Below are 280,339 nucleotides of genomic sequence, written 5' to 3' on the forward strand. Positions count from 1 at the left end.
ATATTTGATCAATAAAATTAAATACAATTATATAAGTACGGCATCTGTGCGCTATATAATTAACTTGTGGTAATAAAATTAACATGATCATGATGGCTTAAACTCTTGTTTAATTCAAAATTTAAAAAAAAAAATTGAGAATTTGTGTTTTATTAATCCAAACGTACGTACTAATACTACGAGGAGTAGTATTACATACCCTAGCTAGCAAGCTGTCTTTATAAATTAGCCTTAACAATGCATAAATCACTACAACAAATAAGGGTTTTGCGGCGACATTTAATCGCCGCAAAGTCCACTTTTCGCCACAAAAAACCATTTTCGGCGGAAAAATTGTCCTAGACAATCTTTCATCATTTGCGGTGACTAGTGTCGCGGCAAAAAGTCTATTATTTCGAATCAAATGGCTCTGTCACAATTTTTATTTTTTTTCTCCTCTCAATTATATTGATTTTTATCCACTCAAATCAAATAAACTTCTTTTCCTTCTTCTATGCAAATAAAATATTTCTTTTTCTCACAAATACTCTAAAATTAATTGAAATGTTATAAATTTCATTTCAAATAAGTAAAATTATTTTGGGCCAACAATAAATTTCTCAACAAAATAAAGTTTTAAAATTACTCATCTAAAATCTTTATGCACTTCATTTCTTTAAATCTATAAACCATTAGCACTATTGTTAAGGTTTATTAATGTCATTAAAAAAAGCAAATGGCTTAAAAGAACCCACAAAACTACAAATTTATTTAACGATAAGTACTATTGTTAAACTACAAATCTACTATCCCTGAGTCTGTCTCTCTGACTCATATCTCTTTATAAACTTGTCGTACTTGGCTTGTAGTAACATGACATTCTCTCGTAAGTCATTAAGTTGTCCCTTATAATCTGCAGCTTATTTCTCATATCTTTCTGCACGTTCAGTTAATTCTGCTATTTGGACATCAGTTGCTTGTCTAGATGATTCGAGAATAACCATCTCACTGAGCCCCCTTACATATCCTGATCTTTGACTCAAAACTTCTTTGAAAATTGTCATTGCAGCCTTCTTAGTCCGCTTCTTAGGCTCCAATTTTGACATATTTGCAACCATCTTATCCTATCAACCATGAGAAAATCACACATGTTAGTGCTTATAATATGTGCTTATAGAATGAAAAATTATTTGACGATTTTTTTTTAAATCACTGGATTTTATTTAATACTCACATATTGCTTTTCCATCATGGAAGTTACAAATTTGTCTTTCTTTTTTGACCACCTCACCTCTTTAAAGAAATCAACTACAGTTTCTGTGACGCCCTCAAATTCCGTTTGGGATTGGACAGACATTTGAAGTGTCGAGACATGCAACACAAGGTTACATGCCCCCGTTCATGACATATAAGATGCAATGTTCCTAACATGCATCTAACATTATGCAATATTTGCAGCGGATAATTTTTTTCTTTAGCAATACTATGCACCAAATTGAAAATATCCCAAATGCTTAAAACATACTTCATACATAAAGACCCATTGAGTAGATCACAACACTAGTCCAAAATGGTTATGATCCAAAAAATACTAAAGATGCAACTCCATTGTACAAGTAGTAATTTACGTTAACTACTATATTAACATTGACGTCGTACCGTTGCTTAGTCAACTGTGTCTAGTTGATCAGCTCCTGATTCTCCTTCAAGTCCTGTAACAAGATCTACCATTCGGGTGAAATGGTAATTGAGACTACCAAAGTGAGATTTGATTACAAATCTCAGTAAGTTAACAAAAAACTTCCACACAAGCTAATGATGCATGCATGACAGTAAAAGCATAAATGCATAATCAAATTCATAAGTAATTAAAGCATAACTTGACGTACAATATAGCATAATTGACATAACTTAAATTGAAACATGAACTGAACTTGACTTGACATGAACTTGATCTGAAACTTGACTTAACATGAAAAATACATACTCCACAGTTGTTGTAGCCCCATGTATTCTACACAAACTTGACTTAACATGAAAAATACATACTCCACAGTTGTTGTGGCCCCATGTATTCTACGTGTAAATACATACTCCACAGTTGTTGTGGCCCTATGTATTCTACACAAACTTGACTCAACATGAAGAATACATACTCCACAGTTGTTGTGGCCCCATGTATTCTACGTATAAATACATACTCCACAGTTGTTGTGGCCCCATGTATTCTACACTAACTTGACTTAACATGAAAAATACATACTCCACAGTTGTTGTGGCATCATGTATTCTACGTGTAAATACATACTCCACAGTTGTTGTGGCCCCATGTATTCTACACAAACTTGACTTAACATGAAGAATACATACTCCACAGTTGTTGTGACCTCATGTATTCTACGTGTAAATACATAATCCACAGTTGTTGTGGCCCCATGTATTCTACGGAAACTTATTATTTAACTGCTTAAATACATACTCCACAGTTGTTATGGCCCCATGTATTCTACACAAACTGAATGTACTCAAGATGAGACGTGACTGGAAAACGAAAGGACTGGAGCCCTGACATAACATAACGTGATTTGAACATAACTTGAAATACATGACCAACTTGAGATAGAAACATTTCATAACATGGCATAACATATAATAGACAACATATTTAACATGACATACTTGTAATGTACAGTAATACATGACAGAATATATTATGTAACAGATAAAAATTGATGACAGAATAAATTCTGTATAATAGATAATTACGTGATAACTTGGCATGGCATGAAATATATGATAACATACATACATACACTGTAGTTCCTTTACTTAGCACACATACACAGTAGACTGCTAGTAAGTTAAAAGCTAACTTACCTCGATCTCCGCGTTTCTTATAAAACTTCAAGTGCGACCACGAGAAACTGTAATTAGTGATTCTAAAAGTTAGAACTAAATCACTAAATATTTGAAATATGGAAAATACTAACTTAAAGAGTAAAATTTTCATTTTACTCTCTACATGTGGGAAAATGACCGTTTTACCCATAACTCAAGAATTTTGCATACTAACTCCAAAAGTTTCTAAAATTTACATTCTTTATGTAAATTTTGTCCTAAACTTAAATATCAACTCAGAAAAATTTAAAACAAAACACAACTATGAAGAACACACTATGGTCGAAACATCCATAGGCCATTTCCCTTGATTTTTGTTGCAATTCATTCCAACTTCAAAACTCATGCTTAAACCAAAATTTTGCAACAAACATCTTCTAATCCTAAATTCAAAACTATACTTAAAACATCCATTTAGAAAAAGCTAATAATCAACACCAAACCTTTTTGTAAAAAGATCCAAGCACTTGAATCACAAGTTTTGACCTTAAATCAAAACATCTCCAAGAATTTCAAAAATCAAATCTTACTTCTAACATATTCATAATATCATCCTAACATCAACCATGCTTTAAATAATCAAACTAAAGTCACCAAAATCACAAAATAACATTTGGAGTTTTTGGTTTTACACTTAGTCCAAAAACAGAAACTTTTTCCTCAACTAGTTTTGATAAATCTCTTGATCTATGACTTATAAATATATGATCTTCAAACCAAACCATTACATGGTTTAAAAAGATGTCCTAAAATATATATAAGCTTCTAATTCAAGATCACATGGTTAGAAATTAACCAAAACATAAATTTAGCCAAGAATATCCACACTTTGGCTTATCTGAATATCTTTTTTCATAAAATTTCATATCTTTGAAACTAACATCAAATATCTTCAAAATAATAATATAACATGTATATAAGATGTTTAGGATCCTCCAATAAAATTATCAAAGTCATTAGAATAGGTTTAGACCACCAAAGAGTTAAACTTTCTCAAAACAGAAACTGTTTTTCCTCTTCCAGTTTCTAAGTTTCTAAATCTAAGAAAATCTTTCATCAAAACCTTTAATCATGCAAAAATCCTCAACCAATAGTCATATATACATGTTAACAATACTCCATAAAAATTTCAAACCAATATCTATCCATTAGCTTGGTCAAAAACTCCAAACTATAACATATTCTCCAGTTTACCTCCCAGAATGACCTTTCTATAGTTTATACAATATTTGACTAACCAAATGATCTTCAAATGGGGCAAATAAGATATCAATGTAAACTAGACTAAAAAAGGAACAACTTATATGAAGAAGACTTTATGATAAAATACTTACAACAGCTTCGAAATTGGCGTACAAAATACCTCCTAAAAGCTGTCTGAGAGAGAGTGTTTGATAATCTTTCAATGGAAAGTGTAAATGAAGATAATTTCATGGGGAGAGGTGGCTGGAGATACTTATGGATGAGATATGGAAGAGATGAGGCTGGAGTTGAGAGTTGAGTGTAGTTTTCTTTTATCCAAAATATCTATAAAAGATTATCTCATAATATTCTATCCAATAGTATCTACAAAAAATCAACTTAAGATATTTTTATTTAATAATATCTATAAAATCAACTCAAAATATTTTTACCCAATAATATTCATGAAAATTACCTCAAGATATTTCTTTTTATCCAATAATATCTACAGTTTTGAACAGACGTTTTGTCCGAAAATATGAAAAAATGTTATTGCGCCATAAGACTTTAAATAACCCTCTGAGTCTAATGGCACAAACCATAATACATTTTGACACTTCTAACTATCTCCAATAATCAAAAACAACTTCTGATACTATAGTAAATAATAATACTAACTATGTAGTTAGACAAAAACCTATACGATTAATGGATTCGTGAAAACTTATGGGGTTTTCACGAGGTTCCTAACTTAATAGAAATTTCACAATTGAATTTCTAGCAGGCTGTTACAGTTTCATCATTCCCCGACTTCAAATACAAGCAAATTATATTCAATTTAGACTGAATATATATCTAGAGGAAATCTTAAGGTATATTTCAACCAAAATGGAGACTTACCCTTATCTCCATTAGCCGCACAAATGACCTTCGTCCAGCTGTATGATTGTTTTGTTGCTTCTCCCTATTAAATTTATTTCGTTCATACCTTTGCTGCACTCACACGAGACATGATATAAATGAAAAAAATAGAAGTGTCACTATTTTAATTAAAAAAATGCCACATACTGTTAATTAAGTATTGATCGATAAATTACGTTGAAGTTCTCGCTTGAATATCGAGCGCATAACTTCACCCAAGTGGCTGGTGTTACCCATGATGGCACATTCGCAAGTGCTTCTTCATTACTATCATATAGCTTATAGGTTCTATGTAAATCATAGCAAATATGATTAAACCGCTTGCGTAGTGTCTTTGTAACTGCATCACGATGATTCTTCTTGGTCCAATCAAGAATGAAGTCATTCTAGAGACAAACATCAAACAAATTAATTCAATACTCTATTTGAATATGTATGAAATTCAATACTTTTACCTAAATTCTTGAAATTAATTCTTCCTTTTCATTAGCTAGTATGTCGTGCCAGCTTGCATGACTCAAATCCATATAATGCTTAACCAACTATGTAATTCTTGTAGTAAAAATGAGTGCATTTTCACAACAAGGTACAGTTTCACAGTCCTTTATTCTCAAGAGTATCTTTCCATGTTTTCGCACATTCTCAAATTCTGTGCATTTTGTTTCTCTTCGCCCACGCTTCCGACAAGGTGGTACTAAGTTTCAAAAATCAAAATAACCAACATGTTAAGCATATAATGTTAAACAATTTGTAACACTAATACCAGTAAAAATTAGATTAATACCAGACGGGTTTGTACTTAGTGGCACATCGACTGCTAGCATGTCATTCGGGACGACATTGGGTTGCTCCGCTGAGTCATCTGAGCTTGAGAATGCATCATCTCTAAGAGCAACAATAGGTACTCTATTTCGAACTTCATTTCTTTGAGATCTTCCTCCATTATAGTTCACGCCACATGCTTGGCCTCTACCTCTACCTTTGCCTCTTTCAGTTGTCAACATATTCTTGTAATCACACAGTTAATATACCAATAAACTTTGTTAAATTTTTTTTTTAAAAATAACAAACTTAATAAGCAACTTACACAAAATGATACTAAATTGAAAAAAATACTTATATTCAAGAGAAATAAATGGTTAGTTCATCTCATCCTCCGTCGAGAGACTATCTTCTTCTATGCTACCCTCCAATTCAGCTCTGTCATTAGAACTGTCTTCACTAGTATCATTCTTGATAAAACCTTGCTCAAAGTGATCCCAATTTGACCTTTGCATTACCAACATTTCAATATCAATCTGCTCTAGCTCTACATTAGGCCTGTGCATGTCTATTTGCAGTGGAATGTCATTAGCATGGACACTCACATAAGCATCGCTAGAATTATCCTCTTGGTATGCATCATCACTAGAATCAGATGCGTCATTTTCAATAAGGGGTTCTCGTGGAAGGTTATAAACATTTCTATTTATGACCTTTTGCACTACATATCAATCACCACGGATGCTACGATTTTTTAAATAAAACACTTGTGAAGCTTGGCACGCAAAACAAAAGGGTCGTCTTTATAAGCCATACGAGACATATTCACACTAGTAAGATGTTGTTCCACACGTATCCCTCGTTTGGAATCAGAGATGTCGAACCATTCACACTTGAATAAGTAAACACGACGCCAACCCATGTAGCAGACTAGTAGCTACTGTTTTTTGTGACATAAATAATCTCTGCAACCTGGATTTCAACGGGAAATGTCGTAGAACCTTTTGAGGAATTCGTCTCTTCTTACTTCCGCTGAATTTCCACCTAGAGAGTTTACATTTAGGACATTCATCTTTATCGGCATTTTCTCTCCAATAAAGTATGCAGTCATTTAGACAAACATGTATCTTGTTGTAAGTAAAGCCCAAGCCTTTTTCCAAGTTACGTGACTCTTGATATGAGTTTGGCAAAAGAGCATTAGGAAAAGCTGACTTTAGCAAGTGCAAAAGCATGATAGTTTAGAATACTTTGTACAACCTTCATAAAGAGGACGTCGAGAATCAACCAACAATTGATTAAAAGTGCGAGATGAATTAATATCAACTGATGACGAATCCTCAGCATGGAATGACTCAGTTATGGGAATATCAGGAAATTTCCTAGCCCGAATATCTCATAACATAACATCAACGTCATCAATGAAGTCATCCTCTTGTTCGGGATCATGTAGATCATCATCATCATCACTTATGATTAAATCTTCTTCCTCACCATTAAAAATCCACACCGGATAATTCTTGTCAATACCTTTAATGAACAAGTGTCTCTCTACCTGACTTATTGATCGAAAGTGATTATTTGAACATCGGACAGATGGACAACGGATTGCCTTACTTGTAGCATGAGACCGGGAGAAGGTAAGAAACTCTTTAACTCCTTTAACATATTCTCTAAATCCAAATCTATCAGTGATTTGCATCTAACTCTTATCCATCTAGAAACAAGTATGGATAGGTCATTAGAAAAAATTACTCCAAACAAGCATGATTAGATACTCCCATGTAGGAGGACGTAAGCCTAGCTTAATTTTCATAGATGTTGCTACAGTACCCTTTTTAACAAGAAACATCATTAAATAAATAAATAAATTCTGTAATAGGATTCCACACATGGACTCACCTATGTCCTAACCAATCAATATTTAAAAGAAATAATGGAAAGCATAAACCCTGACATGGGCCACTAGTGGGCCTAATGTTCAAGGATGTAATTGTGACAATAATAAAACAACACAACACAAGATAATATTATTTAATATAACTCGTATCCAGATTTTTGTATCCTTTTTATTATTATTTTCTCATGTGTTATTAAATGTTCTGAGATTATTATTACATATTACTTGTGGATCTGTATACCAAATTTAAAAGTTTCTATCTCTTTCTTAGAGACTTGCTCACGTGGCTTTGCTCCCATGCGATAAAAATGTTGACAAAACTTGATGCTATTTGAAAGGGTACAATGAATATGAGATTTCAAGTTTTTTTAATAGTACCGTAAGAGATTTCAAGTTTTTAACTACTATACATATCATGATCGATTTGAGACTTGCAGTTTGCTACTTTTCTAAAAATAAACCCCCAATTAATTGAGTTCACAAACCAAAAAGTAATGAAAACCTAAAATAAGTGAAGGAGAAAACGCATAAAAAGAGCTAGCTAGTCACGTACATTGACTTGTGACTGTAGAATCCACCCACCCAAATATTTAATAGATTAGAGCAATATTTAATAGACAGATATAAATATCTAAGCAATCCCATATATCAAAATCAGAATCTAGAAAAAAAGAATAAAAATAAAAATCTGATCGCTTCATTTTGCTAACATCGTAGAAACTCATTTGAAAAGCTTTTCAAAATCTAAACCCACTCCACCAAATATTTTTCTTAATTAATTACATGCAGTTAGTATATTTTTTCGACAATTCCGTAATGAATCAGGAAATTATGATAGCATCATATATATATATATATATATATATATATATATATTGGAGCTGGCCCCAATCAGATAAACATCCTAGCTTTGTCCCTGTATGTGGTGCTCAATGCATGCCACCCTATCTGTGCGACTGTGAGTGCCACAACATGCCCATACACATGGTACCAATAGGTTTGTTGGCCTCAAATCTTCAAAGTTTACTACCTCATCCCATAGGCACGTACATGTCTCTTGGATGCTGCCAATGATTAGGGTTTTTTTTTGTTATAATTATCTTTTTTTATTTGATTTTTTCTGAATGAAAATTACCAACAAACTTGCATATACATAATATATTTCAGTTGTTTGGTTGGTCATTATTACAACATAATAACATAACTTCCCACAAAGCACATACAAAATATAAAGATGGAGTTTGATAGTAGCACTCCATGGACATCATAACAAACCAACCCAAATAACAAGAAGGCAAAAAAATTGACAACAAAACTAAAATTAGTAACACACCATTTGGAGAATAGATACTGTGGATAGGAACAAGAGAAATCTACTTCGTCTTCCCAATTATTTTATTAGTCTCATCATACGAACCAAGGCTGTACAAAAACACAGAAACCTAAAATATCAGTTACAATATCAGTCCCAATTAAATTCACATGACAGAGAGTGACAGGGTACTCCATAAAAATAATTCTAGTACTTGCACACAGAATACAAATGTGCTGTGACCTAGAAACACAAGACAGGGAGAAGTATTAATGATAGTATAGGCATGATATAGCTAAAGCATGTTGTTTAGATAAATTTTATCTTTACCTTTAACTAAACTATTGCCATTACTTGTTTAGATACATCCTCTTCCTTTTTCTTACATTAAACTTGAAATCCAAGTACTCACACATGCAAAAGCATGTTGGTTAATCAACTTCATCCAACATTTGACATTAATAGTGATCATATTTATATTTTTTTAGAATTTCATGAAACATCAGCCTCATTTGAATAAACAATCACTAATATGCTTTTCTGGGCAATGTAACATCAGCCTCATGACACTGTTTTTTCCATCACAGCTTGAGCTAAAAAAAATCCAAAATAAGTAATAAATCATTTTCCAGATGGATACAGACCCTACAACACTAATATGCTTTTCTGGGCGATTTAGAATCAGCAAGGCATTTTGTCAGCCTGAAAGGCCTACTGCAAGAACAACTTAAAGAAACTACAAGCAAATCTATAACCAAACATTCAAGACTTGTTCTGACAGAAGCTCAATAAACTTAATCTAAACTAACAGATGGAAAAGCAACTCATATTTCCTATCGAGATTCAAAACTCACCCGTTTGTTGCAGTCATGTCTCAGTGGCCATGGACAGGTCTCCGTAAGTTTGATACAATAGTTAAAAAAATACAACTGATATGAAAATGACCCCAAACATCAACAAACAACTCTCTTAAAATTCATTTGAGAGAATACAAACTAATATTGTTGTATATCTATAGGTTCACCCTTAAAATCCCTTGATTACAAACCTTAAAATCGAAAATTCCTTGATTAAAATAACAATAAAACAAATCTATCACAAATCTGGAGTGGCTTGCTTTCGTGCGAAGGAAATGTAGCTAACGGAAAGAAAATCAAAGAGAAAAGGAGAGAAATGGTGGACCCCATGACAGACAGTGAGAGAGAAATGTAGCTACCGAATCCGAGAGAGAGAGAGAGAGAGAGAGAGAGAGAGAGAGAGAGAGAGAGAGAGAGAGAGAAGCTCACCGGCGTCGAAGAGAAAATGGCGGTGAGAAGACGGTAGCTGCAACGGTCCAAAATGTGTGAGAACTGAGAATGCTAAATCGTATTGGTAGAGAGAAACAGAGAGATACAGAGGGGGAAAGTGAGGAAGTCAGGGGAGGGGGGATTTAAATTGGCTTATTACCGCGACTTATAGTCATGGTAATAAGTCAAATGAAGAGGAGAAAGAAATTGTGGCGAATTCATGTCGCTGTAATAAGTTATTAATACGACATTACTATTTCCGGCGACCAAAACTCGCGAAAAAAGGTCTTTAATTCCGGCTGCTTTATTATTTAGCCACAAAATTTCAACTAAAATAAAAATATGATTATTTCCGGCAATTTTAGTGTAGAAATAAAAATAGCCTAATCTACCCTTTTTTTTTGTAGTGAATATATATATATAATAAGATGCATGGCTCCTCTCTCTCTCTCTCTCTCTCTCTCTCATGTATATAATAGCGAAGTTCGTAGCTAGCTAGAAGTTCTTGCAATGTGAAAAGTGAAAAGGAATAGGACATAATTATTGGATTTCAGATCGTCAAAGGGTGGAAAGGATCAGAACATCCTGAGAGAAAATTGAAAATATATATTGATGGATCGATCAAGATCGATCACATTATAATTAAGTAGATAGTTAATAATAATTAATACAATGCGCGCATCAGGTATCGTTTATGATCAGTACGCCTGAATACATCAGCATTGATGATCATTCTCACTCAAACATGCCATATTCCTAGTCTACTTTTGGATCTTACCGCCCGAGGACGCGCGGAGATCTGTTATCTTGGGGTTCAAACGGTGCGCCCAAAATTAAGGAACGTCGACGCTAAATTGCTTTTCTAACCAAAATATCCAAAAACATTTCTTGCTCATCATGAGTACCCCAGCCCGGCCACTTAATTATTAATCCCAGCTTGAGCCTGCATCTACACCAATCAAACATGCATAGAGGTCCTCAAGTACTGGGAAAACCTCGGCCTCCTCCTTGCCTTTCGAATTCTCTGCCGAACAATTCACACCCTGCTGCAAACTTGAGCTTCTTGCAGCCTCCTCAAACGAAACAGAATTAGAACAAACCTGATCAGTGCCTCCTGTTTGCTTCAGAGCAATAACCATTTCTTGTGCTTTCTCCAACTCTCCTCTAAGCCGCTCCACGTCTTTCTCGAGCAGACTCTTTTCAAATAATGCGTTTTCTAGCTTTTGTTGAAGCATGTTGAAGTCAAGCTCAAGGCTTTGGGTCTTCCACCTGGCTCGCTTGTTCTGGTACCAGATAGCAACCTGTCTCGGGGGGACACCGAGTTGGTTTGCAAGCTGAAGCTTGCGCTCAGGCTCCAGCTTGTTACTGGAGGTGAAGCTTCTCTCTAGGAGCTTCACTTGGTCGGGGTTTAGCCTCTTTTTCATGCTGTGTTTGGGTGGGTGTTTCTGGTTTTGGTTGCGAAAGAAGTCCATCACCTGTTGGGATATTTCTATGGCGAGTACTTGTGGGAGATTTTGCAGAGGATTATGATTGTGAATTAGGTGGCGCTTTTCGGTTAGGAAATTAGTGGGGTTTCATCCTTTTCAAGGCTGTGTGTATATGTATCTATATATAGATGGGTGTAAAGGCTCGGAGACCCTACCAAGAAAATGGAGGCCAAAAATCACTGCAGATTATGAGAGAGAGAGAGAGAGAGAGAGAGAGAGAGAGAGAGAGAGAGAGAGAGAGAGTCTATCGGGTCTAATTGATAGCAAAGTGGTTTTTCTTCTTATGCATGCATGCACATGGGGTTCATGTGGGGCGGCCCTACTCATCAAAGTATAAAACATTATCGGAGTTTGAGATCATGAGTTATTTTCTTTTATAAGTATTTTTAATTTATTTTATAATATATATTTGTGATCGTCATGATTTACGTCAAAAATATTTTAAAAGCACTTGTTCATAATTGTAAGCTGGAATTACGTACACCAATGCTGATCATCTTGTGTCAACTCGCGAACCGTTTATGAAGAAAATAGGAGGAGATCTAGAGGTGCTTCGTGTCTACGTGTCCAATCACATTAATCGAGGCTATAAAACATATGTAAAAGTAAATATCTATAAAAATTTTATATATAAAAAAATCAGATCAATAAGACGGATGAATTTAATTAATACGTACATGAGATCGATATGGATGTATACTGGCATCTTAAGGTCTCATCGGCAGGCAAGTTAGAATTTGACCTACCAAGCTAGCAGCTTGCCTATATAATATATACACACACATATTTATACATATGACTTGTATTTGTGATCATGAGTGACGCAATTTAACCTGTGACCATTGACAAGTGTTTAAGAGTACGTTGAAGATCAAACGGGAATGAAATATTTGAATTCAGTGTCAAAGATGCACCATTCGGAGATGGCAACTAAATAAAATAATAAGATCCAACTTTCAACATGATCGTTATTTCTTGTTTTGCTTTTACTTTTGAGAGCCATGCTATTCAGATCCCAAGACAACCGCCTTGGGATATAATATATATGGTACCTTATCATCGATCCACTTGCATTCATGGAAATTAAGCGCAGTATACGCAGTAGTACTAGCTATAGTCTTTCATGTTGAAATATTTGCATTGGCTTTAGAAGCACCCAAAACCCATATTGCATACGTTACATCGATGATATTGTGTCGTTGGGAGGGGCACACTCTTCCCCACGCTGACGTTATAATTTTGGTGGTTGGAAACTTGAACCTCTCTGTTCATGCACCACTTTTGGATTGTGATATATTGTTGGCCCCAGTCTTTTTGGAGATCAATCAAACACTAGCTAGGGCTAGGATGTATCGTTGGATTTGTGCGAAGATTTCAATGCCTTCACAGTGATAGCTCTTTCAAAGTTTTAGATCGTGACAAGCTCCTCCCTGTCTAAATACATGATGATGACGACCTTATATATATAAAGAGAAATACTTTTTGCAGTTAGGAGATATAATCGATGTGTAATCGGTTATAAAAAAAAATTAATACGGGACCTACATGAAAAAAAAAATTATTTTTATAATTTTTTATAATTCATGTAGGTTTCCTTAAATATAAAAAAAAATTTATAATTTTTTTTTATTCATTTCGTCCTGCCGACTGTATGTCAACTACATGAAACAACTGTACGTAACAAAGCTGATATATAAATTAAGCCAGTCAACGTGCTGCCCGGCCGGCCGGCCCTCTCAACTTGGCAATATGTTGACAAGATAGCAGGTAATTATGATGTGGGCTTTCCAAATACAGGTGCCCAGCTCATTGGGTGATTTGCATTAATTAATCGGCAGTTAATTAATGATCATTGAGTTCATCATGTACCGCATGAATTAATAATTTTATTTTTAAAATTATTTTACACGTAATATGATAATTTAATTTAACTCTTATAAATCAAATTATAGTAATAAATGAATATGTATAGTTTATAAATCCTAAAATAGCATTATTTTATGAAATGATTTAATGGTTGATGGACAACATTAAATTAAAACAGTATTAATACCAAATTAATAAGATAATCACCAGATTAGTACTATATATAGTAATAGTATGCATTTTTTTTTTTTAGATATATTCAGAAGAGCGGGCTTTCAAACTCAAGATTTCCATTTTAAAAACTTGAAAATTATATCAGAACACATACCTTAAACAATAGTATGAATCTTTTAGTTCTCCTTTATTTAGGAAAAATATTGCTGTTATTGGTTATTAATTAGTACCATGCATGCATGGAATAACTCAAATTCTCAATAAATCTGCATTCGCTTGCCATGCACCATGTGATCATGCGCGCACTTTAGTTTTTCTGATCAAGCAATATAAAGATGGATGCAGTTACTGATCATCATAAAAAAAAGGTTTGGATGCTCTTCTCATCTAGAAAAAAAACTTCTTATCAGCAACTATTTCGCATCATCCGTTGCACAGCTTACTGAAAAGTAGTTTTTTTTTTTTTTTTTTTTTTTTGAGTTTTGAACCGGATACTGCCTTACAACCCCACCCCTCTCTCTCAGTTGAGTTATGTCCCCCCTCCCAAAACCCAGCCCCACAGTTCATCTAAGCCGTGTACGGTGGAGACTGGAGATTGAGGTGAGGAGAGACAGAGTTTGATGACATTGAAGAGAGTTTAGGAGAGAGAGTGAAATGATGAGAGAGATAGGGGGTCGGCTGAGAAGAAAAGAAAAAATTGAAAAGAATTTGAAGAGAGAAAAATGGGACCGCTGAGATGAGAGAGAGAAGAGGGCCTGATGAGATTGAGAGAGCTTGATGAGATTGAAGGGAGTTGAGGAGAGAGGGGGTCGGATGAGATAAAAACGAAGACATTGAAAAGAATTTGAAGAGAAAGGCGGACCTATGAGTTAAGGGAGGGTTTGAGGAGGGAGAGAGAGAGAGCTTGATAAGATCGGAGTCTGAGGTGAGCAGAGAGAGAGTCTGATGAAAGAGGGGGTCTGATGAGATTGAAGAGAGTCGAGGAGAGAGTGATATGATGGATTATTTTGTATGAAGTGCAGTGTGGCTGTCTACATGGCTGATCTGTAGAATTGGTCATGATCGATCAACACAAATCCGAGACACAGCCTCAAGATGGCCGGCCGGATGGATCGAACAGCGGTGGTTGCCTGGCATATATGATATATGCATGCACATTGCCAAATGATTGGGGCGCCCGTCTAAATCCAACAGGACCTGTGCACAGTCGGAGACGGAACATATCGTCCCCAGTACTTTGGGATTAGACGTTCGAATGTTTGATAAAGAATTAATTGATATTTTTCTGGTTGCACCTACCGAAATAAACACAAAATTATTTAATTAATGAAGGAACTAGAACATCATCATGAGTACTGCATACGATGGTACTCTCGCATGCAATTCGATCCATCAGAGAGTTAAAAAAACACGAACGACTGGGATCAAGTACCACTACGTACTCAATGTCCAAAACTCCGATCGAATGCAGGCTAATTCCATTTCATATTTCAGCCAAGAATTTGTCTTGTAATATTGGCAGTTCTTATTTATTTAATTTGTTTTTCCTTTCCCATGATCTCTTTGATGATCTCCAAATGCAAGGTTTAACGCGATTGCATGCATGCATGTGGACCATCTTAGGTTTGATTGGGACGTTCCTTTCGGTGCTAATAAATTAAAAAAACTCAATTTTTTTTTTTTAATTAATTTCTTGAATACGTGCAGTACTCCCTTGACCCTTCACGATCATACATGCATGCAAGACTCAAGTGATCAGATTAATTCAATCTAGCTTGATTTAATGTGCCTGATCAACTGATCATGATCTAGTAAGAAACTCACCTAAATTAAGTACTCAATTAATGAGGTTTTGCATGCATGCACTTCCTTTTTTAAATCCTTTTGCATGCAGCATCCAGGACAACAACTGAAAATCAAGATCCAAAAATTCAACAAATAATAATGAATTAATCACAACATTCGTACAAAATCAATATTCATTATATATAAATAATTATCATCAGCAAGGAATCAAATCAATAAACCACTGAATTATTTTTATTGGGAGCTTCACGAGGCTCACCGCCAAATTTGCGATTCCGGCACAACATATACAACAGGGACACAAACAAGTCAACACCGACCTGCACATGATACGCCGCCGGCACTGTATATTAATTGCAGAAGTAGCGATGATCATGATCGACGAGCATGTATGCTTGCATATAACAATATTGTCATCATCGTTATTTCGTTAAGACTTCATAAAAGTGAAAAATATGTACGAAAGTAAAAGGTACGTGATCATGGACACAAAAACATCAAACAAATTTAAAATGATTCTCCAAATTAAATTACGAAAATGAAGAAGATAATTTATTTCGTAATGACAGATTAATATTAATTTTTCAACATATGTACGTAGAGAAGAAACATCATATCAGGAAAAATGCAAGAGAAAAAAAACTCACCCAATTGTCCAAACAACAGCTCCGACAAGAGATAAGATCAAAGAAACAAAAGCAAAGGGTAACCCTATCAAAAAACCCAAGGGCCTGCAATCTCCCATAATTCTTGCCTTCTGATCTTTTTCTAATTTTCTGCAACTTCCTAATATATATTTCTATATGAAACCCAGATCAGCCGGGCCTTTCACGAACTTGACGGAAGCCCCTTTTTTAGGGTAGTAGAGACCTAAATAGAGGTTGTAATCGTTCACTACTTTTGCGGTAAGTTTATACAGTCTGCATGCAAATTTCATCTCAATGATAAATGTATCTCATCTCAAAATATATCATATTTTATATAATATAGTATGGTAAGTAGAATTTTATATACATTTTTTCCTACTATTGCAAAAAATAATTGCAGATAGGATGTTTCCTGAAAAAGCGAATATCCTTCGAAATGAGGACGTGGCGTGCAATAGCCCCGGATGGGATAAGCAGGCCATGTGCAAAATTATAATTCCAGTGAAAGCAAGATATATATTACTCATGATCTATAAACTATTATATATAGCAGTTACGTTATATATATAGTACATAATCAAATCTATTCGAAAATAAAAGCAAAAATAATTAAAAAAAATATTCAAGGACTGGTGGCCGACCAGTACTACCCCAACTGCGGGGTGGCAAAATCCATCCAGCCCGGAGTACTGGCCGGCCAACCCTCAAATGTTACTGTACAAGGAAAGGAAGATGCAATGCAGGAAGGCTAGCTAGCTTCTCCTGATATGTTCTAGCATTTTCCCATTTAAAAAAATAAATCAAAACAAGCAGTTGAGATCGAGTAATTGAAAATAAACGATAAAATAGATGTGAAAGGTTGATTTGATCTCTTAAATGCAGACTACATTTTAATAAAATATTTATATGAAATAATTAAAGTTATTAAATGGATGGATATGTTTTATTTCATTTTATCTTATTATTATAAATTTTAAAATAATAAAATATTAAAAATAATAATTTTTTTTAACTTTTAATTAAATAATAATAAATATAACTTTTCAACTAATACTTTAGAGAAAGATTTTTAATAAAATCAATTTTTAAATTAAAGAATCATTCCAAAACAGCTAGCTGGACTAATGTCACAGCTGAATTGATTAGAAAACTGCATCGATCTGCGCGCAGTGCATGCATATATATAAAAGTAGTAAACATGTACTTTACGTAAGTCGTCAAGTATAAGAAAAGACCTAGAAATAAATAAATATTTATGGCAATATTTAAGACTGGATGGACATGGTAACGAAGAAGAAGACAGATATACAACCTCGTACGCAATTCCATTTTTGTGGATATTTATAAATCTTTTATGAAATGGCTTTCTTCTGTAAAGTACAGCAAAATCTAGACTGCATGGTGCATACCAAAAACACACAAAATCATGTAAATCTTTAAGACTTTGGATATGTAGATGTTATCAATGCACTGCAACCTGGCTTACACAAATTAAAATGACCTGTACATTTCATTTCACGAATCAATATCTGTTGCAACATATGGCAGCTTTCCCTAGTACTACTGTTTTTCTTAGGGTTCTTTGCATCTTCATCATGTTAATTGCCTTACCAACCCTTTCCTCTTGCAAAAGCCGACGGAAATTTGATCAGAAACTTATGCAGAAAAACAGAAGAACCAGCCTTAATGGTAAGGTTGCCATGACTGCCCATGCACTAGCACTCTTAACTACATATACGTTGCACGGAATATGATGCAACGCAGCTGCATGAAGGGGTGTTCGATCATTCTATACTACGAGAACGCTTCCCACGTCGGGACTCCATTATTGAAGAAGGTCCTTGACGGTTGTTCAGTGCAAACCCTGGTGGCCGGGCAGGGGACGATTTTACTGGGGGGCTTCGTAACGCCGAAGCAATGGCCAGGCTATACTATTGCTAATGCTATTAATGTTGGTGACCAATTCCAGCCTTCGGTGAATTGGTGCTTAGAACATGAGTTTGAGAAACATCCTGAGCTTCCGGTGTCGCCAGTCGTCTTGGCTGGGACGGAAGCTGTGAAGCATGACTGCAAGATTGTCAGTGGAATTTGGAGGAAGGACGGCGCACGCCAAGTGATCACGAACGTAATTAAAGGTAGGTTTCTGGAAACAGAATATATATATGCATTGAATTAGTTACTTAATTATCACTATGAAGTTTTTCTATTTTGTTTTGTTTGGCTCCCATGGCTCTAAAATTGTGAACAAATCACATTGAAGCAACACACGAGCATTGTCAAAGAATGTGAATTCTTGTTTAATTAAGCTAGACCGTTATATTTCATCTCAAGTACTCAAAAAGTGTAGAATGGCATTGAACCTCCGTACGATTTCTTGTCCTAGATATAACAACATCTAGTTTATGCTTCCCAATCAGGTCCAGTAGTCTCCAACACTAAGAAAAAACAAAGTTAACCAAATTCCCCAATAGGATTTCAAAAGAACACAGTTTGGATTTTACCATCCATGGTCATGTTAATTGTATAATAATGCTCCACAAAAAGGATCCTCAGAAATGTGTAGAGTCATGTCAACACATGCATGCAAAATGATTGAAGCCTAAACAAAAGCGTTAAAAGCCTGACCAAAAGCGTTGAAGTTGTTCATATTTCTAGATTAGGCAAGGACTGAGCTGTCCCTGCCAATACCTAACAAAGCCTTGTCATGGTAGTCATATTTTAGAAAACAAGAACACCAGTTCCAACCACATTTACCAGAAATTAGAACAGATAATCACAACCTTGAAAACTCTGCCCCTACTCTTATCTCAATATATTATCTGCCAAAAGATCCCAGTCATTCCTCCACAACATTCACCAGCTCATATTCAATTAGAGATAGATTGTTATCCTCCTTGACAGTGAAATTTGCAGGCTCGGTGACCTCAACCCGACCCCATTTGTCTACTGCTAGCCTCATAGATCCCTTAAACATGTCAATCTTTGCATTACGGATAATAATTGTTGCGCCAGGCTGCATCAGATCCACTGGGGAAACAATACAGCCACCAAAAAATAAGCCTCGTAGAGTATGCTAAAAATAAAAAAACTAATGATTTTAATATTATTAAAATAATAATAATAATAACAACAATAATGACAAGAATAATAAGAAGAAGTCATTTTATGTCACTTCCACCCTGTGCTTGCAAGGAAAGAGATTTCATTGACCTAGACCTCATTGACCATCACAGATGATTCCCCAAAGTAGTTCATAACATGAGGAAATTCCTGAGTGAGGACTGAAAATACACTGCAATAATATGAAGTTTTAATAATCAGGAAGATTTTTTCTTATAAGAATCATCAGGTGGATTTAATATGTGATTGCAGAAACACCAATGGTAGTTGGGATCAGCTTTCTTTGTGATACATGGCCCAAGAAAATTAATGCAGTGACTGTAAAGGTGGTTATGTCATAGTAATAAAATATTGGAGATACATTGTGTAGGTTTGGGGGATGCAGGATTAACGAATAAAGAAGAGATACCCACATTTTGTAGCTCACATTATATTTGGGGGGAAACTAGAAATCCTTAACAGAAATCTTCAAAACCAAAAAGGAAAAGCATTGAAATTAGACCGCAACTTGAGAGTGTGAAACCATTCAACCAAAAAGTAATATAATTTGACTGGACAGCACAAAATCCCACTGCAGAACAAGCAATCCTAACTCTGCCAATTGATTTTCCCATATATGTCTAGCTAGAATGCTTCAGTACCATTTTACAAATATATGGAGTATCTAGTACATAGACTAATTATAGTCATAGGTGTTTTTAGACAACTTTGAGTTACATGGTCTCTTCACATCTATCGATTGAGATCTAGGCAAGCAATCATGTTAAACTGTGGAACTGACAAAGCTAATTGATAGCATTGTTGCACTCCTTATCATGCTTGCTGCAAGCTGAGACACTGTTAATTGCGGATGCAAACTTATCTTTTGTCTAACGAATGAGTTTATTGATGAATTAATTCGATTAAATATAGATAGGTTTGGGGAAAAACAAAATACTTGTTAGTATTGAATCTATGCAATTGGGCCTCCAAAGATCAATTAAAAGATATAATTTCTGTTGTACCACTATAAAAGTTTAGGGTATAGAAAGTTTTTTTCCACCATTACTGGTAGTGTAAACCAAAATATAGGACGAATTTCAAAAAAATCAGATGTATTGCAAACAATCAATTACAGACATTGCTATACCTCCATCATTACATGCATTGAAGACAGAGTCTCACAAGAACTTTCATCTCAATTGGCTGACAACCCAAGAAGCGAAAAACATAAGCCCAGTACTCCCTTTTTATATCTCAATGATCCAAATAATTGATCATAAATCCTATAATACCTTCATCAATGCACAACTAAAACTCTACCCCATTACTTTTGTCATAGTAAAAACTGAAAAAATAAATGCACTTCTAAAGAAAGCATATAAGACAAAAAACAAAAGACAAAACCAGTATATTTTCCTCCCTCTTCCACAATTTTCTAGCAAGCAAAAAGACACAAGAAAAAAAAAACAAACGCATAGTGATAGCAAAGACGGCTAAACAATGCAAAAACTAAAATAGACAACTAGTGAGGTCCGAACTTACCCAAAATGACGTAAATAATAGGTAAGCAATACATTCATCAATGCCCACTTAGAACTCTTTCGGGTTTCTGCCCATAATAATTCCATTTTCGCAAAAACCAAACAACAGAAGCATATACTCGATACACACGCATGCGTGTGCAAATCTAAAATCCAAAGAAGAAAACACATAATGCACAATACCTTCCTCTGTGTACCCTCACATTTCTTGTCAACCAAACAGAAACTTGAAAAAAAAAAGGAACGAAAAATGAAACATAGAAACTACAAAATGAGATACCTTGCTCGTTGCGGGCGGTGAAGATGATCGCGCCCGTCTCGTCTCCAACGAGGCACTCGGCGATACGGGTCTGGCGAAGATGCTGAGAGACGGACCGGCCCTTCGCCAAGACGGTGTTGGAGGCGAGGACCTTGACGGTGAGAGTGTGTCCGCCAGTACCGGGCTTCAACTGATCGACCTTCTTGAATTCGGGCTTCCTCAACGCTGGCTTGGGATCGCTTTGCTCCGATAGCGTCTCTGGCGGTGGATTTGGTATCGGTGTAGCCATGGGTGCGAATTCGTAAAAGCTAACCCTAGTTCAAAAAAAGGAACAAATTTTGAAAGGAAGCTGTGCTGTGTTTGCGTGGCTGTCCCGCTGCCTCTTGCGTTTGGGTCTCTTTAAAACGTTGTTGTGAGACGCTTCGTGTGCTAATCGTACGTAATATGTGGGGAATGTCCCCGGCTTGCGCCTTCTGCTCTCTCCCTCTCGAATTTCCTTCTTTCTTTTCTTTTGGTGGGGGGTGACCGTGAGAGTCCCTTTTGAATGCTTTCTTGAGGTACGTGACTAGTGGGGAAATTTTACGTACTAATTTGTATTGGGAATAATGAAACTTCTCTTTCTTTTATTTTTGAAATATTTTTGTGGATCCTATATATTCAACGCATTGCCTCTTAAACAATATTTGGGGGAATCCAATCCCAAACAACAAGGTACAACAATCAAAATAGGATTTTAAAATTGGGACATTCACCCTAGTCTGAACAATAACTATGCTAAAACTATCACATGAGAGGTAACAGTGTGGGTCTTATACCGGTGGGTATGGCAAATTGGGCAATGGGGTATGGTATGTGCAGATTGGCATGTGTACAATCGAGAAGAACCAAAACATGTAGAGACGTGCTCCCAAAACCCAAAAAGAAAAAGAGGAAAGGGCAAAAGTGAGGAAGCTACTGCTAGTCACAAAAAGCAATAGCTAACCAATTAGCCACCGATTAACAAGGAAATGGTTGTAAGATCATGGGGCGCATGAGGCACTTCAATCACGTAATGTGATGATGCATATAGCTCCTCTGCTCTGGTAGCCCTCACCTTAGCGGATGTATGTGATAGCAGGCATAGGGAAACTCAGATAGCGATGGATGATGAAAAGGATGTTATAGCATAGATTGGCGTGGTGGGCAGAGTAGAGCCAAAGTCGCAGATCAAGGATATAAAACCAGAAGAAGAGAAAAAAATATGATTAAAAAGAAAAGCATAGCTGAGAAAGGAGAGAACGAAGGGGAATAATAGGAAATAGACACCTTAAGCACTTTAACTTATCAGGAATTGGCTTTGTAATATTGGCAGTTAGTTTCTTTGTGCACACTATCTTACTTGGTATCGCTGGAAAGTCTTTAAGAGTTGGATTTGTCTTTACAAGCCAGGTAACTGAAGCAGCTGTTTAGGAAACGTCATAGGAGTGGTCAGGGAGCCAAGAAGGCTCGGAAGAGAACCTATGTCCTGCTTGTCATTCATTCCATTGAAGCATTAGCAGCCGAAGGCATTGTCAAGTAATCTACAGAGAATAATGAGGCCTTGGGGATGAGATCACGAGAGTAGCTTACCCTATTCAAACTGTTTCTTGTACCATTGACTTGTGGGCGTGTATCCCTTTGACTTGGTATGGGCTCATGTTTGGGCTTGATCCATTGGCCCATATCATGGGGCTGTTCAATTTGGGCCAGCTGGGTAGACATCTGATATATTAGAAGTAACAATTTTGTGCTTGAGTAATTTCAATTGTAATCGTGGGCTTGAAGCAGGAGGACCAGTGCAAGAAACAAAATTAAAAGGAGCAGCAGTGAAGGCTATAGATAGAACGGGAAGGGTGTGTTTGTGTTTTAACCTTTCTTTTCTTTTAAGCCGAAGAGGTCCGGACTGTTGGTAACCTATTTTTTCAGTTCTCTGTTCTTTCCTCTCGAGCGAACATGGACTTGTGCATACATACTAATCGAGAATGGTTGTTCAGAAACTCGTAGTTGGGAATGGGCTTTTGGATCATCTGTGAGCCGAAAGTAGTAAAATATGCTTGTTAGCCATAGATTCTATGGCCGAACGCTTCCTGCTACAGTATATGATCCATAAAAATAAACGAGAAACATGCAGGCTGCAGCATATTCTCTATTCATGTTTTGCACAAAAGTCGCACAAGTTGGCCACACATGTCATTACTCTCATTTACTCCACACAGAAAAAGACACCATGATGCCGACTAAACACGTTCTAAGTGGCCACAACGAGGGGTTGAAAACTACTGACAGATTCTTTTTGAACGGTCTGAAAGAAAGTGCATTTATTTAAATAAATCAAGTCTCACTCCAATCTCAAGAAACTCCTCCCACCTCCTGCAGGATTCCCTTCCCATGATATATCAATTCCTCATTTGAGAACTTTTTCAACTCTTGAAGATTTCTCCTTCCGATCTCTTCTGCCCGGATCCATTGAATGGCAGTATCGCTAGCGCCAGTTTGGTGGAGAAATGGAAGTGATGGATGCTGGAAAATCACTGAAAGTATGGCGTATAACATCGGCAGCTCAATCCCAAACTTTTGGACTTTTGGAATTGATGGTCTTTGGAATGGATGGTTTTGGGAAAAGTTTTTGTTATTTAGTTGGATGCAGAACAGAGCTGGGAGTTGTTCTGCAACGACAAAATCCCTGGAGGTCACTATTAATTCTTCTATTCTTATCCATCTTTCTCCACTTGTTTGCTGAGTGACATTAAATCTAATACTTCTTACACTTCTCACAAACTAATTATAAGTTTTCCTGCTCACCAAGTTTGTTACAAAATTCACTCCCTTACTTTCCCCTAATATATGATTGTTTGAGCACACTATCAGATCTTGTGGTGGTGCCACTAGTAGAAACCAGATTCGACAACCTGTCAAGGTGCCGCAGTGAATGGAGATTTAATAAATTCCTGTATCCGTTTGGATACAGACCTTTATTTTGTAGATATTTGGGTGTTTATAACACCTGAATCTCTGATATGGATACAGTATTTGGAGATCAGTTAGAACACTGTTCATCTGCTGGTTAACAATAGGATGCATAAGTAAATATTAATATATCCAGTTTTCATTAATTTCTAAGTACTTCTTCTTGGTAAGAATTTTTTAAATGCGTATCATATACTTCTTCTTGCCATCTCAATGACTGACATTCATGGAAGAGTTGGCTACCAGCTGATTCTTTGATCTTATTGATGTAATGAGAAATAGTTCAGGGTGTGTGCAGTTTTGTTTAAGTGAGTGAGGTGTTCAAGTCAGATTCTTTTGAATGTTTGTATTATGTATCATATCCTATTATCAATCATGGTTTATCAATGTCTATGACGATCATGTCAGGGTTTTTCTTTCTTTAATTGTTGGCTCCTTAGATTGGTTGTAAATCGATCAATGAAAACAAGAGAACTTGCTCTTGGAAAATTATTCAGCTACGACAAAGAATAAAGTTTAATTCCTCCCCCCAATAACATCATCGCATTATTATGGTTCACAGGTTGATGGCCGTGAGGACATGACAATAGAGGAATCCTACTCCTACAGGGAACAAGTTTTGAAGAGTGAAGGTTTTGACATTAATGTACTCACAGCTTGCAATCGACGAATACAACCATCGCTTCAATGATGCAAATGTAGAGTTGAGTTTATGAAGGTTTTATACCCTTGAGGCTAGAGATCTTGCTGATGGTGGCAAGACTAAGACCTACCAAGCTGTGGTATTATTAGAAGTACGCTATAAGATTACATTGTCATCCTTTAAGATAAAACCTACCGAAGATGAGAAAGGTTACAGTCACAAAAAAGAATGGTTTTGGGAAGATACTAGGAAATGTCATATACTTAAGAGTTTGATCAGAAGATTTTTTAGAGGTTCAAGCTTATGGAGTTTAAGAAGTTGTTTGAAATATGACTTACACAAGCTAAATGAAATGGAAAGTGTTACCTTAAGTGTTTATTTAGTCTTGGAATGCTAACATACTATTGCAGTCATGGGAAAGAAAGGTTTTGGGAAGATTATCTTTGCAATGGTCATATACTTGGAGTTTGATCAGAAGATTTGGTGTCAAGCTTATTGAGTTTAAGAAGGTTGTTTGAAATATGACTTGTAAAAGTTAAATGGAAAGTAGTACCTTTGGTGGTTATTTAGTCTTGGAATGTTGGTATACAGTTGCTTGCTTAATTGTGTTTGAAAAACTGCTGTATTCTATGCGGGCAGCTGCAATGTATGGTAACTCTCTTCCATGAGATTATGGAACGTGCTTTTGTCAAAAAAATAAAAAATCATGACTTATCAAAGTTTGAGTGCTTGTTCTTAATTAGATTTGAGGTGTCAGTTTGTAATATTAGTTAAGTTTTATTATTTTATGAGTAATGCTAAATACAATCATGAATTGTGCAACTACCGCACACTCCTTTTAAAAAAAGTGAGTAATTTTATTGTATCCCAGTGCTTGTTATACAAGTACAACTCCTTGTCTATAATTTTCAAAGCAGTTTTGATCCAGGCAGGGAACAGAAATTCTTCTAGTTACCCTTCATGATTTCATGAGAAAAAAGGGTTGAAGTGAGAATAAATCCCTAGAGTTGAGAAACTGATGAAGTTCAACACAGATTAGAGTAAGATAATATCTTAGATGTGAAAAGTCATGTCTCTATATATTGAAAATTTCGAAGTGTGATCTTTAGTAGTTTCTCTTTTATTGAACAATCTATGCTCTGTATCTTGTATTCTATTCATCCACAAAATAAGCTCATGGCTATACATCTTTCTTTGTGTGGTTTTTTCTTCCCCTCATTTAAGTGCCTAGACTGACTAAATTTATTAGAAGAGAAAAAGATGCACGAACATAATTCAGTAAACATAAGCTGTTTTCATCAAATGCTTTTCACATATACGAATAAAGGGTCTGCCAGGAACTTAGCGTTTCAAATACAGCAAAGCAAGCAGTTCAGTTTCTCCTTCTTTTGGCTACCAGGATATACTTTTTTTTTTATTTTACAAGTGGCTGCCAGGTTATGCATCTGCTATATAAATAAATTCCCTGTGACCAAACCGTGGATGTTTTATTAAAAACTTTTTCACCAACTCAAGGTAAAAAAGAAGACAATGACAGAGAAGGCCTTTGCTTAAACAAGCAACAAGAAGAATAACAGGAATGAGGCACCTAAAAGCAAGATGAAACCACTCTGTCAACTTTATACTCGGTTTGACTACACATGGGGAACAGGTAACCTCTGCGTCTCAGGGCCTGCTAACATATCATCCCAAAGCAGATCCGAGAGTGCCATTGTCAATTCTCCTACCTTCCCTGTTAGGAAAAATCAAATATATAAAATTATTTAGACAAAATGGCATTCAACAGTAACAGTGTTGAATATTAAATTTAAAGGGAAGAGGTATGGGGATGTATTCCTTGAGTCACTGATAGCCAGCATCGGAATGACATCTGTTCTCTAAGGTAGAGAGGGGACAATTCTTACCATCTCCAATGGGTTGTTCATCCCAAGTGATGATGGGCAATATAGGCAGCGTGCTTCCTACAAACATCATTTCAGCTGCACCTTTGGCTTCCTCCACTGTTATATTTGTAGTTCTCACAGCTTTTAGATGACCCTGCTCAACCAACTTGGGGGCTAGTGCAAGAAGCCTCTTCACAGTGCACCCACTAAGGATCTTATCAAACGAAGGTATGAGAAGCTCCTTATCATGGTTTATAAAAGCAACATTCACATTTGGACCTTCAGCAATATAACCTTCATCATCAACCCAAATAGAAGCAAATGATCCCTTCTCCTCAGCTTCCATCTGTGAAAGGACATTTGGAAGGTAGTTCACATTCTTCATTGTTGCAAATTGGGGCGACTTCATGGGTACAGTGGATGTTATCACTTTAACTCCGTCTTTGTGCTGAGAGATGTCATCATCTATGACTACAGCATAGAATGCCGACGTTGTGCATCCTGCAGGAGAAAGCAAGAAATCCCCAGGCCCCGCACTTAACCAATATCTTAGAGTTCCTTTCTTACATTGAGATGCTGCACTCAGTTGCACAAGAATGCTTCGAAGGACCGATCGAGGAAATGGAGAGGAGATCTTTGCTTCTGAAGCTGATCTGAGGAAACGTTCCAAGTGAACATCCAGCTCATAGAGGTATCTGCAGAATTAAAACAGATCAACAATTATAGCTCAAAAAACAAACGAGCTTTAGCTCCAAAATAACTAAATGCAAGTAAGAGCAAAGGGAAGTTTAAGAGAAGCTTAGGATTGCATTAGAAGTCAAGTTTTGCTTAACAGAGATGCATTAATATAAATTTCAAGGATGTCTATGTCAAACTTACCCATCTAATATAATAGCTGTGTCAAACACACCATGCCCCCGATGAACCATGTGATCATCTATTGGAAGTACCATCATGGCCGGATCAAGAATAATTCCACCAAATACACTGGAATACATTGCTGGATATGGTTGCTTTTTCACTGAACTCCACTTCTTGTGCAGGTTTTCAAGCAACTGATATAAATGACAAATGAATATTTAGGCGATATTGCAAAACAAGATGGATTAGGAAAGTGAAAATTTGGCAATTAAAAAGTTAGATATAATTGACCATAAATTGCTGAGAAGGAAGCCTCATCTGTTGCTAGTGCCCTAAATACTTTGTATGAAGAAAAAAAAGCCCTCCCAGCTCAAAATGATATTGACAATTTCTAGAGTGAATCAGACTAGTTGGATACAGGGAACTTCCTTAAAATGCACTCACCCTTTGCCCAAGGATCATTATCTAACAACAGCTTGGCTTTAGTTTGTATTCTAACTTGGATTGAGTTAGATTTATAATTCCAGACCATGACCATGTGAAATTCTAGCCTCTCATTCTTTATAAATTAGAATGTTCCCCCCAGTATTTCATAAGCATTTTTAACAGCAGATAAATTTCTTTTAGCCACAAATCCCAAAAGCCTAAACCTGTTTAGTCAGTTGATCATTACCCCAGGATCATGGAAAATTTTTTTTTTTCCCTGGAAGTAAAAAGATTGATAGGTAAACAAACAAATAGAACACTAAAAAATACTCATAACGCAAGCATTAAGCGGATTGTGAGCTCTCACCTCAGACGATGATGAAAAAATATGAACTTTAAAGTCACTGCCATTTCCAACCTCCAACGTATCTTCAAAACAGAATGGGATAAAAGCAACACAGAGCAGCCCATCAACTTTAATGATCATCACAATCACACAAATCAGAAATCACCCACAAAAAGAGAAACAAGAAGAAAATTAAAAAAAAATAAAAAATACCTAATTTCTGATCACAAGAAGAACTGCTCTTTTCCATGGCTTCCAAGGGGTCAATGATTCGGTGAGGAACAAAGAGGGTGGAGATAAAAGAGGAAGGATGAATGAGAACAGCGCTTAATGATCATTTGGGTAATAAAATAACAGCTGCAAGCCTGCAAGTTTGTCTTGAAGTGCTTGGGACAGGGCGGTGTGAAACAAAACAATAAACCAAAGCAAACGACTAATGTATTTGGGGCCGACTTTTGTTCTGTCTGCTTTTCTTTCCTTCTTTATTGTAGCTAAGCCCAGTGGATTTTAGCTTCCTCACCGAAAGTTCCCCCACTCCAACTTTTATTTCTGGGGATGGTGATCACGGATGATCAGCAACGCTTGGTAGTTCTGCTTAGAACGTTTTAGATCATTTGTCAAAGAAACTATATTTTTAGTTTGTTTGATAACTCTGAAGCATCGGGGTGTGCGGTAAAATTGCTTACTAATCTGCATATTAATATATTTCTTTATATTTAAAATTTAAATTAATATTATTTTTAATAAAATCTATTTTTTAATTAATTACATTAAATCGATACACATTAATGCATAATTATATTTACAATTAAATTTTTCCTTCTTCTTTGGACTTCTTACTTCTTACGTCTCCCGACTAAGTATGGCCAGAAGCTGAGACAAGCTGATTGGCATTATCAAAAGAAGACAATTTGTTCCCACTCATCCTTTAGTATGCTTATTAGAATCGTTTTGGTACTTTCCTTGTTTTGTCTGTTCTCCATGTTTGGAATGCATAATCTTTGAAGAGACTGGAGCTGGGAAATCTGTCTTGGCCTAGTTATAAATTTGTATCCACCACAGAGAGGAAATCATGGGTTTAATTCGAAAGAAATAAAGACAAAAACATAACTACGCCCATGGTTTACACAGCGGGTCATTTGCATCATTACAGTTTGGAGTGGAAGTCGTGTGTTAAAAATGATAAGAGAAGAAGTGAAAAACGAAAGTAATGACACAAATACAAGATTTACGTGATTCGAAAACATGCCTATATTTACGAAACTGCAGATGATTTTATTATCTTATAAGTCGAATATACTGGGCGGCAAAATACATATGCGATCTACGAAAATACAATATATATATATATATATATATAGATGGAGAAACCGTAATTAGGGGTTCTAGTTCATCAAGCATTTGAAAAAAAAAAAAAATCGTTTTTGATTTTGGCTTGAAGAACATATTAATCAAATAAGAAGTAAGCAAGAGTTAGAACATGATCAGATATCAGAATCAATAAGTTTGCATACAGCTGATGTATAATTTGAGGGAGACAGTTTGTATAATTCTCCACAATATGTGTATACATTACCCCTTTCTTCCATAGATTTTGCACTGTAAGAAAGTTTCTTCCAAGTCTCCCTTGCATGAATGCAAATCAATACAAGGATGACTTGGAAGTTTGTATGACAATTGACAAAAGCCATAACCTTTGGTAGTTTGTATTTTCATAACTGTTTTGCATGTCTTTGACAAAAAGATTGCGTCCTCCTTAAACCTTCTTCAAGAAATGAAGGATCAACAGCAAAAGTAATACGGAGCCAATTCTTTAGCCCCACAGCAGTTCCTGCAAACAAAAGATGTCATGCTAAAGTTAGTAATTACAGAGCTGCTAGTTACCATTCACCAACTCAGAACCACTATTCTGAAAAATGTAATGATTTCCCCTGCCCCCAAAGAGAAAAAAAAAAAAATTAAATGCTAGACCTTGACTTTCAAGGTATTTTGACCAGTATATTTCAAGTTCTTAATGATGTTTTCCTCCAGGATAAACAAAAAATAGAAATCAATGGTATGCAATCTTCCCAGACTTGAATGCCCTGTTTCTCTGAAGACTGTCCCCTGACCAGCTATAAGTTGCTCAAAAGATGATCAACTTACATTTAGTGGAAACAAAATAAATTAACCGACAGGACAGGGTAAAACCACTCCATCCGTGTGTGTGGGTGTATGATACAACCTTCCCAAGCAAACAAGTTTTTTCCCAAGAAACTAAGTTATTTGGAAAGGATTGTTTGTTGTATCAACTTTATAAAGAACATAATGAGTTATAAAAGGCGTGATAATAATAATAATTTGAATACGGGATCTAACACCACAGTCATGCATGCATACAGCCAATTTAATTAATTGAGAGGTGTCTTTCGTTTTTGTAGGATACAGAAAGTTTTAGCCATTTTCATATGTTTTGAACATTATCATAAAGGTGATCAAAGATTTTAATAGCATTTCTATCCTATCCTATGCCTTCAGAATCTATGAAGTATGAAGTATAGCTGGTTCTAACCTTCAGCATTAGGACCATCTTGCGAGTGAAATATTGTGGCATTTTAAGCCTTTTTCAATCAGAATATAGAAGAAAAGATTATATATCCTTGACTTTCAGAGTATGTGTGTGTATGTCCTTACTAGGATAGAAGACAACAAAATTGGAAATGCTGAAGAGTTTAGAGATTTACAAAATCTCATAGTCGCAAGTTCATTACCCTTTGGATCACAAGTAATGGAATTTGATTTTAATTGAAAGGGGGGATATTGAGGATCTCCTAGACAACAACAGTAGCAATCATAAATACTAAAGAATGCAGCAAACACATGGAAATTTGTTTAATGGTTCAATTCTTGCCTGGAAGAATGATAACAGATTCCTCCTTGGTCAGCTTGAAACAGAAATCAATATCATCACAGATGTCTTCCAGCAGTGAAAGATTCAGCTTCACCTGAAAGATGTGAAAAACAAAATAAGCAACACTAGCTCTAAAAAAATCCATTAATCTAAATGAAAAGAGGAATGCAAAGTCTCTTCTCACCATTACAGCCATAGATCCCTCTGGCTTGTGTGGACAGGTAATGCAAGGGATCTTCTTTATCTTATAATAACAAGTATCTGATGCCTGCTTCAGTAATTTAATAGTTTTCTTGAAGAAGAACTCTTCAGTTTGCTCAAGGATGCGAGGAACTGCTGCCTAACACGCCAAACATACAATTAAGAAAGATAAATTAGAACAAGCGGATGGACTACAGACATGACAATACTTGATTCCAAAATTTGCACTTTCAATTCAAATTAGTTTAGATATTTCAAAGCAGAAGAAACAGTATTCCGAATTGTCCCATCACTGCACACTGTGTTCAAGCTTTGTCTAGCTCAAGCTCATAAATTGTTGACATATTTCAAAAACCCAGTTTCCACCCATGTATGAATTAGCAAGGTCGGTGGCAGAAATTATGAGTTGCATTATCTGAACGCAAGCAATTTTACAAAGAGGAAAAAACTATGTTGTATTCTAGCATTTGAAAACAAGCATATAAAATACAAACCTGAATGAAGGTTGCAGGGCCCCCTAGAATATCAAAATACTTCTTAATACGCTCGATAATCTGAGGAAACAAAAAATAGTAGTATGGATTACCAACAGTTTCAAAGTGAATGGAGGGGGGGAAATATGTGATGGGTATCACTGACAGCATTTAGATCCACAAGATTCGAAAATCTACTAAATCTTGGCTGTGGGCAGTGAGAATTATAAAAACTTCAAGACTATATGTCGTTTATAGTTCGGAAACGAAACATTTAACACGTAACAATGATGAAGTTCAGTCAAATGTTGTGGAAGGAAGGTCATTCCTACCGAACATAGATTCTTTTAATGCAATGTATGACTGTTCCACCTCGTCTCCATACCACTTGTAGACGATGGAATTATTGTCAAATAGTTGAAAATTATGAAGTTCACATGTATGAAGCCCTACCAAAGGTGTACTATAACAACTTCATGCAAATCAGAGAGAAAGAGAGACCTTGGGTTCCCGAAACATGCCAGCGGGATCAGTTGTCACAAACCAGCCAAGTCTCCAACCAGGCACTATCCATCTCTTAGACAGAGACCCAAGAGTGAGAACAGGAACTTCTGACCCGAAAACTCCCATTGGCACAAACGGATTTTTCCCAAAAGCAAGGTGTCCATATACTTCATCAGCAATTACAAGAATTCTGAGCCTATTTGCAGTTTCTGCAATCTAGGTACAGTATACAAACAATTAGCCAGTAACACCAATCTTTATCATACAATGCCTACAATTTACAGTGAATGAAAGCATGTTTCTGGCACTTGAAGCCATACCCTGAACTACTAACCTCCTTTAGATGTTGGTAACTATAAACATTCCCACAAGGATTCCCCGGGTTGATAACTACCAAGGCAACTGTGTTCTGATCTGCAAGAGCCTCAATGGCATTAAGATCAACCTCCCAGCCTTTCTCAGGTAGAAGATCAAAATACCGAACTTCAAGGTTTCTAAAACCAGCACAAAGTTCATAAATTGGGAAGCCTGGCCTTGGAAGCAAGATATTTGCACCAGGGCAGGCAAGCATAGCCAGCGCAACATCAATCGCTTGTGTGCAACCAGATGTGATAAAAACATCATCAGCAGATAACTTGTATGGAAGATCACGAGACAAATACTCAGCGATTGCTCTGTTGAATTAAAAAAAGAGCCAAATTTTTTTTTTTTTACAAGTAAGAAGAAGTTTTATTAGAAAAGAACTTCGCCTATACACACTAAAAATAAATAAATAAATAAAACCTAAGAAAAGAGAGCCATATTACTGAATATATAAGCTAGCAAATTATTTAGAGGAAAAGGGAGAATAAAAAGTTGGAAAAACTAATTAAGCTGTGCTGAGCGAATAATTTTCTTTATAGTTCACCGATTCTAAACCACATATTTATATTTTTTATTTTATTTTATTCTTGCTAAACTAATTGAGTTGTTATATTCATCATCCATACACTTCATGCTTGTTATTAAAAAAAAAAAATTAAAAAAAGGTGTGACGTGTGATGTATAAGATGCTGAGTATAATTTTTCTTTATAGAAAGGGTGATTCACATAATACTTTGGTTTCTATTCATAAAAATACATTTTTAAAATGTTTCTCATTTTGGCTTTCTAGAAAAAAAAAATTTAAAAACGTGTATTGTTAACCATATGAAAATTTTTGCTTTTCATCTCCTACACCACATACTAACATATAATTTATTATTTTTACACTTCTATTTAAATATAGACATATTGATATGTAATATATGTGTATTTAAATAGAATGATAAAAATAATAAATCACATATTGGTGTGTGGTGTGAAGAAGATGAATAGCATTTCTCTAAAAATATAGCTCTTGTACAAATAATACTACTTTCATTTCATGACTTTAATCAGAATTTTATTTAACCTTCCAAAGTATCATTCGTTTCAAATAAGACAAAGCTAATTTAAAATATTCAAACAAAATATTATATTTTGAAAGGTCCTGTGCCGACAAAATAACTCAACTATTCAACTCCATTACATCCCAAATTAAAACCAAATCCCTACGAAGCTGCCGCACAAAGAATCCAACAAGCCGAAGCCAGCATTCCGAGATAACTAGGACTCGTGCTCGATAAAATCAAGAAATTCAAAAACCGCTGACAAAACCCTCGAAAACACAGAACATAATCAACAAAATTGCATCAGTAATATCCCCAGAGACTAAAATCTTACATTCTTGTTTGAGGAAGACCAACAGTCGGTGCATAACCATTGAACTTCTCAGATTGAATAGCATCAACGACAGCTTCTTCGGCAACATGGGTGGTGTGAAAGCATGAATAAGCAGAAGGGTCACCCATGCCCAAGGAAATCACCCTCTTGTTGCCGTTCTCATCGATGCTCTGCATTAAAAGGCTAAGGATACCTTTGATTGTGATGGTTGAAGCCGTGTCCACTCCATGATTGAGAATTCCATTTTCCATGGGTTTTCCCCGTATTTTCTGGTGTTTTTGGCCTGTGACTCTTGATTTGGGGGGGCTGCGGCTTCGGATTTCTGGGTTGAAGTGCGAGACAGACCGAGAGAGACAGAGTCAGAATTATTTGTAGAATGGTGAACATATGTACAAACAGCACGAAATCCACACGTTGAAGTGGGACGGCTTTGCATGGAAACAAAACAAGGACTCTGAGGAGTTACGTGGACGAGTGGGTTTCAGTCCTTTACCACAAACACCAACGAAATTTTTTTTATGAACGCAAACTCAGATTCTAAGGTGTTTCTAACCAAAATAATAGTACGGGGGCACTAATTGTATTTACCCAAACTTGAAGGCTCGAAAATAAAAAATTGTCAGAGTAGATGACAATTTCCTCTTTTTGTTTTCTTTTATCGTAGATTCAAATTGCGTGCAATCTCTTTCTTTCTATTTTATATTAAATAAATATAAAAAATATCTTTTTAATAAAATCTATTTTATTACAAAAGATTTATGTATAATGTATCTATTTGAAGAGTAATATAAAGTCAAGTTATTTTTACATATTTTTTATATATTCTATTAATATATTTGACTGTATTAATTATGTTTAATACATAATCAATCATATAAAAAATACATAAAAATAATTATAGATCAAATTTTTACTATTTAAAACTTAAATTTTTTGTTACTTTTTATTTTTAACCTGAGATAAACTATCCAGTAGGCCCAAGCCCATTCCATTGCATCCGGGCTCAGTGAAAGTAGAATTCGTGGTAAAATCCTAGACATATCAGATGAAAAAAAATTTAAATTAATAATTTAAGGATAATTATTCTTTGGATGGATCCAGATCCCACTATAAACAGGAGCCCCGTTTACCGAACATGTTAATTGAATTAATACAATTTGTAATAGCTTAGTATGTATACATGGTTGATGGGCACTTTTTAACTATAATTATTATTAAAATTAATATTTCTAGATGGGCCCAAAACCTTAATTTAGATTAATCATGCCCGATTAAATATCATAGACCCAAGACGTTCATCAATTTGTCTTTTCTCATCCATCCATCCATCATGGGTTGGTAACGTACATATAGGCCACGTGTTCAGCCAACATATTCACGTAAACTAAAGTGCCGCCAGAGCGACAGATTTTAAGGATGAAGTAATTAGGGTACAAGAAGTAATTGTATACAATACATTATTATTTTATTTATATTTTATTATATATAAAATAATATATTTATCAATATTTGATAATAAATAAGTATGTAATAAATAATCATTCAATAATCATAAATGTATTGCATCTTATTTAGTAGAATGCAAGTATGATAATAGTACAATATATAGAATTTTTCATAGAGTAATACTATACACTACACTATTATCTTACTTACATCCCACTATATATGATCATTTAATAATGATAAATGTGCCACATCATATATTAGTAGGATGCAAGTAGAATAGTAATATGATATATAGAATTTTCATTTTTCATATGATATTTACAGGAAAAACTATTTTTAACAATAGATTTAATTTTTTTAAAAATAAATACGTGAAACTTGCATATCCTCTAAGACTGTGTATAACATTACTCATATTATATATTTATAATTAACGTTATACACTATATTACCATCTTATTTTCATCTAGATAATTCTTGAATATGCCACATTTTATATAGTATGATGAAAATAAAATGATAATATAGTGTATCTAATTTTTCTTTAGAAAAAATTTTATTATCGAATTTAAACGTAATAATTCTATTTCTAATAAAAAGTTATAGTCGACGAAATGCTCTTTATAATTATAATAATTAATTATTCTAGATATGCACCGACAACTTTCATCCAACTTTTTATAACATATTAAAAACAGTCGATGGGATATCGATATTTTGAGTTGATTGGGAAGTTCATTATGCATGTCACCATGTGTATGTCAGAATTAATTAAGGTGGTGATGGAAGTGGGGTGAGGGTTGGATATTAATTTAAAGATAGTGGTCATGGCATCTTTCTATTGTTTTTCTTTTTCCTCCATCGTTTTCACTATCTAAGAAGGCCAGGATTTTAGTTAGGAATTCATTGTCATATTAAAGTCAGGTCATTGGACAGAACCTAAGCTAGATTATAATTAGACTTGTAGGATTGATGGTTGTCCTAAGTAATAACTAATGAAAAAAGCTTCTCATGGCCACTGTTTCACATTATCCGTAGCACACTAAAAAGTAATTTTTCTATTTTATTTTAAGTTTTGAACCGGTTCGTACCTTATAATCCTCCTTCCGAAACTCAGGCTTCAAGAATTTAAAGAGAGAAAGAAGGGATCCGATGAGATGAGAGAGAGTTTGATGAAAGAGAGATAAGAGAGAGATTGAAGAGAGTTGAAATAGAGAGTGAAACGATGAGAGAGAAAGGGGTCGATGAGGGAGAAAGAGGAATTTGAAGAAAGAAAGAGATCCAATGAGTTGAGAGAAAGTTTGAACAGAGAGAACTTGAAGAGAGAGACGGGGGTGTTTTACGAGAGAGGGGGAAATTAAAGAAAGTTGGATAGGGAAAATGAAATGATGGATTATTTTGTAAGAAATGTGGAGTATGAACTGTCTACAATAACTGATACGTAGAATTACTGGTAACTGATAACTAATTGATGAGGTAGTACTGATGATCGTGGAGATTAAGAAAACGCCGAAACCCAAGTACTACCTAGTAGCTATCTATAGGCCTGTATGTCGATCCAATTTGTGCCATCACTGCCATGAAGTATGGGTCGCCATTAGATCAGCCATCTCTATCTCAATTATTTCATGGCCGTTAATTTTATATCTTCGCAACCATAAAGTTTGATAATTCTTCTATCGTCTATACATCAACGTGCACTACAAGAATAAGGTCTTGTTCCAGCAATTTTATGTTTGATGGAACAAAAATTGTTGCAAAAAATCTTTATTTGCAACAATTTTTATATGGTTGCAAAATTTTTTACATCAAAATTCGAAATTGGTCTTTTGCAGCACTTTTTGGCTTTTTACGTCGACTATAAATTGCTGCAATATTCAAATTAATTTTTATGGCGATTTTTGAACTTGTTGCAACAAAAAAGTCGCTGCAACATCTAAAAAAAAAAAAAAAACTTTTGCAACGATTTGGATATTAGTCAACAAAACCGTGCGCCTTAATTATTTATACCCACTGTTTTTCACTTCCCCCCCTACAGATCTTCACTTGGCCGATCGATCTTCACATCTTCCCCCTGTTCTCCGGCCCCCTGTTCTGAAGCTCTTCCGCCGTCGACCCACCGCGCTGGCAACCCAACCAAGCTCCGGCCCTCTCTCGCCGTCTACAGATCTTCCGCCGTCGACCCCCCCAAGCCCGGCCCTCTCTCGCATGGGTTCCCAGCCGCCGTCGAAGTCCAACAAGTTGGCATGGGTTCCCAGCCGCCGCCTCCTCAGCCGACGCACCACCTCCTGCAAATGAGGTCCGTCGACCCCCCCAAGCTCTCCGTCTCTCGGCCGTGTCTCTTCTGCTCTCCCCCACACGGATCGGCCCCCTGTTCTCAACTCCGGCCCTGCGCTGCCTTCCTCCACGGCGCAGCACCACCGCTCAGTCAGCCCTCTACACGGCCGCTCCCATGCTCCACAGCCCCTCCACAAGCTCACCGTCTCTCTCACCGTCGATCTGCTCTCCCCCACACGGATCGGGCTCCACCTCATCTCCTTCAATGCCGTAAACGAACCCGGCCAGAACAGAGTAAAAATTTGAATTTGTAATGGACGCGGTTTGCGAAATATTGAAAATGTAGATCGTTGAGGATGCAATCGATAATTGCAGCGGGAATTTTCTGGGACTGCGACGTTGTAAATCGACCCAAACAATTAAGTGCAGCGATTACAATCGGTCCTCCAAAGCAGTTGCAACGGCTTTCCTCTGTTTTTTCCATCAGTAAAAAACGATGGAAAACATCTGTAAAGCCAACGATTATAGACATTAGCTGAGTTCCAGCATAAGCAACGATTATATGGCGTCCAACATGCGACGAAGCAACGATTGTTGGTACAGTCCATCAGCTGCGAAATATAGGGTGATTTCCGAAGGATTCAAGAGCTGCAACAGGGCGTATCCTTTGTAGTGGTGGTGTATAGACGATTGAAGAATTTATTTAATTTATATAAAATTATTTTTATATATTTTTTATATAATTTATTAATATGATTGATTAAATTAATTATTTTATATTAAAAAAATAATATAATTAATCATATTAATATAATACATAAAATTAATTATATATAAAAATTTTATATTTTTATTATACGTACGAAAATACAAAGAAGAAGAAAACAAGCTGAGTACTGCAGCTCAAAACTGACAGATACATTTTTCAATTGCATGCATTCATACGCAGACAGCGACCCATAACACGACATTACACAACCAATTGAGCAACATCCTTTCAACCTCTACCCACCTAGTTAGCTACGACTTTTCAATAAATATTTTATCTCATTTAATTATTATAATTTTTTAAATTTTATATAAAATAAAATACATAATTTAATTTTTTTAAATTATAAAATAAAAATAATATTAAAAATATATATTTTAATAATATTTTATTCAACTTTTAACTTTTATCTCAAATTATATATGAAAACAAACAATACCTTAATTTACTTCAAACGTCAGCCTCAAGCAATCTAATTAACATCCTAAATTAAACAACATCAATCATGGTACCCGGCCCCCAACAAAGTAATTAAGACATCCTAAATTAAACACATTAATCATGATACCCGAACGAAGATCACCAACTCATGATCATCATCGACTGAAGAACATGTTTAGAACCATGCAGGACTAGTACTGTTGTGTAAAATCAATTGCAAATTGAGCCATGAATATTAATCATGCAAGTTTAGCTAGCTGCTATATTAACTAAGTGGTTAAAGCTGCTTAAAAGACATGCTTGCTACTCGAGATAACGTTTGAGGGAAATCATCAATAAATTAACGTATATATAAACCAGTAACTTATAACCTGCGAGTCCAAGTATGAGGTAGTACTCAAGCTTCCTGCCCAGACAAAACGGCGAAATGCTAGCTAGCTAGGCCTCCATCGATCGATACAGCCCTGAACAACGACTGATCAATTATAGAGAATAGCTACGTTTTAGGTTAGAAGTAACGTCGTACGTACGTACGTTTAAAGTTCCCCCCACAGCTGCGGATACGCATGCCATTTGGATAAGTTGGGATGATTCATCAGAAAGATAAGTTTTTATACATATAATTATATTTAAACAAAGAGGACTATTTTTAAACGTCTATCCAACTTGACTTGCTTAATAATTTACACGAGAAGCAATCAGATGAAGTGGAGCTCAGGGGAAGTTAAGTGGAGATCTCCCTGTTATAAATTGATATGGCTTCAAAGTGAGAAGACAATAATAAATATAGCATGTGCAAAAATGAGTACTACCCGTTCCAACTTCCAACGTCATCTGCAAACGAGTATGGTGAGAAGCATGCGATCCCACCCTCGTCCTTATCAGTGCACGTGGCAAATACCATACGCTGTCTCTGATATGTGAGGTTTGATAGGGTCATTATTTATGTTATATTGCACACCACATACTTATAAGTTTTAATAAAATATAGAGATATTTTTTATAAGATATATAAATATTTTTTATAAGATATGTAATATATAATAATAAATAGCGACTGTTTATAATATTTTCTCCTAATCTGTCTGAGTCGTCTCTCTTTTTTAAATCCATATTTTTAGGTTAAGATTTCATGTAGTACGAGATTGTGACATACGGTGTTGATTTTTCTTGCTCCAACAGATCGACCAAAATCCCAAATGACATCATCGATGGTAATGTTGTATTTAAATTTATTTTTTTATCCAGCAATCCCAATCACATTGTTTTTTTTCATTATTATTATTGTCTTAGTTTTGACTTTTAATATCTGTTGTTGAAAAATCTACAAACAAATCCAATCAATCGATAGTAATGTTGAATTTAAATTTATTTTTTAATCCAACAATCCCAATCACATTATTTGTTTTCATTATTATTATTTTACTTTTGGCTTTCAATATCTTTTGTTGAAAAATCTACAAACAAACACCAATCAATCAGTAGTAATATGCATGCATGCTCAGTGTGTTAACATTCGTAGTATGTCATACGTGTAAACTCTGAAGGAATTAATTATGGAAAGTCTATATCGATGAAGAAAAATATAATTGTAAGCATAATTATATATTAGTCTGTACATCAATATGATGTGATTGATTAAAAAATAAATTTGATTAAAAATAATATTAATTTAAATTTTAAATATAGATAAATCAGTATTGATATACATATTAATGCGCGATCGTACTTATACGTAACAAAACTCTATCGATAATACCCTTTTCAATCACTCTATCGGAGCTAAGATTGATTTGCTAGGAGACCTGGGGCGTCACACCATTGGAATCCTAGTAGTATAATTGCTGGTACTTTATTAAAAGTATCTGTTTGGAAGCACGGAAATGATAAGAATCTCCCACAGCCACGAGGTCAGTGCAATAAGATGATGCTCCATTCCAGGTTATCATCCAGTCAGACTCAGTAGTTGTATTTTCCCGGTACTCGTCGTGGCCGTTAAAAAAAAATAAAAAAAAAAAGAACTCAGGTTTGTGAGGATTGTTTGGAAAACAGAGCTCATGTCATTTCATACTATTTAAAAAATTCTTAAATTAATTTTGACGACATGTTTTGCATATCTATTACCGATCTTCCACACTTGCAACACAAGAAAAGTTGAGACTTAGGAGTGATGAAATACTTGTGATGCCTAATTCAGTTTTTAGATCTTAAAAGAGAATTTAAGTGTATAAGAGATTGTAAGTCTATAATTCTAACTGAATGTTCAGCTTTTATATTGGCTATCAAGGTGATCCTCCATATCCTATGTTAGAAGTGCTTGTCTTCTATATGTGGTACAATGTTATTATCTTTAATATGGTCATTGGTGTGGTCTCCTCGAACCACGTCCTCATGGCAAGTTAACAAGTATAATCACTTTCTATGCGCTCCTTCAGAGACAAAATTCTGAGATCCCTATCTGTCTTCTGTAGATTAAGAATGACATGACTCTTTTAATACGTGCATACAGGGTGATGTAAAAAATGTTGACGTCTCATCGTTCCATGCCTACTTTCTTTCCGCATGGCCATGGGTTTCTCCTTTCATTGGTTTGTGCACCAATCACAACTTAATTAGTTCCTCGAGATAAGTCAGGTCCAACCCGATAAGGAGGTAAGCATCCCTTTTAATTTTTTTCTCAAATACAAATATTTTTTAATTTTAAATTTTTAAAATTTTAAACTAATCATTACTTAATATTTCTATTTTTCTAAACTTTCAAATAAAACATAAAAAATAATTCAATATTTTTAAATCTGAAAACAAAAATAATATTAAAAAAATAATATTTTAATAATATTTTAACTTTATAATATTTTTATTTAATTTATTTTACTCATTTTCCTAAACTTCATAAATTATCATAACTTAAATAATTTTATTACTATTTTTAATATTTTTTTAATCTCATATCATTCATCGTAATGCCATACTCTTAACAACATTTTCTGTTTTTTATGCACGGTGATTCATGCATGCAAGTCAGACAGCTGGTAACCTGTTTCACTTGCAAAGTTTAATAATTAAGAAAAGGGAGTTTCGGCCCTTGGATCCTAAAAATATGGGCCTTCTCAACAGATATAGAAAAAGCCCATAAACCGAACAAGTTGCGGCTCTCCAAAAGAAGAGAATGAGAGTATGACGTGTCAAGATCAAGGACGAACTGGACGGTGGCAGATCATAACTTATTGGTGTGGACCGCAAGATTGTTGCGAACAGCGGCTGCCATAGGTGGGCGTACTGCTCATCAAGCTTTAAGCAATGGGCCAGCCGTGGTGGCCATAAGTCAGTGACCCGCACTACAACGCGCCGTATGTGGAGGCGGCGGGGGATGACATACGACTGTCGTCACGCGTGATCCGCAAGGCCGAAGAGATCTCTCTCGATCCACGTGAAAATAGTATTATAAAGATAACAATATTATAAATTAAATAAAAAAACTGATTTTTTGGGAAAATAAAAAGCTATAAAATGAGAAAAAACTGAAAAAGGGAAGTCTTTTACGTGAAAAAGTCAACTCAGTCGAGGTTGTGTGCTCTACTGCAAGTCTGAAACCAGAGAGAGCACTTTACTTAGTTGGATTCGTAATGAACCGGCCGGGTTAAACGAGGGTCTGTGCGGTTCAATTGATTTTCCAAGCGAGTTATGTCCCATAAGTACATGAAGTACGACGGATTGTGGTTTTTTATTTTTTATTTTTTAAAGATTTTGTTAGGTAAATACTGGTGCAAATATTGCAGGGAAATGCATGAAAATGGGTGGCGACAAAGAAATACACAAGGGGGGATTGGAGGGATGATTTGATGTAAAGCCTGAAAGTGGAGCTGTGCAATCAAAATCAGAGCATGATGTGTCAAAATCCCATTGCATCAATCCCTCCCAACCCCATTGATTGTGATGGGTGGATGGGATTGCTCAATGCAAACATATGCATGCTTAATTTAATCATTTCCTCTGTTGAAATCCTGATACTGATTATTTAAAAAAAAAACAGAGAAATCATTTATAATGATTTGAACTCACGTAGCTTCAGAATTCGTGTAAAATTGAATAATAAATTGTCTACATTTATAATACAGAATATATTGTATTTGTTATTAGACAGACTTTATTATCATCTCTATATATTATATATAATATTTATTTTTATTAAATATATAATATATACATAATCAACAGAATAATTCAATTAATTTAAAAATAATGAAACAAACAAGAATTAAAAAATAAAAAATAAAATAAATATAATATATAGTGTGTGAAGATGAGAATAGTAAAACCTAGATAGTTTAACTTTTAAAGTTAGCTGAGATGGGAATTTCAAATTATTTTTCTACTTTTTATTAATTTTTTTTATCATTATTTAGTTAAAACTATTTAAAATCACTTTAATATCTAAACATAATTTAATAGATCAATGGAATGAGCGAGATTGGTAATGTAAATATCTCACTCGCTTTTCTACACAATATTTATTATAGTTATAAGTTGATTTGAATTTAGAGATGAGGTGAGATAGTTTTAGATGAAAAAATAAAAATTAAATAAAATATTGTTAGAATATTATTTTTTAATATTATTATTATTTAAAAATTTTAAAAAAATTAAATTGAGATTTAAAAAAATTAAATTATTTATTATATTTTATATAAAAATTTAAAAAATTATAATAAAAGAAAAAAATGAAATAAGTTAAAACACTGTACGAATCCAAACCCAGCCTTATTGTGATAAGGAACATCAACATGCAGCACAATTACAGCCACAGTCCCACCCTGTGTATCTTTTGCTACAAGAACGATCACAAAGGAAGTAGAAGATTAAAAAGTACATACAAATTAGATAGATAACAACATCCTCAAAAGTTCACGTACATAATCTTGCATCAAGGCATGCAGAGAACGTAAAAGAAAGAAAATAATGCGTGTAAAATTATGTGTGGGTATCCCAGCCACCAGGCAGTGAGAGTAAACTTTCATTTTCCCCCCTTGTTTTAGCTACCTCCTGGGGAAACTTTCATTTGTCTTGTGTTGCTGTACCTGCTGCATCATAAAAATGTCCTTTGTATAACTTGATAGAAAAATTAAGTATTGGAGCAGTGATTAAAAATAAAAATGGAAGGGAAATCATATCATCTGATTGGTTGCAGCAACTATATATGCTCTTCGAACTTCGTCTCCTGGACACCAATATCCAAACAAACGGACAAATGCCCGAAAACAGAGACGATAATCAGTGTATCTCAGAGAGAAACAGTATCGAGGAGAGAGAGAGAAGTACGTACAAAAAGCAAGATTGTGGAGAAGAAATAAGATGGCGTGTGATAAGAATGGTTTGGCTGTGTCTCTTTGATTATTTAATACATGTACTGTGCTGACAGAGGAGATGTGAAACAGCTTTATTGATATATATACATGGTGAAAGTCTATTTCTTTCGTTTTTATCTTCCCTCTCTTTCTCTCCCATTAAACTACTTTTTGTTCCCTTTCCTCTATTTTCTTCACTGACACAGGAATACCTGCACATTTTCTCACGCACGCACGCATACTCAAAGCAGAACCCCAGAGCCCACTCCGTCGGACACATACATCACTCCGTTTCTCTCTCTTCCCCTCTCCAGCTATGTGGATATGATAAGGGCCTTGTCAGTAGCGCAGAGAGAGAGAGTGGTAAAGAGGAACAGAAGAGGACAGGGCAGAGAAATCAGAGAAATTTTTTGCAGCCATACCATACCTATTATTTCGCATTTTCCGCTCTGCCACCCGATTCATCAAATATCTGTGAAAAGCCGATATAATAATCTGTGCCTCAGCCAAACCAAACCTAACCCAACAACTAGCCAGGGCAAACCCATCTCCTCTCCCCAATTCCTGAGTTCTCCTTTTGAGTTCGTAAACCCCTGTCGTCCTCTCATTTGATTTTCACCGATTCGTGAAGATTCGGAAGCAATATTCTCGTCTGGGTTCTTTATAACTCTCGCAAAGCTCATCAAACTTTTAGGGTTTTTTTTTTTGTTGCTCTCTAAGCTTCTTTCGTTTGCTATTTTTAACTTTCTTTCCATGGAGTCCTATTGCTATATTGATAACGGTGACGCCCACTTGCCCCCTGGATTTCGTTTTCACCCAACTGATGAAGAACTGATCACATACTACCTTCTCAAGAAAGTCTTAGACAGTAATTTCACCGGCAGAGCCATTACTGAAGTTGACCTTAACAAGTGCGAACCATGGGAGCTACCTGGTAATTTTTTCTTCTCATAACCAGCTCAATTCAACTCACAAACAAGACTCCCGTGTTTAAAAAGTTTGTAAAAATCTCAAATCTTTTGTTTTTGTCAGAGAAAGCGAAGATGGGAGAGAAAGAGTGGTACTTCTTCAGCCTACGCGACCGCAAGTACCCAACTGGACTCAGAACAAACAGGGCTACTGAGGCTGGGTACTGGAAGGCTACTGGGAAAGATAGGGAGATTTACAGCTCCAAGACTGGTTCTCTTGTGGGAATGAAGAAGACGTTGGTGTTCTACAGAGGAAGAGCACCAAAGGGAGAGAAGAGTAACTGGGTCATGCACGAGTACCGGCTTGAAGGCAAATTTGCTTACCATTACCTCTCCAGGAGCTCTAAGGTTCTCTCTCTCTCTGTCTCTCTCTCGGTGTTAAGATTGATTTGCACTTTCTAGAGTAAAGGTGTCACCAGTCCTAGCGGTAACGTACTGAGTTGAAGTAGTTGATCATAGGCTTTAGTTAATGCGCACTGTATCTATGACTAGCGTTCTTGCTGTAATGTGAGGTTGGCTCTTTAACTTGGTTGTGCTATTGATCGATGTTGATCCTGTTGTGTAGTCAGTAGCGGTTGGTAAAACTGTTCCATCGGCTTAATTTAGAAGCTGAATGGTAGCACTCGGGCACTTTAGGTCTTAAGTTAATGGAGTAATATTGCTGGTGCTATCACGGATATATGTCACCGAGAACTGTCTCGTTCTCTATTGTCGGCATATTGGAAAGCGAGATTTATTGCATCGTTTCCCATTGCAGATAATGTTAAAAGCATTGCTGCATACATTGATGTTCGAATCATAACGCTTCGCATTCTGAAAACTAGTACATTCTTCGGCCTCTTCAGACATTTTTAATGCATATGCAAGTTTTGTACGCAGCGTTCTGTTTGGTTGTACCTCATTAGTAGAGCATTCATTTATGATCACCTACTTACAGGAAGCCCTTCAGCTTTCTCTCAGATAGTCAGATCTCTCTCTCTCTCTCTCTCTCTCTCTCTCTCTCCATCAATCGGTGGATGACTAGTGGATGGCATCGCATCCTAAACTCGTTTGGGTCACTCATGTTTGGAAAGAATTGGTTTGCCATCCTCGGTCGTATGTGATTGTATTTAAGGTCAGACCTTCGAAATGATGGTCCATGCAATTTTATCCGGTTACGCTGTAACACTTGTAATAACGGGTGCATCGGGACTAGCAGAATTTGAAATAGATATTGGCTTTAACGTTGACGTACACTCTACTTGCAATTTAATTGTATAAATCTTATTCCCAACTCATGCTTTTTGTTTCGTGCCCTTAAAATTAATTTTCGTGTTTATTTTTCGCTGCATGCAATATACTGAAGTAATTTTGTTCATATAGGACGAGTGGGTCATATCCCGGGTGTTCCAGAAGAGCGGACCCGGCGTCGGCGCAGCCACCACCAGCGGCGGCGGTTGTATTAGATCGAGGAAGACCCCCCGCTTCAACTCTGCTATAAATCTGTTTCAAGAACCTAGCTCACCTTCTTCGGTCTCACTCCCCCCGCTCCTTGATTCCTCTCCCTACCCATCCTCCACCGCCGCTTCCACTGGCACCCTTAACGACCGTGAAGGCTGCTCGTACGACAGCTCAATTTCCAGGGAGCACGTGTCCTGTTTCTCCACCATCGCCGCGGCAGCTGCCTCCGCTGCTGCCTCTAACTTCAATCCCAGCTCGGACCTCGTTCTACCGCGGCCTTCGATTGCCTCAGTCGACCATTTCGCCCTGTTCCCAAGAAATGTCGGGGTATCAGCGTTCCCGAGCCTGAGGTCGTTGCAGGAGAATCTTCAAGTTCCTTTCTTCTTGTCTCCGGGCTCGACGTTGCCGCTCCATAGTGGCTCAGCCGAGCTTGGTCTCTGCAGCTCAGCTGGTGCATGGCCAATGCAGGAGGACCGGAAGGTCGACAGTAGCGATCGTGGGCCTGATGGCGGTAGAATGGGAATGGGTACCACCGAGCTTGACTGCATGTGGAACTACTAAAAAGCTTCAGGTTACGTTTCTTCGGCCTGAACAATTCGATAAGGACGCTTATTAGGATTTAGTAGTACTATTATTAGGGTTTTAAATTTAGGTAAGCATTTTCCTTTAACTCCGAGTGGTTGTGCCGATTCGCCTCTCGTTCTAATGGTGAAACGTCTGTATCGAGTCTCTGCCAAATCCAGCTTATAAAAAAAGAGGGTAGAAGAAGAAAGACTCGGGGAATATCCACTGCGAATATGGTGGATCATGATTCACTGCCCAGAAAGGTGACTGGTTCAATATTGTTTGTGCACGTTAAGTTATGAACCACAACCTATGTATGTAGTGGTTAACTAATTTGAGGTTCCTATCTCTGGTGAAGTATTTGCAGTCTTTTGTAGTTCTATGACTACTTGGCAAAGCTTTTATTTGGTGTAATAGTAGCGAATTATAACTGATCCCTTCGCTCAGTGGTCGGATGCTTCTTGTTTTCCATTATTGTGGTTGAATGGATGTAAAAGAGCTTTCAAATGTTGTGGTGGCGTTGATTAGGGCTTCTAGGGATGCTGCATGCTTCCTTGTTTTGGTAGCGTATCGCGTTGAACTGTTGGGTAGCTTTTGAACCAAATGATACGTGCACGAATTAAAGGTTCAATTGGACTGCTCGAGCTCAACTATATGGGAAGAATGTGCAAGTTTACGTGAAATAAATAAGGTACATGATATATAATATTGTAAATTATATAATTTAAAGATCTTATTACCCGTTCGCGAAAATCTAGATTGATTCGAGATCATGAACGGTCCAAGGCCTGATTCGTGCATGGAATTCCTTTTCAATTGGTGTAGTATAATGGAATGGAAAATGGTAAGGCCAGCAACCGCTTCCAATTTTTTTTTTTTTAATTCATTTATTTTTAACTTTGTAATTAAGAATGTATTTTTTTATTGATATTGTGATTTTTTTTAAAAAATATTTAGAAGTATTAAAAAAATACATTTAAAAAAAAGTAAGAAACAAAAATGTAAATTTGTCCTTGGTTGCTCCCCCCCAGCGGTAGCTGGGAGCGGTGGCTCACAGCCACCCTAATGGAATTACTTGGAACGATTGATTATGTACGGCCTCTTTTGCACGGTGTTAACCAATGTGGGAAGAAGCCTTAATGAGCACTTTGATCGAGTCATCAACAGCAGACACACTCCCCATGCTAACGGCTAGTCTCCCAGTGAATATAGTTGGAGAATCGGAGCAATCCAATTATTGGATTGTTCCAAAGGTCTATATAATGGTAACATGAAGAATTTTAAAGGTAATAAGGAAAATAAAAAATAAGGGTCCTGATCGGCCATTTATTGTGAATCGTAGTGTATTTTTCTTCTTCCGTATGCTATATTAGTGAAGAGAGTATATATTGGAATGTTAGGGTCATGATCGTGCTGATGTGCTCTTGTGGATTTTCAATATCCCTCAACCCAGCTACCATACATTTTTTCAACGGCATTTAATAGGTTGTTGAAGTTAGATTCACAGAGGGTCCTCAGCAGGGTTCACTGCCCACATGGATTTTGCAGGTGCAAAGAGACCAGCCTCTGAGAGGACTGTAACCTACGTGGCTCTTGGAATGGGACAGGTTTATTGTTCTTCACTGAGACCATATATATTTTCTTTGGTGTGAGGGTAACACAACATAAAAGAAAGTAGGCGATTGACCAGTCTATATGCATAATGCAAGAACATGGCCTACCAGTACCAGCTTGCTCCAAGAAATTATCATGGTCACAATGTTGTACCGTCTCGTGCCCCTACAGACGGTGGAAAAGAAAAGAAAAACTAGAAAAAGCACGCACTCGGATATTTGTGCTCAATAAAGCATGTTCACCAGTCGTACGTGTTGTTTGTAATACTCAATAATCTAGAAAGCCTTACATATCTCTGATAATTTTCTGAATTTTTGGTGGATTGTGAATGAAAATGCCTTGCCAGCTAGTGACTCTGATTGGTATATGTCGAATATAACAGTTGACAAATGATCTGATCAATCCCATAATTATTATGACTTTTCTTAAACTGATGGACAAGAAAAACCCAAAACATGGACCATTTATAGTTAAATGGTCCATGCTGCAACATTATGTGTACATCACAAACGAGACCTGCAAAGAGTAGCGAAGAAATTAATTAGGAGGCGCTGGCATGCATGCTGATGCTGTGGCGCCTGTGTTCATGGCCACAGGCTTGGCTGAACTGTCGAGTACCTCCTGTACTTGAGCGTTCTTCAGAGTGCAGAGAATGGGAGTGTACGTTTGTATATAATCATAATTGGATTGCTGCCACCCATCTACTTCTATATAGTCCGCATTAATACAGACTCGTAGCTCAAGAATATCATAAATATACAATCACTGACCGTTGTCAGTGATTCTATTCTAAGGACACGCACATATCCAAACATTCGAAAGACAAACAGATCATGATCAGGATACATGTATTCATATTTCGATTTCGCAAACTAGGAATGAAGCATATGCTGGTAGAGGTCGCCAATGATTGCGGGGAGGAGATAGTCAAATGACATGATCTTGGTACATCAAGGTTTAGAGAATAAAGTGGGCATATCATGATGATTAACATGCCCCGTCGTTTTACCCCATGACCAGCTATTCCCATCATTCTGTCGCCATTTTCGGGTTTGAGGTATGCATCTATGTACATAGAGACCAATAGGGAAGGGTCCAGTTAGTGCATGGATTTGGCACAGCACGCGGGTGTGCCTTATCGGTGCAAGTTTTTGGACTTAACCTAAAGGTGAAAATGGTCCTAATGACTCCATGCTGAACAGAGATAGTGTCTGATCTTCATCTGCACTTGCAGGCATATAATTATGACTCTCAAACTCTCAAGTAAGGTTGAGATCAGGAAAACATGATCCAAACACTCCAAAAGCTGACCGGGGCTTGGAGTTTGAAACATTTGGGCTGTGTTTCTAAGTATCATTTTTCTAAAGACTCTGGCTTGCTGTTGCAAGCTCACCGAGCTTCATATGCTATTGTACACTGCCAAACTCCGATTAGAATTCATTTACCATGCGTGCTTGCATACTCCTCCAACAAAGAAAGTGGGAATGAAAAACTTTAACGACTGTTTCAATCCAATCTCATTCAGTGCATCCTTCCTGGCCTTCTATGACTCACACCACTCTCTCCCTCTCTCTCTCTGATCGTTACCAAAACCACCTTCATGGCTGCCATTTTCCTGGCCATAGACAGTGAGATAGAACAAGCTTATTTGCTCTATTCTTTATTTTTCCATTTTTTTTAAACTGCTGTAAAAAATTTTTTGCGAGTATTTTTTGGGATTTTTGATGGTCTCTAATTTTGAATTATGACCTTGTTATTTGACAAAGTATTATCTAGATGGAAAGCCGAAAGAGCACGTGATGATCTTTGTTTTGAATTTTGAAATTCTCATCAATCCACGTTTAATATATAGAAATGAATAATTTCAAGCCTCTCTTATATAATTAGATTTATCAAACTCAAGTCATTCAATTTAGTAAAACAGTTGAAAATTCTTCAAAAAACAAAACTCTCCAATTTTCCGAGTTTGAAATTAATATAGATTTTTATCCAAAAATATAATAATATAGCCAAAACTCTTTTACAATTATTTCATTATATATCTTATGATTAATTAATATAATCGTGTTATTTCATTAATAATAATATTTTAATAAATAATGTTACTCATCATCATCTTATGATGTGTTATTAAATAATTATAAATTATTTATTATATTTTATATATAAATCTATTATTTAATGACGTATTATCAAATAATGAGATAACGATGATAAAGATTAAAGGGCAAAAAAGTAAAAAAAGTACGAATTGATTTGGATCCGAATCCGATTCGCCTCACCCAAAATGTGTTGGTGTCATTGGGCTTAATCGACACGTTTACCAAATGCATTGCCACGACCCACGCTATCTTTATTCTCTCTCTTCCTGCCCAAGTCCTCGTTTCCTGTCTCTACTCTCTTTCTTCCAGTCCAAGTTCCCATTTTCAAGCAGCTATGGCGGAAGAGTTCTCGCTTGACGATCCAACTCAGCTACTCGAAGCAGCTTCAGATTTTGTACTTTACCCCGGTACCTCCTAGTCTTCTTTATCCATCGTTTTTTTTTCTTCTTTCTTTTTGTTTTGTTTTGTTTTGTTTTTTTTTCCTGTTCTATTTTTCTTCCAATTAACAGTCCATTACATTTCTGCTAATATCAGGCCCTCAGACCGAAGCTTCAGCGAAGGAATTCCTGGACCGCTTCCCTCTTCCAGTATTAATAAAGTAAGAGCCTCCTTAAAATATTTTCATTTATATGTACATGTGCTCCTGAAAAAGAATGTGCTGTTCATTGTATTCGACCACTTCCTCTTAGGATATAGCTTTCAAATATATCCAATGTACAGATGAATTTTTGTTTAGTAATTGTTCAATTTAGAATGCCTCTTGTTCATAGTCACGAAGTCACGTTTCCCTGCTCCATCGGTTTGTTGGCTTTTGCAAAACATAGTAACCTATAATCCGACTCCAATGATGTATGATAGCACCTGAGTTGCGCCTATTAGGTTTTTCTTTGTTTCAAAAGAGCTGTTAAGTGTAGTTCTCTACTCTGTCAGAAAGCGCATTTTTTTTCTTTCTCTAATTTTGGTTCCGACCTCGTGTGTTTTCATCTGCAGTGCATTGCAAACCAAAGGAGATGTGCCTGGTTTGGAGAATGCTTTGGTTGCTTGTCTGGAAAGGATATTCAAAACAAAATATGGCGCCTCTCTCATCCCACATTATATGGTACGTTTGTTTCTTTGAGTAGACTGATTGCATTCTTGTCACGCGTAATGAAACTTGCTTCTTCTTTAATAGTAATAATATAGGGTGATTGGTTTATGTTCGACTAGCATTTAACCAATCTTTTTTCTCTTTATTCAGCCTTTTGTACAGGTTGGTCTAAAGGCTGATTCCCAACTAGTGAGGTCTTTAGCATGTAAGACGGTATGTACGCCCATTTCATATGCATCTTTGACTGGATTTATTTGATGATGCGTGAAAAAAGTTAATGCTTGCAATGTTGTAAATTTATGTCTTTAAATTTGCCATTTATGTTTGCAGGAGCAAATTATTTTCTTGTTTTGTCAGATGCACATTTTAATGACTCAATTCATGAGTGTTTTAAATCACATATCTACCTTATAGTTTATTCTATGTAGAGCAATCTCTTTATCCCTCCTTTGTGGCTGTTATTGTATCAGCTTGCACTTTTAGCCTTTTAAATCAAGGCTGTGATGTTGCTTGAAACTTTGAAAGTTGAGTTGCAATACTGAAGTGAAAGTGCCACATGGACTTCTGGCCCAGATGGATAAGAGACCATCGGTTGGCGATGGAAGCATGAGCGGGTACCTCTTGTCTACAAAGACAGGGGTAGATGTGCTTACCCTTTCCATATTGTTTTTTTCTTGCCCACTTAATCTTTGTACCCACCTTGCTAGTTCTTGTCGATGCTTATTTTGTGTTATTGCATTTATGAGGCCGTTGACAGTATATGGTTTCTATGAAATATAGTAGTACATGAGGTGGATGGAGCTCCAAAGGGGTTGGGGAGAGTTAACTCGGTGCACCAGATATAAGGTGGGAGATGGATTAAGATAAAGATTTGGTTTGATGTATGGTGCGGAGATTACTTCCTTAAAGGAGTTGTTTTAGAACCATTCAACATTACGAGGCTTAAAGAGGCATTGGTGGCAGACAATCTACAAATTTATATGGGAAGTGGATTTTATTCTAGCAGCACAAGACTGGGAGGTGGACACCTTTACCTCATTTTATGCTTGATTGTATTTTCTTAGATTGATATATGGTGTTAAAGACAAGATGCATTGAGCAATATTTAAGTGAGGGGTGTTTAAGTTTAAACCATTTTATGAGGTGTTAGTCCCCCACGACGATATTATTTTCCCATGGAAGACTGTTTTGGAGAAGTAAGGCACTTTTGAGAGTGATTTTCTTTGTTTGGATGGCTGCACTAAGGACACTAAGGATGATCCTTCGAATAAATTAAGGAATATACATGCTATGGTGATGGCATGTTTTTGGATGTGCAAGAGGAATGAGGAATCAGTGGATTATCTTTTATTTCACTATGGGTAGCTAGCACTTTATGGCAAGATTTTCTCTAATTTTTTGGGCCAGTCTGGGAGATGCCTATATACTGGTAGATCTGTTAGCATGCTGTAAAGGGCACTTTGTTGGTCGTCATAGTCAGACCCCATAGAAAATAACCACAATCGGTTTGATGTGGTGGATATGGAGAGTAATAAATGACCGAAGTTTTGAAGCAATATAATAAATGTTGATGCAGGGGGATCCAATATGGGGCAGCCTTCTTATTTCCTATTTTCACTTTACCATTGAATGAGACCCACCTATGTTTCTCTAGCTTTAGCTTCCACGAATTTCTACATCTCTTTACTTCTACTGTCATTTAATTTTAAATTGTAATCAATCTGCAGGTTAGTTGCTTTTTGGAGCATTCCGATGAAATTATTCCTTCTCCTGCACGAATAATTATTGACTACAATTTATATCCTCTTTTACTGGATTGCCTTCTTTATGGGTAAGAAATACTGCTTTTTGTGAGTGAGGTGCACACTAAATGTTGAATATTTTATCCTGTCTGTCTTTGTTATCTTTGGTGCTGGTCCTTGCCAAGGTAATTTTTATCATGTTATTACATTTTCACTTGTTGCTGACCCAGAACTCTTTCATTCTTTTCTTTTTTAATTTGTGTTTTGTGTAGCTTAGATATCACAAGGATAGGATTGCTAATGTACAGGGACCAAATCAAGGGAGATAGTTCCTAAGGGAAAGAAAAGACTAGTAGAAACAAAGCAACAAAAACCCCTAGAATACAGAAATGAAAGAATACTAAAATTCTTGGCTGTCTTCATATATAATTCCTCTGTAAATAGGGACTTCTCAGAGCTACTTTTGTGCCGTATAAAGTAAACTAGCTGTTCAAAAGTCTCCTTCAGTTTCTCTGTCTTATTATTGGCTGTCTGCATGTAACTAAAACATGCTTAAGTTAGAATTTTTGTTTTTCTTTTAGAATTTGTTGTTGGATATAGATAAAGTTGACATGAATTACTTGTGTTATGTAGTAACGAACAAGTCGCAACAGCTTCAATGGATGCAATTAAGAAATTAGCTGGCTTGTCTGGAGGCATGGTAGGAACAAAGCTATTATTGGTTGCTTTACGAGGTCAAATTTCTTCACATGCTGCATTACTATTGTAATCTTCCATACTCTTGATTGCCATTTGTTATCCAAATTCCATGTAGGATATCATCTTCCCATCTAATAACAATGAAGCTATGCATCTTGGAAATTTAGGAGGCCGATCTTCATCACTGGTATGCTCGTTATAATTTGTGATTTAGATGTTATTATAGGGTTTTAGGCGGCATAAAGTTTCCTCATGTTGAGCGAATCTTTTGATAAATTCCCTTTATTTCTGGATATAAGTTTAGAAATGTTGTGAGCTTCCCCCCCTCCCCTTGGGTTTTGATAATATCTTGCTGAGACTATTTTGTTATTGACTGCAGTATAAGCAGATTTACATTCTCTTAATTTGAGGCTACGATTTGTGAACCAATGAGAGATGATGGTTTAGTGGGAACATTTTGATTTGAGTCTGCTATCATATATTATATTAGATTAGATGTGTGGCAAGAAATGCCACGGAAGTGTGTTAAGTTCTGGTATTTAACTGCGCACTTCTCACATCAGCTACTTAAATTTAGTTTACATCAGGTGCCATTTCCTGAATATGTAAATGTCAATTATGCTGTCCACGGTAATGGGTACTGTCTCTGAATCATGATTATTTGCTTAATGCTTTTTATTTTTGACTCTCACTCTATAACTACTTTCCAGGGACGGGTTCGAGTTTTGGCTTTAATAGTGAAGTTATTCTCTGTCTCCGATTCTGTGGCTTCGGTTATTTACAGTTCAAATCTACTTAGTTTATTTGAGGTGGAAATCAACAATAAAAATGACGCCCTCGTCACATTGAGTGTTTTGGAGCTGTTGTACGAGGTTGGCTGTTGGTTGTCATTTCATATAATCTCTCTCTCTCTCTCTCTCTCTCTGTGCACTTGTTGAATTTTTCAGGGATATTTTCTTGTAGACTATTGAATGGAAATATCATGTCCTTAGTTTTAGGAATATTGATACTGAATTGCAATGACTATGATTCTATGCAATTTCTCATCCAAAGCTGCGATAAATATGAACTCAAAATGTTTTAAGTTTGACAAAGATTATCAAATTTGGCTCCATCGTCCTATATGCATTATATAGGAAATCAGGTTGAAAATATTAGTAATTTAACGTGCATGCATGTCGCTGATTGTGTCATACAACACGTGAAAGAAATTTCTGCTGCCAAATAGCTCAAAAAATTTGTATTTCCCTTGGTCAAAATTTCATTACGTTTATATTGGAGTTGTTCTTCTTGAAGAGTCTCATTCTGGTATTTTAATGATCAGTTATTCTTTGGTTTCAAGTGCCAGTACAACTGAATTTTATGTTATGTTTATTATGTATTACATAAGATGTCACTTATTAAAAGAAAATTACATAATTAAACACAAAGGTGGTCATTCCTTGTAAATATTAATCTCTAACTGATTTTCTCTCTAATCTTGAATTAATGGTTATCTCTGGTCCTTGATTTGTTACCTTACGCATTTTGACGTGTTCTTTTTATACGTGCCCAATGGATGAAGTTGGCAGACATTCAGCATGGAACAGAGTTCCTGTCAAAGACTGCCCTTCTTCACTCACTCAGTTCTATCATCAGGTACACGATTAAGAGATTGGTAATTTATTGCAATAATTTTTACACCATTACATGCTTACACTTGAAAAAAAATTTCATGGTAGCAATGCATCAACGGAATCAATTTTAAGATCCAGAGCAATGATGATAAGTGGAAGGCTTCTCTCCAAGGAGAATATCTATATGTCCGTTGATGAATCCAGTAAGACTTCTTGGCAATATTGAAATATGTCTGTGTGTGTGTGTATTTTCCCTGAAAGATCCAACCTTTCTGTATGCGTGAATAGCTGTGGAAAAACTATTATTTCTTTCTTGTCTCCTAATATTAAATATAATGCAGCATGGTTGCTCTAGATTGTCACTGTTTCCTATGATATATGCATTCTCTGTGTGCTGCAGCTTCTAAAACAGTAAAACAGTGAAAAAAAAGTTGATAGGCATTCTATCTTCAGTAACTAGGAGCACTTCTTTAAGCATTCTGGGCCTGCCTCTAAGTCTCCCTACCATGTTTTAGCGTGGTGCCATAACTCGCCATTGTAGTTTCTAATTCAACATAAGTCTGCCCCTTGAATAGAACATAATAACTTGCCATATGGGAGAGTATCAAACCTACTTGAGCACTGGCCTTACACAGCCTACCATTTTCTTTTGCCTTTGATACTCAACCAATCTATGCCTATGTTTCACATGTATGAATGCTTCACCCACATTCCAACTGCAATGCCAATCACAGTGAGGGCGTTTGCTTTTAACTCAAACAACATTGATGATTTTGCATGATGTAGATTTTGCCATCTAGTTTATATGCATGTTGGTTGCTTATAATGACATTATTCAGGCAGTGTGATTTATTTAATCCAGGTGCATGGGCTCTGGGCCCTGGCAACTGTGAAACTGTTTCTTGGTTCAACTTCTATGATTCAGCGTTATATGGACTTTTTGGTGCCTTCTGGGCTTATATGTGGATAAGGCATCATACACATAATGTTCATTTCACTGCTAAACATAAAATTGTGAAGGATTTTGCAACTTTGATCTGTAACTTACTTCCAGTTGCGATTCTGGTGAATTTAAATATTAGAACAGTCAAATCACATAAGGCTCCTTTAGACTTGAAATATTAGAACCTCCAGACTGGTGCAGCGTATTGTTTTTCCTTTGGTCTGGACACTGGTATAATGTTTATTGTTTGATCATTTTTCCCCTCCCTTGGGTCCAATGATTGCTATACTTAGTTTTGAGATAGCATATACTGATACCAGCAACTTTCATATTGTTAATGTGACCACAATACAAGAGTGGTATGATGGTGTGGATTTATTAACATTACTACACTAGTTTTTAAAGTATGGATTGAACTATAGCAAGCATTCCTATTTAGGGAATTTCACTGCATGCAAATACTTCTCTTTGTTGACCTGGCGTGGGCTTATTGACTAGAAGATTGGTTTTATATTTGTTACATTGAAAACTTAACAAAAAAAAATATTTGTTACATTGAAATACTTCACTATCTAGAAACTGATTCCGAAGTGGCTTGCTATTGTGCTGAGTCTTCTTCTGAATTCAGGTGTTAAAACTGTGATATCAACCATTGATAAAATACTTGAGCCATCAGAAAGTCGAGATACAGATGAAACTGAATCTGCACTTGAAGCATTGGGTCACATAGGTTCATGTAAGTATGCCACTAAAACTGCTGTAGGCTAAGGTTTCTGTGTCATTCATGTACGATCTTATTTAATCTTTTTCTTTTCACTGAACATCCCCCTTTTTAGTAAAAAATGTTTTGCAGAAGTGTACAATGATTTATATCTCTGATGGTATAATTCTGTGTATATTAGGTACCGTATCCATTTCTCAAATGCCACAAACTCCATGTAGCAGATGTTATGTCATTTTCTTTTCTATCCTTTTTTTTATTTTCAAATAATAATAATAATTATTATTATTATTATTTTTATTGAATTCATCATTTATTATTGACCATATCGGTTGTTCCTGCTGATGGTCTTTGGACCAAATTTCTCATTACTTAAGATACTATCATTATCGCTTCCACAATAGATGTCCAACCTGTAATCTTGGCCCAATTATAAGAGCGGAGCTAAATTACAGGTGGAGCATCACCTGTAGAAAAAAATAACGCATGGAGCATCAAGTCACGAGTTCAATCTCATATCACTACATGTATATATCTATAAAAGAAGACCATATTTTTTTTTCTCTCATGGACACATCTAACAAAAAACATGATTTTCACTGTTCAATGTTAACTAACATAAATGTATAATTATTCGAAGAAGAATTGTAGCGTCAGAATGTGGTTAGGGTGCAATACTTGCATCCATGCATATAGATCATGGAACTATAAATTTATTAATCCTATCCAGTTGACACCACCATCTTGGTAGAAGATGGTGCGGCTGAGACTGCATCTTTCCCATCCATTTGATTGCTGAAATCTTTAATCCTTTCTCAGACTGGTTGGGTTTCTCCAAATCAAGCATGGTAAAAACATGTGCGTTGAATAATTTATAGATGGCTCCTATTTGCTAATAAAGGCTGCAGTTCTGACCTTTTCTAGTTGAAAGAAAGGAGGTTTGTATGTTATGTATGCTGTATGATGTGCATTGTTGATCTATTTCCTGAAAATCTAAACTTTTGGACAGATGCTTGCTAAGGTGTGGTATCATATTTTTGTGCCTAAAGGTTGAGAATCATGGGAACCCTAATTTGTTTCAGTTTTATTTTCTTACGTCTTCCATTTTGACTAGCATTTTTAGGCCTGCTTGTCGGGTGATGTGTTGGTTAAATACCTGAAGTTTTATTTTCAATGTTGGGAAGGAAGGACATCTCGTCCTTCTTGCTTCTTATGATATGCGAGAATTTTTAGCAACTTCTGTTGGTTCCTGTTCATGTGTATTTTTCCTAACACTTCATTCTTCCACTTTTTTTAATATTCTAACTAATAGCTACTTCTTTGTAACCCTTTAGTGATCCAAGGAGCTGCATTAATACTCTCAAGTTCACCACCTGCTGCAAGACATGTTATTGATGCTGCTTTTGATCGGCAAGGACATGGAAAACAGCTGGTGAGCATGTAGATCCTTTCATGTTATCTTTGTGTTTGTTGGTTAGTTTTTTCCACCCTTTTTTATGTTACTTATGTTGCATTGATTTCGGGGTTCTGGCAATTGAAAATCCTAAGATAAATGGGCTATGGAAAATTACAAAGATTCATGTAAATCTGTAGAAGTAGGAGTTGAGAGGAGTTACCGAAAAAAGATTGGCTCCTGTATCTTGGCGAGACAAGAGCAAGGCCAATAAAACATAAAAGGGAAATGGGTGAATTTAAAAAAAGTTTGTTTTGGTTGCAAGATAATGGCAAGACATGAAGGTTATATGATTTTCAATCGTTGAATCTAAATTTAGGTTGTGAGGCTCTTAGGCAGATATGATATGTATCTAGCTCAACTAATCTTGTGGTATTTGGAATTTTGGTGGACCTTCCCAACTCAACACTGAATAATATTTAACATTGACCACTTTGTCAGTACGTTAGTCATAGCTGCCATGTTTTACTTGGTACATAAAAGATTTTTTTGCCCCTTCCCCATGAACATTGTCTCTCCTTAAAATCCATGAGGTTGCTCTCTTTTTGAAACTTCTTTTTTGCACACCAATGTAAAATTGTGAGTTATATGGTCTGATCTTGAGGTTTACCTCCTCCTGACAAGTAGTAAAGAGCTGAAAAAAAGACAATGGATGTAGAATGTCATTTTTTTTTTCTGTCTGTGTCAACTCAGAAACATATGCCAACTTTATGAGTCCCCTAGACGTGGTAATAACCAAATCTGATGGGGTTTAAGGAAACCCAAATTCTCAAAAATGATTTTCTTCAACATGTGTGTTAAATGGTTAGGCAATCCACTTCTGGGAATAACCATATTTATATATTCTTACTTACCAGAAAAGAAGGATATATTAGAGAAAAAAAGGTGAAGAAAAAGAAAGTTTTGACACTGTAGTTAATACGTAGCTATCGAATTATCTAGTTGAAGTTTGGTCATGGAGCATAAAATGGGATATAACATCTATCCCCTGCATCGTGATTTCAAATGCTCTCAATTTGTGTTGTAAGAAATCCTATCTTTAAAATTTTTGGGAAAGAATCCTGTACTTGCCGTATCCTGGGCATCTTGTATATGTCTGAAATATTATTAATTGGCAAACACAGTCTGCACTGCATGCTCTTGGAAACATAGTAGGAGAATCAAGACCAGATAATGAAATTATACTGAATGGGGATGCAGAAGAAAGTTTGAGACGTTTAATCTATGAAACAGCATCCAAAAGTTCCAAGTTGGCACCATCTGTAAGTAATTGCTTCTTCTTTTTTTCATCTTTTAATTTTTTGGTCTGCTCATATCAATGATATGTTTTTTTGTTATGTTTTATTGGAAGAGCACTGGTTGGTTTTTAGCCTTGAAATATTATAGGAAAAAAAAAAAAAAAAAAAACTCTTAAAATAAGTATACCAAGTCAAAGCATTTGGCAATCAAACTCATTATGGCAAGGGTGCTAATGACGTGCCTGCAGTTTGGGTGTTTCAAGATCTTTTCCAAGAATTTAACAAAATATTATCCTTTTATGTCTGAGTACAGATTCTTATGTTTTTTTGTTGGGGACCACCTTCATTTGAGTTCCTTTTCATTTCACTTGTCTGCTCTTTAAAACGTCCAGAAGTCTTACCAAGTTGGCTGTGCAATTTCCAGGGCCTTTTGTTGTCAGTTCTTCAACAGGATTCAGAAATTCGTTTGGCGGTGAGAATTTCATAGTCATGAGCATTGTAATGTTTTCTTTTTTTTCTTTTGGTAGCCATAGATTTGAACTTTTACAGAGTTGATGTATAATGAGGTTTTCTTTTCACCTAGTTTGTTCTGGTGACATTCAAGTATCAGGGCAAAGCAACTTATCAGACCTTTCCTTTCTTAAATCATTCTGATTTATGTGTCATTCGGTCTATTTGAATGAACGAGGGTTTATACCTATTTAATTATAACAGTCAGTCTCCTCGTGTTGTTATATCTGTGGTGCTTACATTCCTCATGCTCTCTTTTGTATTGTGGATGAGGATGGAAGGTAATGACATTAGGCGAACTAAATACAGAACAATTCCATGAATTATGATTGATGCACCATTTGCTGCCAAAAAGACAGAAAGTAACCCAGAAGAGAATTGATGTTAAACTTTATTCCAATTGACTGACCCTTACATTTGAACTCCTGTATTTGTTGTTTGCAGTTGCTTGTGACCCTTAAAAAGAAATATGATATAAGCTTTTATATATGAATATTTTCAGGGATATAGAGTGATAACTGGAATGGTGTCTCGGCCATGGTTCCTGATGGAAGTTTGCTCAAAGCAAGAGATAATAAATATAGTGACTGACGCAAATACTGTAGCCACAAAAATAGGTTGGGTTCCTGGTCTCTATGTTTATTATCTTTGTTAAATGATCACATTTCCATGTTTATAAGGATTACATTGATCACATATCTCTTAATTACATTTGATTATCAAAAAAAAAAAAAACATATCTCTAAATTACATTGAGAAACATAAATTAGATAGAATGCATTTTACATTTAAAATAATTATTGATCTAGATATAATTACTAAGGTATTAATAAGCACAGAACTAGTTTTTGAAAATGAGATGAGAATGATTGATTTATGTCAAGATGTATGACTTTTGGGTGAGACCATGAGAACACTTTTTTGTAAGAAAACTCATTTCAAGATTTTTTTTTGGCACTGGGTGCGACCATGAGAACACTTTTTTGTAAGAAAACTCATTTCAAGATTTTTTTTTTGGCACCGGGTGCCTAGAACACATCCCGACTAATCCCGGAGGTGCACAGGCCCTCAGCAAGGAGTTTCCTGAAAGTGCAAGGAGTTTCCTGAAAGTGCACCTCGTGTAATTCAAGGGGGAAATCCCAAAATCCCCCAGTCCAATGGGCCCCTAGATTGTTTGCACCCAAGAGAATTCGAATCTTAGACCTTGGAGGAAGCATACTACCAAGACCAAGGCCTTTACCACTTGAGCCAACCCTTATGAGTTTTCATATCAAGATCTTGTGACCAACATGATAAGTTTTTCCATGAAATTATGATTCTGGATGTTACCACCAACAGCCTAATTGTATGCAAAAAATGAGAGCAACAATCCGAGTTTCATGTTAGTTATTCCTATTTTCTGGAAGAGTTGTCTTAGGATTAGTTGTGGATTTAAGGTTTTGTGTGAAGACGGGAAACACAAGGGGTTGGGGTTGGGGTTGGGGTTTGGCTTGGGTATTAGTTCTACGGGAAACAAGGGGTTGAGGATCAGTGTACTTTTATGGGTATTTTGGGTTGTTTTGGGATTAGTGTATTTTGGTTGTTTTTCACTAGCTTTTTCGGGCCATCTAGGGCTCTCTAATATGGGCTAGGTGTTTTCTTGTATACGTTCAGCATATTTGGTTACTCCTTTTGATATATATAATATTTTTACTTATAAAAAAAAAAGGTTTTGTTTAAATTGTTTTGTTGGATTTTAAAGGCTTTTCTGTTTGGACTACCTCAACTGGGTGTGTTTTTCTGGATTTATATTTTTTTATATCTTTTCCTTCATGCGATTTTGTTTTCTAACTCTCACGTGAGAGTAAAAAAGAAAGAAAAGAAGACAAGAAAAGGCATAACTAAAATCTGTTCTGTAATAGTTTGTTCAGGTATGGAATTGTGATATGTAACTAACACTAGTAATCTCAGTTGTTCCATTACTCAGATCCATCCAGAGAATGAGATCAAGTATTTATTTGAATCTTGCCTGCATAAATACATAAATCAGTTCTCCTACTTATAAATTAGGGAAAAATACACTTTGTGAAAAAAATTGTGCATCATTCGCTAGTTAATCATCAAGATTATGTTAGTTCGTGACGGCATTTGGTAGTTTGAGAGTGCAATGTGTCAGCTTCAGCCTTAGTAGTTTGGGATGCGTAAGTGTAGACATTTAATTATTGAAGGCTATAAAGTCCCCTTTCATTGTTTGAAGTTCATCTATATTTTCCAATATCTTCAAGTGTAATTATACTCGGTTGATTTCTGGTTTCTTTTCAACTTATGCGGAAAAAATCATCATTCATTTTAGAATCTTTGTTCCAGCTACGTTTTTTCCAGTTTTTATAAATCTAATTAATGGCACTTTCTCAGATATGGAAGTTAGATATAAATGCTGCCAGTCAATCCACAAGGCCTTTATGTCCTCTAGTAAACTTATCAACGATCCTGCTCTTGCTGGAATTGTGGCCAAGGTAAGAGCTATTCTTTTTAAATTGTGGGCCAATATTAAATTCATAAATCGTGCATGTTTTGGTTGGATTCCCTAACCCTCTGGGATTAGTAGTAACATAGTTACTCACACCAACAAGCAACAAGCTAACATTAAAAAAGCAAGTGAAGGAGGGCAACAACATCTCTATCTTTAAGGAAATTGGGCTTTGCCTCCTTGTTGACATGTAGATTTTCCCCTTTTTTTTTTTCAGTTGCAGGAAACGGTTAGAAGTGGTCCATATCTGAGTAGAAAGCATCATGAAGCTCAACCTCTGGTTAGGACTGCTGATAGATTTTAGATTTGTATCAAATACTATGGAACTTATCCTTTTTTTCCCCGAACAGCTAATGTGAAACTGATCAAACAGTTAATTGGCTTGGACAATTATTATTATTATAGGAACTTGTAAATATACCTGAGACCCGAGACTTTTGTGGCTCTTGGTTGTCAATCATGGGGCTATAGTTTGTTTCATACTTGACCAAATAAAGGGAGCTGTGTAGCTTCATAGATCTATCTGCTTTAGATGAAGGTAAACTTCTGGAATTAAAAGGAAATGAGTAATCATGTCTTATATGATGCCTCACAAGGCATCAAATACCGGGGGAGTGAGACAGGTGGATCATCTTAATCCCAGGGGTGCTAATTGTTCACACCTTTTGCCATGTAATCATATCTTTAACGTTGCGTTTGACACAAAATAATCCTGAAAAAAGTTCATCGCTGCATTGCTAATATGAAAAATAATTAAAAAAATATATATCAAACCAATTGCCATGTGTATTATAAAAGCATGCCCACTCTGTCCATACTCCGAATCCATTATACGAGTTTGTAGAGCAAGTCCAATCTCTCTCGGGCATTTTATCAAGCATCTTTGCCGTCTCATTTTGTGGAGCCGGGCTAGATTTAGATACAAAGGTGATTTTAACTTATCTCAACTAATCATTATAGATTTTTTAAATTTCTATACAAAATATAATAAATAATTTAAATTTTTTAATTTTTAAAATAATAATAATATTAAAAAATAATATTCTAATAATATTTTATTTAAATTCATTTTATCTCAACTCATTATTCAAATCTAATCTCAATCTTCATAAGCTCTCTGGGTAATAAATTGTGGATTTTTCCTTTTTTATTTTCACAGAAAATTTGGAATGGGTTGGGCTATAGGCGAAGTGATATAGTCTGAGATTGAAATCCCAGTTTCGGCCCAAGAAGAGAAAGGGCAACATGGAAAACACATGACTGGGCCTATCTAAAATACAGAGAGCCCACATCGTCCACTTTCACCCGTCTACTTCCTGCTTCCTCCTGTGGATAAAGGGCGAGCAAAATAGAGAGAGAGCTGAGGTTTCTGAAGAGACACTGAGACAGAGAGATGGCAACTCTATCATTGGCTTGTTTGGCCCTCCCCTTAAAAATGAAAAATTCTCTTTCAATTAGTGGCCCATCTTCTTCTTCTTCTTCTTCTTCGTCAAATCAGTCGAGTTTGACTGGTACATTCAGGTCACTCAGTTTCTCCACAAACCTCTCGCACAATGTCTTCTCTAAAGGTATTTGCAGGGTCAATTTTCTGTTTGTTTACTGAGAGAAATAATAAGAAATTAGCAAGGACAGAAAAAAGGCTGGGATTTTTAAGTTTCATGTCGTTACTTTCAAAAATTGAAGAAGAAAAAAAGAACCCCAGCTGAACCGAGCATATTGAAGCAATTTTTTCTGTTTATATTCCTGACTTTTGTCTCTCTGGAGTTGGAACCCATTGTAATTCCTTGTTCATGCCTTTTCTCAAAGCACCAACTTGTTGGAATTGAAATTTTAGGGGATCTTGAATTCTGGGTTCTGTGAACTTCAGGGTATCTGTCTATGAGCATGACACAAATGCCAACACGTCTTTTTGTTGTGTGCGAGGCGGCTCCGATGAAAAAACCGGATTCGGCTGCTAAGAGGGCTCGCCAAGCGGAGAAAAGGCGCATCTACAACAAATCTCGGAAATCTGAAATCAAGACCCGGATGAAGAAGGTATAAATTATTAAAATTTGTTTATAAATTGGTAGGATTGTGGCTGGACTCTTCTGGAAGTCTATTTTTTCATTGTTTTTGTGTTGAATGCTATCCAGATGTTTTAGGGTGTGAAACTTTGTGAGGAAGATCAAATCTGGTTCCCTTTTTGTTCTAAGATTTTCCAGTTTTCTGGTTTTAGGATTGATTGTTGTTGTCTTTCAGTAAAGTTTGTGGTCATCATGTGTGATAAAAATGATATATTTTATTTATTCTAAACCCAACTTTACCTTCGAGACTACGAAGCTCTCAATGAAAGTTAGTAGAATTGGAACTTTTCTGTCGTGTATAATCATTACAAGGTACCGTTAGAAAAAGACTGATTTTTCATAAAAGTCGGTGAATCTTATCTGGATACTAGCGTGCTGCTGTAATGTGGAGGAACATTTCTTTCAATCAACATTGGCATGTTGGAACATTACCACAATTTTGGAGTCTGAAACTCTCTTATCTTCAAATCGTTTATGTTTTTCTTCTTCTTGCCTACTTAATTCACAACAAATTTAGGTATCTACATATGTGTCATTCTGGTGTTTGATGGAATGTGCTCAATGTTTCCCTTCCCCCTTTTTCAGTTTGGTATTGACCATGAAGGGATATCTCATCCTCCTTGCCCTCTTAGTTCAATCTTTGTTTGTTAAGTATCCGTATCATTTAATCACTGGTCCTTTGAATAAAATAAAAAAACTGCTAAGAAAAGGAAGACAACTTTTGTTTTCCATATCTTAAGGTTATAATTATTTTGTTATAGAAAAAAACAGAAGCTGAGTGATTTCCTGATAAAGATCTATCAAAAACCTGTGATAAAGGCAGTGAATTGTTTCTTAGAAGTTCCTGATGGTTATTGTGAAATTTATTTCAATTTTTCCAGGTTTTGGAAGCTCTGGATGTGCTCAAGAAGAAACCTGAGGCACAAGCTGAAGAAGTCCTTCCGATTGAGAACCTAATTGCGGAGGCATATTCAGTTATAGACAAGGCAGTGAAAGTGGGAACGCTGCACAGGAACACTGGAGCGCGCAGGAAGTCTCGGCTTGCCCGGAGGAAGAAGGCTGTGGAGATCCACCATGGCTGGTATACCCCATCCCCTGCCATAAATGCATCATAGAACCTCTTGTGCCCATGCAAAAATTTATGTAATCCTATGTTAAGCTCCTTGTTAAGAGTGATGTGAATTCATAAATTGAGGACTCTTGAGTACTTGATGTAGATTAGTTACAGTTCGTTTTGATGCGTTTTTTTTTTGTTCAAAATGGATGTTGTGATCCAGAACCTCATTGCGTAATCCGTATGGTAATGCTTCTGATCCTGAATTTTATTGTGAGCAGAACAAAGGAAGGTTCAAAGAGCCCAAAGAAATTAAGGTTAAATATTAAAATAATCCATGTGGCTTACCTCTTGCTTTGCTTTATGGAACCAAGGAGAATCCACTTGAGTTTGTCTGTTTGACTCAAACAAGTAGAACTCGGATCAATGATCTTATCATTTTTTTTTTCACCCCCTTTCAATATTTGTTTAAATTATTGGGATTTGGTCCATGAAACCCACTCTGTACTGATTGAAACTAACTATAAAATTTAGGCATTCGAGGTTGAAGTGTAATTTATGTGAGAAGAGTATGAAGTATTAGTGTTCAAGCGAGAAAAATGTATTCCCATGGTGAATTTTAATTTCTGAACAAAAGCTTATATGTACTCTGAAAATATCGTTCAATTCATACATAGTGTTGGTATTTGTTTCCTCAAGCGTACATAATGACATCTAGAACATATGAAATAGGGACGTCCCAAATTGTGAAGATATATATATATATAGGACCGCGCAAATCAAACACTATGCACACTGTGCTTTAACGATAAGGAGCGTGTAATGGGAGAAATCTGGAATTTTTTTGTACTCCCTTTTTCAATAGTTTCCTGCTATTGTTCTGAAGGGCGGGAATGTTCATTAGTTTTATTTTCTTTACAGCTTACTAGAATGTAACTAGGTGTCTCACTTTATATACTTCTTGTGTATTTGAGCATTGCCTAGTTTCTTCCTATTCAATAAAGATTATATTTATAAAAAAAAAAAACACTATGCGCACGAGTTTGACATCTAATCCAAGTTATTGACTGGGAAAAACCAAGAATATTTTTAGTTGCTCTAAATTTTATGGGAACTTCTCATTATATAATTGTCTTTTCTTAGTTTTGAGAGTCCATTTTTCTATACAAACTTTTAGTTCTGAAAATCATGTACATGCTGTGTGCGCTGAAGCCTTGTGCTGTAATCATGTACTGAATTAAATTTCGCAAAATCAGCAATAGCCGTAATACTTGAAAGTTTTAAACGTTTTGTAATTAGCATATCGAAAGACTACTACTTTCTCTAAACCAGACCCACCCACGCTTCCTTGCATTTAATGCTTTCTTTTTGGCTGCTGGCATATTTTAAAAGAAATAGGATTAGAGGTTGAGAACATCAATTTAAAAGTTGACAATCTTTTTTGGTCCTGAGTATTTGAAATTTGGACTGTAGTAGTACTTTCCTAATGGGAAGTCAGACACAGTTTAGCTTAGAATCTTGTAACACTCGTTCAATTTAGGCTAAGAACAATCCAATTTTACACACAAGACTAGATATCAACTAATGAAATAAACATTGACTTGCGTATTGTCGAGTTTCTAAGAGAACAAAACTCAAGCCTTACATCGGGCTGCATCATATAGTGTGATTCAGAGAAAAGGAGAGGGGATAGATAACTCATCCCTGTAGTCTTGGCTATTTTAAGTTTACATTTCATCACAGTTGCAGTCACCACACCTACGGCCCGTTTTGACTCACCAATGATGTTGGTGAGGTAGAAGTTTTAGGAGCTACCTCATAATAAGTCCACAAGCATTAAAAAGCGGAAAAAGGAGAACTAAGCACAAAATTTTCCAATCACCAACATGTTATGAATATAGGTAGCTCTCCCTCCACACGGGAAACTTGAGAAGGATTTGTCAGCTCCATGAGTGGGAATCCCTCTGAACCTTTATATTTGCAAAGAACATGAGATGCATCGGGATGATTGTCCAAATTAACATAGTCCATCCATCTTTACATAGCAACATCCGGGTCCAATCGTCTCTGAATAGCAGCTGCAGCCTATAATAATAAAGCTTATAAATTGAGTCGAAAGATTATCAGAAATTACACGAGTACAGATTAAGTTCATTGTACCGACCTCAAAGTTTCCAATCTTGTACTGGTAAGCCATCTCCTCCCTGAGCTGAGCTTGCTCTTTCATTGCTTGTGCCTAGGAATTGAAAAAGATTTGGCAATGAGAAGGAATAATTTATCATAGATTCTTGGATTAGGAGAATGAAATAATTTTTGATTGATTAATAGCAAACTAACCATTCCACTCTGCATAGACCGCTTTAAAGCTTCCACCTCTTCCGCCTTTTGTTTTTCACGTTCTCGCATGAGCTCTTGCCTGAAATGTAAAAATCATTTTTTTTTTGAGAAAACCTAACATTATGATACTCCATATTTTTTGGGTCAACCAAACTAATCTTCACATGATATTTAAGAACCAGTTCAAACTTCAAACACCAGACGCCTGGCATATATATTCAGACAATTTGTTTGGGGGGGGGGGGGGGGGGGGGGGGGAACAGATACATGGCCATATCCCATCAATTGCATTATGCCAGTGGCAAAAATGAAAATGGTTGCAAACAGACATTGGACAAAGTTTATAACTTATCATTTAGAGTACATCCAATGAGAACACTCTGAAAAGCTTTAACATAGTGGCTCCTTTCACAAAGGTCCATCGAAAACCATTTTAAACTTAACAACATCAGGGATCTAAAAAATATTGCCTTAATACCAGAAGAAGAACCATAAAAAGAAAACCAAACACATAAGACATAGGCCACTAAATGCAAGGAAAATGATTTAATACCTCTTAAATGATGAACCAACTTCTAATACTTGTAACCATTCCTTCACACCACTTTATTCTTTTTTCTAACCACCTCTCTCCCTCCACTGAAACCCCCTCCGCCCTCCTCCCCAAGAAAGAAAAGCTACGAATTGTGATAATTATTTGGGATCAAAAGAGGAAAACTCATTTGTTCCCCATCAATACTACTGATTCATTACAACTTCAGGATTTTTTTCATAGGAATTTCACGATAAATTCAATTAATGTACCAAGCTCTGAAACCTACCGTCGCTGTTCTTCATCATTGAATACCGTACGTTCTGATTGGAGGAACTTTTTGACACCTTTTTTCTGTTCTTTTTCCATTTTGTTTCTGTAATATGCGTCAAGGTTATAATACCTGCAACCACATACACTGAAGTCATTTCTTGCTACCTGTCACATTGGAGATCCATGCACGGTAAGATGATGCTATCAAGATAAGAGTTGTAGAGAGTTGTAGAGGTAAATGAGAAGGCAGAGATATTCTCTAATAAGATTAAATGTTTACTCTTTATTTCATCAACTGTGAGTGCAATGTATGCCACTAGATCAAGAAATAATTTCATCAAACTAGGCCTTGTTTGTTTTCACAAACCATCTCATCTCATCTTATCTATAAAACTTTCCCAAACTCCCACATAAAATACAATAAACAATACAAAAGTTTCAAATCCCAAAACAACAACAATATTAAAAAATTATATTCTAACAATATTTTATTCAACTTTCATCTCATCTCATATGTGCAACCAAACAAGGCCTAATTTTGTATTGGACCAATACTATATACCTCCAAAGATGAGAAATCTTATATATACATAAATACATACATATATATATTAGTCAATTGACTCCCCATGTTATAGATTATGATTTATCCTTAAATATCTAGAGCACCCAAACTATCCTGCAAAATAAGGGAAAACAAGAAACCTAAATACGAATAGAAAAAAACTTACTTCTTGGAAGGAAAGGTAGCTGTATTATGGTCTTCCATGAACCTGTAAACAGAAGTATTGCATATTTAGATAGCATTTAAAAATTCTTGACTCGGTGCCTAAGATTTAAAAGGGAAAATAAAATTTTGCATTGCACCGAGAAAAGGGTTCTCTCAGAACTCAACTAAATCCAATCAACAATTTCTTGTACTTACGCTTTAAACATCTGCTTCTCTTCCCAATTAGGTAAGCTTTCCAGATTCACCTGCAAAGAAATCTCCAAACATTTTTATCACATTGCAATATTCTCCATATCCTAAGTGCTATTTGAAAACCAATCGAAGTAAGGATAGTTTTGCCTCACAGTTACATTTATGAGGAAAGGATAGTTTTGCCTCACAGTTACATTTATGAGGAAATACTAAATATAAAGTACACTGACTAATACAAATTTAATCTGTTAAGTAGCGATCAACTTTATTTTTATATTTATCAAAAAAAAAAGTAGCGATCAACTTTAAAAATTTCAGTATTATCGGCGTTGAATTTTAACATGCACAGGTTGATGATGCAAATGGAATTTAACTTCTACATCCAACGGGCAATTGATACCCTAAACTACCAAAATTTGATTAAGTAGTGGGAAATGGAAAACCTGTTTTACTTCTGCCAACCATGCAGTAAACTCTGGCCGTTTAGTCCTACAAAGCAAAAATATTCCTTACTGATAATAATGATAATAAAACAACAACAATAACATTCGCACTGAAGTAACCAGTCAACAACCGATCAAAAATAATACTTCTCAACTCCTCTCCTCTCATCTAATCTAATCATTACAACTTTTTCAAATTCTCATACAAAATAAAATAAACAATTCAAATTTTCAAATCTCAAAATAAAAATAATACTAATTTGTAAGTAGGATAACAATATATATATCTATCAATAATTTATTTAATTTTCAACTTTCACCTCAATTCATCTCATCTCATCAGTGAAAACAAACAAGGGTTTCTAATTTGTAAGTAGTTGTTATCTTCTGTGTACTTCCTGTGTACACGGCTTTGCCTAGTCACATAATTAAATAAACCTTAATCTTACAAAAATCAATCGCATTTCCAAAACCATGACAACTCAGTTTCCAAGAGAAAAATAAAACGAAACAGAAATTTTAATTATGCATTGCTTTCATCCTATGATAAAAATGCAAACAGGTCTGTGTTCTCCTCATCCACGTAGCCAGAAGCTACAAGGAGTACGCACAATCTTTTAAAGGTAAAAGGAGAAGATATACAAAAAATCATTTTTTCACATTTTCATATCAACCAAACAGAGCACTTGCTCTTCCTAGATTTTCTCAGCAACCAAACGCAAACGCCAACCATAAACAGAAAAGGAAAAGCCACTAACCACATATCGGTTTCTCTAATAATTCCATACTTTCCCCACAAGTTCGTCACCGGTCCTTTCTTCCCTCTCTCCCTCTTCTCCTTCTGCTTCTTCTTTCGTTTCTCTTTCCTCTTTTTCTCTTCTTCCTTCTCTTTCCTTCTCCTCTTCTCTTTTTCTTTTCTCCTCCTTTTCCGCTCCCTCTCCTCCTCTCTCTTTTTCCTCTCCCTCCTCTTCCTCCTCCTCCTCTCTCCCTCGTTCTCACTCTTAGAATCCGAATCCAAGCCACTCTCCTCCGATTCCGAACCAGAATCGTCCGACTCGGAATCAGAATCCGAGTCCTCTTCGCTACTGTAACGGCTTCGAGACTTCCTCTTTCTACTCTCTAGTTTAGCGTGATTTTTGCCATCTCTCTTACCCTCCGATTCGGAACTTTCACGAGCTTTCCTTCGAGACCTGCTCCGGTCTTCCCTGGAATCAGAATCAGATTCCGAATAGGAATCCTCTCGTCGTCTCCTGGATTTTCTTTTCGAAGGAGCTTCGGCCTTTTCTTCTCCTCGTCCTCCTCCTCCAGGGAGTTCTCGCTTTTCTAGTAGCGCAGAGTTTCCATCTCTGCCCATTTTCGCTACGGTTTCGAAGATTTTATTGAGAAATGGGAGAGAGAAACAGAGCAGAGGTGGATTTATTTATATCGGTATCTGATAATGGGCTTAAGCAGAAGACTAGCCCAAATTGATATAAATTGATCCTTTTCAGGGATCGGCCCACTCCAAGCCGCTCCACTGGTAAATTTGTGGTGGGCTTTTTCGTTGTACAATATAGGCCAACAGGTGAACCAATGGGCTTCTCGTTGTCCTCCTGAACCATTCATTTTTAGCTCTGAGTTTTGTTGTTTGCAAGCAAATGATAGATATCTCAACAGTCAACACGCTGCTTATCGTGAGATTCATTATATTTATTAAAATAAATAAAATATTAATATTTTTTATTATTGTAAAATCCACTTTAATAATAGGATATGTCAAAAAATAAGCTTTCAAATAGATTTTGTCTTTTCGTTTTAGGTTCAATATATGGTTGAATTTCATAGATAGGTCGCATTCAATATACAAAATTTACACCCCCAAAAATATTAAATAATTCAATGATTTTCACATTTTCCAAAAGGCATTAAACGGAAATGAAACCAAAGAACCTGAGTGCACAATGTTAGGAATTAGGATGCCGTTAAGTGCAAACGAAATCCAAACAAAATTGGTAAGATTTCGGATCAATTACTTCAAGGTTCATTTTGTAAGCATCCCTGCCGATGTGTAGAAATATTGTTACATAATGTCAGCATGGCACTTCAAAAGCTTAATTTTCAAGTGAGACCTTCAGATCTAGTAGCTTCACTTGCCCACTGAAATTTTAGGAGTTTGGCAATGAATTGCAGATTAATGAGCCATAATCAAGCAAGAGCATCCATCAATAGCCGTCAGCCATTTTAGATTTTTTCTGTCTTGAGCTTAGAATCGTTTCTGTTTCCTCATTTTCTTCTATCTCATCAGCTTTCATTTTCTCTAAAATCCCATCCACATCTTTCCCACCTCTGATATAAGCCCTGATCAAGGCATGGTACATTTCCCTATCCATTGGAATAACGGTCTTTAAGGAGTTCAGAAAAGCTTCTACTTCTTCAATGTCTCCTCTATCGCTAAGCCAACTCAATACGCTTGAAATCACTCTAGCTTTAGGTCTCCATCCTTTATTTTCCTCCCTTACAGCCAGAGCTTCCTTGATGCATTCAAACGCCTTCTCCATATTTTGGTTATCTACATAACCCGCTGCAAGAATAGCCCAACTATTTGGAATTGGAGTCTTCCCTTTCTTCACCATGTCCTGAAGCACGGCTTTGGCTTTTTCCATCAATCCCTTCTGACAATATCCAATCAGGAGGACATTGGGCACACGGAAATCATAACAGTAGCAAGATGACTCCCACTCCTTGAGCAATTTTTCTGTTTCTTCAAACTCCCCAAGCTTCACTAGAGAACCCAGCATGGTAATATAATCCCTGTTGACTTGCTTCTTGCACTTGGATTTTTCAAGGCTCCACAATCTCATCATCTCATCTTTATTTCCAATATGCGCATAAAGTGAAATCAAATGATTATATCCAAGTGCATTTTTATTTACCTTCTCTTCACATTTCTTCATGTAGATCAGTGCTTTCTCCCGGATGTCAGCTTTTATGTAGTAATTGGCAACCATTGCATAAGTATTCCAGCCCACAGAGATGTGGGGTAGGCTCTCCATTTCCTTTAGAACTTCCTCCATGCCCTTAAGATCAGATCTTTTTCCATAGGAATCTATGATAATTCCATAGCTAAAATTGTCAGGGGAGATGCCATCCTTCTTCATTTCTGACAACACAATAGGGACTTTCTCAGGCTGGCCGTTGTTTGTATATAGGCACATGATGTTATTGTAGGCGAGGGGAATACAAGCAAATCCCATCTCTTTCATCTTCCGCATGTGGGAGAGGGACTTATCAACAAGGCCTTCTCTGACATAACAATTTAGAAGAGCCCCATAGATTTTGTCAATTTTGTCTTCATCACTCAAGTTTTTAACATAGCTCTCTGCAGAGTCCAGCCCACGAACTCTACCAATAAGATCTAACTGCACAGCCTGATCACCTGGTGAGAATGAGCAAAGTTTTGTGCGACTGACCCACTCAGAAACCTGCAGCAGAAGATTAAGTAATATGGTAAATTGAAACTACAGTAACTAATAACGAATTTCAGAGCTCCTAGAACCTGAACATGTCAAAGTTTGGTGATGAATCAGAAAAAGAAAATAAAAAGGAGCTCGGACACAAGCATTAAGCCAACTAGGCATATGGGTAAGAGTCCAGGTACCAAACAATAATTTAGGATAAAGTATTCCATTAAGTGGAATACAGTTTTCTCTCCTGATCTACAGGAGTTTTGCACTTTGCACCTGGAAATGCCTAAACTGACACATTGCATTCTCCAAATATAAAAAACTGATAATAGTATCTTCATCCAGGTTGGCATTTAAGATGGATGAAAAATAGAGGAAACAGTCTTTTACCCTTCCATCAATTAATCATATATACATATATTCTTCAAGAACAGTTTACATATGCTTGATGACTAATCTTTTCTTTTTAAGTCAACGAATAATTCTAATTTTGTCACAAATCAGAAAGAACCATCCCTCAAACTGACAAGGCATGGACCTTAAAAATGTATCTTGCACCACTGAAATCTAAGTGCATCTTTTTTTTGTGTATATAAGTAAATCTAAGTGCATCCATCAGCTGGAAACAAGTCAGTCAGACATGTGCACATTTTTTATCAGCAAACAAATTTTTCTTCTTCAGTCAGAAATATACACATTAATCCACTTCCTTATTTCACCTACACTTCTTCACTCCCTTTACTTTTAATTTATTTACCAAAATCAAGTAGTTCTAAAATGTTGGGTTGGATATCCCTATTAGTTGTTGTCAGTAAATGATGCTCAAGCATGTACTTGTTTTGAGTTCCTGTAAGTTTTTATGAATTGATCACAGGCAGTTAGAGCACTTTTGTGTCTTGAGCTTATACTAAATGCGGTTAATCTAAATCTCATAACATGAACAGGTTATCAACCCGTAAAGCTCCACAGAGCTGTCGTATGCGGGTATTACTGGAATTTAAAAAACATCTATTTTGTTGGTTTTTTCCCTACTTCTCTAATTTCATCACAAAAATTTTACAATATTATCAACTACAGTTCTTTTTACAATGAGTGTTTAAACTATATTATTTTAATTTTAATTTATAAATTCTGACAAACCAATATCAAGCTTAAATAAAGATGTCTATATAGTAAATCATACCGTTGTGTGTGAATTTCCTAATCAGACATGAATGGGGATTAAAAAAGAGAAATGAGCTTTCCCTAGTAGACCTTAGAAAGGGCGAAATTTATTTCTTGCCTTAATTTCACTTCAGAAGGAACCATATTCCGATATGCCAATCACAAGAACGACTTTTCAATGATGTTCAAGCCAACACCATACAATTTATTTATGACTTGCCTATTAACAAGTTCATGAACACTTGCTTGCTTCTCTAAATCCCAAACACGAATTATCAAGTTAAAAACCCAACTACAACTCATGAACCCATCATCCAAAAAGCAGTCCGGTGGCTTAAAGAAATATCATAGAAAACAATATTTGTCAATTAGTCTGACCTAGACCCACTAATTAGCTCAATAGGGGAGTTCCCCAGTTGCCCCAAAAGGCCAAAACCCAACCCACATAATATATCAAACCCATTTGTTCCTTTTCTATTCCTCTCTTTTCCCACCTTTTCTCAACAACCAAATAGAGAGCCTTCTCAACCGTGAGTAATGCAAGTCTTTGCCTTAAGTAAAATAGCATTTCATCATTTAATGAAATCAAACCAGCATATCACAGAACACCCAGATTCTCTTTCCTTTTGCAAAAATTTCTCATCGGCCAGGGAAAATCCGAAGAATTTTCCATCGGGAAATGGCACAGACCCAGAATATGTTTCTTACATTTTCTCTCAACCAAACAGAGCATTGTATAAAAAATAATAATAATAATAATAAAAAATAAAAAATCCCTCACCTCGAGAGCTTGCTTGTACCGCCTGCGAGCTCGGAGATCACGGACGATGCGCTGGAACTCGAGCTCCTTGACTTTGTTGCCTTCTTCCACCCACTGATCAAGAACTGGCGCTACGCTGAGTGAAGGGTCGCCCAGAGGACTGATTCTTGAGAAGAGGTTTCTTCTGCTACTATCATGCCTTGTCGTGCTGTAAGACCTTATTATCAAGATTGTGTTTTTTGTAAGGTTCATGGACCTGTTCAAGCTTGTGAGGAAAATCCTTAATGCCATGAAAGAGGTGCTTGAGAAGTGCTCTGAGAATTTGTGGGGTTTAACCGTTTCAGATTGCATGTCTGCTTGGCAAATACGAAGGGTTTAGCCAAGCAATTTTGAGGGAGGTTATATGCGTCTTTTTATCTAGTTGTGGGTGCGGTAATGAAACTAGTTTACCGATTTCTTTTTTTTTTTTTTTAAATATCAATCATGCATATGTTTTATCAAAATAATAATTTATTTTATAATATATAAATATTTTATAATATAATCATCACGTCAAATCATAAAAATTTATAAAATATTTTTTCTAGAATAATCTACCTTTGTCCCTTAATTCTAAAAAATTCTATATTTCATTTGATTATATCTCCAATTTCTTATTATAAAAATGCATTTTTATTTTTATGGGAAAATCCTTGGTGGATGAAAAACAATGCATGCAAGAATTGTGTAATTTTTTAAAAAAAATAAATAAATATGAGATTCATGTTGAAAGAAAATTAATTTTTTAATAGTAAATTTTACTCTTTTTTAAATGAGTACGCAATGATTGGGCTATTACATAATTGTCCATAGCATTTCTCAATAGTTAATTATGATATCTTCATCAAATATAAATCTTATTTTTCAATTATTTATTACAGTAAATAAAATATTACAAACAACTTGATATATTGTCCACAAATGTCATACTGTCTGAAAGTTTCGCTAGAAGGGCAGAAAAAAGGTCCGTCAAGAATCAAAAAACTCTATTCTCGGACATGAACGTCACTGCACGTCTTGATCGTTGTGGAATTAAGAGAACTGATTTGGGGAAGAAAATGTCTGCCCAAACCTCCAAGTCGAAGGAACGACATTTAAGAATTCTAATGTTTTCCCATCAACCAAAGTGAGCTTAAAAGACAATCTTTGGCCTCGAACGTCAAACCCACTTTGCCAGTTTGCACCCCAATTCCGATGCATGGGAATCCATGTTCTTGTCCTGGAGCCTCTTATCCATGCAGCCTTCGCATCACCACTACCACCAACGTTAGATATCATCACCATATTGAAATTTGATTGTCCCTTCAAGGTGAAACGCACTCCTCCACTCCGTTTGCACGACACCCTTCAACCCATAAACATCAGTACATGAGTGAATAAAACAATTGTGAATGATCAGCAATGTTAACCATCTTTAATTAAGATCATCATGATTTTTATCATTTTTAATTAGTTGCAACGCACGATTGATATGGCCGCATGTTTTATTGTTTTTACCTTCTATATAGGACAGGGACAATGCCTTCATTGCCTTGTCGTGCAATGCGTAAGAAAGCAGGCATAGACATGTCAAAGTGTTGGTAAGGGGGATCACACCATCCTCCATTATTGTTGGGAGGGCAGAAATTGGTGGCGGTAATGGTCATAACGCGGTGGGGAAGGCACCACTTTGGGTCGAGCCTGTAGTTGCAGCTCAGTTGGTAGCAAGCGCCGCATGCTTCACCACCTCTGAAAAGTGTACTGCTAATGGCAGCCGTGTTCACTCCAAACCCAGCGTGGACTGTGTTATCATAGCCACAAGCTCCACCTGATGATCATAAAACCAATGGCATTAAGGATATTAAAGTGACATATATGCATGAATGCATGGTATCCAAATGACTAGCTAGCAAGATTAATGATCGACTCACGTACCAAGAGTTGTGGGGTTTTGATTGGATCCATAGAAAGTTGCATGGCCATTAAGCCAACCGTTACCTTCACTGTTGATGCCATCAAAACCTACACAAACAAGGAAGAAAACATACAAAAGAGAAACAGAAGGAATTTTGACAGAACCCATTTTGTTCTTCAAACAGATCGATCAGTATACATTCGAATTCTTGAAGAAAGTGCCTCCATTTATAGATTAGGAACGCGCTTGTCGGTGATTAATTATAATGAAGTCCTAGTATATACGTACGTACACTTTAAGATCATGATAAGAGCTTATTTTTCTGAAGAACGCGTTTCGTCACGTCCTAAAAGCAGGTGCATGTGATGGTTTGAGACAGATGCAGGCAACGGGAGATCAGCAAGTCAATGTGATGGCCTGTTATGTTTCCCGTCGGTGACTTCTAAGGTAAATGCTCGATTCCATGTTGGAAATAAAAATGCTACATATTATTATAAATTAACTTGACAAAAAAGGATAAAGTTCCCTCCCATGTTTTCTTTTTCTTCAGATCATGTTGTGTAGGAGACAGTTCACTGGATGCTTCCTTAATTAATTAATAGGCTTTGTTACATACAGTCGTCAGATGCAGTTAACGTGCAGTCAGCTGTACAAAATGAATAAAAAAAATTATAAATTTTTTTTTTATATTCAGGGAGACCTACATAAATTATAAAAAATTATAAAAATAATTTTTTTTTTATATAAGTCTTGTATTAATTTTTTTTTACAATCAACTACACACTAGCTATATCTGTCGACTGTAAAAAATATTTCTCTTAATTAATTGCGTGCGAATGTATAATATTGTCGGAACGAATTAATAAGAGGAGAATGCGTGGATATCACCGACTGGCGATTTAGATTGTACTATGTTTTCCGTACGTACTTCACAGTACATTAGCAAGCGCGTAATATTTAATTTTTAGAAAAATGAAAGTTACAGTGTACGAGCTGTAATTATTTTAAATAAAATGAAGATATTTAAAATTTATATAAAAAATTAATTTTTTAATAATAATAATTTTTTTTTAAGTAACTATATAATATTTATGTACTTTATGATTGTATATATCGTTATTCTTAATTTTATTTAATAGTTTTGTCAATTCTCATTGATTTCTTGTTTAAAAAATGTACGAGTGTAATCCGTTCAGTTTTAGACAAAATTTAGAACCAAACCGATACGTATCAGTTTTTTTATTTTTTAAAACAGATTACACACCAATTACCATCCTAAATCGATATTTTGGTTTTATTGGTTTTTGATCCGGTTAGATTCGATTTTTCGGTTTAAACATACTCTATTATATATTATATAATATAATATATTATAGTATATAATACTATAATGATAATATATTGTAGCATATTATAATATATAGTGATATAGTATTCGTATAACTATTAATATGCACTATATAATATTAATATAACAATTAATACAATAAACAAAATAATATAAGATTTTAAAATTTAATATTATATTAATTAATAATTTATCATATAATACAAAACTATTTTATATAAATATATTATATATAAAAATTATATAGAATAGAAAAAATTAAAATATATATAAACTAGTCCAGTCCAGTTTTAGAAAAAGAAAAATCGAAATCAGACCGATTTTGACCCGTTTTAATAAAAATAAAACTGGTACCGGACCAAACTTAACTCGGGATTGGACCAATCCCATCGGTTTGGTTTGATCCGGTCCAATTTACAAGTTCACTGGTTTTTTTTTCACACCCCTAGAAAAATAAATTTTCTAACAGAGTTGCACTTGTTAAATTTATCATTCATAAAATAAAAGGCTATACATTTTTAAAAATACCATACTTTTTTTAACTCAAATTATATATTATATTGAAAAAAAAAAGTGTTTGCATGGAAATAAACGTTTTAATTTTGGCATTATATAATTTTTTTTTTAAATAATCACTGCTTTCATTGCTTACATATTGTAAAGTTTAGTGTGTGTATATATATAGGACTTGTTTGAAATATTGAATAGGGATTTTAGTAAGGCTCGTACGGGATTTAGTAAAGGATTTTAATTTCATTGCTTAACTCTAAGGTGTGTTTGTAATATAGTATTCCTCTGCAATATGTGAGGGTTATTAATAACATTTAGATATCCTTCTTTTTTAAAAACAAAAATAAAAAAATATATTAACATTGAAAATAATGTTAAAAATTATTCTAATAATTATTTTTAATGCAAGCAGTATTTTAGAACATCATGATAGGCCCAATGTCGTGGGTTTGGGCCAACTTCTCCTCCCTACTTGGACTCCTCAATCCTACCATAACCGCATGTGGATCATTGCCTCAATTGAGGAAAAATAAGGTTAAAAACTAAATTATAACAAAGTATTTTTATAAGAAATAGAAAGAACAAAATAGAAATACGGGGAAAAAAAAAAAAAAAAATCTTCCTTTAAAACTCTAACAAAGAGGGGAATTCTATTGCAGACATCTTGGCAAAATCTGGAGCTACTGGGCTTTCAGAAGCTTATTTTTTGCCAATACAGATGCCAAATGTTGTCTGGGGAGCATGTAAATAAATCCAGCTGGTCTACCAAAATTTAAGCATAAGGTTTAGGGCATGCTTAGGTAATGAGATAAGTTGGGAACTATGTGAATAATAATAAATAATTTGTGAATGGTTTGTAAATAGAAGTAAGATAATCTGAGAATAGTTGTGTTCCCAAACAAACCATGTGTCCAAACATGGCCTTAATCTTTATGTAGAGAATGTTAAATATGTATACATAGATACTTTTTCTTGTATTGGTTTTAAAATTCACGATTTTTCAAATCTTTGTTTTTCGATTTTGTAATTCCAAAGATTTGTTGTATAATATGATATTCCTCTAAAGGGAGAGTTATCAATATATTTTGGTTACTTTCTCTCTTTAAAAAAAATTATTATAAAAGAAAAAAAAAACCCATTTTGATCATTCTATTATAAAGCAAATGTTGAAATCGAAACATAGAACATTGGGACTTGCATTGTAGTTTCCAAATAGGGATTGTACATAGCATTGTTCGATTTAGAAAAGAGTAATGATAGACTTATTATTCTCTTACCACTCATTTGTTATTATTTCTATTTTGAGTATTTGAGATCACCTACTTTATTTTATCAATACTTTTTACTATTTTATACTACTATTTAATATTTTATCATTATTTTTTATTATTATTCACATAGTATGTGAGATCACTTTAATACTCAAACGAAACCTAAAACCATGTTAACTAGGAGCACGTTGGGAAGTCAAAACAACATACGGGTAAAACGAAAATGACTCAAATTTAAGGGATGCCGTTGAAATTGGAAAGGTGGAACTGGTCGTGAACGGTTTGGTCATATGCAAACATAGAACAAGAGGAAAAAAAGAAACAGGAACCGATCATAGTATGCGGTCAAGTTTGAAAAATAAGACATCAGATATAACAATGATGACAACCTGTGTTACATAACAAACAGCATTACCATGTTCCATTATCCATGGTTCTATTTTCTCCATTGGCGCATGCATCCACACATCCTTTACAAGATTCTAGTGGTCAGGATTAACGGAAAACAGCCTCATGCTCAGGAAAAGAAAATTGAGGAAGGCCAATTCTAGTGAAGCAGAGACTATTTGATTTCAGTATATAGGAAATACCGTATTGAGCTTTGATGAACATCTTGCAACTAAATTTTCAGTTCCAGACTTCGAGTGTTTTTGCTTTCTGGAAGCAAAAGAGTGAGAAGTAGGTCAATGCCTCAATGGTATCATAGTATTGAGAATTGCACAAGGATAACATCAATATCAGATCAAGAACTTATTATAAATCCAACCAAAAAATAGCAGATTATGTACACACCCAAAAAACAAATTATGACAAGTGGTATTGTTGCAAAATCGATACCAGGATCATGTATATCTTCTTCTACTCTACGTACTAAAATTTCATAATTCCTCCCAGAACTATACAAAAGCGAACCCCAGAAAGGAACATGATCAGAAAAGGAGAAGACACAAGATTATGCAACAGAAGAGAAAAATGGAGACTCTGTTAAGAGACTTGTCAAACTTCATTTCCTGCCTTCTCATCCTGGGACTGCTAATCTCTGTGAGAGGGCAGGCGTACAAGCTTGTATTTGAGCTCCCAAACATCCTCGCATAGATCCTCTCCCCTATTCCAAGCATCCCAATTGTCGGATTAACTAAACTAGCCATTGCTGTACCACCAATATAAGCTGATCCATTTGCAGAGTGACCTCCATATGGATGAGGGGGATAGTGCTGGTGATGAAATGACCCCGACTGCGTCTGAAAATAATTTGGACGATGTTGCGTCGAAGAAATGAGGTTGTGCAACCCACAAGGACGTGGCCGGCGGGGAATGACAGGACCCAAATTGGATTTCTTGACATCGGAATCAGAAGAGGATGTGCCACGACCATAGAGGGGGACCAACGAATTCTGTGATATGTTAGCTTTACAAACAGGGCATTTCGGTTGTTGATGCTCTGGTTCGTCCGAGGAGATTTTTACATTAATCCACTTGTAAATGCATGGCCAGCAGTATAAGTGACCGCAGAGGGTGACCACAGGTTCATGCGCAGGCTCTAAGCAAATGTTACAGCCAAAGCAGCCATCTTCATCGACTGTGTCTGTTGTTGGGGCTGACATAGATTTCCATTTCTGGTGAAAAGAAACATCTCCAGTAGCTTCGAAATGTAGCTCAGGCTCAAAGGAGTTATGTTCCATAGATAACGCACTGCGTTGCCAAAAAAATAAGATCTTAATTAGGGCAGATAAATGGATTTTCTCTCAGGAAAACCTTTTTAGCACAGGATAAATATCCATGAATCAAGCCTCACATTCACTGATCCAAGCAAATTCACGAAGGAAGTGCCCAGAATTTCGGCAGGAACAATGAAAGTTTCAAAAATCATATAAAACAAAACCAAAAGCCGGAATCAAATAAGACACCCAAGGATTATATTTCCTCGAATACCAAAAAAACCCAAGACAGAAACACGAAGCTTACCTCGTACGGAAAAGGATATCAGAATCAAAACTGATCAACAGGGAACTCTTGAGAAAGGAGGAGAGAGATGTGGAAAGCGGTAGATTGAATCGCTGTCTTGCTTTTCGGACTTTCGGGACGAGATTGCAGAAACGGAATGGATGAGATGGAAGTGCGGTGACGCGGGGGTATATAAAGGGTAGCTAGCGCGTTCGCCATTGGCCGTATTTATTAACGTCGAAGGAGGGATGCTGCAGCTGAAATCCTGCCCTCTAGAACCTCTGAACTGACCTGCTGACACGTGCGACACGCGTTAAGAATTTAGAATTTCGTGTTTGTCTCGAACTGTTTTCTTCTTAGAATTCTACGGATGGTTCGAGGGATTCATTTTCGTTTACCCAATATTTAAGGATGTTTTGAAAATTTTGTTGAGCTCGTTTATTTTTAGAGGTAAAATGAGATAAATTGAAATTAAAAATAAAAATTAATATTATTTTATATTAAAATTTTAAAAAAATTATAATAATTAAATAAAAAGTTTTGTGAAAATTATAAAATTGTTTATTTTATGAGATGTTACGAATGTTGTTGGCTAAGTTCAAACGTGAGTGTTAAGAGTTTTGAATCTTTGATTTTAATAAATGCAAAACTCTGAATTTTGAAATATTTATCTAATATTAATAATATTTAATCCTGAAATTGGCATGAAAATTGTAAGAATCTAATTAATTAGATTTTAGTGACGTGGATCTCACCTGGCCATCGTATTTAATTAGATTTTAGTTAAATGTCGAAATCTTTTGTTTTTGTGGTACATGTATATAGTTATTTGTTTATGTCTTGCTTCATCGTCACGTGGCTCCTAGTCACAGAGTTGAGAATTGGACGGTGGTAGCGGTACGTTGCTCCATTTGCAACGCCAGGTCAAAATTTCTTACTTTTCCAAGAATTTCTTCAAATTTTCAAATTCAGTGTTGAATTGAAATGTGTACAAAAAAATTGAAGCCTATGTAAAAATAATAAATATATTTAAGAAAAATTTATAAAAAAATTACTTATTCACATGTCAGTTATTATTTCGTTAAAAATTATAAAATTTAATTTTATAATTTTTTAAAAAAATTAATAAAATAAATCTTCTAGATAAAAAATATAAATAAAATTATAAATACATACACGTAGAACTACTCTTTAATATTATATTATACCCTTTAGTTGTCATAAGAAATAAATTTCTTTGTAATTATGTAGACGTAAATACATTATCAAACTGTGTAAATTTTGTATTTTTATTTTTATTATTATTCTTAGAAAGAAACTTATTGATATCAACACATTACATAATGTTATATTATTACGTAAGACTTGAAATCAAATGTAAGGTATTTGGAGTTAAAATTGAAAAAATAGTAATAATTAAAAGACGTTTGGAGACCAAACCTACGAAAGATTATTGATTAAAATTAAACCACGAGCTGGACCATCCAGAAGAGAGTGACGGATTTCTTATCTTCCAAGTTTCTGACCAGTAAAAGCTAGACCGTTAGATCCTTCTAATTCTGATACTGCTGAATAGGCCGCTATCTTCTAATCCAATGTGTGCACTGTACTGTGCCGTTGTTTAAAGGTTGAGTCCAAGACATTCAAGGACTGCCACGTACTATTGAGCCCGCGTTATTTCAATTTCTGTGGAATCACACGTGGCATCTATCTAGCCCCTTGTTTGACTGTCGTGGGCCGTGGCCCGTGGGTTGGAGTTGGACTATTCACGTTTGTTCATCGTATGGTCAAAATTAAACCAATTTTTTAAAATAAAATTAAATAATTTTTTATTTAGGCCTAAAATTTTCAAATATTATTATATTTTCTTTAGTAATGTTAATCATAATTTAAATTTTTATCATTTAGATAATTAGAAATTATTTATTATATTTTATTTATAAATTTATCATATAATGTCAAATTATAAGATGATAAAAAAATAATAAAAAAATAAATAATGAATAGATTTTTTTTTTTATATCTTCAGATCACGTCAAGTATATAAATAGCTATAAAAATATTAAGTAATTAAAAAATTATTTATTTTTCAACAATTTAATATCATATTATAAGATTATAAAGAGATGATAAAAATAACATTTTTGGCGCATTTATATTTATTTTTTTTATCCTTACTCTTAATAAATAACTTCCCATAATGTTATAATGTAACCTCTCTATCTCTTGCGTAATAGAGATAAAAATATTTTTTATTCTTTGATATTTTCAAAGCTGTGCAAAATAGAGTTTCATAAACTATAAATTTGAAGGGATTTTGAATCCAAGATAACATCAATGCATTATTATTCAACTTTTTGTTTAATTTTTCATTTTGGCACAATACGTCCCGTTACACGTCTCATTTTTGGGACATGTTGTCCATTGAGTATCAAATAAAAAATTGAATAATTTAATGCATTCGTATTAAATTAGATTCAAAAAATCCCTCCAAGTTTACTGTTTATGAAACTCTATTTTGCATTTTATTCTACATCAATGCATTTTAGCTAAGGTTTTTTTATTTTTGTGGGGTTGGAGTTAATAAAAGAATAGGGTGGAGTACTACTCAATGTGTTTGGAGAGATATTTGGGGCTGGCTGTCACCTCGGCCAACTTGGTATGCATTTCATACTTATCCGTAGCAGTGATACGTCGCTTGTCGTAAATATTCAGGCATCCATTTCTGGTATGCATTTACCCATTCAAAGCCGTTCCTCCCATAAAGTAGAAGAATTAAATACATATACAGCACAACAACATGCGATCATGTAATATATATAATATTATATATATATATTATATATAATTAACATTTATTTTTCTAAAATATCTTTTGATTTACCTCCTTTCTTTAATTAATATTTAAAAATATACAAGTTTTTTTTTTTTTTTAAAATCATAACCTTAATCTTTAAAAATGAAATTTTGTTAAGTACAAAGGAATTCGTTTAAATTAACGTTTGTGAGGTGCAATGTTGAAGCAGGCACGTACCATTAAATATTAGATTAATGTTGATCTTGCTGATCAATATGCTGACTCGACCATGTTGGTGTCTCTCTTATCAGTTATCATGTGCGCACCCGATCGTATATTCATTCATATCAGGTGGTTTGACATTTAGCGTCTCGTCAGTTGGATAGCCCTACAAGGATAATTCTTTATCCAGATTCCACAAATAGAGTGGCCACGGCCCACCGATGCAATTTTTTTATTATTTAGTCGAAATATTTTTAAATGATATTATGATTTTTTTTTTAAATATTGAAAAATATATATTAGAAAACAAAAAGGATTTTACCTGTTCGGTGGGTGGCCTTTATCTGTGGACGTAATAGGTCCCCAGCCTACAAAATGGTTTACGCCTCCAGAAGTTTATCGGGAGTTAATTGGATAGGGAAGTGCTATGCCCACACCGAGAATGCTCACCGAACAGCATCATTTTTTGTTTTTTATTTTTTTAAAAATATTTTTAAAAACTATTTAAATATCTTTTAAAAATAAAATAAAACTCACAAATTCATTTAAAAACAGTTTCTTAATCATGAAGTAAAAATAAAATATTAAAAATAAAATAAAATGCAATTCGATGAGAAATTTCGGTAATAAATTTCCGTGGGAATCAATTGGATAGTCTCGCAGCTGCCGGCTACTGTGATAATGCACACAGTTGGAGTTGTCGACTCGGGCGTCATCTTGTATACATTCCAGCGATATATAATAAGCAAGTCTAATATATTCATTTCATAATAAAATAAGTGTCACAGAATTAATTTTAAAAAATATAATACGTATTATAACAAATTATGTCAATTTATAAATTTTATTTATAGATCAAACACTTCTTTTAATAAAATGATAAGATTCTTAAATTTTAATTAGTTAATTTCATGTTTGGATCATATATAATTTATATAGTTCCGATCAAATTATCAATTCTTAAGAGATTTAAATAGTAAGATGAGGTAAATTAAGATAAAAATGAAATAAAATATTTTTAAAAGATAATATTTTAATATATTTTATATATAAATTAAAAAAATTATAATAATTAAACGATAAGATCATCCTTGCCTCAATCAAGCATGATTATGAATCCTATCAAGTAATGACATGACAGCACGACAGAAATTCGCCCATATCCGAAGCAGTGACATGATGTTGGGTTAGAGCATGAATGTCAAAGACGGCTAATCAAGTTTACGTAACCCTCGCATTTGTCCACATTCACACAGCAAATGAAAAAGTTCCACAGATTCAAGGTTGCCAACTTGAGCCATTACAACAATTAAAAGGATAGGGGAATGGACTCCCCAAGTTTGTGCACATATCATCCCAACTACAATGACAGCAACGATGAAAATATAGTAGACATTTCAGCATTAACCAAATGGCACAAAAATCTACTCAGTTCTTGAAGCAGCGGCCAGCATAAACAGATTCCTCTTACCACTGGTTCCTCCATTTTGTGTTTTCATGAAATAAGTTTGTTCTTTTTCACTTTCGTTTCATCGCTTTCACTCATCCTCTAACCTCCGTTTGGCAACTATACTCTACTTCATCTCTCCATTTACAACTCTGGTGGTCCTTATTTTTGTTCCTTCCCGTTTTCCAATCTGCATAAACAGTGCAATTTCACAAACAAAAAGCCAACAATGTGCTTAAGTACCGGTAAATGTAGAAATGACCTCATCCCTGAAGTAGAATGGTTTCTCCTCCCCTGAAAAGTGTGGTCTATTTCTAAGTATTATACCACATCAAACACAACAGTGCAGTTTTCTAGGCCCAGCATCTTCAGCGTTCTCAAGAATCAACCTCCGAGGATTATGGTGATGCATGCAAATATAATTCCTCGAACAAATAATCTCTCTCCTTATCTTTCTTCAGGGCCTCCCTGGACCTAATTCTCCAATTAACTGTCAAAGTAATTCTACACCCACAGACCCGCAGAGCTACTGACAATGATCTCCCACATTACAAGAAGCAAACATAAGTCAGCGGTGACTTGTACACAAGGAACTCTAAAATAACCATTTCATACAAGTATATTTGTAAGTACATTCTATTAAGGTAACCGAAAATACAGCTGCATCTGATTGATATACAGGAGAGTCAATATGAGTTTATTGTGGAAGCAAAGCATTCAATCTTGAGAGATCAGAAACTAAGAAGCAAAGAAATAAATACTACAAGGCGCTCCACTCCAATTAAGGCATCTTTACTTACCAACTCTACAAGAATTTCTCTAGGCTGGTAGTCAATGTGGATTTGGGAACAGCACCAATAACTGCATCTTTTTTCTCACCATTCTTGAAGATTATGACTGTTGGGATGCTTCTAATGCCATAACGTGTTGCCACTGCAGGGCTCTCATCGGTATTAACTTTGTAGCATTTGAGCTTCCCAGCATATTGCTTTGCCAGTTCATCAATGATGGGATGGATCATACGGCATGGCCCACACCAAGGGGCCCAAAATTCAACCAGAACAGGGGACTCGGAGTTGAGCACAAGTGATTGCCAATCTGCATCCGTAACACCAGACACTGCAATTTCCCAAAGCATGCGCTGTTTAATTTTCCCAAAAGTTTTCTCAAAAGGTCAAAAGAGACATTAACCAGCCATTGATCCAAACTGCAAAAGCACTTTAACAGAATTTTTTTAAAATACATATTCAAAGCAGCCTTCACCAGTAGAGGAAGAGCAAAGCTTTGACTGTTGACAAAAATAGGGTTCCAGAGTTCTTCATGCCACAATTGTGTGAAAACCCAAAACTTATTTATTAAAGAGAAATTCTATTTGCAGTCCCCAAGTAGGGACTGCATGTGCAACACAAAAAAGAAAAAAGAAAAAAAAACAGAATTTAGACTACAAATTTGGACCAAAATGAGGTATAGACTAGTCATTTTGGAGTGCAAGTCCAAATGTGTTTTCCATGGGTCATTACAGGTGGACTCGTTAAGGTGACGATTGAATTCCTATGGAATCATCTTAAATTGCAAGAGTTTCTCTGTCACAAGCAACATTGGACCATTCACCATGTTCTTATACTAAATCCAGGTTATTACATGTGAACTATCTTTCTATAGGGTAAAATCAAAGAACATAGGCAGTACATTATATGCACTGGAATAAACAGGGGTTCTAAAGATTGTGGGACTTCGAGACAGCCATAGCTCCAGTAAACAGCCAGTCAGAAGCAAAATAACAGTTGCTATGTTGGAATAATTGTTTGGAATCGTTCATAAACCTGAAAAAATTTACCAACACAGACCAAAACCAAAATTCAAGGTAACTACAAAACAAGCATAAATCAGTGAGGGAAGAGTCTCGCCAGAATAAAGAATCACGTCAAACCATTTTCTTTAAAGATCAATCCTGTGCCCTCGCAGTGCTAGCTAGACTCATTCAAAATGGCACTTAACCTTCCACCATCCAATTAACCTGTTTCTCCTTTAAGTACAGACTCCCAAGTGCCAAAAATTCAAGCAAATGCCTTCTTCATCACCCAATCCGAATAACACAAATTTTCCACTGAACAAAATACTTTTCCGCCAGAAGTAGCAGGAAAAAAGAGGAAAAGAGGAAGGATAGTATATGCTGGAAGTGTCCTAGGCAAGGATTTATGAAGTGTCCGGTTATATTTCAAAGAAAGCCAATCGAACTTCTAACAGGCTAACATGCTAAGTAATGAAAATTTAAAAGCAACATTCCATATACAGTGGGATTAAACAAATGGTTTGATCAAGCTTGTTTCAGCTGGAAAATTAAGGAAGAAACCAATTTTGGGGACGATAAAGAAGGGTGTGTAAGACACATCTAATAAAAAGCAATGTTTTTATATCTGTTCCATACACTATACCACTCCATTCCGTTTTGCTCCAAATTCTAGTCCGTTTCGGCCATTTGGGTCAAATTCTGGCAAGATTTGGATTTTCAATCACCATTCTGTTTTGGACTGCTTTTGTAATTTTCTTGTACGTAGATGACATTTTTGTAAATTTTAAATCTAGATGATATTTAATTAATTCTAGAATATAAAATGTATTATATAATTTTAATTTTTTTGTAACTTTAAATGTGTTCCCTCATTCTCTCTCTATTTTTTTTAATATCATTATTTTTAATAATTTATCTCTTCTTTTATTTGTGTCTCAACTTAAGTTTGTGATTTTTTCAACATATATTCATTTTATAAATCTTCAATTCCTCCAGATATATACACATATACATGATACACACACATATATATGTATTTATTCTATTAATTGTTAGTTTATATATACATATAAATATTTATATATAATATATAATTAATCTTGAAATTGTACCGGTACCGAAGTATTTCATTCCAATGCGTTAACCGAAATGGTCACTAGAACGGCATTAAAAACTTTGATAAAAACACCTCTTTTGAATCCACACATTATACTACAACATTAATCTGACACTTCCTATATCGTCCCAAAGACTAGGGATCAGAAAGAGTAATTATGGCAAATACAAAGCTCCTTTAGTATGCTCTTGTATAATCATGGCTGAGTTGATTAGTTTCTAATACATAGGCCACGTCCAAACAATTGGGCTTCTACATAGAGCTCACTTCCCCCACCCTTCTTTGCCTAGAAAGCTAGCATTCCCATTAGATTAAATCCTGCAAGAGTGTCTGGCAAGGAATACACCAGAGAACCTAGATCCTTTTGTACTCAACAATGTGTCCATGTGGTAGAATATGATATGATAACGACTAAATTTTGGAAGTTAGCATGCAACCAAATTTATTTGCATCAACCCACCGATTCCAAACCTTATGCCGACCACTTGGATATGTTTCTATCCACATTTTGGTAAAATTCTTCATTGTTACAATATTTTGCACCATTCCAAAAACTATCTTCCAACAGGCCACAGCATAAGCTCTGTCCCTGTTACCCGACAAACTGATACCTCCTGTCCAAGTCCTATGACACCACGAGGTCGAGCACTCGAGTGAACAGGCACACCGCTGCGTGATGTTCATCAGCTACATGCAATAAAATAAAGAAAAGAGCATCCAGTCCTTACTTAAAAACAGTTCCTGTTTACTAACTCAGCCGATAATCCGGGTAGCAATTAAACCTTTCAGGCCACCAAAGACGTAGAGTTCCCGTCTAGGAGAAATCATATCAAAGTATCACTATTTCTTCCTCTAGAACAATCTCTACAAAAGTCGAAGGAAGAAGAAGAAGAAAGAAAAGAAGTTCGATAAAACAGAAGCTTAAACGCAGATGATAAATGTTATCTTTTACTCTTTCCTTCTAATTTTCTCAAGCAGACCAAATGATAAAGAAAAGAAGGAAAATAATGGAGCGAAGTCGACTAGTGTGGAGTAAGGACTGACCTTCAACGGAAGTATCCTGAGCTTCGCACACGACTAGGCCACCGCGACCATCTAGCCTCGGACGCGAACTAGGGATTCGAGTCACCGACCCAAAAGAGCGAGTCACGAAACTAGGTATAAACTTGAGGCCTCTGAAGCGGGGCAATCTACGGGCGGAGAGCGAAGAAAAAGAAGAGGCGGCGATCGGAGAGAGAGTAGGGGAAGGCATAGTGGAGGCTCGAGGCACGGTGAGGGATTCCAGCACGTTGGCCATCGAAGCAGATTATCGAAGCTATGGAGAGAGAGCCAGAGAGAGAGAGTGTTCTGTTTGGTGTTTGATACTTAGATTTGCGTATGGGAGGAATTGGATTACCATCCGGTTAATCCTGCTGCAGCGTGGTCTGATAACGAATAGTATAATGCCATTTGGACGCAGGAGGATTAAGGACTTGTCTGGCAAATGATAAGAGAGATCAAGCCTAAAATTAATGTTATCTCAACTTTCAAAAATATATTTTTACTAGATTCTGAGTTCTCTAATTTATAAAGTGTTTTGTTACGTATAGATGTATTAATTTATATATTAATATTAATTTTTTTATATTAAAAATTTAAATTAATATTATTTTTAATAAAATCTATTTTTTAACTAATCACGTTAAATTAATGTATATATTAATACACATAATACAGTTATACTAATTATTAGATTTTTTCTATACTTTACGTACGTCTGGACATTGATATGAATTGAGTAGAATTAAATTATAAATAATAATATTTTAAAAATTCTTATTAGAACAAATCTATCTAATAATACTTTATAATGATATATCGTATTATTAAAAATTACTTATATTAATATTAAATTCTAACTATATATCATTTTAAGCGAATAAGTTCATTGATTCTAAAATTAAAAAGAATGCCCAAATGAAAAAGATGGCTTTGAAAAACCATACCTGGCCTTGCTTATGAATCACCGACATCGAGTTTGCACACACTTTCAACGAGTGTTTTGAGACAAACATTTCAGATGTGATATTTATAATTATAGCTGTGCAACTTACACAGATTTATTTTAAAAATAAATAAATATCAGATTTACCGAAAAAAATATTTTTTAATGATAAACTAAAACAATTGAGTTTATCATTAAAAAAATAATTTTTATGTAAATCTTTTCTTAAAAATAAAATAAAAATATTGTTCTTAACGCTTTAAGTAAAATGTGTAACTCGATTACTGCATCCTCCTCCAACTATTGATCTATTTCAGGATGACAACTAATTCTTGTTTTCATAGCCTCAAAGCTACCAATTTTATTGCTTGAAATACTTGACCACCAATAACACCTTGTTATTTTCCCAAGAAACAAACAACGTACAATAACTACATTCCAGCGTTAGGTGCAAGATTACAGCTTTGTCATACCCGTTTCCATGCTTTCCTCGTGTCAGAAAACGTACCCAAAACTCAGCTGATCCATAAAGGCTTGATACTACCCCACTCCCCCGATTCACGTAAAAAGTACTCTCCCCTGTATAATCTCAGTTGGCCCATATCATAATTATGATCAGATCCTCATTGGAACAGCAAAACATGCCCCATATCAAAAAGCGTGACTTGGAAATTTATTCTTCGTTTGGACGTCTTACCTCCTGCATGCTACTAGAAGTCTCACATTCTCCTCTTAAATGGTCGGTCAAAGTTCAAACCTCAACAACCCTCTTTCTCTCTACCGTGCGCGCTAGAGTTTAGTCCAAGGAGCTCTGATTAGTCTTCTTCTGAAGCTGAGTCCCCATATCAAAAAGCGTGACTTGGAAATTTATTCTTTGTTTGGACGTCTTACCTCCTGCATGCTACTAGAATTCTCACATTCTCCTCTTAAATGGTCGGTCAAAGTTCAAACCTCAACAACCCTCTTTCTCTCTACTGCGCGCACTAGAGTTTAGTCCAGGGAGCTCTGATTAGTTCTTCTGAGGCTGAGTCTATTCTCTTTGATCTCTCGCTCTCTCTCTCTCTCTCTCTCTCTCTCTCTCTCTCATGGAGAGCCCAGTACTACATAAATTCAAAGGGAAGCAGGTCATGCAGAAGCAGCTTTCTCGGCCAAGTCTAGGGCCAACCCATGAAAGATCTCCGGCGGAGGAAGTGGAATTAGCTGCCACTGCAATAAGCCTCGACGTGCGGTTGAGACCCTCAGATATGCCCGCCCACATGCAAGACCGAGCCCTGCGCTGCGCCAGATTACTAATTGACTCCTCCGCCCCCGTTTCCCGTCCTAATCCCACCCACCTAGCTCGGGCTCTCAAAAAGGTAAACATTACTATAAGTTTTCTCTCGGTTTTTTGCTTGTTTTCTGTTGTTCTTTCTCTGTAACAAGGCTGTAAGTTGGTTTTATTTTTTTTGCTATAGGAGTTTGACTCGCTGTACGGACCGGCCTGGCACTGTGTGGTGGGGACGAGTTTTGGGTCGTTCGTGACCCACTCACCGGGTGGCTTCGTTTACTTCTCCATTGACTCACTTTCGGTTCTGCTTTTCAAGACGGAGGTTCAGTTGGTTGCCGAACCAGGTGCCTAAAAATTAGAAAATTCCCACTTCGCACACGAGAAAATTAGAGCTGCCCAATTGATGTATTCTCTGCTAAATTATCTATCAAATTCGATAATTTTTTTCTTGGTTGTCTTGAAAGAAAGTGTTATCCTGAATTGAATTACTGCTTGGAAATGCCATTACCCCTGTATCAGCGTGGTTCAAGGAAAGAACTAAGGTGGAAGAGAAAAATCACGGTTTACATCGATATAATGATATCCACAGAATTATCACTGAATTCAAGAATATAATCATTCTAACTCTCATTCTCACCTTCTCTCTCTCTCTTTTTCCTTCCACCTCCTACCCTCTGAAAAGCCTGGTCTCTCTGTCTTATCTATTTGGTACGACAAAATCACAAAACGTGTTCTGATATACCGCTAAACCGGAATTATTATAATTTGTATGTTCCATAAGTACACGCAATGAAACATGAACCTCGAGAATTCAGAGTACCAATAATGGCCTTAGGCCTATAGAGGCTTTTTGTCTTTTGCGTTACATTTTCCTGAAATTTTATTTATGGTTTCATTTGGTGTTTGCATTTGGTGCTTGACTGCTCATTCTGCTCTTTGCAACTGTCCCAACCCTTTTGTATCACGCCATCTTTCTGGGAGTTGGGATTTTGAGTCACGGACCTCGGATGCGGCTCTCATCGAATTTAACGAACAAAATGCTATTGTCAAGCAAGATAACTTCTCATATTCAAAAATAACCATATATATATATATATAATATAATGTTGCTCATTTTTTAATCTTCACGATCCTCTTATGACATTCACGTATGTATCATTAGACAGACATCTAATACTTATTAAGACGCGAGATTTTGCATGTCAATTCATTACAAACATTTTAAAGAAAATAGTAAAATACTCCTCTCCTGTCACCAATTCACCCAACCCGATCACAGGGAAGAAGAAAAGGGCAGATATCCAGTTGACATAAAACCTCCAATGAATGATTTGAAAACCATATAACTGTACAATAATGATTCCCTCCCTTCTAACCAAGCAGCTTGTTCAGTGCAGCATGAATCAGATGTAGAAACGAATCCATTTGTATCAGGAGATGTTGTTGCTCCGAACTAAGACAAGTTCCTCTCACGCATGTAAGATTCTATCTTTTCAACATCTTCAGGAGTATCAACGCCATGAGCTTCATGGTCTACTTTTATCACCTGCAAAAACAGCAAATTTTTTTAGACAACGATATTTCAGCAGGAAAATAGCATGAATCTGTTCACCCTCTTGTTATGCAGTAATTGAAAAGACCCTTCTCCCAAGCAGATAATTTAGAAAATGAAAAATAGGGCCATACAGAAAAGCTAGTTCATTTTTCTAAAGAAAAGCTAGTTCATCATTGGCTGTTTGGAGTGTTCCATTAAATTAAAATTAGTTTATTGTAATAAAGATGCTGAGCTAAAGCTAGCCTAATTATTGTTATCACAGATACGGCAATAGTTTGCACCTAAAGGTTGGCTGTCTTCCACAAAAGAGTGCACCCCCGGGCCACAAAAGGGATGTAAATGGTACTACACAATGGAAGCTTCCTTTCAAAATCTCCACACCAATTTAAAGGATTCTCAAATTTAAATGAAATAAGCGTAAGTATCCCCAACTTTTTTAAATGAAGGAACGAAAACCAGGTTAAAAACCTGACTTTAATTTCTTTTAAACATACATACATTATTTTCCAAATAATTGCAATTAAAAAGAGAATGAAATGATATCATCTCCAGAATAATCCCCAACATCGAAATAACTATCAAAATGTTTCAATACCTTCATCTTATACCCATTTTCCAGGACCTTCAGCTGTTCCAGATCCTCTTCTAGTTGCAGTGGGGTTGGTTGAAGCTCTGGATATATCTTTAAAAACTTCGAATCATAGCTCTGGCCAGAAATAGAGAACAAATGAATAACAACTCATGAAAAATAGTGTAGGTAGCAAGCACCCTACAATTATAAAAGCTTGCTACTACTGGTAACTCTATTGTAAAATAAAAATGTCAGTTTGATACCTGAATTCCAAGATGAAGCATGTATGGAAAGTGCGGATTGACCTTTCCTGACCTGTACCAATTAGGCATGCACATTCATCAAGTACCACCACACACTCAATAGCATGTAAAATTGTAAACGCACATTTAACAGTTTTCAGAAAGCTTAAAATTTAATAAATATGAATATGTAAAAATTAATAAAATTTAATAAATATGAATATGTAAAAATTAAATTACACTTATGGACCTAGAAATTTGGTCAATGTTCACTTTTGCCCCTCAAAAATAAAAGTTTCAACTTCCATCTCCAAATATCCTTCCCTCCATCATGATGCATGCCATGGTAAATTATAACCTTGCCATATGATTTCATTAGCCATTCACAATTTTGATTCACAGTTGATGAACAAAAAAAAAAGAAAAAAAGAATTAAGGATGGAATTGAAGGGTTTCAAATTTCAAGGACAAAAATCAAACGGCAATACTTCAAGGACGAAAAGCATGTTTCAGCCATATGTAAACGAATACTAGAGAGAGAGGAATGCAAAAGGGCAAATATACATAAAGTAAACTCACTTGTTATGTGGAATCAGTCCCCTTGAGAAATAAATGGCATAACCTTGATTATCCACCACACATTTCACACGATTTGGATCAAATGCATCTTCAGCTTTTAAAGATGTAACTGCAGTGCTAAACACTGCATCTGGGGCTGCCTGCAGCACACAGTCAAGTCCAGCCAGAGATCAAACAAATAAACTAAATAACAAAATAAATCATAATTACACAGAAAAAGTTTTATTTCACCATGACATGACAGTTATTCAAAGTGTAATCAGCCATCATTTAGTTTGGATGCAATGTTCAAATGAAAATTTTAGAAAAAATTTGAAGTTGCGAAAGGCTGACATGAATTTTTTGCTTGTGAGAAGAGGAACTAATAAGCCATAAGCTGAAAGGGAAACAAATTTGCCTGCAGAGCTTTAACAATGCCATCTATTATCTCGGGTTCAATAAGAGGCTCGTCCCCCTGAATATTGACAACAATATCATACTTCTTTTCAAGCTTTTGAAGAGCTTCATTGCAACGCTCAGTACCTATAAGTTTGACAGAAAATATAGACTATTAAAAATCAATTAATGATATGAATTTTGCAAGAAAGTAAAAACCAAGGTGCCTACCATTTCGACATGATTCTGATGTCATTATGACATCGGCACCAAATCCTCGACAGCATTCTGCAATCTTGTCATCATCCGTTGCCACGACTAGATCAATAATCCACGAATGAGACTTTAGAAAATTGAGCAAGAGAATGTGAGGAGGGGGGTGTCAAAATAAGAAAAAAAAATTTACGTAAACCTTTCAGTGAAGTAAATGTTCAATGCATTTTTCAAATGAAAAGATTTTGACATACTGGTTTACCACATCTAATACCACGTTGTTGTGATTCCAAACAGAAGTTGTTACAGACCATAGTGATTTCCTATGGTTTCCAAACATTCAAAAAAATTTCTCAATGATGCTACGGAAAGAATCTCTGTTAAGAGGCCATAGGCCAGAAAGAAAGGTAACAGAACTTGTTTGATCAAAGTAACACTGCTCTATTTACACAAACGAAATCCAATGGGTAAATTTGAACACATCAACAAGAGACAGGAAAGGGTACAAATCAGTTTATCCCATATTGATCCAGTTCAATCACAATGGAACAATATGGAACTGATATCATCTGCAGGTAGGCAAAATACAATAACAATGCTATGTCACGAGATATGCAAGATCGAATAGATTTAATGATTAAAGGAAGATTAACTTTGTAGCAAACATCACCATGTTCTAGAGCCAATAAGCCAACACATCTTGCTTGTCACATCTTAACACATCTTGCTTGTCACATCTTCACATTAAGATGTGACAAGCAAGATGTGTTGATTAAGATGTGACAAGCAAGATAAATATAGTGCAGATAAGAGTAAAGTGCCATTTTAGTTTTGGCCTACAGAATGCGGTTCAGACTTCATGAAGTCTGGAATCTTAGCAATAACGTCATATCAAATTACAGGGAACTCTAGTGATTAGACATACCAATATGGTCCAGCAATGTTGCCAGTTTTGCTCTTTCCCATGTTCTCTGTAGAAGGGGAACACACAGAAAGGGTTAAAATATTAGTGCGTGATCGCCTCTGTACAGTAGAAAATCTAAAGATGTCATTTTCACTCGGTAATGGAGAAACGGCAACTATGCTCGGATTTTTCTGGTCATAACACGGGGATGAAGCAAATATAGTGAAATATGTTTTAGTGGTCATAAATAAAACTTTTTTTTTTTTTTGGTCCGAGTCAGGTCGTGGACACGTCGACTAATCCCACGGGCATGAAGTTAACAGTTTGGTAAATCTTCAGTAGTCCAAAGAGATTCAAACTGGTGACTATTAGAAAGCAAACCTAAGGCCTGACCATCCGAGCTACCCTCAGTTATAAAACATCTTTATCTCTCTATGCAGCATTGGCGTGGTTTTTCGCTTCTACAGAACCAGGATTATTTCGATAAGTTGTCACCTCCAAATTCTAATACGGCAGTCCATCCGGAAGTTTAAGTTGAAAACTTAAGAAACCCAAAGAAGATATACTTCGATGTCACCCCTTTGTTTACTTTATAAACACATTTTGTAGCCGCTGCATTTCCTCCAGCGTACCTTACCACTTTACCAACTTGCAATGCTGCAAGTTCATCTTAGTTTATTGAACACACTTCGTTTCCAAACAAATCTCGAAATTTTGTCATACTTGCTAATTTTGAAAGAAAGTTTTCTCAGGAAATTTTATCTACAAACTCAATTCGGATAACACCAAAAAAAAGAAGATTACCATGTTAAAACTATAGAAGTGGAAACCAGAGATATTCATCCGCATAGCAGAAGATAAATCATTAAGAAATCAAACCCAAGAATTGACGTTTAGACTTTAGAATTAGAGAAATGAAGCAATTGGGTACCTGAATCATGGGCTTTCCGAGGATGTGAACGAGAGGCTTGCCCTGGAACCTTGAGGAGGCGAAACGGGCGGGTATGATTCCGACGACCCGGCTGCGGAATTTCCCGGATCTACCCAGATAGGCTCGAGCTGCTAGAGCCACCGCGATTGAGACTCCAGCGACGATACCATGTACGATCCACGCCTTGGCGTTGTTAGAAGAAGAAGAAGATGAGGAGGAGGAGGAGGAGGATGAACAAACTGACATAGGATTCATGTCGTTGATCTTTCCCTGGATCTCGTAGTTTCTTCAAGTGACACTAAAATATGAGCCAACAGAATTCAGATGTGGATTAAACGTGAAACAGAAAATCTATTCTTCAGGCTGCCATTTTTCTGTGTCTTAAGTTCAATATTACCGTACACGCTGGCGAGTGTGTTAAAAATGTGGCGTGCTCCGTTGCACTACTTTTTTTTTATTTTATTTTTTATCTGTCCTAGTCCAACTTACACGCACTTCAATTAACCTTATAGAATTTTAAAATTAACGATTAGATAAACCTCCGGTAACAATGTCAATAGATCTTTGAACAAAAATTCTACTCAACCTCCAGTTTTTTAAACGCACTCCGCACTCCTTACGTGGCGAACTCGGTCTAGAGCCACATCACGGTTTTTTCACCCAATTTCAAATCAGTCAGTGGAACCAGCGTCATTCTCCTCAGACCATCTTCGAACGCTCTCCCTTAGTCCTCCTCCCTCTCACGATGCCGTTCGGCTCTCCCTCAGACCATCTCCGATCTCTTGCTCAACTCCTCCCTCTCAGATGCGTCGGCTTCTTCTTCTTCTATCTCACCCCTTCTGTCTCACCCGAACCCTAGAAAATTTCTTCTCCAGCTAGAACCACGAACACACGGCGAGAAAATTTCTTCAGCACGCCGAGAAAATTTATTCACCACTCGCAGAGAAAATTTCCTCTTCTTCTCCCTCTCTCTCTCTCTCACCCATTCTCTTCTCTCTCACCGATCTCTCACCCCTTCTCTTCTCTCTCACCGATCTGTCAGCCCTGCGCTCCCATTCACCCCTTCTTTCCGAAAGCCCCAAGCCGGTAGACCGATTCGTCCAAGGTATGTTTTTTAGTTGTTTTTTCAATTCGCATTGCCAAATCGCTGTCTCCACCGTACATGCCTACATTGGATCCCAATCTTAAGTAAAAATATGTCTAGGAAGCTGGATTGAAATGGCTAGGTCTGCTCATTTGTTTGGTTTTGTATAAAATGGGTTGACTTGATGTGCTGAGAGAATGTTAGCAAATTTTTGTTAATTTCTTCACATTGTATTTTTTTTTCGGGAATTTCTTCTCATGTAATTTTTCTGTTTCGATGTAGACTTTGTCTCATGTAATTTTTCTGTTATGCTACGTGTTGTGTTGCTTTATGTGGATATAATATTGCATTTCTGGAAGTAAGGTTGGCAACATCTTAGGAGTATTTTGTGGCCTTGCCAATATACATGTGTTGTGAATTTGGGAGTTGGTGTGGGTTTGGAGTAGAAATTTTGACGTATGCCATTTCCTCTGAAGTTCCTATATTTGCTAGTGTTTTGGTATAGTAATGTTAGAAGTCCTGGAATTAATGCTTTGTGTTGATATTTGGAATTGATCCTGGAATTTGACCCGAGTAGAAAATTTTTAACTAGTTTTCAGGTTAAGTTCTTATACTTGATAGTGTGGATTTGAGGTATATGTTTGTGGACAACCCTGTTATAATAGGGAAGTCAACAAACGTATTACTACCCTACTGCCCCATTCTTTATTTGGGGATGAATGTTTCTATTGCTAAAGCAGGAAACATCGTTCTTATTCACATCGTTTATTTTTCAAGATATTGTTGGTATTCAGTTCTATATAACTTGATTATTTTTTTTTTTGGGTATGCGAAAGCAGGAATGGAGTAAGGTTGGCAATGGCATGTGCTTTGATTCCCAGAATGCAATACAATTACCTTGTTGGTAGCATTTTAAATCTGTTTTTGCTTGTTAGCATTTTATAGTTTTATCTACTACACCCATCGGTATTTATACATGTTCTCTTTAAAAAATTATGTAACACTTATGTGAACAAAGTGTTGCACCCAGATTTATACTTGCCTCGTGGTTTATATGATGCTCGAGTTGTTTAAATCATTATTTATATTCTGTTTTATATAATGCTTCTATCTTGCAATAATTATGAAAATGAATCCTAACCATTAATAATTCTGTTTTGCACTTAAAAAGTAGTCAATGCTACCTTATTGCTTAATATTTTTGTCAAGTAAATTACTATGATCATCATGTAGATCAACTATGGCATCAAGTCAATCATCATCCACTGTAGTTAATGATGTTGAAATTGAATCACCGAATTGTTGGTGTGGGTTGAAATCGCCATTAAAGATCTCCCACACCCACAAAAATCCTGGAAGGAAATTTTATGCTTGTCCGAATTATTACACGGTAATGAACCTCCCCTTTTTTGGATTGGTTTTGAAAGTAAATACAAAAATTTCCTTGTATGGAGTTTGAAATTCTTGAATTGTCCACAGGGAGAACCAAGATGTCAATTCTTCATTTGGGAAGATATATTTCAATCAGTAGTACGTGAGAATGTAAACAAGACAAGAGAGAATGAACTTCGGAAGAGAGAGGATGCTTTACTGTTGCGTGAATATGAAGCTCAAAAAGAAAAGGATAGACTACTGGACAGAGAGCACATGGTTAACAAGCAAGAGGGCGAACTGGGAAGAAGGATATTAGAGAATAGGATTGGCCGTATTCTGTTGTGTATATTTTGGATTTTATCTCTTGTAAAATCTTGGTTCTAAATGTTCATGTATCGAATTAGTTTTAGATGTAAATGACATTATCTTATCCTAAGCCAGATGTACAATTATGACAACTTGGTGTGGATATTAATTTTGCATGACACTCCGTAAGGTTGGCAAGATTTTTGGACTATTGTATTGCCTTGCCAAGATTTTGTACTTGTCAGTATCATCTTGCTTTGTAATATCCACTGATTTTGAGTTGTTTTATGCATTTACATGCCTACATTTACACTTTGTATGCATGTCATGTGCTTTGCCAATTGAATATTATGTTATAGTGAATTATATAGAATCTGCCCCTAAAAGCATGTTCTCTTTGTATAGGATTGGCCGGATTTGGGAATTCTTGGAAATGGAAATTGTCTTTCCGCATGGTCAACTCATCTCAATGATTAGGCAAAATTAATAATTATATTGGAGTTATTTGCAACTCATGACCGATTTCTACACTACCTGCTGCATTCAATTGCTCCACTTCATATTACAATTTTTATATTCAAATTTTCCAGCCACTTCATATTACAATTTTTAAACCATACGAATGTACTTCATATACAACCATACGAATGTACTTCAAATTTTCCAACCCGCTTAATATACAACCAACATTTACAAATACACAATTCACATTTTCATTTACAAATTCCTGCACAAAATACTTTCTCCTTTCAACTTCCTCTACAAAAGTTAGTTAAATTTCAACTCCTATGCCATAGCCTCCAAAATATTGGCAAAATACATACACATTCCACAGAGTTGAGTGGGATCAAAAACATCCTCCTATCATCTGCAAATAGTACCTGCAAGATATTAAATGAAAATACGAAAAATTACTAGTGTATCCGCCACATATATAATAAACTTGAGAAAATAGAAATTGTTCATAACATATAAATTAGAAAGCACAGTGGTTTCAGAAGTGAAGCTTCTAAATCCCATAAATAAAATATATAACATATCATTGGTATGTTATGTTTCACTCCGTATGGGTCGGATGCCGAGATAATATTCGCTACACTCCCCACATTTCAATGGTAGTAGACCAAGATGATGATGATCATCATTCTCTCCCCCCATAAAAAACTGCATGTGCACAACCACAGATATGTTAAAGAGTGAAATTTATGTTTAAGTACATCAAGGGTGTTGTCAGATGTGCTAGTTATAAGTTGTATATATATAGATACACGCTATTGAGGAAATTAAAATAAAGCAAACCTAGTAAAACATAAATGCGATAAAAATTGGATGCTATGTGATATATCTTTATATTGCATAAAATTAAAAAACATCTACTAGATTTCATACGTGCTTACCATAGTTGCTCAAATCAAATGTCGAAGCTGTATCTTCCACCTCAGATGACACAAAATACTGAGATATCCAAGATACACATACAGTATCCAATTCTAAGTATCATGGGGCAAGCTTGGCATAGCCTAATCACATGCAAAATAAACATATTACTATAATAGAGAAATTAAAAATGAAAAACTGCATTCGTGTAATAAATGAAAATCAGCACACCCATGGAAATAACCTCACACCTCGTCATTTGCTAGTGGCGTTGCTTGTGTTAAATTACTACACTGGGTTGGGATAACAACGTCGTCAACATAAGGATAGACTTCTGACACCAGATTGTTGTGATTTTGTGGTTCGTCGTCAAATATTTTCCTCTTGATCTAATTTGGAAAATAGAAAAAAACACAAATTACGAACCCATATGTATGCAATTCGTTTTCATGGAAATACAAGCGACGAACCAAAACCTAATACATGTTTCTTCCTTCTCTTCCCAGCAGCCTTCTCAACCATCGGGACCTTTCTTCGCGTTGGCGGCCTCCCTGTCCCCCGAACAACGTGTGGACTTAATATTTTCTTACCCCTATTAGCGTCCACATTCTCTTGATCCTTTGTTGAACAAGTGACAGGCTCTACTCCTACCAACTTCAGCTCAAAGTCATCCAAAAACTGAAAGAATGCATTTACATGCTCTTCATTTCGAGATACACGTGTGGCAAATCGTATACATCTTTTAACAACTTCCTCATACCGACGTGCATCCGGATTGAGGCGACAATCATCGTAGCTACTCTTAACCAGTGTGTATCTTCTCTTTGTATCTTTCCGCCATCGGTCCAACAAATATTTATCTGGCAAAGCATGAATGTACTTCATCTGACATACTTTAAATGAATGCCTACAAATAATCCCCTTCATCTCAAAGAGGGCGCAAGTGCATTTAACTTCCGATTCCTCTTTATTCAAATAAACTACGTACTTCATAATTTTGGATTGGCCAGCAGGGGTGGAAATTTCTTCAAAAACATTGAAGGTAGAAATGCTACCTTGTGTGCTGACAAGTGAAGGGTTACATAAAAGCATCCCTATAACCTCTGCTTGGACCTCTTTAAATTTAGCATTCGTGTAACATGACTGAAACTGCCTCTCAATTTTGAATGAAAAAACACATGGGATTGTTTGGTTACAGGAATGGAAATCAGCTGTCGTCTCCGTCTCCACCTTCTTCCTCAAAGCATTGTCAAATTGATCGACAAATTCTTTTAATGTCGTACCGGAATGCACGAATCCATCGAAGAAGGCGTTCATACTTTCAGACCGTTGGGTAGTACTCATACCAGCCCAAAATACACCTTTCAAATAAACTGGTACCCAATATGATCTCTCGGTGTACAACCCCTGCAACCATGCATTATCAGTAAGAGCATAGTTATTCATTAGCTGCCCCCACTTCTCATCAAATTCTTTACAACTCTGTGTATCGTAGACTGCATTCTGAATGGCAGTCTTCAACTCATGGTATGCTGAGTGGGATCCCAATTTTTCAGGAAGTTTCCGCATTATATGCCAGAGACAATATCGATGCCTTGTGTTCGGGAATACAATGGCAATGGCATTCTTCATTGCCCTGTCTTGGTCTGTTATGATGGCGTGGGGTGCCCGTCCATTCATGCATTCTAACCATGCTTCAAATAACCATACGAATGTACTTGTATCCTCGCTTGAAATTAAGCCTGCCCCTAAAAGTATGGACTGTCCGTGATGGTTGACACCAACGAAGGGAGCAAATGGCATTCCGTACCTGTTTGTGAGGTATATTGTATCGAACGTGATCACATCACCAAAATACTCATACGCAGCTCGACTTCTTGCATCAGCCCAAAAGACATTCCTAACTTTAAACTCATCATCCACATCCATGACGGACACAAAGCCATCATTCATCTTCCTCATTCTCTTAAAATACTCGTTCAGTGCTTCCCCACCTCCTTTACCCATTCTCAAATGTCGAGCTCTGTCAATAAAATTTTTACAATCTTTCTCTTGGAAATCTAAGTTCTCATACCCCCCGGCATCAGTCACAAGTGCGTTGAAATTTTTATGTATCCGAATACCTGCTCTATCATTCAAGTCAAGAATCCTCTGACTGTATTCATCTAAATTTTTGTGAGATCTAAAAAATCTTGCTTTTTTAGGGCTAATAGTACTATGATTGTGAACAAGCTCGACACTGGTCACCACCCATTCCCCCTTCACTAGGCGAGCATTAACCTTCGCCTTACAATCTGTTTTTGTTGTTGGTCGTGACTTTGATAAGTTACTATGGCATGGATAGTACCTGCCGCCACGTGCACATGCAATCGTCACATACCTTGCATGGCCATCTATATCTCTCTTCGTCCTTCTTATAATAACCCCAAAACCCTCTTGTTTGGCATATCGTTTGTAATATGATAAAACCTCTTTATTAGACCCAAATTTCATACCAGCTTTCGGAGGCTCAACTTTATTATCTTCATCTGATACTTCAAACTGATCCTCCACATTTGGGGATAAACTTTTGTCAGGTGAAGTTTCTATTGAGGAAATGCAAGAAGATTAGGAAGCAAGATTTTTATTATATACAATAGATGTTAATATGATATACATAAAAATGTACCTCCAACATTCTTCTCACTTTCGACACTAAATGGCATAGTTGGTACGTCATGTGGCATGGATGAATGCTGTATTTTGAATATTGTGTTATTCATTAAGGAAAATACGAAGGTACAAGAAAAACTATAAAATAAATGACCTTAAATAACAACCTGCGTTGTATCTTCACCTAGTCTCAGCTCCTCCGGATTAGTCGATAGAGGGTATGGCACGGTTGGCCCAAAGGGTGGCATTGCCAAATGCTGCAATTACCCACTCCATTACAATGAGTCAAACCCACGAAGGCAAAAAAACAATACCGACAACAATATAAAATAAAAGGAAACATTGAATATACAAAATAATATGACCTGGCTACCCCAAGTATACGGATATGGATTTGGATATGTAGGCATCATATATGGCAGGTGATATCCCTACAATATACATACATAACTTGCATTAAATTAAAGCTATAGTCCGCACCAGCATTCGAGTTGACAAATTTCCAATTCTTGTATCATACCTGGGTCGATGTAGAAGGCATGGATGGCCTACTAGTTTCCTCTTCGCCCATCACCGGATTTGAGGAGCTCTTTCAGCTCTGGCACAGTATCTACTAGAATCAAATGTTAGTGGACAAAGCTTATCTAGTGGGCTGAAACCTCACAAGGCTGCATGGCTATAGATGAAGATGTAGTTCAAGAGAACTGTAGTTCAAGAGATCTATCTAGAATAGAAAATTGTTGTCATTCAATTTATATTTTGTCATCTTCAGTCATTTTCTTTCTTACGATGAATTTTAACCGACTTTCTGTTTAAGTAATTGAAATAGAAAACCATTGAATATGTTATAGATCAATAACTATAACTGACCATGTCATGTATTTTAGAAAAATACACATAACATGTTCTTCTACCGTTGAGCGTTGATTTTAAAATTTGCCCTCAAATGATATTGCATAAACAGGCTGGATATGCAGAGAAAATGGCAAACGTGTGGGAGAAGCTTGCTGAAGAAACAAGTGGGTATGCAAAAGATGGAAGCTAAAAATATTCGTCTATTGTTTTTCAGACTTTCCTCTCTACTTTCTTCTGTAGTTCATGTATGTTGACAAGTTGGAATATTCAACCAAGTCTAATCTCTACAAGTTGTGTTTCTTTTTTTGGGTTGGCTGTATCCTTCCTTCTCATTTCCTAATGTTTGAAATTTCTTTATGATCTTTTTTTTTTTTTTCCGAAAATTAACTGGCTGATAAAGTCCAAAAAAGCCTTTAGAGCCAAAAGTCCAAAAAAGCCATCAACCTTGGGCTTAATTACTTGGGTGTCCTAAATCAAAGACCCCACTATAATTTCAAGATGGCGGCAGCGGCGCATCACGTGATGAACTACCAAAATGCAAAATGTTGAGTACACATCTATTAGCTATTAGCATAATTATATATCTAGATCGAGTCCTTCCTCGTCTAGTTCGAAGTAGTACTTTCAGTTTAGTGCTGGAAAGATGATTTACATCAAGAAAAGTACTAGTGTGTGTGTGTGTGAGAGAGAGAGAGAGAGAGAGAGTGAGTGAGACCCCTGATGCCATTCATGATCTATATATATCTGCATCTGCATGCAGATCATGTAAATAATATTTCACCTAGATCTCTAAAAGAACACGAAAAAATAAATGTTAAAGATCGTGTACGGGAGACTAATTCTCGTCTACTTCTTCAATCGCATTTTTCTTCCAAGCATATATATATATAGATCGATAACTCATCTTTAAAACTACAAATTAAAGCATTTATGCACCCCTTGAAATTAAAATATATATATATAGGGTGTTCATGCGGTGTAAAATGGACAGGTTTTAAAAAGAAAGTGGGCACCTCAACTTGCGCGTGAACTGTCCGAGAAACACTCTTATCAATTTCAAGTTTTGCACTCAAGAGCCAAAAAAACCAACTCTCAACGCTCATGGAAAGATTGTGTTGAGTGTTCCTATATACTATATATCACGTTTTAAAATGTGAGGGGCCTTTCTTTTTCAGTTTCATCAGCTAATAGATCAAGCATAACCGCTCTTTTCACTTCTGAGTTCTCTTTTATTACTCACTAATAAAGGGATAAAAACCACCTTTCTGCGTGATCTGAAAGCCAAAGGAACTCTCCCTTTCTGCTGGGGACGAGCTGATTTAAAAGGTGCTGGACATAATACACTAGAGTCAATTTGCCAAGGCTTCTTCAACTACAATTATGTTTTGATGGGGTAACTCGAAATAGACTCTCTCGAATTGGCAAGACAAAAGAGACCCTACCCTCCATCCAATAAATAGAAAAAAAAATAAAAGGTATATTTACAGACGCTAATGCAATAAACTAAAAAAAAAAGTAATGTTCAAGAATGAAAGAATCGTGGACTAACTACCAGTCTTATTATGCGCTACCACTCTAATCACTTGTTGAAGGGACTCCAGCTCCATCATCACTAGAAAGTGGGAAACAAATGGGACACCATGACCAGAAATTGGAGAGAATCGGAGCGAAGAGGGAGAGAAACAGGAAGGCTTGGGAATACGATTTCAACGTGGAGTTCAAATGATATCAACAACCAAAAAATCAGTGGCAAAAAATCAGTTCCATACATACAACATCAACAACCCAAAAAAACCCAACAAAACACAGGTCCAACTAACATCGGTCCGCAGATCCATATCGGGAATAAACACAAAATCAGAGTAATGCTAACAATGGAGTGATGAAACCAAAATATTCAAATAAAAACCCTTTCCTTTAATTTCTTACCCTTGTAAGACGACAAACGGTGGCTGTGGCTCTCTCCAGCTACAATAACACTGGAAGACTTGAACCCGTGCAGGAATGGAAGCTAGATGTGCCGTACGGAAATGGACAGAGTAGAGATGATCTTTTTCTTACACGGTGCCGAAATCATGACCCACGTTGCCAGCGTCTTCGAGCTACTCGATTCCGGAGTGAAGGAGCCGCACGGGCCGGCCAGAGGGTGACATCGGCGAAAGAACAACAGCAGGGCGAGTTTGGAGAGAATGCCGGGGAAGCTTTCTGAAGAAGCAACTGAAGAAGAACGCGCGGGGAGGATGTTGGGGGAGGAAATTGAATCATAACCCATGACCAAAACGCTACCGTTTTGAATTTAAAAAATAAAAAAAAAAATAAAAAGCCACGTAGGCTGGATTGGGGGGATACGTAACTATAAAATATCTTTAATTATAAAATAATATTAGGTATAATTATAAAATACGTAACTGTAGGACAATATCTTTAAAAAATAGCAAGATCATTATTAAATTTTTTTTTTCATGTAATATCGTATTTACTTATTTTTTAAAATAAATTATATAATTTTTACACGTTTTTATAATTATAAATATTATTTCTCTTTATAATTTATCTATCTGTACCCGCGTAATAATTTGCTGAGGGCACCACTGGTCGGATGAGATGTTGGCTATAGCATCTTCTGTTGGGTAACTGGGTTTGGCCCAAATTGCACAGTAGAAACCTAGATCTTGTAAAAAAGTTTTGCAAACTAACTGGCTTACTAGTTGCTATGGTATATATTAAACTTATCCACAGCTTGAATAACTGTGCAACATGGAATATGGATGGCGCATACTGAAATTGATTGTTCATAATACTAATTCCTTGGAATGCTTTCAAACTGCTGCGTTTGGCACGTAAAGCTACCAAAAAGGATTTGGGACATGATACACCCTGATAAATAAAACTATTACAATTCACTCACTAGTGATGAATAACAAAACAAATAAAACATAAAAAGAAAATTGAAGCAGAAAGAGGCCATAACTGAGCAGATTATACATTAAAATGTTATCGTTACACTTCGGCGACTGCTCATTTCGAATTACATTCGCTGGCATTGACCATGGTTGGTTTAGGAAACGGGGGAGGCTCAAAATTGTATAACAGACATGGGATCATCACTCTAATCCTCCGATCGAGGGCTTAAATTCACCATTTTGAGTTCTGCCCAAGTAACGGCAGTAGAGAATCCACTTGCAGTGGACCAACCGGATGACCTTTCAAGGATAAAAGCATGAAAGGGCACTATCTACTCCGTGAAGATCCACCAGTATGACGGCCAAAACCATTGACATCACGGTTATGCCTCCAACGATTCTTTGTCCTACGCGTCTCTCCCCTTGAGCCATTTTCGTCCTGCATACGCTTCCCTACCTCTGCATTCTGTTTAACCTTCTTATTAAACTTCTTTTTCCAAGAAGCTTTCCTCTTCTTTCCTGAGGAATGAGCACTTTCTCCGGCCATATCATTTCCACGAGGAAGCAGATCTTCATCTTCTAACTGCCAATTGCATAAAATCTCCTGCTGATGTCCATGCTGATGCTGTAATGGCTCGCCAGCTCCAGGAAGCAGGCTGTTAAATGTCACCTCTCCGTTGGACCCTCCTTTGCGCTCCAACAAGACAGGATCGGGTCTAATTATGGTACCGAGAATGCTTCTGTTGGGGCCTAGGCCCATGATTACCTTAGGATTTGTCAATGTTGAAAAAGCCATTGCAAAAGCTGATCTAATCTGCAAGAGAGAAGTTCTCAATCAGAATCTGTATACCCCATGTGTATTTTCCTACAGGGAGCCCAGGGTTCCTAGAAGAAATAAAAATAGGAAATATAAACTGTCGGTTACAAGATGGGGGTAGACAGGTTCTCGTTATATAGTGGACTACACTCAGCGAGTTTAGCTTTGCTAAAAGAGGTCTACAAAAAAAAAAAAAAACACCAGTTGCCTGCCCTTCCCTTGCTCATTTACAGCTTCTGAGTGACGTACTAAATGCGTCACCAATTTGTAAGTGTGAAGCTTAGATTTGCAAAGGTCTACTAATGATGCCATCCCGCCATATGATTCCAATTTTCAGCCACCAGATTGACGTCAATAAAAAAGAAATACAAGACAGCCTCCAAGAGAAGATAGTCACCCTAGAAGATGCGTTTAAAAACTCTGGCCCTAATGCTTTTAAGGTGGTGTTAACCAACAGGTCTATTCTGACCTTTCAGGGTTTATTGCTATTTGCAATAGCAATATGCAAATATTCATGGTCGATAAACACGAACATATTATCACTTCTTCAAAAATATTACAAATTCTGCTTATCATTAATCCTTCTAAATAAGCTGGCATAAAAACTGCCATCATGCAAAAAAGGTGATGCAATTAATCACCAAGCTGCAATTTTTGGAGATTTTGACAGTCCATGCGCCACAATGAGACTGATTACAGGCTAGCGTTAATTAAGTAATATAAAATCCAGCCAGACCTCGTTCTTTGTTGTATTTCTATCTCCTTCATCATCTACTCTTAAGATTGCCTAGACTATTTGTGGAAGGAGTACTAGAGTCCTACACTGAAAATATATGTCATACAATTCAAAGCAAACATACAGACCAACAATTCATTTTTTTAAAGATTAAACAACAAATTTTTAATTTCATCCACTCGTCTTTGGAAGCAGAGGGAGCAAGAAAACATGGATAGCTCATTGATTCAGCCAATAAAAACGTGATCAATCCATTGAACAAACCTGGATATAGTTGAAGGAATTCTTCCCAATGTCATTCTCAGGTGCCTACAGAAGCAGGAAATCTGGTCAATTAAACTACAAATGAGAGATGTGGACTATAAGACAAGGGCCACCTCCAATTTTTCATTAATATTTGTTCTGATCCTGAACACAGCATTCTTCAGGTGTGCAGTAATGCGAGACCATCATTTTAGAGAAGAAGCAAAATGACAGTCTCAAATTATTATTTGCTAGTCAAACAAACTCCTTTACCAGACAAAAAAAATACAAATTAGGAGGTGAACCAGGTCTTTCCTGGGGCCTGTTCAGGAGTTTTACAAAAGCATTAAGGCATCCACCAAGTCAGCCAAAAGGAGTGGAAGGTGAAAGCATAAGTTCTGCTCTGGCTTAAGCCTCCATTTGTTGGCTATGCCCTTTGATTTCCCAAACAACCCCCCTACATTATTGACATAGAAAAAAATCTGCAAGATAACCTGTGGGTCCTCAATTGCGATGAGAAATGGCCGTCCATTAGTTGTAAACCTAAGAAAAGGGATAAAAAAAGATGTACAACTTAATCAATTTACACTACAAGGTGAGAACAAATAGAAAGATCCTGTCACCATGAAGAACTTTTTTTTACCCTTTCAATCTCTTTGAGAAAAAGGTGCCAGCCTCTTTGCACGATACACCAACATCTGTAGTGTTCAATTGGCATCCATAGAAATAAAAAAAGCGTACCTATTTTCCAAAGAAAAACATTAATGAGGGGGAAAAAAAGAAATGCACGAGGTTTTTCCCTTCTCCACCCTGCTTTTTTCTGATGTCCATAAATGGCTAAAATGAACGTCCAATGTCTAGAATAAAAGCAAGTATGATGTATAAAATGCAATCCATAATTAGCGGACTTAAGCTACATACTTCTTATACCAATATGAGTTTGAACAAAGGGTATGCTGAGTTTACTCGAGTATACAACAAAAGAACAGGACCTCAAAAAATTAAAGCATACATACATCAAAGGTTCTCCAGAAATACATACCAGCAGAACTCCCAAGTTATGTTCTGGAGATGCTTGGAACTCACGGAGACTCTATGGCATGAAATGTGGATAAGTCAATACAACATAATTAGTTAGGAAAATAAAAACAAACAAAAAAAACACAAAAAAGTGTTTAAGATTTGCAAATACTGAGATAAATAGGAATTACAACGTTTCCTTTGTGGCATAAACTTCATTATATAGTCCACACCAACATTATAATTAATAAAAGAAAAGATAAAAAGACAAGACACAAAAAATCCATTTAAAGAAATTGTTAGATGAATAGCATTACAAAGCAATATCTACAAAACAGTGCCTGTATTTATTTAATTTTTACACCATGGCAGGAAAAGAGAGGAGCAAAGAGGGTTGGTGGGCACACATGGCCAATAAGGGAATGACTAATTATCCAGAACTTAGCATCAACCAAGATCACATTCGATGTGCATAAATGTCTGCACTACTCATATTTTCAGCAGAAAACTGGTCGCAATTATGATACAAAACGCCACATCAAGCCATAAGTCAAGCGACTGAAGCGGTTGGTAAGTTAATCTCAACAGTTGATTCACTACTAAATGGTCTACAATAGCATCTTCAACACATTGCTCCAAAGAAACAAGAGAAAATGATTGGGTTCTAATATCAAAATCTATCAGGAAAAATGAAAATTTTATTTTGCTCCATTTAAACGTGATCTTAGAAAATTGCTGAATGATCATGGAACGAGAAAAGATAGCCTTTTGTAAGATAAAACACCATATACGTAATGAAGTATCCATCGTAGTACATTTTTTTTGTTAGGTAAGTATCTAATGTAATACATTAGAAGTACTTGTCTCAAAAGCCCATCCTTATATTGGTATAGCATGGGTTCTCAATAAAAACTCTATATGATCATTTATTGCCCTAGCATCCTACAAATAAATCCAAAAGCTGTACAGGGTCATCCAGGTGCAAGCATAACTCACCTGCAACATTGCCATGACCATGGTAAGGAGTGCATAAGAACTTATTCCACCAGAATATACCTACATATTTGAGAACAACCAATTAGGTAGACAGGAATGAAAAATTACATGAAAGTAATAGAAACCCATACCTCATTCAGGTCCCTCTGTTGTAAAAATACTTTCAAGATCAAACACAATGGCCTTAATGGAGGCCACTTTGAGACTGCATCCTGAAAAATAAAAACCACATATAGAACCATAAATTAGATGTAAACAGCCTTGAGCACGCAAAACATTGCTTGCTAAGCTGCAGCATACTCAGTGTGTTCTCCAATCAAGGAATTAACAATGTCATCATTATACATGTAGCATCAGTAGTTGCAATTAAAAATAGATGTCAAAACCAAAAGATATGGCATATTACACAACCCACCTTAATAAACTCAGCTGCTTTGGGTCCATTCGACACATCAAAACTATAAGCCAAGAGAGAAAAGTAAAATTAGTCCAGTAAAATTAAAATCATCATTGTTGTAAATGATTAGATTAATCAAGTAAAATTAGTCAACTTAGTGTGAATACAATGTGAAACATAGCCCGTGTTCCCAATGTAAATATTAAAATATCGACATAACCCAATCTCTATGTCTCTCTCTCATGAAATTTTTATTCTTATTTTTTTAATAAGTATTTTTATTCTTGCTTTTTTATAAAAAAAGATTCAATACATGTTTCACCATTGGTCTACAAAATGAAAAAGTGCTTAAGATTCAAACGTTGGATAAATCCAATCCATTGCCAACTACCTAGAAGCAAACCTCCACAGGAGAGAACATAACAAAGAGGATCTTAAAAGCTTGGAAACAGTGCCCTCCTCTCTTTTCTTGTAAACTCAAAATAATACACAATATGCTTGAAATAAAACTAAAACGAAATATTTAGAACCAACAAGTATCGAACCCAATTTAATAGCCAACCCCAAATATGAAGCAATTATCATGTGTAACTAATTTGGAGATTCAACTCAAGCGCCAAAGGTAGACAGGTAAACCTTATATCAAATGCAACACCACTTTTCTTTTCAACAAATTTGACAATTGGCACACGAGCCTTCCCAATCACCTGAGACATTTTGTAATATTTTAGATAAAAAAAAAAAAAAGTCCATGCCAAACAATTTTTTTTTTTTTTATTTAAGTCACATAAATTTTTTTAAACTTAAAAAAGGTCTTACCCCAATACACGGGAAGTAAACAAAAGACCCACCTAACTAGCAAACATGCTAGACAAATTCAATCATAAAAAAAGTATACCTGCATATTCTTTGCCATTCCCCTCTGTGAAAGTGCCCTTGAAAGAGCCACCAAACCTTTTTGCGGGTTTCCAAGACCGGAATCCAGAATCACGACCTATAATGGATAGAAGTCAGGCAAATGTTTAAATTTAGTCAACAAGGTACAAGACATCCATAATCCAGAATATCATAGACAATCATGTAAAATTCTATGGAGATACCTGTTTTTAACTGTATAAGATAACGCAGAAAGATAACTTACATCAATATCACTAGTTGGAAGATAGAGCCCTGTCTTGAATGATCCAAAAACTTCTACCTAGAAAGCAACAGTCAACAACAAAACCTCGCTGCCTGTCAGGCTTTTCTCTAATAGAAAAAGTTTTTTTTTTTGTTTTTGTTTTTGTTTTTTTGTGGGGGGGGGGGGGGGGGGGGGGTGTACTTATAAAAATAAATTAATAAACAGTAGGGGAGGGTTGGGGAGACAGAGTGACAGACAAACAGACCTTGGAGTGGGGCCATATATGCTTAATAACATCAAAAACACATTCTACCGCTGTATCACGAGCAGCTTGCTCTTCTAGAGTTGGAGATAGAAAATCGCAAAAATCCACAATCTCTGTCATATCCACCATCAGCAAACAAGTTACAGAACCATTTATAAGTTGTGTACCATAATCAAATGGAGTTCTAAATGGTCTTTAGAGGATCCCGACCGAATACAACAGATCTTTTTATCCCCATATAGGAGCATACATTCCAAACCGAAACTCTTAGATTAAATGGCATATCTTTACATGAAATCTACTGTTAAACCTAGCTCACATTTTGACGAAACATTAATGTTTGTACCTTGCAAAGACATTAAGTCACAAAACTATTCAGAACTGGTCAATAAAGCGAATAACTAGATTTCTTCACTCCAAATTAGCGTATTGCTATTGTCCCAAAGAAACCGTTTAAATTCTGTGGATAATGGTAGAAAAAAATTTACAAAAAATAAAATAAAATTATTCAAGACTACGGAAAACCCAGTTCCTGAAAGCACATGAAACATGAAATATTAGCTTGTTTCTCTACCTCGAACCGAACAAAATTGCCACAAATCAAAATGCTGAACCATACGATTTCTAAGTTCACTACCTTTATGAAGCTGAACCATAGGACTTTTAAATCTATAGTTCCCACGGAACCAACTACTCTCAAGCATCGGCGTCCCGGCTTCGCGAGATGGCATTTTCGGCACTGGCGCCGGCGTAGAAAAGATATGCTCGGAGTCCTCGCTACCGGCGCCGACGTCGAGGAGGAAGAAATCGGGTGCGGTAGTCTCATGGGAATCTGAATCGAGAGTGGAGAGAGATATCTCGTTACGGAATACGGTATAGGGCTCGATGTGATCGGACGGAAGAGATTTATCAGCGGTGGACAGAGAGAGGGGGCTAAGGGGGCTAAGGGTTTCATAGAGAAAGGCTTGGGTTTGAGTTTCGATAGTATCCTCTTCCATTGGAAGAAATTTGGGAAGAGTTTGGATTTCAAATGAAGACGATTCAATATCTGCGGGAAGGGATCGCAATTATTTTAGGGTTTTGATGGGGTTTTGTTCCGTGACGAATGGCATGTATGCGAATATTGAACGGAAACAACTCCCATAGGAATTAGAATTATAAATTTATGACAATTGTTAAATTAAAATAATTTTATAATTTAATATATTATATCAAGCGATATTATTTTTTGATTTATTTTTATATAATTATTTTATGATTAAAATATTGTTTTAAATTTATATACTTTTAAAAAATGATTATAAATTTATAGATAATTAATATAAAAAAAAAAAAGCCTAAAAATGCTGCTCTCTTCTTTATTAGGAGTTTTTAGGTTTTTTGGAGTGCTTTCTTTTATGACATTATGCAGCTAATATTTTGCAAAATATTTACTTTGACTGTTAATCCACAATATCCATTGGATTTTCCCTTATATTCTTAAATAAAAATTTAATAATATCTAATTAAATTAATATTATTTTATAAAAAAACAACATATATAATTAAGTTAATTAAGGTATTGTAGTTCAAATTAGATTAGAAAGAGGATAGAGAAACTGGCACAAACCAGTTTAAGGGAATATATGTATATATATACTCTAATTAATCAATTTTATTAGGGTAATTGAATTTTAGAGAAAATTAAAGAGTGTAGTTAAATTATCAGCAAGTTATTTATTAGTTGTAAAAAAGAGTTATCTTACATAAAATCATTTTTTTGTATTTTTTTTATACCCTATTTATATAATTGGTCAAAATTATTATTTTATATTTAACAATAATGATGCAGTAATAACATTAATTTAGTGCGTAAAGAATATATAAAAGTGACACATAATTTTTTTTTTTAGATATATATTTGGCATTTTGCTATATACATATAAAGTCGCGTACTAATTTGCGTATTAATATTGATTTTTTCATATTTAAAATTTAAATTAGTACTATTTTTAATAAAATTTACTTTTTAATCAATCACATTAAATTAATACATATATTAATATATAGTTGTGCTTGTGACTAATTTTTTCATATATTTGATATCTATTTTATGACTATTAGGATTGGTAGACCGTAGTTGTATAGGAGTAGGAAATGTAATCAGACTAGGATTGTGTGTTAGAAAACTATTTAAGTTCAGGAGACTCAACTCTCCTCCCCACATTAAACACAAACCCCTTTTCATGTGACGTTTGAGCCCGCATAGCATAAAGAAAGAAGATCAGGAAAGATCAAGCCTGTTTTTGCAGCGAAGCTAAACCATGGCTTCCCACGCAGGTATTTTGAAGTTTTACAGTTTACAATGTTTTGTTTTGTTGCCTTTAACCCATGCATGGATTATTTGTCATGGCAAAAGCAGCATGATTTCGACTATATCTCTCTCATGATTGTTTTTGATTTCCATTGATAGGGGAAAGGAGTGGTGGCAATGATCTTGAAGGAGGAGATCACTCACACAGTATTGTACATTCATTTCGCCTGGTTGCATTGCTTCAAGGTTTACTCCGATCTAATTTTAGGTTTTTGGATGAGTTGGATGGATTTCTAGAGGGTTCGGAGCCGGAATATTACAGAAGGCAAAATGATCAGCAAGCTGCACCAGTGACGGCGATACTTCCATCAGCAGTAAGATATGGAAGCCAGAAAACAGCATCAAGTACTTGTGTTAAGGACTGTGCCATCTGCTTGGAAGATTTCGAGAATGGACAGTGGTGTCATGTTCTTCCAGTTTGCAACCACATGTTCCATTTAAACTGTATTCAACGTTGGTTGATGGAGAGCCGGACTTGTCCTATGTGTCGGAGTTCCATCGATCGTGTTTTTGGATGCAAGAAATTGGTGCATGCTACATCTGAAACTCACTCATCTGCTGTCCTGCAATAAGTGTCGAGATTTTTTTTGTTAAAACGCGTCATGTATTGTCAATATTTTAGGAAATAATTAAAAGACACTAATATGGGGATTAAGGGTATGTTTGAACAGTAATATGAGAATTTTATTTTAAATGAAAGTTAAGTTGAATTGAAATTTGAAAAAATTGAATTCTTTATTATATTCTGTGTATGAATTTAAAAAATTTGTAATAATGAAATGAGATAAAAATTTTATATCTCATCTCACTCGCCAGCTAACCTGACAAATACTTTGCCTATACTTTTTTTTTTTTTTTTAAATCTCTTCCTCCTACAAAATGGGTAAAAAAAAAAAGAAAAAAACCCTCTATAATTGGGTTCCACATCCAATGCAGGCTGGATTTACAGCAGTTTCTTTCTTTCACTCCTTGCAATTACAGTTTGTTGTTAAAACAATTTTCCGATGGGGTTTTTTCCCCTGAACATGCAACAGATGCAGGTCTGGATTCCCAACAGATATTTTTCTAGAGGGTTTTATCCATTTATATAGCCACAACTTCAAATACAATCCCAAGCCTCAACCTTTGTTTTTTAGCGGACATTAACGCCAGGAGAAAAATCCCATGGATGATCTTCAAGCTTTTCTTTCCCCACCACCTCATTTTCCTAGTCTTAAGTCCAGCATCGATACGACTAATCAAGTATTTCTGATGTTTTTCTTCGCTGTAGTTTTATGCTTCACATTCACATTTGCAATTGCCCTCATTCAGACCTCGCTCAGCGTGTTGGTTTCCTGTCTCTCATTATATACGCGTAACGATGATCATGAAGCAGGAGACACAATTAACCGAACCTGGATTGATCCTGCTTCATCTCAGCAAGATGCAGAATCTCCAGCTCCAGTCAGGAACGTTACATTGTTGCAAATACTGTTGGTGGAAGTATTGGATAGACGTACGGTGGAGTCGGAGGAGGTCCAAGGACAACGGCAGAATCTACGAAACCTGGATTTACTACCTCCGGCTATAAATTACAGGCGCCAGGACATAACATCAAGTCATAGTGAATGCGCCATCTGCTTGGAGGAATTCATAGATGGGGAGTCATGTCGGGTTTTTCATGCGTGCAAGCACCTCTTCCACTCCGCTTGTATTGACAAATGGCTCAGGCTCAATCCGAGTTGCCCCATCTGTCGCAACTTTGTAATCGATGTATGACCCAAAACTCTTTAAACTCATGTACGTAGCATAAGAATTTTGTGTCTCAAATGTGTAAATCTGTAGGGGCCGGGAGAACAGAAGATTATAAACTTCTTCTTTTTGTCTGTATATATCAATCAATGGTACTTCCTCTTCAGTTTTCTTCTTTAGACAAGTCTATGGATAAAAAACGTGATTGTACAGCTTGAGGTTGATGTAACAAAATATAATGAAATTAGAGAAATTCTCGTTAAAGATTCATACACATGAATCCATGATGAATCAACTTTACAATCAGAGTTCACTTGATCAGCAGGTCTCAACGCCAACTTTTGCAGTTTTCTGGCATTTCGGGACCAGCTGGACCTGTATGGACCATGTTTGGTGCAGGGTTTGACAAGTCTTAACCTTTATTTCACAAAGTTGGCATTAAACATAGCTATAATTAGGATCTACAACTATATCTTCTATATATAAAAAGTGTGTAGGAAACGGAAAATCTTGTTTTAACGGTTTTTTTTGTTTTTCCGTTAAAGTTAACACCGTTTGTTTTAACGGTTTGACACATAAAATGAAGACATAAATGTTGAAAAATATAGCATTCAATGTTGTTATATGATTTATTAATCTCAATAATTATAATACTTAATAGTTTATATAATAATAAGTAATTAAAGATTAGTTATTATATTTTTCTCTTTCTCCTTAACATATACACGTGCATTAGGTGCATAAGACGTGAATCCCTAAGTATAATATACTTGTATTATACGTTTCATTAACTCAGATTATTGAGTATTCCAAATTTAAAAATCTCATATAATATATCATACAAGTGTGTTTAATCAAAGTGTTTTTTTTTCCCCATGGTAGTAGGACGTAGCTTCCGCTAAGTCATATTCCATATGTGGGCTTGCTATGATAGGCACGTGACAAAAGTTTGTCTCTATTGATTGTCTACAGGATGACATAAATTGATAAATTATAATACAAACATCAAACGACACATATTTTGAATTGCCGTTTGTGTTAGACTTTTATTAAATTTTTCGTATACATCTTTGCTAAAATTATAGATGTTATAAACATGTATTGGATTATATGATACTTTGAACTAATTTTTTTATTTTCTTCAATATGTCTTAAATTATTAAGTGACATCAATAATTTTTATAAAATATATATTATTTTTTATAAATAATCATTTCATAAAATTAAACAAACGTGCTTTGCACGTTACTCCCACCTAGTATATATATATATATATATATATTATCTATAGCACAAGTAATATTTGAAAGAACATATATTCTCGCTCAGCCACGTCGTCTAGTCTTGCATTAAATAACCATGAATTTATTCGAAGAAGTTTAAAATGATTTGAAATGTCGTGTTAATAAATATTAGAATTTTAGAATTTTAAAATCCTTTTTACTAATTTATTAGCATTAGTAATTGAAGAATGTCACATTTGAAAATTTTACATCCAGGTTATAAACAAAATTAATGATTTTTCACGCACGTTTATCCAAAGGAGCATTCCCCATGAACAGCATGGATCCATACGTATCGTCATCCAACGTACATGTCAACTTCCATGGTTTATTTGTCATTTGCTGCATGTGAAGGGCCCTGAAATTAGAGAAATCAAAACCAAAATTCGTTGGATCCAGCAAGAAACCAAAGTGACATAACATCGGTGCAGATATTGTGGGTAAGAACCGTACTGAAGCTGGCTATGGGGCAAAGACAGATAGCTAGCTTTGGACGAAGACAAGAAAACAGGGACTTCAGATGACTATACTTGATGAATTATGGGTTTCTTAAATCCTGCTTCTCAGAAGATACGGACAATCAACCATCTATATGGCACCATACTTGTCAGGATAAGTTTTCATCAATGTGGCTGTTGAAGCAATTTTGACCACTTACACAAGGAAAGAAGGTCGTGAAATCTGAGTCCAAATCACATTACCTATATCCCACATTGCTTAGGACTAGTCAATGATATAATTGGAGCCACTAAAATCTTATAAAGAGCAAGAACTTCTCCTTTCTAAATGATGTGGAATCCATTTACCACCTACTCTTATCATATGAGGTATCACAATCTTCCCCCCTTAAATTCCCGACATCCTCATTGGGCCTATATGTTGTAGGTGGCACAGCTCAAGTCCCACATTTATGGTTGGAACTAGTCTTTGATACTATTTGTAATGCCCAATAAAAGGCCCAAACCACATGGCCTATTATCTAAAAGGACTATTCAATGGTATAATTGGAGTTCTATTGGAACCTTATAAAGAGTAAGAACTTCTCATTCTCAAGCAATGTAGGATCTCATTCGCCACTTACCCTTATCATATGGGGGTATCACGCAAGAAACCCAGTGTTCAAAATCTAGGAAGCAACAACATTTTTTTATTCTATTACCAATCTGATAGGCCACGGCAGTCAACGAGGTTCCGTAAACCCAATCCCAAGTATTTTGGGATAAACTATATGTGATCAATATGCAGTTTACGTTGCATGCATGCCGCATGCAACAAGAGACGAGAACGGGTCGTAAGGGACGTTGGGAACGTGGGAAGCTTGAGTTAGTTGATTACGTAGGAATGGGTCTTCAAGGAGTTACGTAGAGTTACGTATTTTACGTGTTTTTCTTTTCGTTGGTGTTCTGTTTAGGGGCTCTGTTTTACGTGTCTGTTTACGTGTTTGAGTCGGTTAGTTAGCTACTAGTTTCCCTTTATTTTCGGCATGATTGTAAACGGCTTGGCTTACTTAAAGCAGCCCAGAAAGTGTCAAGTATTAGCAGATAATTTATTCAACTATTATGGTTTATTTCTCACCAGAAGAGAAAGTATTCTTTTACGTTAACGTTATCACAAGTTGGGACCTATCATTGGCATCAGAGCCAGGTTGAATTTTTTTTAATGGGAACCAATAAGGAGCGAATCGAGCAGCTAGAAGCAGGACTGGGTGGAGTACAAGAAGGGTTACACCGGATAGAGCTCGGTATGGCTGACCGACTTCGTCATGTAGAAGAAACTCTCAACCGCCTTTCCGATGTCTTGCTTGCAAACTAGGAGAATCCCATCCACGGACATCATCATCGAGACGGACACGAAGGAGGACGGCTGATGGTATCGTCCAAAACGACAAAACTTGAATTTCCCAGATTTTCAGGAGATGATCCGACGGAGTGGTTCAATCACGTGAACCAATTTTTTGAGTTCCATAATATGCCCGAGGCACAAAGAGTTTCATTGGCCTCCTACCACTTGGAAGAGGAAGCCAACCAGTGGTGGCAGTGGATTCGCAGAACATTCCAGGAAGACGGACGCGTGCTCTCGTGGCTGGATTTTGAGGAGGAACTCTGGGCTCGCTTCGGACCTTCGGAGTGCGAGGATTTCAACGAAGCCCTTTTGAGGGTTAGACAAACTGGGTCCTTGCGTGAATACCAGAAGGAATTTGAATGCTTGGGCAACCGTGTGAGGGGCTAGACACAAAAAGCTCTTGTGGGAACTTTCGTGGGCGGTTTACAAACGGAAATCTCCGACGGGATTCGAATGTTTAAACCTCAAACATTGAAAGATGCCATCAGCTTCGCGCGCATGAGAGATGACCAGCTAACGAGACAGCGGAGATTCACACGCCCTCCACCTCCAGTGTGAGCTCCCCTAGCTCTACCTCCAGTTAACCGAACAACACCAATAACACCGGCCGCCCCTATTAGACGCTTGAGTTGGGAAGAAATGCAGCGTAAGCGACTTCAAGGCCTGTGTTTTAACTGTAATGAGCGTTTTACTGTAGGACATAAATATCAGGGGCCTCGAATCCTCATGTTGGAAGGTCACGATGGCGAAAACGGCACTTGTGGCGCGGTAAACGAAGAACCACTAGTGGAGGAGAACCAGGAGGGAACTATTGAACCAGAGATCACGTTGCATGCTCTAACAGGTTGGACAGCACCCAAGACCATGCGAGTAGCTACCAGGATCGGTGCCCACGACATAATCACGTTAATTGATAGCGGATCGACTCACAATTTTATTAGTGAGCGTATGGCCAGCCTACTACGATTACCAGTGATACCGACTGAGGCATTTACAGTGCGGATAGCTAACGGAGCCGATCTTAGATGCCATGGGAGGTTCGATGAGGTACCAGTAAACCTGCAAGGCATAACTTTTTCATTAACTCTTTATTCTCTACCACTCACAGGATTGGATTTAGTCTTGGGAATCCAATGGCTTGAGCTACTCGGGTCCGTGGTTTGCAACTGGAAAAGATTGACCATGGAATTTTCCTGGGACAACCAGACCAGACGTTTGATAGGGATCGATGGCCAAAATATTCAAGCGGCATCACTTAAAGCAATATCCAAGGGCGTTCGACCAGGCCATACTATCCTAGCTTTTTGCCTACCGGTCACCAAAGCGGACCCAGAAGACCTCATACATCCAAGCATGCAAGCAGTATTGTAGGAATACTCTGATGTATTTTCCGAACCTTCAAGCTTGCCTCCCATTCGCGCGGTTGATCACAACATTCCTCTAAAGGAAGGAACCGAACCAGTCAATGTGCGACCATACCGATACGCACATTATCAAAAAGAGGAGATTGAAAAGCAGGTACAAGAAATGCTAAGCTCAGGACTTGTTCAACCCAGCACTAGTCCTTTCTCATCACCCGTCCTTTTGGTGAAGAAAAAAGATGGAAATTGGCGCTTTTGCACAGATTATCACGCACTCAACGCAGCAACCATTAAAGACCGATTTCCAATCCCCACCGTGGAGGACATGTTGGATGAAATCTATGGTGCCTCGTATTTTACCAAGCTTGACTTGAGGGCTGGGTACCATCAGGTACGAGTAAATCCTCTTGATATCCCTAAGACTGCTTTCCGAACGCATAATGAACATTACGAATATTTGGTTATGCCGTTTGACTTATGCAATGCACCATCTACCTTCCAGGCCATTATGAATTCTATTTTTCGGCCTCATCTTAGAAAATTTATATTAGTTTTCTTTGATGATATATTAGTTTATAGTCCTTCGTGGGACACACATTTAGTGCATGTAAGGCAAACCTTGGAGATATTGAGGCAGCACCAATTTTTTATTAAGGCTAGTAAATGTGCCTTTGGGCAACAAAAACTAGAGTATTTGGGTCATATTGTTACTAACCAAGGAGTAGAAGTGGACAGGAGTAAAATAGCCACAATGGTGGCATGGCCACGGCCTAATAATATTTCAGCACTACATGGGTTCTTAGGCTTGACAGGTTACTACCGGAAGTTCTTTCAAAATTACGGTATTATAGCTCGACATCTTACCAACCTCTTGAAGAAAGGCCAATTCGGCTGGAATGATGAAGCAGAAGTGGCTTTTTTGGCACTCAAACAGGCCATGACAACAACTCCCACATTAGCAATGCCGAATTTCAAGGACTCATTTACCATTGAGACGGACGCTTCCAAGGAAGGCATAGGAGCTGTACTGTCTCAACAAGGCAAACCGGTGGCATTCATGAGTCGAGCACTTGGAGTGACGAAGAAATCCTGGTCCACTTACGCCAAGGAAATGTTAGCCATCATAGAGGCTATACGTTTATGGCGTCCGTATCTTCTGGGCAAGAAATTTTACATTCAAACGGATCAGCGCGGTCTCAAGTTTTTTTTGGAACAACGGATTGCCACACCAGAGCAGCAGAAATGGGTAGCTAAACTCCTTGGGTACGACTACGAGATAGTCTACCGACCTGGATGTGAAAACTCTGCTGCCGACGCATTATCACGCAAACCAGGTAGTCCCATTCTCCATAGCATTTTTATTCCGCATGTCAATATATGGGAAGACATTAAAATGGCAGCAACAAATGATCCGTATATCCAGTCAATGGGTCACAAGGCAACGGGTCATCCTGAGGGACCTTATGTGTGGCATCAGGGGCTACTTTTCTTCAAAGGCAAAGTTGTCATTCCAGACAACTGAGCCTTACGTAGCAAATTGCTACATGAAATGCACGATACGAAGGTGGGCAGCCATTCAGGAGTTTTACGCACATATAAGAAATTAGGACAGCAGTTCTATTGGTCGGGAATGCATAAATCAGTCCAGGAGTACGTCAAAGGATGTGAAGTATGTCAAAAAGTCAAGGCTGAAACACTAGCTCCGGCCAGACTCCTCCAACCGCTGCCAATCCCGTGTCGGGTCTGGGACGACATCACTTTAGATTTTATTGAAGGCCTTCCAGTTTCTCAAGGCAAGGACACGATTATGGTGGTCGTCGACAGGTTGAGTAAATCAGCCCATTTCCTTGCATTAACCCACCTGTTTACTGCAAAAACAATGGCCGACAAATTTGTAAAGGGAATTATCAAACTTCACGGGATGCCGCAGTCCGTCATTAGTGACCGAGACCCAGTTTTCATCAGTAAATTCTGGCAGGAATTCTTCAAGATGTCGGATACCAAATTGCAGCTCAGTTTCGCATACCACCCACAAATCGATGGACAAACAGAAGTCGTCAATCGCTGCCTCGAGCAATACCTTCGTTGTTTCGTGCACCAGTGGCCGCGTAAATGGAGTTATTATTTACCCTGGGCAGAGTATTGGTATAATACTACCTACCATATTTCTACGGGGATGACCCCATTCCAAGCACTGTATGGACGACTGCCTCCCACCATTCCATATTACACAGACGGACTGTCCCCAGTACACGAAGTGGATCAGCAGTTAATGACTCACGATGAACTGCTTCAGCAATTGAAGGTTAATTTAGCGAGCTCAGTTAACCGAATGAAGTAAATGGCCGACAACAAGCGGAGGGATATTTCATTTGACGTGGGCGAACGAGTGTTGTTGAAGCTCCATCCTTACCGACAACAAACAACCTTCAAAAGGGTCCATCAAAAATTGGCAAGTCGTTTTTACGGACCCTATGTGATCTTGAAGAAATGCGGACCAGTCGCATACAAACTCGACTTACTGGAAGGCACACGCATTCACCCCGTATTTCATGTGTCGTTACTTAAACGATACCAAGAAAATGACAGCCTTACGGAAACACAGCAGACAATGTTGCCACCAGTCTCTGATGAAGGAGTGGTCGAACTCGAACCATAATTAATCCTGGACAACCACTGGGTCAAACAGGGAGGTCAACTGGTTGAAGAGAGCCTAGTGCAATGGAAGCATCTACCACCGGAGGACGCCACCTGGGAACAAACGAAGCAACTGTTGAGTGAATTCTCACCGACGATCCTTAAGGACAAGGATCCACTAAACGGGGGGAGTATTGATAGGCCACGGCAGTCAACGAGGTTCCATAAACCCAATCCCAAGTATTTGGGATAAACTGTATGTGATCAATATGCAGTTTATGTTGCATGCATGCCGCATGCAACAAGAGACGAGAACGGGTCGTAAGGGACGTTGGGAACGTGGGAAGCTTGAGTTAGTTGATTACGCAGGAATGGGTCTTCAAGGAGTTACGTATTTTACGTGTTTTTCTTTCCGTTGGTGTTTTGTTTAGGGGCTCTGTTTTATGCTCTGTTTTACGTGTCTGTTTACGTGTTTGAGTCGATTAGTTAGCTACTAGTTTCCCTTTATTTTCGGCATGGTTGTAAACGGCTTGGCTTACTTAAAGCAGCCCAGAAAGTGTCAAGTATTAGCAGATAATTTATTCAATTATTATGGTTTATTTCTCACCGGAAGAGAAAGTATTCTTTTACGTTAACGTTATCACAATCCCCCCATTCCGACTCAATTTCACATTGTGTTGGGATGGCAGCAGCCAGCATAACTATTATGAAACCACTTAAAATGATGTACTTTTATGTTCTCAAGAGTTTGGCATGGTTACTAGCAGAGATATGACTTTATCTGTCTGATACTCTCGAAGCTTGTCAAGTCCTTTATACCAGAGCACGAAAGTGAGTGCAAACTCTCAGAGATTCAATTCTTTCGGAAAGGTATTGGTTTCATAATAGTTAGTGTCATTCATAGAGCCTAAGACCTCCAAAAAGTAACATTGTCCAAACTGGGAAGACATTTTAGCAGCCAAATTCTATTCTCAGCATTATTGTACAGAAAACCAGCTGCAAGAGAAAGAAATTTACCTTCTTACAAGCAACTGGAACTCAATGACCCCGGTGCCATAACAGCTCGTAATCAAATGTGAACCTGCAAAGCCTTTTATATACAGCAGTGTTTACCTTGATTAGGTACCATAGTTCCTTTTCAGTGTAGATCCATTCTTACACTGTCCAATTTCTTGGGGAGATTCTATGACTCCCCAACCTACAGCAACATGCAAAAGCTTTCTATAGGTTTTTATTAAGAAAAGTAAGTTCTAACCTTTCAAATTCATACTAGTGCTTTAACTTCTAGATTCATTATAGTAACCAGATCATGTGGGCATATCACATGACAAGTCCATTAGTTAGTGAACTGTGGATGAAGTTGTGATACGACTTTCAAACAAAATGAGCAAACTTACAAAATGATGGGATATTGGCCTATTTTTCTTTTTTCTTTAAAAAAAAAAAAGAAAAGAAGAGAAAAGAGAGAGAGAGAGAGAGAGAGAGAGAGAGAGAGAGAGAGAGAGAGAGAGAGAGAGACCAGTTTACAAAGGAAACAGGCTCGCAATCTTCGCCTCTATCTATGCAAAAAGGAAAATTAGATCATACAATATGCTAATCCATCATATATGTTTGCATTAAACAGCTTTAGATGGTGAGATCCAAGACATCCCAAGTTTGCCCAACTGTGCGTGATTCAGAAACTAAGCCAAAACAAGTCAACTGGTTACAAGAGAGTAAAAATACACGAGTTTTTTTTTTTTTTTTTTTCTAGGAAAAAGAAACACAAGTTGTGGTGGACACCTGTGGGTAAGGGGAACTTTTCGGTTCGCTCATTCTATAAATCCCTTATAACCACACCAAATAGTCAGTTCCCTTGGAAAAGTTTGTGGAGGAATAAGGCACCTCCCAAAGCACTTTTTTTCGTCTGGTCAGCGGCCCTGGGTAAGATTCTGATGACAGATAATTTGCGTAAATGCCGAATAATCATTGCAGACTGGTGCTGTATGTGTAAGAAAGCCGGAGAGACCGTGGATCATCTGTTGCTACATTGTGAGACAGCGAGAGCCTTGTGGTACGAAGTGTTCAACAAAATCGGGTTAAATTGGGTGATGCCTGCTATGGTGACTGAGTTATTGGCTAGTTGGGGGATGCCGGGTGGATTACCACAGATCAAAGCCGTGTGGAAAATGATTTCAATCTGTGTTATGTGGTGCATATGACGACAGCGCAATAAGCGGATATTTGAGGACAAGGAGCAGACACTAGTAAAGCTTTGCTCTCTTTTTTTCTCTTATTTAGTCCTCTGGGCCATCGCTGTAAACTTTAATGGCCAAAATATGCACGATTTTCTTTTGTCTTCTTTAACATTTTAGATAGGTTTTATCTCTTGTATAACTTCTTATTTTACTTAAGCTATACATATTCATATTAATACTATCGTTTACCTATCCAAAAAAAAAAAAAAACACAAGAATTTTTTTTTTTTTTTTGTAAGTAAAAAGAGAAACACAAGAATTATTCAAACACCGTGCTAGTTGCATCATTCCTAGTTCGATAAACTTTCTGGCTACATACATATATCTTCAACATAAGCTAACATTCAGTCAATTATCTGTCATCACCAACAAAATTTTTAACCAACAAAATTTTTCAATGCCTAAAACATAAAATAAGCCCAATAAAGATGGTCGCTCTTCAATTTTCTACCCAAAATCAAGTATCTTAACAGAATGGAGATGCATGGGCCGAGGAAGCTCAGGAAACAAATAACCAAAATTGAGCTAAACTACCAACGTACAACAAAACAAATAGAAGGACAGTAATACCAATTTTGCAAAACACTTGAGGACATATGTTCATAAGAAAGAATTTGAGAACAGAAGAAACTAGATGCTATAATCTCCCAGACAAGCAAATGGTCAGTCCAGAGACGTAGGTCTTCGTTATTTTCTCCAAATTGAAGTATCTTATTAAAATCTATATTCATGAAACCGGCAAATGTAGAATGGCTATTCATTGCATTCCCAGCATCCAGCTTACACTGGGGAAAACAAAAAAGTATACATTTTTGTATTAAGTTAGAGAGACAGCAATAACCAGCAAGAAAATAGCAGACAGAACTGATTAAATTTCACACAGAACGAAGTGAGGCATACACGTGGGGAAATAAATACACAGCAAACAGAAAGAGAAAGCACAACAAAATCAAAATCCAGAAGAATCTAATCTTTGGTGTTGCGGAGTCTATAGATTATGCGGCCTCGGGACGAGTCGTAGCGACTGACTTCGACCTTGACTCTATCCCCCGGCAGTATGCGGATGTAATTCTTCCGGATGCTACCTGAAATGTAACCGATAATCATGTCTTGGTTGTCCAAGCGAACCCGGAACATGCCGTTGGGAAGCGACTCGGTGACCGAACCTTCACTGGTCCATTTCTGTTCCTCAGTTTTCCGCGGCGACCGGTCCGAATTCGGAGATTTGGCTAAAACCAGATGTGGGTGAAGGATTGGGCGGTTACTCCAGTTGGTTAGAAGCGGCTTCAGGAATTTCTGGGTTTGGGGGAGGGAGAGTGGAAACTGGGTGGGTTTTAGTGGAAGAAGATGAGGGCGGAGAGCTTGGGGCTGGAGCACTGAAGGCGAGCTCCACATCATGGTTCCTTTCTTTAGTTTTCGTCTAATGGTTGGTTTTTCTGTGGCTGGAGAGGTAGTGAAAGACACCGCCTAGGCTTTCGCTTTGCCTTGATAATTGATATGATTTCGGATTTCTTTTTCGGGGCCCCGGAGGGGTGACTGTGGACTGTGGAGTATTTTTTTAGGAGATCCGGGCCCAACCCATGTAAAAATATTAGATGTGGGATGGGCCCAAAGTTGTTGCAAATAATAGTTTTCTGAAGGGAAATTTTGTTGTACCGATTAGCAGCTACAAGATATGTTTGGTCAGTGAGATGATTATTTTATTTTATTTTATTATTATTTAATAAATTATTTATTATTTTATTATTATTCATAAATCATCTAAGATCACTTCAGTGTTAGCTACGATTTGAATTATTCGAAATTAAAAACAAAGTATCACCTAAATAAACCCAAAACACAATGGTTCAAAAGCATATATTACATGCCCTCAGAAAGCCATAAATTACAAGCATAGGTATTTCCTGCAGATTACAAACCAAAGTGCTGACAAACAAACATAAAACATGCTCAAACTATGTAGAAAGCCATGGAAGAGGAATGGTTATTTTTATGGGTATAAAAATGGACCGAAAAAACAGTTTTCTCAGGCCATCATGAATCACCAGTCACAGGCACCTTCTCATATACTTGCAACTCTCTAAACCTCCGGGGAAAAATGCAACGACCACCAAACCGTTGCTGCAAAAAGATGATCAAGGCAAAAACCAAACCCCCAAGAGGGATACCCACATCCCAAGCAGTGGAGAAGAAGTCTTCCCCAGGATTGGCGTATATGAATGACCCATCATGGTGGTGAAAATAATTGTGAGCCCTGTAAAGATCGTAGGCATGTGGCAGCAATTGGACAAAAGTGTTTCCGATGTAAAATGAACAAGAAAGAGCACTCGTTCTTGAGTTCCAGAACATGTTGAGCAGTATTTGAGGCAAGAGAAAACCATCCAAGACCAAACCAGAATAAGATTTCAAGGCCTCCCAAAGAGAATGGAGTTGATAACTTGTAGCAGAATCCATAAGCACAACAGCACCATCTTCACTGGTGGATCTCGCAGCACCATTTTTTCCATTCCACATCCACCAGTTCAATGCCACAGCAACTAAGGCGCCTGCAACGTATAGCGGTAAAGCTACAAAGAGAGCCTTCTTCTCCACAACCCACAACCCCTTTTGATTTCCTCCAGCCCATTTTGCAGACCATATTCTTTGGAGAAGACGGAATTGCAACAAGAAAGCTACCATTCCAGTCACTCTCACAATTACCTCGTTTGCTTCAATCCACCGGCCCCTTCCGCTTGCAAGCCATATGTTCCCCCCGCTAGATTTGCTCAAGAACAAGGCTTCAAAGTTAAGCACAAGAGGTATCAACTGGCCCAAAGTAAGAATTGATAGCATGGCAAGGGAGATTAAGGGAAGAACATCAGGGTGCCTTTTCACATGAAAGATTTGTAGCGCCACAAACACACATGACAGTGTGGTGGAGATAATTACCATGATAATCTCCACATCCATCCTCCAAATAGAAGATCCATCCCTGTAAAAATAATCTGATTTCAAGTCTAAATGTTCAAAGTAAAGTGGATCGGATTTTTCCCTTGTGCTATTAATGCTTCCCTTGATATAACCTGTCTTCTTTGAATTAAATGGAGGGAAATCAAATGTGACCAGAACCTCGCAATCCGAAGAATCGGCTCTTGGTATTTGATTGTCTGAATCAAGATTTCTGCACCCTACCATACACAAACTTCCTGTTTCAGCATCATACAGCCCTTCAGCTACAATCTCCCATGAAGATATGTCAGAGGAAGAGTTCCTAGTGTGAAAGGGCGACATCTTCCTTGTGATCGTGTTGAGGTGTATCCTGTAGCTGATATTGACCGAACCACTGCTAAAATTCGGTGGCACTGTAGAGTCTTGGAAGCTTGAGTACCTATAAATGTGATCTCCAACAGATATAGGAGCTAAATTACCCCAGCCACTTGTTCCTTCTGACTGTGTCAGTGAAATGTCAAAACTCATTGAGTCTGAGTCCCCATTGGGGTATCTTTCCCCATTGGTTTTAGCAGGCTTCTCAGACTTGGGGCACAACTCCATAGCAGTACCTAATTTGGTGTACTGGTACTTTGTTAGTTCAGGAACCTCCATCCTATCATTTCTTGAACTACGAAGCATGATCCTATTGAAGTAACCTGACTCTTTAACGGTTTTGTTAGTCCAAATTTGCCCCACAATCCTGCTAGCATCTTTGATTGACCAGATTGAATGAAACCTCAAGCTCAATTTTGTTGAACAATCACCCACGTGAGCACGAGCCAAAGATTCCGTAGTGCCTAAAAATGGGCAAGCTACAATGCAGAGCTGATGCTTGCTCTCATCCCATGACCCCTCCCCAACCAGAGTTGTTTTGGGATCGAATCTCCGGTAATAATCAACGTGGGTTTGGTTAGAAAACTCCACCAGAACCCGCATCTTTTCTTTGTCCTCAAAACACTCAATCTCATACAAGGACATGATACGAGGCACATATCCGAAGTCTGCATCAAATAGAGTGCAGTTCTTTGAAGAATTGCATCCACTGGCATACCTCAAACTGAACTTTTGGGGGGCTGTCTTCGAGGCTAATGAACAGAATGTGTTTTCCGGAAGAGAACTAAGTGACAGACCGGGGGGAAGATCACTTCCACCAGAAAATTCATTTCTGTTATCGTCAGAAACTGACGAGAATTTATAATTCTTTTGAGGAAGTATCAACATGGAAATCGGTTCAAAATGGGCTGGATCCTCTGCAGAACTCAGGCTCTCTAAAGTCCCAGTAATCAAACTAGTAATACTACTTGAACTGGTGACATTATTGAGGTTAAGAACAGCAGAAAGATTAAGCCATTTACCTTCTTCAGTGTGAGCAGAAGCCGATCCAACCATACAAAGCTTTCCCTTCGATTCTGACCAGTACCCCTCCTCCAGTTCAAAACTGATGGAACTTCGAGGCCCTAATTCACTGAAAGCAGTAGAGTATGAATATCGGGAATAAGATAAGTCTTCCCTGTACTTGTTCTTATAGGCGGTTTGAAATGTTAAACGCCCTTGAAGCTTGAACAAGCCCTGGATATCAGTATCATAGACAGCCAAGGTTCGAAGTAGAAGGGAGTTTGAGAAAGTCGACTCAGACAGAGTTGGATTTGGGTCCAAAAAAGGTTTGCCACCAGTATAGAAGCCAGTATGGGATCGCGCAAGTGGAAAGTTTGTGAGTGGAACTTTCTTCTGTAAGGATCCAGGGACGCTTTTGGAACAATGATCTTTGTAGTACTTGGAAGGTTGAGTTGGTGAGGATGAGACTAAGCTCAAAGAGAAGGGGGTGAATAAGAAGAAAAACATGAGAAGCCATGGTAGTGTTTGCCATCTCTGTGAAGACGCGGTCATTGCAGAAGAGCGCTTCTTCATGGCCTTACAGTCAGGAGATTCTTTCTTGTATCGAAAGAACAATGAACAAGAACTCGAGGCACCACTCATACATGGAAGAAGACTACATATGCAAGTTTTTATAAGCAGCTCTCTCTTTCACTGTCTCTCTCAATACTTTTGATTCAAAGTTGATAGGCTCCCAAAATTTAAAATGGATATACTAAGATGGTATAAACTTCCTCCGGTAATTCTATGGTGGGGTTCTTGAATAAATGGATTTAAAACTACGATAGTATAAATTTCCCCGACTAACTACAACTCTTTAATATATATATATATATATATATATGTGTGTGTGTGTGTGTGTATGCAGCATTATCTTTAATATACCGTCTACAACATTAAAAAAATCACAAAATATATATATAGCTAGTCTAGACAGTTATATATTAACACACTAATATTGGAGAAATCGTCCATGTGCACCCCTCCTTCTACGCGTGGTGAGGCCTAGGATTTGTTCAAGTCCATGTGCACCCGTAAGGGCTAGGATTTGTTCAACTTCACGCCACTTTGAATATAGTCACTTAATTAGGCTTTAGGGACCATGGATGTATTCTTGACTCTTGACCTTTCGTTTCTTATTAATTGCATGGATAGACTTGGGCACCAGACAGTACTGTATGTAGTCTCGTCAAAGTCGTTGCTTGCTTGTTTCGAAGTTGCAAGGAAAGTTCGCCAGCCCCTTGTTCGGGCTACAGGTCGTCGTTATCTCTCAGAGCATTAGGTGGAGACAGAAAGACAGCCTCGACGTCAACGAAGACTTCGAAAATTGATTCCACATATCCAGACCCGATGATACGTCTAGCAAGAACAAAGTGCCAATATTGCTTGACAGAGAGGGAGAAAGGAAAAAAAAATCCAAAAGTTGGCCAAACGCAGTCTTGTTTTGTGGCATTTTTATTTTCTATGGATAGTGTTGGGAGTCATCGAGAGTATCTCCCGATACTTTCCACTGATAAGTTTATTTTATTTTATTTTTTATATATTGGTTTAATTTCTTTAAATATTTTTTATAAAAAATTTACAAGATTATTTAAAAATACTTAATAAAAAATAAAAAGTAAATCAATAAGAATATCAGGAGAAAGTATAGATGGATTTAGTATTTTTCTTCTTTTGTTAGTTGCGTAAAATAGGATCTCATTTATTTTTAAAAATGATCTCAACTCATCTCATAAAAACAAATTTAATTTTTTTAAATCTCTAAATAAAAATTATATTAAAAAATTATTTTAACTTTATAATATTTTATTCAAACTTTTTCTATCTACTTTTTAAAATCCTATAAAATATTTTAATTTAAACTATTTCATTATTATTTATATATTTCTCATCTCATTTCAATTATGTAACCAAATGAAGACCGAGTGAGTTACTACAAAAATAAAAATCTCAAATTTATTAAAGTTCGAAATCTATGTTAAATGTTGGATGCATTTTTTCAGTGGGGCGGCCAACAGTGAAAAGGCATGATCTATGCCTTTTCTTCCTTCACACGAAAGTGTTCGAACAAAAATTTGGATAAAGAGATGCTTTCGATCCATCCAATCTTAATATTCAAATTCCACAAAGATTTTTGCTACACAACCTCCCAACACCCCAACATCCCACCTTTTTTAAATTTTTTAATATTTTTTTAATTTTTTTTTGAATTTATTCTTTTTAAATTAATTTAATTATTTTATTCATTATTTATATATTAAATATTTGATAAAAAATAAAATAATAAAAATTAAAAAAAAGGTGGGGTGTTAAGATATTGAAAGGTTGTGTAGATTTTTTCTATCACAAATAAAAACACTTTTCAATTTCTTATATTTAACTTTTTTATCTAATTATTACAACTTTTCCACCATACAAAACACAAGAAGACAATTCAACACAAACTTTCATATACACGAAACTTTTCAATTTCAAATCTAACCACACTTTGGGCAACTGGTGATGCCCAAAGAAAACATCACCACCAAACAAATCATTCCAGTTGCCCAAAGATGACACCACCAGAAGATAATCTATACGCGATCAATGTATGAATATGAACTCTTTTCAGTACCTAATACACGCTTCCATATACACCGGCACTCTAGAACAGGTAGGAATCCTTTGATAACATTTGATCCATAATGTTTATGCTTAAATTTGTAAACCTAAATTAACCCGTACCTAATTTATGACATGAAAAAGTGAGCATCATGAAATATATCAGAATAGGTAATGTAATGGGTACGCTCCACGAGTCCGGTTCTTGAGTGGCTAAATGTAACATACAAGACTTGGACACTACATAACTTTCTTTCAAGTAAAATTTGCAATATTCTAAGCTACCCTTCAAATCGTGTATGGGTTGCATCCATATCTAGAAATATATGCATGATCTTACACCTTAAAAGTATCCTCAGGGTATAAATATAAGAAATTCAGCATCGAAGTCTTAGCTAAGATGGAAACCAAGATCTATAAGTAACTTACAAGGAGGAAGGGGGGTGTGGGGGGTGTTGGTCCGGCTCCATCCTAAAACAATTACTCCTCTTTTATGAGCCCATCCATATCTGCAGCTATATACAGTACCCAAAATTACATGTCCACAACCGGCAGGTATGAACGTACATACTCCAAAATTTAACTCTTTAATCTTCAAGATAATATCAGAAACCTAAATTGCACGTCATTGATGTAAAACAAGTTGTTTCAAGTCTCAATCAGCCTCATCCAGAAAAGTATTCATGTTGCAGCCTTGGGCATGTCAGACACCCGTATGTTCCTATTCATTGCAGGTGAGAGGAATTTATCACAGTTCTCGGCTCCAATTTGGGTAAATGCTTTCACAAGCATATCAACATAACCAGCCAAATCATTCTTAAACTTATTTGAGCAGCTCTTGTCGCTCACATCAACATCCTGCACCCCACCTTTGACCAGACATCCTACTTGAGCACCATCCATATATGCTTTACATGCCACTAGAATATCATGTGCACAATTGTAGAAATGCCCCAGAACAAGCTCCTCAAAATGCTGCAGCCACACGACATGGAATTAGATGTCAAACCCTCAGAGGGAAGAAACAGCAATGTCCCTAATAAGGCCTTCACCAAACAGAAATACACTAAATTTGGGACAACGCTTACAGGACTTTTTTTTTTTATTGCCAATGGTGATAATAAAGAAAAACTATCAGAGAAGATAATTATGAAGCACTTGTGTGCTAAAAAAATGAACGTTGATGTGATATTAGTTGCTTACTCTATTTTTAAACTAAAAAAATCAAAACAATCAATCACACAAATGAAAATGAGCTACACAAAAATGTTGGGGTTGATTGTGTGTGTGTGGAGAGAGAGAGAGAGAGAGCACGGGGAGAGCATAATGAGAAAACCATCAACAGTCAAGGACCTAAATTTTACATTGGAAAATTAAACTTTGTTTACCTATGATTTGGGTCAAGTTTGAGTTACCAGCCTATAGTTTAAAAATCTGTACTTTACCCATTAAGGTCTACTAGTATTTAGTTTCAGTTCACAAGTTCAATCTTTTCAATTGGAAGAGGAAAATAATATATATTAAAATGTGTGTGCACAAGCGAGCAAAGTGCAACTTTTTAGACTATAGATTGGCAACTCAAACTAAGTGAGTAAGATGTAATTAATTCCTCGATATTTAATAGTAATCAATCCTTCAATATCTAGAAATTATCTAAGCATTAAAGTCCAGCCCCTATAAAAACACAATCCTCAAAAAAATAACTGCTTGAATAATATAATTTCCCCAAATGACATGATCTCCATTTGAAAACAAGGATAAAAACTGCAGTAGTTCATTATCATAAGATCTAGAGAAAAACAAAACATTGCCTAACCATGTAATTGGATTAAAAGGAGTCCTTTGTATGCATTTTAAGAAAATTAAATAATATTATACTAAATAGGGAAATGTTAACCATAAGTTCCCCTGTAAATTGTTGCACATGACATTGTTGTTGGCTAGGACTTCAGGAATTTTACCGTTTCATTAAATCATTTAAAAACGCTTCTCAAGAATTTGCACAAATTGATGTACCGGACCGTGATAACGAAACTTTATTCAGAAAACCACCCAATGAGGTTACAATTTTTTCTTGGAATCAATCAATATTGGGGTCTCGAAGGACTGATACCATACTCGGAATATGGAAAGACTGAACAAGGAATAATCAGTGGAATCTTACCTTTGGTGGCCTCCTCATTGTGTACATCATTGTCTTCAAAGAGAGGATAAATATATCCTCATTGTACTGTTGGGACCTCATTTCACCAGAGGCTGAGCCACCCATATTTGCATACGCAGGCTCATTAAAATAGGGCTTTGTATTCAAGATCAGCCCCTGTATGGAGACAAGAACTTGCAGCATAGTCGATACACCAGGAATCCACATCTCATTCTTGTTGCCAGACCATGTGTTAAGTAGACTGAGGCATACTTTCCCACAATTGTACAAATTAGGATTCAGTCGAAGGCCACCGGAGTGGTAGTAAACATGCTGGCACATGGAAATTCCTCAGTTGTATGAATATGACGTACAGTAGAAAGTATAAAACAATGCCACAGATTCAAAGCCTCAATTTCATACCGGTGGTACATTAGGATAGCCACTGGGGAAGGAAACATCAAAGAAGAAGAGACCATCATGGTAGGGAGTACCCTCCGCTCCAATGATGACAGCCCGCAGAAGATCAATCCTTGTTTCATAAACCCTAACAAATATTGTCTCTGTTGAAAGGATTGAATGACGCATTAAACAAAATAGGTTTTCAGCATCACCAACAAACTTATTGGGAAACAAAAACAGTTACATAACATGAATACAAAGCATGAAAGTTCACCTGGTAAATCCTTCTCCAGGATCTTCCACTCCTCCTGAATCCTCTTTGCCCAATTCTTTGATGGCTGCAAGAAAAAGGGCAGCAAAACATAAAATTACATAGGTTTAAAACTAGCTACTGGAAAGAAAAGGCATACAATGCATCATCTGAACCTAGTCACCTGCTTTGTGTAGGAACCTTGGCCTGTATAGTGATGGTCAGAATAATCCTCTACGGTATCAAATTGTTTAAAAAGGCAGAACTTCCTCAAAATTTCATCTTTGCCCCTACCAGAGATGGCCTCAGCAGGGAATGTTGAACTAACTTCAGCAGCTACATCAAACTGATTTTGACCAGAATCCTGAACCCAGGGTGTGTCTGCCACTTCTTCAGAAGGAGCATGTAAACCATGAAATGGAACATAAAAACTGGAATGTGCTGTATGGTTAGTGAAAGATGGCTTCATTATTTTAGTTTTAAAAGTGTCCTGCCACCAGGGTGCGGATGGTTCTACTCCAGGAGAATAATTTGATGCATCTGTATGCACTGGTAAAGTTGGATAATATGTAATACTCCTACCAACTTGCTTCTTTACCATTTCAGGTTTATAATGCGCCCAAGTAGATGATTCAGCTCCAGGGGGAAGTGATGAGTCAAACTGATTTACATGACTATGATTAGTTGAACTACTTGAAGCAGCTGACTTCTTCTTGCTTTTGAAAGGCTCCAAAAACCACCGTGATTTAGATGATTCTTTCCCGAGTGGGAGGTTCAGAGCACTCCTTCTATGTGTTGAACCAGACGATTTCTTTTTATTTGGGGAAACTTGTGGATGATTCCAAGGTGAAGTCATATCTATTCCTGGAGGTTGAACCACGGAATCCATTTGGGTTTGCACACCTGAACTGCCCACTAAAGTTGTCTTCACATTGACGTGAGCAGGATTTGCTGACCATGAAGACAGAGATGAGTCCATCCCATGGGTACTCACAGAATCCAAGTGGATTAGAGGCCCCGAATGGTGTGAAATATTTCCAGTAACTGGCAACCAAGGAATCGGTGCCTCTATTCCAGGAGGAATATCCATGTTATCAAAATGGGCTTGTACAATGGCATACTCATCAACATCAGTAAAATCATCAAAATAAACATCATTATTATCATCATAAGATAGATCAGAACTATGACCATCAAGGTTGATTAAATTATGAGACATAGGGGAAAAATTCTCTGGGGATTCTACCCCATTCACTGAATCGAGGGTTTCCTTTCCAGGACCAAGAAAATAATTGGCCAAAGCTTCCTGATAAATAAATAGAATCAGAAACAGTACAGGTACCCTGAATGTTCATTGTTTTATTATAAGTCTTTGTTTTTTCTTTTTTAAAGTATTTTTACTATAAGTCATAAATCAGCTGCTATAATATAATCGAAATGTTAATCACAAACCTGAGCTTGATGATCACCATAATCATCAGAAACATCTTGAATTTCCTTCCCCTTGTTACTTGGGTCAAATTTTTCATCAATGAACATGACATCAGCAGAATCTCCATCTTTGTCTATATCAATCACATCATGAAAAATAACCTAAAAAGGCACAAGAGAATTTCCTTAGCTTCATTAAGTAATAACGAAACAAAATCCATAGGAAATTTAACATATAAGACAACCACCATATTCCATTTACATAAAGATGCTAAATCTATCCTATATCAGCTGTCTCAAAGTATTCAGAAAGACAGAAAATGAAGTCAGTCAAGAACACAAGAAAAAAAAAAGAAGAAGGTAAAAGCATACTCACAGGCCAATAGGCATTTGACCAAGACAAAACAAATTCAAAAAGAAAGATTTCACTGCCACATGCATTGTTCAAGTACAAAAATCAAAAAGGTCAGAGTTGGACAGCATATTTTGAGCCTTTACAGAAGTGTTCAGTGTACACACAATTTGGGCAGCATCTATGTCAGCATCTTAGATTGATATATAACTTCTTACCTAAAAAAAAGCATCTTAGGAACAATATTTCGTACTCTAAGCATATCAATCTGCATTCTCCACTTTTTCAATTTGAAAATTGGTGATGAGTCTGTCATCAAAGTGCCAGGTGCAGTTTGAGAGCAGATATCTATGCACTTTGACTCCTCTAGTGGGTTGAGACAGGGAGATGACAGGGAGATCCGCTCTCTCCGTTACTCTGCCTTTTTGTCATGGAAGCTCTCAATAAGATGATTGGGGTCTTGTGGAAGTGGGTCTTCTCTATGGTTTCTCAGTGGGGAATAGTTCTATTAATATTTCTCATTTGTTGTTTGCTGACTACACTCTCATGTTCTGTGGAGCACACCTTGGGCACATCCAATCTTTGAGGGTTTTACTTCTTTGTTTTGAAGCAGTTTCGGGTTTGAAAGTAAATCTCTCCAAGTCTGAATTGGTACTGGTGGGGAATGTTCCCAAAGTGGCGATTATTGCTACTCGTTTGCGATGTAAGGTATCCTCTTTACCTTGGCAGTATCTTGGCTTACCCTTGGGAGCTTCTTTCAAATCAGAGCAGATTTGGAATGTTGTGATTGAAAAAATGGAGCGCAAGTTGGTATCGTGGAAGAGGTTGTATTTATCCAAAGGTGGTAGACTCACATTGATTAAAAGTACACTCGCTTGCTAACCTCCCCACCTATTTTATGTGGTTGTTCCTGCTTCTAGCGAAGATCGCCAATCGTCTTAAGAAGTTACAACATGATTTCTTGTGGAGTGGTTTAGGGGATGAGTTCAAATTCCATCTAGTTAATTGGTCCATGGTGTGTACCCCTTTCTTTGGGGATGGATTGGGGATTCGAAACTTGACGAAATTCAACTAAGCCCTATTGGGTAAATGGTTCTAGCGGTACCAACAAGAAGGTGAGGCCTTGTGGAAGTCTGTCATAATTGAGCGTGTTGGGGAAGTATGGGGTGGTTGGTGTTCAAATGAGGTTCGTGGCTCACATGGGGTGGGTTTGTGGAAGAACATTAGGAGCTGTTGGGAGACCTTCAGGAGACATACTCATATTGTAGTGGGGGATGGCTCACGAGTCAAATTTTGGCATGATAAATGGTGCAGTGAACGGTGTCTCAAAGAAAATTTTCTGGCCATATTTGACCCAGCACGAGTCAAGGACGCAGAAATAGCAGACTTGTTGGCTTTCTTCGATGACTTCTCTCAATGGAATGTGAAATTTACCAAGGCAGCCCAAGACTGGGAGTTGGAGGTTATCACAAAATTCTATGCAACATTGTATTCTATACGTATGACCGAGGGTACTATGGATAGGATATTGTGGAGACCCTCAAAGAAAGGTAAATTCACGGTTAGATCATTTCACAAAGTTTTATCGAGCCCAGGCATGCCCACTTTCCCATGGAAGAGCATTTGGCAGACGAAAACTCATTCAAAAGCAGCGTTCTTTGTGTGGACAGTAGCATTGGGTAAAATTCTCACCACAGATAACCTAAGAAGACGTTGGTTAATGGTAGTGGATTGGTGTTGTATGTGTAAGAAATATGGGGAATCAATTGACCATCTGTTTCTACATTGTGAGGTGGCTAGAACCATGTGGCTGATTTTTTTACAGGTCTTGGAGTATCATGGGTCATGCCCCGTAGATTGGTGGATTTTCTAGCATGCTAGAGAGGCCTTCGAGGAGATTCACAGGTTGTAGTAATATGGAAAATGGTTCCCATATGTATGTGTTGGTGTATATGGCGAGAGCGAAATAATAAAAGTTTTGAAGAGCATGAGAGAAAAATGGGGGATCTAAAAGATTTTTTCTTCAAAACATTTTTTCCTTGGGTGGGGGCCATTGTTTGTAATGGACTAAATGTCCATGACTCTCTTCTTTCAGTTGGAAACTCTAGTTAGCTATTTCTCAAGTATACTCCCTGTGTACTTGGAATTTGCGTATGATTTTGAATAAAACTACTTGATTACCGATAAAAAAAAAAAATTATGCAACCGTAACTGCCATTAAAGTAACAAAGCATGCACCACTACATACATCTTAAAGTCAGTCAATCTTGTTCCAATGTTTGAAACACCATGCCCTGACTCATATTATGCAGTAATTACATACAACTATCACAAGTAATTCATTTAAAGCGTAACCAAATGATGACATACAAAGGAAGCCAGGAAGCCAACTCTCCTTAAGACAAGAGAACTTTAAACTTTTTCAATTCAAGGAGAGGGGACTGTCTTTTGCTAAACAGATGTTCATTCTACCCAACTTCAGAAAGAGTGTAAAGCTCCAATTAATCTGGATGAAGAAAGGAATGCAAAAGCTAAAATGACGAGTAAACTAGCCTAACCAACAGCAAAGTCTTAGGAGGCAAAAATGCAGAGCAATGACAGACTCGACTAAAGGATGATGTACCTACTAAAAGAAATTTAAAAGCTCATTTCATTGCAACTCAAATCTGATCTACTACCTCAATGGCTTCAATACAATCTACTGTCGACACTCGGTAGATAACAACTAAATATACAAAACTAATACAGATGATAGTAAATAAAAACTAATGATCACTTAGACCGCAAAAGTCCATCGTAAGCTCTCACTCTACTTTTATTTATACAAGGAATCATCATGGTACATTGCAGAGAAGACAATGACACTAGTAGTAACTTCTTTATACTACCTCCAAAATCTTTTTAATGAAAATTCGAAAAGACGCAAAAAACAGAAACCAGACTGACAAATCATAGCGATAAAAACAACCCAAAAACCAGAAATTTAACTAGATTAGGCACTTTAAATCCCCAAGAATGCATAAGAAAGCAAGACTCTTAACAGTCCTAATAAAGGCACTCTCATAATTAACTTCAAGCAATCTAAAACTATTTCCGGCATGACTAAGCTAACAAAGCCCCGTCGCCGTAGAAACACTAAACCAAATGACATTTCAGCAATCAGAAGGGTACGATCAATAACCGAAAAGAAAACTGATAGATCAAAAACTTAAAAACAAAAGTTTCAATGATTTATTTACGCGAACGAATTAAAGCATGCAATCAAGCGAACAAAAAAAAAAGAGCAACGAATACATAGAATCGAGTCGAAAAAAGAAAGGAGTTTCCTTTGTTTAGACCTCTTTCTGTCTGAGCAATTTTGAGGACCGGAAAATCGTGGGCGGGATTTCGACGACTTCGGGGTCCATGAATGAGGGGCTGTTTTCGGAAAACGACGTTTCCTGTTTGGAGAGAGAGAGAGAGAGGGGGGGGGGGGGGGGGGGGAGTGAGGGAAAATGAAAGAAATTTGGTTAAAACATGTCGTTGTGCGCGAGAGAGAGAGAGAGAGAGAGAGAGAGAGAGAGTTTTAAAAAAGAAAGTGAAGACTGAAGGTAGTCGGAGTGAGGGACTTGGAAATATTGGGGAGGTATTTACATGGTGGTGGCGGCGGCTTCATCGATCGGCTTCTAATAGAGTAAGCCCGAAGCAAACAGCTCGCTGCAGCGGGACGGCTTAAGGACTCAGCGACTATATTCGAAATAAGATTACGGCTTTTTGTTTTCTGAGCTGAGCTTCCTGGATTTTCTGTTTGGAGAGAGAGAGCTTTCGTTTTCTTTTCTTTTTTCTTTTTTCCTTTTTTTTTTTTTTTTTTTTGACTTTTTTAGCTTCGCGCCCAAGAATTATCACAATCACTTGCGACGCCACTGTTCGTTTGCTTTGTTGATTTATTTTATTTTAAAATTATTATTTTTAATTATAGTCTCATCGTGTCATTAAGAATTAATGTTCAAATGATTTTATAAATATTATACATTTTAATGTAACGCGAATACCATATTATCTATATTTTAAAAAGGATTTAATTATTTTCTAATATACTAATTATATAACATTGTAATTATTAAGTCTAACAAGAAAAGTTTATATTAAATATGATTGCTGCGATGTTTACGAGGTCAATTGACAATGGAATGTTTCCTTATCTTAGATTCTTAATCTATCAAATATTATTATTCATATTATCATTATCAACCAAGGTTGTCTGTCTGACTTCAAGATCAGTGTCGACTACGAGGCTGTACTGGATTCAACCCCAAACGTGACGAGCAAACAACAAACCCAAAGGAGACTTTAAAAAAAAAAAAATGAAATTATATTTTTATATAAATTTTAAATTTATTTATTTTTTAAAATAATATATTGTAAATATCATTTTCATTTTTAAATATTAAACTCTTATCGTACGGGCCCCACTCTTTTGTATGGCTCATTTTGATCCTACAGTGTCCACGTGGTTTGGAATGGTTTGCGAAGCGTACTCCACACCTGCACGGGAGCCGTATTCGATTCTCGAGGATTAGGATGGAGTCTTGCTTTATTACTTGTATAATTCCTTCCAGATTCTTCGTGTGAGCAATGACCAAAACTTAAATAAACCAAAACTTTAGAAGTCTCCGCAATTGTTTATTGAATTCAAAAATATTTTTAATTCTCTTAACTTTTGCATAAATAAAAAGTCTTTATAAGGGTTAAATGGATTTTTTTTATTAATTCAGAAATAAATATATTAATATTATATGAATATTGCACGTACGGTGACCAAATCACAATTTCATTATTTCTGGTTTCCATGGAGAGTGATCGATCGGAACTGGGCCACTACTGTAATGTCGGCAATGGGCTAAGATGTGCAGCATGGATTGGGCTAAGGTATAAACACTACTACCTCACCTAGCTAAAGTTTGTTTGGATCTCATCACCTTAGTATCAGATGATTTGAATTGATCCGTAAATAATAATATTTTATAAATTTTATTGAAATATGTTTGAATATATAAAATAGGTTAAAATAAATTTCTTTTTTTTATAAAAAATTAAAAAAAAATAGTAGATTTTTCTTGAGATAGGTTAAGGTGATTTTGACATTTAAACATAATCTTAATTTCTTCAAGCTTCGTTCTATTTCCCTATAAATATAGTATACAATTCCATATAATTTCCAAACATGTTTTTTTTCATGATATTATTATAGTACTAACATATTAATGTTTTATGTTTCGTGGTTGTGCATGCAAGTTGCATTAAATAATTATGTGGTTATATTCCATCTTCTATCTTAGAAGAAAAATGTCATAGTCATGTAGATATTTTATAAAAATAAACTCACAAATTGACATAACTTTATGTGACACTTTAGATTTATAACTTTACAATCTAATGTATCACGTCAAAGTATAACAGTTTATGAGTTTACCAATTTTGTGAAATCCCAACCCTCCATAACTAAAGTATTTCTCTATGTCAACAAAGACCGTTTAAGTCGTTATTTAGTTGATAAGTAGCACCAATGAGAGGTGGGTCTTGATTTTTTACCATTGGATCCATGTATGCGGGATTGCTCTAAATGATCTAGTTCTCTATTCACTCGACATTTGCATGTGATCATGACTCTTCTAGACTGAAGTCGAAAGATGCATGGAATTAATGATAGTAGCATTTTGAAGTCATTTTCCATCTCTACCTTTTTTTTTTCTCCACTACAATATTTGAGATCGATTTTCTCTGTAATAATATTAATGGATGGTCCGGAAATTAAATAGAAAAAGGCTTCAGGGTTCAAACCATTGATTACGATCAATCGTAATGATCAGATCGAATCCAAGCTATATATGATTAATTAGAAAAAAGCTTTAAGCTTTCTGACTAATAGGATGCATGCATGGGACCCTCAAACCACAACAATGTATATATGCTTGGCTAATCTCTCTCTCTCTCTCTCTCTCTCTCTCTCTCTCTCTCTCTCTCTCTCTCTCTCTCTCTCTCTCTCTCTCTCTCTCTCTCTCTCTCTCTCTCTCTTAATTGGCTCCAATATCAATATTTTAATTAAGTATGTAGCTAGATATATATTATTATCTTTTTTAAAAAATAAAAAAATAAAAGAACTCATTAAAAGAAAAATAACCATTTATAACGGATTATATATAGCGAGAATGACTATTTGCGACCAAACCATATTCATTTTGATAGAAAATAGTCATTTTTAATTTAGGGAAACAACTGGTTACAACTAATCAGTTTTCTTGTAGTGACTATTTTATTGCAATTTCTTCCTATTTTTAATGTCAACTATGTTGGTTTTTATAAGTACCATTCAATTATATATTAATTATAACTAAGAATATATTATATAGATGATGATGTGTATAAACCGCGCGAGTTGATGAAAAGTATGATCATATATTTTGGTGACCATAATACAAAACTTATTGAATTCATGGAGATGTTAAAACAAAAAGTAGAGAGGTATATTGAGGGGGACAACCATAAACTTTATATGGCTCTTCGTGGATAAAAAGATCGAAAACATGAATGTGAGGCTAACTTTCTTTGACAAAAATGTCTGTCTGAAAGCAAAGTTGGCTAGTCGAAGAAGCAAGTGCATGCTGTGGAAAGTCAATCGAAACCACCAATAAGCTGCATGGAGATTTTGTTTGCTGCCTCAAAAATATAAGAATAAAAATAAAATATTAGCCACAATATTTAGGTTTTCCCTTCAACCACATGTATGCATTTAGACCTCGTTTGAAATCGGAAAGAGTTTCATGTCATCTTATCATTATAATTTTTTTAAATTTTTACATAAAATATAATAAATAATTCAACTTTTTCAAATCTTAATTCAACTTTTTTAAATTTCAAAACAATAATAATATTAAAAAATAATATTCTAACAATATTTTATTCAACTTTCATTTTTAATATAAAACCATCTCATTTCATCTTTGATTTTTCGATCATTTCTGGCCATTCAGTTTTTTGTGTTTATTTTGTTAAACTAAACTTTACATTATCATGATACACACGTACGCACATACGAGGCCTTCATTTTTTTTTTTAAACCCTTTAGATCATTAATTTTTCTCTTTTGTTTGTCACACATTATATATATATATATATATATATATATATATATATATATATATATATATATCTCTCTTTTCTCTCCATTTTTTGTTTATAGATTTATTTTGAGTTATTAGTTTTAAATTGTTAAACGATTTGATGTTAATATATAGTACGTATAAACGTGGGATATTAATTTAATTAAAGCAGTAAATGTAGAATAAAAATCCATGCAGCGGCAGGTATTTAAACACGATGTAATCATCTTTCAGAAGCAATAATATTAGTACTTCGATATCATGATCATAATATCCGTATAGGTGAAAAAATCGATACGATTTCACATGGAATCCAAGTTTGAGTACTCTTCTTGAAAACCAAAAAGGAAAAAGAAAAGATCGTCTATAAACAGCGCATAATGATAAATGGACACCCATGCATGCATGCTTCTGCAGATAACGGGCATGCATGGATGTAGCTTACATGCATGCATGATCATATGTCTCGATACATGACGCATATACATATACATGTATGTGTGTGTAAGGCCACTGCAATATTTTCCTAATTTGATCCACCGAATGGAGCACTTAAAGTTACGCTCAGTTGAGAATATCAAGATAGCTATATAGACGTATATAGATATAAGTCTTTTTAGTCTTTTGCATAATAGAGAGATGAAGTTGACATGAGAGGAGGATAGGAGGCCAAGTCTTCCATTATTAAGATTCCTTCGGATTGTTCTTGGGAGGCGTGTGCTCCTTCCATGCTTACCGAGACCCCACCCCTGACTCGAGGCTTAGCCCCAATATTGAACTAGCCCATGGCCATTGCCCTTTAATTACCTTTTCCCTCTATAAAAAGAGGACCATCATGCAGAGATATAGCAGTAACTCATACAAAGCTAAAACAATTTCTCCTTGTTAAGTTCATCGTTCGTGCATCCTTAGCCCAATCAACCATGTCGGACAAGTGCGGCGACTGCGACTGCGCTGACAAGAGCCAGTGCGTGTAAGTGTTTCTTCATTATTTGCGAGCAGCTTTTGGTATAGCTAGATCAGGTTGATTAGTTTTCTCATCATTTGATTCCATGCATGCATGGCTACATATATACTGTTATATTGAGCTCAACCTAGTTGTTTTAGAGGGAGTACTCTAGCTAGCTAGCTTGAATCTTATATACATATGGTATTATTGTATCGATCTGAGACGTCGTTATATATTCTGAGGTATATATATTAACCAGTAATGATGTTTGCTTTCTTGAATTCTTTCCCACAAAGTCTTCTATCAGAGTATGCGAAAGTTTCAAATCCCTTTTGCTCCATGTGGATGTAGAATCACAAATATATATATATATGCTTGCATCCTTCATCTAGCTAGCTAGCTAGCAAGGCTTCCTTTCGAATATCTAGTTTGTGGTTGAATTTGAGACCTGATCAATTCTTTTGATAGCAATAATCATTAATAATATAACACGATTGGAATTATGACATGCAGGAAGAAGGGAAACAGCTATGGACTCGTCGTGGAGACTGAGAAGAGGTAAGGACTTGAAAAATTCAAGGGAAAACTTCGTTTTTTTCTTCCTTTGGTGGCCTTCGCAAGTGATGATATATTATAATGAAAAGGGTACTTATAATTGCAAGATGACAGTGTTGGTTTCAAATATATTGTGGCCACAACAAAACTAGTAGCTAGCTTCAATATTAATGAAAAACAAAACATATAATTATTTGGATCATCAATAAATTAACCTAAATGGAAAAGCAGACCAGAACCTCAACAAGCAATTAACAAAACTACGAAGATGGGGTTGTGAGCATGCATATTATGAATGATTTATTCAATTCATTCACCATTTTATCATTATTTACATCGATGATGTTCTTATATTTTTCAAGTCTATTGATGAACACTAGAAACATTTGGATTTATTTATTGACATCATTAGACAAAATGGCCTTATAATTAATTTCTGTTAAAAAGATTAAATTATTTCAAATCAATATTAGATTTCTTGGATACGACGTTGCTGAAGGTAAAATTCGACTTATTAGTAGTGTAATATGTATATATATATATATATACAGAGAGAAAAGTCCAACATCTTTCTTATCCAATTAAGTTGAATAACCAAGAAAAACCAAGCAAATAAAATGATTAAATAATCTTATCGACTCATGATAAGATCATGTAGTACTGTACCATGAATATTTTATTACTCTGTTTTGAAGAACTAAAAACGAAAAATCATACAGGTATTCTTGTACGTGTTCATTTCATAAGATGTTTATAAAACAAACAAAAAAAATAAAGATATCTTCAGACTCTTGATGTACGCAAGCCATAATGACCTAATATCTGACACACATATATGTTGGAAATCCTTGGTACTTTTGCATGCAGCTACATCCACACTGTGGTCATGGATGCTCCAGCAGCTGAGCACGATGGCAAGTGCAAGTGCGGTTCTAGCTGCACCTGCACAGACTGCACCTGTGGTCACTAAGCCAAGCCTCCCACCGATCGATACATGGTATACATGTGGAATCGTGCATGTGTCGACTCTCGTCAATAATGTATTAGCGTTGAATAATTGTGCTGTCCTCTGTTAAAAGTACTTTAAAATGTGCTGCTTGTTTGTTTAGTGTCGATCGTTGTGTCTCTCGATCTGTCATGTTTCTGCATCTTTCATAGTCATGTAATATGGCCATCTCTCATGTGGCCTTGTGTGATTAAATTAAATGGACTTCTAATATATTTACGCTAGCTGTATGTACATGCTCCTATATATTTTCTTTCAGATTATTTACTCAAACATTGTCCCGGCCGTCTCAAGACTGATGGTAGAAGAGGGCAATTTCGTGCCCTTTTTACGTTGAAATCTCAGAATTTTGATTAGAAGACGACGCTGCTGTATCTTCTGTTACTCCCAAAACTGGAGAGCTAGCAAACATGTCTTAAAGGAACAACCTAAACTTTCCCGCATACAGAATATATTATATGCCAAGAGGCATAAGAGTAAAATAGACAATACACTATGAATATACAAGATCAGTCGAACAAAAAATTGAGAAATCAAAGATAGAACTTGGTAATTACATGGGTCCCGTGCCTCATGATCATCATGACTTGACAACCCCAATTGCAGGAAGTCCGGTTAGAATTTCTAAACCTTGACAAAACATCGATGGCCAGACAAAGCTAAAAATTAATAGCATGGAGGAAATAGCTAGCTACTTCAAAAGCTACTACCGCCTGGCCTTGTGCAGTTGCAATAAACCCATCCTAATGCTAAGCAAATAAAAAGAAGACAGCTTCCTCATAACTAAATACTAAATCGATAGGTTCCCTAAAAATATCCAAAATATGAATGATTACTGATCAAATTATATTTTTATGGGAGGCCTTGCATGCAGGCAATTATCATGTTCTTTCAAATTTAATTATTAGATAAGCAATCCGGCATGCAGTAGACAGCAGCCCGAAAAATTAAAATAATTATAAAATAGAAGGGTGGGAGAGGAACAAAATCATGATTTAGGGATACCAAGTCAAAAGAAATGACATCAAAATCCACTAATACATAGATAAAATTAACAAAGGCAAATGCAAAATGTAATAGATCGTCACTTCTCAATGTGTTTTGGCTGCTTTCGCTTTGTATCAAGATCATACAAGTAACAAGATTATGATGAACCTAACAGTAAAAAGAAGCTGCCTGTCCTGGCTTTATTCTGAAATTCTGAATATCATATGATATGTGTGATCCTAAATGAATAGTTTGAGCTTTGACCTTGTTTTCGTCGATCATGTAATCAACTCAACTACCTCTACCAATCTCAAACATTGAAGCCCTCTGCATGAAGACACTTGCGATGAGCCTCAATCCATTTAACACAAGCTTCTTCCCCATGCTCTACGATGCATTCATCTCTCAGCTTCCTAGTATCAGGGCAAGCACAGCATATATTTTTCTTTGGCTTGGACTCTCGACTAATTTTAATAGCTAACCCTTGGTTTTGCTGGGCAGCTGGCAAATCTAAAGCAGGGGAGGAACTAACTGTGGATAGCTCACCCATTTTGACAAGACCTTTAGAGATAGAATACTGAAAAAGAAACCAAAAAACAAGATTTGAAAAGTGAAAACTACAATTCAGAGCAGAGCAAAAGCTATACAAAAGAAATGCAACAATTAGACATGAAATAGATGTCCAGAAGCATGTACATCTCGTAATTCATTTTGTTTCTCCATATCAAGTTGACTACCATGAAAAGAAAGTAAAAGCAAAGATATCTTAGTATTTTTTCCTCATCCAAACAATCTTAGCAAGTTGATATCTCCGGTTATTAAAATTTCCCTTATAAATTTTCTTTTAAGATTTATCACCCAGCATCCTCATTTTCTCTTGTTCCTTGCAAACTCACATGGCAAAAATGTGCCCATTATATATTATCTTTTTCTACGGTTGTTCCAGAATTTCCTTTCAAGAAAACAGGAAAAAAGGTTCCGAAGAAAGCAAATCCAATATACAGTGAAACAAAGTCAGGAAAAACTGAATTCCAGAAAACAAAATGGAAGTCTATGAAGAACAAATTTGTGATGGTTTACCCACGGAAAAATAAACTCTAAGAGCGCAAATAACTTGGTTTAGCTAAACAAGGCCTTTGGTAAATGCAAAAACTATTGAGTCATGAACCCATCTGGGCTAATCATCAAATAGATGGTGGGCAATATCCGATTAAACTTCCCAATCATTCCAACAGAAAAGACATCAAACAGTACCACAAAGCAAACAAAAAATAATAACAAAACAAATAAAACGAGCATCAGAAACCAACAATCTATGCAGCCAAGCATCATTTTATTATTAGCTTATACATTCAAGGGAGCAAAGAAAAGAAAGGAAAGCTGACCGCTGAAGAGTGCGAAGAAAACCCACGAATTATTCGTTGGTGTGCTGGACTAGTAGCGCTTAAGCGGAGAACTGTTCTGGAAATTTATTTTTAATTTGTCAAAATATTAGTATAAAAAATTATATTTATAAAGATCATATTTTCTACATAATTTTATTTGTAAAATAATTAATTTTTAATGTTATAGTAATTAATGTAAGAAAAAGAAAAGAGAAACACTATAGATACAAATTTATCCCACACAAAGAATCACACACTGATGTGACACACTACTAATGCCATGTGCCCCCTATATTTTGTTTTATCTTTTTTTTTTTTTCCTTCCCTCCCCATGCCTGCCCGTACCCTCTCCCAGTGCCCCTAGCACTACCATCCCCATGGTGGGTAGAAGACGCAGGGGCACGACCAGTGTGGTGGCCGTCGACGAGCTGTGGTGGTGGTGAGGGGGAAGATGGGTAATGACGACCCGAGAAGGAGTGGAGGGAGATGGGTAACAGCAACCTAAAATGGGTAACAACGACCTGAGACCTGTATAGGTCTTCGTCAGTAAGAGAAATGGAAGAGAGAGAGACAAAGGGATGAGCAGCGGTTTGTTGGTGATGGGTTGTGGGCAACAGCGACAACAACAGCAACGGGTTGTGGTTGCGAGCTAGAAGAGAAAGTGAGATGGGAAGGAAGAGCAGCGAGGCAAAGAGGGAGAGCGGGTGAGGGGGAACGGCGGCTGGTGGTGGCCATCGACGAGTTGTGGCGGTGGTGAGCGCTACTGAGGGGAGGGGGCGCAATGGACACATGGCAAACTAATACTGTGCCACATTAGTGCGTGACATCCCCTTATATCTCTAGCATCACCCAAAAGAAAAAGCATTGAGGGAGTGGTTGATTTGTCTATGGGGGACAAGACATGTGGTGTTCTATCAAAATCAGAAAGTTGTACTCTCACGGAAGGAACAAGCGGTATTTCTCTCGTTTATAACGTCGCTCTATACATGAGACGGGGGACTGGAGGAGGACAGGAAGTATTTAAAGTGGATCCCATTGGCAGACCTGTGTTTCTTATCATTTTAATTAATTCCAGAATACTCAACAAAGCTTCAATCACCAATCTCTACGTATTCTTGTACCTTTCAAAATTAATACTAACGGGCGTTGTAAATGGTACAGCAAAGACAAGTGTCCGGCTAGCACCAAAAAAGCTAAGTAATAATGGCTACAACATATGAGGATACGGCCATGTGTATGAGACAGAAAATGAAAGAAACTTATGACACTGCAACTTTGAGCAATTTGGTCGCAAAATCATCACAATTAATTAAATAAATTTGGGGCATTAAAGTGACAAAAACTCCTACCCTGGATCAAGATCCAGAATCAAGATCGTCTTTCTTGAGGATTTGTTCAATCTCAGCACAGTTCTACCGACTAGACTGCACATTGCATGTCAATGACTGCCAAGTGCCAACCAGAATGATTCCCAAAGTGGGAATAAGAATTTGCTAATCTGCTTTAATATTTGATCTTTTTGGGGTAGGAAAATAGCATCTTGTTTCAAGGCAAAGTGGGAATTTTGCAGAAGTGTAAACAGAATCAAAACATTTTCTGATTGTTTTGTACATCGTGATATATATGTGGAAAGTTTTACAAGGATCCTCCTTACATGAAGCAACAGGGAAACAAATACATGATCAAATCAGAACAGAATCGAAAGCATTTCTAAAAGAAACTTATTAAGCAAACATGCCAGCGCCAGATACCCATTCACTTTTCTGGGACTTCAAGCATAATCAGACCCTAGACAAGGTTTAAGGCAACATATTGTCCTGAATTCAATCAGTGCTCCGTTCCCAAATAAGTTCCAGCTCAACCTCATTCAATTATGTCCCGAAATGCATATAATGAAGAACCAGAGGAAGAAGCAGATCGCAGCTCCATTCAACAGGGTGATTGCTCTTAACAAAGTCATTACAAAACTAATCATACTTCTCCCTCCATGAGTAAACAAGAAAAAACACCCATGAAAGGCCCAATGCAATATCCCCAACAACCTGCCTCATCCAATCATGAGCGAGATCCTCAATCTTCCTCTCAAAGCACACTCTCCAAACAGCCATGAAAATGTGCAGAAGCACACACCCCTTGGCAAAGAAACTCTGGAACTCTCTGTCCTTGACAAAAGCCACCATGAATAGAAGCATCCCAATGGAAAAGAGAAGCAAACCAGAGAAGGAATCTGAGGTTCGAATCAATAACTGATCATGGGGCGTGGATCCTTGAAGCTTACTTGCAATATCAGGACCATGGCCAAACACAGAGGCCTCATTGGAGTAAAACATCATTAAAGCTCCACAAGTCAGAGCTATCACCGAATGGAGAATACATATAAGAAAAAATCCAAATGACCCCATGATTCTATTGAATTGAATCTTCTTCTCCTTCAGTTAAGCTCTAGTCTTAGTTCAGAAAGGGCTCGAAAGCAACGGCCAAAAATCCTTCTGAAAACTAACAATCTTTAATAAAATCAGAGAAACCCAAAACCCCCCGCTCCATCATGATATATTTTGGTATAGAAAGATGCAATCATTAATAAAAACAAACCCTTACCCAACAGTCTCATTGTAAATTCTATTAAATAAAAGCAGATAAAACCCAAACCCCAAACTTAACTACGATATATTTTGGTGTATTAAGGCGCAATCATTGATAAAAATTAACCCTTACCCAAAAGTCTCATTGTAAAATTCTAGGAGAAGAGAGTAAGCTATTGATCAGAATCCGATCTTAGGTTTCACTGTTGAAATCTAAAAACCCAGACGAACCCATTTATCAAAAGCATACATAGATCTTCCGTCAATTTGACAGTGTCTTTGAGGAAGAACCAGTACTGAAACAGGAAAGCCTACGATAAGCCCTAATCTGGATATTATATACTTAACACAAACAAACAAACAAAAAAGATCCAGCTATAAAAGATCTAAACACGCACGGAGAGAGAGAGAGAGAGAGAGAGAGAGAGAGTGTGTGTAAAGAAAACCTTGGATCCAAAATGGGAGTTTTCTTGTGTATGACGAGAAAGAGTATACATTTGCAGTTTGGATGGGCATTCGCGAGGTGTTATGTCAGCAACATCAGTATTTTTGTAGGATTTTTTTTTTTTTTTTTTTAATTTTAATTAGTGGGGTTTTGGGCTATTGGAGGTAGATGATAGATACCTTGGCATAGAGATATTACTTCCTTCTCCACCCGACCACACCCCCCGAGCATGCAGAAAATGCCAAGCTTTTCTGGTCACTTTCTAGCTTCTTCTGCGAAACAATTGAACATTTGTGGGTCACAGATTCATGGGTCTACATAACGTCGGTTTATTTAACATATCTTTTGATTTTTGGTATCATGGTAGGGCCATTTGTTAACTTAACAGTATGAGTATAATTATTAAACCATTTTGGTGATTTTTAAGCAGTATTAAAGTTTCTTAAATGGCTTTCCTACCAAAACCTTGTTTTCATGTCTTAGATCAAGGACATCTGGTTGATCCTGACTGGAACGTTGCTTTCGCTGCTTGACTATATAACTCCCCAATTTTGCAGCTTGACCGACTCATTGCATAGGATACCGGCCATATGGCACAGATGATTTCCATGCATTGCAAGCAACCCAGTCAACAAAATATGCTAATCCTCTTGATGATGAATCAGTTCTCGCGTCAAAGAAAGCGGAAGAAAAAAATACAATCATGCGTTGAGCTTATCCCTTAACATTCATCTGTAATTGGGAGACGCAAAGCAATGATGGGATAGTTTTTTTTTTCAAATTGGGGGACCCTCCCGTATGTATGTGCATGTATTTGTACGTGAAGATGAGGGCTACAAAGAGTGCATTTTTATGTGTTTGAGCCTTTGGGGTATTCAGATGGTGCACGTGACCAAGAGATACCCACTATAGATTATCTGTCCTCTATCCAAAGCTGTGAGTAGAGCTAAAACATTGTTGTGGAAACTCAGATGCCCCATCGTATTTCTGCTATGGGTAAAGAAATCCATATTTTCACATAAAGAGCTGCAAAGTCCCTAGGATATGATCTACAGCTTACCAACACATATGACCGCGCAGCTGGGGGAGAGAAATACAGAAGACAGTCAGAACAAAACAAAAAGAAAATTAATAAACACAGGCTTACTGACAAGGACCAGAAACAAGCACATTCAGCCTTTTTTTCACCCTAATTTCAATTATCACAGCAGAAATAAACCTAATTGTTACTGCATGCATCCAACAAGTGCATTTTCTGAAAACTTTTCAAGGTTAGAACTATTCAGGTCTTTCAGCAAGTTTACCTTAGCCTCGACATGCTAGAACCATCTTTTCTTTACCCCACTTAGAAAAGCCGTGAACACATAAACAGCTTACATTATGGAAATCTCAGATATCCATGTTTTTTTTATGGGTAGAAGTCTGAGATATCCATGTTCAAAGAGATAAGGGAGTAAGAGTAAAGAGCATATGATATTTAGAACGAAAATAGACACTAGTAAAGTATAAGAGTCTTGGATATTACAAGTCTTGCATTCTCCACAGGCACAGCAGCCAAGCACAGTAACATGAAAATGAAAACCCAAAAGGAAGAATGTACCTTGCATGTAAACACCGCCTCGTGAAAGATATATGGAAATGGCAGGTGGCCCGTATGAAATTTATTTGCAGTAAAGGTATTTACAACAAAAATGGATAGTTATCAACATTCTTTGAAACAAAACTTAGAGAAATTTTTCATCCTTATGGCCACACTGCATGCATCTAACAACATCTTCCTAACCCATGATGTAGAACTTGAATAAAGAAAGAAAGAACGAAAGAAAATTTTTAATCACCACACCCCCACCCCCAAAAAAAAAAAAAAAAGAAAAGAAGCTAAAATGAATTGTTGTCTCTACTACCAGCAACAACTTTACGATGATGTTTTTGACCAGATTTCCGATCTCCTCTTCGCCTACCATTCCTCTTCATAGGAGGCCTTACAATTGGATTATAACCAGGAAAAGCAGGTGGAGAACGGATCATCCGACCAACTGGTGGAGACATGTGCTCCAGCAAATCTTTGTGGTATGCCTGTATATTGAAGTTTTCACACTCAGAATATACACCAGAAGTACAGCCTCTTTTTTCATAATCCAATAGATGTTCAAAGTATCTTTTTCCCCCATTCATATGGAAATATGAGGACACTAACCTGTATCACAAAGTTACGCCTCTCACAATCCATAAACATATTGATGCTCCAACTAACTTTTGACATCATTTTGTCCCTCACTGTGGAAAAGCTTAACTGATCCCTGGGAGTAAAACGATCAACTTCATTGAACCATAGACAGGTAAATAGATCTGTGATGGGAATGTGCTCCTTTATGATGACACAACCTTCAGGAACATCTGCAGAAACTCATTTATAAAACAAAATATTCAATTGGAAAACACAAATGGCCAACATCTGCAAATAGAAATGTAACATACCAACACTATAATTACACACACATTTATATATCAACACGAATGCATAAGCAATGCACCTACCACTAGTTATAGGAAGCTTATCTAAAGAATATGGTGTTAGACCCTCGCTTTTGTAAAACTCAATCTGGTTGTCAATAGAGAAATTGTCGTATTTCCCAGCAGCTTTATTAGCTTCAGCCTCTACAAAAACGTCATAACGCTTATAGTGTCTTGAGATGGCAAAATTAGCATTTTCGCGCCACAAAAACCTGAACAATATTTTAGGAATTGAAACATCGAGGTTAGAATTTAATTCCTATGAAGCTCGTAGAATCATGTCCCTGCCTTCCATGCATGAACATCAATACCACAGACTCTTCAAAATACAGTTGAGACAGAATAAAGCAGGGAATCTAAAGGATACATGCAATCAAATTGCTTGCATTCGTTGATATTATTAATGATATGTGCAGAAGGTATAAGAAAAGACGTTGAGTTATAATACATTCCATTATAATCTTACCTTATAAAAGGTGAAGCAAAATAAAGCTAGAAAACAGGTAAATGTGCAAAAACACCACTTTGGTCAATGAACATTCTTAACACCTGATAAATATGTTGCTAACTCTATAATTCTGAATCTCTATAATGTCTTAGCCACACAGCAAATCATAGCTTAGAAACAGGATTAATCTGTGTAATAACAATACTTTGGGCACTCACATACCATGAGCATGAGAGGCTAACACAAACAGAAGAAGGCATGTACCTCTCAAGAATTTGATATGGATCCACAATAAGCTGTAGCTTTCCATCAATCCATACAGAATACCGTACATTGGGGAAGATCCTGTGCAGTAGAAGCTTTGGAACCTGTCAAAAATACATACAAGGTCAACAACACCTAACGACCTGGATAGTTAAGTTTCTTCGTCACAAACTTTCTCCATAACTGATTGCAAAGAGGCAACTAACATATAAGCATGTATACGACTACGAAATTTTGTCTCCCCACCCCCCCCAACCCAAAAAAAGAAAAGAAAAGAGAAGAAATGAATTAATTAAATAGTGTCATGTCACAACTTCCCATCTGCAGATGCGGTTAGGATATATTATCTTCCATACAGGAGAAACCGAAAAAAATCTAACCTAGATGATTGCTGAAAGCTAAAAACTTTCAAGAAATGATTAAAAAGAAAAAAGAAAAAGAAGATCTGAGCTACATTTTGGTTTAGAGTCAAACATAAGAAACAAATCTTCAAATATAAAATAGACAGACCTTTCCATTACGTCTTGGATCAGGATATGGAATATCATGAACGACGATAATTCTCCATAATCCAACCCTTTTACTGCTGTCCAAAACACTAGAATTCTTCATATAAGCTTCTGTCTCTTCATCAATAAACATATAAAAAGGAATATTTTTCATTGCCGCTTCACTAATGTTCTTGGGCTGCTGAATAATATCATAGTTTCCTATAAAAGATGCAATCATAAGAAGCCAAAAATTATTGTATGAGATTCAAGCTAGTTATTACAGAGTCTTATGCTCAGCAGTACCAAATATGGCCGATGCAACAATAACCTCGTGGAACTGCTCCATCTCTAGAAGGTCAGCTTCGTCAATATTAAATCCACTATGATGCCCAGGTTTGCTTCCCTTAACAAATCTGATATATAAAAAATAAAAATAAAAAGGGCACCAGCAGAAAAGGACAGAAATGTGGGATGCATTTAGCTGAAAAAATATAGACAAGAAAACTGCAAACAACAAAGATAATATTTAACCAAAAACAACCCATGGGAACAAAAGCTAAACCTACCCACAGTGCACTGCCATTGACTCTTTTATATCAAAAGACTCATTCCTCTGCTTTAGAGAAGGATATCCACCAAAGTCGGAGCCTCCATGAGTTTCAGTTTTAATAGAATCTCCATCATGGACATAGGTCAAATTACGAAGCACCGGTGATTCTGATGGGGAGCTTGGCATACTAGCTATAGCCCGCTCCACGGGGAGGTAACATACCGGACATGCTGAAAAAGAAAAGGGAACAAATAACTCAACAGAATTTTTATTTTATTTTATAATTAAGAACTCAACAGAATTTTCCCAGAACATATTAATTGTGGTGAGTAGTTGATATCTATTGTTTTATATCAAAATTACACGCATTTGGGTGCATGAGATTCGTTAATAATACTATTTGAGAGGGGAAAAAAAAACTTGAACTTACGGCGTGGTCCTATCCTTTTACTCTGAACTGGTGGGGGAGGAGGAAATGCAAAATTTACACACTGATGGCCCAATGGAGGGTTAGACCGTGTAACACTTGTAGCTGTTGTAGCAGAAGTAGGAGGAGGATGGGATGAAGCTCTACTTTGGTCATTTCCTCTCAAAGAGATCTGTCCAGAAGAATTATTACTCCCAAGATTATCTTCTACTCCAGGTGGATTGGAAGATACAGGATAATTTGACCAATAAGGAGTCATGCTTCCAATATGTAAAGTGATGTTGGATTCTGGTGCATCATCATTTAAAAACCAAACTGATAAGTAAGGACAATAGCTAACAAACAAAACAAATAACTAAGTAGCACAATGAAATTCTCAAATCGAAAGTTAAATGAGACCAAGAAATCACAAATGTGCCTCAAAAATACGCTTCAGCTACTAATTTATGGAATGAAGAGAGGTAAACTCCATCAGGTCATTATTTGTCTAATAGTTAAATTTACAAAAAAATGATAGTACCTCCTAACTATCTCGTAAAGCTTCCATGCATAAGCATAATCATAGGTGACAATAATTCCACAACTGGATGATAAACAACTACGAATCAAGAAGATAAAGAAATGGGATAGAAACACAAACCTTTATTAACTGTAAAGGAACCGAATACAAAAACCAAAAGAGCAAGGGCAACCAATAGGAGCATTGCAACTCTCCTTCGACCAACGTATCTGCAAATAAATATGAGAAGCTTTTCTTTCTCCCTTGAACTAGAAAGAAGCATCTTAGAAGGCTTGCGTGCCTGAGTAGTCTGCAATACACCGTTCTGTATCTGCTGTTGCAGTGATCCATAACTTCCCGTACGTAAACCCAATGACGCTCCAGTCATCGTACCTTCAGACCCGCAAGTTTAGGTTTCATTTCCTGTCTACTTTACAAAACTCTCTCATTCACAAACCAAAATTTTCTAACAATGCTGAATTCCAAAATGCCACAACCAACTCCAAGTTCAATACCAACTCATCAATCCCATCACCAAAAGTCCATCAATTCACGAAAATCTCCAATGCATGGCATCACATTTTCGAAACCCGTATTCTTCTCCTAAATATATATTCAAAAACACCCGCAAGTTTAGGTTTCACACCCGCAATTCCTTCTCAATGCTAAATCTCAAAATTACAATTAGAACTCACAATATTTCTTCATCCAAAAGCACGAATCCACCACGAAATGAATACCAAAAATCAAACCCACTTCTCAGTTTGCACTAAACTTCCAACCATACGGTCTCAGAGAGCAACGTGATTCTTTCGGGAAAACATACAATTCCGGTGTATATCAAAGTCGAACTTGCAAATCTCAGATGAAATCCAAACACGGATCAGAATCCAAACTGATTATAACCTATCAAAATACAAACGCTCACGGATCAGTGTCCAAATGTAAACTATACAAATCCAATGATAATAGGCAGAACTTTTGACAGAAGAAGGCTTACCACTACGCCAATGGGCTCCGAATTCCAAACCCAATACAAAATCCTAAACTATTTTTCCGGAACTGGGTTTTTATCCTGTACCCAAATTTATAGGGTTTCGGCGTGGACAATTTGATTATGAATGAAAACTCTTTTCTTCTGTAGGATTGGCTTTCGCCGGTCTCTCCGTGAAAAAGAAAACCCACGTTTTTTTGTTTTCTGAGCATAAAATTCCACGCTTAAATATTGTATATTAATTATCTTCTAACAACTTGTATCTATAAAAAGATCAAAATAAACGCTGCATCTTTAGAGAATGTCGGCTCCATTGTATAATGCAAAATGATTTGTTTGGAGGGCTTTTAGTAATTCAGTGAATTCATTTTCAAAAAATTCAGAAATACATTATATAATATACATAATAATTATATAATATTATGTTAATTTAAAGTTGATAAACCAGATTCAATGATTGATACAAGAGTAATGAATGATATGAATAAGTTTCGTATAGACAAGTCAAGTGCAAATTTTTTATAAAAAATAAATAAATTTCATTAAAAAATAAGAGTTTTTTTATATTTTTTAAAATGAGTTCTATTTTTTTATAAAAATTTATATAAAATATATTTATTTAAAACTTGTATAAATTCATTTCTTTTATTATATATAATTCGTAACCGGTGGTTGCGAGTCGAGGCGATATATCTCAGAGATAAGGTAATGGGCCGGGCCTGAGATTCAAGATGCTTTGGTTGGCTAGAATTGGAAAAGCACTTTCCCACTTTGCCTTCTTGAATTGGGAAAGCAGTCTCGAAGAAATGATTAACCGATTCATCTTTGGGTAGCTCATGACCAACTCGTGAGGCCTTTTGGGGGAAATAAAATAGGTACTGATTACTTATCATCCTTTTATAAATTTAAAAAAAAAATTAAATAAAAATGATCTTAATACTATCTAATTATTATTTAAGAATAAATTTTAATTATTATTTAGCTCATAATATTTTTCGTCGTAGATTTTATCATCTGTAATCACACTACATCAATACGTTAAAACAGACAATTGCAAAGTATACATCCATCTTAATTTTCACTTATCTTTATCCCACTTCACATGTACCATGACCAACTTGCATGATCGCTCTTATCCTAATGACGCCTACTACATTTAAAAAAATAATAAATAAATAAAACACGCTTTTCATGTCTTCATGTGTCACCTAATTTGCCCTTTTTGTCATCCTTTGCATACACATTGTCTCTCCCATGAGAAGTAACCCATGTTCCTTTGTTGATTAGTTGGGGGAAAAATCACACGTTCTTAAATAATTCAGAGACCTTATTTTTCACTACTTGGGAGCGATCCTGCATGCATGTCATGTTGAAAAATAAATTTCACATTATTTATAAATAAGATTTTGGATATATTTATAAGTTATATGCAAATCTCTATTGTAGAATTGGTTTTATAAGATGAGTTAAACTCATTAATTTCTCTATAATATCAGAGCCAAGTTTAGTATAAATGGAGCTCACGCCACTTACTATGTGACAAAGACTAACAAAAATAATGACATGTATGTAAAGGAGAATGTTGAAAAATAAATCTTACATTATCGATAGATAAGGTCTTAAGCATATTTATAAATTATATGCAAATTTTTTTTGTTAAACTAATTTTATGATATGAGTTAGATTTATAAATTTTTTTACGACTAGGGAGAGTGTGAGTAGCCTGGTGGTATTAAAACCTATTTGGTGAGTACCAAAAATACAAGAACAAAAACAAACAAAAAATTGAAAAGGCTGTGATCATGAGCAGCTTTACAAAGTGTTACGCTGCATGGAAACACTTGAAAAACATACATACATAGGCCAAAAGAAGTACTGGACCCAACGCAAATTGCCGCGTCAAAAGCTTAGAAGAAAGGTCCCATACACTCGTTTGTTTGTCTGAGTGGGAGAAGACACTGCCATAAATTTCATGCTGTGCGTGATTATGTGGATGCCTGTGCATTATTTAATTGGACATGGACATGTACAGCTGTTTGGTCGTGAATGGTGGCTGTGTTCTCTACAACCGTATACTGTTAAGAGTAATATTAGATATATTAGTAAGCTATATAAGCATCGTGCATTTATTTTAAAAATTATAAAAAATTTTGTTTGATCTTTTAAAATTTAAAGTAAAATGGAAAATCTTAATTTGATAATGGATTATTTGTTTTGCATTTATTTATTTTTATTTGAGAATGAATATGTGAGACCTACAAAATGTTGGATATGGTAGATGAGTTTTGGTGGAGGGCAGTAATTAATCCTAGTCTGTCCCACATCCTCGATATGTTCTGTCAGGCACGTCGACGATGTATGTGGCTCACCCAACTGGGGCATGGCTTCAAGTCTTTCTGTGCGTATGCTGGTTTACAGACCTTGTAATTATCTCAAACATTTTCGATTTCATCCTCCACAATCAGTTGATTTTGTGTTTTTCTTTCCTTTCATATTTGCCCACGAGTAGGCATGGTGTGAGGTCTTTATGACAAGTTTTATATATTTCTTTGCTCTCCATGTGCTTCAAGTGGTGCAAGTTTTGTGTGAATTGCATGGTCCCAACATTGACTGACAGATGACAATCAGGACTTATTTATTTAAAATTTGTATAAATTATCTCTTTTTATTATATAATATATCATATTAAATTATGATTAATTTATTAATTTATTTTTTAAGATCATGTAACACATCTATTAGGAAATTAAAATAATGATACCCATATAATATATTTTATAATATATTACCGTTGGTTGGACCCTCATTGCGAAGTACCATCCTTACCGTGCGAGTGCTTGGATGGTAAAATCTCTCACCTAAAACACTATTTATGAAGCAAATGCAACACCACGTGATATCATTTATATTTGATATTATAATTAGATGTAATTTAGAGAATGAATTGAGATAATAAAAATTAAGATAAAAGTTGAATAAAATATTATTATAATATTATTTTTTAATAATATTATTATTTTATAATTTAAAAATATTAAATTATTTATTATATTTTATATAATAATTTAAAAAAATTATAATAATAAGATAAAATATTTTATATATCCAACCAGAACCTTAGAGTACTGCACTCACCGAAGGAATAGTCAGAGGAGGGATCTCATGGTCATTTAATTTTTTTTTATATCTTTACACATTTAAAAAATTTATAACATCATTCAAAAATAATTTTGTAATCACAAAATAAAAAAAAAGTTTTGACGAGATCAATGTGGCGACAAGTAGTATTATTTATTTATTCTTATAGTTATTGTATATAAATACTTTTTGTAAAAAACTGTCCGATATCCAACGGTTTTTTTGGAAATTTCTTAATTGAGAAATTGAACTGAATGTAACAACTATACTTCTCTCCAAACACGTGCATTGGACGCGCTGCAATTTTACTCAAATGATAATTATGCTTTATGTTTATTAGATAAATTGCATGCAAGTATTAAATGTGTTTTACATACTAACTTGAAAATAAAAATTTTCATATTAATGTATATACATGTGCATGAATATTATCTAGTAGGACACGTTTCATTTATAATCTTTTTTCAAGTTAATCCCTTATGTGACATTAGTGGTTGAAAATACGTAAAAGATTATATATAACTTTTCAATCATTTAATGTTATATATGCGAGAACGATAATAAAAATGACATTACAAGAACATAACACTCCTTTGGGATGTTCCATTTAATAAAGTTTTAATGATTAAGTTAACTACTCAGTAGGAAGAATGACATTTGTGGTAGTCACGCACATCTCTTATGGCAACTTATATCGACACACGTGCCAGATTATCAAATTTGCCAATATCATACATTTTAGATTTAGTATTTGTGGTTGAAAAGATATAAGTGTGTTGCTGTGATGCCCTCAAATTCCGTTTGAGATCGAACGGAAATTTGAAGCGTCGAGATATGCAACACAAGGTTATCTGCCCACGTTCATGACATATAAGATGCAATGTTCCTAAGATGCATCTAACAATATATAATATTCGCAGCGGATAATTTTTTTTTTCTTTAGCAATACTATGCACCAAATTAAAAATATCTCAAATGTTTAAAACATACTCCATACATAAAAACCTATTGAACAACTAAAATCACAACACTAGTCCAAAATAGTTATGATCCAAAAGTACTGGAGATGCAACTCCATCGTACAAGTAGTAATTTAACTACTACATTAACATTAACGACGCACCGTCGTTCAATCGACTGTATCTAGTTGGTGTAACAGCCCGCTAGAAATTCAATTATGAAATTTCTATTAACTTTTGGAACCTCGTGAAAACCCCATAAGTTTTCACGAATCCATTAATCGTATAGGTTTTTGTCTAACTATATAGTTAGTGTTATTATTTACTATGGTATCAGAAGTGTATTTTTGATTATTAGAGATAGTTAGAAGTGTCAAAATGTATTATGATTTGTGCCATTAGACTCGGAGGGTTATTTAAAGTCTTATGGCGCAATAAAATTTTTTCATATTTTCGGACAAAACGTCTGTTCAAAACTGTAGATATTATTGGATAAAAAGAAATATCTTGAGGTAATTTTCATGAATATTATTGGGTAAAAATATTTTGAGTTGATTTTTATATATATTATTAGATAAAAATATCTTAAGTTAATTTTTTTTGTAGATACTATTGGATATAATATTATGAGATAATCTTTTATAGATATTTTGGGTAGGAGAAAACTACACTCAACTCTCAACTCCAGCCTCATCTCTTCCATATCTCATCCATAATTATCTCCAGCCACCTCTCCCCACGAAATTATCTTCATTTACACTTTCCATTGAAAGAATATCAAACACTCTCTCTCGGACAGCTTTTAGGAGGTATTTTGCACGCCAATTTCGAAGCTGTTGTAAGTGTTTTATCATAAAGTCTCATTCATATAAGTTGTTCCTTTTTTAGTCTAGTTTACATGGATATCTTATTTGCCCCATTTGAAGATCATTTGGTCAGTCAAATATTGTATAAACTATAGAAAGGTCATTCTGGGAGGTAAACTGGAGAATATGTTATAGTTTGGAGTTTTTGACCAAGCTAATAGATAGATATTGGTCCGAAATTTTTATGGAGTATTGTTAACATGTCTATATGACTATTGGTTGAGGAGTTTTGCATGATTAAAGGTTTTGATGAAAGATATTCTTAAATTTAGAAACTTAGAAACTGGAAGAGGAAAAACAGTTTCTGTTTTGAGAAAGTTTAACTCTTTGGTGGTCTAAACCTATTCTAATGACTTTGATAATTTTATTGGAGGATCCTAAACATCTTATATACATGTTATATTATTATTTTGAAGATATTTGATGTTAGTTTCAAAAATATGAAATTTTATGCAAAGAGATATTCAGATAAGCCAAAGTGTGGATATTCTTGGCTAAATTTATGTTTTGGTTAATTTCTAACCATGTGATCTTGAATTAGAAGCTTGTATATGTTTTAGGACATCTTTTTAAACCATGTAATGGTTTGTTTTGAAGATCATATATTTATAAGTCATAGATCAAGAGATTTATCAAAACTAGTTGAGGAAAAAGTTTCTGTTTTTGGACTAAGTGTAAAACCAAAAACTCCAAATGTTATTTTGTGATTTTGGTGACTTTAGTTTGATGATTTAAAGCATGGTTGATGTTAAGATGATATTATGAATATGTTAGAAGTAAGATTTGATTTTTGAAATTCTTGGAGATGTTTTGATTTAAGGTCAAAACTTGTGATTCAAGTGCTTGGATCTTTTTACAAAAAAGTTTGGTGTTGATTATTAGCTTTTTCTAAATGGATGTTTTAAGTATGGTTTTGAACTTAGGATTGGAAGATGTTTGTTGCAAAATTTTGGTTTAAGCATGAGTTTTGAAGTTGGAAGGAATTGCAAACAAAAATAAAGGGAAATGGCCTATGAATGTTTCGACCATAGTGTGTTCTTCATAGTTGTGTTTTGTTTTAAATTTTTCTGAGTTGATATTTAAGTTTAGGACAAAATTTACATGAGGAATGTAAATTTTAGAAACTTTTGGAGTTAGTATGCAAAATCCTTAAATTATGGGTAAAACGGTCATTTTTCCACATGTAGAGAGTAAAATGAAAATTTTACTCTTTAAGTTAGTATTTTCCATATTTCAAATATTTAGTGATTTAGTTCTAACTTTTAGAATCACTAATTACAGTTCCTCGTGGTCGCACTTGAAGTTTTATAAGAAACGCGGAGATCGAGGTAAGTTAGCTTTTAACTTACTAGCAGTCTACTGTGTATGTGTGCTAAGTAAAGGAACTACAATGTATGTATGTATGTTATCATATATGTCATGTCATGCCAAGTTATCACGTAATTGTCTATTATACAGAATTTATTCTGTCATCAATTTTTATCTGTTACATAATATATTCTGTCATGTATTACTGTACATTACAAGTATGTCATGTTAAATATGTTGTCTATTATAGGGGTGCTACCCGCACCATACTGTGCGGGGTAGGCACCCCCCCGTCCCCCGCCTCCGGTGTGCGGGGGCGGGGTACCCCGTCCCGCATGACGGGGTACGGGGTGGGGGGGCAGTCCGTCCGGCCCCCCACACCCCCCTTCTGGGCGTGCGTCCGGCGTGGCAGAGAGAGGAGGGACGGCGTGGCAGAGGGAGGAGGGACGGCGTGCGTCCGGCGTGGCAGAGGGAGGAGGGGAGGGGAGGGACTCGGGAGAAACTTTCTGGGTATGGGTTTCGGGGTCGTAGAGCACGGTGAGTTCGCGAGTTCCACGTCGCAGAGCACGGCGAGTTCGCGAACCTTCTTCATCAGCCCGCCCTTCCACTTCGAGAACGTCACTTGCCACACCGTTGCTCACGACGTCGAACGAAGCCACCGGTAAGTCCTCTCTACCCGCCTCTCTTTCTGTTCGTTTCCCTCTCTGTTTCTCACCCACTGCTTTGATCTTGCCATCAAGCCGAGCCGCTACTTGCCCTCCATTCAAACCACTGTGATCCAACAAGTTTCACCGCATGGTGTCACTACTCACCACTCACCCCTTTCTGCCGTAGCCTACTTGGACTGATTCAACCCAAGGTAAGTGATGTTTTTCGCAACATTATGGTTTCTAGATTGTTAGGATTATGTTGTTTGGGTTACGGATTTGGTTTATCTAAGATGGTTATATTATATATATATATATATATTATATATGATACGTAACGGGGCGGGGGAAAAACGGACCGGGGGGGGTCCGTCCCCGCCCCCGCTGGGGTTACAGCTTACGGGCCGGGGGGCCCCGCCCCGGCCCTGACGGTGCGGATGCCTCGCCCCGCACTATGCGGGGACGGGGCGAACGGGGCGGTGCAGCGGGTAACGGGGCCCCGCTGCCCACCCCTAGTCTATTATATGTTATGCCATGTTACGAAATGTTTCTATCTCAAGTTGGTCATGTATTTCAAGTTATGTTCAAATCACGTTATGTTACGTCAGGGCTCTAGTCCTTTCGTTTTCCAGTCACGTTTCATCTTGAGTACATTCAGTATGTGTAGAATACATGGGGCCACAACAACTGTGGAGTATGTATTTTTCATGTTAAGTCAAGTTTGTGTAGAATACATGGGGCCACAACAACTGTGGAGTATGTATTTACACGTAGAATACATGGGGCCACAACAACTATGGAGTATGTATTTTTCATGTTAAGTCAAGTTTGTGTAGAATATATGGGGCCACAACAACTGTGGAGTATGTATTTACACGTAGAATACATGGGGCCACAACAACTGTGGAGTATGTATTTTTCATGTTAAGTCAAATTTCAGATCAAGTTCATGTCAAGTCAAGTTCAGTTCATGTTTCAATTTAAGTTATGTCAATTATGCTATGTTGTACGCCAAGTTATGCTTTAATTACTTATGAATTTGATTATGTATTTATACTTTTACTGTCATGCATGCATCATTAGCTTGTGTGGAAGTTTTTTGTTAACTTACTGAGATTTGTAATCAAATCTCACTTTGGTAGTCCCAACTACCATTCCCCCCGAATGGTAGATCTTGTTACAGGACCTGAAGGAGAATCAGGAGCTGATCAACTAGACACAGTTGACTAAGCGATGGTGCGACGTCAATGTTAATATAGTAGTTAACGTAAATTACTACTTGTACAATAGAGTTGCATCTTTAGTATTTTTTGGATCATAACCATTTTGGACTAGTGTTGTGATCTACTCAATGGGTCTTTATGTATGAAGTATGTTTTAAGCATTTGGGATATTTTCAATTTGATGCATAGTATTGCTAAAGAAAAAAATTATCCGCTGCGAATATTGCATAATGTTAGATACATGTTAGGAACATTGCATCTTATATGTCATGAACGGGGGCAAGTAACCTTGTGTTGCATGTCTCGACGTTTCAAATGTCCGTCCGATCCCAAACGGAATTTGGGGGCGTCACAGTTGGTCAGCTCTTGATCCTCCTTCAGGTCCTGTAACAAGATCTACCATTCGGGGGGAATGGTAGTTGGGACTACCACAGTGAGATTTGATTTCAAATCTCAGCAAGTTAACAAAAAACTTCCACACATGCTAATGATGCATGGATGACAGTAAAAGCATAAATGCATAATCAAATTCATAATTAATTAAAGCATAACTTAGCGTACAACATAGCATAATTGACATAACTTAAATTGAAACATGAACTGAACTTGACTTGACATGAACTTGATCTGAAACTTGACTTAGTATGAACTTACTCTGAAACTTGAATTAACATGAAAAATACATACTCCACAGTTGTTGTGGCCCCATGTATTCTACGTGTAAATACATACTCCACAGTTGTTGTGGCCTCATATATTCTACGCAAACTTGACTTAACATGAAAAATACATACTCCACAGTTGTTGTGGCCCCATGTATTCTACGTGTAAATACATACTCCACAGTTGTTGTGGCCCCATGTATTCTACACATCACAATGCTGTTAAATACATACTTCACAGTTGTTGTGGCCCCATGTATTCTATACAAACTGAATGTACTCAAGATGAAACGTGACTGGAAAACGAAAGGACTGGAGCCCTGACGTAACATAACGTGATTTGAACATAACTTGAAATACATGACCAACTTGAGATAGAAACATTTCGTAACATGGCATAACATATAATAGACAACATATTTAACATGACATACTTGTAATGTACAGTAATACATGACAGAATATATTATGTAACAGATAAAAATTGATGACAAAATAAATTCTGTATAATAGATAATTACGTGATAACTTGGCATTGCATGATATATATGATAACATACATACATACACTATAGTTCCTTTACTTAGCACACATACACAGTAGACTGCCAGTAAGTTAAAAGCTAACTTACCTCGAAATCTGCGTTTCTTATAAAACTTCAAGTGCGATCACGATGAACTGTAATTAGTGATTCTAAAAGTTAGAACTAAATCACTAATAATTTGAAATATGGAAAATACTAACTTAAAGAGTAAAATTTTCATTTTACTCTCTACATGTGGGAAAATGACCGTTTTACCCATAACTTAAGGATTTTGCATACTAACTCCAAAAGTTTCCAAAATTTACATTCCTCATATAAATTTTGTCCTAAACTTAAATATCAACTAAGAAAAATTTAAAACAAAACACAACTATGGAAAACACACTATGGCCGAAACATCCATAGGCCATTTCCCTTTATTTTTTTGTTGCAATTCTTTTCAACTTCAAAACTTATGCTTAAACCAAAATTTTACAACAAACATCTTCCAATCCTAAGTTCAAAATCATACTTAAAACATCCATTTAGAAAAAACTAATAATCAACACCAAACGTTTTTGTAAAAAGATCCAAACACTTGAATCACAAGTTTTGACCATAAATCAAAACATCTACAAGAGTTTCAAAAATCAAATCTTACTTCTAACATATTCATAATATCATCCTAACATCAACCATGCTTTAAATCATCAAACCAAAGTCACCAAAATCACAAAATAACATTTGGAGTTTTTGGTTCTACACTTAGTCCAAAAACAGAAACTTTTTCCTCAACTAGTTTTGATAAATCTCTTGATTTATGATTTATAAATATATGATCTTCAAACCAAACCATCACATGGTTTAAAAAGATGTCCTAAAACATATATAAGCTTCTAATTCAAGATCACATGGTTAGAAATTAACCAAAACATAAATTTAGCCAAGAATATCCACACTTTGGCTTATTTGAATATCTTTTTACATAAAATTTCATATCTTTGAAACTAACATCAAATATCTTCAAAATAATAATATAACATGTATATAAGATACTTAGGATCCTCTAATAAAATTATTAAAGTCATTAGAATAGGTTTAGACCACCAAAGAGTTAAACTTTCTCAAAACAGAAACTGTTTTTCTTCTTCCAGTTTCTAAGTTTCTAAATCTAAGAAAATCTTTCATCAAAACCTTTAATCATGCAAAAATCCTCAACCAATAGTCACATATACATGTTAACAATACTCCATAAAAATTTCGGACTAATATCTATCCATTAGCTTGGTCAAAAACTCCAAACTATAACATATTCTCCAGTTTATCTCCCAGAATGACCTTTCTATAGTTTACACAATATTTGACTGACCAAATGATCTTCAAATGAGGCAAATAAGATATCCATGTAAACTAGACTAAAAAAGAAACAACTTATATGAAGGAGACTTTATGATAAAACACTTACAACAGCTTCGAAATGGGCGTGCAAAAGAACTCCTAAAAACTGTCCGAGAGAGAGTGTTTGATAATCTTTTATTGGAAGGTGTAATTGAAAATAAGTTCATGGGTGCTGGCTGGACATATTTATGGACGAGATAAGGGAGGTGATAAGGCTGGAGTTGAGAGTTGAGTGTGGTTTTCTCCTACCCAAAATATCTATAAAAGATTATTTCATAATATTCTATCCAATAATATCTACAAAAAATCAACTTAAGATATTTTTATCTAATAATATCTATAAAAATCAACTCAAAATATTTTTACCCAATAATATTCACGAAAATTACCTCAAGATATTTCTTTTTATCCAATAATATCTACAGTTTTGAACAGACGTTTTGTCCGAAAATATGAACAAATGTTATTGCGCCATAAGACTTTAAATAACCCTCCGAGTCTAATGGCACAAATCATAATACATTTTGACACTTCTAACTATCTCCAATAATCAAAAACACACTTCTGATACCATAGTAAATAATAACACTAACTATGTAGTTAGACAAAAACCTATACGATTAATGGATTCGTGAAAACTTATGGGGTTTTCACGAGGTTCCTAAAGTTAATAGAAATTTTACAATTAAATTTCTAGCGGGCTGTTACAGTTGCCTTTACAGACTGTTATATATCTCAAAATCTATCGAATACGGTTTAAACTGTAATTCATCTTTTTTTGCATCTATCTCACTTATTTCATTTTTTGTTTCTTTATTGTTAATTAAAATAAAAAAGAATTCATCTATCGAATATTTGCTTATAGATGTTGAGTCTCCCGTTTCCATAAAGGGTAAAGTCGAGTCTTTGCTAAGGCAAATAATATTATCTCTTTGACGCTTGTTTGTAGAAAGTATCAGTAATAGTAAAAATCAGACCATTCACAAAAATAAAGAATATACTAGTAGAGTTCTATATGAATTATTTTGATTTATGATATCATATTTGATATAAAAACATTTGAGAATATATCTCGATCATGGATGTATATTTTTCTTATGAATGAATAATGACAAATTTCTTTCCAAAAATAGAAAAGATAAAAAAAAGAAGAGAAAGAATGAGTATGAATGAGAATAAATAAGAGAAAACAAATGACAGAGAATGAATACATTTGAAACATTTGTACCTCGTGTAGACAATTGTTATTGTTTGGGAAACATTTTAAGTGGTGCTTCTGAATATGGTATGCCGCCACGATTTTCATGCACATTTTGATCGGTCGATCGATGTTATGTCCTCATTAATTATTGGAATTTTATACCACTGCTCTCCTTTTTATATTTTCTTTATTTAATTTAAAAATGATTTATTGCTACAAATAATACAACTCTTGTGAAAAATAAAAAACGTATTTTTGGCGATACAGCAGGAAGCGCGTGACTGAAGGACACAAGAAGTATGTGCGGCTGGTTCATTACAGGATGCTTCGCTTTCACTGCCATTGTGTCTCACACACTCAAAAAGAACAGCCGGGGACACACTCCATCCTTCGCAACTGAAAAAACGCGCGCCGCGACTATTATTTATTTATTTAATTACCCCGTCTTAAAATACACTCAGTTTTTATCTATTTATTTTAATTTTCATTTCAATTTTTATTTTTCAGTTGGAACTCAATCTACGTGTGTTTTCCTCTCAAATCTCCGTGCCCTAGATCCAAGGCTTCCCTGTTCGTATCATAGATCTCTCTATCTAGGGTTTCAATCCCCCTCTCTGTGAAATATGTTCTTGCACCAGCGTCTCTGCTGCATGGGAGTAATTTTTTCCAAGGTACTGGAAGTGAATTGAAGATTCGCTGTGCTTTGCGTTTTTTTTTTTAATATTTATTTATTTATTTTTGTGATTTGAGGGATTGAGTTTCGTTTATTATATATATATTTTTTCCATTTCTAGCCTGTGAAGTAGTGGGGTTTGTAGAGGAGTGAAATTCCGGTGCAAAAGAACTGTATTTTTCAAGGCATTGTGGATTGATTTTCACTCAGTTCTTTAAAAGCTTTCTAGATTCTAGGGTTTCTGCTTCTTCCAGAACTGTAACTTTCTGAGTTGTCATTGATCGAGTCGATGGTAGTGTTGGGTTTTAGTTTGAAATCCATGCTTCTTTAAGATAATCCTTCAGGGATATATATATATATATAAATATATATATATTTTTAAAAGTTAAGTACGTCAAGTATGGGCATTGAAGACGAGGAAAGTATTGCATAAATGGGAAATTTGGGAGGTGAATATTGATTCAGAAGGAGGGTTTTGTTTTTGGGGGTGGTTTTGGTGCATAATGGGTTGCATCAATTGCAAGCCCTCCGCTATCGAGGATAGCAAGGAGAGCCCGAGAGAGCGGTTCTCAAAGGCATCGTCGGACTGGCGGGCATTGAGAGTGACCTCGTCCAGAAGGGAGGAAGTGCATCGAGCCAAGGATCGATATGATAACAATGATGGGAGGACAATGTTGATCGATAAGCAGTCAAATGGTTTGGTTCAGTTACACAGTGGGCATTTGGAGAGCAAGAGGGAGAAGATGGAGTATATAGTTGCTCAACATCCAGGAATGGGTAGTGTTCCGAAAGCTACAGAAGGGGAGCAGGTTGCAGCAGGGTGGCCATCATGGTTGGCTGCAGTGGCTGGAGAGGCTATTAGAGGATGGACTCCACGGCGTGCTGATTCTTTTCAAAAGCTGGATAAAGTATGCTCCTTTAGTTATTTGTCTGAAGTTATATTATTTTGTGCATCATGGAAATGCTTATGGTTCAATGCAGATGATCATTTTTTGTTCTTTTAAGATAGCAACTTGCTTTGTGTATCAGTCCATTAACTCAACCTGGAGGCTTTTTGTTGATTCTATTATTAAAATTGCATCTGGGAATGAATATGCGACCTAGTGTAAACCCATTTCCTTGTGGTTCATATAGCATTTCGGAACAAAATTATCTAAAAGATTTTTGTTTACCTATAACCAATTTTATTTAGCGCCAAGGGAACTATTATTATGATTACTCAGCTGGAATTGTTGCAATAGGAAGCAAGTGAGTTACTGCCACCGAGACTTACCTGAACTGAGAACTCTGTTCCAAAGTATGCTTACAGCTGGCAATGGGTTAAGACAGAGCTTTAACTCTAATAGAACTTTGTATCCTCATAAACATTATAATGCACATGGGTTAAGACAACGACCTATAGCCCTAATAGAACTTCCTATCCCCATAAACATTGGTCATAGGATGGAGGGTGAGTTATGGGATCAAGTCCCAGTGGGGTACGGGTGTAACTTACCAATAAAAATAAGATTGGCCTTTAGTTAGATTTGTGGACCATAACCTCCCACATTGTTTAGTGGCATTGGAAGTGTTCCTCATTTTCCTTATCTCTATTTGGGGTCCATTGGGTGATGCCCCGAACTGTAAGTTAACGGAATCTGGAGATTGGAGATGGAGATTTGGTAGGTATGACAGTGGTGTGACGTGGGAGGCAGCTCCCTTTTTTATGTGGAAGTGTGGTGGGAAAGAAATAACCCCACTTTTACTAATTTAGACCAGATCCATCTTTTGACATCTCTATTTGGCTGGCTATTTGTTTTTTTTATTTACTTGTTTACTCATCGAAAAAAAATTTGTGATGGTTTCTTGGGTTTTATCAATCTCGTGAGCACTTGGAAGGGTGCTATACACACCCTTCCATACCTATTCTAATTTTTTTATAAGTAATTTTAGAGGGAGGTATTTTAGAATACCTTATGGTCCATACCTATTCTAATTTGTAACTTAATCCTTTATTTTTTTTATTATTTATTCTCAGCAAGTTTTGAGAATGAAAATATTAATTCAAAAATTAAATAAATGAAAATAGCTGTTTGCTTATTCAAAATGTTAGAAAAATGTCAGATTAGTGATGAAGCACCGAGTTGGGATTTGACCTAAGGTACATTACGGTCTGGGGTGCGGGTCTAATTAGGCGCCGGAATACATAATGAAATGATGATTGATGGAAAATACAATTTTTGTATTGTTTTGAACAGAAAATTGAAATCAATAATAGGTCCAAGTGAGGAAAATTATTATACATTGTCTTTGAAGCTGGCTACAGTTTGTTTAGACAGCTCCTTTAACTCCCTGGTTCTTCTGTTCTCCACTTCTTTTTTTACTCCGCCTTTTTTTTTTGGGGGGGGGGGGGGGGGATTGGGTCATTGTTGTGTGTATCTTTACCATACGAGGTTTTGACATAAGAATCACTCACATACTTGTTTGGTTGAGACTTCTCACTATGAGCGCTTGATGCAATGAACACTTATTTGTTGAGCTGGATATGATTTTTTCTGTATTTTTCATTCTTGTTTGGGTGATGTGATGTACAGCTGCCTAATGTCTTAATTTTTTTTTTTTTTTTTTTGGGGGGGGGGGGGGGGGGGAGGGGGGGGGTGTTGAGGAGAGGTATCTTAATAAAGTTCAATAAACAGAAGATTATTATATTTAGCTCTTACAGGCGGTTCTTTGCTTCTCTTGTTCAATTACATGCTGCTGTCCACTTTAAGTTTTATTACCTGTTTGCTGGTTTTGGCCTGTCTTATGATGATATCTATTTTTTTTTTTTTTTGCAGATTGGCCAGGGAACTTACAGTAATGTTTATATGGCTCGTGACCTTGAACATAATAAAACTGTTGCATTAAAGAAAGTAAGGTTTGATAACCTGGAGCCCGAGAGTGTTCGCTTTATGGCTAGGGAAATTCACATTTTGCGTAGGCTTGATCATCCAAATGTAATAAAATTGGAAGGTCTAGTTACATCAAGGATGTCTTGTAGCTTATACCTTGTTTTTGAGTACATGGATCATGATTTGGCAGGGCTTGCTTCACACCCTGGTCTGAAATTTACAGAAGCACAGGTATTATACCCAGCCATAAATTGCAATTTTCTGTTTGATTTAATGCTTTAACCCTGTTCCGTGTAAACTCAGCTTGCTATGATTTAATCATTATATAGGTTTCCCAGACATTAGAGTCAGATAATGCTAGTCGGTTATATCTTTCACAATAGCAATGAATTGGCATTACTTATAAAAAAAAAAGCAATGACTGGCAATCTATCTTCTAGTATCCAGAAATATTGAGATGTTTTATTTTTTTGTGCCTTTTTTAGTTTGGTGTTTGAGTTCCTTTATTTAATTCATCTATTTGCAGGTTAAATGTTACATGCAACAACTTTTACGGGGACTTGATCACTGCCACAGCCATGGTGTTCTACATCGTGACATAAAGGGTTCCAACCTTCTAATTGACAACAATGGCATCTTGAAGATTGCAGACTTCGGTTTGGCAAGTTTTTTCAATCCCCATCAAAGTCAGCCACTTACAAGTCGTGTTGTAACTCTTTGGTACCGACCACCAGAGCTTTTACTTGGAGCTACTTACTATGGAACGGCTGTGGATTTATGGAGTTCTGGTTGCATACTTGCTGAATTATATGCTGGCAAGCCTATTATGCCAGGAAGAACCGAGGTATTTGTTCTTTCTCTTCTACATCATAGGACTTGTGCACATGATCTACTTATTATAGTGTTGACGACAATATATATATGTCCATTATTTGAGTTCCAAACAATTCATCGGATTGATCATCTTATTGGTTAAAGATCTGTCTTGGAATTTCCCTTACAAGCAGTGATTCTTCACTATTGCTCGGGATGCAGTTTATGGGCGCTACTTATCGGCGTTCAAGTATTTAAAGAAGATTTAATAATTTAGACTGCTTTTTTGAAGTGTTATAAAACTATAGGGATATGCAGTCCTTTTTTCCTAACGAAGAGATGGGCAGACTTGAATATTTGCATACAGCAGTAGGGAATGGGATTTTGATTGCAGTATGGAAGAATATATTTCTTTTCATAAAAGTTGTGATATGAAAACATGAATGGCAAGAGATGGTTCCTCTAGAGATTTTGGATATTCATATAATGTTTTTGATTGTCACTGGTTATAGTGGGTATCTGGTAATTTTGTGTTAAGGGATTTCCAAATTTCCCAAATTTTCGTGGTCAATTGTACTGAATTTGAGCAAATTATAGTTTACATAAAATAGATGTCCCAGTAATGCCTGTATTAATATGATATCCTATTACCAACCACGTAACTAAAATATTTTTGCATTTTACTTCACTTTCAGTATGTCGTTTTGCTTGTCTTACTGAGAAATAGCCTAGTTCTTTGAATTTATTGTTAAACTCTGTTACCTTTTGTGTTGTAGGTGGAGCAATTACATAAAATTTTCAAGCTTTGCGGTTCACCCTCCGAGGATTATTGGAGAAAATCTAAGTTGCCTCATGCAACGATATTTAAGCCCCAGCAACCTTATAGACGCTGTGTTGCAGAAACATTTAAGGATTTCCCTGCGCCTGCATTAGCATTGATGGAGACTTTACTTTCCATAGATCCTGCTGATCGTGGATCTGCAGCTTCTGCTCTCACAAGTGAGGTAAGCTGTTTTTGAAATTCTGTAAATTTTCCTTATTGTTGTTTTACTGTTGGGTGTGGATTATCTTGATATTTTTTAAGGTAATGAAACATAGAAAAGCATCAATTCTTCATGGCCAAATGTGGTAATCATGTCACCGTCATAACTACTATATTTTGGGAGTTTTAATCTTATTTGTTTTGCTATTTTCTCGTGTTGCTGGTTACTGTTATTTTTCTTATTTGTCTTTTTTATTTTATGCTTTCCAGTTCTTTACAACAAAACCAATTCCTTGTGATCCTGCCAGCTTGCCGAAGTATCCTCCGAGCAAAGAGTTTGATGCGAAAGTACGGGATGAGGAAGCCAGAAGGTAAACATTTTTTTTTCAATTTTTTTCAGAGTGCCTCGCTTTGTGATATGCTATTATCTAGCTTCAAACAGAAGCATGCCTTTTGATATTTATGGCGTTATTTAAGAAGCATGATTGTCTAAACACGATAAGAATTGCGGGCATATCCACATTTGATATGTATTTGATATATGTCAGCCGTAGGATATCTTGTTGTAGATTTTTGTTTGTAAATGAATTTTGAGAGAGAGAGAGAGAGAGAGAGAGAGAGAGAGAGAGAGAGAGAGAGAGAGAGAGAGAGAGAGAGAGAGAGAGAGAGAGAGTTCATCTTCTTGATTGTGGTGTTGACCTCGTTTAGAACAATCAGGATAGCCTAAGCTTGTCTTCATCCACGATTGCAGGCAATTATTCATTTTCTTGGTTCTTGTTCATTTGAAAGTTGGGAGTTTTTTGGTTTGGGAGGGGGGAGATCTAGGTAATGCTCAATAAGAATAGAAATAGAAAAAAATATATTTTAGTCTTTAATTAATATTTTAATCCATATCTGTACCGTATTCTACATCCTCTATCCATACAGGTGCTTCCTAGGGTGGTCTTGAAACTTGGGTTGTCAATGTTTTTTTTTTTTTTTTTTTTTTTTTTTTTTTTTTTTTTTTTTTCTGATAGGTAAACGATAGTATTAATACGAATAGGCATAGCCCAAGTAAAACAAGAAGTTATACAAGAGATAAAACCTATCTAAGTTGCTAAAGAAGACATAAGAAAATCGTGCCTATTTTGGCCATTAAAATCTACAGCAATGCCCCAAAGGACTAGAGAGGTGAAAAAAAGAGAGCGAAGCTCCACTAGTGTTTGCTCCCTGTCTTCGAAAATCCGCTCATAACGCTCTCGCCATATGCACCACATAACACAGATTGGAACCATTTTCCAAACGGTTTTGATCTATGGTAGTCCACTCGGCATCCCCCAACTAGCCAATAACTCAGTCATCGTAGCAGGCATCACCCAGTTTAGTCCGATTCTGTTGAACACTTCGCACTAAGACTGTTCATCCGGACCGGATTAAACCCTCATTTTAAAACCCGGGTGAACACGGACTGGGTTTCGGATTTTAAACCCGGAACCCGGGTTTAAACCCAATACCCGGGTTCTTTTAAAATGAGAGGGCAACGGAACCGTGGCTCAGTGAATTGACCTAATGTCCTAGACTCCAGTGGAACAACATTGAGAGAGAGGCAATAGAATGAGAGAGAGAGAGAGAGAGAGAGAGAGAGAGAGAGAGAGAGAGAGAGAGAGAGAGAGAGAGAGAGAGAGAGAGAGAGAGAGAGAGAGAGTTACGTATACCATGCAACGTGTGGGAGCCGCAGCCCGGGGGGGGGGGGGTTGCTCCTAAGGTGCTGACCTTCAATTGATCGGCGTCAGACGGTGGAGGCTCATTCCCCGATGTCTTCTGCTGGCGGTGACGACCTGAAAAGGGAGAAGTGGTGACCGGCGTTATTTGCGGCTGAGGAAGGAAACGTGGAGGGCTGCTGGACGTACGGTGGCTTCCAAGATGCAGTGGAGGATGGTTTTCCAGGTAGAAGTATTTTGGTTTGGGTGTAACAGAACATAGCACTACCCTGGCAGTTTCCGGTGGCTGGGCAACGGTGGAGTCTAAAGTTGCTCTGTTTTCATGCTTAAAAACAGAGATTCTGTATTGTGGGTGTAGGAACGTTGTGGGTGTGGAAGACTGGCGGTGGTGGAGGTTTCTTCCGGTGGTTTTCTGCTTGGCGTGTCGGTGGCCCTCAATCAGTGCTCCGATGGTCTAGTGTAGCGGATTTACTCACACTAGCGGCTGTAAGTTAAAAAAAAATAAAATAGAAGAAGAACAAGCACACCAGCGACTGTAACTTTATAAGTTCAAAAAAAAAAAAAAAGGAAGAAGAAGAAGAAAATCGGGTACAACCCGAAACCCAGATTTTCAGGTTTTAAAAAACCCGGATGCACCCGGGTTCCAGACCGGTTCATAACCGGATGTACCTGGGCCGAAACCTGGGCCGGATTTGAAATCCGGACTCCGGGCCGGGTACACCCGGATACCCGATCCGAAACCCGGATGAACAGCCCTACTTCGCACCACAAGGCTCTAGCTGTCTCACAATGTAACAGCAGATGATCCACGGTCTCTCCAGCTTTCTTACACATACAACATCAGTATGCAATAATTACTGGGCGCTTTCGCAGATTATCTGTCATCAGAATCTTACCCAGGGCCGCTGACCAGACGAAAAAAAGTGCTTTGGGAGGTGCCTTATTCCTCCACAATCTTTTCCAAGGGAACTGACTATTTGGTGTGGTTACAAGGGATTTATAGAATGAGCAAACCGAGAAGTTTCCCTTACCCGCAGGTGTCCACCACAACTTATCTTCTCGCAAGCCATTCAACTTCGTGGAATACACTAAGCTGAAAAAAGCCTCAAAACTGTCTACTCCCCAATCTTGAGCTGCTCTACTAAAGGTGACATTCTATTGGACTTGATCCCCTGAACGAACCAAAAGATCCGCCACCGAAGCTTCTGGCTCACATGCCACACGGAACACGGTAGGAAACGCATCTTTCAATGCCTTCTCCCCACACCAGATGTCCCTCTAGAATTTTATACCCGTCCCCTCCCCTATCAAGAATCTAGTGCAGTTAGCAAACACTCCTCATCCTCGTCTGATGTGTTTCCAAATCCCCACCCCATAAGGGGCATTCCCCTCTGTAGTACACCAACCCTCCCATGTCCTCCCATGTCTGCAGACAACGACTAGTTTCCATAATGCTTCTGGTTCCATATTATATCTCCAAAGCCATTTACCAAGAAGTGCTCGGTTAAACGTCTTCAAGTTCTTTATCCCCAATCCACCTGATGAGAGTGGTCTGCATACCTTGTCCCACTTGACTAAGTGGAACTTAAATTCGTTCCCCATCTCGCTCCATAAGAAATCCCGATAAAGTATTTCAATGCGTGAAGCCACAGAGGTTGGGATTGGAAATAAAGACAAGAAATAAGTTGGGTGATTAGAGAGAGTACTTTTGATAAGAGTCACACGACCTCCTTTTGACAAGTACAGTCTCTTCTACCCTGTCAGTCTTTTTTCCACTTTCTCAATAGCTGAATCCTAGATTGGTAGGGATCGGGAAGTAGCCCCCAACGGTATCCCCAAATAGGTCATAGGGAGAGAACCAACCTTACAGCCCAAAATGCTAGCCAACTGCTGAATAGTACTGATTCTTTCGACTAGCACTAATTCTGATTTATCAAAGTTCACCCTCAAACCCGACGCTGCTTCAAAGCATAGGAGAAGGGCCTAAGTTGTTCTTTGTTTGCTTCGCAGAAAATTAGTGTCGTCTGCAAAAAGCGAGTGAGAGATAGAAATAAGGCCCCTATTCAAGTCACCCATTGAGAAACCAGTCATAAAGCCGTTGGTAACCAGAGCCGTTGGGTTGTCAGTGTTTGCACATCATGTGGTAAATTTGTTAACTGAAACGGGTTTTGGTGACTGAGTTGACAACAGTGTTTTGGCAGTTTCAAGATACATATTGCGATGGTTTTCTCTTGTTAACTTTGTCAACACAAATATCCAGTAATTTAAAATCACTAATTGTATGAAGGAAAATGTTGCTTGTTGGCTTTTGACTCTGGAGAACAGCATTGGTCTCATTTCTGACGTATTTTGGCTTTTTAGGCTTGAGTTTGTGGTGGATTATTGTGAAAGTAATGTTGATGCAAATTCTAATAGATATTATCATTCCTGCCAAAGGAATAGATAGCTTCGGTGTTTTATGCACTAATAACCCTATTTTTGTTTAACATGGATAGACAAGGAGTAGCAGGAAGCAGAGGCCAGAGACTTGACCTCGAAAGGAGGGGAACAAGGGAATCTCGAGCCATTCCGGCGCCTGATGCAAATGCTGAATTAGTCTTGTCGATGCAGGTAACTCATGTTTATTTGACTTTTTCTTAGTTCCTCTATTTTTTATTGGGGATTGGGGTATGTAATTTGTGTGGTGATTTTAATTTATTTGCCATTATCAGTTGATCCTTGAGGTTCAATTGATGACATGCTTAATTTCAAACTTTTAAGGGTATAAGAATATTAGCAGAGAAGATACCTCTACTTATAAATAAATAGCATTCCAGTCTTCTAGATGTAAATTTATAGGAAGAAAGTTTTAGGAATATAATATTTAATAAGGTTTTGGATTTTTTTTTACTTATAAAAAAAAAAAGGTTTTGGATTTTTTTTTTAATTTTATTATTATTATTTTTTTCTGGCTGTTCTTTTTTATTTCCCTCTATCGGCAATGCAGATTATACGAAAGCGTTTTTTAAGAACTTAAAATTCAAGGAGCAAAATGGCTATTTGTTTGTCCATTTCTTTGTGGAACTAATATAATAATCCTCCTGTTTCAGAGTGACCACAGAGCTCTTTTGTTTTGTTTTGTTTTTTTTTTTGGCAAAGGCCTTTGTGTTTTACACATTAGATAACTAGCTTCCCTACATATATTAAGCATGTATGCACCATAATATATTATATATATGGGTTTTCTTCGAAGTCAACACAATATAAAGGAACTTACTGGATCAAAAGATTTAAGTTGATGTCCTTGGATAGTACTTATGTTACACGTGCAGATTCCAATTTAAATTCCTTAAGAGAAAGTCAATTATTAATTAGTCAATCATAACTTTATTTCTTTCACTGTTCACTAAGTTTACCAATTTCAATCATTCGTTGGATGGATTACGTCTTATGATTTTAGACTGGTCCATTCTCCGCCTTGTGCTTTGTGCATGGGGATATGCAACATGAACACCATGATAGTAGTCTGAGGTTACCGGACCAATTTCTACTTTTGGAAATATGTATCCTTTTCAAAACGTTAGACCATCACAATCTCTTTTAAGTATCTTCTTTGAGTTATCTAAGCCATGTGTTTAGCTTTCTATGTAAATTATTCAATATTTATTTTATTCCTTGTTTGTTCCTTTTCTTTTTTATCATCTTGCTTATATATTGTTAAAATTGCATGATTAATAATTTCTTGTTACAGAAAAGACAAGGTCAATCAAACTCTAAGAGCCGGAGTGAAAAGTTTAACCCTCATCTGGAAGAAGTTGCTTCCGGCTTTCCAATTGATCCACCTAGACCATCACAAGCTGTCGAAGGAAGCATAGAGCCCCAGGAGCATCATCACAAGAGAGCCTCCCATTCAGGGCCACTGGCTCACCGGGCTGCCTGGGCAAAGGCTGGCAAGAACTTGGAAGATGCTGCAAAGATATCGACTGGGGTTGATTTGTCAACAATATCAGGTTTAGTGGAAGCAAGGAGGATATCTGAAGATCGCAGACAAAGGTCTAGTTCTTCACAGCCAGAAGTTGCGAAACTTATGGGCAGGTTTCCGGGATCCTTCAAGGAGGGCTCAGAATTTGTGATACAGCAAGATCAAAAGCATCACACGCAGGGAATTGCAGGTTCTCATAAAAAGGAAGATGCAAAAATCAGCAACAAAGATCCAATTCTTGTAAGTAGTTTGAAGTTTCTTTTTAAAGTTATGTACGTTGTAATAAATTTTCTTCTTCAAATTCTACTGGTATTATTGTCGTTATATTATTGTACCGTACTACTTTTTTATCTAGTGAGATTGTCCACTGCCAAGAACTTGTCAGCCCAGTGATTTGCAGTAGTTAACTTCCTTACAGACCTGATTTTGCTTTTTAAGCTGTTTAAAAAAACTTCCATTTGAGTGGTAGTAGTAGTAGTATGGTCTCTTGTTCTTGTTTTCTCAGAGCCTAATACATGATTCTTACCTTCATTTGGTTCAGCTTGGTTATGGGTCAAAGGGTCACAAAATACACTACTCTGGTCCATTGCTAGTTCCATCAAGCAACATGGATCAGGTGCTGAAGGACCATGATCGGCAGATTCAGGAAGCTGTTAGGCGAGCACGCCTCGACAAGGCAAAGGTCAGAAAAGTTCAGGTCGAAGGGAATCAAATTTCAACCAATTCATTTTTTGTTTCTGGTCGTTAAACTGGTTGATGTAAACCCCAAATGAAGCTGACCATCATCAGCAAGATCACTGCACGCAGTTTAGCTGGTGCAAGATAAGTTACTCATTTGGTGTGTTTTTTCCTTCTCTGATTTTCTTTTTGTATAGGTCCTAGAAGGATGGCTAGTAGCCATTTTTAGCTAAGCTTATAGCTTATAGCTCGTCGATAAGTCTCTCTCTCCTCTTTGCAATTATCCCATGTATTTTATTTTTCTTTCCACTATGCAGCTGAAATTGCTAGAAGTATGGGCCATTCTTCTTGATCTAATATGTTATCATAAGCTGTAGAGAATGTGGATATCATGTCATATGCTTTTGTGATGAAAATAGTAAGCTATTGCATCCTCCGCACTGAAATCACAAAGGTAATGAATGCCGTCCTATGTAGGGAGCCCAAACGCTCTCTGATAACATTGTTACAGTGGCTGTGTTATCTTTTTTATTTTTTAAAGGCTTCCCTCCTGGTGGCCCAGCACTGGACCTGGGTCCTGCTTGATTGCCGTATGAAGTTAACATGACGGCTGCTTTTATTATTTTTTTGGCATCGCGTCACCTCTCAACACGCAGACATGCCCCCCACCCGCCCAACTGCCCCTGCCATGCCTTTGTTTCTCAGTCTGACATTTTTTAATTGCTTTGATGCATTCTTTTTTATTTTTTGGGTGTAATTCTCAATTTCTCTGCCACACGTTTTTCTTCTTTCCATCATTCATCGTGGACATGTCTTGAATAATCAGAGTTGGATAAGTGTGGACTCCAATTGCCGAGAGAGGTATATAAAAGTCAAACTTCCAGCCAGTTGAAAATTCCAATATGTCGGCTCTGGATCAAGGCGGTGGCTGAGCATTATTATATTCTTGACCCTGAAAAACTATTTCAAGTAAAGTTGTCAATGCACTTTCGCCATTTTCTGCTGCGGTATTTAGAGGTACAGCTTCGATGGCCTCCTAGATGGCTCAGACCTCTTAACTCTATGACACTGCAACACTGAACTGCCCCTCCTTTCCCATGCCTTTTCCCTTGGTAGAGCTCTATAACATTCTAGGGAAATGCTTTGGCCACTGCTGGCCCTTTTATTTTTTTCCAATTAAGAAAAAATTGTTTAATATTATTATAAATTTTTTATATTATTTAAAAATATTTAAAAATATTTAAAAATAATTTGAAATAAAATAAATAAAAATTAAGCCTAGCGGTGGCTCTAGCGTCATCCAACATTCTAAGGTATTCTAGGTGTTGCCGATGAAATGTGTGTGGGGTCTCTATGTAGTGATAGGCTATTATTACCTATTTACTATTTATAAGGTATTAAGATTTTTTTTATCATTTTTTTAAATATTTTTTTAATATCTTTAGCTATTAAGAAAAAATTAAAAATATATATAATTTTATTAATAGTCATTTTTTTAATTATTAAGTAAAATAAAAAATTTTAAAAAAAATTAAATACAAAATGAGTAGTAAATATGTAATAAAATAGTAATAATTCTTTCATTTTCCCTCTATGTAACGGCTAATAAAGAATCAAAGACTTTCAACATACTTTGAAGATTGAGTGCATCAATTTAGCCCATTTATTGATGATTTGTTTAGATTCCCCTATTAACATGTGTTCTAACTCTCTCTCTGTTTTTTTTTTTGGAAAGAACTGAAAAAAATAATAAAAATCTAGCAAACCAACAAACCGGCCATCCTTTGTTTCTGGTCCTATATACCCAACTCGTTACCGATCCAAGAATGGGAATGAATGCCTTGCTTTCGAAATCAAAGACATTTGTCCTCCTTGTCCAAACTCCATGATAGCATGCATCAATGTAAAAGCTATATATTAAGGTGGTGATAAAAAGATATAAATAAATTAGAAGTTACAAGAAAAAAAAAAAATTTGGCTACATATAAGTAAAGTTACGTATTAATCTGCGTATAAATATTGATTTATTTCTATTCGAAATTTAAATTAATATTATTTTTAATAAAATCTATTTTTTTACTAATCACATTAGATTTATACACATATTAATACATAGTTATTATTATAATTAGATTTTTCCATTCTTTTACGTTCTCTCTCGTAATCTCTCCTATAAAAGATATATTTTAGTAAAGAGGTTAAGGTCTCCGCATCATGATCAACATGATAATTAGGTAAAGTATTGGGGGAAGATGGAATGATGAAGGCTCAACTCAAATGTGTACCTTTTAAATCATGGAGTTGCATGTGAATCTATGTGCTAGCCGTACGTAACTATTTGTTAGAATATAAGAAAACGTGTATATATATATAATCGTTTTTTTTTAAATAAATAAATAAAAGAAAAAGAAATTATATATGTTTGAAATGTGCCGGGCGACGTGTCTTCCTATATTTCGATATTATATTAATATGACGAATATTGCTATTGTCATAGGAAGTGAGGCTTTTGACAGTCTTTTGTGTTCTTAATTTATCATGAACACCAGATGCAGTGGCATTTTTCAGAGGACCAAACACCAAGCCATCTAAGGGAAGCGTGGCAGCTCCAATGCCTTAACATTATATAAATATATATAATATTAATGGATATCATTTTTTTTTTTTTAATATCCGTAAGTGTTTGGGTCAGCTTGCATGTACTTCGACTAATCCCACGAGCCCTAAAGTTAATAGTCTGGTAAATCTTCAGTGACCTTAAAGGAATTCGAACTGGTGACTATTAGATAACAAACTCAATACTTGACCAACTGAACTACTCATCAAGATTAATATTATTGGATATCTAATCTAAATAGTTAACTAAGTGATTATATATATATTTATATTTATAAAGTGAACTTGATACATATATAATAAAAATAATTTTATAATCTGATATACCACATAAAAATACGTTAATTTGTGAATTTATTTTTATGAAATTACTCTATGGCCAAAGCAATTATCATCTTATTTTTGTGTTTTACTTTTTTCCTTAAAAAGGAAATAAGCTGTAACCTTTCGTTTTCTTCGGATGATGCAACTTTTGGGTTTAAGCTGGATCCAAGAAAGATTGAGCTGCATTTGGAAAGATGCGTATGTTTCTAAACATTGTAGTTAAAGGCAGGGCTATTTGAATATGATTTTTCTCAAAAGTAATCAGCGATGGCCTTTCGAGAATCTTTTACTAATATAATAATAATAATAATGGAGTCGTAATATATAATTAATCATACATTTTTTAGGATAGCAATGGACATTTAAGGAGATGTTTTATGAAGTACTTATTATTGACACATGAAGCTCAATCCATTAAATTTCTGCATATTATTAAATTTTAAGACTTTGGTTTTAATTATGAGGTGAAATAAAATAATTTTACTATTTAAACGGGTGGTTAACCTAAACATTGTTTACTGTCATTAGGGTTTCTGACTTTATCAGATATTGTTCACGTCGGGAAAGCAACTTCCTCTTTTTCAGAACATGGTAACATTTTGTTGACATGTATTTTTTTAGATTATATTCGAAAACCCAAGAAATATAAATATATATTTCAAAAAAGGTTTCATCTCATGTCCCACAGGTCTGGTTCAGGCCATGGTTGCGCCACGTAGGTGGTTTGGAATAAAGCGGGAAGATAATGAGAAGAAGTGTGCCAAAAAGACTGGCCTCACAAGCTTCAAAAAAAGCAATAAAGTAAAAATATTTGATAGACCCAATTAGGATACAAATAATAGGGCCTTGAAGTTATTGGGAAATTTGTTTTTTTTTTTTTCCTATTCACAAACGGTCTGGGTTTTTTGTGGGGAGATTTTGTTTTGTATTTTTGTGAAGAGAGATGTTGGGAATTTTTGAGAGGCTGTAGAGCATTTGTGTGGTGTGAAAGTACTGCAACTAAACTTTTTGTTGTGTGGTTCTGTTTGTCAGGTGGCCTAGCTTGAACTGAAGACACTCCCATGGTGGTACTGGCACCTCTCTCTCTCTCTCGCTGCATAATATTAATGGTCTGTTGGTTTTTTTTCTATTTTCTTCAGATTTTTTTATTTCTTTGATGGGTATATGATGATAGTGTTGCTCAATAATGGGTATTGAATAGCGTTGTTACCTCTTCAGAATTTATTGAATATTGCTGATCGATTGTGTTGGTGGCGATGATGCATGTGCTGTTGGCCGTGCTGAGATTTGTATACTGATTTACGTTACTTTTGTGCCCAGCAGGATATTGTCGTTATGTTTGTCAAGCCGAGGTGTTGATCTTGATTAAAGGTTAGGTTTTTCTTATATACTTGGACCACTAAAATGAGTTTTTGATTCAAAATGGTAATGGTGGAAGTGAGAGAGTGTAATAGAAGTAGAAGAATACCTCCATTTCTTGGATGTGTTTGTTCCGGTCTTCATGCAGCTCTAGGTGGATAGTAATGGAGGGTTCATCCGAGTCTGCTTGGCGGAAGTCTGATAGTTCTAGGGAATTGAATAGTTCTGGAGTCCTAGACAGGAATCTGAGTCTTCTTCCTGCCAATAGAATTGGCTTGTCGGGTAATGCATCGCATGATTCTGTGTTTGGAAAGGAGAGAGGTAGGGTTGCGTTGGCTCACACGGATCATCTCAAAAACCAGGGTGGTTCGTCTGGAGTTTGTGAGGATGAGGTTGCAGTTGGTCATTTCGTCCATGCCGTAGAATGGGGTGATGTTAGTTTGAGGGAGTGGTTGGACAAACCAGAACGCTCTGTTGATGTCTTCGAGTGCTTGCACATATTTAGGCAAATAGTAGAGATTGTTAACGTGGCACATTCCCAAGGAATTGTTGTTCATAATGTGCGGCCTTCCTGCTTTGTGATGTCTTCTTTCAATCATGTCTCCTTCATTGAGTCTGCATCTTGTTCGGATTCTGGTTCTGATTCCTTGGAGGATGGGTCCAACAGCCGAACTGTGGAGGCTAAGAATTCATCCTTTTCCTTGCCCCATGATACGCGTCAACAAAGAAGCAACCCAGGAAGTGAAGATTTTCTATCAGTGATGACACCTACTAACGCTCTATCAGATACCACTTGCATGCAGTCAACTTCAGCATATGCGGCAGGTGTGGCATTAATAGAAGAGACTGAAGAAAAAAGAAACAAAGATAGGGGGAGAGTTGAAGAAGCAGATGAAAAGAAGCAACCATTTCCAATGAAACAGATACTGCTTATGGAGGCCAATTGGTACACAAGCCCCGAGGAGATTGAGGGTTCTCCAATTTCCTATGCTTCCGACGTTTATCAGTTGGGGGTTCTTCTCTTTGAGGTTCATAAGAAAAATCATTCTCAAACTTCCTATTAAATATTTAAATTGATGTAGAATTTTCAATTTCTGTTTCATTCTTGTCATTAAAACCAAGAGTTTAATTGAAAGTATGTTGTTATTTTATGTTTCTTTGTCTTATGTACCCTGATATGCAGTTCTACTTGTGACCAGTTATTCTGTCCATTTAGCTCAAGAGAAGAAAAAAGCAGTACTATGTCTAGTCTGAGGCATCGAGTTCTTCCTCCTCAACTGTTGCTGAAATGGCCAAAAGAAGCTTCATTTTGCTTATGGCTTCTGCACCCGGAGCCAAGTATTCGACCAAAAATGGGGTAATGTACTCTTACAAAATGCTTTTTACTCATCCATGCCCTATATTCTTTTGGTATCTGACGCCTTGATGTACTGGAAAGTTGATACAAGATGAATTTAAACAATATCTGAACACGACAAACCTCCCCATCAATACTTTGCTTCAGAACAAAACAATTAGAATTAGACTCGCGGTCAACTGGAATGTGCATTATCGATATGTAGATACACAGTCAGGTTTTTATTTTCGATGATATATAATCATCTAACAAACTAGTTCCTAAATAGGTGTAATCACATGTCTACCTCCTGTGTATTTGGGTTATGCCTATCTTTATATCAATAAAATATCTTTTTACTTATCAAAAAAATAATTATATAACAAAAGGAACGAAATGTCTGATCTAAATGTACAAAGAAATGTGGCTGGAGTTGGATTATTTAATTTTGAACTAAGTCAATTTTTAGGAAGTATATAACAATAAAAATCAGTCTATGCTTTTGATGCTGGGAGAATATGTGATAGATTGGGGATAATCCCAGAATAAACATCACTAGAAGTTATACGACATTGGCTTGTAAATTTGTTGAGACGGTCACTGTTTAATTGCTTATGGGGGAATTATTCAGCATTTTGAGAATAGCTCGATTGGTTTTGGATAATCTAATTATCCACTTCTATTGAATATCAAGTATACTACCTTGCAATAGAAGGGATATACAGTAAATGGTTTCCACTTGCATGTGATTTCTTTTTTTCTTGTATTCTTTTAAAATATTCTTTTTAATCGGTGGTTTATTAGAATCTCTTTATTGTTTCTTTCCTTGGATAATAATCAATGAGAGGAATAAGATTTCTTTCGCTAGCGTTCTGCATCTGAATTGCTCCCATTGACTCATTGCAATCGAATCATTGATAGTTAAGAAGATGATGCTGATCCTTAAGGCATTTTATTTTATATGTAACTGAAATTTTCTGAGATAAAAATGTACATAGCCTTACTTTTTATGCCTTGTGTAACAGTGAGTTGTTACAGAGTGAGTTCCTGAATGAACCAAGACATCATTTGGAAGAACGCGAAGCAGCAATTAAACTTAGAGAAAGAATAGAGGAGCAGGATTTGTTGCTGGAATTCCTTTTGCTTGTTCAACAAAGAAAACAGGAAGCAGTTGATAAGTTGAAAGACACCATTTCCTTTTTGTGTACTGATATGGAAGAAGTAATGAAGGACAAAGCAATCCTTAAGAAAAAAAGTGGGTCTTGCCCAGAACTGGGGAAGGATGATTATTTAATTTCAAGTCTTCCATCAATGACTATTGTTGATAGTGGTGATTCTACCGGCTTGGGGTCTAGAAAACGATTTAGACCGGGGCTGAAGATTCAGAACATGGAAGAATGCGATGATAATCTCAGTGATGCTCAGGAGTTAGATACACCCAGTGAAAATAATGAAAGCCTTCTTTCAAAAAGTTATCGGTTAATGAAGAACTTTAAGAAACTGGAGTCTGCCTACTTTTTGACAAGATGCAGGCCAATCAAGCCCTCAGGGAAACCAGCGAGTAGACATTCACCAATAAGTAGTGATGGTAAGGGGTCTATTGTTCTGACTGAGAGAAGTTCTGTTAATAATTTGGCATCGAAAGAGCTGTATAGTGAGGGTAGACAAAGTGGTTGGATAAATCCATTCCTCGAAGGGTTGTGCAAGTATCTATCTTTCAGTAAGTTAAAAGTTAAGGCAGACTTGAAGCAAGGGGATCTGCTAAACTCTTCCAATCTAGTATGCTCTCTTAGCTTCGATCGTGATGGAGAATTTTTTGCCACAGCTGGTGTAAATAAGAAAATTAAAGTTTTTGAATGTGACGCAATCATAAATGAAGATCGTGATATTCACTATCCTGTAGTTGAAATGGTTAGTAGGTCAAAGCTAAGCAGTATATGTTGGAACAGTTATATCAAAAGCCAGATTGCTTCAAGTAACTTTGAAGGTGTTGTACAGGTAGTTAAAGCCTTGCATTCCATTCCATTATTAGCTTTCTATTTCTTTGTACTAAGTCAGTTGATTGTCATGTTCAGGTATGGGATGCTGCAAGAAGTCAAGCAGTGATGGAAATGAGAGAGCATGAGAGGCGTGTATGGTCAATAGACTTCTCATCAGCAGATCCAACAATGTTGGCCAGTGGGAGCGACGATGGTTCTGTTAAGCTATGGAGTATCAATCAGGCAATTATATTTTTGCACTTGGTGGATGTCAGCTTTGAAACTAAATGTACTGCAGTCATATCATTGCATGGTGTGTAATTTTACTGCTGGATGTGTGATAAGTTTTTCTCTTACATGGGTTGCTACTGCAGGGAGTCAGTATTGGTACCATCAAAGCAAAGGCGAATGTCTGCTGTGTTCAGTTTCCTTTGGATTCTGGTCGTTCCCTTGCATTTGGTTCTGCAGACCATAGAAGTTATTACTACGATCTCCGCAACTTGAAAACTCCTTTGTGCACATTAATTGGACACAATAAAACTGTGAGTTATGTCAAATTTGTAGATACAATGAATATTGTTTCTGCATCCACGGATAATACTCTCAAGCTCTGGGACTTGTCAATGTGCGCATCTCGGGTTATTGACGCTCCACTTCAATCATTCACAGGACACATGAATGTAAAGGTACATTCAATTATCATACTATATAAGACAATCAACTAATCAACTTCAATATACGATGAAATATTGTCCTCTTTTACTATTCCATCAAGGTCCCATATACTTGGGCTATTGCCTTCTCTTTTGATCAATAAAAATTTGTTTACTGATAAAAAAAACTATTCCATCAAGGCCAGTTCTGTTTCTAATACCCTGTTAGATATTCAATTATCCTGTTCCTGTCATTATTAAATTATTAGGTAGAGCAAGCAAGTCGTAAAATAATCGAATGAAGAAAAAAAAAGAAACGAGTGGAACAAGTCCCATGCAAAACCCCAGATTTATGAGGGTGGTGAATGGGAACCTACATCACTTGGGAGAGAGAAGCTCTTGGTCTTTATAATAATTTTAAGAGAATTAAATTGTAACCTTGGCCAGTCCTTTTGGAGTAGACAACTGTGAAGTGGTTTAGTCCTTATATCCCATCTCCGTTGTCATATTCATACTTCCTATATCCCATCTCCGTTGTCATATTCATACTTCCTTCTTGAGAATGCCAGCCATCTCTGGCATGTGTCAAGGTGTCAATCTCGGCTCTAGAAGGGATGTGAACCCTCAGAACTGATCATGCAGTGCAATATAGACCTGCCGACTATTGCTAATTTTGCAAGCCATTATTGGTAGGTACTTGTCGGTTGCATATTCTATTAGAGAAGGACATGATCATTTTTGAAGGACCTCGGTCCTCAGCCATATAGACAAACTGGTGTCATCCTCATATATGGCGTCTTGGCTCCAATTGATGTGACCTTAGGCTAGGTACCTTGGCCGTTCTGGTGACTGGCATCTCTCACCTTGTACAAATAGTTATTGATTTTTGTGACATTCTGGTTTTGTCTTCATATATATTGTGTGGAGAAATATGCTTACGGTTATATAAGTTTATTGGTGATGATTACCTCTAACTTGATTCCTTTTTGCAGAACTTTGTTGGTTTGTCAGTTTCTGATGGTTACATTGCTACTGGTTCAGAAACAAATGAGGTACGTAATGTATCATGCTGGTTATTAATTAGACATTTCTCAATTTCCATGCTCTTGTTAGGTTATTCACATTAATGTTGTGAGGGTGGGCCATCCTCTTCTCTTATTGATCTGGGAAACCGAAGACTTGTTTGTGTTCACTTTGTATTAGTGAATGAAATCACATTAGGTTTAGGAATTGGGCATCATTGCTGCACTGATTTCTTGAAAAATTAGTTATCACGTGCTTGCTGAATTATATCAGAAGGGTCCATCTTAGATGTCGGAAACTTACATGGCCAGTGTTGTTTTTAAAGCATAATACAACGATGGTCCCTGAGAAAAGAGGCACCATGCTCCTAACAGTTCACTTGTTCTGCAATTATTGGAATTATAAATTACAATTCTCTTGTCCACATTTGCTGCTTGTATTTTCATGCAAAAAAGTCAAGAATTCAAGTTAGAAACTCATTCTGTAAACAAGTAATCACAACAATGGTCATCTGATATTGTTTTGATGGAGTTTCTCTCTGAAGCTTATACAATGATCATACCCAATTGGGGTGAAATTAAGTTTAATAGTTGCAGGTCTTAATGGTATCTCCTTTCTCTCTGCATTCAGTATGAGGAGCAAAATTTTCTGAGTCATCATTCTTACATACTGAAATATCAGGTTGCTTTAGCCACTATAATCTAGAATAGTACATACCCATCTGTGGAAAGTATTCTCCTAGTTCAATATTTAGTTCTGATAGAATTTGCATCAGACTCATCGGAGGTCTGTAAGGTGAGGCAGATAAAAGTGAAGGAAAATGCTAGTTGAACTGATAAAAGTGACCGATCGAATTTTTTTATTTTTTACTTAATAGTTAATGAAATGAATATTAGTGAATTAGTATTTTTTTGAATTTTTTAAAAAGAACAAATGATTTAAAGAATAGAAGAAAAAAATAAAAAAGTGCATTTTCACTTGTCGGTTCACTTCTTCGGTTTAATTATCGGTTCCTGTAGCACTGTCCAAAAGTGAATGCGGTGTTGAATTCCTAGCACTGGGAGTAGCTGTTTATTTCCGCCATGCATTTGCTCTTTAGTTTTGCTAGTTCACGGTTAGTTATATTCATATTTGTTGTGGCTCAGGTGTTCATCTACCACAAAGCTTTCCCCATGCCTGCATTGTCATTCAAGTTTGACAACACAGACCCACTGTCTGGCCAGGAAATGGGTGACGCTGCACAGTTCATCTCTTCTGTTTGTTGGCGCAACCAGTCATCAACCCTAGTTGCTGCAAATTCTGCAGGAAATATAAAAATTTTGGAGATGGTTTAATGTGGCTACTCTCCAATCATCCATGATTCTAGGGAAAAGGAATGGAATAGATTTATTGGGGCAGAGGCACGAGGTGAAAGGAATCTTACGCCGGAGACGTGTGTAGCGAAGACAGAATTTTAAATGTCCTAGGAGCTCGATGATTCTGAGCACTCGGGAAAATTTTGGCATTAGTTCATAGCGGATGTGGTTTTCCTGAAGAGTGAGGATGATCTTGTTCAAATGTAATGCAGATAACTATTCAAAGAAAAGAAAAAAGGGGTAAAAAATCATAATCCTTTGTATATTTTGTAATTCCTACAGTTCATAAAGATATGATATGAATTTACAACAGATCTTCAAATTCATCATAGTTCTTCTTTCTAGGAAAGCACTACTACAATTGTTCCGATTTGGAGGGGTATATTGACAAGCCATTAATGGCACGTCTTTGGTAATAGAAACCTTTGCATGTTCTGCATCAAAGTTTAATACAATGTTCATTGGTATAACAATTCTGGCACCCACATGAACCGTGCGAGTAAGAATTATTATGGATTGCTGGTAAACAAATCTCCAAACACTTTCAAGGTCGTAAGTTTACCATCATATAATGCATCTAAGCTGTGGAAACGTGTTGGCAAAAAACCGGTATTTAGTTTAGTCGTTGCTTTATATTAGGGGTGAAAGAACTGTCAGGTTGTTGTCATATTAGGGGTGAAAGATCAACCTGATGAAGCATTTGTTTGTGCAGCTCCACTTGTTATTTCGTTCCTAATTTCAGAGAGTACCCTCCATTGATTTACATTCATATAGTGTATGTATGTATAGTGTTGATGGGGAATTAAGATTATTGCAGCACAAGGGCACATAACAGATGTAATCTCCGTGCATTCAATATGTTTAATTTGAGCTTTCAGAATGGCTGTCTTTATAGTAACCACTAACCAATGGAGTTAAAAACATCGACATTACCGGATGAAAATTACAAATCCAAAAGTTCTGAAGTCTCTAAAAATAAGATGATCTGAAATATCATAAGCCATGAGATTGGAAAAATCATAGAGAAGAAGAGGAAAAACACTGCAGAAAAAATAATCATAGTAAATATGTGAATAGTTCAACCTAATTAGAAGCTAACATAAGAGCCAACTTTGAATGATCCTGGCAACAATTTATTGCTATGCTTATACCCACGCTAACATACCTTCAAGACTAACAAGAATGAGGTCCTGCCTGCATCAACAGCATTAAATTTTTCGTCCCAGTGGAAATTTTCATTTACTTACGTTTGTGGCTTGTAGATAGATCTTTCTAATTATTAATTTTTTTTTTCCTCTTTAGAATCTTTCACGTTCCAAAAAATCCTATTTACACTGATTTTGGCCCATATTAGCCGTCAATACAAGCCTAGCTATGAGGCGGCGAAGCCTTTGAGCTCCTGGGCCTGGTTTCAGCTTGTTCGGGTTCCCTACCTTGGAACATTTGGCGCTGCCAGAGCACCAACCACCAGGTGTGAAACTACCATTCTTCCGCCTAAGTAAATCCTTATCAATCTTATCCAAGACTGGATCATCTTGTTTGAATTTTCGAGCAAATGGTGCACTGCTACCAATAATCTTGTCCGTGTCAATAAGGGAAAGGGTGTGAGGGTGTTGTTGCGGGGGGTTGTCCCAAGAAATATAGTGCAAGTCATGGTTGACTGCAGTCTTAGCAAACTCAGGCACGTTGCATATGACAGTCTGAAAGTAGCCCTCAGGGGAGGAGACAAAATTTGTGTAGTACATGAGAAGGGTCCTTGGTAAATTATCCCAACCCCAGACACAATACTCTACAAATGAACGTGACAGAACCATCCATGCCGAACCTGTGCAACAAAAATAGACGTTAACTAACGTTACACAACCAGTTTCCGAAAATAAACTAGACAACAGAGGACGAAAAATGATTGTCAAAACAGGTTGAGGCAGATTCTCTCCATGGTTTCATTGTTTGAGGGACAGGGAGGCTAAAGTGGATGCATGCCGTTATGCAGTACAAACCCAAAATGGAAACTCTAAGATCTGAAATATTGCTCCAATATTGAAGGATATAACCAAACGTCAGGGTGGCTGAGATTTAAATGAATGCAGATGTTTAGAACATTCAGTGTGATAGAGTTGCTATTACGGGGGTATCGGTAGAGTCCACTGCAGAAGGGACTGGCATCTTACGGTATCCAGACTTTCAAGATTTTGTTTTGAGCATAGCAATAGTTGCAAGCAGAAACATAAGGACAGTTGTGAAGCTGACTATGGCTGATTGGGATTGACATGGTTGGTCTGTTAAAGAGATGAATAGGACGTCCCACCAGGCATCGGCTTATATAAGGGAACCTAGGCATACTTGCACACCACTAGAACAAAAGCACTATACAGCTGATTGATAGATTGTTTGAAAAGAATATGAGAAGCTTTCAAGTTACTCTCATCACAATGTTTGGATTCAACTAATAATCCCTGACATCACTCTTAAAATGCCTGCCTTTTGGGATTTGTAAAAAATAGATGCTACAGATGTAAAAATTAAGAACTAACTGAACTAGAAACTAGATGCAGTTTCAGTCTGACGTCTTTTATTTGTAGACGAACTCCTACCAAAAGCACCAAAAAAAAAATTATAGTTGCTAGCAGAAATGAATCTACTTTCGGAAGTCTTGTAGATTGACAGAAAATTCAAAAGCAACAAATCCGGTAAAATTAGGCAAATTTGACTCAATTCTGATATGCACTGTTTTATTGGTTCTGTCCTCAATAAAATTTCAAACATATGTTTGTAAAGACACGTCAATGAACAATCATATAGGATACCAAAAGGATAAAGTACTTGACAAAGATATCTCACCTGTAAATAACTTAAAAGCCGTTGGCAAAGTTCTTCTGGGATTGACCCAGAAGATATCTGATTTGGTTGATGAGTATAAGCCAGGGTCTATCATCAAAGGCATTGCGCGCTTATCCCTGCAAACCGCAAACAAGTATTGAGGAATTTGGGATCTGTGATGGTTCTATTGTTTGATATGATGTTAGAGAGAGAGAGAGAGAGAGAGAGAGAGAGAGAGAGAGAGAGAGAGAGAGAGAGAGAGAGAGAGAGAGAACTCACTCCTTCCATCCTAGCTGGCTCGTGTGCTCAATGAAATTCAGGTTTCGATCTAAAGGCGAAAATGTGTATAGAAGATCTACATAAAATTAACTAAACAGTTTAACAAAAGAATTTGCATCTATCACATAAAAGATAAACAATAGCAGCAGCGATGCTAATAATAACACCAACATAATCTTGTCACAAGTTCAATGGTATGAACTAACCATCCTGGGTCACGAGAGGATAATCGGAAGCACTGAGGTTGATAAACCAATCCCAATCCTTACTCCTTTTGAGAAGAATGGCACAAGCATGAAGAGTATTAGCTACCATAGTGGGTCCTCTATAAGTGACCATATTAGCTTTGGTAATCATGTAAACATTCCCAACCTTAGCAAAAATCGGTTCTTTCTCCACTCGGGAGGCTAGCTCCAACCTCTCCTCTGCCGGCGCCTCAAGATCCAAATGAACAACATATTGGTTTCGTGGATGGTAAAGTGCGTGAAGAGTTCTCCAAAGCTTTTCCAAATCACCTTTTGACCCAGAAACCAAATAAGCGAATCGAGGAATCGTTGGGCCGGTAGGAGGGGGTGGAGATTGTGAAACTCTTGATTCAGCAAAAACTGGGCTCTTTTGATTTGTAGCCAAGCGAGAAGGAAAAATTGAAAAGATCGAATTAATTGTGTGCAGTGAGAAAACCAGACCCATGTTGAAGGTAGTGACCAGAAGGAATATGCATATTAGAGAGCTTATGATGAGCGGAAATAACCATTTCTTCTCCATGTTTAGGGACCCCATTAGCAAGCCTTATCATGGGTTCCAATCAACAAATTCTGCATTCCAAGTTTCCTTGCTCGCCCAATACATAACAGAACAGAATAGCAAACGACCAATTGATCAAGCCTTTGAACTTGGATCAACACCACCTTCAGAAAGACTCCAAAATTTTGACATATAAATATAGCTGTTGAATCAAAACCAAAAATTAAACCCCGGTAAAACATGAGATTGAAGCTAACTCAAGAATTGGAACCAAGAAGCAATTATTAAAAAAACTAAATGAATAACCAATGACGATAGAGAAAGGGAGGTGGAAAAACATGACAGAAGAGACAGATAGGCGCATCAAGAAAATCAACAATAGAAAAATAAACAATTCCAAAAATCTTTCCTGTCAATGCTAACAGCTATACAATCTCTAGACAAATACATTGACGACACAAATGGTAGCGAAACTATGTCAAATCTTGGAATTATCTTTGAAAAATAAAACCTTTTTTTTTTTTTTTTAGAGGAGGAAGAGGGGGGTAACAAACCCCAGCAATAGAATGCCGTATCCAACACGAGATTTTCAGAATAAGTTAAAAAATAAATTTTATTGCATAATATCAGCAAAATAATCATCTGGAACAACCAAATGGGCCAAAATAATGCAAATGACACAAAACCCAGATCAGAAATCTCAGCTTCAGATCATTCAATCAAAAGAACCACAGTATATGATACGAAATTATGCGATATCACAAAACAACGCAGCTGAGCACGAAGCTCGGAAACGAAAATCAATGGTCGCAGAAAAAGTGAGGTAACCCAATATGACTTACAACAGCACACATAACAATAACACAACGCAATCAAGGAAAGAGCGGCAGACAAAAACACAGACGGAGATAAAAGAGCTTGTTATGTGGGAAGCCGAACCAGTTTTGTATGCGCAAAGCACACAGCTTGTGCACGTCGAGGAAGATAGAGACGGAGATTGAATAAAATACTAGAAAATAAATGAAAGATTTAGAGAGAGAGACATTTATAAATTGGAGATCTCTTTTTTTATTTTTAAAAAAAAAAAAAAAAAGATTCTTCCTTTATGTTTGAGTTATAAACAGAACGTGTTTGCGTGTGAAAGAAATAAGAGAATTAGTTCGCTTTGTTCGCGGCTTGCAAGGCTTAAGGACTCTCTCTCTCTCTGTGAGTGAGCCGAGTTTTTGGAGAAAAATAACATGAAAATTGTAACAGATAACAGTATCGGAGATGATGTCGGACTCTTATTTCTAGAAACAAATACAAAACTCGGAATCACAACTACAAGAATATGCATTGAACACTGTAAAACACAACATCAACCGAATTCTCTTCATTAAAAGTTCCCGTTAAATTGCCATTTCTGCAAACATATAGTGGGTATTGGATTATGGATTTAAAACGTTGGATAAAATTGTCTAGTACTAAAGGACATGGAGTACTAGGTAAGGGTCTTTTTTTTTTTTCTTTTTTCTTTTTTGTTTATTTCATTTTGCAAATATAGTTTGATTTTTTTATTTTTTGGTTAAAGTTTAGCCATCAATCAATATAGATGGATACATGCACCTAAAAGAAGTAGAATCAACATCAAGATAGGTTAATGGTTGTGGTACATATTCAAAGAGGCTGGAGAGTAATTGGAGTTTCGATCGAATAGTAGTACTATATGTATATATAATTTTACTTATAATTTTATTTTTTTTTAAATTAAATTTTTAAAATTTTAAATTACCAATAACTAACATGTCAAAAGTATAACCTGTTTCTATTTCCTTTTCTTGTTTTTATCAAAATGCCCTGTTTGTTATCCCCACCTTTCCAAGCACATTTAGGGTCTAGTGTTTTACCGGATTCCCTATGAGATTTCAGACTCTTAGCCAAAATGTCTATGTTAATGTCGTGTTTTGTATAACTTTAAACATAATTCTAGTAACTTGAATATTGGGTCTTCACACCTCCACATTTAAGAAAATAAAGAAAGAGAAGGCCTTGGTAGAATCGAAAAGTCTCTTATGTATCTTCTTAGTAGTTTATGTGAAAGCTTAGAAATATAAGATAGAATTCTTCGTACTTGAAAAAGTGCTTTTATACAAAGTTTTTGTGTGGGGACACCTTGTATCTTGTCTTGGAAAAATTCGTCTACAGTCCAAATACGCAATATGATTCATTCCAGGATGAGACTGAGCTATCTGATGTGCGCTTACAATCGATGAAGCATGAAATTAGCAATATTATATGATCATCACCACAAATAAGGGTACTGATCATCCTCATTTATTTATTTATTTTATGGAAACAAAAACTATGTTGACGGGAATAAAATAAAGATACACCTTAACATGTGATTCCTGGTACAGCATTCAAACCACGTTTTGTTTTTTTATAGACAAATATTCCTAACATTTTTTATATAAAAATATTGAAATTATATGTCAAGAATATATCTTTCACCTTAAAAAAAAAAAATTGGATATTCACTCCTCATGATCTGAGCACTACTTATATTTTGATGAAAAAATATAATTATAAGTACAATTGTGCATTAATTTATACATCAATATAATGTAATTGGTCAAAAAATAAATTTTATTAAAAATAATATTAATTTAAATTTTAAATATAAATAAATTAATATTAATATACAAATTAATACGCGATTATATTTATATATAACAAAACTCTATTTGGATCGTTTGGTCCGACCAGCCACTTGTCCAAGCATCCTTAAAACAATAAAAATAAAAAATGGTGTGCTGTTCAAAGTCTCGTACTTTAATGAACAGAATTTTTTGTGACACGTGGCATTAGTTTTGTTTTGTTTTTGTCTTTTTGTCTCATCAATCAGGAGTCAAAGCGTCGATGCTCGGAGAGAAGTACCCGTGCTTGTCGCCATCATCTATTAGCCCCTCCATTTTTCTCTGGTCAAAACCTCCACATCTTATTTATTTATTTATATATATAAATAATTAATTAAGGTATTAAAATATTCAAAAGAATAATTTCGAAAATAAAAGTAAACAACATTTATAAATTATAACATTGATTCAGATTTTATACAATTCTAAAGACCGACTTGACTCCATAACAATAAGTGTCACACTTGATTTTCCGTAATTGGAAGCAATTATTAAATATTAAAAAAATATATAAATAGGGTTTGAAATTAGTCCCAAATGCATGAATTTTGCAATTTTTTTTAATAAAAAAGAGTAAATTTTTCTTAATTTTCATAACGGAGTCTACTTTTTTATATAAAAGATCCATTTGAAATTTATACATTTTAAATTTTGTAAATATCATTATTAAAAAAATATAGATATGTGTATTTGAGAGTATTTAAATGTTATATTAAAAATGTGTTATGGGCTTATATTTATGAAAATAAAGAATTATTGAATACGTTTACATTAAGAAATGAACAGTTTATTCAATTTTATCAACTCGTCAAACCGCGTCCTATTAATTTTGTATTCAAAGAATTTAGGCAGGGCGGCCGAAAGATTCTCTTGGATGGTGACGTCATGTATTACCGAATCATTCCGCATCCGGATGATTTTCCAGGATTTGCATAAAAATTAGGGAGCAGCTACACCCACGCCACCGGTGGATTCCACCAATGGGTGCAACCAACAAGGTCAAATGGCCTATTTTTTTTTTCCTTTTTTCTTTAATTTTTTATACATTTTTTTTATGCTCTTTAATATTTTTAAAAAATTAATATCACAAAAAATATATTTTTTAATTATTAAATAACAGACATGATAATAATAATAAAAACTATGGGTAGTATCCATGGGTGAATTTCACCTGTGGACTAAGCATTACTCAAGATTATATTTAAACAGTATATACACGAGATCATTATTTTCTCTTATTTTTAGACCATAAAATTTAGAAGTCTAATAGATAAATAATAATACACATACAACTCATTTTTATAATTTTTATATAACTACGTATTAAAATAAAAATATTTATAGAAAATAATATTATTTTCATAAGTTAGTTTCTATAAATATTTATCATTTAAAATATACTTATATACAAATTATAAAAAAAGATCACAAGTGTATCATTTTTGCGGTTGGGTTTGGATGTTGAGTTGGGTTGAGTTGAATAAAATATTGTTAGAAATTAGTTTTAAATATTATGAGTGTGTTGGGATTTGAAAAAGTTAAATTTTTTATTATATTTTATATGAAAATTTAAAAAAGATGGAGATTTGAAAAATGTGTAATGATGAGATGAAATGAGTTGAGGAGGATTTACTTTCCAAACGGGGCGAGTCAAGAGCACTCTCACCGGATTATTTATATCCAAAATAAACTGTATTTTATAACTATTAGACAGAAAATTCACTTGTAATGAATTAACCAATAGCAAATTTTGTAACATTTAGCTATAATAATTATAAAGAGGATACCAAATTTGATATCTACTGTTTACCGACCAAATACTTATTTTTTTATTTTTTTTATAATACTCTATATTCTCTTTATCTACATCCATAAATTTTCATTATTTTTTTATAATACTCTCTCTTTTCTCTATCTATATCTATAAATTTTCATCAGTTTCTTCAAACTAAATAGTAAAATATGATAAAATTAAATAAATTAAAAATTAAATATTTTTTAAACTATTAATTACTCCTTATTATATAATAAATAAATAGATAATCTAAATATGAATAGTTAAAGTTAAATTTATTTTATATTATTTTATTATTATATAATAAAAAATAATTATTTTAATATAAAAATTTATATAAATAAAATAGTTAAAATTTAAATTTATTTTATATTTATTAAAATTATCCTTTACATGTGGATAGTCCTTTTAACGATGTTCTGATTTTGTAGCCGTATTATATTTTGAGATGATCTGAATTGACTAATAAAGACGAGTACAAAAAGCAACGCGTGGGTCCCCCTCATAGGACAAAAATTCAATAACTTAATTCGGGCCGACTCAAATGGGAAAGAAAATGGCCAAAAGTGGGTCAGAAATTTATTAGAAGGGCGGTTTGATATACGAATCTATTAAACTCGTGATGGGTCCAGTTTACTATGATTCTAGTTAGATGTTGGGAACATTTGCGTGATGAATCATGCTTGCCATCCCATTTTAATGAAAACTAGGCTGAATAATATAAACATATAAAGCATGCTCTATTGATCTTGTCACGCTCTAAACTTTTTTAATTATTCTAATATAATTTATGGTGAAGTCTTACGTGCTATTAACATCAACATGTTTTTACTTTACTGAAAGATCAATGCTCTTACGTGTTCTTAACATCAACATGCTTATACTTTAATGAAAGATAAATGCTATTTGATGTATTAGGATGTGTAAGTCTAATATTTTTATTTTGAAAAAAGTAAATTATAGAAAAAATTATTTTTTTAATAATAAATTTTACAAATTTTTAAAGAGAACGTGCAGAACTTGCACAACATAAGACTGTATCTAATATTATTTTTAAAGAAATGAATGTAAAAAATAAAAGGTAACTATTAAAATAATATTGGTAGTGCCAGAATGAATTTTTCTTTCTTTTATAAATTACTGAAAATAATTAATTTCACTTATCAATTTTATCGTATTTAGAAAAACAAGAATTAAAGTGCATATTACATAGATTGGTATCATCTCTTCAGAGTTCAGATAATATTGGAAGGAACTCATTGCTTAATCTTGAGAGTGTGGCGCCCATCATGCCAAGTTGGCCTACAAGGTTGTATGGTAAGAGTATGGACAATGGATCAGTCACAACTTCTACCAATTCGATTCATGATCGGAATAGGATTGAGCCCAACATGCAGATGAGTATTTGTTGTCAGCCTTAAGATTCCTTTTGTTGCCGGATTTTCATCGGATCGTTTCATCCACATTTTAAGAAATAATATTTATAATTATAGAATGTGTAAATACTACACATTCATTTTAAAATAAAGTAAGTAAACATGTGATCCATGAGAAAAATTAAAATTTTAATACTAGATCATACTCTTTTTTTAAATGAGTTTACGACGCTTGCATGGCTTTTAACTATATTTAACGTTATCCATAATGATTTGCCCACACGTAAGGGCTAAGATTGAGCAACAGAGAGCTGCTCATAACAGCCTGCGGAAAAGAAGAATGTGACGAGCTATCGTCTTTCCCGCTGCGATCTTCGGTGGATGGCCCCCTAAACCACGAAGAAGGCATTAGATAGAGCAGCAGTCTTAATTTAGATCTGGACTCAATTTATTGGGCCCAACTCCCCTGAGTAACAGTTTAGTCTTGTGCAAGTCAACGCCATCCAGGCCCAAAAGAAAAAAAAAATAAATGTTTCACCTACCTTTGAATGTTGTTAGTTGTTGTCGAGTTGAATGGTTTACTTTAGGCAACAATACCGGTATAGTGAATGGCTACACGCGTCGAAAGTACAAAGTGGGTAGCGCTGGTGAATTTAAGAATGCCTTTAATTAGGACCCAAATTTTAGGCGTAATTCATGCACTTTGTTTGCTAACTGTATATTCTTTGAAAATTACCATTTCTTCTAATTTTCTATCCAATTTTTGTCATAATTTTTTAAGTTTTAAAAGGAAATTAGAGGATGTCATATGAAATGGACATCATATATATTACTTATTTAATATTATTTAAAAAGTAATATTTTATACAGTCATTTTTATATATTTTCTGTGCATTTCATTGATGTGATTAGTTGCATCAATTTTTTTAATACACAATCAATCACATCAATTGAGTGCATAAAAGTTACGATACATCAAATTTTTGTTATTCGAAATATTTATACAGATAATAATAAAATAAAAATTTTACATATAGTTATTTTTATATATATTTTTAAATATTTTATTAATATGATTGATTGCATATCAAAAAATTAATTATATTAATAAAATATATAAAAAATATAAAAAAATGACTATATAATATTATACAATAGAAATATTAAATAAATCAATTTATGTACGCATGCGTCACGCCATCATGATTGTTGAAAACTTGAAAGTCTCCATGTACCGGAAAAGTCTCGATTTACACATCGCAGATTAGACGTGGAAGTCCATCTTGGCCCCTTGGTTCTCCATTATTTTCCGATTTGTAATTTCCTAAACGCAGGAGGGGTAGTTTTGTACTTTTGCGAATATTTCCCTTCCAATCTTATCAGGTACTCACCGCACTCTCGTGATCATCGAGCTAATGTGTCCCGATCCGACGACGGATAAAACGAATAGAACGCGTGTTCGTTTACGAGGATGTTGATATTGCCAATCACAGTGGTAGCAAATGACAGACAAAGGGACAAGAGCGTCGTCATTGTACATTCCAAAATATCTTAAATACGGTAAAACTAAATAAGTAATGTTCTTTAATTTTCAATTCCATTTACAAAATGGGTAAAATTGTTATTTGGGGAATATGTATAATACAAAAGCATTAATATCTTTTAGGTCTATAGGTGGAATTATATAATTTTACTTTATTTAGTATATTGAACTGTAAATATTTTTTAATTATAAAATATATACGACGTGTCATATTAAAATCACGTTATCTGTCATTCCTTTTATAATCTTTTCGGGCAACTTTTAATAATAATAAAAAAAAAATTATTTCATTATTTTTGTCACCTTTTCATGTGATCCTATTTGACTAACATTGATAAAAAGTCATTTTCATTAAGGAGAATATAATAAGTAATATATATAATTATTTATGCTTATAAAAAAGGGTTGTCGAATGGGATGTGAGTATTAAATATTATTTTAAGGTGTCTATATCAAATCTTATTTATATAATATAATTTGATTTATAAAATTTAAATTTATTTTTTAAATTAAATTGTGCAATATGTATAATGTATGATATAAATGTTTTAAAATAAATTTATTTTATCTTTATGAAGAAAAGGAAGCCCTTAACTTAAAAAAGAAGCATTTTTAAGAACCATCAAAGCCATGACATATTTATTTATTAAAGAGCTCCAAGAAAAATGCTATTTTTCTAATAAGTAAACGAAAAAACTTTTCTTTTTTAGGAAAATGTTAGGATGTTCTTTATTTTTTTAATTTTAAAAAATAAAAACACATTAACGGTTGGAATCAAAAAGTAAAATCGATGGTCCTGTAGCAGGATATTTTTATTTTTTAAATAAAAGAAAAAAATATCTTTGATGTCATTTAAATAATGAGTTGAGATAGAAATTAAAGTGGAATAAAATATTATTTTTAATATTATTATGTTTTGATATTTTAAAAATTAAATTATTTATTATATTTTATATAAAAATTTAAAAAAATTATAATAATAAAATAAAATAAAACATTTTTTGTATTCATAGGACGGGGTTTCGATTTCCAAAAATTGTTATAAATCGTAAATACCAAAACGATTTAAAATTCCTAATAATTGAACCCAACAAAATCAAAACTTAAAATTATAAAATGAAAAAAAAAAAAAAAAAAACAGCGGCTAGTCTAGATTTGTAACCGCTGCCAGGAAAACGGTGGTTCAGACCATTTTTTTTTTTAAAGAGATAAAAAATCTGCTGGTGGATATAAGATTGCGAAATTGACTGGAAATAGAGAGAGAGAAAATTGGGTCGGAGACAAGAATTGGAAACGAGATCTGAACCCTTTTACGTTTTCTTTCTTTTTGCCCGAACTCAGAATTGGGCGTCCTTTGTTTTTAGTCAAATATAGGATCTTCTCCTGCACATCTCGCTCTCCCTCTTTCACTGATTCAGTTTCTTTTTATTCCAGGTAATAACCTTTCTTTAGCTCTTTTCATTTTTTCCTAATCTTTATTCAGGTATTCTCTTGTATTCCTCAACCCATTTTCAATCTCCAGCGTATTCGTGTTTTCTGTCTTTCCATTTCTTGGCTGATCTGTATTGATCTTGATAATTGAGGGTAATGAGATTGCATTCGTATTATATATTGCGGAGCTTGCTTAATTATTTTTGTGGGCATGACTGGCTCGTTTGGTGCGAGGCTTGATCTTTATAAAGCTCTTGTCTTTATATAACGTTCGCGTACTTCTGATTACAGTTTCTTTCATGATTGACATGGAGATGTGTGGACTTAGATTTCTGCACCCTTTTCCCCTTATTTGTTTCATTTATGAACACTTCTGTAAAGGGCTGATTGGATGTAACAGGCATGTACGTATATCATTTTCCTCTTTGGGTGTTTAATTGCTTTTTGTCTGGTTCTTCTTCTTATGTTGTTTGGATGTTCGTTGAAGCTTTTGGATGCCCATGTACTGGGAATAACGGCTGGCTTTCGATCTGGTACTTTGCACCTTTTTCTTTTGGGTGTTCCAGATTTAAAGATCTGTTGAGAACGTGAAAATTTTCGATCTTGTTTTTCTTTTTTCTTTGTGTTTAGCTTATTATTCTTACAATCGTTTCCAGTGGTGAATGCACGTGCTGCTAAGCATTTTGACCAATTTAATAAGAAATTGCATAGCATATAAATTTGGAATGGTATAATTTATTCAGTAATTGAGTGTTCCTATTTTTCACATGCTTTGTCCTTGTCATTTCCATCAGGTCTCTGGTTTTGAGGCTATTTCTGTGGTGAACCATGGCTGTCGAGGTTGAGGGGTTTGAGATGGTCCAAGGACCGGTGGAGACTGTAAGTGAAGGAGACACTACTGTTTTGCCTGGAAAGGATAATGGCAAATTGGATCAAGGGCCTGGTCTCAACCATCCCATAAAATTTGGTTCGCATGGAGATGAACCAGTTAAAGGAGAAGGACATGACATTTCTAACGCCAACTTCCCAAAGGATGCAGTCGACGAGTGGCCTGCACCTAAGCAGATCCATTCTTTCTATTTTGTCAGGTACCGACCATATGATGACCCAAAAATAAAAGCCAAAGTTGATCAGGCTGATAAAGAGATTCAGAGGAAAAATCAAGCCCGATTTCAGATCACTGAAGCGCTAAAGGCAAAGAGGGTAGGTTAGAGTACTCCATAACGATAATTTTATACTATGACCTCATTGGTATATATTTGAGCTATAGATATTAGTATTCTGTTAGTATTACATTTCATTTCTTGAGGAACTATTTCTGGTTGGAATGTTGTTCCAACGCTTTGAAAGCCAATAGATTTAGAACCCCAGAATTGGGGCCTTAAAAACAGACACCCATGTCCCATCAGATTAACTATCTTGCTACAAGAGCTAATTGGAAACAGGAGATAGTTGTATATATATATATAAATATAAAAGATAATTTATTTATAAAAAAATATATATATATAAAAGATAATTGGAAACAGGTGATCTCGAGAATGATTTTCAGAGACAATGTTCTTGAACTTCCAATTAGTGTAACACATTGAAGCTGTGCTTGGACTACTTATTTAAAGAACTAATTGAGTTATGACCTTCTCAAAGTTATTTTGCAACAATTTTGTTATTCTATTTCTTTTTCTGCAGTCGGATCGAGCAGAGTTGATTTCTCAGATTAGAGCTTTAAAAGATGACAACCGGCAGTTTAGGACAATCTTGGATGAGAAAAGAAAGGAGATTGAGCCTCTGCAACAGGCTCTTGGCAAGCTCCGCAATTCAAACACGGGTGGTCGGGGTGGTGGTTTATGTTCATCTGAGGAAGAGCTTAATGATGTTGTATGTTTTATTTTCTTCCCATGTTTTGTAAAATGTTGAATTTACCAGTTTATTCTGAGCTGTAGTGGTCCTTGATGCCTTCTATTCTCTTATTTTCTGACTGTTGATTTGTGGAGTCAGATCCATAGTTTGAAGTACCGCATACAACACGAAAGCATTCCATTGACTGAGGAAAAACAACTCCTTAGAGAGATCAAACATCTTGAGGCGACGAGGGAAAAAGTAATCGCTAATGCTGCTATGAGAGCAAAGATTCAGGATTCATTGGGTCAGAGAGAAGTTATTCAAGACCAGGTTAAAGTAAGGCAATGCTAGTTGGAATTCTGTGTTTTGGAGCTTGTCATTTCACTGACTATTCCAGAGGTGCTCTTGGTTTTTGTCCAATAGTAATTTATATTAACTACATGTAAAACTATACATTTCTTTGTAGCTCATAGGTGGTGACTTGGATGGAGTAAGAAAGGAGAAACAAGCACTTCAGGCCAAAATTAAGCAACTTGATGATGCACTAAAGGCAATAGACAACGACATTAATTCTTTAATGGAGGAACTAAAGGTTGTCTCCCAAAAGAGGGACAAAGCGTATGAAAGCTTTCATCAACTCAGAAAACAGCGTGATGAGGGGGTAGGTTTGTACTTTGTTGCAATGCTTGTAGATCCTTCTTTGTTTTCGTGCGCAGTGTGTGTTGACCTAAAGAGGACCGTGCTTACTATTGTAACATCCAGAAAATATCTGAAGTCTCCTTGGTCCAATTAGGAAAGTTAACTAGTTTGGTCTGGGGTCCTCAATTTTTGGCAAATGTGCATACACAGTGATATTGAATACGTTCAAGCTCTCAGCTAACATAAATTTGGTTCCGCATGCAAGAAAAGAAAAGAGCATTTGGATCACGACGTGCACACTGAGCATCATCTCACAACTTTTCTGGTCGTGTGTTCTGTAACATGACATGTTTGTAAGTATTTTGAAGTTGTAAAAGAACAGTTCAATGGCCAGATAGTGATAATAGTTCTGTTTTGGTCCTTCGTGGTATTGAAATGTGGAGTCATCTTAATTAGCTTTCTAGCTTTCTTGACAATGATTATATTAAGTTTAGGTTTCTAACGTAGTCAGTAATCTGCATTCAATTTTAAACTGATATTATCTCATATTTCAGAATGCCTACTTTTACCAAAGCCGTACAGTCTTGAACAAAGCACGGGAGCTTGCTGCAAAAAAAGATATTAACGGTCTTGAGGAACTTTCACATTCAGAGGTTGGTTCAGTTAGTGTTCTTTTGTCAAGAACATCACTTGAAGTTGATACTAGATATGTACTATAATGTCTTATATTGATCTATTCTGCATTAGGTCGAGAGTTTTATGTCTCGCTGGAGCAGTGACAAGGCTCTAAGGGATGATTATGAGAAAAGAATTTTGCCATCATTAGATAGTCGCCAATTGAGTAGGGATGGACGGATGAGGAACCCAGATGAGAAACCTTTGGTGGTATTGGAAGAACGTACATTCTCTGAAACAGAGACAGTGGCAAAAGCTAGTTTGAAAGAAGTAAAGGAAGATTCCAAATCCCCTTCACGGGATACTTTGCTCAGCCAAAAGCCCCAGAAGGAAACGAAAATTAAAGCAGCAAACCCAAAATCCACCTTGGAGCCTATTAAAGCAGAAGGCAAGGACACCTCTGGGTTAGAAGAGATTCAAAAGGACACTCCTGCCAAGGACAATGAAGTTGATGCAGCAAAGTTGAAGGAGATGAAAAGAGAAGAGGAAATGGCAAAAGCTAAGCTGGCCATGGAAAGGAAGAAGAAGTTGCAAGAGAAAGCCGAGGCCAAACGAGCTATTAGGGTTCAGAAGGAAACTGAAAAGAAGTTGAAGGAAATTATTAACTCACTGTATTTTCATCATTTCTGGTTTACTATTTCTGTTTGTTGTAGGGCTTAGAATTGACACATCTTCTCCAATTAACTTATCTCAGGAGCGTGAAAAGAAAGCAAAGAAAAAGGCCTCAGGTTCCACACTTACTAGTGATCCTGAAGAAGCGGCAGAAGCAGAGTCAGAGGTTGCAGAACCAGAGAAGGTAGATGAGAATGTTGAAGCTCCAGTTTCAGGAAAGGAAAAGGCTCCAAAGGTGAATACTATCAGACCCAGGAACAGATCAAAAGGCCCAGTTTCTGTTTCTAAAGTAGTCCTGAAACGTAAGAAGCCCACTAACTACTGGATATGGGCTGCTCCTGCTGCTGTGTTTGCCTTGATGGTGCTGGTGCTTGGGTACTACTATCTTTTCTAAAAGGTGACTTGGAACTAAGTAGAAAGAGCCATGAACCAGTTTCTATGCTTGTGTGTGTGAGTTGCTAGGTTCGTAGTCCTAAAGAATTAAGTTATTCCCGTTCGTTATCATCCCTGAAAGGGGATGGACACTAAAATCATAATGTTGCTGGTAGCTCAGTCAGAAAGAGAGAAGCTGCATACATTTAGTTTGACTGTATGAACTTTCAAATTTTGACTCTTGAGATCAAATTTCATGAATGCTTTCTGAATCGATGAACTTGCTTTCATTGAAGCTCTATTTTGTTTGGGTCTGACCTCCTTACCAAGCGAGAATTGATGCTCTGGTATTGTGATAGATTTATAACCTGGAAAAAGAAAAAATGAAAAATGTACCTTTACAACCATACTTGCAATCCCCTTAATAAAAGAGGAAAAAAACTCACTTTTTTCTGACGAATAAAGAGTCCTGCAAGAAGTCGGAACATGGAGACAGAAGCTACCGATTCGAGTAACGTTACATATATTTATTTTTCTGTATATTTTGTTCATTTTATTAATGTGATTTGTTATATCAATTTTTATAACATAACCAATCACATTAATGAAATGCATAAAAGAGTATGTAAAAATGACTGCACATAGAATTTTTAAAAGAGATAAGCAAATAGACAGAAGGTAGGGGTATAAAAAAAAATTGATAAACCGGTGGGATCCGTCCGGTCCTGAGTTTGGTTCGATCCTGTACCGGTTTTATTTTTTTTTTTAAATTGGTTAAAATCGGTTTGGTTCCGTTTTTTCTTTTTTTAAAACTGGATTGGATCCATTTATATATATTTTTTTAATTTTTTCTATTGTATATAATATGTATATATAATATATAACTATATATAAAATAGTTTTGTATTATATAATAAATTGTTAATTAATATAATATTAAATTTAAAATCTACTATCATTTTGTTTATTTTATTAATAGTTATAATAATATTATATAGTGCATATTAATAGTTATAATAATATTATATTACTATATATTATAATATACTATAATATATATCATTATATTATATATTATAATATACTACAATATATTATTACTATAGTATTATATACTATATTATATATATTATATAATATAGTATATAATACAATATAGTACATTAAAATTAAAAAATCGGACTGAACCGAACTTAACTGAAAACCTGTAAAACTGGAGTACTGGTTTAGAAAGGTAACTAGTGCGTAATTAGTTTTGAAAAATACAAAACTGGTGCATACCGATTCCATCCTAAATTTTGCCTAAACCGGATAGGTTACACTCCTTGCAGAAGGCGACTCTTAAATTCATCAAAATTATCAATTATCAAAATCTTGATATCTTCGAGAAACATCTTGAATAAGAAAATTAAGGTGATTGAATGTGATATATTTAATTTTATTATAAAATAAAAAAAATGATAGTTATAGTCATGAATATTCAAGCGCCATATAATTATTTAAAAAAAGTGAATAAATACAAAATTTATATAAAAATTTAATTTTTTAATAATAAATCTCATTTTTTTAAACGATTGTACGATACTTATACAATTAATAATAGTACTTAGCATTAATCTAAAGTAAATTTAGTGTATATTATGAATTCATACTATTTTGTAAGTTTACTTTTATAATACATATATATATATACTAGGTTAGAGCAACGTGCAAAGCACATTAATCTAGTTGGATGAAATAATATTTTTAATAAAAGAAATATGATTTTTAATAAAAAAATTAATTAATGCATAATTTAATATATATATAAGTAAATTATAAGAAATATCTTTGAATAATAATAAGTTAGTGAAATTTAATAATTACATGTTTTGATAGATTAGAAAATAAAAAGATTTGTTTTATATGACTTATGAGGTAAATTTAATTTGAAGACAATTTGACTAACGATGCGAAATGTGAGATTTCAAAAATTAGTGTGTTTTAATTTATTTATTAGTATTTTTATTATTTATTTTATTTTATTTTTATTAATCACTTTTTAGATTTGGGCCTTTTGGGTCAATAATGTGGATACGACTATTAATCACTTTTTAGTCATTTGACCTTTGAGTTTCATCTAACTTTACATTCGGACGTTTAGACGAACATAGTTAAAGTTAACAGAAAAATAAAAAAAAAACTGTTAAAACAAGAAATTTTGTTTTATACACACTTTTTATATATAAAAGATATATTTATGTATAACACTTTTTTGATAATAAATATCTATAAAAATATATATTTTTTTAAATTGAGAATTTGCATAAATAAAAAGTGAAAAATTACGATGGTTTTTATTTATTTATTTATTATTAATTCGTTGCTGATGCCATCCATATACGATGCTGGTACGGCGGTGTCTCTGGTCGGTACAAGTGGGAACCACAGCGGAGTTCTGATGTGGCAAGAATATCTGGCCGAGTGAATTTGATTTCTGCCTTGTGCGCACACTGAACAGTGGCCATGGCTGCCACTATCGGTTTCGCAGGACCGTGGGTTCTAAGAAAAGCAGCGAATGGTTTTGCTCGCTCTTATTCTACCCTTATTAACAGCACGCTCTCTCCCTACAAAACCCTCCGTTCTTTTCCTTTCACCTCTCCTCTTACTTTTCCAGGTGAGTGGCTTTGGGATGGTTCTCTTTGTTACTTTGTATCACTAATGGAAATTTCTTAGGTCTATTTGTGCTATACTATATTCTTGGGATTTTCGGATTCCCATTTAGCTAAATGGTTGAAACACGTCATGTATTTTTGTGCATTGTAGATAAGTTAATGTGAACGTTGGTGGCCTGGTGTTAAGTTACCATCTGAATGCCAGGGGTCACCTTGCATTCAAATCCTGTTAATAATCTAATAAAAAACAACAACAACCATGCATAACAATGTAACATTACCTCTCATGATTTCCTTGCGTCTTCTATAGCGACCTAAATAGGTTCTTATCTCTTGTATACCATTTTGTGTACTGGGACTATGCCTATTTATTAATACTACCGTTTACTTATTAAAAAAAAAAAAACAATGTAACATTACCTCTAAAGATTGTAAATTGAAAAAATGGGGGAATGTTGTTTGATAAAATCCCTGACTTAGATTTTGCAGAAAATCTGCTTATTCAATGCAAAAACTTGTAAAACGTGCCAAGCTGTTCCAGTATCACGCTTGTATAAAAAAGCGGCCAACCTCAGTTCAGCAGCACGTACTCAAAAAGAAACTTTCGTCAAGAATAAAGAGGCCCTTGGATGGACTTTATCCATACTGCCCATGATACCACTAATCACCTCAGGTCCTTCCTTAAAACTGTTTGTTTTAATGACTAACATATAAATGATTTTCAAGAATCTCTAGAAATTCATATCAAGGGTCGGTATGTGTAAAATATTTCAAAAGACCAATAATTTTATTATAGTTCTGACCAACTCGAGGTTTCCTACAACAACCATATTGGCACAGACCTTATCTGTTGAACACTCTATTGAGTGATGAGTAGTTAAGGCCTAATTGATCACCTCTGGGATTGAATACTAACAAAGTGATAAAAGCAGGCAAGACCTGTGTCTTGCTTTATACTTTAATATGTGAAAGCCTGTTCACATGTTTCTCTTACATTCAATGGATTCTCTATCTTAGAACCTAATTTTTTTTTTTTTTTATTTGAAAAAGGACAATGTGCACCCTCTAACTATCAGGTGTTTCATACTTTGCACCAAAACCTACCCTCAAACTGTAAAAAATTAAAAATTGCAATCCGCAACACATTTTTTTTTATCAGTAAGATTATACCATCAACATTGTGCCACGCCACCTGTTTTCTGTACATCTTAAAGGCCAGAATTGGACGATTTCTTTTTTTGAGTCATGGTAATTTGAGGGTATAACGTGTTTGTTTTTGTTGTTTGGGATGCAAGTGTAAACCATTTGGTCGTTGGAGGTGCAATGTTTATTTTCCCCTTTTTATTTTTGTATCTCATGATATGTGTTTAACAGTTTTGATGACTCTGATATAGCTTCAGGATTATGCCATGTAGCACAAGCCATAAGGGGCGATGATAAACATGCTATTGAAGAAGTGAAACATATTCTAGAAATGGTATCTTCTTGTTAATTTTTACTAAATACATCATATTAAACTTTCCGTCATTCTTTAAAAGTGGTACTGATTTACAAATCTGTTTTGCATTTATTGGAGGCTAAACGAGCATCATCAAGAAGAGAGATTCTCCATACCAATTTTCTTACCCCTCCGGTTCTTAAGGAGTCAATGCTCACATTGGAAAAACTAGCTGACATTAGAGCAGTTGCTCAGGGAGGATACCCTCAGGTTGGACTGGCATAGTTCTGGTTTACTTTGTGTATATCATATATATATATATAACCTTTTCCCAGGTAGATTTTCAAATTGTGAAATTATCTAGGCTGAGCGTTGCCGGATTTCTATTGGACATCCTGATTTACTAACAAATTATCCAGATGTAGTTGCAGCATTGAGGTTTGTCATGTAGCAGCTTCACCATTCTTCACAATGCATATGTTATTTGAAACCGTTACTTATATTTGGTTAATGGATACCTTTTCAGTGTCACAGGGAATTTTGCATTTCAACCTTGTTCTCACGGTGACTACCTTGGTGCAATTCTTGGTACAGGGATTGCCAGGGAGAAGCTCGGAGATATTATCTTGCAGGTATCATCTGGATTTTCCTTTATAGCTTCTAGGGATCCAATCATTTGATAAGTATGCAGGTTTGTAAGATTAGGATTAACAAAATGATGGTGCTGAACACATCCTTGTTTGAAGCATGATAATTATATTGTTTCTAGATATATGTAGGGTTTAATGGGCTGTCAGTTTGACTGCGGTACTCACTATAAAGCTTAGTTTTGGGACTCCATTTTGTTGATTGATCATGTTCCTATTTCAAAATTAGAAAGTACAACCATCTCTGATATTCAGACCCTATTTCGGTTTGGGAAAAATAAAAATACATATAATCTTTTATTTGACCGCTGGCCATTTCTAAAGGGCATCATTGAGCAGAGCCTGGTTATCTTTTGTTTTTCCCTGTTAAATATTCACTGCCCAGGGAGAGAAGGGAGCTCAAATACTCATCGCCCCAGAACTCTCTGACTTCTGTTATATCCTCATTAGACAAGGGTATAGTTGAGTGGATTTTGAGTTTCTTTTTTATTGTTAAAATTTTCACTGCCCAGGAAGAGAAGGGAGCTCAAATCCTCATTGTCCCTGAACTTGTTGATTTTGTTATATCCTCATTAGACAAGGTACTCTTTATCTCTGCTGTGTTTCTGCTGATACTTTTCCATTTCAATAGAGTTCCAATATGATAATTATCCTTTATTGTAGGTTTTATTATAATATGAATCAATAAACTAATCACTTGATCTTTAAATTCCTGTGATCAGATTAGATAAATTGGTTCTATAATTGATTTCACATATCATGAATTAATGAGCTGTCCCCTGACTATGGTTTTTATGGCAACAAATTCAACTGTGCACAACATACTGCAATATTTTATTTTTATTGTAGGAAAAAGTTCTAGAATGAGAAGAAGTTGTGCCATACATCTATATTGTGACAGTCAAAAGATTGGCCACGGGTCCCTAATAGGAGCAATACAGTCCTTAGTTGCAAACTAGTTGTGGTTGAAATGCCTTTTCTTCTTGCAGGTTGGTAATGTTTCAGTCTCTTGCACGAAGATACCTTTAATATCTCTTGATTATGAACCACCAAGGTTGCAAATCATCACCTTGCAAATCATTCTTGTTTCAGTCTATAAATGCTTCTCCTTTTGCACAGTCTTAAACGGAGTTTATTCTCTTGGCAGGACTCAGTCATTTAAAACTGTTGAAGCATCACTACGGGTCGATGCTCTAGGCAGTGCTGGATTTAAGATTTCGCGATCAAAACTTGTTGACTCAATAAGGTAAAACCTTGTATGTTAATGTGAAATCTATCACTTGAATATATTATTATCTCTATGCTTTGACATAGACACAGTATATTAGATTTATCGGATCCTTATGTGGTTGGTTGCACTGGGTGGCTGTGATGTTCCTGGATTCCAGAAGGCACGTATGCTTAACCTGACATAGACCACAAAGCCTTATTTTTACTAGTTGGGTTGCCCGCTTGAAATTGCTAGCCTTATGTGATAATAGAAGTTTAACAATACGAAGTTATCTATCTGCGCAGTAAAGGGGAGGTGCGTGTCAATTGGAGCCCTGTTTCTAAAAACAACACCATTCTCAGGACTGGTGATGTTGTCTCGGTTAGTGGAAGAGGAAGATTAAAGGTGAGTTGTTAAATTCGACTGAAACCACTAACTCGATAGAATGGCTTTCCTCAAGTACTTAGCCAGGCATTTCTGATGTTCGGATCTACTTTGGACAGGTAGGAGAAATAAAGACTACACGCAAGGGAAAATTTGAAGTAGAGCTCATACGATATCTATAAAGACTTGGCAAGAAGTAAACTCTCTGAATCATTTTCATGAAATTCATTGTTCTCTTATAAGTGACATGTTCTTCTTCCGTGGACTCGGGGCTTTCGATCTCTATGCCGCGAAGTGGTTCCCCTGTGAGAGCAGAAGCTGTATCAACTTTGCACATTATTAGCAAGCTTCAATGTTAACATTTGGTGGGTGAGGGCTGGAGATGATGAACAACATATTGCAGTTGTGGTATTGACTACCATAATAATATTAATTAACTGAAAAGAAAAGGAAAAAAAAACCCTTCCTTGCCTAATAAAGGCCTTAAGATTCTTTAATGTTGCAAACTTATTTATGAGTATATTTTGGTGAGATTTTTCTGTGAACTAAACATTTCTCTAAAATTAGTTTTTGGTAGACTCGTTTGTTTTCGCATATGAGATGAGATGAATTGAGATAAAAGTTGAAAGTTGAATAAAATATTGTTAGAATATATTTTTTAATATAATTTTTGTTTTAGGATTTGAAAAAGTTGAATTGTTTATTTTATTTTGTGTGAAAATTAAAAAAAAAAATTGTAATGATTAAATTTAATACCTAAAATTTAATTGGATATTCAATTTATTATTTATCCATTTTCAAGTTGGAGAGCTATATTTAAAATAGTTATGTTGCTTATAAATTAGTCTATAAACACTATTTGTTGTAGAAAACATTATAATTATAAAATAAATTAAAACATCACAATTTTTCTTAATACTAGTGGACATGAAATATCAATAAACGAGAAAGAAAGAATTTCTAATAAACTAATAAATACTAATTTTACAATTTCAGGAATAAAAATAGAAAGAAATAATTTTCTTAAAAATTAAAAAACAGAAAGGCCCTTTCCCAACCCAACGGCCTCATGAGCCAAATTCAAATTCGAAAAGCTGTCCGTATCTCCAAGTTCCAACTCCAATGGCCACCTTTCTCACCACGCCCACCAAGACTCCGTACGACAAGTCCGCCTCCGCCATGTCCCGCAAGCACCTTCACCCCAAATGCGTTGACTCCTCCTCCGCCGCCGCTCGATCCTCTCGTTTTGAGGCCTACAACCGTCTTCAGGCAGCCGCGGTGGCTTTCGGTGAGAAACTCCCGATCCCAGAGATAGTGGCCCTGGGCGGACAATCTGACGGCAAGAGCTCACTCCTCGAGGCCTTCCTCGGGTTTCGCTTTAATGTCCGCGAGGTCGAAATGGGCACCCGCCGCCCGCTCATTCTCCAGATGGTCCACGATCCCTCCGCCCTCGAACCCCGGTGCCGCTTCCAGGTCTTTACGGTTTTTAAGAGTTGCTCAATCTGCTTGGCTTTTTTTTTTTTTTTTCGGGCATTGAGAATTATCAATGAGTGTTGAGTTCGTTTCTGATTCATATCTGATAGACTCTACTTGCTTTGTTATTAAAAAACGTAGATACATGAAAAGAAGATGGAAGTTGGACGGACTTAAACTATTCATGCTGAAATAATCGGCTTCTAGTTCTCTGAAATGAATGGATAATCATGGAGCCATATAACTGGTTTAAGAGCACAAGTAAGCCTGTTAAAATAATAGTTAAGCGATTAAATTCAGCATTTCTTATAATCTTAACCTTCTGAGACAAGTGATGATTCAACTTTTTCAGTGCTTTATCTCACACTCTTATTCTTAGTTTGGTTGTGCAGAAACTGCTGGAAATTGAAAGAGACAAATGTGAATTGACTTTTTTTTTTATAAGTACTAATTTAAATTTTGAATATGAAAGAATCAGTATTAATCGCAAATTAGTACGCGACTTTGTATGTACATAGCAAAACTCCAAATATATATCTAAAATAAAAATATTACAAATGTGAATTGACTTGTTATTATCCTTTTTCAAAAACTAGGTGGATCAAGTAGTCCCCTATTTATTTCTCGTTGATTAACATAAGATACCAAAGGAATACAAGCATTATGTTTTCAGATATAGAAAATGGAAAATTTGTAGGTTAGGCTGCTTTTGGATATATTTTGACTTGGTGTTATGGTAATGAATGCTATTGCAATCATCTTTGAGCGGTGGTTTGCTTTGTTACTTTTGTTTTGCTATCTACTTTCTTCTTGCTGTAATGTTTAATTTACCATTGTTCTGAAAAGTGAGCATTGAAAACAGGAGGAGGATTCTGAAGAATATGGCAGTCCTGTTGTTTTGGCATCTGCAATTGCAGATATCATAAAGTCCCGAACTGAGGCACTTTTGAAAAAGAGTAAAACTGCAGTTTCTTCTAAGCCAATCGTGATGAGAGCTGAATATTCACATTGTCCTAATCTCACCATTATCGATACCCCAGGCTTCGTTCTTAAGGTGGCAATATTCTATATAGATATTGAGTTAATAAATGTTTGAAATTATCTTGCTCTAACATGAATTATCGTTTTGAAACTTTGTTGGCAGGCAAAGAAGGGAGAACCAGAAAACACGCCTGAGGAAATTATTACAATGGTGAAGTCATTGGCTAGTCCTCCCCATCGCATTCTGTTATTTCTTCAACAGAGTAGTGTGGAATGGTGCTCGTCGTTGTGGTTGGATGCCGTTCGAGAAATTGATCCAACTTTTAGACGGACAGTAATTGTGGTCTCCAAATTTGATAATCGTCTCAAGGTACAAACTTATCGTTTTTGTTGAGTGTCTCCAATATGAAAATCTAAGCCTACTATAAAAGAGATATCCATACAGATCAAAGAATGCCTCTATTTGTATTTTCAGCATATGGAGGAAGTTAATCGTTTTGCAGGTGTCATTATAATATGATCTGAAATATGGTTTTTGGATATCTATAAATGCAGGAGTTCAATGATAGGTGGGAAGTGGACCGATATTTGAGTGCAAGTGGTTACCTGGGAGATAGCACGTGCCCATTTTTTGTTGCCTTGCCAAAGGACAGGAGCACCATTTCAAATGATGAATTCCGCAGGCAAATATCTCAGGTGGACTTAGAAGTTCTACGCCATCTAAATGAGGGTGTCGAGGGTGGATTTGATGAGGACAAATTCAGGCCTTATTATATTGGTTTTGGCCGTCTAAGAGATTATTTGGAGTCTGAGCTTCAAAAGAGATATAAAGAAGCTGCACCAGCAACTCTAGCTTTGCTTGAGCAGCGCTGCAGTGAAGTTGCAGCTGAACTGGACATAATGGACTCTAAAATTCGGGTCACTTCTGATATCGCTCACCTAAGGAAATCTGCAATGTTATATGTGGCTTCTATCTGTAATCATGTGGTTGGTAATCAGCATGGAACTTTTTAAAATTTTTGTCGTCCTAAACCATTCTAGATGTGACATAACAGGTCCCCCACCCCCCCCCCCCCCCCAAAAAAAAAGGGAGGGGGGGGGGGCGTATATGATCTTCCTGTAATTCATGAATCTCCTTACATTTCTTACCATCTATGATCTCTTCCAAAGTCTTTTAGTATTGGCATTTTAACAATTTTTGGATTCCTCTTCCCAAGTAGTTGGTATCCTCATACCGCTGCAAGTAACCCAATTATTTCTTGTACTTGTTATTTCTTCCTTTTGTTACTATCAGAAAGTAAGATTTATACTTCCACTAAAAATGGAATCTGTTGGTGCCTACTGTACAGGGAACTTTGATTGATGGAGCAGCAGATCCTGCCCCTGAGCAATGGGGAAAAACAACAGTGGAGGAGCAGTCAGAAATTGGTCTTGGAGGTTGGCCCGGTGTTACTGCAGATATGAAGCCTCCCAATGCTACTCTTCGGCTTCATGGAGGAGCTGCTTTTGAAAGGGTGATGCATGAATTTCGCTGTGCTGCTTATTCCATTGAATGCCCCTCGGTGTCAAGGGAGAAGGTATATATATACTGTAAAGGCAATTTACCTTGGATAATGGATTGAGATTTTCTGTGAATAGGTAAATTATTTCTTTTCCTGACAGGTGGCAAATATATTACTTGCCCATGCTGGCCAAGGTGGGGGTAGAGGAGTAACAGAAGCAGCTGCAGAAATTGCCCGTGCAGCTGCCAGATCATGGCTTGCTCCTCTTCTTGGGACTGCTTGTGACCGACTTGCTTTTGTTTTGGGGAATCTCTATGATCTTGCTTTAGAACGAAATCATGGTCATGACTCAGAATGTGAGAAGCTTAGAACATTTTTTTTGCATTGTCATGTTATTTTGTTGCCAACAAAAAAAAGTTTGGATTATTCTATCTCAGGTTATGTTATTTGGGTAAGGTATAAGTAGTATGCATCATATGACTAGCGTTAATATCTTATGGTCGTAGGAATTCATGTTTGCCTTAACCTGATGTCCGAGTTAACATCTACTATTTTCTTCAGCGGTCTATTTGATCTTATGGTCACGATGTTTAGATCCTGAGCTATTTTGACCCAACATTTTCCTATACTGTAATCTTCTTTTGCTTTCTAATTGTTGATGTTGGCATGCTTAATTTCATGGAACTTATCATAAATTGTTTACTCTGCAGATGGGATGAAATTGGATAAAATGGATGGCTATGTTGGTTTTCATGCTACTTTAAGGCATGTTTACAATCGCTTTATCAAGGACCTTGCCAAACAATGCAAACAACTAGTTTGGCATCACCTTGATACAGTTACAAGCCCATACTCGCAGGTCTGTTACGAGAATGGCTTTCAAGGAAGCTTTGGCTCTAGCACAACCTCGTTTTACAATTTCAACCAGGCTTCAGCTGGTTCATTTTGTCCTGAGCTAACTGATGGGGGCCCAGCAGCCCGTGATGGAATAATGAGAGAGCAAGGGAACATACCTCTGGAAAGAAATGGACCGCAAACCACACCACTGAGAGGTGCAGAAACTAGAGGAACTCTTCGAGAAAGCCAAATGACTGTCCCTGAGACCCCATCGCCTGATCAGCCATGTGATGCAGTATATGCTGGGGCCAAGAAAGAACTTGGAAATGGCATTGACATTGGAGCAAAAAAGCGGGTTTCAAGATTGCCAGCCAATAGCAGAAATACTGATCACGTAAGAGTTCAAAATGATGGTGGTCTTTTATTTGGTTATACTGGTTCAAGTTCAGGCTCAGCCTACTCAGAAATCTGTTCATCAGCTGCGGACCATTTTGCACGGATTCGTGAAGTTCTTGTTGAGCGAAGTGTGGCCTCAACTTTGAATTCTGGATTCCTAACCCCTTGGTAAGCTTGTTTATCTTTTCAACATTCAGTTGCGTTTACACAAGCATTCACATTTACTGATCCGTCAGAACACTTTGTCCTTGTGGCTGTGCAAGCACATGATTGTGGTGGGATTTTGTGGCTTAATGGGATCAGGGGTTTTCCAAAATTTTTGAAGTTTTCTCCGACTGTTGTAGGCTTAAGGCTTTTGTGGTTTTATTTGTCTGGTCTGTTAATGTTACCTTGTAAACATTTTCGGTATACACTACTTTGGGGAAACCGTATCTTCAAACTGCGTGATCTGCCATATTCAAATTGCATGCATGTATCCTGGATTCCATTGGTTTTCGATGGCAGTACACTGGACTGATTTTCTTATGAACTCTATCTTACCCTGGTCGTTGATTAGCTAGAGATTTTTCCATTTCTTTTACTTGTCTTTTCAAAGTTTGTTGCTCGATTCTTGTGGCCAATGTCCTTGTTGGAGTATCTGGTTGTTGAACATAAGGAAAAAAAAATGGCTCTAATATTTCTTGGAATAATGTTTTGTCAACTTTATAGCTAGAAACTGATCACAAAAAGCTGTTATTTGTTCCTCTCTATGCAGCCGGGATAGGCTCGTGGTGGCACTTGGGTTGGAACTATTTGCCGTGAGCGATGAAAGATTCATGGACATGTTTGTTGCTCCCGGCGCCATTGATGTGCTGCAGAACGAACGGCAGTCTCTTCAGAAGCGTCTAAAGATGCTCCAATCTTGCTTGAATGAATTCAAAAGTGTTGCTCGGGCACTTTAATGGCAAGTTGGCAACTATAACCGGAAGTTCATATTTTTTCCCTAAAGAAACATTCTAATTTATGGAGAAAGTTTATAGGTTTCACATCTAGTGAACATACAAAATTCTAATTCTAGCAACAACTTTCACTTACAATTGTGAACTTGTGAGTATATGCTTGATTCTTCTATAAGTCTGAGACTAAAATACCAAGCCCCATGCGACATGTTACGTTTGCAAGATTTCCGAGAGAGTAATGTTACATATAGAGTGCGCAAGCACCATATAGTCATTTAAAAAAAAGTTAGATCTATTATTATTTTATTTTATTTTTTCATATGGGTCTAGTATTTATTTACTTTTTTCAAAATGTACTTATTACTATAACTATCATTTCTTTTTTAATAAATAATATGGAACAAAGTTGACTCTCCTTAAATGATTATTATTATTATTATTATTATGGGTCAAGTGAATAAGTATTTTTTGTGATTTTCTCAAAAAAAAAGTATTTTTTGTGATTGCTCGAAAAATAAAAATAAATCTTAGCTGTCTTTTTTTGACTCTCCATTTGGAGTTATTAAGTAATGAAACAGCGCTTAAGGTTCATTTAACTTGTCTGCTTTGGATTATTCGATAGTATACAAAGAACAACATAAATAAATAAAAAAATAAAAAATTAACCTTATCCTCTTTAGATTATTCCTTTTTCTTAAATAGTTAATAATTTCTTTTGAGAAAAAATATATACAATTGGAGAGAGAGAAAGGGTGTGTTTGACCCGTTTGATATTAAAGTTATATTCCACCCAGTTGCCAAAGCCATCATGCTCGGCAGCCTTTCAAACTCACATGTAGGAGTTGGGGGTTTCTTTGCCAAGACTCAAAACTCTTTGACTTAAAAATTAAAAAATATATATATATATATATATATATATATATATATATATATAAATAAAATAGAGACAGAGACAGCTATAGACTATAGTGTCTGTCAAGCAGTGGGTAAGCAATTCATGAACCTCTGTAAAGTGGACAAAAAGTGGTCACCCGACCCGACCCACCATCCCAAAGGTAATAGTTCGCTCACTTGGTAAAAATGCTCTGATTAGATTAGATTAGATCAAGTGTATGGTGGATTTGGAGGAAACTCCCCACTGTCTTCAAACTATGTGTTAACTTAGTTCAATGAATGAATCAGTTTCAAAACCAAAAAAAAAAAAAAGAACCTCTTACTGCTCTCTCTGTGTGAACATTAAATTTACTCTTCACATAAATATATATATATATATTTTTTTTCTCTTGGCCTCTTTTTATAAAAGTGATTGTATAGTACTTGCATACTCACGATTATAATTATCATTTTTTCAGATAAGTTTTTTTTTTTAATTATCCGTCGAGTCTTTTTTTTTTTAAAGGATTTGACATACAATCACATATTTTTAAGTCAGTATATAGAGTACACCATTTATATCATTTAAATGGTAAGATTTGATTTGATTTGTAATATTCAAATTTTAAAATTTATATTATAAATCAAATTATATATGCAATGTAAATACTTAATTAGGTGTGCTAATCGACTATTTGAGAATATAATTTTTCAAAACCAAATAAAATAATATCAATGCTAGGGATTTGAAATGGGTACGTCATTTCTTTTAATATATTTTAGAACTTAAATAGATTCTCAATGACACAGAATTGAAATAAGATTCTCGGAAATTTAACTACATTTGGCAAGTTTGTATACATGTTTCAGGTTTAGGAAGATTTCTCTCATCCCAAACACTACCTATATATAATTGTTACTGCCAATAGAAAATTTCTCAATTCTCACAAAATTAAGGTCCTGAAAAGGGGTTTAAGTGATCGATGAGTGAAGTTGGCAGAAGTTTCAGCCTTTCAGTGAGTGAAGCATTTAGTCCCACTTTTACCTCTGAGATTCCTGAAAAGTGAAAACACCTTAATGTTTCTCATTGAATTGTTTGTTTGTTTGTTTTTTTTTTTTTTTTTTTTGGAGTAAGGGCAGTTGGTGATCCATAATTGTAGTTTAATTGTTGCCTGTAAAAAACAGTACTTGATCTTTTATCCAGGGACAGGTCTAGTTGTCTAAAAACAATCAAAGATATGCCTCTGGCATTCTACCGAAGGACACCAAGTCAAGGTCTTCCACCTTTCTTTATCAGAATGTTGGGATCCAGACAACATTCAAAAGCCCTACTCCTATATATTTATGGATAGCATTAGGCCAGAATGGTCATCTCTGTCCATGATGATCATCTGCACATGGGAGAGCCGGGAAAGATGCAAATTTAAGTGGGGGCGAGGGAAAGACACGAAGATAAAATACTTACACCCTATAGCATCTTATATTTAAGAAAAATATATAGAAAATACAAACCATCTTATCTAGCTAGCTAGGAGAGTACGTAATAATATATATTGTCATGTTGGCACATTAATCAGTACTTTCTAATAGTTTTACAACCATGCAGTGGACGTGGCTGTTATGTCAGCAACTGACACTAGAGAGAGAGGAGGCTTACTGTACATATCCTGAATTTGGGGACCCAACATGATTAATTGAAGCCTTTGGAGTTCATGAGTTGGTGATGCTGTCGGAGGAGATCGATCAGAATGAAATGGGAGGAGGCTGAAATTGCATTCGACGAGACTCGTGAGGCCAGGCAAATGTCTTCTTTTTTTTTTTTTTTTTTTTTTTGAGATTTTGAATTCCAAATTAATCGAGTATCATGTGAGATAAAAATCATTTGCTGTTATCATGGGGTTAGCACATCGATCGACAGAATATTGTAAAAAATGACCATCATCCTTTCTTTGGTCAAGAACTCTAACGTCGTAGTACTGGGTCGGGCATTAATCTTAGAATTAAAAATGATCTTATTCCTATTAATATTTCGTATAAATAACTAGAGAGAGAGAGAGAGAGAGAGAGAGAGAGAGAGAGAGAGAGAAATATAATGATAAAATATATGACAGGGTGCCTTTTTAAGGGTCTTATAAGTAATTTTAATGTTTTTATATATATACAAACTAACGTGACAATTAAATTATATATGTGATGCTTACCGCATAAATTATGATCATGTCTCGAAGTATCACATACCATCTCTTCGTTTTATTCGTCGGGGAGGGGTCCGTTACCTTAATGCGTCGGCCGTGTGCAGAGAGAGCATGCAAGAAATTAAGCCATCGATCGAATGGTCAAACTCCTGGCCATGGCAGCTCATGGTGCTACAAACGCCCGCAAGTGATCAGGTGGATCGATCTCCTGTTCGATCCCCGGCCATCATGGATGCAGGTTCATCGCACGAGTTGGGTTTGAGTCGTGTATGATAAAGTTGCATGGATGCCGTATTCTATTATAATAATGAAAGATCATGGTAATTATAACTTTTAACATGATTTTATAAAGGAAAATACTTTACTCATAATGGGTTACTGTCGTACATTAGATTGTAAAATTATTTTTTATTATAAATTAAATGTAAAGAATTTTATGAAAGTACATTAATTTATAAATTTATTTTAAATAATCTATTTGTATCCATAGAAATTCTCTTTTATAAATACACGATGGATGCATGAGTACATGAATACTTGATGAATTGAATTAAATTATATACATAAGCCTAGGTCATAAGTTGAAAATCTCATGATCTTAATTTAGACTAAATTGTTTAGTTAATTCATATATTTATATGGAAAATGAAAGCTAGCTAGCTAGCTAGGCCTGCATGTGTTTGGAATTAAGTAAAAGTACTGGAGGGTTTTGGGGACAAAACATGCATGCATGTGCCTAACATTAACTAAAGACCGGCGCCTGTGACGGTGAGATAATATTATATATAGTGTTGGCGGACCCTACAAAGTCAGAAAAATCAAAGTAATTAGAATTCTACGCAAAAGTTGTCACGTACGTACCATCCCTCTCAGTATACACGACCATGAAACCTACCAAAATGCCACCCCGTTATTATTATTGCATTATTAATTTAAGGCCTTAATTAATAGTCAAGCCGGCCATCGATCCATCCCCAGACTAGCTTTAGCTATTATTATTATTATTATTATTATTATTAATTATTAATTATCTAAGCTCCTATGCTTCATGGTCGGAGTGAGGAAGGAGTCACGACTCATGATCATAGAGTGCATGTCGATGAACCAGTTAGCAGCACTGATGTACACATGATACTTACCATGTCGTTCAAAATTTAAGCAATTTTGTGAGAAAATAAATGCAGTACATGATGTAAGACTTACTTTATTATTATTTGAAATATAAAGTTTGTGACAGGAATAAACGTAAATAGTTACCTTGGTCCACACTAGTTGATCTATTTTAGATTATTCAATGCAATAATAATGCACAATACCAGTTGATCAAGCCTATATATTGCACTAAATACGATCGATTACTCCGAATTTTGTCAAATTGTAGTAGATGATATATCACGTCCCGGCCATTCCAATGTCATTAATGAAGATGAAAAGTTATATTCGTAAATTTATTTATTTTTTTACACATGATGATCGATCTAACATATATATTATTGAAATAATAAAGTAATTTTTATGTTTATAATTATAAAGATCAGTTTTTCAAATAAGAAATAATTAACTAAATAAAAATATAATATATACTATTGTCGCTTGAAGCTTTTAATATATATATATATATATATATATATCACATAGTATTTTTCGTATCAAACGATCACTTTGAAACAATATTATTTATATATATATATAGACGTTGTGCGTGATCCAAACAATGGGACAAGAAGAGGAAAACATTATTGGGAAAAAAAAAGAAAAAGAAAAAAAAGCCCAATCTCCAAGATTTAATTTGCGTATTTGCATGGTTACGATCGAGGGCTGGAGGATCCGAGGCATGTCATGAAAAAGTAAGAAATCCCTGTGTTGAGAGAGAGAGAGAGAGAGAGAGAGAGAGAGAGAGAGAGAGAGAGAGAGAGAGAGAGAGTAGGAAACAAATTAAGCTGTGTACATATATATGTTACAGCGACAGGATAACATGTAAGGTTACTGTCTGGCTAGCAAAAGATCATTGATGAGTATATGTTTGACATTGGAACACTAAAATCAGGCGTTAGAAAGCCACCCCTGGCGTTAGCATTTTATTACATGTGATTCCATTAATTTATTTATCAGATTTATTTTATTATTTAAAAAAAATTCATAAAAAATTAAGTTTTATTTTTTTTTTTAAGTTTTTATCAACAACATATAGCATTTTCATGCAATAGAAAGCTCATGATCATGTAGGATAATAGGTAGCAGTACTTGTTTCATGCATGTTGGATTTTGCAAATTTGTAAATAACATATAATTCATCACAAATGATAATTTTTCTTGTAATGATCCTGCTAATTCAATATGATCAGTATCATGTACTTGACTACAAGATTTTTTACGCTTGTTTTCAAATATGAAATGAGATGAGTTAAGATTAAAGTTAAAAATTGAAAGAAATATTATTAGAATATATTTTTTTAATATTATTTTTGTATTAGAATTTGAAAAAGTTGAATTATTTATTTTATTTTGTGTGAAAATTTGAAAATGCTATAATGATAATATGAGATAAGATAGGATGAGATGGAAAATTTTATAAAAGTGAATGAGGCTACGTGTTTCAATTTCCATCGTGAAAATCTTTTTTTTTTTTTATAATAATAATAAGATGCACTTATTTTCCATCATAGAATCTTTTGAGCATCTTGATCTCTTATAAATTAAACTACAAGACTAATTGAGACAAAAAAAAAAAAAAAACTAATGAATATCTTACATGGTTGATGGAATATATATGTTAGGGAGGGAGACCACAATCGAGACCAGAATGAATATGATTATGACGTAGGAATTCCTCATGGAGCAGCTCAACATCATGTATTGTGTCATGGGCATCCTCTTTCTGCCTAATATAATGCTATTAAGAATTTGGTTCTCTTTCGCCTTTATTGCATGCTTTTCTGCAATACCATTTAATTTGTACGTGTGATCAAAATTATGAACCACCCAATATATAATGTGGATTCCGAACAACAGCATCTTATAAGGAAATGGATTAGACATATTTGAGAGAGATCGAGTTGAGAATTAGAATCCGATCGACCATTGCTCTCTCTCGCTGCCCACACCACTCGTACGTTTGGAACCGAATTCATTCACTTACTCATGATCATTGTCCTTAAAAGAACAGTAGTACTAATTCATATATGTTTAATTTGAATGCCATTAAAGTAATAATTAATTGGTCACTATATATAATATATGTACATAAAGCCATTTTTATATATTGATAGTACAGTACTACATTGATGTGACTAGCCAAAACTATGACTATACAAGAAGTCGTAAAATCGATAGCACCAACTTAGACCGGTTGTCGGAACATAGAACCGACCGAAACTAGTGTAGAATCGGTCGGTTGGCGCTAGAATTAAGTCAAAACTGGTATCGGCTGATTCGGTCCTGGTTTGAGTCTAGACCAAACCACCGAATCAATTGAATATATATCTTGCATTTTTTTATTATATATATTTTAAATAAAACGATGCCGTTAAGTGAAACAGCGTCGTTTTAAATGTATTGAGACTGAAACGGCCTCATTTCGATTTAATTCCTCCCCCTCCCCCTTTACCATCTGGTTCTATCCTTGTTTCTTGGATATCGATTGAGTTTCAGTTTTTTCCAAAAAATGAACTGAATGAATCAGTTTTCACCTATAGTCAAAACATTAATTTTATACTATAAAAAAATAATGCAACCAATCACATTAATGAAGTATACAAGGAGTACAAAAAAGTGACTGCATATATAATTTTAAAAATTGGATAAGATGTGTCAAAAATACTTTACATTGGCTTAGCCATATATCAATCAAAATGGACCTTTGCTCCAGTTGTTCTACAAAAATGTAGGGAACTATATATAGCTCTAGGCAATAACATTTTTAATTGTTATTTTCTCCCTCCCCCAAATGGTCACTATCTTTTTCAACGTGTGGATTCTAAGGAAACCTTGAAAATAACGAAAAATAATAATTTCAATGTTGGAATGAAATTGATTGAGTTTGGCCATTTGAATGTCCTTTTTTACTCAAATGTAATTACAATTATGCACAAGTCAATGCTAATGCTCTCGATCGTCTTGGTTCTAATGTAGAGGTGCTTTAAACGTGATTTGTTTTCTAAAATTATTTTATCTCAATTCAACTTATTTCATCATTATAATTTTTTTAAATTTTTATATAAAATAAAATAAAAAATTTAATTTTTTTAAATTTTAAAATAAAAATAATATTAAAAAAATAATCTAATAATATTTTATTTAACTTCTAATTTTAATTTCAATTCATCTCTCCACCTAAATAAAAACAAACAAAACCTTATTGACAATTCCACTTTTAGCTGAGTAAAAAGAATGGTTAGAAAAAGAAAAAACTTCGGTCATTTTCACGTGAAAAACGGAAGTAAGATATTCAAGATGCTTTGATCACTGTAGATTGACCAATTTGCTTGATGAATTTTGACTTATTAATGCACTTTATGAGTGCGGTTACTGGTAACTGTTAAGGTTCCATCAATCACTGGAATTAGGCCAGCCAACCCTAATGGAGGAAGGCTGCATGCCACCTCAGCCACATTGCCTCGGCTGGTCCGCACGTGTGATAGACGCGCGTTGAATGTGCATAACTGTATATGAATGAATGGGCGTTCTGAATCTGATCTAAATACTTTTTATTCACACTCTCCAATCCCATCACAGACACACACAAAATACGCACACAGGAGTCTCTGCAGCCAGGGCTCTGAAGTCAATGCCACTTGTACATACAAACATGGAGAGATGAATTTGATAAATTTTGGCACAGATGCTGATGGCCAAATAAATTCCTAATTCAACCAATACCCTTTATTCTTGATCAAATTCCCAAAACCGGTGTGCATTTTCTCTCTGGCCAATCAACTCCAACACCCACCCAAAAAGGCAATGCAAATTTTCTTCACTGATAGAGACTATAATATAGAAACCAAGGTCTCCAAGACGCATGAGAGATGAGCAGCGCACACAAAAACAAAAAGCACAGCAAATAAGCAACCTTTCCCCATCAAACCTTGTTTTTCACTCTTCCACCCCTCCTTCTCCCACCCAAATCAACCCCCCCCCGCCCTAATTGTGTCTCTCTTTTTCTCTCTCTCTCTCTCTCTCTCTCTCTCTCTTTCTCGGGGGTGTTGGAGACGGACCCATCAATGGAAAAAACCTCAAAACCCCAAGAAAGAGAGAACCCATTTCCCATAAACTCCCCAACCAGCAATGTCATCAACAGTGCGTGCAGCAGCAACAGCAATGGGCTCCAAAACCCCACCCCGCCTCTCACCCCAAAGGCCATCCCCAGATCTGACTCCAACCCCTACCCAACGACTTTTGTTCAAGCGGACACCTCTACCTTCAAACAAGTTGTCCAAATGCTCACGGGCTCATCGGAGACCCCCAAACCATCGCCGAGGCCGAACCAAGATCCATCACAAGCTCCGTCCAAGAACCATAGCATACCACCTATCAGGACTGCACAAAAGAAGCAACAAGGGTTCAAGCTCTACGAGAGGAGGAACAACCTCAAGAACAGCCTCATGATCAACACCTTGATGCCGAACTTTGCTCAGAACCCCGGGTTCTCGCCGCGCATGCCGGAGATTCTCTCTCCAAGCCTGCTCGACTTTCCTTCACTTGCTCTTAGCCCTGTGACCCCATTGAATGGAGAAGACCCGTTTGACAAATCCTCCTCGCCGTCTCTGGGAAGCTCATCGGAGGAGGAGAAGGCCATCGCGGAGAAAAAGTTCTACTTGCATCCGTCGCCGATGACGACGCCAAGAGATTCCGAGCCACAGCTTTTGCCTTTGTTTCCCGTGACTTCGCCAAGAGTTTCAGGGTCTTCTTCCTGATCGAGAGAGGTCTTGTATGAAGGGTGTTACAGTTTAAAAGGAGGGATTCATGGCGGGTTTAGGATGGTTCTCAGAATCTCAGTGACAAGCAGACATCTTGCTTTTTAATTGTACAATTTCATCCCTCTTTTTCATAGAATGATGACGGTCTTCGTTTTACTCTGGTTTCATTTTATTTTATTTTTTTGCTGTCATGCTTATATTATCCCTATTAGGAACCATCAAGAGTGGATAGATTTTGTTCAGGTGGATTATTTCTTTTTTGCTCTAATATTCCATGGATGAGTTTCCATCAAACATTGTCACGAGAGAATTACATAAACTATAGCCTTTTATATGTTCCGCGTCCGGGTTTGCTTGATCAACAAAAGGGCTTTTATCTCCTAAAGAACATCTCTCTCTCTCTCTCTCTCTCTCTCTCTCTCTCTCTCTCTCTCTCTCTCTCTCTCTCTCAAGCAGACCTGTGTGTACATATGAACTGTAAATTCAAATTTCACTTAACCCACTAGCATTATTTTAGCTTTAAGCACTCGTGAATATAAAAATTGTTTCAAGAATGTTTATGTGCGTGTTTGTCTGGAGATTGAGGATTATGGGATCATAAGGGATGATGATGCCTGGGAAATGAAAATTTCTGTTGCTTCTTTGGCAAAGCAGACTGCATAGGAAAGAATCGAAAAAAGAAGTCCTATCTTATATAGTTGTAGTAGTATTTACTGAAACTCTGGTACTTTTAAGGATGGGAGTCAACTTGGGGAAGGCCTTTCTACTTTCTAGCCTTCTGGGGCCCTCTTCACTCACGAACCTATCACCAAAGGCAAATTTGAATGTCCTATCTCACTCACCAAAGGCAACTGTAATGCGGCTTTGCAAATTGATTTTTTTTTTCTATATTTTCATACCATTTAAACTTTTTCAATTATTGGATAATGTAAGATGCTGTTCTCAATAACTCAACCAATCGATCCATTTCCACCTTCAGGTGTTGTTAGAGTTCCCCAAGAAAGATATTCTATTTGAAAATGACCTATCCTAATATATAATCTAGTCTCAAATTCAGCACCAAAAAAATACTGTTGGCCATTTTTTTTTTTTGTCCCTGTTGTTTGGTCAAGGCAAAACCCTCCCACAGGTTGCTATGGTTTTGGTGACATGGTTTTAAAACCGTGGCTGCGAGAGAATGCAGAAACAGAGTCTGAGGTCAAGTTTAGCATTTACGATTTGCATACTATATAGTTTGTGTTGGTTGTTTTAGAAACGAGAAATACTCTTAACGTTTACACAAAATAATCTTACAAATTAATATGATTTGATGTATTATAAAGTTATTTTTATTATAAAATAAATCTGAAGAATTAGATGAAACACGTCAGTTTGTAAATTTATTTTTATATAATTTATTTATGGTTGTAACATCTTAAAAAGAAAGACGTGTATGTGCATGGCTTTACAGTAGAAGCTTTTATTGACATTTTAAGCCTTTTCTTTTGAGTCTAAAGATACACTCAAAACATTTGCTTTTAACTCGACCACATGAGTTGCAGAGTACCAGCAAAAAGACTACCCTTTAATCGTAGTGCGAATTGTTTTTCCTTTTAACCATTCTTACTTTTTCAAGGAAATTGTGGAACCGACTAAAGATTAAGACACAGGAGCAGAAAGTCGGAAGTGGTGATTATGATGTTTGAAAAAGGAAGAAAAATAGAGTACTCTGATTTAATCAACAAAAGCGGAGACACTGTGAAGACCTTTTCTTTTCCTTCATTATTAATAATACCATTTTAATGAGTCATTGTAAATGGACAGGACCAATAGTTGGTGGGGGCCAAAAGAAACTGACAATACACAGATATTTTTAATGCAAGTTGAGTATGTTATCATGTGGCAAATGCTTGATATTTCATTTAGATATTTAAGCCTCCTTTGTAGTCGCTTTGACCAGAAACTTGGACCAAGCTAGCTTCTAAATCGTTTTCCTATAATTAGATAAATGATAGTTGTATTTGTTTTTATTAATGTGTGAGTGTTATGTAATTATTTTGAAAAAAATATATAAATATATGATTTGTATAAAAAAATTAATATTTTAATAGTACACATTATTTTTTTCAAAGCGACTGCATGACTCTTACACATTTTATGACTGTAGATAGAATTACTTAATTTACAATATTCAAGCAATTGAAGGGTTCATTTTACAATGTTGAATGGTCAATATTTTTTGTTGGGACAACCTTATTGATGTCTCTCCCTCCAATTGCAAATTGCAATTTGATAAACGTTTTGAAGACATTGGTGAACATGTCAATAGCCTATTTTTCGTTTGTTTTCCCCTTTTATTCTTACCTTTCATAGAATTTAATTTTTCCATTTCTTTTTAGTCGTTTTTCCACTGTCCTAAGGAATATTATATTATGGTCGTTATTTCAATTGAGCATGTTAACGTCCATCACCATATTACAAACTCAGCCGATAGAACTCAAAATGTTTCTTGGTAACATAGATGGAGGTTTTGCACCGGGAAGGTCACATCTAATTAATTAGTCGAGTTGAGAATTCACTTTTGATTTAAAATGCAAAAATTCAGGCAAAGCATTCATTGCAACATAGACCAAGCGAGGAAAGCAGCAAAGCACAGAAACATTGCCTCCTTTATTTATATATATATATCTATATAGAACAAGAACGAGCAATTTATGTATAGACTTGAAATACATGGTAATCGTCACATTTCATATGATTACAGAACCACAAGTCTGCTTTCAGATTCCTGAGAATGATTTGATTGTTTTGAATCCATGATTCTCTGGAAGAGGTCCGTTTCCTGGCCGGATGGAAACCATCACCTCCAAACCTACAACATGCATTTGTGTTAAAATTTAGTAGGAAAAACAATGTCATTCCGTTTCTAACATGGATATAAACATGAGTAATAAGTTTTGTAAGTAATTGCAACCAACGTTAATTTCCTATTATAAGTTCCCCAGGATGAATATGAAGAACCAAATATATATATTATAGATGCAAGATGAAACCACTCTTGCAACGTCACTTGTGTATATAATTGTTGTGAAAATGAGCATTTCTCAGAAAGCCTGAACACAAAATAGTTTGCCTTTCAATGATGGGATTTTTATAAAAATGAGATTTTCATTCCTTAAAAAAATAAGAACAGAAAACATGGGCATTTATGAGCGTGTGACAATCCAAAAATAAGAGTAATAATAGTTTTATTACTTTTATATTTCTTCACAATGTAAATAGCTAATTACCTGCCGCCTTTGCAGCTACAGCTTCTTGATAAACATCTGTAATAAATAGAATCTCTGATGGCTTATCCACTCCAATGGATTCTGAGATTTCAACATAACTGTGTGTTTCCTTTTTATTTCTGAGAGAGAGAGAGAGGAGTCAAGAAGGGACTTTCTGAGTACTAAAAGCAATGGTTTCATGGTTTCAGAGGCATTATATAACTTTTTGAACTTACCCCACTGCGGTGTCAAAAAATCCAGACAGATACTTTCTTAGATCTCCGTAGCTAGTATTTCCAAATAGGAGCCTTTGTGCCAACCTGCTACCGCTGGAGTATATATACACCTGTTGCACAAGATAGAAACATGATAAACTTTCAAAGAAAATGTATACATATCAGATGCATTCAAGAAATTGCATCTATTTGTTATTCAAGTAGCGATGTCTTCCAAAGAAAATGACTTATTTCAGAACCAACGAGTTTTTTTCTCAATAAAGATCATATTCCTAAAGGAAGTCGAGTATGATTCTACAAAGACATTTGTTCATGGAAGGGTAGCATCCCTAAAACCCTTGGGTGGGAGGGACAAGGGTAGGCTAAGATTACGAGCATTGCACACTTAATGAAATATTTGATCCAACAACTGGCTCATTAAATAGAAAAAGAGTGATAGTTTTGACTGGAGATGCATTGAACTTGTAGATATTCAGAGTCAACAAATATCACTGGCTGGCTTCTAAAATTTCTTTCCCTCCCAAAGGGAAGCAATCAAACCAAAAATAAGATCGTGGAACAGATACAATCAACCTCTCTTCCAAATGTCATTGGTCCTTTCATCAGCACTCAGTTGAGTGCTCAAATTTACTAAATAATGGCCACAAGGCGTTGTGTAGAAAGCTAGATAATTGCTTTAATGGGTTCCCTCTCACATTTTTTATCACGTGAGAGCATGAGTATGTATGTTAGATCCTCTAGGAGAGTGGCCCCAGGCCAAACCTCGACACGTCCACTGACATGCCTAGTCAGCACCACTGACGAGCCACTGATATGCTCATGCCGCAGCAGCCAGCACGGCCAGCATGCCTCAACATGCCAGCGAGGCTGTTGGCCTACCTTGCGTGCCGCATAGCATGCAGCAACATGTTGGCGAGGTTAGTGGGCTGGTCTGCCAGCCCAGCCCAGCCTAGCCAGCGTGCGCATGCAGGCCAAGAAGGCTTGCCCAGTGCACACGTAGAACCAAGCCAGCCTGCACAGTGCGCAGGCCATGCCAGGCCTGGCGCATGAGCAGGCCACCAGGCAGGCCAGCACGCCCACCAGGCAGACCCACCTGGTCAGCCAGCATGCCCAACAACTTGACCAGCATGCAGGCCATGCGTGCTGCCCATCAGCCATGCGGCCTGACCAGCCAACGCCCATGGCACTGGCCATGCGGTCTGACTAAGCCTAGCCAGGCCCATGCCATGGGCCATTTTTAGCACGGTCCAGCACCAAGGCAAGGCCAGAATTATTTAATTATTTTATATTATTTCCTTATTCTAGTACTATTAGGAGTTATTTCCTTATTCTAGTATTATTTGGAGTTTCCACCTTGTAAGCCTATAAATAGGCCACCATAGCCCCATATCTGGCATCTTTTGGCAAATTCCTTTGTGGATGGATTATTTGTTCTTGAGATCTCTTTCGGTGCTTGGTACTTGGGCTATTTGGGTGCAACCTGTGTGAATCCCAAATAGAGATTCAACACCTTGATGTTTGTGGATGGGTGTTGTTTCATTTATCAATCTTATGAGCAAGTTTGTTTTCCTTTTCCATTATTGAGTTGCAATCTTGTTATTTATTTGTTGTTTGCATTATTCTTATTGCAAATTCCATTATACAATACGCCTCCATCCATTTCCTTGATAGATTCACCATTCCAACACACTAGATCTACTTTTCCAAGAAGATCTAGCTTTGTTGGCCTTTTCCCTTCACTTTCCTACCATCCAAACACTATATTAGCTTCCATACATCCTTCAATTATCCTAGATCTAATTCCTTTCATCATAAAACCCTAGATCTAACCTAGATCTAGTGTCTCCATGATTCCTACCCAAAACCCTAGCCTCCATAAGGATTTCCTATATTTTAGGAAACCTTAAACTCTAGCCTCACTTTCAAATTTGCCAAAATACCACCCAAGGGGCGCCTACCATAAACCCTAGATCTAATTATCATCAAGTGGCGCCAATCCCATAGTGACATCCCACCATTCGGCCATCATCATGCCATACACCATATTCATTCCATCAAGATCCCAATTCACAACCACAACACAAATCATCCATATTCACCAAATCTCATCACTCAAGTTCAAGTACTCACGTAATGGGCAAGCAAGAAGGATAGACTCTTCAGTCATAGTTGGAAGAAGCAGATCTAGAGAACCATAGTGTTTAGGGTTAGGGACTAGACCGAGGTCCCTAACAGTGTATTTCTGAGTGTGTGTAATGTTTGTAATACAATTAGTCATATGGATAGCAGCATTCTCTCATAATTGCTATGAAGAAAAGAAGAAAGACATCATTAAACAAGCATACAATTAGAGATGACAACAAAAAAACCTGGGAGTTTAAACTCAAAACTTAAAATTCACATACATGAAAAGGGAAGAAGAAAACAAGAAAGTGCGGTGAGGGGAAATGAACGTAGAAGACCTTTATGCCTAAAGCAAGCCACTTCTCCAAAGCTTGTGGCACATCCTCAAAAACTACTCCCTCCAATTCACCATTCTCAAATCCCGTACGCCATATACGACCCTGCATAGTTAATGTCAGCAATACCAAAAAGATGGGCTTTGTAGTGATCGTATTTCTTTAATCCAGTTTGGCTTACTTGTAGTTGTTTCAAGGCAGTGGTCTTCCTGTCAGCTCTTATCATTGCTTCCACATTAGCAACCAAAGCAGCAACCACCTCTTCTTTCCCTGCATTATCAGAGGGAATGGGCACAGCACCCACAACACCTTTGTCCAGGTCATCCTGTACCTGCATTAAGAATGCAGAGTAATTTACATTTCATAGAAATAAACTTTTGAGTCAGTCAATTCTACTAACTGTTTAACAAAAATGCCACAGCTCCAAGAAAACTAATTTGAGTCTTCCCTCCCTCCCACATTAGCAACAATGGTTTGCTGGCAGGACTACCTAAAGAGAAATTCTTACTCAACTGACAATTCTACAATTAAATTGATGCTGAGGGGATTGAGTGATCTCTCAATGTATTGGTACAAGTCTTCATTTCTCCTCGTGTGTGTTTCCTTTCTCTTTCGGTAACTGTCCCGATTCTCATATTACCAAAGGCAAAATATTCGGGTCATGAACTGGTATCATTAATATTCTACAACTCCAACTTATAAAAAAAAAAAAAAAAAAAAAAACTACAACTCCTGGTAAGCACTAAGGGGGATTTCCTCTCAAGATCTCTTCACAGGAACAGTCTATCACAGAATGGGAGCCAATGGTCCATAGAAAAGGCATTGGGTGCCTGGGAATATCGTCTTGACTAATCCCAAGGGTGCACAGGCCCTTAGTAAGGAGTTCCCCGCAAGTGCACCTCAGGTAATTCAAAGGGAAAATCCCCTAATCCGATGGCCCCTAAAGATTATTTGCACCTAGTAGTTAATTCTCCTTTCAAATATGATTCATACGGATGCAACTTTTCATTAAAATTCACTATCTTTTGTTTGAATAGTAAATAGTAAACAACCAATTGAGTCCGAACAATTTTAAATCTGATTATCTATTATTTCATCACCTTGTTATCTATTCTTCATCTGGGTTTTCATAAGTTGACTGAAGTAATTGTTACAACAACCAGTAGCAGAAAGGTTACTCATGAAAAAAAAACCAGTAGCACGAAGGTTAATTAATGGGGATTGAATCTTTTTTCTTTTTTTTGATAAGTAAAGGGATTGAATCTATTTTTGGATATGTAAATCTAATTTTATTGGGGTCAGTAGGATAGCCCACGCAATAACAGGAGTCAATCTTTTGAGAGTCATGTTTGCAGCTTCTAGCGTTTTTTTTTTTTTTTTTTTGAATCTTCAGTGGATCTAGAAGGAAAGGGGTATGTGTATTATTTGACCGTAGGAATGCATTGTCAGATAGCTGGTTTATCATAAAAATAGGACTCACCTCCTCAAATTTTCAGTTCTCGGACCATGAATGAAATTTTTGGCAGGACCAGGTTGGCATCCTTTGTAACTTCGTCAATTATGTTTTTTTTTTTTTTTTATAATTTTTTTAAAAGCAAATTAGGCTTTTTAACATCACAAAGTTACTAGCGAAACAAAAAAGGAAAATATTTACAGCATTCACTTTTAAGAGGAAATTTATCAAGCAATCCATATTTTCTTGCCACTAGCAACACCAATCAAAAAGCTAAATGTCATGCAAACATGTAAATTATTCCAGAAGCACCATTATCAATTCGAAACACCCAAACAAATGTCTCACTTGGGAGCGCAACAATTTAATATCATCTTGGGTTTCTGCAGTATCATATGTTGCAGATAGATGCCTCCCAACATTGTCACGAGCATATGGAAACAGAACATCAGAAACAAAGGATATAGGAGTTGTAGTCCCTTCGATGTCAAGAACAATGCAATGCTGCAACCCAAATAAATGAAAAATAATTTTTATAAGCACAACAAATATAAAAAGAAAAATTGAGGAAAATACACCTTTTACCCTCCAACTAATAGGAGTTTTACAATTTACAACCCAACTACCATCACTGACACATTACATTTCCAAATGACCAAAAAGTTTCAAGGTTGTGTGACATCACTTATCTTCACCTATTTTTCATTCATCTTAATAGTTAAGATTGGATGAGGGTGCTATTTGTCAGTTTGTTATAAGTAGGAGGGTTCAATATTTCGATGTTAGTAGTTGAAGGTGCAAAGTATTAAATTGTTGAATGCTTATTAATTGAAGGCTAGAAAGAGCATTTCCCCAAAAATTAAAAAAAAAAAATACATGATGTGAAAGAATATTGCTAATTGGTCTAGGATCCCATGATTTCCAGGAAAAGGAAGAACATTTCATAAACTCACTCGCAATGGCTCAATTCCATGAGTTTCATCAGCCACTGCTTTCACAGGTATGCTTGCAGATGCACCATTCCCTAAATATCCTTTAACATTCCGAATGGGGCCATGGTTTGGAGTAGACCAGTCCAACCCCAGTTGATGAAGCTTGATAGCAGCATCAAAAAGATAATGATAACATTCTGCCTGCAAGGAAAGCCAGACATTTAAAAGATAGCATATCAAATGAACTCTAGAGAGATAATAAAGATGATTTGATGAGAATTGGGTCCTAGATATTGATATACATGCAGCTGGGTCCATGTGGCTTTAATCCATACACATATAGATACAGGTTATACATCACTCATGGCTCTGATCTAGCAATTTGGTATAAGTGAATTGCTTTGGTGTTCACAGCAATATGTAGAGAGAAAGAATACTCATAAAACAATGTAGGTGCAAACCATGGACTGAGCGTAGTTGTAATGCAGGCTATGCATATGCTACAAGTGAATTGCAGGAGAACATAAAGGCACAAACCCAATGAAGAAAGTGCAACAAGTGAACAACTTTAAAAAAGAAACAAATGAAAACTGGAAAACTGCAAGAAGGTATTTGAAAACAACATTCTTCTGTGATTTTGGTTTTAAGTATCTATCCATGACTCAAGCATATCCATATGGTTCCGTGATTTTAGTTTGAAATTTGATGGACAGTAAATATGAGCCTTGGTAGGTTAAAAATATGGTAACTTTGAGTCTGTATAAAAATTTAGTATTAAATTCTGAAAGAACTGTTAGCAAAAGAATCTAAATGGAAAGGAAGCAGAGAGTAAAGCCACATATTATTTTATGGTGTAAAGTTGTATAATCTGTTTAGTGCATCAACATATTATTGTTCTATAGGAGTTTTCACAAAGCAACACAACATGGATCCTTGATTCTCCTACCCAAATGATTTCTTCTATCATTACTCATTTGGGCAGTTGACAACATCTTTATGTTTTTCTTTACCCGGATAGATAAACATACAAATTCCAGGAAGCAAAATAATGAATAATCAACAGTGGCAAGAAGAAAACGGAGTTTCGGATTAAACAAGTTTCCAAAAGCACCCATGAAAATACCAGAGTCTTATCATTAACAATTTACATTGACCGAAATTAGAGCATATTGAGCACTCAGTACAACTAATTTGATCCACATCTTCCTTAGATAAAACAAACCTGAGTTTTTGCACTGATCCATGAATCTCCCCATATATATATGCCATGATTACGAACAAGAACAGCTGTTGTTTTGGGGTAGGCTTCAATCTAAAATACATGAAGGAAAGTTAATAATATTACGCTATATAAAGAAAGGTCCAAACATATCATTGTATATTACAGTATAACAACAATTAGGAAGGTTATCGGAGTAAGCATCCATCACAAAAGATGATCAAATGAAATCATGCGGGAAAATACATACGTGGTTATAGTTTGTGCAGATACCAATTCTCTCTCTCTCTCTCTCTCTCTCTCTCTCTCTCTCTCTCTCAGAGTAGAATGTGCCATTCAACATTTATATGAAAGGGAAATAGAGTCAAAATGATGAGTGAAATGTATAACAAAACATACAGCTTTAGCAAGAGATTCTGTGAGCTCAAATTCATAAGCAGTGTTCTCTATTATTGGGACCACAAGTTCATCATAGTAACCATGCCCTTTGATTCCTTTTATCATTTCCATGTGAGTGATCTGCACATTGTACCAGAAAGCATGAACAGAAAAACAAGGCAACCAAAAGCTGTAGACAAGAGTGGCAGTGTATGATAAAGGGGTTAGCCACTTTAGAAAATAGTAGCCAGATTTAAAATAAAAAGAAGGTACTTTTCGCTAACATGTGCCAATAATAAAAACTTACTCGAAACTCTTTTGATAATGGATTAATCATTGTTACAAGACAAGATTCAATTCCATGACTGTGGATAACAGCTCCAGCATTACACATCTCATATGCCTAGGTTAAAGAAATCACAAACAGGAAAAAATAAAAAGGATTAGAAATCAGCTTAACAAAAATTTGATCACCATTGCAAAATGCTTTCAAGTGCATGAAAAAGTTGATGAAATCTTTATATCACAGGATTGTCAAGCACCTGCTTCTGGGGAACACTTCACAACTTCGGGAATCGGGATCATGTTGGATCATTTCTAAAAAAGTTTTAAAGTTGAGCTCATACAGATCTACAACATATTAACCAGTTGAGATTCATGTTGCATTTAGAGCAACTCGGTCTCCAGATTAATTTGTTGATATCCAACAAAAGAATCCAACAACTAGCTTGTTAGTGAAAAAAGTTACAAAGAACAGACTTTTAATACCTTCAAGAAAAGAGGACCACAATCAGAACATTTAGGAGGCTTATGTGGATATGGTTTAGGAGATGGCTGCGACAAGATAGACCCATCTGGAGATAACACATACATATCCTCTGGCACCATTCTCTCCTTCTGAACACCTACCCATGTTACACACCACAAATTATTGAGCTCGTATGATCAATATTCAAAAATTAAAATACTCATAGACTAAGTTGTGTTATCCACAATCAACACATACATAAAAAAAAGTAGACCAAAAAGCCAAACAACTCAAAAGAACACTTCTTTTTTAACGAAGAGGGACGATACCACCAATTTTAACGACTCAAAAGAACACACAAACGCAAACTAAGAATAAATCAGACAACCAAAACGGAGTACATATCCCCTTTGAAATCCAGTAACGGAAGAACGAATGTGCACTGGGCTTGAACAACGTATTCTCAGAAAAACAAACAAACAGAAGATTGAGAGAAGCAAGCACCTGAGGGGGACATGACGATGAGCTGGTGGGGCTTAGGGATGGAATCATCATGGACTTTGATGGTGATGCTGCCACCAGTCCCCGAGACCCATCCAAGAGTGTAGAACTGGCGGCAGAGGTCTGAGATCAAAACCCTCGCGTCCTTCACCGCCTTGCTTTCCAGGTATGCCTGTGATGCCATCCCTATCTTCACTCCATTCGCGGCCACTGCTGGCACCGTCGCCATTGGATTTTATATAGACTCGAGAAACAAAGTATTTACTATTTACTTGATCGATAGAGAGAGAGAGAGAGAGAAAAGGTGTAGGATTCTGTCGGGTAAAGCATATTTGTTTTACGGAAACAAACAGTATGTTTATCCGGAAAAATAATAGTGAAATGATAGTTGCAGATTATAAATGCAGCGTAATTATTTTAAAATAAATAAATAAATATAAGATTTATTTAAGAATAAATTACTTCTTTAATAATAAATTTTATATTTTTAAAATTACGCGGTGGTCATTTTAAAATTATATATAATATTATTTAAAATAATATTTGGCATTTAGGAATTAAATAAAAATTAATATTTTGTTCAAAATTTGCTTACGAAAAATTGCTTAAAATTAAATAAAGTAATGAAATTTTTTCTCAAAATTTGTTCTCTCAATCGCCTAAATGGTAATTCACATTAGCTTGAAATTTTTTAATTAATCGTGTACATGAATCATGCATTCCAAAAACTATTTGTTGATGTAGAATATAAATTTATAAATTAATATAGTTTTATACTATTTGTTATAACTTAAATTTATTTTATAATAAAAATAATTTTATAATTTAACATATTATATTAAGTCATATAAATTATGAATTTACTTTTATATAATTTTTTTTATCTAAAATATTTACTTAACTATTTGTTTATTATACTTTTTCCTCAAGTTATATATTATTTTTATTTTTATTATTTGTTTATTTGCGTGTTTGGTCATAGACATAGATGCCACGAGCTGTTCTCCCGAAAATCTTATATAGGATAAAGCAGCCCCTCCCCTGCATAATGTACATCACCCCAGGTCCCAAACTAAACACTTTATCCTCCGACTCTCCCAGCGTTCCCATATCTCTCCGTCTCCACCATGTCGAGAGGAACAGACCGTCTGGTGAAGAGTTTGAAGAAGTTTGCGGATGTTCAATACAAGCTCTTCAGAGCTCGCTATGGTCACCAAATCACTGACATTTTCGAGTTCCCCATAAAGCTTGTGCTCTCTCCCTTCACTCTCGCTTTTGACATTGTCGGCTCTGCTCCCCGCGGCTTCGGCGTCCCCGAGCTCATCTCCAAGCTCTCATACGCTTCCATCTTTGTGAGTTCTTGTAATATTGATAGCCATGATGACCAGAGCATGGTGTTGGAATACAATTTTGTTTTTTTTTTAATTCGGTCGTTGTTCTGGGCGGTGACGTCATTTTGTTAAATGGGTTGCTTCAATTTTATTTTATTTTTTTTGCGTAGTTTCTTGAATTTCTCGTATCTCAATAAACGAGCGTTTCAGCGTTTGTATGTTGATGTGAAAGGATTTTGAGAATTTAGCTTTTTCTTTTTTTGTTGGGTTAATTCTTGTCATTTGGTATCATTGGCCTGCTAATTTTTCACAAAATTTAATAAAATGTGCATGTATATGTTGATATGCAAAATTATGGGAATTTAGTGCTTTGGGTGACTATCTCTCATTTGAGCAAATAGTTTTGCTGTAGTCTTTGTGAGTGCTTAAAATTAACGAGGTTTAGTTTAATGCGAATTTATGTTGGTATGCAAATTCTCAATGACTGTTTTGGGTGCTACTGCCATTTGTTTAGACCCGTAACCCGGTGTTTGCTTATTTGACAATGGATTTTATGAATCTTGGGCATTGGAGACAAATGAAGGCTTTGCGGTATTATATGATTACACGTATCATTTGAATTATGCTTGTAATTTGGTCAAGTGGGACTTGCATGATATTCAAATGGTTCAATCATTAGATGCATCGTGGGTTGATTGCAGGTTGTTGCTACTCTTGGGACTTATGACATTGCGTTGGAGTTGGGAAAGAAAGTAATATGTCAGAGGTACTTGCATCGTTCCTTAGATGTTTACTATTGCCCTTGTTCATCGTTATCTGTTTTCTATTCAAACCCTCTAAATTAGTGCTGTTTTAAGTAAGTATAGTCTATTAGCATATATACAATTAAAATATGGTAAATGTATTTGGCTTATGTTGAACTTCGAGTAACTGTTTGCCTTGACGTTCTTTCACATGCACTTGGAACTGCACCTCCTTTCCTACCGCTTCCACCATGTTAGCAAAAGTAACATTGCCATGCTTGCAGAGCTAACATGGGTCAATACTTCCCATGGCTCTTAAAGGTTGGTTGTAAGAGGTCTCGTTTTTGGAAAAGGCACATAGATGATGGTTGGAGTTAAAAAAATGGGGGTTCTAAGAAGATAAGTATTGCTAATGACTTTTATTGGGCCTGCAGCGCCCCCTCCTTTGGGGGGAGGGGTGGATTTGACAAGTTAAAATCTTTACTTTCCTTGGAGTAAAACTTTATAGGATTTGATATAAACATTCAAAAGAATCAGATTAATTTACCTTTTGAAATGTATATTGTCGTGATACAAATAACAGATACTCTGGGTAAGCTGTAGAATTAAAGTTTGATGCTTTCTTACTTAAAAGTGGTATTGAAGTGCAGAAACTGTCAAACCTGCAATGGGTGGCAGGCATTGCGGTGTACCATGTGCAGAGGATCAGGGAGGGTGCACTACCAAGTGAAAAATTACACCTTGAAAAGGTAAACCCTCTCCAATCAAGTTTGGTTTCTAGGAGTATAAAATTCTAACTATATAAGCTACAATACTCTCTGTCCCTTCAAGGCAAAATTCAAAAGCTTTTTGAGCTTGCCTTACATAGCTGGATTGGCCTGAAGATTTCTTAAATTTTACTTTTTTAGCCTTTGAAAGACCCATTATTTTCCTTGGTTGTGTCCATGATGTGAAGCTTTGATCAATGTCCAACTGAAATATAATGTTATTTTTTTCTTATATTCACTCCCATGTATCCTTCTGCAGTGGAGAGAAGGCAACGGCTGAATGTGTTGCAGAGGCCATTGTTGACAATCGGGCTGAGTTGGTGCACCTTCCGTCCACCATGGATCTTCATGTGCCTTTGCCATCTAAAGATTGTCCTACCTGTGATGGAACGGTAAGTGATAGTTAAGCCATATTCTTCAGCATGTATGGTTTCCAATTGATTAACCTGCCTTTGGGCTTACTCTGCTCAATAATTTCCTATATATTAATCTTTGGTTCTGGTCATATGTAATATATACATATATATTCAATATTGCAGGGTGTAATGGGATGTCCTGAATGCAAACACAAATTACAAGTCAGAATCTCTGGGGATGATGTGAGTTGTCTTCTGTAATGCAGCTTAGATTTTGTTTTGAACATATCAATATTTTTCATCAATAATTACGTGAGACTAGTAAGCACATGAATTGCTACTTTTTTCTGATAAATAAGATAAATTTATTAATAATCAAGAAAAAATAAATAAAGTTATGACAAAGTATAGATGGAATATACATCATATACACATAAGTAGAGAAAGAAAAAAGATCAAGAACATCCTGAAAGCTAAAGCTATAGATGGGCTGCCATGTAATGATAAAGTGAGTTGTGAAAGAAAGCCTCAAGATCTTCTGCAGTCCTTAATTGCAGTCATTTCTTCCTTTCATAGTGTTAGAGGGTATGGTTGTAACTAATGTATATAAGGGTGTTAGTGTCATTTGTGTACTGTATATATAAGCTTAAAGATCAATAAAATATCTGTGTGTAATTTCTCTCAATATCGACTACATGGTATCAGAGAACTCTGCGTAGTCGGTTGGTAGTGTTCTGTGACAAATTTTTACTCTTTTTCAACGCGTTTCGTGATTAGTGGTTGTTAGTGGTGGCTGGTGGTGGTTAGTGGCGCTGTGTGGAATCACCGTAGCCGTCTGTGGTGTTTTCCGGTGGTGTTGTCTTCGGCGTTGGTGGCAGGGAGTGGAATAAGCCCATTTTCAACGTGTTTCCGGTGATTTCAAGTTTTAAAGTCATCGGAATACACTTCACCGGCGTTTTCTGTGCATTCCGATGTATTTTCCGTTGTCATCGGCTGCCGGAGCAATCGTATATCGCCGGCGAGGAGCTCGGCTTGGGTTGTTTGGCTGCGGGTCTCAACAAAACCAAGTTCTGGACTGGGTATGCCTCAAACCTGCAATAGGAACTTATTCCTATTCGGAATAAGCCCTGTTTGGTAATGGATATAAGGTAAGCTTATTCTTGGTTAGGGATAGCATAATCCTTTTTTGGTCAGCAGTGAACCCGGTACAAGCCGAAACCCGAAACAGTCCGATTCAGACCTGAAACAGGCCAGTTCAGACCCGAAACAGGCCGGTTCAGACCCGATATTTGCTTATTTCGATCGGTTCAGATTAGTTTCACACGATACAGGCCCGAAATTTAGGTTTTTAATCTGGATTTGTACTTTTCCAGCTTGCTTTTTCCAATTTCTCATCCATATTTCATGTTTTTATGTGAAATATTTTCTTCTAAAGTGAATTGTTGTGATATTTTTGTTTTCCATGGATACTAAATTTGAGTCAATGTCTCTTGCACCAAATGTTAGTATGCCTATGACTTCGGTGAAGTTAAATGAAAAAAATTATATGTTGTGGTCAAGATATGTTGAAATGTTTTTGAAAGGCAAAGGTCTTCGTCGTACTCATTTGGTTGATCCAGTTCCTGATTCGACTAGTTCTACCTTTGCCCAATGGGAGCAAGAAGATGCTCAAATATTGTCTTTGATGTTGACCAGTATTGAGCCTAATATTTGTACAAGCTTAATACATTTTGATACCGCTCAAGAGGTATGGAGGCATCTCAAACAGATGTATTCAGGTGTTGGAAACATAACTCGTATTTATGAGTTGTGTAAACAATTTTTCGCATTGGAACAAAGTGTTTTGAGTCTGGAAGAATATTACTCTCAAGTGATGAGCATATGTGAAGAGCTAAAAATGTATCAACTTATCACTTCTGATATTCCAAGTATGCTGAAACAACGGGAAGATTTTAATGTTGTTCGCTTCCTTGTTGGTTTAAAACCTGAGTATGAGTCAGTGCGTTCTCAAATCTTGGCAAGTCCACAGCTTCCCTCATTTCCTGATGTATTCTCGCGACTTCAGCAAGCTACAGTGTCTTCTGATCAGAGTAATGAGAGATCTGCTTTAGTTGCCTCCTATGTTGCTCCTGCTGGGTGTGGAGGTTGAAGTGGTAGAAGTGCACGTGGAGGTGCACGTGAGGGGCGTGATAATCGTACTCGAGGTCGTGAATCTCGTAAGTGCACCCATTGTGGTCGCACTAACCACTCAGTGGATTATTGTTGGGATCTGCATGGTAGACCATTTGGGTCTGCTAATCAAGCCACTTTCCAAGATGATCTACCATCAACGAGTTCCAACCTAACTCTAGAGATGATTAGCATATCCAAGGATGAGTATGATCAGCTTTTGGGTCGCACGCAGACGGCTTCATCTTCCATAGCTACTCGTGCCCATTCAGGTACAACGTCCGCATGTCTTGTCTCATCTCCTCAACATCCATGGATCATCGATTCAGGAGCTAATGAACACTTGACCGGTTTGTCTTATTCCTTGTCTAAGTTAGATAATATAAAATCTCCAAAGAGTGTCACTCTTGCTAATGGTTCTCTTGCTAAAGTTACAGGCATTGGATCCACTAATCTCACCGATTCTATATCCTTGTCATCTGTTTTATACGCTCCTAGCTTTCCCTTTAGTTTACTATCCATTAGTAAAATTACTCAAACTCTTTAATGTTCCGTGACCTTTTATCCATCTGTATGTATCTTTCAAGATCTTAAGACGGGGAAGAAGATTGGTACGGGGCATGAAACTGGTGGTCTATATTACCTTGATGTCGAAGAGTCACCTACTCGAGCTCTCACAGCCTCATCATCTGCGTTTGAATGGCATTGTCGCCTTGGACACCCATCCCTTTCTCTTTTGAAACGCCAAGTTAGGAATCTTGGAAATGTGTCTCCCTTTTCTTGTGAAGCATGTCAGCTTGGCAAACACCATCGTGTGTCTTTTGTACCTTGACTTGATAATTGAGCTTCTATTCCTTTTGAATTGGTTCACTCTGATATATGGGGACCAATTAACATTGTATCAAACAAGTTTCAGTATTTTGTTACATTTGTTGATGACTACTCTCGAATGACATGGTTGTTTTTGATGAAGGCATGATCTAAACTTTTTTCCATATTCAAAGTCTTCCGAAAAGAAATTAAAACTCAATTTAGACAAAAAGTTCAAATCTTGCGTTCTGACAATGCTAAAGAGTATCAATCTAATTCCTTTACTACTTACTTAAGTAATAAAGGAATTGCCCATCAAGCTTCATGTTCTTATACACCCCAACAAAATGGGGTGGCTAAACGCAAAAATTGCCATTTGTTAGATGTAACCCGAGCTCTTTTACTGCACATGCATGTTCCTAAACACTTTTGGAGTGATGGTGTTCTTACTGGATGTCACCTTATTAACCGTATGTCCTCATCAGTCCTCAATGGTTCTTCTCCCTTCTCCATCTTGTACCCTTCTTCTTTACCTTTTTCTATCCCTCCAAAAATTTTTGGGTGTGTTTGCTATGTTCATAATCTTGGTCCAGGCTTTGATAAGCTTGATCCACGTGCTACTAAGTGTTTGTTTGTTGGTTATTCTCGGACTCAAAAAGGATATCGCTGCTATAGTCCTGCTCTTAGACGTTACTTCACTAGTGCTGATGTCACCTTCTTTGAGTCCACACCCTATTTCTTGGAAACATCTTCGGTTGGTGAGTGTGATCCTCTACCATTACCTACCCTTACTCTTTCTCCTGCTCACTCACCCAATTCTTCCCAACCCTCCTCAGTGCCTTCCGTTGTTCCTTTACAGGTGTACTCGCGACGCTTGCGGCCCCCAGCTCTCATGCCTCCACCAACCTTGTCTCCATCTTCAGATCCTGAGTTATCTACTGCTTCAGACTCTCGACCTATTGCTCTCCGAAAAAGTACTCGCTCTTGTGTTACTCAGTATCCGATTAGCCAGTATGTCTCTTTTCATGCCTTATCTCCATCATTCTCATGTTTTTCTTCTCAACTCTCAAAACTTATGTTCCTAAGACTGTTCAGGATGTTTTATCTGATTTGGAATGGAGGACTGCTATGGAAAATGAAATGGATGCTCTTTATCATAATGGGACATGGGATCTTGTCCCTTTACCACCTGGTAAACACCTGGTTGGTTGTAGATGGGTGTATACCATCAAATTTCACCCTGATGGTTCTGTGGAACGCTTGAAAGCTCGCTTGGTTGCTAAGGGTTACACTCAAACTTATGGAATTGATTATGATGAGACTTTCTCCCCAGTTGCCAAAATTTCTTCTGTTTGAATATTGATCTCTCTTGTTGCTAATCTGGATTGGCCTTTATTTCAGTTGGATGTTAAATACGCATTCTTACATGGCGACTTAAATGAGGAAGTGTATATGGAGCAACCACCTGGGTTTGTTGCTCAGGGGGAGTATCGAGGTACTGTGTGCAAGTTAAAGAAGGCATTATATGGTTTGAAACAATCTCCTTGAGCATGGTTTGGAAGGTTCTCGGAAGCTGTATTGGCATTTTGGTCTTCATAGATGCCAAATAGATCATTCGGTATTTCACCTACATAGTGATGCAGGTTATATCTTGTTAGTTGTATATGTGGATGACATTGTCATTACTGGAAGTGACTTGGCTGGAATTGCCAGGCTAAAACAATTCCTACATGACCAGTTTCAGATAAAAGACTTGGGCAAACTTAGATACTTTCTTGGAATTGAAGTTGGTAGATCGAAGAAAGGTATTAACCTATCTCAAAGAAAATATGTACTTGACCTTCTAGAAGAAACTGGTATGTTGGGTGCAGGGCCCATTGACACACCTATGGATCCAAATCGTAAACTCTTGAAAGATGAAGGGGAGTTGTTTGGAGATCCAGGTCGGTATCAAAGACTAGTTGGTAAATTGAATTATCTTACTATTACTAGACCCGATATCTCTTATGCAGTGAGTGTAGTGAGTCAATTTCTACAAATGCCTAGGGTCTCACATTGGGATGCTATAATTCATATTCTTCGTTACCTTAAACGGGCTCCTGGTATTGGATTGTTGTATAGATCAAATGGACATTTTAGAATTGAAGCTTTTTCAGATGTTGATTGGGCTGGATCTCCTTCAGATAGAAGATCAACTATTGGATATTGTACCTTTGTGGGTGGTAACTTGGTTACGTGGAAGAGTAAGAAGCAAACAGTAGTAGCTCGGTCTAGTGCAGAAACTGAATACAGAGCAATGGCTCACACAACTAGTGAGCTGACATGGTTGCAACACTTTCTTCAAGAGATTGGGTTTCCAGCTCCTGTCCCTCTTCAATTACTTTGTGATAACCAAGCTGCAGTGCATATTGCATCTAATCCCGTTTTCCATGAGAGGACTAAACACATTGAGATTGATTGTCATTTCATTCAGGATAAAATACTAAGTGGTGACATTTCTACACCATTTGTAAAATCTGCTGATCAACTTGCAGATATATTTACCAAACCATTGTGTTCTAAACGGTTAAAGCTTATTTGTTCCAAGCTAGGTTTATATGATATATATGCACCAGCTTGAGGGGGAGTGTTAGAGGGTATGGTTGTAACTAATGTATATAAGGGTGTTAGTGTCATTTGTGTACTGTATATATAAGCTTAAAGATCAATAAAATATCTGTGTGTAATTTCTCTCAATATCGACTACACATAGTTACCACATTAGACAAATTGAAATCATTTTCTACAAGGTCTCAGTGTGATGACTATGAAAATTCCCTTTCTGAACATGCTAATAGATCTACCACTGTACTAGGTATCGCCCATATTAGCCAAAAAATACAGAAAACAGCTTGTCATAATGTGCTAGTCACCTTGCAAGGGAGTAAAAGATAATTTATGGGTTCTTCATTCCTCATGCACATATAACACCATTCTACAACCATAATATGTCACTTCCTTGAATTATTCCAACTGAGGATCTTCTCCAGTCCATCCATCCAAACAAAGAAATCCACTCTCAAGGGAACCTTGCTCTTCCATGGAAAAGTAATGTGGTTGTGGGGGCTTACGCATTACAGAGCAATTTAACTTCAAACACCTATATTTGCCACTCTTAAAGAAGACTGTTGAGAATAAAAAGAGGTAAAGGAATCCATCTCCCAGTCTTTTGCTGCACAGATAAACTCCCATTTCCATTAAGGAGAGCCCTTTGAAAGTTGTAAATTCTCTGCCACCAATGCTATCTTTACCCAGCGATGTTGAATAGGCCTGGGAAAGCCCTTTTACAGGGCTAATCTCCGCAACATGCTTCCTTAGCCCTGTGGTAATAGGCTGCTTGTTTCCAAAGTCTAAAACTTATCAAATTGAATTTTGTTTTCTTTCTACTCGTATACTCTACTTATATACTTATTCCATATCGATGACCAAAATACTAGATGGTTAGGGCACACTTAGAAGGATTGCTGAGCTCTAGACGATTAGATCTTTTAATTTCGTTGGGCTTTGTGCTTTTATTTTGCTGTCCAATTTGAAAATGCTTCCTTTCTTATATTGCCTTCTCTTTTCTTGCAGATCATGGAGCCTCCATGGAAGGCTTATAATGTCTTGAAAAAAATGGACTATCCTTATGAGGCTAGTATCTTTTTCTTCCATATAATATTGTGTTTACATAATTGGTATTAAGTACGATATTATCATAGAGTGCAAATAAAAAAAAAAGGATATCAAATCAATTGTTATTAGTGCAAATCCATTTAGAATTCATTGAGTCTCATCATAGAGTGCTATGCATCATTGGTCTAAAGTATGATATCACGATCATATAATTGATGTTGATCTCCTGCCCTCTTGTGTAAAAATGGTGGGCCCAATCTTTTTAAAGCTTCATATTACCTCACTAGCCTCACATTTCTTGCATTTGCCGTCCTGCATGTACTAGCAGAAATTCTGTTTCTAGTGATACATGTCACACTCCCATAGCTTGTAAGATTTTGTTAAAATACAGACTTCTACTTGTCTATTTTTTGCTTTCAACATCATAGTGAAATGAAAAAAAACAAGAAAAAAAAAAGAGAGATTTATATAATATAGTTTGATGTATGCCGGTAAAGGTCAAGGCCATTGTTAGCTGGCTATGGTTTCTGACTTTATTTTTGGATGAAATGGAAGCTCACCAAGCTAAGGACCCATCCCTGGGGACTAAACCATACATTATCCAGCCCACCAAAATCATTATTATGTCATCTGAGGAAACTTCTAGTACATAATATAAACCAGGATGTTTACTTATAAAAAATAAATAAATAAATAAACCAGGATGTTTGAGTCTACAACTCATCCCAAGCCCGCCATTTGACCAACAAGCACCCTATGAGTTCTGACTTGTTTTTATGAATCATGATAACATGTGAATAGTTTGTTAAAATTCTGAAGGGCTTTTAATGTATGCTTCAATCACATAATAGATACGACTTATTTGTAGCACGTACAACCTCCATGATTTGCTTGTATATCTCACTAGTGTTTAGATGTAATTAGGCATGTTCATTGTATACTACTAGTGTACTTGGGCAATGCCTCTTATATCAATAAAATTTTACTTTTACCTATTAAAAAAAAAAAAATAGATATGACTGATGTGCTTTCTTGAGGCTTTATAGAAGGAAATGTCTCAAGACAAAGGATGATGGAATTGGTGCTTTTGTTCTCAATAAATATGCACGGTCATGTAGCCTACATGGAGGGCCTGTAGCATACTGTTTATATCTAATATTTTTTTTGTTATTTTGTTTACCGTCTCAGCATATAGTTCACAGCATGAAAGATCCCAGCATTGCTGCATTTTGGTTGATTACCTTGCCTCAGATTGTGGGTGGCTTCAACTATGATGACGAGATCAAGCAGAAAATTTGGTGGCAATACCAGGTTTGAGTGCATCTTGCTTCTTCTTCTGTCTGTCTTTAGGTGTAAAATCTCATTTATGCTACTACTATTGTATCACAAACATATTATTGCTTGTCCATTAAACTGTGCATTTTCTTTTATTAATTGATTCAAAAATGGAAAACCATCACTAGTGGATGCATGTGCCCTATAAATCTCCACTTCTCAAATTTTAGCTGAAATTGGTAGATTCTATGTTTGTTAATAGGTTGAGGAACTTTATCCCGGAAAGATGAAGTCGGTATAAATCTTTTATACCCTTTTTTCCATGGTCCTGGGATGACGCCATGCAGAATAAGTGCATGTCCCTTACTTTTGTTTACAGAACCTACCATAAAGATGTAATTTATTTCGGAGGTTATAATATTTGTTTAATAAAGTTGATTCATAAACAAACACATTATAGCTTCCCATTCTTGTTTGGTTTTTGGGAATTGGTTCAGATCTGCTTGTTCAAGTCCAAAAATTAAAACTGATAATGTAGAAGCATCCTGAAACAATAGATGGGTTTGAGATGCCGGGAACGTAAGCCCTTTATCAGAGCCATATTAAAAGTTTGTCGATAAAATCCTTTTGTGCTTTCTTTGTCTCTCCCACCCATTTTTGTTGAGGGCCTGATTGGTCTGGAATATTTCTGGCATTCTCTTATCGGATCTTACAGTCAATTTAAATTGATGTTTTGACTAATACTTCAGTTTTCCAATTATTGAAGGTGCTTTATATGCAGTTTCATTTTGTAAGGGTCATCTTGTCATGTTGAAGAAACACTATATTTTCCTATTTCATAGATTGATATTGACAAACTCTATAATGAAGGCGAGCTTTACCTAAAGTGAAAAATTGCGACCTTCTATTACCTGATATCTCGTTTTAGTGTCACATTTTACATTGACATCTTTATTACAATGACTGATTTGCTAAACATGAATACTCAAGTGCCTTCCAGTAATCATTTAAGTTTTCCTATATGGCTTCAGGAATCCATGCGGTATGATCATCTTCAAGATGAGGTAGCAAAGCGAAAACCAGGGTGGGAGCACTTACAGGAAGTAAGATATTTTATTCTAAAATGACTTATTAAAAAGGATACATAATTCTAAAAACAATGGCTATACTTAAGAAATTATTGAAATTATCAGAGAGCGAATGTGGTCAGTGTATATCCATGGAGATTTCTCTAGTTACCCTATTTGGGAGATCCAAATATGCTTTTCATGTTTAGAATATGCTCAAAATATATGCAGAGAAATATTATTTATAAAGAAATAAGAAGTTATAAGTGGAGAAATAGTAATGGTGATGGCTGGTCACAGTCTGAGAGATTTTTATGGCACAATTGTGGAATGAATGCTCTGACTTGAAAGTTTAGGCAATCATGACTTTGTAAGCAAAGAAAGTAAATTGCAAGAAGAAATTGGATATCAATAAAATGGATGGTAAAACTTTGTTATGGTATCTTAGTGCTCTTTCTTCCTCTTTCCTCTTTGATTGATGTACTTTTGGTTTTGCATTTCGTTAGAGCTTTAAAATGTGTTTTCTTTATTTTTCTCTACTGCTTATATTCCCCACTTAATTTTAATTCTATTTTGTAACTTTCCTATTCTAAATCTGCACCCCACTCTTCAAACATCTCACTAAATATAACTAAGTAGATCTGCAAATATGAATTGAGAACTATTTATGTATAAATTATATTATTGATCAATGTAATGTATGCATATCTGCATAAATGTTTATGCAGCCTTGTGATCTGCTGATTGATATTTGAATTTGAAAATCATGGAGTTGAAATTCCTATCCATCAGTTACAGGCCCTAAAAGAGCCAGGATCATATCTTCCATCCATCCATTATACTCTATCCATGCCTAGATATGTGCTGGCTTCTATGCGAAATCTTTCTGTTTCTCATTAAAAATTTTAAACAACTTCTTCATTTAATTTGATTAAAAAAAAAAAAAAAAATCTCTATATTGAATGGCTGCTCACACCAGCTCCCAACTTGCTATCTTTTTAGATTCCAAAGCCTTTTGCTCTCTTTCCTTTTATTGCTACTTAGGCCTATCATTGTATACTCCTTGTGTACTAAGGTTGCATCCTTTGCACTATTTATAAAATTGCATTACTTATAAAAAAAATTTATATTGTTTATGATTCACAGGCCTTGATCTCTATCGATCCTGTACGTGCTAGGGATGATCCTGTTATAGTGAAAAATATTCCCTACTACAAGGCCAAGAAGGCATTGGAGGCAGAGGTCATGAAAATTGATCCTCCACCAAGGCCAGCAAATTGGGGTGTGCGTATTTGATTTCTTCATTCTATTTTAGCCAACTCTTATATATCAATATTTGTTTCTATTTCAATCCTATTTTGAATTTCAGTTCTAATTTTGAAAAATATTTTAGAGTGCATGGTAGGAGGATGTCTTAACCGATGCAATTATTAGGTAGCTGATGGGGGTGATAGACTTGGCTGAATAACTGGGTTCTTTTTAGGTGGCTAGAAAATAATCCCCCATATTTTTCCAAAAGCCTACCAAAACTCTTTTAGTTTAATAAGCAGCAGGATGGCGGCCAATTTTTTCCTTCACTACTGTTTTTTTAGTGTATCACAACGACTATCATTGGAAAGACTACAACTCTTATAGATAATATTTCCTCATATATCTAACCCCTTATTCATGTCATGCAAAATGTTCAGCGGTCTGACCAACATACACATGCAAGGCTTGTAAATTGTAATGTGTTTCTTCTGGTATACAAGTTCTTCTATCTCCTTCTGCATGTGATGCATTGAATTGTGGTTTGTCTATTTGTCTGAGACCACTTTGGTTTTTGTAAATTGGTCCTTTAGAAATATGAGGAACGGCGCTACTTGGAAAATGGTTGTGGAGATATAATAAAGAACCAGAAGCCTTGTGGAAGGTGGTGATTGAGCATAAATATGGAGGCATTGCACGCCGGGGGGGGGGGGGGGGGGGTGTTGAATGGAGTACGAAAGAAGTTAGAAGAGCTTATGGAGTGGGATTGTGGAAACACGTTAGGAGGGGATGGGGAGTTTTTACCCGACACACTAGATTCCAGTTGGGGGGGGGGGGCTCCGGGATTAAATTCTGGAAGGATATTTGGTGTGGAGATACCTCCCTACAAGTTTCATTTCCGTCACTTTTCCATCTTGCTAGTGATAAAGACGTTGCAGTGGCAGATGTCATGGGGTTATCGGGTGGACAGTTCCATTGGGACATCAGTTTTAGTAGAGCAGCACAAGATTGGGAGATGAGCAGCTTTGCTGATTTTTACAGCCTCTTGTATTCCGTTAAACCGAGCAATCAACAAGAAGATGGTTTATGGTGGTCACCTGCTGGGAAAGGTGCATTTTTGGTTTGCTCCTTTTATAAGGTTCTCACTCAAGAGTCTAATGCTACTTTTCCTTGGAAAAGACTTTGGAGACACAAGGCACCTTTCAAAGCTGCTTTTTTCGTGTGGACAACATCTTTGGGCAAAATCCTCACAACTGATGATCTAAGGAAAAGGAGGGTTATCATAGTAGATTGGTGTTGCATGTGTAGGAGAGGGGGAGAGTCGGTGGACCATCTTCTTTTACATTGTGAGACAGCAAGGGTTTTGTGGAATGAGGTGATCGGTCGAGTAGAGATGGCTTGGGTTATGGTGCAGACTGTAGTGGCAGTGCTGGCCAGCTGGACAATTGTAGGAGGCAGGCAGCAGATCAAAGCGGTTTGGAAGATGATCCCTATTTGCATCATGTGGTGCTTGTGGCAGGAGCGCAATGCGAGGACATTTGAAGAGAGAGAGAGAGATCATTAGAGGAACTTAAAGCTCTATTTTACACTACCCTATGTACATGGGCCATTGCTGTTGATTTCAATGGCATGGACCTACATGACTTTCTTTTTTCTTTGGCGCCTTCTTAATTAGGGCACACTGTTTTCCTTGTATTGTTTTTGCGCTTTGCCTTATTCTTTGATAATAAAGTTTTGTTTACCTATCAAAAAAAAAAAAAAAATGGTCCTTGATTTTAAAAATATCTTTGTTATCTCATTCTCTCTGTGCTGAACATTCTATGTTCCTGTTAACTATGAACTGTAAAACAAGGGAAGAAAAGAGAAGAGGCGTATGGCTAAGAATTTTCCTCATATGCATCAGACCTGAGAAATGCAGTTTGAATGGCTTTGAACTAACTGCAGAACATTGGCAGGAGCTGGACCTTCCACTGAATGCATCTTCTTGGAGTGAGGAAGATCTCAAAGATCCTGAGAAATTATATGAGATGACTGTTCTTCTTAATGCCCAAAGAGAAATTGCAGATAAAATCTTGGATGTGCAGTGGGAAACTAAATGGCGCGAGGAGAAGGTCAGTAAGTTCTGAGTTTTAGTATGTTACTGTCTCTCTTTTAATTAGTAAGTTACTGTAATCATTAAGGAGAGTAATAGGTTCTTCGGATTGGGCCTTCCTGTTTTCTTTCTGTAATGGCTCTCTCTCTCATGCACACACAGACACATATCCACGCGTGTGCGCACATTTGTACTGTGTACAAAATATCAAAGACTCGTGCACATAATAGTGGCCGCAACGTATCCACCGAAATCACAAATATGCCTTGAACTTTTGATGCACAATCTCGTGCCTCAACCTGTATCACTAATGTACCTTGAGCATTTAATACAACATCCCACCTATCAAAAAAAAAAATTAAGTACAACATCCCCAAGCCAACACCCAAGGCTGTTTGTTTTTTTTATTATAATCTTTCACCATTTCTTTTAATGGTAGTGACATAGAGGGATAAGGTACTGTATTTTCATTATTGGTGTTTTTATGTCATGTTGAATGGAATGGATGCCACATTGGTGCTTTCCTAAGTTTTAACCAAGGCCGACTACCTCCAAGCCCCAATGCTATGAAGTTCTTTGGGTTGTACAAATAGGTGAATCTTTCATTGGTTGAATCCCATAGGGTTTGAGATCCATAATTTAGCCAATGAAAGTGTTTGACGATAAATAAACCATAAAATGTTGCTGAGAGGTAAAAGGAAGAGATCGAGATGGAGGGGGAAAAAAACTTGTTATAAGGCTATAATAGCCATAAATCATCAATTATTTCTAATGATATTTTATACTTATTTTGATTTTCAGTTAAATGAGATGTTGAAGGACAAGGTGCGACCCTATATTCAGAACATTGACAATGGTGTCCTCTCTAAACCTATTGTCTTGCAATCACAAAAGCAGGAGCAGAAGGTTTATCTTGTCTTTCCTTTTCACTGATTTATTCTTTTTACTTCTTTTGGGTATTTTCTAGAACTGATTGGAAATTGTATATGTTAAAATATAATTAAAATAAAAGAAAGCCTTAATTGGAAAATGACATCCTTTTCTGCTTTCTAAATTGACCACTCACAATTCTTAATTTACGCCATTTCTTGAATGCTCCATTTGGTGCTTTAAGTTTATATTGGTAATGGTTGTATATTTTACATGATTAATTATGATACTTTCTCTTTGGCATTGAGATGCTCTGTATTATCTGTCAGTTCTCTTTTAACCAAAAAATATTTGTCCTTTTGAAACGGTCTCAGTATCTTTAACTTCATTTGATCTGTCTGCCTTGATGGTCCTAGTTTTCATTAGGTAGTCATCATGTATATGAGTTTCCCCCTTTAATGTTGCCATTGTTAACAGTTTCACATACTTGCAAATATGACCATTTTATATTTCTTGCAATTCAGTAATCTTTATAACTCATGTTGGCGTGTTTGTTGCAGAGGGCCCGTCGACGGAGATGGTGGTTTTTTTGATGAAGTTTAAACCATTGCTGTATCTGGGTGGTCGCAACTGGTTTGATATATGTTCTTTAACGGTGGTATATTTTTGGTTTCCCCTTGTCTTCCTCATGGTAGAATGTTACGTTTTCCTGTATACGTGCTTCACAACTCCATGCATCTCCACCATTTGAGGTCGCTGGAAATTCTGTTCGATACAATTAATCTCTCTCTCTCTCTCTCTCTCTCTCTCTCTCTCTCTCTCTCTCTCTCTCTCTCTCCCCTTTATATATAGAGGGGTGTGACTCATTTGTTTTACTTGTAGCTGCATGTATGAATTATGGATTTATAAACCTTTTTTTTTTTTCCTTCTTTTGTTACATTTTTCTTTCTCATCCGCCCCCTCTCTGAAAACCCTGATACAATAGGAATCTTGATCATGATCCGAATAGGGAACATATTCCAAGGAATTGTCTAATTTGCTGCCACACCAACCTCTACATACAGTGAACTGAACAAGAGAAAATAACTATGCCTTGAACTTCTGCATGATCAAGGGTTTTTATTTTTTTAATCTGATAGTTAAAATAAAGTTTTATTAATAAAAGAAACATACAGTCCAAGTATACAAAGGAGTAAACAGAGGAAACACCTAGATACTATGATCAAGTTTCCCCTGAAGAGTAGAACTGTGGCTGTTTGACCTGCTTGCCATACATACTCATAAACGAGACGATTCTAAAATAGTAGAAATGATATTTGCAGTTAGAGTAGGTAAGTGTTGCGTATTTATTTTTAGAAAAGTGAGTAAATATAGATCTTACATAAAAAAATATTAATTTTTTAATTATGGATCTTATTTTTTTAAAAAGAAGTATGCAGTATTTATACTCTATAATTGTATTTAGTATTACTCAAGGAGAAATGAGAATGATTTGCATAAGAGGAAAAGTACTATATGTTCCACGTTATAGGCCGAGCTTGCTTGACGTTAGAACTCTCAATATAAAGATACTGTGCGTTTTACTAGTAAAGCTAGCTGGTGACTAATAATTAAGCACTAGTCTTAACTTGCAAAATTGTTTGACCTTCCACATGGAGATGAGCCAATTATAATTTTTATACATGCTTGGATATCACGACTAGAGAATTAATTCGTTCCCTTTATAATCCTCTTGCCGACGCTAATTAACTCTTTTTTCTTTTCGTCTTAGCTCTGGACATATCTTCTCATCAGCCATCACATTCCCGGACCCTAGCTAGCTGCTCCATGACAATATATATATATATATACACACCCACACATATATAGATATTAGATCATATATATCAACATCCAAGTGATGTCGGGCTTGCTGTGCTACTGCTGTTTAGCTTTCAAACTATATAGACTAGATGATCAAGATATTATGATCATATACATCTATATTTTCAGGGAAAAGAATCAAAGATGCAATCAACCATGCGTACGTGCATGCCAGCTAGTACCAGAGATCCCGGGCCACTTCGTCTTGTGGGATGTCAAGGGTGTGAGATTTGCTGCATGCATGCTCATGATCGAGTTGGAATTAAGTAATTGTATTTGTCAGAGTTTGTATATATGATCCGGACGTGTGCATGGAAAGAAATTGTGTTGCTCATGAAGTATACTCCCCGTCCGGCAGCGTATTGATTGTCATCAAAGACGTGGCAGATAATCAGAAGCGTACATAAATATAAGTCATTTTCCTTGATAATTGGCCATGGCCGGTGACATGACGACCAGCTTCCAAACTTTTCTAGGCTTTGACACGTACTAAAGAGCGAAAGGCCAATGGGGTTATAATGATCTAACCGCGTAAGTAGCCGATCGAGAGCCTTAGGCTTTAAGTATTTTCTTTTGCTTTACATACATAGAATAATACAGACTAATAATTAATCATTGAGAACATGTACGAAATGTACAATTTTCTTGCACTTTAGGTCAGGAATATTAGAGGCCAGTGTCCACACATAAGAAGAATTAAGACATGGTTTTTCACATCGATCCAATTGTACGTACCGGCTCTTATTTTCTTTTGAGAGGCCGGGTTTTGTTTAAGGTATATATATGCTGTAAATAAATAAAGAATAATACTTTCTTTGTATTAATCACAATCAATTGTATAAACGATCTAAAAGCCAAAAACCAATTTAATTCCTCGATCGATGAAGTATGAACACCATTTGACAAGATTGAAATTAAAGACGAAATATCTCACCAAACGACAAGTCTCTTTGTATTTCTCCCATGCATTCTGATCATTAGACTCGTTGAATTGGACATATATGGTTCTTCACTATCAGAATAGCGTCTGAAGCGGAGACTTTTGGTTAGCTAGATATTAAGCTATGCCCTTTTTTTCCCTTTTAAGCTACAAAGCCAAGTGATTGCTTGATTAATTACCTTAGAAGAAAGTTACGTGACCACAAGTTCAACATGTCTCATGAAAAACGGTTTTTTTTTTTTTTTTTTTTTAATTATATCAATAATTGCAACATTCATGAGAACGTGTCACAACAAAAGTTTGATTGTACTGAAAATACTGACCGATCATGTATTGAATCTTAATACCGTAGCCCTTAATTTCATCCTTTGCATAGAGGGTATGGGAGAAAAGAAAATAAAAATGAATATATATATATATATATAAGTTCTAGTACGTACAGTCATTTTTATATATTTATTATGTATTATATTGATATAATTAATTAAAATAATTATTTTATATCAAAAAAAGTAATTTAACTAATTACATTAATAAAATTTATAAAAAAAATATAAAAATGACTGGATATAAAATTTTTATATTTTATATATATATATATATATATATATAGAATATAATATGGGGATAGAGATTAAACGCAGAGAACAATGGGAAAAGGGCAAAAAGTAATTAACAGCATCCAGTAGGCTCTTATATACTATTATTAAACAAAAAAATCACAATCATACGCAAGTAGAGAAACAGAAGAAATATAAAATAAAAAACCGTTTAATAATAATAAAAAATCCCACAAATTAATTACTCTGTTTTTTTTTTTTTTTAAATCTTTTTTGCCTTTTTCTAGAAAGCACCCAAAGCACTGCTCAAAGCCACATTCAGCGCTAGCGTAACGAAAATCACCAACACACTTGTAGTTGTAGGAGTTAAAGCCCATGCAGATGATGATGGTGCCGCTGCCGGTGAGTTTAGTCTTCCCGGTGGAGTTCCCGGCTCCGTTGCTGGCGTAGTTGGACTGTCGGCTGCAGGAGAAGATGTCGTCGTTGGTGGCGGCGACGCTGGCGCAGGCCCATACGACCATGGAGCCGATGCTGGTGATGCTTTCGGAGCATTGGACACCGGGGATGGTGATGTTGGGGCCAATGCCGGTCCAGATGAGTGTGCATGAGGGGATGCTTTGGGAGACACCGGGGCCTCAGTACCTGGAGCCGGGGCTTTCTTTTGGAGGAATTGGAATCGGAGATGAAGGAGGAGGGTTTTTGTTGTAGTGTCTTACGGCCAAAACAATAACGATCAGTTTCTGTCCTTTCTCACAGCTTTGGTCCTTCCCAGTGACGAAAAAGAATGGCCCAGATCTATCAAACTGGAAGTCAGAATCACCTTCCTCCAATTTCTTGATGGGGTTCTTTGTGTTGCAGTTGTAGTAATCATCTTTGTTCACAACCAGCACAGAGTCCGTACCTTTCTTATACTTAAAGACTGGAAAACATGAAATAAGGAAAAACAGTACTCAACAGAATAAATCAACTAAATGATCAATCAGTAAAAGGAAAAAAGAAAGGTCATGATGCTGCATGAAAACTAAATTACCTACCGAGAGTATCATTGACTTGGAACCTGTTTCTCTCAGCCCAGTGGCTGTAGCTCTCAGAGGGGTACAAGACCCACCCATCTCTTCCACCTACATAGAAATTGTAGGCAAGGGAAGAAGATAGGAAACAAGAAAGGAGAACAAAGTAAAGGAAGAAATGCGTCTGAAATTCCATAAGGGAACGAAAATAAATAAGATGGCCCTTGGAGATGTATATATGAGAGACCATATATATTTATATGTAGCCAGAGACAAATGATCGATTCATGAGGAGGCTTCAAGCAGGAAGTTCCCTAGCTGGCACCAAATGTGGGGTATGTTATATGATTAGATATGGAAAATTTTGACGGGCTTTAGATAATTTATTTTGAAATGTATTGTTTATGTAAATAGATAAGCAGATTTGAAAAGATGTTTGAATTTAAATTTTTAAGAGTAGTCTTTGTTTTGATATTTTTAAAAATTAAAATATTTTTGTATTTGGATAAAAAGTTAGAATAATCTATCTTTTTAAAATTTAAAAATGTTTAGTTTAAAATTTTTAAAGATATTAAAATTTTTTGTGACCAAATAAGCGAAAGTCATTTGTGTCCAAAAGAGTAAAGGTGTAATCGGTCAAGTTTAGTCCAGTTTTAGATATATTTTAGAACCGAACCGGTGTATATATATATTGGTTTTTAGATTTGAATGACCGATACTACACCGATTATATTCTTAAACTAGTACTTCTACTTTTATTAATTCTGGACCGAACCAAATCCAATACCGAACCAAACCCACTTATTCGATACGGTCCGATTTAGCATCGGTTCACTGATTTTTTTTTTTTTTAATTTTCCCCCCTACGGAAGAGGTAGATAATGCACCGTGTAAAGTCATTTAATTCCTAAGTACAGGTATTTTAAGGATTAATTATCGAAGTTATGGTATCAAATCAAGAATATTCTCTCAAATATTTAAAAAAATAATAATAAATAGACATATTAGATATTTTAAATAGATATATATATATATATATATATATATATATATATATATCACTACAAGAAATTAAATGGATTTTTTAGACCAATTTATTGCAATCGATGTATTTTAAATGCTCTATAAAATTTATTTTTTTGAATTATTCATACGGATAATCCTTAATTTTTTTAAGGATTAAAAGAGAAATTAATGATAAACTGGTAATAAACATCTGCAAGTATAATATATATATTACATCACCAGTTAATTATAGTACTGTGCAACACAACAACAAAAGGGCAGATCACACACATAAATATAATATTGGATAGACAACAAATTCATGAAAGCGTTTTGCTTTTATTCACTCGTACGCGCAGAAATTAATTAGTATTCATCTGTGGAATTTTTTTTTATTGATTGTAAAATTACGAGCGAAGCTTGTGCAGAAAAAGCATTCCATAATCTCGCATGAAGGCCGGCAAGTGTTGTCGCAATCAAGGCGAGTCACGTATTTGCCCAAACCCAGGCACGCGTGGAAGCACTGTCGGTAGCATTCAGGGTCCGTTCCCCATCGAATGGCTTCTCCAACCTGCAAATACGCCGCCATAACCATCATGATCACGCTCATCAATAGCACTGCTGAACTTTTGCTAAATATTAACGCCATCACAATTTTCTTCTAGCTAATTATTTTGGGCTATGGATCGAATGCTGCTGCGCGCCCTTAATTTATCTACATCTGCATGCATGCAGGCCTGAGCTAGCTGCTTTATTAATCAACGCAACTGCATATATGCATGCACGCAGGAAAATGATCGAACACATACGTACGAGGCGGTTTTATCCAGATAATATATACATACATGTTATTTGGACCCATTAATTAAGCATGAGAAATGTGCGCGCATGCATGCAGCATTGGAGACAGTAACTGAACAATTGAACTGGAGGGAGGATTAGCTATAGGCCACGGTCTTTGTGGTGCAGAGGCAAATGCGTACAAACTACAGGTGGCGATTAATTAACGTACGGTACTGTAAACTCAGTACTCTCCAACGAACCTAGCTAAAACATGAATTGTTGAAATCTAACCGGTAAATGTCTTTTAAATCATGGGTACGTACGTACTAAGCATGCATACGATCGATCCCATTCGTTAATGTCGTGGAACTAAAAAAAAATGGTTTTTTTTTTTCCCTCTATTATTATACGTGTGTATATATATATATATATATATATATATAGCCTCAATGATGAAACCAGATTCATAATTTTTTTTTTCAATTGTAAACCATTAAATTTGTAGACGAAACAAACTTCTAAACAGCTTTTTGTTTCATGAGACTAAACAATCATATAAGCATAACTAAAAACAAAATTACAACTTAATTAAAAGGCACGTACAAATTATATCTTGTTTTTCTTGTCTACATGATAGTCCGTCCGTGGGCATGGATATATATATGTCACTGTTTTTTTTTTTTTTTTTTTTTTTTTTTTTTAATGTTCTTTTAAGGATGGGTGACAGATCAGGCAAAGGGAAACAAATTGGAATCATGTGATCATGTTCACCATGAGTATTCGTGGTGGCCTAGGGGAATGATCATGAGGAACTAACTAGCTTAATTTTAATTACTTTAAACCACAAATTAAGCAATAATCTCTTCATTGATCAAGTACTGATGAGTCATGATGTATTTTGTATTTCACGCAATCATATAATTACTCTTCGTTATCACCATGTCAATAGATCGAGTAAGGCCACTTCCAAAAACCTACTACGTACGTACTGCTCTCCAGAGTCCGATCCATTGGTGCGCACGTCCCACTTTTTTATTTTCTTTCAAGCTGGGATGGGACGCAGAGGGCAGGGCAGGGAATCAAATTGGACTCATGAGATATTCCAAGCAATGGGTCGATGAGATCAATCAAGGGCTCAAAAACAAGGAGTTTAACAAGATCATAGTATCTCCAGATCAGGAACAATTAATGGGGCAAGACTTAGACGATCGAGGCATGGCCGACGTTATTATATCTCAAATTAGGGAAAATAATACAGTTCCGATTTGCACCGGTCCAGCTGTTAATGTTGAGGCTTTAACAGCCTCCAATTGAGTTTTGCCACGTCCGCAATTCTACATAAAATAGAAAAGGTGCATAAATAGAATAGAAAGATTTTTACATAAAATTAGATAAAATGAGATGAGATAAAGGTAGAAAGTTGAATAAAATATTATTTTATTTTAAAATTTAAAAATTTTAAATTATTTATTATATTTTGTATGAGAATTTAAGAAAGTTATAATAATTATACAAGATGCGATGAGATTTTATGAGATTGTTTGGTTTTGTGTAACCAAACCAATCCTCATTAATCTCACTTAAGCCCTAGTTGAATATGTTGCCCAGATGACGAATACAAGAGGGAGGGTGGATTGTGTTATATTTAAAAAATTAACAATTATAAATCAAATATACAATATAAAATATAAACAAAATACGAAGCAATAATAAATATAAAGAGTAAGGGTAAAAGAGAAGCAAATTCAATATGTTAACGAGGTTCGGCCCCACTGTATACGTCCTCGCCTCAAGCTACCCTTTGAAGGTCTCCAAATTTACTATTCAACCTCCTTCAAATGGAGATAGAAACTTATTACACACTTTGAACAATACCGCTACAAAGGATCCTTGTAGAACTTCCTCTACACTTGCAACCACCTTACACGTGATGATTCAACTATTCCCTATGTAAAACACTTTCTACACGCACAACGGTTATACATATAATTTTACTGATACAAGAGTTGATAGTGTGTAGGTTATCAGAAAACACTTATCAATGAGTGAAATAAGAATAATACAATACAAACTATATCTCTCTCAAAATGAATAAGGTTTAAGGTTCAATGCCTAGAGATCAAGAGAGAATGAAAGTTTTGAATGAATGTTGTATGCTCTTGATAATGTGAATTTGAAACTCTCAAATGATTTATTTATAGGTATATGAGACTTCATATTCAAATTTAAAAAGATTCACATGTCAAAGACAACATTATTCACTTTTTCAAAAATTCAAATAAAAGTTTCTTGTTTTTCAATTGTCAAAGATAACATCATTCATTTTTCAAAAAATTCAAATAAAAGTTTCTTCTTTTTCATTTATCAAAAACAACATCATTCACTTTTCAAAAATTTTAAACCTAATCTTTTTACTTTTTGCATATGACAAAATAAGTACTATTTATTTTTAAAAAATTTCAAACAAAATCATCTACCTTTTACATAAGTCAAAAAGAGCATCAATCACTTTTGTAAATATTCAAATAAAGCATACACATGTGAAAGATGACAATCAATCATCTTTCAAAATCTTCAAATTTAATTTTCAAAATATTCATGCACATGTAGAAAATGTATTTTAATATTTTATGATAAAATTAATTTTGAATCTTAATACTAGTTATTTCAAATTTTTAAGAGATATTCAACATTACTCTATATATAAGTTTTAATGTAAGTTTGTTCCCTTCTTACTCAGGCTTAGTTCTTTGATGTGCTTGACTCCATTGTATAGAAAACTTGAAATTGAGACTTCTTTATACTTAAATTCATTTGTTATCATCAAAATCCATGTGTAAATATATAATTATACAAAATTTGAAATCTTAGGTTCAATAAAACCTCAGCCTCCCTCACCACCGATTCACTCTCAAGCGCTCTAGCTCCTCAAGCTTTCTCTCTCCTCAAAACCACAGGGCAAAACTAGCACCTCTCTCTCTCTCTCTCTCTCTCTCTCTCTCTCTCTCTCTCTCTCTCTCTCTCTCTCTCTCTCATGGGCAACCAATCAATCTCTCTCTTCTAAATCCCAACCCGTTGATCTCAATGGCAATACACTATCATCACTTTAATTTCAATTACAAAGATGGAAAGTATTTCACGAGATCTAAAAAGCAAATTTAGCTAGGAACGTAATACATATTTTCAAGAAAAGGTGAAGGCAAAAATGTATAGAAGTAGTGATGCAAAAGTTAAAATTGAGTTTAGCGAAATTTGTTGTGAATTTGTAAGATCAAAAGCAGGAACCCACTTTCTTTCTCGTTCTGTTGGTTTGTTCATAGCTTACATTAGTAGCCCTGAGGTGTATTTGGGATCTCACTACAACAGATGGCACTTTTCCCGGCTATTATAAATCGCCGGGAAAAGTGGAAAAATCCCCGCCAAATACATATACCGGCGATGAAAAAATCGCTGCATATTCGCCGGTACTATTCAGCCATTTCTGATAAACTGCGGCGGAAACTAAAAAATCGCCGCTAAAACTAAAGGATTTCCTAGCGATTTTTGAATCGCTGGCAAATGATTTTAAAAACAAAAAGTCATTTGCCAGCGATTACAAAATCGCTACCAAATCCTTTGCCAGCGATTAGAAAATCGCTGGCAAAAAAATTTAAAAATAGAAAGTCATTTTCCAGCGATTAGAAAATCGCTGCCAAATCCTTTCCCAGCGATTTTTGAATCGCTGGCAAATGACTTTCTGTTTTTAAATTTTTTTGCCAGCGATTCTTTATTCGCTAGGAAATGACTTTCGGTTATTAAATTCTTTTGGCAGCGATTCAAAAATCGCTGGCAAAGGATTTCCCAGCGATTTTTTAATCGCTGGCAAAGACCTTTTGGTTATTAAATTCCTTTGGCAACGATTCAAAAATCGTTGGCAAAGGATTTTCCAGCGATTAAAAAAGTGCCGCCATTAAATACCCTTTGCAGTTTTATCAATCTTTTCGTCGCAAAAAAATATCCTTTTCCGGCGACTTGTAATCGCCGCAAATAGTATTTTAAAAAATAAAAAAAATTATAATACAGGTGAACCTATATGCCTGTCATAGCCTAAAACACACAACATCCTTATCATACAATTAAATCAACCTATTATATCTTATAAATTCATCAAAATCTATATTCATTCCCAATTGAATATATTCAAACAATTGTGTAAAAGGAAAAAATGATATTCACCCGATTCATCTTGTGTAAAATTGACCACATACAACATGAAAATATGACAAAAACAACCAACGAAACATCAAACAGATCATGGATAAACTCTTTCCCTTTGCTAGACACATTTAATGGGCACGAGTTTGACCAAAAGTTGAATACTTCTCATATCCAAAGCCCGCAAATCACTTTTCCTGTTTTCCATGTCATATTTATGTCCAACAAGGGTCCCTCCCACATTTTTAAGTGTCCTTTTCACCTAATAAGCTTAGGAAGTCAACATGCCTTGTAACCTAGCTGTCTGAAAGTACTTAGGTTTATCAATAGCAATCCAAATAAGGAACCAAAGGTGGCTGAAAGAGATTATAAATCTATGGGTGGAAATACATACTTGTGGCAAGCTATCGGCTGTTCTGTTATCACCCATAATGGCCAATGAGTCCCTAATTTGATTAACCTGATAAAAGTCACAGAAAGAGTAAGCTCAGAACTCCAGAGTGGACATACTATACCAAAATTGGCAAGCAGCAATCAGGAAGATATTACCATTTCAATGTTTTTGTCCCCTGCCATTATGACAAGTGCACCACAACCAAAACTTTGTTATAAAACTGCAGTGAGGGTACTGTAACAGAACTTATTCAGTGATGAATGCAATCAAGGTTGAAGCTTACCATCATTATTTGGGACATGTCGAAGAGCTTCATCCACCATTTCTTGCACAGACTTCCCTTCTGTAAAACACCAACAAAGTTCTTATTTTCTTCCTAAATAAGAACAAATGAGACACATCATGCTAGCATTATCTTCCAAGCTAAAACTTGTCACGATCCAACCTACAGCACATTAGAATAACATGATAGACCAACAAAGAGGCATCAACAACAAGCAATGGGTTTGAACGACAATTCTGAGCAACCTAGATTGCAACTATCTTTATAAAAGATGGTGAGTCACTTTGACCATCTTTTCCTTATCCAGAAGGCTGAAGAGGAAAAACTTCTTCAAGTTACTATTAACATGTCAGAAGAAGACTTGAATAAGTTGACAAGTGACTTTAATGAGTACTATCTTAGCAATTGTGTTAGTAAATCTGCTCAACTGTGGAATGAGCAGAGAAAGTTCATATTGCAGGATGCACTTGTGCCGTTTCTTCTACCTTCGATGGAGAAAGAAGCAAGATCTTTGTTGACTAATAGAGTGAAAAAAACAATAAACCTCTCTAATGCACAAATGGTTGATCTCTGTTGAATATCATTAACTTCAGTATGGGAAAACCAGTGGCAAATCAAGACATATAAATGAATACTTCCCTTCTTGAACATCATTTTGAATTTCAGTTAATTGATCTTGCAATGCCTTGTTGTGGCACTTAAATTTGCTAAGGTTTAAAAACAGTAGTCATTTTTTCATAATTTCAAATCTTTTGAGTGACTCGGTAAGTGTTTCATTATCTTGTTGAAGTTTTTCCAAACTGAAGAACATGGTTTTAAAAAAAAAAAAAAAGCCATGTTCTTTTTGTTGTGGAATGTGCTTTTAGTGTAAGAAAGCTGCAGAATTTGTGAACCATCTTCTTATTCATTGTGATGTGGCTAAAGGGTTATGGGATGGTGTGCTTAATAGATTAGAACAGTCCTGGATTATGCCTAATTCAGTAGTAGAAGCACTTGCATGTTGGCCTAGACCTTTTTCCTTGCTCTCAAGTGGCAGGTGCATGGAAGATGATTCCTTTGTGTATTATGTGGTGCATTTGGTTGGAAAGGAATGAGAGGTGTTTTAATAACAGGGAACGCAATGTAGATGAAATCTGGGAATTCTTTATATGTTTTTTGTTTAGTTGGTTTTCAGCTATTGTACTTAATGGTGGGGCAGTACATGAGTTGCTAGTTCTCATAGCTTGAAGGAAGTTGAAAGACATAATTTTTCCATACTCTGGTTTCTAGTTCTCTTATATGTAAACAGTAGCAGTAGCAAGTTTTAAGACTTGAGGATCTACTAGTTTTCTAAAATTTAACAGAATGCGTATAATAATGGTCATGCTTATCCATGGAAATACTAAAAAGAGCAAAAAAATTGTATTTTAATCATCTTTCTTGGCTTTTCAATAACAATTCAAACTACAAAGATGTTAGAGAGTCTAACACAAGAATGCATGGCTCTAATAAAATAAGACATCTGAACTTACCAAAAGGGATAAACATGATACATCCCAAAGTCAAATAAATAATTGGAAAATTCTTCTTATCATCCTCACACTTCACACACCACACTTATTTTAATTTTTTTTCATTTTTTCTATAATAAATATGTAGTGTGTAGATGATAAATAGAATAATTTAATTAGTTTAATAAGAATAAAATGAAATAAAAAATAAAAAAAAATAAAAAATATTATTTTAATATATAAAGTGTGTGGTGTGGGATGATGTGTAGCATTTTCCTAAATAATTTGTATGGGTATATATTCACACACTAGACGGCGGTATCTTAACTACCTTCCAATCAGTGAAGAATATCTAAGTTCTTACAGTTGCTGGAAGTCCTAGAATTGAGAATTACGATCATATTTTTGAAACCTTAAATATGAAATTAGTTTTCCAAGCAAAAATTAAGTTGTTAAATTGAGGAAGTCTATATCGACACCAAAATAAAGCATACATAGACCTTGAGCAGGAGTGTCCCAGTGCCCAACACAAAACCTGCATCAGTGCTGCCAATTCCAGTGGCAAATTGGCCAAATGCTCCAATTTTACAAGTGCAAGAGTCTGTACCCAGCAGGACCTGAATGCAATGAATAAGGTTTAACAACATTGGAACTTTAAGGCACAAAAGTGACATGAATTATTTATTGACTTTGTAATGTATTTGATAAAAAACTTACCTCTCCAGGCCTAGAGTGACCTTCTTGTGCAAGAGCAATATGGCATACACCTTTGTAATCTGGGTTAGCCTGAAAAGTTAGGAAGGAAAATTTAGATATAACCTCTTGAGGATAATGGATTAGCAAAATGGAAAGAGAGCAAATGAGTGAGTAGAGACATACCTTAAAATTACCAAGATCTTTAATATCATTAAAGTAGTTGATGTTTTGCTCCATGCAGAAATCCCTTAGTATATCCACATTACGGTTTGCACGTTCATCACTCGTGAATATGTAATGGTCTGGTATTATTACAATCTTCTCCCGATCCCAAACCTCAAGGGACTATACCATCCCTAGGACTTAAGCTATTAATCTTGGAGAAAAGTGTTCTCAAAGTACATTCCCATGATCTACTAGTTTAACACAGTCATAAAGGTTAAAGGCTCTCAAAACATTCATTCAAACTCAATATTAAAAACAAGAGCAAATCAATATTAAAAAGAGTACAAATAAATACAAGTATTCAATAAGCCTACATTTGAAATGACTTGCAATATTCATTGGAAGAGGAACCCATGCAGACATTGGGAAACAAGCTGACAATGACATTTCAGACAAAGATGTCTTCCAAATCTCTAATCATATATATATATGGTGGTATGTATATATATAGCAGTACAACGGTTCCTTAGTCTTGTTGACAAGACCATGCACCTCTTTCACTTTGAATATTCATGCAGAAATAGAGACAAATACATAGATAATTAATTACAAATAACTAAATAGAAAGCTGTTATTGGTGCAGCTAGCAATGGAGAGACATCTTATTCTCAATAATCATACAATATCCCTTTGTTATAAGCTTTTTGGATTTGTAACAGAGAAAAGTGAGTAAAAAAAAGATTCTATCTATATCCGAAAACCTTGGATCTTTTTTCATGCATCTGGTTTGAAAAAGGTCATAATGAGTACTTAATTGAAATGCTATTCATAAAGGAAAAATTGATTGGATGTGTAACATGGGGATGTGGTTGCCCAGAAACTAAGACTTTTTGCTTTACTTATATCTTGTGTTTAGTATTTTTTAAAGGGAATATTGACTGATTAAGAACGATGATTAGTCATTCTTTGCTTGCTAATTAAAAAACAATAATAGATGCTGATTGCCTTATTCATCACTTGGTGTGTAAGGAACCTAATTTCTTTGATATAAGCACAATGAAAGGATAAGTGGTCCATAGATATTCTTAATTAAAAACAAGGAATAATACAAACCAGTTTTTATTTATTTTTTTCTGTGATGAGATTAGACAAGACAGATAATACAAACCATTACTAAAACATTAGTTCAGTACTTGAGGCACATAAATTAAAGAAGATGCACAGGTAATTCATTGGCCTCCTTATACCAATCACTATCAATATTAGGAAGATTAGCTTTAATAAAACACCAGCTGTGAGATGGAGAAAGGAACCATCTTTAATTAATTGGCACAACTTATATTGCATTGATCTTTTTCTTTTGCTCCATAATCAACACAAACTTTTTAATAGGTTGATTATGAGTACCATTACCTCTCTTTTCTTCACCAGCCTACAGTAGTTATATATAATATGATCTCTTTGGTAAATTTAAAATATGATCAGTACTATTCTAAGACCCCATTTCCAATAAGAATCAAGCTGAAAGAAACAGCTGTGAACATTTTATTTTGGGGGAATGATAGGTAGGTTTTAGTTGAGATGGTTTTAATATAATGAAATGGGTAGATTCATGTATATTTCAAGCTTAAGGTCATTCATGAGAATATTTTTATTCATATTCTCCAAGCTGGACTTCCTATATAAGAATATTTTTATTTTTTAATAATGATTAATTAAGGTTTTCAATGAGACTATGCAAGACTTATACACTCTAATATAGTTAAGATATATTTAATATTGATCCTAACTAAAATAACTAGAAATCAACTTTTATGATCTTATAAAATTAGAAAAATATGAAGAAGTTAGTAGTCTAATAAATCTGAAACAATTTTTAAAATCCATCAATTTGTCACTTATATGAGCTAGCCCTACCTGAAGTTGGCCTATTTTTTCCTTTTAGGGGTTTAATATACGAAATTCATTCTGACATAATATGTAAAGTTGGTTTTTCCCCTTTACATAATTAATATTTGTTCTTGTAGTTTGGTACATTTTCCTATAGGATTTTAACTGTGAACTCAAATCTGGACAAATTTTGAACGGTTGTTTTGCAACAGTTCAAAAATAGTTCGACCTTAAGCTTGCTCTTGATCTAAATCTATATATAAACACTAAATACAGTAGTATTACACAAAGAAAACCAAGCCTTGTTTTCAAAATCGACACTTAAACCGCAAAAGGCAAAAACACAACATTTTGAACCAAACAGAGGAACTAATACATCAGTGTTGCCCAGATGACTAACATAAGAGGGGGTGAATTGAGTTGTATTAAAAAAATAACAATTATAAATCAAATATATGATATAAAATATAAACAAAATATGAAATAACAATAAATATAAAGAGTAAGGGTAAGAGAGAAGCAAACTCAGTATGTTAACGAGGTTCGGCCCCACTGCCTACGTCCTCGCCTCAAGTTACCCTTTGAAGATTTCCAAATTCACTATTCAACCTCATTCAGGTGGAGATAGAAACCTATTACACATTTGAACAACACCGCTACAAAGGATCCGTATAGAACACCCTCTACACTTGCAATCACCTTACACGTGGTGATTCAACTATTCCCCGTGTAGAATACTTTCTACACACACAAGGATTATACACACCCTTTTTTTGATACAAGAGCTGATAGTGGGTAGGTTATCAGAAAACACTCATCAATGAGTGAAATAAGAACAATACAGCGTAAATTATATCTCTCAAAATGAACAAGGATTAAGGTTCAATACTTAGAGAAGAGAGAATGAAAGCTTTGAATGAATGTTGTATACTCTTGGTGTTGTGCATGTGAAGTTCTCAAATGATCTATTTATAAGCATATGAGACTTCATATTCAAATTTAAAAAGATTCACATGTCAAAGACAACATCATTCACTTTTTCAAAAAAAATCAAACCTAATCTTTTACTTTTGGCATATGACAAAAGGAGCACACTTTCCTTTTCAAAAAATTCAAACCTAATCTTTTACTTTTTGTATATGACAAAAGGAGCACACTTTACTTTTCAAATTTTTCAAACAAAATCATCTACCTTTTGTATAAGTCTAAAAAAGCATCAATCACTTTTGAAAATATTCAAATAAAACATGCACATGTGAAAGATGACAATCAATCATCTTTAATATTTTCAAAGTTCAACCCTTTAATCAAGGCATACACATGTAAAAGATGACAATCAATCATCTTTCAAAATTTTCAAATTTAATTTTCAAAAAAATTCATGCACATGTGGAAAATGTATTTTAATGCTTTATGATAAAATATTAATTTTGAGCATTAATCCTAATTTTGAATTTTAAAAGATTTACAACATTACTCTATGACTTTAATGTGAACTTGTTTCCCTTTTGCTCATGCTTGGTTCTTTGATGTGCTTGACTCCATTGTGTGGACAACTTGAGCTTGAAACTTCTTTATTCTTTGAATTCATTTATTATCATCAAAATCTATGTGTAGATTTATAATTACATGAAACTTGAAACCTTGGGTTCAACAATCTCCCCCTTTTTGATGATGACAAATACTTGATAGAACTTGAAACCTGTATTAATAGTTAAGCTCCCCCTGAGAATTTGCGTTAGTTTTTCAAGCAAAAGTATAAATATAATTCCAAGCATATATAATAAGTTTAGTAATTCAAACAATGTTAATGTTCTAGTCTAACACTTCTCCCCCTTTTGGCATCATTAAAAAGGATCCGCAACAAGTAAATGGACCTGAAGAAAACGGTGCGTTAGTAGACACTGTAGATAGTTAAAAATAAATAAATAAATTTCATCCGTCCGTGACCCGACAAGTGCGGCTGGAGATTTGAAAAAATCGCCTAATGTTGTTGACAAACGAGATTGAAGGCTCCGAGTTTCTAAAAAATGTCATTTTCACCGATCGGAAAAAAATACATTGCTCTTTGACTTGGATGATAGCTTGTCTTGTTCTTTATGCTATCTCTATAAAATCAGTCCTGAAGTTCATCCAATCTGCATCAAGTTTTCTTCTCATCTCTATAACTCATCTGCATTCCTTCAACATTCTCGTTTTAAGCCTTCTATTCTTTTCTCAATGGCTCATTCTTCTAACATTTTTCTAGATCCATCCATGAGGCATTCTGCATCTCAACCTCCTGTCTTTTCTGCAGCTACCATTGGTGCCATGTTGCAGCAAGAAAATAATAATCTGACTAATAAGTCAGATTCTGATGCTATTTATGACTTGGTGAGTCTTGGGACTCGCTACTCTTCCTCTATTGTTGCTTTTTCTCAGCGGCTACAAGCCAAAAATCATGAAGTTGAAAAGCTCAAAGAATAAATTGTTGTACTTCAACGAATTGTTCAAGAGTCTCACACAAGGGAAGGAATGGCAGAAGAATAAACAGTTGAAATCTTTATTAGATTCTTCATTCCGCTTGCCGGTTCCCATGGATAAGAATGACATGATATTGTATGAAGAGAATGAGCGTCTCAAACATGAGGCTAAGAATCTCAAGTTTATGTAAAAGTATTTAAAAAAATCTATCTCTATTTTTATTGACTCTAGTCTATCTTTTAAGAGATATTCATAACATGCATCATAACTATTTCTCTTCTGATCATACATAATCTATCTTCTGGTAAAGGCTTTGTGAAAATATCTGCTAACTGATCGTGTGTGTTTGTGAATTCTAGTACTATATCGCCTTTCTGCACATGATCTCGAAGAAAATGATATCTTATTTCAATATGCTTAGTTCTAGAATGTTGTATTGGGTTCTTTGAAAGATTTATAGCACTTGTATTATCACATTTAATTGGAATGTGATTATACATGAGTTTAAAATCTTCAAGTTGTTGCTTCATGTAGAGAACTTGAGCATAACAACTACCCGCAGCAACATATTCTGCCTCAGCAGTAGATAGTGCAACAGAATTTTGTTTTTTACTAAACCAGGAAACTAGTGCATGACCTAAGAAATGGCATG

The 280,339-nt window shown here is 35.9% G+C and overlaps 35 protein-coding genes and 5 long non-coding RNA genes across 62 annotated transcripts; 16 read left to right on the top strand and 24 right to left on the bottom strand.

Moving 5' to 3' along the window:
* Positions 1 to 10,767: 10,767 nt before the first annotated feature.
* On the bottom strand, positions 10,768 to 11,807 carry LOC122282581 (homeobox-leucine zipper protein ATHB-52-like). Its single transcript, XM_043094518.1, has one exon. It carries the CDS (start codon positions 11,707 to 11,709, stop codon positions 11,164 to 11,166), a length of 546 nt encoding a protein of 181 aa, XP_042950452.1. The 5' UTR covers positions 11,710 to 11,807; the 3' UTR covers positions 10,768 to 11,163.
* A 3,887-nt stretch (positions 11,808 to 15,694) lies between these two features.
* LOC122280441 (signaling peptide TAXIMIN 2-like) lies at positions 15,695 to 17,035 on the bottom strand. Its single transcript, XM_043091341.1, has 2 exons — positions 16,218 to 17,035; positions 15,695 to 15,890 (listed from the first exon to the last, which is right to left on the bottom strand). The coding sequence occupies exons 1-2, from the start codon at positions 16,313 to 16,315 to the stop codon at positions 15,767 to 15,769; spliced, it is 222 nt and encodes a 73-aa protein (XP_042947275.1). The 5' UTR covers positions 16,316 to 17,035; the 3' UTR covers positions 15,695 to 15,766.
* A 1,774-nt stretch (positions 17,036 to 18,809) lies between these two features.
* On the bottom strand, positions 18,810 to 21,865 carry LOC122281930 (uncharacterized protein At4g28440-like). The gene is made up of 2 exons (XM_043093806.1): positions 21,141 to 21,865; positions 18,810 to 19,244 (listed from the first exon to the last, which is right to left on the bottom strand). Exons 1-2 carry the CDS (start codon positions 21,406 to 21,408, stop codon positions 19,054 to 19,056), a joined length of 459 nt encoding a protein of 152 aa, XP_042949740.1. The 5' UTR covers positions 21,409 to 21,865; the 3' UTR covers positions 18,810 to 19,053.
* Positions 21,866 to 22,500: 635 nt separating this feature from the next.
* LOC122281931 lies at positions 22,501 to 25,466 on the top strand. Its single transcript, XR_006230345.1, has 2 exons — positions 22,501 to 23,826; positions 24,667 to 25,466. It is a non-coding gene; the product is annotated as an uncharacterized LOC122281931 (long non-coding RNA).
* A 555-nt stretch (positions 25,467 to 26,021) lies between these two features.
* Positions 26,022 to 28,941, bottom strand: LOC122281929 (D-amino-acid transaminase, chloroplastic-like). Of its 2 annotated transcripts, none has more exons than XM_043093804.1 (5): positions 28,477 to 28,941; positions 28,285 to 28,391; positions 27,510 to 27,685; positions 26,652 to 27,325; positions 26,022 to 26,479 (listed from the first exon to the last, which is right to left on the bottom strand). In XM_043093804.1, the coding sequence occupies exons 1-5, from the start codon at positions 28,511 to 28,513 to the stop codon at positions 26,382 to 26,384; spliced, it is 1,092 nt and encodes a 363-aa protein (XP_042949738.1). In that variant the 5' UTR covers positions 28,514 to 28,941; the 3' UTR covers positions 26,022 to 26,381. The 2 variants fall into 2 exon arrangements, with proteins under 2 accessions (XP_042949738.1, XP_042949739.1); XM_043093805.1 differs by having other exon boundaries at positions 28,285 to 28,346; positions 28,477 to 28,935.
* Positions 28,942 to 29,726: 785 nt separating this feature from the next.
* Positions 29,727 to 34,610, bottom strand: LOC122281928 (probable aminotransferase TAT2). The gene is made up of 7 exons (XM_043093803.1): positions 34,075 to 34,610; positions 32,666 to 33,005; positions 32,329 to 32,547; positions 31,849 to 31,908; positions 31,338 to 31,493; positions 31,154 to 31,247; positions 29,727 to 30,094 (listed from the first exon to the last, which is right to left on the bottom strand). The coding sequence occupies exons 1-7, from the start codon at positions 34,323 to 34,325 to the stop codon at positions 29,976 to 29,978; spliced, it is 1,239 nt and encodes a 412-aa protein (XP_042949737.1). The 5' UTR covers positions 34,326 to 34,610; the 3' UTR covers positions 29,727 to 29,975.
* Positions 34,611 to 44,270: 9,660 nt separating this feature from the next.
* On the top strand, positions 44,271 to 47,773 carry LOC122280672 (protein CUP-SHAPED COTYLEDON 2). Its single transcript, XM_043091649.1, has 3 exons — positions 44,271 to 45,289; positions 45,388 to 45,671; positions 46,686 to 47,773. The coding sequence occupies exons 1-3, from the start codon at positions 45,109 to 45,111 to the stop codon at positions 47,322 to 47,324; spliced, it is 1,104 nt and encodes a 367-aa protein (XP_042947583.1). The 5' UTR covers positions 44,271 to 45,108; the 3' UTR covers positions 47,325 to 47,773.
* Positions 47,774 to 51,268: 3,495 nt separating this feature from the next.
* Positions 51,269 to 64,081, top strand: LOC122280959. 3 transcript variants are annotated; one of them, XM_043092114.1, is made up of 17 exons: positions 51,270 to 51,450; positions 51,578 to 51,641; positions 52,034 to 52,142; positions 52,281 to 52,343; positions 53,858 to 53,961; positions 54,506 to 54,572; positions 54,687 to 54,758; positions 55,282 to 55,443; positions 56,136 to 56,209; positions 56,293 to 56,390; positions 57,759 to 57,866; positions 59,186 to 59,283; positions 60,429 to 60,566; positions 60,967 to 61,014; positions 61,555 to 61,669; positions 63,447 to 63,547; positions 63,779 to 64,081. In XM_043092114.1, the coding sequence occupies exons 1-17, from the start codon at positions 51,378 to 51,380 to the stop codon at positions 63,863 to 63,865; spliced, it is 1,581 nt and encodes a 526-aa protein (XP_042948048.1). In that variant the 5' UTR covers positions 51,270 to 51,377; the 3' UTR covers positions 63,866 to 64,081. The 3 variants fall into 3 exon arrangements, with proteins under 3 accessions (XP_042948049.1, XP_042948048.1, XP_042948050.1); XM_043092115.1 differs by lacking the exon at positions 57,759 to 57,866 and having other exon boundaries at positions 51,269 to 51,450; XM_043092116.1 differs by lacking the exons at positions 51,270 to 51,450; positions 51,578 to 51,641; positions 52,034 to 52,142 and adding an exon at positions 52,601 to 52,769 and having other exon boundaries at positions 52,283 to 52,343.
* Positions 64,082 to 64,862: 781 nt separating this feature from the next.
* LOC122280960 (30S ribosomal protein S20, chloroplastic) lies at positions 64,863 to 66,944 on the top strand. The gene is made up of 3 exons (XM_043092117.1): positions 64,863 to 65,129; positions 65,429 to 65,595; positions 66,506 to 66,944. The coding sequence occupies exons 1-3, from the start codon at positions 64,955 to 64,957 to the stop codon at positions 66,737 to 66,739; spliced, it is 576 nt and encodes a 191-aa protein (XP_042948051.1). The 5' UTR covers positions 64,863 to 64,954; the 3' UTR covers positions 66,740 to 66,944.
* Positions 66,945 to 68,249: 1,305 nt separating this feature from the next.
* On the bottom strand, positions 68,250 to 72,587 carry LOC122282041 (vicilin-like seed storage protein At2g18540). The gene is made up of 8 exons (XM_043093956.1): positions 71,944 to 72,587; positions 71,186 to 71,231; positions 70,746 to 70,795; positions 70,552 to 70,593; positions 69,837 to 69,950; positions 69,016 to 69,094; positions 68,843 to 68,914; positions 68,250 to 68,763 (listed from the first exon to the last, which is right to left on the bottom strand). The coding sequence occupies exons 1-8, from the start codon at positions 72,537 to 72,539 to the stop codon at positions 68,716 to 68,718; spliced, it is 1,047 nt and encodes a 348-aa protein (XP_042949890.1). The 5' UTR covers positions 72,540 to 72,587; the 3' UTR covers positions 68,250 to 68,715.
* Positions 72,588 to 73,146: 559 nt separating this feature from the next.
* LOC122280446 (pentatricopeptide repeat-containing protein At4g21705, mitochondrial-like) lies at positions 73,147 to 76,931 on the bottom strand. Its single transcript, XM_043091346.1, has 2 exons — positions 76,574 to 76,931; positions 73,147 to 74,646 (listed from the first exon to the last, which is right to left on the bottom strand). Exons 1-2 carry the CDS (start codon positions 76,901 to 76,903, stop codon positions 73,387 to 73,389), a joined length of 1,590 nt encoding a protein of 529 aa, XP_042947280.1. The 5' UTR covers positions 76,904 to 76,931; the 3' UTR covers positions 73,147 to 73,386.
* Positions 76,932 to 77,429: 498 nt separating this feature from the next.
* On the bottom strand, positions 77,430 to 79,224 carry LOC122282660 (expansin-A12). Its single transcript, XM_043094623.1, has 3 exons — positions 78,506 to 79,224; positions 78,089 to 78,398; positions 77,430 to 77,936 (listed from the first exon to the last, which is right to left on the bottom strand). The coding sequence occupies exons 1-3, from the start codon at positions 78,651 to 78,653 to the stop codon at positions 77,624 to 77,626; spliced, it is 771 nt and encodes a 256-aa protein (XP_042950557.1). The 5' UTR covers positions 78,654 to 79,224; the 3' UTR covers positions 77,430 to 77,623.
* A 3,116-nt stretch (positions 79,225 to 82,340) lies between these two features.
* On the bottom strand, positions 82,341 to 83,783 carry LOC122280638 (E3 ubiquitin-protein ligase RMA3-like). Its single transcript, XM_043091615.1, has 2 exons — positions 83,580 to 83,783; positions 82,341 to 83,306 (listed from the first exon to the last, which is right to left on the bottom strand). Exon 2 carries the CDS (start codon positions 83,294 to 83,296, stop codon positions 82,544 to 82,546), a length of 753 nt encoding a protein of 250 aa, XP_042947549.1. The 5' UTR covers positions 83,297 to 83,306; positions 83,580 to 83,783; the 3' UTR covers positions 82,341 to 82,543.
* Positions 83,784 to 87,797: 4,014 nt separating this feature from the next.
* LOC122282040 (thioredoxin 1) lies at positions 87,798 to 92,324 on the bottom strand. Of its 4 annotated transcripts, none has more exons than XM_043093953.1 (3): positions 91,978 to 92,324; positions 88,825 to 89,143; positions 87,798 to 88,214 (listed from the first exon to the last, which is right to left on the bottom strand). In XM_043093953.1, exons 1-2 carry the CDS (start codon positions 92,228 to 92,230, stop codon positions 88,830 to 88,832), a joined length of 567 nt encoding a protein of 188 aa, XP_042949887.1. In that variant the 5' UTR covers positions 92,231 to 92,324; the 3' UTR covers positions 87,798 to 88,214; positions 88,825 to 88,829. The 4 variants fall into 4 exon arrangements, with proteins under 4 accessions (XP_042949887.1, XP_042949889.1, XP_042949888.1 ...); XM_043093955.1 differs by having other exon boundaries at positions 87,798 to 88,553; XM_043093954.1 differs by having other exon boundaries at positions 87,798 to 88,564.
* A 1,248-nt stretch (positions 92,325 to 93,572) lies between these two features.
* On the top strand, positions 93,573 to 94,758 carry LOC122282307 (dynein light chain, cytoplasmic-like). The gene is made up of 2 exons (XM_043094265.1): positions 93,573 to 94,272; positions 94,372 to 94,758. Exons 1-2 carry the CDS (start codon positions 94,003 to 94,005, stop codon positions 94,534 to 94,536), a joined length of 435 nt encoding a protein of 144 aa, XP_042950199.1. The 5' UTR covers positions 93,573 to 94,002; the 3' UTR covers positions 94,537 to 94,758.
* Positions 94,759 to 95,250: 492 nt separating this feature from the next.
* On the bottom strand, positions 95,251 to 99,959 carry LOC122282306 (3-deoxy-manno-octulosonate cytidylyltransferase, mitochondrial). Its single transcript, XM_043094264.1, has 8 exons — positions 99,555 to 99,959; positions 98,645 to 98,690; positions 97,738 to 97,824; positions 97,529 to 97,653; positions 97,132 to 97,271; positions 96,574 to 96,625; positions 96,335 to 96,445; positions 95,251 to 95,730 (listed from the first exon to the last, which is right to left on the bottom strand). The coding sequence occupies exons 1-8, from the start codon at positions 99,807 to 99,809 to the stop codon at positions 95,638 to 95,640; spliced, it is 909 nt and encodes a 302-aa protein (XP_042950198.1). The 5' UTR covers positions 99,810 to 99,959; the 3' UTR covers positions 95,251 to 95,637.
* A 171-nt stretch (positions 99,960 to 100,130) lies between these two features.
* Positions 100,131 to 102,664, top strand: LOC122282711. The gene is made up of 2 exons (XR_006230450.1): positions 100,131 to 102,028; positions 102,118 to 102,664. It is a non-coding gene; the product is annotated as an uncharacterized LOC122282711 (long non-coding RNA).
* Positions 102,665 to 102,856: 192 nt separating this feature from the next.
* Positions 102,857 to 109,421, bottom strand: LOC122280900 (protein FAR1-RELATED SEQUENCE 6-like). 4 transcript variants are annotated; one of them, XR_006230086.1, is made up of 7 exons: positions 109,132 to 109,421; positions 106,868 to 106,957; positions 106,713 to 106,778; positions 106,515 to 106,604; positions 106,364 to 106,430; positions 103,716 to 106,280; positions 102,857 to 103,482 (listed from the first exon to the last, which is right to left on the bottom strand). XR_006230086.1 is itself a non-coding variant. In XM_043092019.1 (5 exons), exons 1-5 carry the CDS (start codon positions 106,916 to 106,918, stop codon positions 104,143 to 104,145), a joined length of 2,412 nt encoding a protein of 803 aa, XP_042947953.1. In that variant the 5' UTR covers positions 106,919 to 109,421; the 3' UTR covers positions 102,857 to 104,142. The 4 variants fall into 4 exon arrangements, 1 of the variants encoding a protein (XP_042947953.1); XR_006230085.1 differs by having other exon boundaries at positions 103,716 to 103,838; positions 103,947 to 106,280; positions 106,868 to 109,421; XM_043092019.1 differs by having other exon boundaries at positions 102,857 to 106,280; positions 106,868 to 109,421.
* A 666-nt stretch (positions 109,422 to 110,087) lies between these two features.
* Positions 110,088 to 116,848, bottom strand: LOC122281557 (terminal nucleotidyltransferase 4B). The gene is made up of 13 exons (XM_043093143.1): positions 116,337 to 116,848; positions 115,700 to 115,812; positions 115,456 to 115,512; positions 115,213 to 115,308; positions 114,951 to 115,021; positions 114,333 to 114,375; positions 114,049 to 114,129; positions 113,918 to 113,977; positions 112,944 to 112,994; positions 112,545 to 112,642; positions 112,396 to 112,444; positions 111,923 to 111,967; positions 110,088 to 110,919 (listed from the first exon to the last, which is right to left on the bottom strand). Exons 1-13 carry the CDS (start codon positions 116,695 to 116,697, stop codon positions 110,434 to 110,436), a joined length of 1,611 nt encoding a protein of 536 aa, XP_042949077.1. The 5' UTR covers positions 116,698 to 116,848; the 3' UTR covers positions 110,088 to 110,433.
* Positions 116,849 to 117,921: 1,073 nt separating this feature from the next.
* LOC122280669 (RING-H2 finger protein ATL79-like) lies at positions 117,922 to 118,696 on the top strand. Its single transcript, XM_043091646.1, has 2 exons — positions 117,922 to 118,018; positions 118,152 to 118,696. The coding sequence occupies exons 1-2, from the start codon at positions 118,003 to 118,005 to the stop codon at positions 118,622 to 118,624; spliced, it is 489 nt and encodes a 162-aa protein (XP_042947580.1). The 5' UTR covers positions 117,922 to 118,002; the 3' UTR covers positions 118,625 to 118,696.
* A 520-nt stretch (positions 118,697 to 119,216) lies between these two features.
* On the top strand, positions 119,217 to 119,810 carry LOC122282503 (putative RING-H2 finger protein ATL21B). Its single transcript, XM_043094451.1, has one exon. The coding sequence runs from the start codon at positions 119,217 to 119,219 to the stop codon at positions 119,808 to 119,810; it is 594 nt and encodes a 197-aa protein (XP_042950385.1).
* Positions 119,811 to 129,980: 10,170 nt separating this feature from the next.
* On the bottom strand, positions 129,981 to 130,611 carry LOC122281201 (translation initiation factor IF-1, chloroplastic). Its single transcript, XM_043092535.1, has one exon. It carries the CDS (start codon positions 130,539 to 130,541, stop codon positions 130,110 to 130,112), a length of 432 nt encoding a protein of 143 aa, XP_042948469.1. The 5' UTR covers positions 130,542 to 130,611; the 3' UTR covers positions 129,981 to 130,109.
* A 566-nt stretch (positions 130,612 to 131,177) lies between these two features.
* Positions 131,178 to 134,090, bottom strand: LOC122282504. Its single transcript, XM_043094452.1, has one exon. The coding sequence runs from the start codon at positions 134,088 to 134,090 to the stop codon at positions 131,178 to 131,180; it is 2,913 nt and encodes a 970-aa protein (XP_042950386.1).
* A 2,247-nt stretch (positions 134,091 to 136,337) lies between these two features.
* LOC122281164 (probable ubiquitin-conjugating enzyme E2 25) lies at positions 136,338 to 144,474 on the bottom strand. 2 transcript variants are annotated; one of them, XM_043092471.1, is made up of 8 exons: positions 144,300 to 144,474; positions 144,005 to 144,106; positions 140,336 to 140,476; positions 139,068 to 140,189; positions 138,908 to 138,971; positions 138,655 to 138,794; positions 138,253 to 138,564; positions 136,338 to 137,063 (listed from the first exon to the last, which is right to left on the bottom strand). In XM_043092471.1, exons 2-8 carry the CDS (start codon positions 144,071 to 144,073, stop codon positions 136,770 to 136,772), a joined length of 2,142 nt encoding a protein of 713 aa, XP_042948405.1. In that variant the 5' UTR covers positions 144,074 to 144,106; positions 144,300 to 144,474; the 3' UTR covers positions 136,338 to 136,769. The 2 variants fall into 2 exon arrangements, with proteins under 2 accessions (XP_042948405.1, XP_042948403.1); XM_043092469.1 differs by lacking the exon at positions 144,300 to 144,474 and having other exon boundaries at positions 144,005 to 144,246.
* A 4,143-nt stretch (positions 144,475 to 148,617) lies between these two features.
* LOC122282599 lies at positions 148,618 to 150,539 on the top strand. Its single transcript, XR_006230423.1, has 3 exons — positions 148,618 to 148,778; positions 149,268 to 149,312; positions 150,177 to 150,539. It is a non-coding gene; the product is annotated as an uncharacterized LOC122282599 (long non-coding RNA).
* Positions 150,540 to 151,309: 770 nt separating this feature from the next.
* On the bottom strand, positions 151,310 to 155,881 carry LOC122282597 (cytochrome c oxidase copper chaperone 2-like). Of its 2 annotated transcripts, none has more exons than XM_043094537.1 (2): positions 155,716 to 155,881; positions 151,310 to 151,879 (listed from the first exon to the last, which is right to left on the bottom strand). In XM_043094537.1, the coding sequence occupies exons 1-2, from the start codon at positions 155,764 to 155,766 to the stop codon at positions 151,613 to 151,615; spliced, it is 318 nt and encodes a 105-aa protein (XP_042950471.1). In that variant the 5' UTR covers positions 155,767 to 155,881; the 3' UTR covers positions 151,310 to 151,612. The 2 variants fall into 2 exon arrangements, with proteins under 2 accessions (XP_042950471.1, XP_042950470.1); XM_043094536.1 differs by lacking the exon at positions 155,716 to 155,881 and adding an exon at positions 153,209 to 154,110.
* Positions 154,250 to 155,746, bottom strand: LOC122282598. Its single transcript, XM_043094538.1, has one exon. The coding sequence runs from the start codon at positions 155,087 to 155,089 to the stop codon at positions 154,655 to 154,657; it is 435 nt and encodes a 144-aa protein (XP_042950472.1). The 5' UTR covers positions 155,090 to 155,746; the 3' UTR covers positions 154,250 to 154,654.
* Positions 155,882 to 157,185: 1,304 nt separating the features above from the next.
* On the bottom strand, positions 157,186 to 162,146 carry LOC122282596 (probable hexosyltransferase MUCI70). The gene is made up of 10 exons (XM_043094535.1): positions 161,908 to 162,146; positions 161,049 to 161,813; positions 160,412 to 160,696; positions 159,998 to 160,211; positions 159,735 to 159,844; positions 159,451 to 159,650; positions 158,941 to 159,044; positions 158,253 to 158,440; positions 157,912 to 158,111; positions 157,186 to 157,790 (listed from the first exon to the last, which is right to left on the bottom strand). The coding sequence occupies exons 2-10, from the start codon at positions 161,293 to 161,295 to the stop codon at positions 157,593 to 157,595; spliced, it is 1,746 nt and encodes a 581-aa protein (XP_042950469.1). The 5' UTR covers positions 161,296 to 161,813; positions 161,908 to 162,146; the 3' UTR covers positions 157,186 to 157,592.
* Positions 162,147 to 174,186: 12,040 nt separating this feature from the next.
* Positions 174,187 to 185,950, top strand: LOC122281366 (probable serine/threonine-protein kinase At1g54610). Its single transcript, XM_043092779.1, has 8 exons — positions 174,187 to 175,408; positions 177,317 to 177,601; positions 177,897 to 178,214; positions 178,960 to 179,187; positions 179,436 to 179,536; positions 183,361 to 183,475; positions 184,596 to 185,066; positions 185,368 to 185,950. The coding sequence occupies exons 1-8, from the start codon at positions 175,004 to 175,006 to the stop codon at positions 185,572 to 185,574; spliced, it is 2,130 nt and encodes a 709-aa protein (XP_042948713.1). The 5' UTR covers positions 174,187 to 175,003; the 3' UTR covers positions 185,575 to 185,950.
* Positions 185,951 to 189,245: 3,295 nt separating this feature from the next.
* Positions 189,246 to 196,475, top strand: LOC122280492 (protein SPA1-RELATED 3-like). 5 transcript variants are annotated; one of them, XM_043091401.1, is made up of 8 exons: positions 189,249 to 189,553; positions 189,765 to 190,831; positions 191,003 to 191,160; positions 192,165 to 193,137; positions 193,215 to 193,361; positions 193,493 to 193,804; positions 194,764 to 194,823; positions 195,940 to 196,475. In XM_043091401.1, exons 2-8 carry the CDS (start codon positions 189,926 to 189,928, stop codon positions 196,126 to 196,128), a joined length of 2,745 nt encoding a protein of 914 aa, XP_042947335.1. In that variant the 5' UTR covers positions 189,249 to 189,553; positions 189,765 to 189,925; the 3' UTR covers positions 196,129 to 196,475. The 5 variants fall into 5 exon arrangements, with proteins under 5 accessions (XP_042947337.1, XP_042947335.1, XP_042947332.1 ...); XM_043091398.1 differs by having other exon boundaries at positions 189,768 to 190,831; XM_043091402.1 differs by having other exon boundaries at positions 189,249 to 189,511.
* A 716-nt stretch (positions 196,476 to 197,191) lies between these two features.
* Positions 197,192 to 201,404, bottom strand: LOC122280493 (beta-glucuronosyltransferase GlcAT14B-like). Of its 2 annotated transcripts, none has more exons than XM_043091404.1 (5): positions 200,932 to 201,404; positions 199,455 to 200,194; positions 199,249 to 199,324; positions 198,991 to 199,106; positions 197,192 to 197,974 (listed from the first exon to the last, which is right to left on the bottom strand). In XM_043091404.1, the coding sequence occupies exons 2-5, from the start codon at positions 200,026 to 200,028 to the stop codon at positions 197,475 to 197,477; spliced, it is 1,266 nt and encodes a 421-aa protein (XP_042947338.1). In that variant the 5' UTR covers positions 200,029 to 200,194; positions 200,932 to 201,404; the 3' UTR covers positions 197,192 to 197,474. The 2 variants fall into 2 exon arrangements, with proteins under 2 accessions (XP_042947338.1, XP_042947339.1); XM_043091405.1 differs by having other exon boundaries at positions 200,835 to 201,404.
* Positions 201,405 to 208,597: 7,193 nt separating this feature from the next.
* Positions 208,598 to 213,226, top strand: LOC122280952 (proton pump-interactor 1-like). 2 transcript variants are annotated; one of them, XM_043092097.1, is made up of 8 exons: positions 208,598 to 208,815; positions 209,607 to 210,015; positions 210,502 to 210,690; positions 210,811 to 210,990; positions 211,121 to 211,315; positions 211,848 to 211,946; positions 212,041 to 212,562; positions 212,663 to 213,226. In XM_043092097.1, exons 2-8 carry the CDS (start codon positions 209,641 to 209,643, stop codon positions 212,972 to 212,974), a joined length of 1,872 nt encoding a protein of 623 aa, XP_042948031.1. In that variant the 5' UTR covers positions 208,598 to 208,815; positions 209,607 to 209,640; the 3' UTR covers positions 212,975 to 213,226. The 2 variants fall into 2 exon arrangements, with proteins under 2 accessions (XP_042948031.1, XP_042948030.1); XM_043092096.1 differs by having other exon boundaries at positions 212,041 to 212,558; positions 212,659 to 213,226.
* Positions 213,227 to 215,306: 2,080 nt separating this feature from the next.
* LOC122280953 (putative RNA-binding protein YlmH) lies at positions 215,307 to 219,879 on the top strand. 2 transcript variants are annotated; one of them, XM_043092099.1, is made up of 10 exons: positions 215,307 to 215,608; positions 217,007 to 217,083; positions 217,183 to 217,314; positions 217,409 to 217,482; positions 217,571 to 217,676; positions 218,204 to 218,272; positions 218,681 to 218,745; positions 218,839 to 218,937; positions 219,207 to 219,306; positions 219,405 to 219,879. In XM_043092099.1, exons 1-10 carry the CDS (start codon positions 215,458 to 215,460, stop codon positions 219,465 to 219,467), a joined length of 936 nt encoding a protein of 311 aa, XP_042948033.1. In that variant the 5' UTR covers positions 215,307 to 215,457; the 3' UTR covers positions 219,468 to 219,879. The 2 variants fall into 2 exon arrangements, with proteins under 2 accessions (XP_042948033.1, XP_042948032.1); XM_043092098.1 differs by having other exon boundaries at positions 215,308 to 215,608; positions 217,001 to 217,083.
* Positions 219,880 to 220,226: 347 nt separating this feature from the next.
* On the top strand, positions 220,227 to 225,567 carry LOC122280951 (dynamin-related protein 5A-like). Of its 2 annotated transcripts, XM_043092094.1 has the most exons (9): positions 220,641 to 220,758; positions 220,900 to 221,019; positions 221,621 to 221,812; positions 221,903 to 222,109; positions 222,295 to 222,726; positions 223,089 to 223,316; positions 223,402 to 223,597; positions 223,952 to 224,642; positions 225,229 to 225,567. In XM_043092094.1, exons 3-9 carry the CDS (start codon positions 221,747 to 221,749, stop codon positions 225,413 to 225,415), a joined length of 2,007 nt encoding a protein of 668 aa, XP_042948028.1. In that variant the 5' UTR covers positions 220,641 to 220,758; positions 220,900 to 221,019; positions 221,621 to 221,746; the 3' UTR covers positions 225,416 to 225,567. The 2 variants fall into 2 exon arrangements, with proteins under 2 accessions (XP_042948027.1, XP_042948028.1); XM_043092093.1 differs by lacking the exon at positions 220,900 to 221,019 and having other exon boundaries at positions 220,227 to 220,758.
* Positions 225,568 to 233,389: 7,822 nt separating this feature from the next.
* On the top strand, positions 233,390 to 234,551 carry LOC122280444 (VQ motif-containing protein 4-like). The gene has a single exon (XM_043091344.1). The coding sequence runs from the start codon at positions 233,700 to 233,702 to the stop codon at positions 234,390 to 234,392; it is 693 nt and encodes a 230-aa protein (XP_042947278.1). The 5' UTR covers positions 233,390 to 233,699; the 3' UTR covers positions 234,393 to 234,551.
* Positions 234,552 to 237,024: 2,473 nt separating this feature from the next.
* On the bottom strand, positions 237,025 to 245,896 carry LOC122281741 (probable bifunctional methylthioribulose-1-phosphate dehydratase/enolase-phosphatase E1). 3 transcript variants are annotated; one of them, XM_043093493.1, is made up of 12 exons: positions 245,573 to 245,893; positions 245,089 to 245,225; positions 244,628 to 244,723; positions 244,342 to 244,461; positions 243,946 to 244,035; positions 242,745 to 242,924; positions 242,140 to 242,295; positions 240,520 to 240,669; positions 240,285 to 240,443; positions 237,880 to 237,989; positions 237,665 to 237,783; positions 237,025 to 237,246 (listed from the first exon to the last, which is right to left on the bottom strand). In XM_043093493.1, exons 1-12 carry the CDS (start codon positions 245,796 to 245,798, stop codon positions 237,155 to 237,157), a joined length of 1,635 nt encoding a protein of 544 aa, XP_042949427.1. In that variant the 5' UTR covers positions 245,799 to 245,893; the 3' UTR covers positions 237,025 to 237,154. The 3 variants fall into 3 exon arrangements, with proteins under 3 accessions (XP_042949427.1, XP_042949429.1, XP_042949430.1); XM_043093495.1 differs by having other exon boundaries at positions 240,342 to 240,443; positions 245,573 to 245,890; XM_043093496.1 differs by lacking the exon at positions 244,342 to 244,461 and having other exon boundaries at positions 245,573 to 245,896.
* Positions 245,897 to 246,608: 712 nt separating this feature from the next.
* On the top strand, positions 246,609 to 262,877 carry LOC122281578. Of its 2 annotated transcripts, XM_043093190.1 has the most exons (12): positions 246,610 to 246,921; positions 247,602 to 247,666; positions 248,294 to 248,392; positions 248,670 to 248,802; positions 248,950 to 249,009; positions 255,358 to 255,417; positions 256,588 to 256,710; positions 257,706 to 257,777; positions 258,888 to 259,025; positions 260,945 to 261,100; positions 261,883 to 261,987; positions 262,512 to 262,877. In XM_043093190.1, the coding sequence occupies exons 1-12, from the start codon at positions 246,697 to 246,699 to the stop codon at positions 262,542 to 262,544; spliced, it is 1,269 nt and encodes a 422-aa protein (XP_042949124.1). In that variant the 5' UTR covers positions 246,610 to 246,696; the 3' UTR covers positions 262,545 to 262,877. The 2 variants fall into 2 exon arrangements, with proteins under 2 accessions (XP_042949125.1, XP_042949124.1); XM_043093191.1 differs by lacking the exons at positions 260,945 to 261,100; positions 261,883 to 261,987; positions 262,512 to 262,877 and adding an exon at positions 259,583 to 259,722 and having other exon boundaries at positions 246,609 to 246,921.
* A 2,546-nt stretch (positions 262,878 to 265,423) lies between these two features.
* Positions 265,424 to 266,642, bottom strand: LOC122282060 (early nodulin-like protein 1). The gene is made up of 2 exons (XM_043093987.1): positions 266,349 to 266,642; positions 265,424 to 266,233 (listed from the first exon to the last, which is right to left on the bottom strand). Exons 1-2 carry the CDS (start codon positions 266,572 to 266,574, stop codon positions 265,950 to 265,952), a joined length of 510 nt encoding a protein of 169 aa, XP_042949921.1. The 5' UTR covers positions 266,575 to 266,642; the 3' UTR covers positions 265,424 to 265,949.
* A 6,074-nt stretch (positions 266,643 to 272,716) lies between these two features.
* On the bottom strand, positions 272,717 to 273,086 carry LOC122281236. The gene is made up of 3 exons (XR_006230187.1): positions 272,984 to 273,086; positions 272,856 to 272,875; positions 272,717 to 272,766 (listed from the first exon to the last, which is right to left on the bottom strand). It is a non-coding gene; the product is annotated as an uncharacterized LOC122281236 (long non-coding RNA).
* Positions 273,087 to 275,020: 1,934 nt separating this feature from the next.
* Positions 275,021 to 275,504, bottom strand: LOC122280659. The gene is made up of 3 exons (XR_006229977.1): positions 275,353 to 275,504; positions 275,191 to 275,259; positions 275,021 to 275,090 (listed from the first exon to the last, which is right to left on the bottom strand). It is a non-coding gene; the product is annotated as an uncharacterized LOC122280659 (long non-coding RNA).
* Positions 275,505 to 280,339: the final 4,835 nt, after the last annotated feature.

Source organism: Carya illinoinensis, chromosome 11 (assembly GCF_018687715.1).
Source record: "Carya illinoinensis cultivar Pawnee chromosome 11, C.illinoinensisPawnee_v1, whole genome shotgun sequence".
Taxonomy (NCBI): Eukaryota; Viridiplantae; Streptophyta; class Magnoliopsida; order Fagales; family Juglandaceae; genus Carya; species Carya illinoinensis.

Bases quoted from the DNA above. Each gene is read 5' to 3' on its own strand.
- LOC122282581 (XM_043094518.1), bottom strand. From the start codon at position 11,709: ATGGACTTCTTTCGCAACCAAAACCAGAAACACCCACCCAAACACAGC.
- LOC122280441 (XM_043091341.1), bottom strand. From the start codon at position 16,315: ATGGGAGATTGCAGGCCCTTGGGTTTTTTGATAGGGTTACCCTTTGCT. The intron at 15,891-16,217 runs GTGAGTTTTTTT...TATCATGTGCAG, and splicing joins GCTGTTGTTTGGACAATTGG to GTCGGTGTTGACTTGTTTGT.
- LOC122281930 (XM_043093806.1), bottom strand. From the start codon at position 21,408: ATGGCTACACCGATACCAAATCCACCGCCAGAGACGCTATCGGAGCAA. The intron at 19,245-21,140 runs GTATCTCATTTT...TTGTTTCCCCAG, and splicing joins CACCGCCCGCAACGAGCAAG to TGGATCTGATGCAGCCTGGC.
- LOC122281929 (XM_043093804.1), bottom strand. From the start codon at position 28,513: ATGGAAAAGAGCAGTTCTTCTTGTGATCAGAAATTAG. The intron at 28,392-28,476 runs GTATTTTTTATT...TGATCATTAAAG, and splicing joins TTCTTGTGATCAGAAATTAG to TTGATGGGCTGCTCTGTGTT. The intron at 27,326-27,509 runs GTAAGTTTGACA...TTAATTCTGCAG, and splicing joins ACAGCTATTATATTAGATGG to ATACCTCTATGAGCTGGATG.
- LOC122281928 (XM_043093803.1), bottom strand. From the start codon at position 34,325: ATGGAAAATGGAATTCTCAATCATGGAGTGGACACGGCTTCAACCATC. The intron at 33,006-34,074 runs GTAAGATTTTAG...TTAATTCAACAG, and splicing joins GGTCTTCCTCAAACAAGAAT to AGCAATCGCTGAGTATTTGT. The intron at 30,095-31,153 runs GCAAGAATTGAA...TTTTGTTTGCAG, and splicing joins ATCTGTTATCATTCTTCCAG to GAACTGCTGTGGGGCTAAAG.
- LOC122280672 (XM_043091649.1), top strand. From the start codon at position 45,109: ATGGAGTCCTATTGCTATATTGATAACGGTGACGCCCACTTGCCCCCT. The intron at 45,290-45,387 runs GTAATTTTTTCT...TGTTTTTGTCAG, and splicing joins CGAACCATGGGAGCTACCTG to AGAAAGCGAAGATGGGAGAG. The intron at 45,672-46,685 runs GTTCTCTCTCTC...TTGTTCATATAG, and splicing joins ACCTCTCCAGGAGCTCTAAG to GACGAGTGGGTCATATCCCG.
- LOC122280959 (XM_043092114.1), top strand. From the start codon at position 51,378: ATGGCGGAAGAGTTCTCGCTTGACGATCCAACTCAGCTACTCGAAGCA. The intron at 51,642-52,033 runs GTAAGAGCCTCC...TTTCATCTGCAG, and splicing joins CCTCTTCCAGTATTAATAAA to TGCATTGCAAACCAAAGGAG. The intron at 52,344-53,857 runs GTATGTACGCCC...ATCAATCTGCAG, and splicing joins GGTCTTTAGCATGTAAGACG to GTTAGTTGCTTTTTGGAGCA.
- LOC122280960 (XM_043092117.1), top strand. From the start codon at position 64,955: ATGGCAACTCTATCATTGGCTTGTTTGGCCCTCCCCTTAAAAATGAAA. The intron at 65,130-65,428 runs GTATTTGCAGGG...TGTGAACTTCAG, and splicing joins GCACAATGTCTTCTCTAAAG to GGTATCTGTCTATGAGCATG. The intron at 65,596-66,505 runs GTATAAATTATT...CAATTTTTCCAG, and splicing joins TCAAGACCCGGATGAAGAAG to GTTTTGGAAGCTCTGGATGT.
- LOC122282041 (XM_043093956.1), bottom strand. From the start codon at position 72,539: ATGGGCAGAGATGGAAACTCTGCGCTACTAGAAAAGCGAGAACTCCCT. The intron at 70,796-71,185 runs GTTTTCCATTTC...ATTTCTTTGCAG, and splicing joins GGTTGGCAGAAGTAAAACAG to GTGAATCTGGAAAGCTTACC. The intron at 69,095-69,836 runs GTAGGTTTCAGA...TTTACATTTCAG, and splicing joins AATGATGAAGAACAGCGACG to GCAAGAGCTCATGCGAGAAC.
- LOC122280446 (XM_043091346.1), bottom strand. From the start codon at position 76,903: ATGCAATCTGAAACGGTTAAACCCCACAAATTCTCAGAGCACTTCTCA. The intron at 74,647-76,573 runs GTGAGGGATTTT...CTTCTGCTGCAG, and splicing joins GGTACAAGCAAGCTCTCGAG to GTTTCTGAGTGGGTCAGTCG.
- LOC122282660 (XM_043094623.1), bottom strand. From the start codon at position 78,653: ATGGGTTCTGTCAAAATTCCTTCTGTTTCTCTTTTGTATGTTTTCTTC. The intron at 78,399-78,505 runs GTACGTGAGTCG...TATGATCATCAG, and splicing joins TCAAAACCCCACAACTCTTG to GTGGAGCTTGTGGCTATGAT. The intron at 77,937-78,088 runs GTAAAAACAATA...TATGGGTTGAAG, and splicing joins GTCCCTGTCCTATATAGAAG to GGTGTCGTGCAAACGGAGTG.
- LOC122280638 (XM_043091615.1), bottom strand. From the start codon at position 83,296: ATGGAACATAACTCCTTTGAGCCTGAGCTACATTTCGAAGCTACTGGA.
- LOC122282040 (XM_043093953.1), bottom strand. From the start codon at position 92,230: ATGGCCAACGTGCTGGAATCCCTCACCGTGCCTCGAGCCTCCACTATG. The intron at 89,144-91,977 runs GTCAGTCCTTAC...GGGAAATTGCAG, and splicing joins TCAGGATACTTCCGTTGAAG to TGTCTGGTGTTACGGATGCA.
- LOC122282307 (XM_043094265.1), top strand. From the start codon at position 94,003: ATGGAGAGCCCAGTACTACATAAATTCAAAGGGAAGCAGGTCATGCAG. The intron at 94,273-94,371 runs GTAAACATTACT...TTTTTGCTATAG, and splicing joins TAGCTCGGGCTCTCAAAAAG to GAGTTTGACTCGCTGTACGG.
- LOC122282306 (XM_043094264.1), bottom strand. From the start codon at position 99,809: ATGAATCCTATGTCAGTTTGTTCATCCTCCTCCTCCTCCTCCTCATCT. The intron at 97,825-98,644 runs GTATGTCTAATC...TTATTGATCTAG, and splicing joins AACATTGCTGGACCATATTG to TCGTGGCAACGGATGATGAC. The intron at 97,654-97,737 runs GTAGGCACCTTG...TCAAACTTATAG, and splicing joins ATCAGAATCATGTCGAAATG to GTACTGAGCGTTGCAATGAA.
- LOC122280900 (XM_043092019.1), bottom strand. From the start codon at position 106,918: ATGGGCGAAGAGGAAACTAGTAGGCCATCCATGCCTTCTACATCGACC. The intron at 106,779-106,867 runs GTATGATACAAG...TGTATATTGTAG, and splicing joins TGCCTTCTACATCGACCCAG to GGATATCACCTGCCATATAT. The intron at 106,431-106,514 runs GTTGTTATTTAA...TTCAAAATACAG, and splicing joins TAGGTGAAGATACAACGCAG to CATTCATCCATGCCACATGA.
- LOC122281557 (XM_043093143.1), bottom strand. From the start codon at position 116,697: ATGGAAGAGGATACTATCGAAACTCAAACCCAAGCCTTTCTCTATGAA. The intron at 114,376-114,950 runs GTTTACCTGTCT...CTTGGCTTATAG, and splicing joins GGTGTTGCATTTGATATAAG to TTTTGATGTGTCGAATGGAC. The intron at 110,920-111,922 runs GTTTGTTCAATG...TCTCTCTTGCAG, and splicing joins ATTCCTTCAACTATATCCAG to ATTAGATCAGCTTTTGCAAT.
- LOC122282503 (XM_043094451.1), top strand. From the start codon at position 119,217: ATGGATGATCTTCAAGCTTTTCTTTCCCCACCACCTCATTTTCCTAGT.
- LOC122281201 (XM_043092535.1), bottom strand. From the start codon at position 130,541: ATGATGTGGAGCTCGCCTTCAGTGCTCCAGCCCCAAGCTCTCCGCCCT.
- LOC122282504 (XM_043094452.1), bottom strand. From the start codon at position 134,090: ATGAGTGGTGCCTCGAGTTCTTGTTCATTGTTCTTTCGATACAAGAAA.
- LOC122281164 (XM_043092471.1), bottom strand. From the start codon at position 144,073: ATGGACCCCGAAGTCGTCGAAATCCCGCCCACGATTTTCCGGTCCTCA. The intron at 138,972-139,067 runs GTGACTAGGTTC...TTTTTCTTGCAG, and splicing joins AAGGTTCCTACACAAAGCAG to CCATCAAAGAATTGGGCAAA. The intron at 138,565-138,654 runs GTATGAAATTGA...TCCATGTGCCAG, and splicing joins GCTATCCTAATGTACCACCG to CATGTTTACTACCACTCCGG.
- LOC122282597 (XM_043094536.1), bottom strand. From the start codon at position 153,478: ATGTGTCCATTGCGCCCCCTCCCCTCAGTAGCGCTCACCACCGCCACA. The intron at 151,880-153,208 runs GTCGTTGTTACC...TTTCTTTTTCAG, and splicing joins AAGACCTATACAGGTCTCAG to TATTCTATCTCTAAAGGTCT.
- LOC122282598 (XM_043094538.1), bottom strand. From the start codon at position 155,089: ATGGGGTCATTTGGATTTTTTCTTATATGTATTCTCCATTCGGTGATA.
- LOC122282596 (XM_043094535.1), bottom strand. From the start codon at position 161,295: ATGACTGGAGCGTCATTGGGTTTACGTACGGGAAGTTATGGATCACTG. The intron at 159,845-159,997 runs GTAGGTTTAGCT...TTTATATATCAG, and splicing joins TCAATGGCAGTGCACTGTGG to ATTTGTTAAGGGAAGCAAAC. The intron at 157,791-157,911 runs GTTAGTGTCCTC...TTCAATATACAG, and splicing joins GGCGTAACTTTGTGATACAG to GCATACCACAAAGATTTGCT.
- LOC122281366 (XM_043092779.1), top strand. From the start codon at position 175,004: ATGGGTTGCATCAATTGCAAGCCCTCCGCTATCGAGGATAGCAAGGAG. The intron at 179,537-183,360 runs GTAAACATTTTT...TAACATGGATAG, and splicing joins CGGGATGAGGAAGCCAGAAG to ACAAGGAGTAGCAGGAAGCA. The intron at 185,067-185,367 runs GTAAGTAGTTTG...CATTTGGTTCAG, and splicing joins GCAACAAAGATCCAATTCTT to CTTGGTTATGGGTCAAAGGG.
- LOC122280492 (XM_043091401.1), top strand. From the start codon at position 189,926: ATGTGTTTGTTCCGGTCTTCATGCAGCTCTAGGTGGATAGTAATGGAG. The intron at 191,161-192,164 runs GTAATGTACTCT...CTTGTGTAACAG, and splicing joins AGTATTCGACCAAAAATGGG to TGAGTTGTTACAGAGTGAGT. The intron at 194,824-195,939 runs GTACGTAATGTA...GTTGTGGCTCAG, and splicing joins CTGGTTCAGAAACAAATGAG to GTGTTCATCTACCACAAAGC.
- LOC122280493 (XM_043091404.1), bottom strand. From the start codon at position 200,028: ATGGGGTCCCTAAACATGGAGAAGAAATGGTTATTTCCGCTCATCATA. The intron at 199,325-199,454 runs GTTAGTTCATAC...AATTTTATGTAG, and splicing joins TCCTCTCGTGACCCAGGATG to ATCTTCTATACACATTTTCG. The intron at 199,107-199,248 runs GTGAGTTCTCTC...TGCGGTTTGCAG, and splicing joins AGCCAGCTAGGATGGAAGGA to GGATAAGCGCGCAATGCCTT.
- LOC122280952 (XM_043092097.1), top strand. From the start codon at position 209,641: ATGGCTGTCGAGGTTGAGGGGTTTGAGATGGTCCAAGGACCGGTGGAG. The intron at 210,691-210,810 runs GTATGTTTTATT...TTGTGGAGTCAG, and splicing joins AGGAAGAGCTTAATGATGTT to ATCCATAGTTTGAAGTACCG. The intron at 211,316-211,847 runs GTAGGTTTGTAC...CTCATATTTCAG, and splicing joins GAAAACAGCGTGATGAGGGG to AATGCCTACTTTTACCAAAG.
- LOC122280953 (XM_043092098.1), top strand. From the start codon at position 215,458: ATGGCTGCCACTATCGGTTTCGCAGGACCGTGGGTTCTAAGAAAAGCA. The intron at 217,315-217,408 runs GTTGGACTGGCA...GAAATTATCTAG, and splicing joins CTCAGGGAGGATACCCTCAG to GCTGAGCGTTGCCGGATTTC. The intron at 217,483-217,570 runs GTTTGTCATGTA...ATACCTTTTCAG, and splicing joins GATGTAGTTGCAGCATTGAG to TGTCACAGGGAATTTTGCAT.
- LOC122280951 (XM_043092093.1), top strand. From the start codon at position 220,408: ATGGCCACCTTTCTCACCACGCCCACCAAGACTCCGTACGACAAGTCC. The intron at 221,813-221,902 runs GTGGCAATATTC...CTTTGTTGGCAG, and splicing joins CCCCAGGCTTCGTTCTTAAG to GCAAAGAAGGGAGAACCAGA. The intron at 223,317-223,401 runs GTATATATATAC...TTTTCCTGACAG, and splicing joins CCTCGGTGTCAAGGGAGAAG to GTGGCAAATATATTACTTGC.
- LOC122280444 (XM_043091344.1), top strand. From the start codon at position 233,700: ATGGAAAAAACCTCAAAACCCCAAGAAAGAGAGAACCCATTTCCCATA.
- LOC122281741 (XM_043093493.1), bottom strand. From the start codon at position 245,798: ATGGCGACGGTGCCAGCAGTGGCCGCGAATGGAGTGAAGATAGGGATG. The intron at 245,226-245,572 runs GTGCTTGCTTCT...TAACATGGGTAG, and splicing joins CATCGTCATGTCCCCCTCAG to GTGTTCAGAAGGAGAGAATG. The intron at 240,444-240,519 runs GTAAGCCAAACT...TTAACTATGCAG, and splicing joins CTGCCTTGAAACAACTACAA to GGTCGTATATGGCGTACGGG.
- LOC122281578 (XM_043093190.1), top strand. From the start codon at position 246,697: ATGTCGAGAGGAACAGACCGTCTGGTGAAGAGTTTGAAGAAGTTTGCG. The intron at 256,711-257,705 runs GTTTGAGTGCAT...ATATGGCTTCAG, and splicing joins AAATTTGGTGGCAATACCAG to GAATCCATGCGGTATGATCA. The intron at 257,778-258,887 runs GTAAGATATTTT...TATGATTCACAG, and splicing joins GGTGGGAGCACTTACAGGAA to GCCTTGATCTCTATCGATCC.
- LOC122282060 (XM_043093987.1), bottom strand. From the start codon at position 266,574: ATGGTCTCTCATATATACATCTCCAAGGGCCATCTTATTTATTTTCGT. The intron at 266,234-266,348 runs GTAGGTAATTTA...CATGTTTTCCAG, and splicing joins CCAAGTCAATGATACTCTCG to TCTTTAAGTATAAGAAAGGT.